Source organism: Trifolium pratense, linkage group LG2 (genome assembly GCF_020283565.1).
Source record: "Trifolium pratense cultivar HEN17-A07 linkage group LG2, ARS_RC_1.1, whole genome shotgun sequence".
Lineage (NCBI taxonomy): Eukaryota > Viridiplantae > Streptophyta > Magnoliopsida > Fabales > Fabaceae > Trifolium > Trifolium pratense.
The window spans coordinates 41,539,698-41,796,346 of NC_060060.1; the positions used below are offsets into that span (position 1 = coordinate 41,539,698).

Consider the following 256,649-nt stretch of genomic DNA (forward strand, 5'->3'; position numbering starts at 1 on the left):
TACCTTAAGGAGTATATGAAGTCTGTCTTTTTTCCCCTCTTCACTCTACAGAGTTCCAAGTCCTTTGTGTGGCCAGATGCTGCTGTTTCAGCCATAGTTTCTCTTGAAAAAGCTTCACACGAGGCTCTATCAACAGATTTTCAGAAGTATAACCAAAAGTTGCGGCAACTAGATTTTAATCTCAAGGTCAGAAGCTGGCATTCCGCATATATAAATGATACCCTTGAAATAATTATAAATATGATAATTGAGTCATTGGAAAAACTGCATTTTAAATTGGGACTTTCAACCTTGTATTGATTTTTGTTCATATAGTATTACAGTATCTAATAAAGATTAATGTCTGGGAGGTTAAAAGTCTGAAATAAAAGTATTGTCTTTCTATTCATAATAATGAAACAATAAATTGGATTGTTGCATACTAAGTTACATGTCACACAATGTTATGTGCAGCATCTTTTGCAGTGTTTTTTGACTGAGAAATCTATGTGGGAGCACAATGGTGATAGTGATAATGTTTTTGGCTCAAGAAGTCAATTGTTTTTCCAGCAGTGGTAATGATTAACTGAATATATTATTCCATATGTATGTTCTTTGCAGAACAATGCGTTGCTAGCATGCCGTCTGTTAAATGGAGAGTTGAAACCTTCAAAAATGTTAAATATGACACCCATTGAATTAAAGGTACCATATCTGTCTAGATTTATTATTTATTTATTTTTCAATGGTCTAGATTTCCCCCTACTGTTTTCCAATTTAACCTAGCAGCATCCGGTTTGGGTTTTTGTCACTTAATTTTTATTGATTAGGGGAAAGTGGGAAGATTTTAAACCACTTTCCTTATATTGTCGAGAAGTATTAACCCCCCCACCTTTTTTGTTGCATTTTCATAGAGGCGTCCTGGTTGGGTTAAATGGCTATAATATTGCATAATATTATTATTTGTTGTAGATGAACTTTCAGCATTGCAGAAAACATCGATGTAGTCCTCTTTAATGCTTGTGTTGTATAAAATTGCTTTTGTAGTTTGATTCTACTTATTAAAACATCAATGTAGTTAATATAATATAGGTAAGGTCTCAGAATATAGGTAAGTATAAAACTGTTCGCCCTTTTTCTTTTATTGAAACAACAAGTAATGCACGCATTTCATAAAACAACTATGAATTGAATTGAAATACTATTGATTGTTTTGGAAAGATTAAAAGATGCTCAATAAAAGATGCTTTTGGAAAGATTAAACTGTCTGTTGATTGTTTTGTTTCATATGGTCATCAACTAAATATGAACTTCAGGAGGGCTTGACTGCCGAGGAATTAACCAGGAAGGAGCCTGATGAAAAACAGCACATGCAAGTAAGTTTTCCTCACTTTCCCCCACTACAATTTTATTCTCTGTTGTGTGAAAATCTGCTGACTTCAGCTTTCCCACCCCTCAAACAGATGACGGATGCCCGCTGCTCAAGATGCGCGGAACTTAAGGTGGGCTTGAGGGAGATTATCCACGCTGGACACGATGACCGTTATCAGGTTTGTATTTTTAGTCCAGAATTTCAAACGGACCAATGTGTCCTGTAACTTTAGTGCCTGGTTTGATTGCTTGGTGCTCTGCCTTTTATTCAGCTGGAATGTGTTGCCTGTGGTAATTCCTGGTATGCCTCCCGGGATGAGGTGTCTGCACTGACCATAGACGGATCAGATTCAAAGAGAAGCTTAGGCATAGCGCCATCAGCCACTGCAAAATTTGAAAATGTTCAGAAGAAGCTGGCGAGTCCCCGTGAATCTGAAAAATCAGCTGATGACATCTCTAAGAAAACAAGTGAACCACGTATGCCTGTTTTGGACACCCAGAAATCACTTGGCAAGCCCAAGAAAGACGACAATATCGAGGCCAAAAGACATGCTGATACGGAATGACCTATGCTGTGTTCTTCAGAGTTACAAATTAGTAGTATTTATGTTACGGCTGAAACCTACAAAAGGTTGTGTATGTAGAGTTCTCCTCCTGTTTGATCATAGAAGAGGGTAGTGTTAGCAGTAAATTTATTTTTGACTCTTTAATTGTAAACCTTTTAAACAAAATAAAATAAATTGTCATGTGCTTTTAACTTTGCTTTGTCTCATTGGAAAATCACGCAGTGGCATTACTTTCAACAAAGTTTAGTGATTTGCCACGTAAATGTCAAAATCTTTTTAATATTTTATTACCAATCACTAATCATTTTTCCACCAAGTGGAAGCAGTGGATGGACAAGAACAAAAGCTCATTCTAAATTGGACATATACAATATAATTGTGTTTTATCATCATTACAAAAGAGTTAGTATTTATTTACATTTAGTACAACATGGAAGGCACTTGCATGAAGAATTGATCTCAGTAAAATAAATAAATTAATAGTACTCAAATAGTAAATATAAACTATGCATTTATTAGGATAAGATACTAAGAAAGAAGGGTGCCTTATTCACACAGTGGACAAACAGTGGAATCCTGTCCTGTTTTCTGGGGTTGTTATTGTAGTTGGCTGGCATTGGATCACATCACTGGTCCCACACTACATGCTTAGCTAGACAAAAATAAAAGTAAGTAAAAGAAGAGACAAAAGAAACACTATGATGGTGCTTAAAATCAAAGAAAGACAATGGAGATTGGAGACATTGTACTCACTGTTCTGTCTCTTTTTTCCTCTTTCTCCTGTGTGTGTGAGAGAATTTTTAATCCTTCTCTCTACTTGCTTTTGGCGGCACTTATTATTGCATAATAGCTCTTTCTTTAATACCTTAAAATTCAGCTCAATTTTGAAGATAAATAATCATTGTGTGTTGACATTGTTTTTGTTGTTTCTATTTCACTTCTCCAAGATTCACTTCAGTAAGCTCTTTTCCTTTTTTTCTTTCATTTTTCATTGTTATGGCTTTATCTTTATCATTACTACATTACTATACTCAACAATATCTGCATAGCAATTATTACTATTTTCATGTTTTTCCTGTAAGGAATACTATATTTCTTACCTTGAAAATCATTGCAATATTTATGATATGTGTTTATGCTGATTGTGAAGCTGATCTAAATATCTTTGTGTATCATTAAAAATTTTAAAGCATGTTGAATGATAATCTATAATCTACATGCAGCCTCATGTCAATTGCTGTTGAATTTCACTCACCCTTGCAAAAGACTGATTTCTTTCCTATTTTTTTACTCTTATTTTTCATATATAACAGTATTGCAGGACTATTGATTTATTGATGGGACAAGAGTTGAATCTCAATGAAAAGTCTTGTGAGAGTCTCAGTCCCAATTCTGTTCTTCCATCTCATCAAAACTGTTTGAATATGAAGGAGAAAGCATATAGAAATGAGAAATTCAAAGAGTACTTTTCTGAGATCAATTCTTCATGCAAGAGCCTTCCATGTAGATCTCATAAACTAGAAGCGAATACCGAAAACAGACGCGGTTCCGTTTATCAGAGTTCAAATCAGGTAATCAATATAAACAAAATGGCCACCATATTAGAAGAAAGAAAAAAAATAGAAATTTCAAGTAGGACTAGTAGTGATGCCTCTTTTTCTAGTAGTAGCATTTTTCATTCTTTATGTGGTTCAGATGATGAAGATTCTATGATATCTCATCATTCCGAAATGAGTCCTCAATCTCCATCTGTTTCTGGTTCTTGTGCTTGTATGGATCATACCATATCAAATGGTTTTATTGAATTGTGCATAAATTCAGACTTTTGTGATAAAAAATGTAGTGTAGTAGAAGGATTAGGTTCTGTAAATTCAAAGATTAGAAGTAATACGATTACTAAATCTCTTTTAAGTGGTAATAATTCTCCTCTTCAAAAAGTGGAAATCTCTGACTCTCACCAACCATATCCATCAGAAAGTGATTCTACATCAAGAGTGAGTTCAAAAGTCCCATTCAGTCCTATCAGAAAAAGGCTAAGCCCTTTCACAAAGTCAAAAAAAGTTGCAAGAAACATGGCTTGTCAAAAATCATTGTTGAATGACTTTTCCAACACAACAAAAGATGCTGCTGACATGGTTTCTGAACTTGTCAATAGAGATATCAAGAATGCTAGTTTAGCATGTTCACCTGTTCATTTGCATGGTAATCTCAAGTTGAAAACCAAACAAGGAGTTCCTTATTTTGAGTTTAAGGTAAATTCTCCTGAAGATGTCTTTGTCGCCAAGACATGGAGAGTAGGTAATGCTTTCAATTGGGTATACACCTTTCACTCTCTTGATAATAGAAAGAAGAACAATGCAGGTAGTTTGGGATCTCAACATTGCGAGAAAGACTCGTCAATGATAGCACAAATGCTAGTTTCCTATAGTTTATGTACTGAATCAGAAGATGGAGTATTTGGAAACTATATGGTAACAGAATTTGTGGTGTATGATTTTACACACTCAAGAAAAAGTGATTCTAAAACTCTGAATGCTTCTAGTCTTGAAAGTGCTGCTATTGTTTTGCGAATTCCGTTTCATAAGAGAGAAAGCTTGAAAAACAAAAGCGGCGATAGAATAAATAATAAAGCATATTCCAAACCAAGTGATATATCTTCACCAATAGAGCAAGTGAAGGTGGTATTACCGATTGGCAACCATGGTTTGCCAAGTGGTGAAAGCGAGGGTCCTTCATCGTTACTTGATCGATGGAAACATGGTGGAGGTTGTGACTGTGGTGGCTGGGACATGGCCTGTCCCCTTATTCTTTTAGGCAACCCCGGTGTTCAATTTCATGGAGATAGCCCTCTTGCGGAAAACTATCAACCACTCGAACTTTTTTCTCAGCCTCAGGTAAAACATGAACTTCATATGAACTTAAATAGATTGAATTTCATATACATGTTCTCAAATTTCATAACTTCTTGATACTTTCGTGTTTGAATGAATATTTGACGAACGTGATTTTCAGTTGATTTGATTTTGTAAAATTGATTTGGTTAAATGTGTGTTTTCATATGCACCGATCAAATAACATGAACATGTGTTTTCAATACAGTCATGCTATTAGTGTCCCCGTATTGACATATTTAGTGATTTAAAAGCACAAGTTTGGTTAAGTACCTTTGTTCAAATCGATTAAATTGTTAGAATTCAATTTTTGGTGCACAGGGAATCAAAGAAAGTATTCCTACATTTAGCATGACATTAGTTGAAGAGGGGCAATATGCAATTGATTTCCATGCAAAATTATCTCCATTACAAGCTTTCTCCATTTGTGTCGCCATTTTGCATGGCACCTCCGCCTTCAGTTCTACGGCAGAAAAGGAGAAAAACCGACAGTTATCTCAATGCAATTCACTAAATACACTTATTGAAGAGGAAGTAGAACTTTTTATCAAATCGGTCGCAACAGAAGAGAACAAGACAATGTCTAATATTCAACAGAGAATTCATCGATCATGTGGGCTGAAACCGCCTTTTTCTCCTATTGGGCGAGTATAAAGCGTACGTAGTCTACACTTCACACTTGAATTCCAACATAGGCTGATTGGAGGCCGCAACCTCGGGCGAAAAATATTTGTTACCAGCTATGAGTCTATAATGTATGCAATTGTTCATAGGACCTGAAATTTGGTAACAAGGGAACATGTTGAGGATGGGGATTCACATCAATATGTCAAAAGAATATATATATGACAATTTGTTATATCAAATATTGTCTATGTTATAATGGGATAATTAGAGGGAAAGATAAAGAATAAACAATATATAGGAACTGATGAATATCTCTATTCTAGATAAGCAGCTCTTTCTATGTTAACGCTTTGTTGGAAGTGTCAGTTCTATACTCATATATCAAATGAAAGATTTTTGGCAATATTCATGCTAGATGCAAAATACTCATTTCTATCAAGGTTGTCAGAATCTAGTTTTTACGTAAACTCATTTTTAGTTTTTACGTCAACTCGTTTTGACTAAGTGGAATTGAAACGTATATTCAACTCGTAAACTCATAGAGTTTACTTCATATTAAATTGAACATATATAATATATATTTTAACTTATTTAATTCTGAACATAATATGAAATTAATAATTTTATTTTTAGTTTAGAAATTTAAGTATTATGAATATTAATTAAAGAAAAGATGACAAAATTAATTTATTATTAATTTTAAATAAAAATAAGTTTTAAATATTGGATAATTAACACTTAATTGATTTTCTCTCATTCTCATTAATTAAATATGACTATATATAGTCATGCATTTCAATAACAAATAACCCAACAACTATATTCCCATCAATATATTTTGTAAAGAAATAATATATCTCTCATTGTTTTCAAGTATTAAATATGACTATTTGAATCATACATATATCACATGAAATTGAATATTATATGTGATTGAAATACAAAGTAATTGTATATTTTAACCGGTATTGTTTTATTTGATTTTTACGAAACCCTATTATACTATGTATCTTTTTTCTTTACAATATTTATCAAATAACTTATTATATTTAAATATCCACATTCTTAGCTCAACCGATAGAAATGTCGAAATTGCTAGGTCAGACGTCATTTCGTCTATCTAGCCAAAAAACTTATTTTATTTAAATAATTACATCAAATTTTACAATATTATATTATTTTATCAAAATTTAATAATTACTTAATTGTTTTTGTTTCTCACTTGTTTTCATCTATTTTTTTCTATTTTTTTTCGCACACGTGCATAAAAATACGAGACATTGTTGGAAACACACGGGTACTAAAAATTATTATTTGTCTAACTCTTAATGTACTCCCTACGTTCCTCCGTCCCCTGCAAATATTCTCATTGAATAATTGATATACTTTGTGTATAATATTGACCAACTAATCAATTATTCAACCATGATTTTTGCTTATAAAAAAAAAAAAACAGAGAGAGTATACTATTATAAAAAATAATCACGTAAGTTGAACGTCATTTCAATTCAACTTTAATAAAACGCCAAATTCTTAATCTCTAAAATGTACAATTAAACAACCGATAAGGGTCAAATTTGCGTAGTTCACATATAATTCAGGATACTTGTTTTGCAAGAAAATACATAAATTCACCCCAATTTGTATGTGTATTAGATTAGATTATTGGGTTTCATATATGATCATATACTATAACCTTTTTTTTCATCGTATTCATTGGTTTAAAAGATCAAGAAATGCACCAATAGTTGGAGTATCAAAGAATTTTGAGTATCAAATAATTTGTTAAGCGAGTCGGGAGCGAGCAGATAACAGGTCAAGTTAAAAAGTTAAAGGTGGATTGCAAGAACGATTCGCCAAGCATAATGATATCAATCGGCAACCATTGTTTGCCATGGAATTTTATATACCACTTCTCAAATTTACTTGTTACCACTTGTTTTGGCAGGTTGTGTTTAGGTGAATATTTGAAAAATGTGATTTGAGAATTTGATTATATAAAATAGATTTCGTTAACAATATTGGGGCCCAAAAATAAAATAAAATCATAATTATTCTTTTTTTTACACAAAAATACATAATTATTCTTGAAATGTTGTGAAATCAATTTTTTTTTTCTTCCTTCGCCTTTAAGTAGTTTTTTTAAGCAAAGTTACGTTTGTGGTCTTTTAAGTTTGATACTTGTTTTGAATTGATCGTTTAAAACTTTTTTTTCTCGAATTGGTCATTTACATTATAATTTGTTTGCTTTGTAAAAAATTTCATTAAAGAAAAGTATGACATTTTAATATTACATAAATATATTAGATTACTCTTTTCTTTTTTTCCCTTCACTTATTCTTCTTTAATTTAAATTTTTTTTTTATGGCCAAAGTTAGTAATCTGTTAGTGTTAATTTTTTTCATCTCGTTAGGACTTCAATCTTGAATATTTTTACTTTTTAACTCTGTTCACCCTTAACTCAAACTAATTGAACTATTCATTCCACCGCTATTATTTTTTAATTCTAAATTCAAAAATCCAAAAACCTTAAAATTAGAGTACCTAGTTTTTCATTAAGGACGTGATGAATGAGAATCCGAATACTGTTCATATCTAGTTATGGAACAAAAGTTATTGTTCACTCACAATCAAAAATATATATAACATAAGAACAACGGTAACATATGTTAAAAGTTAATCATGAAAAAAACGTAGCATAAATTATTAATTTGAGGGAAAAAAACTTAAAATACCAATTTAAAATAAAAGTAAAACTTAAAATATCGCAAAGATGATTTTATTCCTAGAAAAAACTAACATGTGATCTCATGTGCCTTAAGAGCAAATGTTACCTCATAAAGCAAATGTTATTATTATACACTATCTTGGTTGCACGATTTAAGTCACTAGTATTTCATGTTTTGGCCTTGATAGGAGTAAGGACCTCATAAAGCAAAAGGAGCCGTTATGCTGTTGGTTGCTGGGGAGTGGGGGACTGTCCTTTACAACGGTCACCAAACGGCCAATTCTCCTTAGCCATCCGATTTTTGGTTTAGTTGCCATCACCTAACCTAACCTAACCTATCCTACCGTTACTTTGTCTTTTTCATTCTTATCAATGGAAGCCAGCTTCCCCATTTTCTTTTCTTTCTCCTTTTAAATTTTCAACATTTGTTGTACCGTTAATGTAGTAAACAATTAACTAGTTTAACAAGTTAGTCAATTTTTTTTTAACTAGTTTAACAATGTGATCAATTCATTATCTATAAATAATTAACTAGTTTAACAATGTGACCCAAATTATAATTTTTGTTAAAAAGTATACATGGTCTTGCTAACGCATGCTCCCGATACAATCTTTAAGTATTTTATTTTATTTTTAAAAATATTCAAAAAAATTAAATACTACAATTTTCAATGTGTTGATTTTACGCATTTCCATAAATTTTTTATAAAAACTTACTATTTAAATTCTTAAAAAGTGTCTTAGGAACACTCGTTAGCGGTTACCGTAAAAAATTATACTCACATGTCTTGTTATGAAAAAAACTTTATTTCTCAATAGAGTGTTTTATATATTTTATTTAGAGAAGAAGTATTTGAAAAAAAAACTTAATTATCCCATTAGTTGATTGCTTAAGCAGTTAGCTCACAAAGTCATTTTAATTTTCCTAATTTTTTTTATTCACTTTAATTTCCGTCTCAATACTCAAATTACCTTTTATATTTTAATTATCCCATTAGTTGTCAAAATATAATTATTCAAATAACTCACTTCATTAAAAAATCTCACTAATTTCAATTCAACTTTTAAAACATTGCTTTTAACTTTTCTTTCATGAGAGAATCCCATGACTCAGAACAGCTTACACAAAACAAAAAGGAGTCACATGACTCTGAACAACTTAATTACACAACATATAAAATCCAAAACAAAAAGCATTTAACACTCTGTTAAGATAAGAATTAAGAACAACAAACAACATAAAAGATACCAAACAGAACAACCCATCAACATCTACTAGCCCTTTCCAGAATCACCCACCTAAACATTTTTTATTAATTTAACATCTTTCAATTCTAGAATGGTCCCTATACAACTCAAAAAAGTGTGTCACCGGTCATGTTTACTTGAGTCTTTGAAGTATGTTTATCTCAAGATCTCAAGTTGATTCACTCTGGTGTTAATTTTAGTAGACTAGTCTATACAGAGCAAAAAAAAAAAAACTCTGGCTTTAAATGGAGTCCCGCAAGTAAATGATGGGAATAGTCCCCTCGGATTAGTCAGTTATATAGCCGGATACCGAGTTTTTTTTTAAAAAAAAGTGTCACACTCTATTCTAAAAAAAAAGGTAAAGTTATAGGCTAAAGTTATTACCGTTATTATTAGCCAGCAAAGCAAATAAATATTGAACTTTAGCTTTTTCAAAATCCACTATATAGTAAGGAGTAATAATAAAAACTTCATTCAAGAACTGAACTCATAATAAACAAGGACTAGTTTTGAGTTAGCTGAAACTAGAAAGAGAAAAAAAGAAAATGGAAAGAGAGGAAGATGTTAAGATTGGAGCAAATAAATTCTCAGAAAAGAATGCATTAGGAACAGGAGTTCAAAGTGATAGCAAGGATTACAAAGAAGCACCACCAGCACCTTTGTTTGAGCCAGGGGAGTTGAAGTCATGGTCTTTTTATAGAGCTGGAATTGCTTAGTTTGTTGCAACTTTCTTGTTTCTTTACATCACTGTTTTAACTGTCATGGGTGTGAATAGGTCACACTCTAAGTGTGCCTCTGTTGGTATTCAAGGAATTGCTTGGTCTTTTGGTGGTATGATCTTTGCCCTTGTCTACTGCACCGCTGGAATTTCAGGTCACTTCCTTTTCTTTTGGCTTAACTACACATTTGGTCCCTTACGTTTATTTTAGGTTTCAATTTGGTCCCTTACGTTTAAAAAGTATCAATTTGGTCCCTTACGTTTATTTTAAGTTTCAAGTTAGTCCTTTCCGTCAGTTTTGTCACTAACACCGTTTGAACAGTACACGTGTCAGCGTGTCCAAGTGCCACGTGTCAGTCCACGTATGCAAATTGATTGCCACATGTGACAAAATTGACGGAAAGGACCAACTTGAAACCTAAAATAAACGTAAGGGACCAAATTGATACTTTTTAAATGTAAGGGACCAAATTGAAACCTAAAATAAACGTAAGGGACCAAATGTATAGTTAAGCCTTTTCTTTTCTTTACTTAATCCACCTTTTATGAATCACGTACATAAACACAGACACCACACATACACCAGATATGACACTGACATGTTGCTACTAGTAATAATTTGAAAATATAGTAGTACTAGTGAATGTAATCGACAGACACCAAATACGACACTTAACACGTTGATACCGGTAATAATTTGAAAATATAGTAGTACTAGTGAATGCAATCGACAGACACCCAATACGACACTTAACACACGTTGATACAGGTAATAATTTGAAAATATAGTAGTACTAATGAGATTTTTTCCCCAAAATATACCCCTACCCCCCTCTTATTTCCCGTAATACCCCCTCTCAAAATTATTTCCCGTAATACACCTCTCAGGGGACAAAGTCTGTCGAAGAAGCAGGGGGGAAGGGTAGCGACATTCCAAATGTCGCCATTGCCTCTTGGGTAGCGACATTCTGACCGTCGCTTTTGATCAGGGAATATTTTTTTTTGTGTTTTCCAGTCGCAGTTGCATGCGCAGGCATGGGAGGGAGAGAAAGACAGAGTGTTTGAATTTTTTTTATTTGATGAAAAAATAAATAAATTATATTTATTTGATGAACAAATATTGGATGAACAAATATTGGATGAACAAATAAATTGATTTTTTTTATTTGATGAATTTTTTTTTATTACAAGACGATGATATAAATAATTTATTACAATAAAAACACTGAAATTCTCAATATCTACGTCGTCCTCCGGTGCCACAAGGTGGAGGACCTGCATTCCTCGGATGTCCTCGTCCATATAATTGCTCTTCCTCGTTGTCCTCGTTTGGATTTGTTTCTTCCACGCCAAACAAATTGCTAAGACGTTGAGACCACGAGGAACTTTCACCAGCAGCCCACGTTGAATTTAACATCTCGTCCGGTACAGCAGAACCCCATGATAAATCTAGGGGGATTTGTTGGGTTTGTTGGGGTTGTATAGAATCACCGGGGTAGTAAGCATTTTCTAAATTTTCATTGAAACGTTGAGTTCCCGGTGATTCAAATGGTTGGTCGTCCAAAAAATTTCGCGTAAGTGGCAATGGGGTAAAAAAATTGGATTGGTTAAAAGACATTGAATATTGTTGTTCGGTAAATGGTTGTTGTTGGGTAAATGATTGTTGTTGTTGTTGGGTAAATGATTGTTGTTGTGTGGGAGATGTATGTTGTTGAGGGGTATAAGATGGTGGATCTGGGATCTCGGTATGTTGATGTTGCTGGCTATATGAGGGTGCGTCTGGTAAAATGGTATGTTGGGTAAATGTATGCTGCTGCATATCGGGACGTGGATCAAATAAATAATGATCGGAAGAGAGATATGGCATGTTGACCCTTGTATAAGTATTTAAGAACTTCGTTGAGTGCATAGGTACACCATCCACTTGATCTCCAATGAGGACATAATTATGGCGATTATTCCAATGTTGGACTTCGACCATAAATTTGGGTGCCCAATCATGAACTGCTGCTCGCATTGTTATTCTGTGGTAACGAGTCATGACTTGTGGAACGCCATCAAATCCCGCATGTTGAAATCCAAATTGAAGACGGACTCTGTCGGTCTGATGAAACTCTACAACCTCAAAGTTAATAAATGTGGTTGCTGACCACATGCAGCGTCCTCTGGATACAAGTATTGACTGATATCATAAGGAGGACATCTCCTTATGATACATCTCCTTATGACATCAGTCAGTGCTTGTATCCAGAGGACACTGCATGTTGGTCAGCAACCACATTTATCATTAACTTTGAGGTTGTAGAGTTTCATCAAACCGACAGAGTCCGTCTCCAATTTGGATTTCAACATCGGGATTTGATGGCGTTCCACAAATCATGACTCGTTACCACAAAATAACAATGCGATCAGCAGTTCATGATTGGGCAGCCAAATTTATGGTCTATGTCCAACATTGGAATAATCGCCATAATTATGTCCTCATTGGAGATCAAGTGGATGGTGTACCTATGCACTCAACGAAGTTCTTAAATACTTATACAAGAGTCAACATGCCATATCTCTCTTCCTATCATTATTTATTTGATCCACGCCCACGTCCCGATGTGCAGCAACATACATTTATGCAACATACCATTTTACCAGACGCACCCTCATACAGCCAACAACATCAACATACCGAGATCCCAGATCCACCATCTTATACCCCTCAACAACAACATACATCTCCCACACAACAACAACCATTTACCCAACAACAACCATTTACCGAACAACAATATCCAATGTCTTTTAGTCAATCCAATTTTTTTACCCCATTGTCACTTACGCGGAATTTTTTCGACGACCAACAATTTGAATCACCGGGAACTCAACGTTTCAATGAAAATTTAGAAAATGCTTACTACCCCGGTGATTCTATACAACCCCAACAAATCCCCCTAGATTTATCCTGGGGTTCTGCTGTACCGGACGAGATGTTAAATTCAACGTAGGTTGCTGGTGAAAGTTCCTCGTGGTCTCAACGTCTTAGCAATTTGCTTGGCGTGGAAGAAACAAATCCAAACGAGGACAACGAGGAAGAGCAATTATATGGACGAGGACATCCGAGGAATGCAGGTCCTCCACCTTGTGGCACCGGAGGACGACGTAGACATTGAAAATTTCAATGTTTTTATTGTAATAAATTATTTATATCATCGTTTTGTAATAATTTTTTTTTCATCAAATAAAAAAAATCAATTTATTTGTTCATCAAATAAATAAAAAAATTCAAACACTCTCTTTCTCTCCCTTCTCCCTCCCATGCCTGCGCATGCAACTGCGATCGCAAAAAACAAAAAAAATATTCCCGGGTGAAAAGCGACGGTCAGAATGTCGCTATCCAAGAGGCAATGGCGACATTTGGAATGTCGCTACCCTTCCCCCCTGCTGCGTCGACAGACTTTGTCCCCTGCGAGGTGTATTACGGGAAATAATTTTGAGAGGGGGTATTACGGGAAATAAGAGGGGGATAGGGGTATATTTTGGAATAAAAATCTACTAATGAATGTATTCACATGTGTCAGACACGGCGAAATGTTTGTTTGGTATCTAGATTCATCATAAAATGTTATAAGGTACTCAATTATTTTGCTCTAAACTAAAACTAACAAGATGTTGGTGTTGAATGGGAACAGGTGGGCACATAAATCCGGCGGTGACATTCGGTCTGTTTTTGGCTAGGAAGCTGTCTTTGACAAGAGCAGTGTTCTACATAATAATGCAGTGTCTTGGAGCTATATGCGGTGCTGGTGTAGTGAAGGGTTTTGAGGGTAATGCTCGTTTTGAGTTGTTCAAAGGTGGAGCAAATGTTGTGAATCCTGGTTACACCAAGGGTGATGGTCTTGGAGCTGAGATTGTTGGTACTTTTGTTCTTGTCTACACTGTCTTCTCTGCCACTGATGCCAAGAGAAACGCAAGGGATTCTCATGTTCCGGTATGATATTATATGTCTAAGTTATCTTATACTCTCTCTGGTCTCTAATTAGACCAGATATATCAGTTATTCAATGAACCTGATAAAAGATTTTTTGCTTATTATATTTGGGACCTGAGGGAGTATGCTTCATTTTTGTGTTGGACTATAGAGTAATGTGATGTTTGTATTAATCTGTAGATTTTGGCACCTCTTCCAATTGGGTTTGCTGTGTTTTTGGTTCATTTGGCTACTATTCCCATAACTGGAACTGGTATTAACCCAGCTAGGAGTCTTGGTGCTGCCATAATATACAACAGAGACCATGCTTGGGATGATCATGTATGTCCTTTCACTTCTTTATTATGACCTTTAGCAATGAAAAATCTTTTTTGTTTAGCTTAATGACTTATATAATTGTTGAACTTTGTGGCAAATTAAACAGTGGATTTTCTGGGTTGGACCTTTCATTGGAGCTGCTCTTGCTGCTTTATATCACCAGATAGTGATCCGTGCAATTCCTTTCAAGTCAAGGGGTTAATTCATCCATCATCAATGCCATGTGTGATGTGTGCCTGTTTTGAATAATTTATTTATTGGGTGTCTTCTTGTCTATTTGGCCAAATCCTATGTATGTGTAAATTATGAACTACTATAAGTTACTACTTTATGTTAGGGAAGTGATCACTTGAATGGATTGTAGAGTGAAATGGAGATTCTTTCATGTTTGTTCTTATTATGCTTCTTATATACCTAGTGCTTATTAATATTTTTTTCTTCTTTATTTCTTCAAAACCAGACTATTGAGTCTCACCTTAAACATCATCAAAGATTTCAATAAGCAATCATTATGACGTAGTCAAAGAGATGTAAAATTAATACCAAAAAAAGAGATGTAAAATTAAGCATCCTCACAAGTTAGCAATGTTATAATGAAAACGGAATATAGTCTTCAATAAGTGCACAGACGTCTAAAATGCTATGGTATATATAATGACTAAACGTTTCTTTTGCTTACAATTGTGTATACTTATGGATAAAATCTGAGTAACAACAAATTCAAAATAATTTTTCTACATATTTAGAGTTTTTGTCAACCAAAAAAAAAGGAGATCTGGTGTGGCTTCTTTTATTATATTTGTGCAACACAGTCCTTCATATTATATCTTCTTTTCTAAATAACTTTCATTTTTCTCTATGAGCAAAAACTAGAATTTCCTTATATAAATTAGCATCTACATAATAATTAGTTAACATATAGAATATAGATAAAACATAATACACACAAAAATGAGCATTTAACATAAAACAATAGGAAAAATATATAAACTACTATTGATACAGAAGGATACATATTTCATCTCAGGGAGATAGAAACTACATACAAAAATTGTTCATACATGGACCTTTAGAGGTAACAACGTAGGTGCACATCAAAAGAGATACAAATAACCGACTTTGACAAGCATCATGGAAATGATGTGAGCACATCATAGCTCTTTTAAGTTACATCAATGATGTCTATGCCGATCCTTCTCTCTTGACGAGTAAGACGAACTGTAGTAGTCACGGTCACGATCTGAAATACGAAAATGTGTTAAGGAGATGATAATACCAAAAGGGAAAAGCTAAAAAAATGCCAAACTCACAAAGACACATTGATTCATACCATGTGACGAATGGCGCCTTGATTTTTCTGAATGTCCTGCATCCAATACAAAAACTAAATCATAACCTAAATACACAACAAAACAATAATCACAAATAAAATAAATAAATAAATAAATACCTGAATCCTTTGGTCTCTCCCTGGAACGATGACCACGATCCTTGAGTTTGGCTCTCTCAAATTCCTCTCGCTCACGCTCTTTATCAGAATCCCTTCCCCGATCACGATCCCTGGATTTTAATCTGTCCCTCTCTCTGTCCCTGTCCCTGTGTAAGTCCCCACTGGCCTCCATTTTACGGTCTTGTTTGGACTTCAGTGCGTGTTCATCTTTTACATCTCTCTCGGCAGCCATGCCTTTGGATTCATCATCGGACTTCCTAGCATCGTTCAGCTTATCACTAGTTTGTTTTACCAAAGCAACCTTGCTACCACTCAAATCAATATCAGCTTCTCCTGCAGCTCCCTTTAGTGCTGACGTCTCAGTAGTAACCGGGGAGCTACTTTGTGGAGCATCCTACAGATTGGCAAAGATTTCAACTTTGTTTGATAAAAACCATATGTATATGTTGATTGTCAATAATACAGGTTTCCAAAAGCAAACATGGTCTGATAACAGCCAAATGACACTAAATAATATTACACATCTAAGGCAGGTTAAATTAAAAAATTTGACTCACCCAAATAAGGGATGCAATTTCAAAGATAAAAATTGAAGAGTTTATAGTTGATGATTGAAAACATCAGTATAGTTTAAGGATGACATTATTTTTCATACATTTGCATACATAAAAAACAACTTATCACTATTCACTATTTCAACCACACAATATATTCTATAAAATATTATATACCTCCCTTTAGAGGAGCACATTTTCAAAATATAAAGGGCATGATTGACCATTACCTTTGCAGTTGACTGAGACTTTGATTCCAATGATTTGTTGGAGAATGTAAACGAATCCCACTCCTTGCAAATCGGTAAATATTGTGCCTTTGGAAGGCTATAAAGGTGAGCCAGAACCCTGCAGACTTCATCAATCCCGGACTTTTCGGCATCAAATGCCTTCCACCACGGTGGGTTCTCAGGAAGGGGTACTTGAAACCTACGGGCTGCAGCATACACAACGCCACAAGCCACAACCTCACTCTTAAATCTAACGCACAATGTAGTGCGCAAACTGCATAAAAAATATAGTTAAGTAGGCATATAACAGAAACATCCAGCACAACTTTCTAGTTAAAAAACATCGAATACAAGTCATAACAAAAGACATGAGCACAAATTTTGGTCGGGCAATGAAATGTGTAAATAATTTGGCTATTCCACTACACTGTGATATGATCAGATGTTTGTCATACAAGACTATAAGAAGCATCAAGTGTTGGCTAATAGCAACAAGTAAAACAGGTCCAACATCATAATAAGTTATTGAATGAGAAAAAAATAGAAGCATGAGATGGTGAAACCGTGTGTTTAAACTACACACAGACTACTATATAGGCTCTGAAGCAATAAACATAGAATCACAAGTACACGATAAAATTGGAGTCTTGATTTTTATTTCTTTGTTTTGACGCATACGGCAACGTAAAGCTGGGAGAGGCAAAAGTATTGGAACAGAAAACAAAGAGGAATCAAACTGGAGCAACTCAGCACCACCGGAACCTCTACGATTTATTTTCTTTAATATTTTAGTTTATCGAATTAACTACGGATTATAATTATGCTATGTTGATCATGGCTATGTGTAACTAAATCTGTATACTCTTCAAAACATTCACGTATTTGACAACAACCACACGTTACAGGTTAAACAATATCACAAAAATGTCAAAGCTTAGTACCATAATACAATCATACTTGCTGCCTAGCATGTGCAATATTCTTCAAAACATCAATTAATTTTTATAGTATCTTATGTTTTTCACGTTAACACTGTTCACAAAGGACGATGTTATATTATCAGGTTGTCAACAAAAATATCATGGAAAGATTTGTCAAGATTATTTTTTTTTTACTTCATTAAATGGTTAAGAGGATTAGTCCATCACTTGACATTGTATGTTGTATCAAAACTGAAGACTATGACTTCATTAGAAGTAAACCTTAAAAAAATTAACAAAACAAAAGATACAGTCTAATTCAGGGATCTATTGGGAGTTGGGACTGAGAGAGTAATGAATCATGGGGCACGTATAGTATCAACTGGAGAATATACACAATAATAATAATAACAACAACAACAAGCAGAAACAACAAAAACATTAACAACAGCAACAATAATAATATCTACAACTATGTACCTATCGTTAGCCAGATTCCAAGCTTCTTGCCTCAATTCTGGAGGTGTTTCAAGGGTAGCAAGGTAATTCGAAATAAACTTGTGAGGATGTTCAACATGACAGATGAATCCCATTTCTTTCAAAATATGTCTCTCAGTTCTACTCAGCTCCATTTTTAAGTCGGCGTATTTCTGTTCAGCAAAAAAGAAAACAAAATCATTCAAATGACTATAAATTAATGAAATAATACTCATTGCATGTATGTGATAGAGCAGCAAAATGATTAAAGTAAAAAAAAATCAGAAAACAATTATTTTGAAATCATCCCAAAGAGACCGAGCTCTCAGACAAGATAATAAACATGAGCCAAGCTCCTCAAAGAAGAGAAACACACTTTCTCTGCCTAACTGCAACGGTCCCAACAGAAAACGGTTGATGAATGCCAATCCTACTACCCCTAATTGGTTCATCGGAATATCCTAACTAACTGCATATTATCTCCCTTCTGCTATTTCTTATTCTTACACTCATAAACCTTCCATATCATGGGCATGTCATTCTTTAAACCCATTAAGGCAGGCGTCTGCTACGGACTCTGATCGTTTGGGCCTAAATCCATGAGTATATATCAGTATGTGCACTACAAAATTTAAAGGGGAAAAACGGGAGCTTTCCAACCTTGGAATACAAGTCTAAATGATCGATGGGCAAGTTCTCCCTCCTGCATTCCATCCTGTGAAAAATAATGAGTACTTGTCTGGCTTTTCTTGTGTTTTCCTCCAGTTTTGAAGCCAGCCACACGCAGCTTGCAGCAACTTTCTGCAGAAATAAATGCAATGAGCCTTTTGATTTATCATGCACAAGAGAGGAAAAAGAACAAATAATATATATATCAAGGCCGACCTTGACATTGAACCGTGCAAATGACTTCTTGCAATAGAAGCGATGAAATAGAACCTGCCCGGTGGCCATGACCGCTTGTGGTCTGCCACACAGTTAAGGTAACAAACTAAACTGAATGCAGATAATTAAATTGAAATTGAAAACAATAATACTAATTTTAAAAAAAAGGATACAATCTAAGCAAAATGCCACTTTCTTGGATGAGATCACAGCCATAGATTCTAAGGGTGGTTTCAGTAGCTTCATCTATGCCATCTTTTCTGGAGGGTGTATTCGTTAGCTGCTCATCCGTGAGGTAAAATGTATCGATCGCCGTGTAGATCATCTCTTTTAAGCTCCCTTAACCTTAACACAATCATAATAAAGCTTCATCAAATTTCAAAAACAAAACCTATAATTTCAATGAATAATGCCATTCTACACAAGAGAACAATCAGTGTTCAAATCTATACAAGATAAAATTGTGACTACTTTCAAATTCATATCAACATGCAAATTTTTAAACAATTTAGAAGTTGAATAATTAACGAAACAGGGTTTTAGGTTAAAATTGAATTCAGATACAATCACTGTGAACAAATTAAGAGGAACGCAAATCGCTACAGAGAGGTAACGAAATAAATAAAAATAAATGAAAAAATAAGGAAAAAAAACCTGGTAAGCTTTTCCGTCTGTTTCTGACGGCCGGCGAACAATTCCGGCGACTCTTCTCGGCTAGTTGAGTTCGGTGCGACTCTTCTCGGCTGAATCTTGTTGTTTTTTTATTATTTGTTTTTTGTGTTGAAAGTTCTGTTGATTTTTAATCGTAGGAGGGTGTATTGAATTGAGATTTTATAAGATAATTTTGGCAAAAAAAGTCTTGAAGATTTTATGAGATTTTGTTCGACTATATTGATTTTGTGAGATTTTAAAGATTTTTTTACAAAGACTTTTTTACAATCAAGATTTTTAACACATGATTTGAATGTATTTTGAGAGATTTTTTCAAAAAACTTTTTTACAATCAAGATTTCATAACACTTTATATATTAAGAAACTTTTGTATATTAGGAAAATTTTAAAAGAATCAATAAATTTTAATAAAAGAAATTATATTTTTTTTGGAATCCAAATTTTTTTTAAAAAAACCTTACATATTTTTACGTATATGTTTCTTCTTTGAGTAATCAGTCAATTTAGTCCCTAAACTATCACTCTCCCACCAACTTGGTCCCTAAACTATTAAAACCAACTAAAAAGTCCCTAAACTATATTCACATCCTTCAATTTAGTCCCTAAACTATTAAAACCAACTAAAAGGTCCCTAAACTATATTCACATCCTTCAATTTAGTCCCTCGGTTAACTTTTCCGTTAAGAGACTGTTAGTAGTCCATAAACTATAAAAAATACTTCAATTTAGTCCCTAAACTATCTTTAAAAACAACAAAATAGTAACAACACTGCTAAATCATTACTGCTAAATCAAATTCATTTTTAACATAATTCATTACTGCTAAATCATCCTTTGTCTCGTTCACTACCTAGTAACAACTAACAACACAAATTCGTTCACTACCTGGTAACAACACAAATTCATTACTGCTAAACCAAATGAAACATTACTGCTAAATCAACAAAAACCAAAAAACAAACTTAACCATAATTTAAACCATAAACCATAATCTTCATTACATAAATCAACTAAACCATAATCCATCAAATTCATTACATAAGTCAACAAATTCATTATCCATCAAAAGAACTAACTAAATCACAATCCATAGTTAACTAAAGAACAATATTAATCATAAACCATAATTTCATTACTAGAAAACTAGCATGCATCATTACAAAAAACCAAATATTATAAGCAACAATAAAAAAAAAAGCACTAAGTAGAAGGTCCTTCATTGCGTGATCCTCGGCTTAATCCTGGAGTTGGCATGAAAAACGTACCTTAAAACAACGACGACAACCGGAATTGGAGCGTATAGGTGGCGCTAGGGTTTTCAGATTGAGATGATTTGAGAGAGTTGATCGAGAAGAGAGATATAAGCGTAAAAGTAGCTTTTGGATTTTAGGATTTTAAAGAACAATTAAAGGAAAATATAACGGAGGACTAAATTAATGGATGAAAAATAGTTTAGGGACTAAATTGAAGGATGTGAATATAGTTTAGGGACCTTTTAGTTGGTTTTAATAGTTTAGGGACTAAGTTGGTGAGAGAGTGATAGTTTAGGGACTAAATTGACTGATTACTCTTCTTTTTTTTTTTTTTTGGTACATTTTTACGTATATGCTTCTAATCACCAATAAAAGGGTTATCACCACCACCACCATTGATGGAAAATAGAACCAGATGAATGAGTGACGAAAAAAATTTGTTTGCCGTTGTAATTAATCAAAACTTTGTAAAAAAGATGTAGAATTTGTTAAAATATTTTTTTGCAAAAAAACATATTTGATAGGTAAAGAAGAAGAAGAAAACCAGTATAATGATGATGAAAGTAAAAAGTCTTGAAGAGTTTGAAAAATTCTCAAGGCTTTTGGGGAGATTGTTGAAAAAGTGGACAAAGAAAAGAAGAAAAAACCGGGTGCAGTGATGATGAACTGTGAAAGTAATAAAGGAGAAGAAGAAGAAATTTTACACAGATGAAAGTAAAAAAGTCTTGGAGAGTTCAAAAAAGTCTCGAGGCTTTTGGTGAGATTGTTAAAAAAGTCTGTCAAGTGTATTTTCAACTAAAAAGTCTCTCAAAATCCATTCCAAACAAGAATCCATCAAAATCGGTAGACTTTTGAATACCAATGGACATTTTAAAAGTAGGAACAAATCTCAATTGAATACCAACGGATTTTGTTGCCCTGAAAAAAAAAATCTTATTTGTCTTGATTGAATACCACAAGATTTATTTAACTTTTTTAAAAGTCTTGATCGAATACCTCAAGATTTTTTTGTCATAAAAAAGTCCTTTAAAATCCTATGAAATCTCAATTCAATACACCCCCCGTAGTGTTTATTTTTTTACTTTAGTTAATTAATGAAAATAATGATAATGGGCTTTTCAAATGGAATTAGATTGGGCTTGTGACATTAGAATTGGATTGGGCTTGTGACATGTTTAGTCCATAAAGTGCAACTTGTCAAATTTACATAAATACCCTTAATTTTTGAAAGAAAAAAAAAAGGAAAAATAATTGCCCTCACGCAGGATCGAACTACGGACCTCCAGTTTACAAGACTGGCGCTCTACCACTGAGCTATAAGGGCAACTTGTTTTAATAGGCAATACGAAATTTAGATATTGAATTCACGCCACTTGGTTTTAGCGATGGACAATACTCCATTCGTGGAAAAACAATAAATTTCATTTTTATCTGTGTGATTGATTATCTTTAATCAGATTGCTAGAAAAGGCTTTGGTTGGATTAAACAACAGGATAGCTTTGAGCTTTCATAATAAGCACTCATTGAAGCTGTTTCAGTATCCATCTTTGCTGGGCTGGGCTGTGCTGTGCTGTGCACTTGTGCTGGTCAAAAGTGGTGTTAATTTGGAATCATTTTATGGCTCATAATATATGATAAATTATAATATTAACATTATTTTATTTACAGTCCATTAAGTGCATTATTCCCCCTTTACCTTTAGTAGCAACTTATTTATTTTGGACATCTTACCGTTTTTGACCATTTCAAGTCACGCTTTAAATGTTCAATCATATGTGTGATAAATGTGCGCCAAGAGCCCATCATCATAGATTCGTATAGTAGTATAAAATATATGTTATGGACATATATTTATAAATTATAATTGATCAATCTTCACCTTCTTGACCGGTTTTCTATGTTGAGTTAGGCGCCAACTCAAATTTTAAGACCAGTTGCAAAATATCCATCTCCTTTTCCTCTAAAGTAGGTGATGATTATACAATAAGAATTGTGCAGAAACGATGCAAAGCTTGATAAGGACTATGAAAATGGATATATTATTATCAAAGATAAACTTTACAATAAGAGACATCTCTTTGTTGTTTAAGAAGAGAATATGTAAAAGCAGTCTTGTGTCCTGGTATAGTCATCTATATAGTATCTTTTAAGATTATGGTTTCTTTTTTCATTTAACAATATAAAGGAAATTCTTTCATTTTTTACATGAATATGTTGCAAGTGTGTCTTTGTGATTTTTTTTATAGTTAGTTGCTAATTACTAATTAGTGTCATTATTATGAAGTTTTTTTGACAAAGAGTGTCATTATGAAGTTATTAGCCAAAATATACTAATTTTCGTGTTTCTTTTGGTTTTTTTACGTATTTATTTCATTTGAAGTAATCTTATTTAAAGTGTATCAGATATTAGACGTAAGTATTTTTTTAAGTGACTCGAATTTTGATCCGCCCATATAAATATTGTAGAGTCTATAACCATTTCACTGGACTCATGAACTCGAGGTGATTTATTTCTCATGCTTTATTATCAACTAGTCTTATGAAATTTGATATTGTAGAAGGATTTCTAGTTAGAGTAAGATTACTATTACTTAATAAAAGAGTGGAAGTATCAGCTTAAAAAAATGGCAGAAAGGTAAAATTCTTTGACTTTCATATTTCAACAAGATTATTAATTAAGTGCCATTATAGAACGATAAGATTTAAAATTGTGTGTTTTGAAATTGAAGCCAAGTTAATTTATAGGTAGCCTACTAGTATTAGTACTTTAATATTGATATTGTTCATTGTTGTGTGCTAAATAATGAAGGATTTGACAACAACAAAAAAGTGTAAACTTCACAAACCACTGATTAACCGTCCTTTATCCTTGGAATTTATTTGACCAACTTTGATTGGAAAATAAAATACAAGTTCCACTCAACAAAATTATGCAACAATACTATATTTGCCACTTCACTAGTAAAAACAAATGATTACTTTTAGTTAATAATTTTTTTTTTGGTCTTTGCTATTTTGTATTTAAAAACAAACACATAGGACTTGAATATTATTTGGTCCAGATACAAAAGGCTATTGATTTAAGATGAAAAAAAGTTACATGATTATGGAAGAGGATACATGGTTATATACACTGAACTAATGAAACTAATGAAATACAAGTAAGCAAAAGGCAGATTCCAACAACCCAACTTATGTTTATGTTTGACTATCCAGATTAATATGTATATCGACTTTATTCACTGAACTGAATAATATTAACTAATATTGAAAAGTCTTTTTGTTTTTCTTTTGGCTGACTGAATTGATGTGTCCAAATATTGAACTAAATACATCAATTTCTTTTTGATATTTTTGCTTACTGTATATTTGAGATGAATAAGCAATAATAAATTTTCATATTAACTTTTGTAATCTACCTCGGTACGCCTTGTGCTGGGAAGACTGTTTGTGTTAATATATTCCATTTTAGTTTCTTCAAATTTTTTTTTTTTCACATTGTTGTTGTGATCTTAACTAATAGAGGAGCTCGTCATTTAACCCTTCAATAAGATCAACCTAAAAAAAACCATCAGTAATATCAACACCATATTGATTATTCAATTACTCAACAGTTTAATATAAGATTCAATGTTGATTCAAAAAAATATAAAATTCAATGTATAAAACCGTATTTACCCACCCAGAACTCATCTTCATGGTATTGTTCTGTGTTTGAACACACAGCTTTTGGAATGTCGTTAGTTTCGTTGTCATTACGTGCAAATCTGCCGCGTATGCGTGTCCGATTGTCAGCTAGCGTCTTTGGGCATGCATACTATTATGGTACCACAATTAAAACAACAAATTAATAACCATTAGACTACTTGATTAAAAAAAACAGATTAATTAGCTGCATTCGAAAACAAAAATAAATGCTAAATTTTACCTTAATAATTTTGTTGAATTTCCTCTGTTTTCTCTTGGCTCTATATTTAGAGATTTTTTCTTTTCTTTCTTCCGCACTATAACGCCCTACTTTGAACAAGTTTGCTTCCTCCGTTTGAGACCCATGGGTGTTAGTTGCTTTCATGTTCTGATCAATGAACAACACAAAATTTTAATGCTTGATTTTAACAAAAATATCAAACACAGACACATACACCAAATACGATAGTGATCAAATATCAATTTATGTTTCGTGTCTATGTCGGTCGGATATCAGACACATTTTCAATCTGAATTGTTGGTGTTGTGACGAAATAAAAATTGAAAATTACATTAAATTCTTTTAACCTGCCAATCTCCGGCACTACACGCTCTTCTCATTTGTCCGTTGAAGAAACTATTTTCGGAGGAGCTCAATTCACACGGTCGAAAATTTTCAGAATTCATGAGTGTGCTATGGCAAGGTTCAAAAGGAAAACCAGGAGGTTTGTCATGAAAATTGTTACAGCTGTAGCTCCTCTGCATTAATTTGGATGCAATTTCAAGCTCATTGTTTGTGCCATTTGTTAGAGGCATCACATGGTTAGTGGTTGGAGGAGAAAAAGAAGAGAAGAAAGAATTGTTGAAATCATCTTGAACTACATCAAGGAAATTAAAAGGATCATAAGAGATTATGTCTGTGGTTGAATGTTGGTTGAAAGAAATATCAACAGTATAGAAATCAGAAGACATTGAAATAGAATTCAAAATAAAATTGAACTTCTCTTTAATACACTAATTCCAAACTCAATGCTACTAACTTCTATGATATGTCTCTTTCCAAACTCAATGCTAGTATATATATAGAGAGAAGTCAATTTTCCAAATTCTGCCTTTTTACTGTATTTCATATATTTTTAATCATCATACTAATTAGTGCCCTTAGACACTAGTTAAGAAAATTAAAACAAATAAATTTTGAAAATAGTAGTATCTCTGGTTCTTTTTATATAAACAATTGACATTTTAAGTTTATTGAATAATTGATGTATCTAATTTATATTATAGATTAGATACATAAATTATTTAATGAATCTAAAAAAAGAGTTGTTTCTTATAAAAAGAATCGGTAAAATAATTTTTTTATATTTTTTAAAAGTTAATTACACAAATTTCAAGATCATTTTATTGCATTAAGTTTCTTAACTAGTGTCCTTAAAAACTACAGTTAGCATTTTTCATTTTCAATTAACAATCTCAAGTTGCCTTTGGCAATTGGCCTCTTGCCTCATAGGATATATTTCTATTATTATACATGGAATTTCAAAATAATTCAAATATAAAACATCAAAATTAAAGAAAAAATATGAAAGCCCTAGAAGTCAGAGTTTGGGCACCCGAAATAACACGATAGTAATTCTTTAAATGTATATTTTATACCATAAAAAACAAGTGTATATTTTATATTACGCAGTTTTGACCCCTAATTTTTATAATTGTCTGATTTTGACTCTATAAATTTCAATTGATTGATTTTAGCTCTAAATTTTTTTACAATTGTTCAATTTTGAACCTCCAAATTTTAATTGCTTGATTTTATCCCCTCAAATTTATCCACTTTTACATGTGTTAGTCTACCATTGAATTTTTGACTAAAAATTTCTTGTACAACATTTTAAAATAAAAAAAAAAATTATTTTTTTTTTTAAAAAAATAATTATAAAATAAAAAGTTTTTAAAAAACATGGAATTTCAAAACAATTATAAAATAAAACAATTTCAGTTCTCTATCTACACTCTACACATAAGTTTCTTAAATACCCAAACATATTTTTAGTGATCATTTCTCTCCCGACCCCCCTCATTTCTTTTCTACCCCTTGAATTTCCGTTTTTGCCCTTGGAGGGTACTGTAGTTTATATGAACCGAATGAATTTGACATGCTGATAAACTTCGGTAACCACTTACCGAAATCTGGGACATTTCGGTTCGCAGGTACCGAAACAATTATTTCGGTAAACTTATGCCGAAAATGATATAATTCCAGCGACCCAATGAAATTTTCGATAACAACGTACCGAAATCTAGGACATTTCGGTTCGCAGGTACCGAACAAGCTGACGTTTGGTTTCTGTGTACTGAAAATGTTAATGTTTGGTTCGCAGTCACCGAAATGGTCTAATATTTGGCTTCGGTGAATATAAACCGAAGTATTTTGGCAAATTTTTTCAAACTGCAAGAGACAAAATGAAATTTTTGGGGGGTATATAAGAAATGTGGGGGGTCGGGAGAGAAATGATCATTTTTAGTTGCCTATACCATTCAGCTAATCCTGGAAGAGATACGGCCCAACAAGAAAACCAATTGCATCATTTTGATGTGTAACTTTTTATAATTGAATCGTTGAGTTTACAAATTTTAGCTGAACTGGTAAAAATGTCGAAATTGTTATACTAGACGCTATGATCAGGGGGTTCAAACTCCGACATCTTTACTTGTGTGTGTGGATTCCCTAAAAACAAAAATTTGTAGATAAACAAAATGACAATAGTCAATTCTCTAGGAAGAAAAATGAGATAGAATAGAAAAGAGTGAATATAAAACTAAAGATGTTCAATGGTAAGAGTCTTGGTAGTTAGAGATTCGATCTTTAACTCCTATTTATGGGGTATGAATATTGTGCGACACCAATAGAAATCATGCATACTATATGGAAAAGCAAATTCGAAATTTATTCTGAAATAAAAGAAGTGGATGATAATGAGTTTTTTTATTTTCCTTTACTTTTTTTTTTTTTTTTTTTTTTTATGAAAGACAATACCAAAATGAGTTGCACTATCCTAGTAGGAAAACATCATTCTCTTACTATTTTTTTTTTATTTTTCTATTAAAACAGTAATTTTTATAAGATCAAAATTTAAAATATGTGCTTTGTCAAAAAAAAAAAAAAGAGTGAGGTTTGGAGCGGTTCTCGCAAAAACACATAAAAAAATATTTGATTTTTGCAGTTTTTGATTTTTTAGATCGATTTGCAATTTTTATTTAGATTGGTTTGTATTGACCATCCATATCCCCATTTTTCCGCCCATTGATACCTCTACTCTCTATACATAAGTCCATACATGCATTTTAGTTAGCCCATAGTTCAAGATATGTAAGTAATCATTTCAATCATAAAAATAAAAATGAAAAAAAATCACTAACCTCTACTTTTAAGAGTAGACTTTTGCAGCTTTAATGATTAAAATTTACGAGAGACGAAAACGTTATACTAGTACCACCTCGCCTATATTTAGTAGTATCATGATGAATATGTTAAAATCACGATGATCCACCGTTATTTTTCAAAAACTACACTATGTAACTTCTACAAAATCACCATGAATCACCATAATTATGACATATTCACAGTGATATCAATCATACACTTGAATTATCCGACTTGAATTAGCACTCATTTTCTATTAAATTAAATTCTTGAAGTGTGTGATTGTGTGGTTAATATATATATTTTTTGAAAAAGAAGTAGAAAATAGATAGAATATAACAGAGCAAATGCAAAACCGACAAGAACAGAGTAAATCTAGTTCCGAAAACAAAATTATGCAGATAGTACTGCATAATGCATTCATTCACAAAATCATCTTAACAAAACTGAAACATAACATTAGTAGGTTGCAATTTCTGTTATGTATAATAATATATACAGAGAATAAAGAAGAGAACAAAATTGTCCATAAATCCTAGCTTAACCGACACAGACACCAAAATTACTAGGTTGGACGCCATGATTAGGTTCGAATTCCAGACCATACACTTTGTGTATGTGAGTTTCTGATAACCTGTCATTTCGTCTATCTACCAAGAAAAAACAAGAGAAAAATATTAGGCATCTTGCATATGATGATGAGGTAGAAACTTTGTGCGACACAACGGACATGTCATGTGATCATATCCGATCCAACGGTCGATGCAATTCCTATGAAAGATATGCCGGCAGTTTGTAAGCCGTTGGATCTCGTCTTCCGCCTTAAACTCGTAAAGACAGACGGTGCAGCTCTCCGGCGGGTATTCTACAACCGCCAGCTCCGAGAACTTGACCACAGGTAGTATTTCTCTGATCAAAAGAAGAGGATTCACTGGTGAAAATTCAGGTATAGTCTCTGAAAAAGGAAATTCAGAATTGAGACCGATATAAAAGAAGAGGATTGTAATGAGTTTTCTGATGAAAGACAGTACAGAAAGGAACTGCACAAATATCTTTGGTAACACAATCTGTGTTGGAAACCCCATTTTGTTAGGCACTGGTTTTTTTTATTTTAGGAGGAGGTTAATTCTTTATATATATATGTATATGTATCAGTGGTAACTAGTAGTAGAAATTAAGAAGATGCTGAAATGAATGATGAATAGAAAGAAATTAAGACTGAGAGTGAGAGTGAGGGAGTGTTATAACAGTAGGCAGACAATGTCAGTGATAATGCACAATGCTAGCTGCATTTATTTAAATAGATAGATTGTAAGGTGTGGACTGCAGTTTGTTTGGTGTGGAAATTCCAATAATGGCCTTTGCTTTTTTATTATATTGTGGAGATATTAACAACGACAACACTCGATAAGGTCTTGAAAAGCACGATCTCTTTTAACTTAACTAACATTGTGTTCGAATTTGAGTCTAGGCATGTTGTCGAGTTAAAACTTTAATTAGAATTTTATAAGGTTTGAACTATTAATCTTTACAGCGGCGTGTGGAGGATATTTCGTTTAATAAAAAGATCTAGAATAAAAACATCTAATAGTTTGTGGTTGCATGGAGGATATCCCGGTAAATAAAACCAATAATATGTGGTACGAATAGTGTGTTCTTAACTACTGTTTGTTTTAGACGAAGTGATAAACAACGCTGAGATTAACATACAATTTTGAAGTTCGAAGTTTAAATCTAATTGAAGGTGTATATCCTAACAATATCATTTACTCCCCCGTCCCAAAATATAAGACCACATTGACTATTGCACGTATGCCAAGACATAATTTTGATTACGAATATTTTTAATTGTGTATAAGTAAAAATTATAAAAATTTAATATTTTGAAAATACTTATCGAAACAAATCAAACAAGATCTTATATGATATATTTATATTTATATACTTTTAGAAAAATACGGTTGAAACAAGACGTCTAAATAGGGTATTCAGTCAAAGTGGTTCTTATAAATGGGACGGAGGTAGTACTAGTTAAGTTAGGACCTATGGACTTGTTAACTACCTTGTTAATTTTGCAAAATGTTTTATTAATCCTTAAAAAGGTAGTAAGTACTAGTATTTTATTAACATTATGTCAAAAATGTTTATGATTAACCCAAATAAATAAGATCACACCGACGGCACAACATGGAGTTTTTCATTCAACATTTGGGCAGTTTGGGTTGATTCTGAACTAATTAGGCAAAATTGAAAGTGGTTTAATTTTATTATGGTCATATTAAAGCTCTGAATCAGCGAAACTGAGTAGTTGAAATTATCAGTAAGTTTTTCATTTGAAGTTGGTAACTAAAATTTTGGACTCAATTGCAGCTTTCAATAATTCCAAGAAAATACTCCTAGGTAACTTGGATGCATTATGTTTGTGTACAATTGGACATTAATTAGAACACACTTAATTACTAGCTGCCATATATTATAAAGAATATCTCTAATCAACTATGATACACGAGTAATCTATTTGAGTGAGAGTATCAGTATCGAGTACATATCCGTGTCAGTAATGCATACATACTCGTACCTTAATTTATGTTGTATCGAATACCGATGTCGTACCTGCATCTAGGTAACGCAGCTAATCAATTTTGTCTTATTAATTCTTACCTCATTCAGCATAATTTACACATGTACAATATGTAAATGTCATTTTGTAAAATATTATTACTACTGACCTTGAATGGATGAAATGAAACGATAAGAAATGTCCCATCTGGATTTTAATAGAGTTCGTTGTACCATCTCTATATGGGGGCAATGCTAGCTATAACTTATGAGATGGACATCAAGCTTGATTTAAAGACCACCATGTCCTATCTCAATCTCTTTTTCTTTTGACATTCAAATGCATATAATGGACCGCATCACCCTAACACGCTGTTAGAGGATGTGTTTGGTCTAGAAGAAAAATTATGAAAATAGTAGATAAGAGAGAATGTGGAAAGTTTGAAAGAGATGAGAAAAAACAAAGTAGGTTTTGTTGAGAAAATCAAATATTTAAGTATTCTTAAAGGACTAATATAATGATATAAATTACTAATGTAGTTATAATACTATAAATATATATTATGCTAATGAAGAGAATGGAGAGAATGGAGAAGTTTTATGAGATTACTTTTTGCTCTCAAGGGTTGTCTTTTACATGATCCAAAGGGTGGTATTTATACTACTAAAACTATGAATACATTAACTTAGATTTACTATTGCAAGTTGACATTTACATTGATAATTTTACATTACTATTTTAAGTTGACATTATAGATAGATATTTCAACATTAATAGTAACCAATGTCTTTCAAGATAATTTTGTTGATTTTCCAATTTATTATAACACTCCCCCTTTGAAATATCTATCATGGTGCTTTATTGAAGCTTGGTCGAGGAGATTGTGATGGGAACATGTGCTGCCTCGTTAAAAACCTTATTAGGAAAAACCCATTGGGATAAAAACCTCAATAAGGGAAAAAGAGTACAACATTATGCTCCCCCTTAACCAAGCATAGGTAATTCTTCTTCAAAGATCTCGAAGGTGACGCATTCCAATACTTCGTACGTGTTTCTTGAATACTGATGTAGAAAGTGCCTTTGTAAAGAGATCGGCCACATTTTCACTCGAACGGATGTATTGAATATCAACCTCTTTGTTTCTTTCTAGCTCTTGTGTGAATGAGAAGAATTTTGGAGGGATGTGTTTGGTTCTATCACTTTTGATGTAACCTTCTTTCATCTGGGTAACACATGCAGCATTGTCTTCATACAAAATTGTTGGATTCTTATCAGTTGATAAACCAGACGTTCCTTGGATATGTTGAGTTACTGATCTCAACCATCTACATTCTTTGCTAGCTTCATGGAGGGCAATTACTTCAGCATGATTTGAAGAAGTTGCTACAAGTGTTTGCTTTTGAGATCTCCATGATATTGCGGTGTCACCATATGTAAACACATATCCAGTCTGTGATTTAGCATTATGTGGATCTGACAAATATCCTGCATCTGCATAACCAAGTAAAACTGGTTTTGTATTGTTAGAATAAAACAAACCAAGATCAGAAGTACCTCGGAGATATCGAAAAATATGTTTTATTCCTTTCCAATGTCTCTTTGTAGGACATGAACTGAATCTTGCTAGTAAATTCACTGCAAAGGCTATATCAGGCCTTGTACAGTTGGCAAGGTACATGAGTGCCCCAATGGCACTGAGGTATGGTACTTCAGAGCCAAGATCTGTTTCATTTTCTTCCTTAGGTCTAAACGGATCCTTTTCAACATTTAATGTTCTGCCCATCATTGGGGTACTCAAAGGGTTGGCTTTGTCCATGTTGAATCTTTTCAATACCCTTTCTGTATAGTTTGATTGATGTACCAATATACCATTTTTAGTATATTCAATTTGCAAACCAAGGCAGAATTTGGTTTTCCCCAAATCTTTCATTTCAAATTCTTTCTTTAAGTAATCTCTTGCTTCTTTAATTTCTTTATTGGTACCAATGATATTTAAATCATCAACATAGACAGCGATTATTACAAAACCAGATATTGTTTTTCTTATAAAAACACAAGGGCAAATAGGATTATTTACATAGCCTTCTTTAAATAAATATTCACTCAGTCTGTTATACCACATGCGTCCTGACTGCTTTAACCCGTATAATGACCTCTGCAACTTTATTGCATACGTCTCTCTGGGTTTTGAGTTTTCAGGCATCTTAAATCCTTCCGGGATTTTCATATATATGTTACTATCAAGTGATCCATACAAGTAAGCAGTAACAACATCCATGAGATACATGTCCAATTTGTTAAACACTGATAAACCAATTAAATAACGAAAAGTAATGGCATCCATAACAGGAGAATATGTTACCTCATAATCAATTCCTGGTCTTTGGGAAAAACCTTGTGCAACAAGACGAGCCTTGTATCTTACAATCTCATTTTTCTCATTTCGTTTTCTTACAAAGACCCACTTATACCCAACAGGTTTCACACCTTCAGGTATATCCACAATGGGTCCAAATACTTTTCGATTTTTAAGAGAGTTTAACTCAGTATTTATCGCATCTTTCCAATTTTTCCAATCATGTCTATTTTGACATTCATTCACAGTTTTGGGTTCAGGATCATCATTTTCGTTTATGATTTCACATGCAATTGAGAACGAAAATATTTCATCAATGTTCATACCTTTTCGGCTCCACAGATTTCCTGTATTAACATAATTTATTGAAATCTCGAGATCATTCTTGTTATCAGCTTCATTATTAATGATCTCATTGTCATCATTTTGTGCTTCTTCGAGAGCACAATTTTCAATCATGGATTTGTTGTTATCTAGTGTCTTTTCAGGATCACTTTCAATCATATTCACCTTTTCTGTTTCTTTTCTTTTTCGGGGATTTTTGTCTTTGGATCCCATAGGTCGGCCACGCTTCAAGCGTGCCTTGGATGTACTTGCTACATCATTTGTTTTTGAAATATCAATTCTTGCTGGGACATTTATAGCTGGTACATGTGAGTTTGTCACTCTTTTCAAATCAGTGAATGAATCTGGCAGTTGGTTTGCTAAATCTTGTAAGTGTACTATTTTCTTTACATTTTCTTCCCATGATTTATTATATGGGTCCAAATGTAATAAAGATGGTACATACCATGTTATTTCATTTTCTATGTGTTTATTTTCTCCCCCTAGTGTTGGAAATTTTGTTTCATCAAAATGACAATCAGCAAATCTTGCCTGAAAAACATCACCTGTTAAAGGTTCAAGGTATCTAATAATAGACGGTGATTCATACCCTACATATATTCCCAATCTCCTTTGAGGTCCCATTTTTGTTCTTTGTGGTGGAGCTATTGGGACATATACTGCACAACCAAAAATTTTTAAATGGGAAATATTTGGTTCCTTACCAATTGCAAGCTGATAAGGGGTGTGTTTATGATCAGCACTCGGCCTTAGACGGATGAGTGCTGCAGCATGTAAAATTGCATGACCCCAAACAGTAACTGGTAGCTTAGTTCTCATTATTAATGGTCTAGCTATATATTGAAGACGTTTTATTAATGACTCAGCTAAGCCATTTTGTGTATGCACATGAGGAACAGGGTGTTCAACAGTGATTCCTACTGACATGCAATAATTATTGAATGATTCTGATGTAAATTCACCAGCATTGTCAAGTCTAATTTTCTTTATAGTATAATCAGGAAATTGTGCTCTTAATTTAATTATTTGTGCAAGAAATTTTGCAAATGCCATATCACGACTTGACAATAAACAAACATACGACCATCTACTAGATGCATCAATTAATACCATAAAATATCTGAATGGTCCAGACGGTGGATGGATAGGTCCACATATATCACCTTGAATCCTTTCAAGAAATGCAGGTGATTCTGTATGAATTTTGCCTGGTGAATGTTTTGTTATTAGTTTTCCAAGAGAACAGGCTTCACATGGTTTATCCTCTTTTGTAAACTTTAAACCTTTCAAAGGATGACCATGAGTACTTTCAATTATTTTTCGCATCATTGTTGAGCCAGGGTGACCTAAACGGTCATGCCATAAAATCATAGTTTTGGGGTCTTCTTTTACTACCAAATTACATTCAATTTTATGTATATATGTATAATGTAATCCCGAAGGCAATTTTGGTAGCTTTTCTAAGGTTTTCTTCTTTCCAGAAACATTAGTAGTAATATTAATATATTTCATATTGCCTTCAGTTACAGTTTCAGTGTCAAACCCTTGACGATATATGTCATTAAAACTCAACAAATTTCTCTTTGATTTAGGAGAATATAAAGCATCATTAATGACAAATTTTGTTCCATTTGGTAACATGAACATAGCATTACCTGTCCCTTCTATTAAATCAGCAGGTCCTGAGATAGTATTTATCACACCTTTAGTAGAATTTAAATCATTGAAATATTTCTTACTTTTGAGGATCGTGTGGGTAGTTCCACTGTCCGGGATGCAAATGTCTTTGACATGTTCCATGTCTGACCTTCTTAAAATAAAATCAAGATTAAAGATAGGAAAACAATAATATAATACATTCAACATTATTATTCAATAACCAAATATTACACAATGCCCACCACATAAGTCATACATATTATTAAGTAATTCAAGCACAGCACACAAGTCACACATATTATTAAGTAATACAAGCATACCACACAAGTCACACATATTATTAAGTAATACAAGCACACCACACAAGTCACACATATTATTAAGTAATACAAGCACACCACACATTATTCAAATACTTATTTAATTAGTTACTTAATTCATATTCATTTCATTTTCTTCTTCAACAAAATCAGCAGCCTCAAGGTAGGTAGTATCATTATTGGGTTCAACTTCATTAAAATTTACTTCCTTTCCCTTTTCTTCAACAGATGCCCTGTATTTTTTACACAGGTGTTCTGGTGTCCTACACGTCTTAGACCAATGTCCATTCTTTCCGCATCTAAAACAGATATCATCACGGTTCCTTGAGGGACTTTCTTGGATATATTTACCTTTACCTTGATGATTCTTATTATTTTGGTCATATTTAGGAGGCCTATAATTATTCATATATCCTCGTCCACGACCTCTACCACGAAAGTGGTTTCGACCGTGATTTCTGCCTCGACCATCAAAATGAGTTTTACCCCCTCGTCCTTTATGACGATTATGGCCACCACGCCCACGATTAAATGTTGTTGCATTTATTTCGGGGTATGCTATTGTTCCATGTTATGTAATTATCTCCGGTTATGTTTAGAATTTTGAAATGATGCTTAACGTTTGACATGTTTATATCTAAAATACAAAAGAACAGAATCAATTTTTTTTAATGTATAAACAATGACAAAAAAATAAATTATTTTATTCAATAGCTATGATTACAAAAACCATGATTCTATCAGCTAATAAACCAGGCTAATACAAGTAATGGTAAAACAACAAATATTGTTACTATTATAAAAGGTTCTCCTAATTCTTCATATTTGGTGATCCAGAAGATGAAAAACATAAAGACAAGTAGAGTGATAAGCATAAGAAAAAATTTAAACATTTTGGAAATGTGAGTAAAAGTTTGAGAATGGTATGAAAACTTATGAGTGAAGGTGAAGTATTTATAGGTGAATTTTATGAAGTGTCCGTTACGTTACCGTTGGGTTTGTGGCCGTTGGGAGATAGTGGAAAAATGTAAGCTTTTACTGTTCATGGCCGTTATGTGGCCGTTAGGGGATATGAGAAAAGTGTTAAATTTTATTGTTTGTTACCGTTGGGAATGAGTAAAAATATTCTAAGTGTGTTAAAAATCATCTAGCTCTTAAGATGCACAAATGGAGAGAACAACATGTAAAGTTATATGATAATAACTTTAAATAATATCAAATTTCAAAATCTTAATTATGAGTCTCTCGTGAAATAATATTGTTGACTGAGATTTTAGTCTTCCATTAAGAATTAAAGTTAGCAATATTATAGATGTGGATTTTAGTCTTCCATTTAATATGAAGATTAGTATTATAGATGGGGTTTTTGGACACCTCCATTAAGTATAAAAGTTAGTCATACATATGGGGTTTTAATCCTCCATTAAGTATGAAAGTTAGTAATATAGATGGGGTTTTGAATACCTCCATTAAGTATAAAGGTTAGTCATAGATATGGGGTTTTAATCCTCCATTAAGTATGAAAGTTAGTAATATAGATGAGGTTTTGAATACCTCCATTAAGTATAAAAGTTAGTCATAGATATGAGGTTTTAATCCTCCATTAAGTATGAAAGTTAGTAATATAGATGGGGTTTTGAACACCTCCATGGAAATTAGTATTATTAATCAAAAATTATCTTTTGTGATATTATGGGGATTTTAGACCTCCACACAAAACTTAAATAATATTCACACTTATTATAAAGTTCTTGACAAGTTGTGAGTTTTCTATAATAAGTGTGTAAAGTAGTAGTAATAATAATAATAATAATAGCCACTCTAGTTATAAATCACTTGACAAATTGCCAGTTCTCTATAACGGGGCGAATAATAATTATAATTATCATAAGATTAAAGTAATAAGGATAGATGATATATACCTAGTGGTGGTAAATCACTTCCGATAGAAACGATCGTGCTGATAACGTGTTGAGAAAATCAAATATTTAAGTATTCTTAAAGGACTAATATAATGATATAAATTACTAATGTAGTTATAATACTATAAATATATATTATGCTAATGAAGAGAATGGAGAGAATGGAGAAGTTTTATGAGATTACTTTTTGCTCTCAAGGGTTGTCTTTTACATGATCCAAAGGGTGGTATTTATACTACTAAAACTATGAATACATTAACTTAGATTTACTATTGCAAGTTGACATTTACATTGATAATTTTACATTACTATTTTAAGTTGACATTATAGATAGATATTTCAACATTAATAGTAACCAATGTCTTTCAAGATAATTTTGTTGATTTTCCAATTTATTATAACAGGTTTGATAGAAAAGAAAGAGAGAAGAAAAAGACAAGGAATTAGTGTTGATTATTGATTGTATTGAAAATGTTAGGGATAAAAAATTACAAATAAAAATGATTTAATTAATTTCACTACTTAATTTAGATTAATTTAACTAATTTTTACATTATTAATTAATTAAATTTTTTAATTTTGTAATTGAGCTCATCTCAAATCGAGTTAACCAAGTTGTTCCATCAAACGAAACTAGTATTAGAAAAGTCAATATTGGTCGGTCTATCACCACAACAATCCTCTGAAAATGTGATTAACTTTAAAATGTAATTTTTTTCCTCCTCAAAAGACATCAAAACAAAAATGTCAAAATACCCATTTTATCATTTTCTTGAAAGAGATCTTAAATACACCTGCCTCTCTTATTCTTAACTATAAGCAAATAATCACTTTTCAAATACATTGACATTCAAAAAATATGAAAAGTAAATATTCACTCATAGTTAAAATTGAAATAATACATTGACATTCGATAAATCTAAAAATAAATATTTAGCTGAAATGTTTATATCTCGTAAACATTCGATACTTTCGGGACCTAGAGAACACACATTAATGTCGACGGGCCATGAAAATTAATTACTTGATTTAAATGGTATATATCGTATTAACTTCATGCATGGAAGTTTAGAAGATATTGGTAAATGCCTATTTTTCAAGAAGCCATTTGAGAAATTACTTTTCAATTGATAGGTACTTTGTTCGAAACTTGTCACTCCGAACATAAATATAAGAAAAAATAATCGTTTATGCGATGTCTAAGAAATTTAGTTAAGTGTAGTTAATTTTCTTGATTTATTGCAAAACATGAGTTAAGTTTACTATATTACCCTTTAAAAAGTAATTTATGTATTGGAAATCACATAAACTTTAGAAAAGTGAAATGATTATACAAGGGTATATTAATTAGTTTAAAAGTAGTTGACTTTTGCTTATATTTGTGTCCAAAATTTGAAATATTTTTTTTATTTTTTCATTTTTTATATTTGTGTCCAGAGGGAGTAAGAGGAGTAGAGAAGATTTTGATAAGGAAAATGTTAAATAGTGTCCCAGACACTAGTTAAAGATATTAATATAGTAATTTTATCTTATAAATTATGCATTCAATGCTTTAAAGATATAAAAAGTTATCCTCTCCCATCATTACTTTTTTCATTTGTTTCATTTTTAGTATGCTTAACTAGTTTTTGGGGCGCTGTTTAGCAATTAGCATGATCATTTTGATAAATACACTTTCCGTCTCAATTCATAAATAAAAATTTAATTTTTTAATTCTTAATTACAAGAAAAAAAATAACTTTTATCATTTTAAAAATTTACTTTTATTTATTCTCATAGAATTAAATACAAATTACATTTCATTTGTTTTTCTTCTCCTTTTACATCTTTCTATAAAAATTATTTAAAAAAAAACACAAAAAAATCTTACTTCAAATATCATATTTTATTTTTCTTAATAAAATATAAAATTTTCTATTTTGGTTATAACTTGAGACGTGGATAGTACATACATATCATATGGTATACATCAAACCAATCGCATCTAACAATATAATATTGTTTAGCTTTATCCATTTTCGTTCAAAGCATGTTTTAGAATTGCAAGTAACGTTAGGATTGAAACACAAAAAGATTAATTGGTGTTGATAAGTGCAGAGTAGTTGGCCATGCATGCAGTACCCGTCAAAGCATTAATATATGAGTCGTTGCCCATTTAATTTGGAATGGATGTTAATGTTATATAGCTGAATGAGATAATGATCAATGAAACTGACCGTGACAACTTTCTTCATTACTGTTGTTTCGAATATTTCGATTGGAGTCGAGATTCATAGAATCATAGAGATGATTTTCATAAAAAGCTACACTAAAATTACATTGTGTTAATAAGATACATTAATCATTTCAAAAATGACTAGAACAGACTTTTACTTTTCAAAAAGATGTCATGGTCAGCTGCTTGGGGTGATATTTTTAGAGATAGCAATGCTTTTTTGTGAATTGTTTTGCCCAAAATTTAAATATATTTATTGTTTTTCATGCCGAGTTCATTGAAGCTATGCTTGCAATCGAGTTAGCTTCTAAAAATAGTTGAATATTTTTTTGGTTGGAAACAAACTTTCAATTGGTTACTATGATTTTTAAGAATCACGGTCTTGTTTCTTGAAAGTTAAGAAACACATGGCTAAATTGTGTTGAATTATCTAAAAACATGCGATTTATTATTTCTCAAATTTTCAGAGAAGACAATTATCAGACAAAATTGCTCCACTCTACTGGTCTCTAGAGTAATATAGTTTTATAAACTTTTACCTTTTGTTTTAAAAAACAAAATCATCAAACTTAGATGAAAAAAAAAATCCAAACAATGAGTTTTTTTCTCTCCGGTAGTAGAATGATGCTACCAATCTCAAACACTCATCTCAGTTTTATTATATTCAATACAATCAATAATATTAAGGCAAATTATATGGTACATGTGATAATTCTTAATGTATCGGTACATCAGGTAACTAAATTAATATGTAAATGAATATTTTTTAAAGGAAATCATTTTTTTTATCACTAAAATGATTATAGTAACTAAATATTATTCATCAAAATTGTCAAAAATATTAAATTTGATATTTTTTGAATTTTTATTCATCATTATAGTCAATATTGAATTTTTTTTCTAAGAAAATATTAGAAAAATTATATATTGTGTTTTTTTCTTGTGATATTATTATTTTTAAAATATAATAATCGGTTAATAGTATTTTAATTCATAAAAATAATCGTTAATTTATCAATTTACTGACTTGATGTACCGGTACATTCAAATTATTCAAATGTACCGTAGAAGCTCCCTAATATTAATAAGTGAATAAATAACTATAATTCTTTTTGAACAATAAAAGTTTGTATATTTATAAGTTGAGAAAATAAGTACAAATAGTACTACATCCACATCTTGGAATAAAGTGCCGGGGGGTACTAGACTCAACTCAACATACAAGAAGAAAAGTAGAGCAAATAACCAAAAAGAGTGAGTCACTGTAACAAAATGCCCTGACTAAATATATAATTCAATGGATTTGTGTTCCATTCGTAATAAATGCATACTCCCCCTTTTGATTTCCCCACCAACCATCTCCAAGAAGTCCCTTTGATGTTCTCAAAGCATTCTTCAAAAATTGGGGCCTTAGATGAAAAAATGGAGTCGTTTCTTGCTCTTCAAATAGACCACAACATAGCATGCCACACCGTTAGCATCCCCTTTAAACCTTTATCGTGCCCCACCGCCGAACAAAATATTCCCATCGCCACAAAAGGATCCGGGTGAACCAGCAAATTTAAACCTAGCCAATTTAAAACCGTGTACCACAGTCCACAAGCTAAAGGGCATGTTCTAAATAAATGACCTGATTCCGTGACCGATGGACACCATGTACAATCCAATTGTCGGATGTCAGAGAAAACTTTGCGTTTGAAAAGGTTCCCTTTTGTTGGTAGTCAACCGAGAAGGAGTTGCCAAGAGAAAACAATCACTTTGGAAGGTGAGTAGCTTTTCCACAAAAGTTCCAAAAAGTGATAGTTTTTCTACATTCAAAATGTGAACATACCTCCGGTCGAGCGGTGGCATTTCCATAAGTTCTAGTTTAATTGGTAAAAAATTGCCGAATTTTTTAGGCTTAGGAGTTAGGCTGAATGTCATGACCGAAATACAATCCCGACTTTCTCGTTTTTGTGAATAAATTTATAATGACTTTGTCATTTCGTCTAAAATAACGTGAAACAGAGCTAGTATTATAAATCACCTTTCTTAATTTATAGTGTTGATTCCTCCCACCCATAATGCAAGGGGTAGATTAGAGAAAGTACTATGATGATGATAGTAGTGAATGAGTGAGATGCCAGAATGGGTTGGAAATGTTGGAAAACAGGACAAGAAGAGAAGGAGTGGCAACTGGCAACAATGTAAAGGCCAAACACACGGGGCACATATATGTAGGAAGCTGGTTGTGTTTAGTTTGGCCACCACCAACCAAACCAAGCATCAGAAAACGGCAATGATACTATTGCTAATCTCATCTGACATTAGTGTCTGATACGGCCAAGACACCATTTGGTCCACATCCATTGTTCCTTTCTATATAACTCCACATTCACTTGTTTCCCACTCATATCATCCACCATCTTTTCTTTTGTCTCATTCTTTGTCTAACCTCAATGACTTTTATCCCTATCCGAGAATCACAATACTATCACGTTACATCTACACTTTCCGTTCCTTTGCTTATATAATTGTTTCCTGTCATGGATCTCTATTATAAAAATCAGGGGAATGTACTAGTAAATGTGATGTTGAAATTGTTGGGGGAGTCCGGGGAGCTGGGAGAAATAACAGGTCAATGCTCTAGGATTTTAAAGAGAGGGAGACGCCACATCTCCACCCAAAACCTTAAGGCATTAGGTTAACGAGTCAACTCTCTTGTAAATTCAACATTCTTCCCATACATAGCCGATGTGAGACTTAACCACTAACAATTGAAACCCGACAAAAATGGTTTGTAATTGTAATGTCATAAGGCTATGGATAAAAATGTTTAATTTGTTTGTGGTTGCTTTCGAGCTAATGTAGAAAAAAATTTAGACTCTCTCACAATCCAATTTGATATCAGATTCGATTGTTCGACGTAGGTTAAAAGGTTCGATCGATTTCTTAGGTCGAAAGTGTTCCAGATAAGGTGACATTCCATTAAATGTTTCTTTAATTTGTGTACATACTCTTGATTCAATAGCCGGTCTAAGCATAAAGCGGCTCAAACCCTAACTTTAGACTCCAAATATTTTTTCTTTAAGATCTTTAGGCCTAAAAAAAATAACTATACTTAATATACAGATTTGGGCCTCCGATTCACCACTTTTTATCATACATTTGCTATTAATAATTGTGGAACAATTTTAAAAAAAAAAATTGCATCAAATGATTCTTATTTTAAGGCAAACTAATTAGTACTCCTCCATACCAAAATATAAGCAAAAGTTTGTCAAGAAGATGAATGTATTTGATCCAAATCTTTAACCAAATACATCAAGTTTCTTTGACTCATTTTTACTTATATTGTAGGACGGAGGGAGTAGTGAATTAGCTGTAACTGGCCAGCTAAGTCCAACTATGATGACTTTACCATATAATTTCATTGTTTGATTCTAATTTGGTTAATTTTAAGTTAAAATACTAGTTTTGTTCGTTCTTGGTGCCAAAACCTTGAGTCTTTGTAACAGAAGCTGTCTGCCATTAGGTTGAATTTAAGAATTAAAATCACAAGTCATGAGAAATTGGAGATTACAACCAAGCTTGTCAGGTCTTTCTGTGGATCATATGGAGTTAGGAGAGACAATTGGTAGCAACTTGCACATATTTTGTACTGCATAAGATAATTGGCTGGGTTCCCACATTTCTCGTTAAATTGGCATGTGAGAACACGTTTTATGATTGGCGACTGTATTATACTAGTAGTAGATATTGGTGTCTAAATATGAGAGAAAAATGATAAAAGAAAGTAAGAAATCATGTGTGAAGGAAAAAGTTACCACTTATATAATGTCATGTTATGTGTCATAGATTTACTTTACAGCATGAGTCTCGCTTTGCAAGGCATAAATTCAAGTTCCAAGTTTTGCATGTTTTCTGTTATAGAATTAATTATATCTCAATTGATTTTTCGGTGGCAGACGGGTGAGTAACACGCAAGAACCTACCCTTGGGAGGGGATAACAACTGGAAACGGCCGCTAATATCCTGTAGGTTGTCTATATTGTTAAATTGAACATCTTTATCTAAGTTCGAATATGAAATCTCACAATTGTGTGTGCGCGAATTTTCAATGATGTTTGTTAGTTATCTATGACAAAAAAATATCATCTAAATATATTTTAATAGATTTAATTACACCCAAATTTTTGTAAAAAATAAAAACTATACCCAAACCACTATTGTATTTATTCAAATTTGGGCCTCATATATGGGTTTTGAAAACCTATGTATGGTTGCGGTTGTTTGGGCTTTTGTTTTTTGGTCGAAAGTTGTTTGAGATATAATAGGGATTTGTTTTTTGAAAAAAAGAATAAAAGATTGAATATGTTTTTGGTTCTATAAAATTATCAAATTTTATTTTTGGTTCCTACAAAAAAATTGGCATATTTTGGTCTATAAAATTATTATGTATGCATTTTTAGTCCTATTAAATATTGGCATTTTTGAATGATTATTAAGTAGACATATTTAGAATATTAAAAAAAGTTCCTCGAAAAAAAAAATACTCAAATTTTGATTTCTAAGTCAAAATTTTCGTTACTTTTATCGCTATTTTTTGAAAAAAAAACATGAGACACCAACCCAATACATATCTTAAGATCTACTATTATTTTGTTGAACTTTTGCAAATTCATTGAATTGAAGGGTGGTATTCAGAGTTGTGATAGTAACTTTTTATTCCTTTCATAAAAATTACTAGAAGTGTGTGACTTTGTGGCAGACTTTTTTCTTTTAATAAGGTTGTCCATTGATGATTAAAGTTTGGGTTATGCTAACCGGTGCCCCCGGGGCACTAGTTAAGGAAACCAAAAAAGGAAATTTTTAAATTGAAAATAATACTTTTTAGACTTTCGAGGCGTTGACTGCACAAAGATCAATGTCATATTACTATATTTGCTTCCTTAAACAGTGCCCCGGGGGCACTATTTAGCATTTTCCTTAAAGTTTAAGGGTAAGATTATCAAGGATAGAGAGATTTTTGAGCAAGTGAGTGAGAGTAATGTTAGAAACACTACAATCACTGTTAATCCAGAAAAACAACAACAATTGGGGATGTAGCTCAGATGGTAGAGCGCTCGCTTAGCATGCGAGAGGTACGGGGATCGATACCCCGCATCTCCATATATCGCTTTTTTTCATTTTTTTTTTCAAATTCTGCTATTTTTCTTGTTTCTTACCAGTTTCTGGCTTTCTGCTACATTAATTTGTATTTGTGATTCATAATTTTGTATGATAAAACTAAGTACGTGTATAGAAGGTAGTATTGTTTGTTTAATGGTTTAATTAACACTGATTAACTAATCCTACACAACAATGATAGAATATACAAAATTATCTACTTCAATTACTAAAAATTTGTACAACTTTTTTCTATCTATGTTACAAAAAATATACTATTCCATAGTCCATATATACAGCCAATGCATTGCCATCATTGACCATGATGAAGTTGCTACAAATTTTGGTTGGTTCACTATCCTTGTTGTTGGATTCTGCTTGTTTCTTCATGAAGATGAGGAAAGAAGGAATTCACCATTGGACAATCGTAATTCAGATCAGCAGGTCTAGAAATTTTATGCCTACATAAATTAACCATCATATAAGTCAGCATATAACTCATCAAATTTTCCTATAAAAAACAAAGCTCATGAAATATATAACTAGGATGATAATCCTATTCTTACCATTCTTGATCAATCAGCATTTCATCAGTCAATCCAAATTGTCTTAACTCTTGTTCATCATGGTGCATCAATAAGCTATACCTGTTAAATTTGTGTTTACCACTTTTAGTTTTTCATAATCTATTCTATTAGATATTAATAAACATATTTATATGGAAACTAATTAATTAACCTTAGCTTACAAATAATGTAAAAAACACAAAGGATTAATTAACACCGTCACATACACAAATACAAATACCGAATACTACACTGACGTGTCTGACACTAGTACTAATTTGAGAAAATGAATTAGTTGTATGTACTGACATATGTCAAACACTTAAAATTGTCTTCAATAAGAAGTATCGATGTTATAAAAAGAAGTATATCGATCAATTACCTTCCACCATAACCCCTTTCCATGACAAGCTCGCCTCCATTGTTAAAGTTGTTAAGACCCTCAAACTGTTCAACTGTCCACTTGTACCACCTCATGAGAAAAACTCTAAGCGTTAAACCGTGTGACACGATGACTAAGTTCACGTCAAAATTCTTCTCTCCGGGTGGTTGATACCGTCCTATATTAATATCCGCTCTAAGTGTTTCTCTAAATCCTGAATATCAATATCAAACCAAACATTATAAGGTTTTAAATAAAAGTCTACGACCACATGACATCAATATATTTGATGTCTCTCGCAGCATAACTATGATTGAGGCTCATCGACCATGTTTAATAATCGAGTATGTAAAGTCGGTTAGGGCTCAACCGACTTAACATACTCAACAATATAAAAAAATGCAATTCCATTGTGACAAATAACTATTTATAAAAGTTAATAATACCGGTGATTCTATCATACACATCAGCAGCAGATTCCCCATTTGGAAATCGGTAAAAGAAACGACCGTAAAGATTGCGTTGCGCTTTTTCAACTTTCATCAATTCTCTATTTTGAAAATTCCCTTACATAACATAAATCAAAAAGAAACAATCAATAAATTTAAAAATATACAATACAAAAAACTAAACCATGTAACAAAACTTTTAAATCAGTCAATTAACTAATCATTAATCAATACCGAAATCTTGTTCTCGAATGCGAGGCTCTTCTCTAAAACCAGCAATTCTCGAGCGTTCAAAAGGCCGAGCTAAACTTTGCAAAGTTTCCAGAGTCCTTCTATATGGAGACACATAAAAGTAGAGTTGCCAATTTTCATCACTATCTTTCTCAATCATGTTCTTGATTCTTTGTCCACATTCCTCTGCTTGAACTTTTCCTCTTTTAGTAAGGCCAATTTTTGGATCAGGTACCCTTGTGTAAACACTTTCATCCACGTTTCCTTCACTCTCTCCATGTCTAACAAGGATTATTCTTTTAGGCCTTGGAGGTACTACACCAAAAGTGGAAGCTACTAAAGGATTTATGAGAGGATTTTTCTCTGGAAACCTAGTATGTACATTGTTGTTGGTCAGTGAATCTATGTGTTGATTGTGTTCTGTTTGGTTGTGACAACATTGGATTAGTAAGTATGTGTTGTATGTCTTAGAATGATTAGAATTGGGTTTGATATTATGGTGTTTTTGTTGAGATATTGAGAGAGGTAGTGATGCTATGGCAATGCCCATGATATGGTTGAATGCAATTCTACTTAGTCACATATTTATTTCTTACCCATAAGTACGGAGGAAAGTGTATGTTTGTGGTTGACATGAATTTAAAATATCAGATATCATGATTGATAGACCAAGTAGTCCATATGTATTGACAAGTGGCGGTTTAAGTGTGGGGTTCTATTTGCTATGTCATGTACCTTGAGCTTGAAAACATTTTGTTTTATGCTTCAAAATGGAGGAATACAAGAAAAAACTTAAACTTTATTTGTTACTTTTTGATTCAGAGTGGAACTAAAGACATGACCAAAATTGCTTGGATGAGGAGGACGAGGATGGGGACTATACTCATCGATGGTCTACGTGCATCACTTTAACATTCAAGTCAGTGATAGTTTATAGCGAGAAAATATAATAGGGTTGCGATTTAACGTGAATCTTAAGTTGTTTGATTGCCATCATAGGGTTGCGATTTAATCACACGGTTTGACCAACTATTCTCCTAGACACGGTGTTATTTTTGTATATTAGAGATGAAATTTTTCTCTTCTCACCCCTGTGTTTCTTTTCTACCCCGTTTTTCCATTTGTGCCATTGTGTAAAAACTTTGGAATATGTTTTTCGAAGTTTTCCGAAGTTTTTCTAGTTCAAATTCGAAAAATACATTTTGAAGTTTTTTCCAAGGCAAAAAAATTCAGAAAACGCGTTTCGAAATATTTATCCAAGAGCAAAAGTTGAAACATGGGGTAGAAAACAAACACGGGAGGTGGAAAGAGAACAATTCTTAGAGATGGGTATTAACAAGTTGGGCTGCGTTTCTTCACCAGATTGAACAATGGCCCAATCCATAATACTATTCAAAAGAATAAAAAATGTATGTATGTATGTGCTAGAAAACCAAAAAAAAAGTGTGCTACACGCCTATACAAATTAAAAATATGCTAAATAAATATAATTTTTGTATTACATCACTTTGAGCATAGATAGCAAATTAATATATACTAAACGTAATGACCTGGAGTTGGAAACAACTTTAGATCCCTACATTTAGTATAAACTTCAATAAATTAAAAGACAAAATAGAGAGAGATGTTATGTGAGGAAAAAGCCAAAAACACCTTATATGAGATAGTGCAGATGCAGAAAATATAGAAAATTTGAATGTATGATTCATGAGAGAATGGAATTGTTGGTGGTAATGCAGTTACAACAGTTACACTAACTATGTGTCATATTTGATTTTCTGTGCCCAAATGCAATGTTTTATATCCATGAACATGCCAAAATTTCTCAAAAAGAAAATGAAAATCACATGAGCCTTCTATGGTCATAAGGGTAAATGAAAACTTCATTGTGGATATGAAAGTAAAATGTGAAAATATCACAATGTCTTTATTATATTTAGAAATGAGACAAAAATAAAGTGTTAACTGATAAGGTTCTCCAAGAAATGCCAAGCACTACTGCAGCCACTGCGTTTTTAACATTAGTATCTTGTTGGTCCCCAATTCATGATTTATAGTATAGAGGCAAATTTTGACACTATTATTCTGCTATTAATTAGAGGTTGGATACTGAAATTTGGCTTTTCATTGTCCATATTCCTCTCTGCTTCTGAATATCTATCACATGTGATCCAAAAGAATGAATAAAAAACACTAATTCTAAAGTTGGCACCAAAAATTTCTTTTGGCTGCATGCATTACCCAACAGTATGGTGTGTTTATAAGCAGAGGACAGATTTTGATGATTGGTATGACAGATATTTACAGCAAAATCGTTTTTGTTTTCAATGTCTTGAAAACAGATTCATGAAAACATCTTAGTAATATATAATATGTTAAACCATTTGGTTGGACTAGTGGTTTTCAACCTTGGAGTGTGCTCCTCTAACGGTCTCAGATTCAATTCATTCTGGTGCCAATTTTAGTGGACTAGTCCATATATAACAAAAAAAAACGTTGACTTTAAATGGGCCCCACAAATAGGCGGTGAGATTGGTCCCCTCGGATTAGTCGGTTTTTAAACCGGATACCGAGTTTTAAAATGGATCATATCTGAATTTTAAAGATGTAAAAACTCCAGCAAGGAATAGTAAAATTAAAAATTGAACTTTATTTCAGTAAATTAAATTACAATGTGTGTCTAATATGATTATAAATTACAATTTTTTGACCACATATCTTCTTTCCACAACCAATCCCATTTTAGGGAATATTTTGCTTATCCAAAAAAAAAAAAAAAACCATTTTAGGGAAAATGACAAAATTTGACATTTAGATTCAATAAATGAAAGAAATAAAAACAAAGAATTAATATAGACAAGATCCTAATATTGATCGGTTCACAAGTTACAATTAAGGTTCACTGACCTCACCATCTTTACATTTACCAACATCCATCACCATTCTTCCTTTCTTATTTGACTTCATCACTCTGCAACAGTTTCTCCTTGGAGCCTGCCAAGTATATTTAATATATCAGCAAAAAGCCAAAGAAATTATGTAACATTGATTTTTCAACACCTGATGCCAAAATTAGTTCTTGAAAGTCAAAGCTAGAAGCCTAAAATACACTCAAAAGTCAAAACAATATGCAAAACATTAGTAATAACATCCTAATATATATCGTATGTAGCATACTGATACTTTAGATTTAGAGCATGTTTCTGTCTTATACTTGTCGGTGACGACGATACGATGATGACAAATATGTTTACGTTCAATTCTTCTATTTTCTCAAATTATTACTAGTGTCGACGTGTTGGTGTCAGTGTTGTGTTAGGTATTCAGATTTGGATTTGTTGTAGTCAGCAATTCATGCATTCACACGATTTGTATGTTGGCGGTAGTCAACATCAGTATTTTCTCAAATTATACACGATATGCTGACTTTTTAAATGCTTAAAATTGCTGACTGTAGCAAATCCAAATCGCCAGTGTACGTATATGTGCAATTGCTTCATAGTGTATATCAAAGGAAAATTGATGTGGCAAGAGAAGAAGAACATACCCTATCCCATAGATGTGGGTCTGGTTTCTTATATACAACAACTTTGTCAAGAGCAGAAGGATCGGCCATTTTCCATCGGCATGCTGGATGAGGAACACGATGCCTTTCATATTCACTAACTGTCTGTTGTATTGTAGAATTGAGTTTCGCCTTTGAAAGGTAAAACACAAAAGGCTTCTGACACGGGTTTCGAGTAACAGGACGTGTGTTGAAAGCATAAGCAGTGTAATCAGCTCTTCTATACCAATTGAGGAATGTTCTTGAAGGCATTTCAATTTCGCGGGGTGAAAATATTCCGCGAAATATCTGAACAGCAAAACCCCATGAGACCGAAATCGTCCACTTCTTTTCTTTATCGTAGCAGATTGATTGTTGAATGAGTCCTGCTGAGTCAAGCTTCATTGGTATTGTAAGGCGTTGAAGTGCTTCTACTCTTGTAGCATTGGGGAAGATCGGCTCAACGACATCAAGATGGTGTAGCGATACCAATGGAGTCACTGGATGAGCCGCAAGAAGCCCAAACAGGTTCCCATATACATCATACTGTTTCAACAAACACATGACATGGCTATCAGTGTCAAACCTAGCACAATAGCAAGGATGAATTCGCTGAATCATGTTTTTTAATAATCAAAGTTTAATTAATTTAACATATTACAATGGCCAATTTGTGTATATACACATAATCAAACTACATCAAGGTACACAACTCCTATTATACCAATAAGAAAATTTGTTACATTTTAGCACAAGCCAAATTTGAGGATTGTTTTGCATATTAGGTTTAGTGTCTAATGTTGGATGTTCATGATCTAAAACTTCTAAAAAAAAGATTGAATTTTTACTGCACATTGCTTACAAAGTGAGACTTTTATTTTCAACAAAATTGAAGACATGACTCTCCAAAATTTGCTAACATCCAAAATCAAGAAAGAACTAAAAAATTAAAATTATTGTTTTCCCACCTAATTAATAAAGAGAGACTAAATAAAAGACCTAGTTTGGTGGAAAAACATTAAAAGTGCTTATCTTTTGTAGTTTACCACTTGGCCTTACCTGCTCAACTTTTGACCAGACAACAGCTAAACAACATGTTCAAAGTTAAAATGCCAGAATAGGTAAAATTCCATTCTGCATGAATTGCAATCTAAAATGGTAAACCAAGTGAAATTTAAGAAACCTATGTGAATAGAAGAAGCATGAATAAGTGAAACAAAACATTACTATCAAATTCAAATCAATCCATTTCAGCAACAACCGATCAACCAAACGACTTAACAATTATAATCAATAGGTTACTATTGAAATCATAATACTAGTAATAGTATCATGCATGCATACAAAGACAATCTAATAATCATTAGGGATGGTCTCTGATATAACAGCAGAGGACACAAAACAGTGCCCACACTTGTAAAGTCACTAGTGCTTGTAGGCAAAGTTTGGTAGAACACGGGACCTACTTTGAATCATACAAAAATATTTCTTTTTTCCTTTATTTTTTCAATTCAGCGCATATCATATTTATAAAATGTATGATTGAAATTCAATTATTTATATTTTTACTAGCAAACACCACTGAAACTTATACGCAACTGCGAGGTCTCTGGTTTAAATGCTTGTATCATTTTAAGCAAAATATATTTTTTGGATTAAAACAAAATCTTAGTAATACAAGTTTCATAAATTAAGTACCGTTAGTATCAAATGAATGCATAAAATAAAAGAAAAACAGGAAAAAGGGTCAACTGAAGAAGACACCGACACTATATAATTCATTTCTGGGGGACAAAATCCGGTAAAAGTGAGCAGGTGCCCATAGCATAAAAAACAGAAGGAAAGATGTAATTCACACCCATCACTACAGTATATACATTTAAGAAAAGCCCATCACATAGGCCCACATTATCTTCTTTTTTTCCAACCCATTCACTGATTTATCCCCACTTCTCTCATAATGTAGTCGCATTGCTTGTGTCTAAGCCGTTTATAGGAGATCAGATTATTTAAATTATACAATTCGTAAATTAATTATATACGAGTACAATCAATGATTTCAAATCAGATCGTCCAAACTTGTAACTACATCACGCGTTTACAATAGGGTAAGAAAAACATGCACATTCATATTATATAGTCCTACATTTCGCACTAAATGACACATAAAGACATGGAAGTATACTAGTATAGCGACGGTCTCATGTTACGACTTTATCAAGACTGACCCAACATATTTAAATGTTTAAAGTAAATTATTTTTATAGCGAGGTCTTTTAAAACAAAAACAATAAAACAAAAGTCAAAGGTTTGAACTTGACCAAGGTTTGAACTTTGATTAAAATTTAGAACTAGTTTTAATTATGTCAAACAAAATTTTGTATATAATATTTCATATTATATTTATATTATCAAAAAATATATAAATTATATTTATTATTAAATTAAATTTTATTATATTAAAATTTTGAGACCTAAAATCCTGGCTGAAACGGCTTGGCCCATGAGCCGGTCATGGTATTAATTTCTCAATATTATTTGTCTTATTTTTTAATGATATTTGTCTTATTTTGAAGATTATCAATAAAGTGTATTAATTAAATAACGGTAATTTATTAATGAATCTCATTTTACCATATGTGACTAATGATTAATTAATGATAGAGGATTATCCGATCCCCGAAATTGGCAATTCTGCCATTTGGGAGGAGACCGAAAGTCAAAACTGACCGCGAACCAGGTAGAAAAAAAATGATTAATTAATTAAGAAAAGTTAATGAGAAAGAAAATGTACCTGATGAAAACCAATTTCTTTAGTAAGTGGAACACCAAGTTCAGCCATACAAGCTTGCATTCGATCATCAGAACCATACAAACCAGGATATCTATGAATACACCGATCCTGCATTTTCACAAGTGCTTTCGCTAATGGATAACTAATCGCAAATCCACCACCACCATAAGCCATACCATAAGAAAAATATATATTCTGCAAATGACTCTCCGATAAACTCCCAATATAATAAAACTCATTATAATCATACTTATTCAAAACCCTAATTAAATTCTCCGTTACAAAAACGGTGTCGTCATCTCCCATTACAAACCATCTCACATCTTTAAGTCCTAAACGCAGCGTTTCGGACACAATTCGCGAAATCCGAATCGCTGATCGATGACCTTGTTTGTTTGTGTATGGAAAATTCGAAGTGTCGGTGGAAATTTTCACCGGTGGAAGATCTTCGTTTGGATCGGTTTTTACTGTATCATCTAACCAAACTATTCCTCGCATTTTTTTTGAATTGTACCAGAGTTTTATGTAGTTTTTTCTCTGTTCCCAGAGTTTTGATGATGCCGCGATGCCGAATACGACGTGGTGGAGGTTTGTTGGTGTAGTGGAAGTGAAATTGGTTGTGTTGACGGTGGTGGAAATGGAAGAGTGGTGGTTGACGGTGAATGGAGTGTGGTTGTGGTTGCAGGAGCTTGGAGTGGAAACAAGTTTGAGAGTGTAGATGAAGTAGGTTAAAGAAACAGAGAGGATTAACCATAGCATAAGCTTTGTTGAATTTGAATGTGAATGTGATGATCTTTGTTGTAATTGCATTGGACTCACTGAAATTGGAGTTAGTTTTTCTGAATCTTTCATTTTTTTGTTTTTGTATTAACAATGTTAGAATCTTGAATTTATTTTAGAAGTAAATAAGTTATATGAAATGGATAAAATGAGGTATGAGGAAAGGAAAACAGAGAGGGGGTGCAAGGAAAGGAAAACAGAGAGGGGGGAGGTGAAGAAGGTAAAGTTGAGAGAGAGAGCAGAGCATGCAGAGGTGACAGGTTGCACGCGCTGCTGTTATTATGAAAGAAAGTATATCACAATATATACCATACCAATATTTTTCTGTGCTAACTAGTTAAATGTTTTGTGGGGACTTTGCATTTAAATGTTCAGATAGTCTTTGATTTTGTGAAACTATATTAATTCTATAATTGGTAGTATATATACACACATGATTGTCCATTTTTTATTTTATTTAACAGTTTTGAATATACAATTTGGATTTTAATAATTTCATAAAGTATAAGATCTTGGCATTCATTTCTAATCCAGCTGTCAAAATTAGTTACTGCATTGAGATAGTAACTGTCTTAATTTCAATTCCATACTATCAGTGAATGAAACAAATGAATTATGAGATGAGTGGATCGATTATAAATGTATATTTAGTTGTGTAATTAGTGGTGAAGCTAGGACTCAAATTTTTGAGTATTTGGATTTTTTTTTTTTTACATATTTGGATTTTCTTCAAGGAATTCGGTTGAAACCAGTTTGCGGTGAGCGACCATGAATTTGCAAATATTTTACTTTAATACTTCAACAAAATCAAATTGTATGTAATTTTGTCAAACTATACCGTCATTATAAACATGTCCAAACAAGATAAGTGATTCATACACTTTATGAGTTCGTTTGATATGCAAAATGCAAATACTTGACAAAATAGATTATGACATAACAACATAAAACAAACATTTAAGTCAGGTTTAAGTTATTGAATAAATTTTGTCTTGTACGTTATTTGATGGACTAAAGGTTATTTTGATATTTTAGACAACTTATGCAGCGGACAAAAAATCGTCATGTTGTGTTGTTTTGTTGTTCAGTGCGGGAGAACGATTTTAGTTTTTGTCCCGTCTTTTGTCCCTTAGTTTATCCAATCCCAAAAACAATTTTAAATTCAAACACAGTACAAGTAAAATTGTTTTCGCCAATTCCTTATTTTTTAGTAGACCAAATCGTCTTATCTTCTTAAAGTCTTGGATGATTAATTAGCTCATTGTTTTTTCATAGTTCTTGAATGATCAATTAGCTCATTGTACTTTGAGGCCCCCTTAACATGCATGATTTAATTGGATAGATAATCTACAAGACAATTCGTTATCAGAGTAAGAGAAACGTCTAAGTTTCCAATCTTTGGAAAAATCTAAATTTCTAGTACATTGCTGTCGGGCTACATTATAAACCATAAACAACAAATCAATAAACCCTTGGTAATCTATTTTTACATTTTGAGTAGGTTAACTTGTGTTTTCAATATAGTTCCTAGTGACAATATCTCACTAAACAACTCTTCATCATCATCTACAAGTAGATTAGTCACTAATTTTGGCTTTTCTTTCAATTATCTTGTTAATCACCAAATGCAAATACAATACAAAACAAGATTACCATACAAGTTCCTAATTTAAGTTTTGTTAATATATACTAGAATATCTCTATAACTTTTATATAAATGTATATAGTTTTATACTGATTAGCATCATAACTTTCCCTCTTAAAACTCTAATTTCAGATGAAACTTATTTTTCTTTAGCTATGTTACTTTTGCTTAATAAAATTAAATGAAAGTTTCTTAACCCATAAAAGAAGTCAATACCTTATTAAGGAAAAGTGAATGAAAAAAAATACATTTCTATTCCGTACCATATTGTCATTGCTAAACAACATATATTTTTGTACTTTAGTCAACGGCTGTTGCTTTCAATGGAAGTTTTTTGTATGTATGTTGTAACATTGTTTTCACATAATTTTGCTTTGTAGTTGTTCTTTGAAATCCTTATTTTGACAGAAAATAACACTAATTAAGGCTTTAGCTTTTTGTTTTTTTTTTCTTTCACTCAAGCTTCGGTCGTTTGAATCGGCCACGAGGACTATTCTCTGTTTCGGTGCCACATCGTGAACAAGTAAAAATAGAAGATAAAAAATACATTTAAATCTAAATTTTTCGGTTGTTTTTTCATCAATACTTGATATCATTTAGCATTTGCCATAAACATTAGACCTAATTACACTTGTGAGCTCTCTCGTATGTGATTTAGATCGATTCTTTTTGAATCAATTACGATCTTCTATTTTTTTTTTCTTTCTAATTTACCATAATTAATTAAAACCTTTGATATCTATTCGAATTAAGTGCTTTTCACTTCACACGAGAGGTCCGTATGGGACAAGCGCTTATATCCTCTGGACCACTATGGAACTAATTTCCGTTTTTGACACATGAAAATGGATCGAGCCTTAATTGACCTGCTCTAGGAATCGAACACGAATTCTTTTCCCCAAGAGACCTATGTTAACTCTTAACATTAGACATGCACACAAAAAACTCTATTAACAATTGATTGTTGTAGAGGATATAAGGAAGTGGAATGGAACAAACACTTTCTAAACCCAATTCAAACTATTATTATTATAGATGAAGACATGAAAAACTAGATACAATATACAAACAAAAATGTCCTTATACTATAATGATACAAATCATATAAACCCTGCTTGAAGCAACTAGTTTTTTCTTGGAGAATATAAACCAGATGAAGAAGATGCTCTCGAAATTACAGAGACAATGGAATGAAAAGCATTGGAAGCTATCTTTGATTTTATCTGTCCTCTTTTTGGAAGTGGCCTCTTACCTCTAAACCTGTTCCTGTTATTGGCAACTTCAGCAGATGCAACACGACCCATTCTGTTATTCATTATTCTCTTATAAGTTATGATAACAACCTAAACAAGATTATATCTTTTGAATGCAAGTTTTGTTGTGTGTTTTTATGAAAATGATGAAGGACAGAGGGCTTTTATAGAACCCTGAATAAGCTTATTAGAAATTGATTTTGGAAGGAGGGTTGTAGCAATTCTGTCTATATGGTGGAGGTTAGGGAGCATGCCAGCTAATTTTTGTGTAAATTAGCCGTTTCTCGTGGTGGAGGTTAGGTTACAAACAACTTATAGTACGGATACTCATCAGATTAACCGTTTCTCGTGTCGGACATGTGTCGGTATCCGACACTGACATTTATAATTACTCTTAATTGTGTCATTTTTTCAAATTATTATCGGTATCAATATGCGATGTCCATGCTTCATAGGTTCAGACTTTGCTAGTGTTATGGATGAACACGTGCGGGTCAATGTGGTATCTTGAAAGCTGTCCTGTCTTGTGTCTGGTAAATGGATATATTTTGTTAATATTTGGCATGTTAATTAGGTGGGATTCATAAAACAAATGTTTATTCATTATATAGAGCCACAAGGTCAAGAAAATATTAATATTGTCATCATATTATGCTTAGATGATGATAATGCGGCGTCACATGTGATGAAATTTGGTTTGCAGATATTAAAGATATTAAAGAAATACAATATTAAATTATAAAAAGAATATGCTTGTCTTGTCTATCCAAATTTTCTTACTTCCTCATAGTTTCTGATGATTTGATATATGTTGAATTGGTCTTTCTGTTATGGTTGTCTAGGTGCTTGATTCAATAATATATTATGCACATGATTTAGTATTGCCTCCTGTTTTGGTACACACAAGAACATATCAACGTTTATTTCTATCTTTCTTTAGTTGCATCATACTCCCTCCGGTTTCATATATAAACAAAGATTTATTTTTCAGGTTCTTAGAATAATTGATATATCTAATTCAGAATATGAACCAAATACATCGTTCATCCTGTAAAAGAAATTTTTACTTTTATATAAAATCGGAGGAGTAACATCTAACCGGACTTTCAGTCTGTAATTAAGCCTCCTTACATAACAGGATAGTATTGAGCAATGTAGAAGATAGGACATTGCGGTTTAAAATATAGGGTTTGCAATAGGTGGTACATCAATCAAATTCCATTTATCCGCATTGAAAGCCAAGGATAAGTCATATATATGGTAAATACACAAGATACTAAAATACTCTATCAACACAAGATACTAAAATACTCTATCAACCTACACTTAGTAATTTATCTTCTTGGCTAATGTGGGTTGTTAAAATTGGTCAAATTAAGCTTAATAATCAACAATATTTTATACAGAAGTTAAACTATGTGGGTTGTATCAATAAATTGCACAATAACTACTGTATTTGACAGCATTTGTTGAGGCTGAGGTAAATAAATAGCAGCCGTGACAGCAAAGAATGAAATATTTGCAATAAGATGTTGGAGGTTAATATTCTTGGATTTCATGTCAAGGAAGAGGAAGTAAAGCAAATGAAAAAACTGAACAATCTAGGCATTGATTCTTTGGCCTAAAGCTAGAAAAAAGCACTTTGTTCATTTCCTCCAGTAAGTCACATAGGCAGCAATATATTAGAGAGTTGCAAATTCTCATAGCAACTTTTCTTAAGAAAAATTACAGATGGATGTTGTAGTCAAATTCCCAACCAGGGCTTCATGCCATGTTCCAGGAATAAACTCAGACATCAAAAGGAAACTCGCCCTCAGGTTTTCGCCTAGCAAAAGAACATGCAACTTGCACAAAAAGATGGAGACACAACAAAGAAGCATCTGTTTCAAGAAGAATGTCCAAAACAAAAATTGGGATAGCAGTAGAATTTCAGCCATATTATCAAAGAGAGGCCCCAAATCCGGGCGAAATTCAATGTCTCCAGCAGAGATAGTAGAACACTTTTACACATGTATTAATGACAAAGAGCTACAACAATTGGATGAATACATATCACAAGATGCCTGCTTTTATGACTATACCTTCATCCAACCATTTCAAGGAAATAAGGTTTGTATCTCAACCATCATTCTAATAATATGAAACAACCCAGGTTGCATCGAGTAACTAAATAACCTAGACATAACATTGTAGGAAGTGATGCATTTCTTACAGCAGCTTACTGCTGGCATGGGACAGAATGTGAAATTCAGAGTGAGAAATATATGCGAGGGAGATGATTTGACTGTTGCGGCAAAATGGCACTTGGGTGATACTCCTTTCCTTGATTATTTAACACATTTCTACCTGTTATTATTTTTTCCTAAGGTATAAAATATAAATCATACAAGCTTGATGAAAATATTTTTGGTATGCTAGAATGGAAAAAGGAACAAATCCCATTCACCAGAGGTTGCAGCTTCTTTCAGTTAGCAAAAGTAGACGAAAACATGACAATCAGGTAAGTAGCAAAACTTGAATCAAAAATTTTCTGTTCTGTAAAATATAAACTCACTATATAATTGAATTTAGGGGAGCTGAGATATTTATTGAATCACTAATCAAACCTGGAAGCATAGTTCTGGTAACTCCGAAATTAGAAACCGACTTTTTCAAGTATTCTGATTCTTAAACGTAAAATCCTATTGTATATTTATGTTTGCTTTTGGGATTGATTCAACTATTCAGACTGTGTTGAAGACCGTGACTTCGTTGTTTGATGACTTTCCAAATGCAACTGAATGTGAGTCGGAGTTTAAAGATTTTTCATTCCTTTAAAATCAACCCAAAATATCCATTAACATACATGCATGTTCATGCAGGGTTCTTAAGAAGACCTCATGCAATACTAATATGGATGCTGAAAATTTACAATATATTTGTAGCACCTTTTATTAATCCACTACTAGATGGCTACATAAAGCTATGGAGTTTCATGATACGATTGATAAGCTATGCATTCAGTGCTGCTATGTTTATCTCCAAGATTATATTTAAGTAAAGGGTATTATTATATCTCACATCATTACCCATCATCATCCCTGCTGCGGTTCCACCATGTATCCAACAACGAGAGGGCAACAAAGGGTCCTATAACAGGAGGAAGTGGTGGAGGCCGGCTATAGGCAACTATTGGATCAGCCATCTCTTTAGAAGCTAGCCCCATTTCGCCAGATTCATTATTCTCTTGTTTCTTAGGTGTTAATGTCGCCAATATACCTATATCAATACAAAATATCATTTCAAAACAAAATTTTGTTTCGATAATTATCTCATATTTGCAAACTAGACTTAGGACGAGTAAATTAATAGCCAAAGCTTATTATCTAACAAGGCCGGTTTCAATGAATACAATTTTTACAATATTAGTATTAGGATCAAAGAGATTGCACATCACATACCCCGTGATCCATTCACTGGGTACATTAGCTTGTAACTGTTTTTCGCACGCAGCAGAAGTGCAACAAGCCCACGCATGAGCTTTATATACAGCTATATAGCTACTCACCTGCAATTGGAATAAAACAAACTTTAGATTTATGAGAAATGAGAATAAAAAACTCGGAGCACCTAAACACAGGAAAAACCCGCCAGAAGCTGTTTACAAAAGATTTTAATTAATGGCAATATATTTATATTATCATTGAATTGTTTCTCACGATTGAAATAAACTTATTTGAACATCGTAACACAATCAGCCTCAAAGCGAACCCTAAACAAAATTAACCTAATCTATGTAGCTGCATATTAGTCGGAAAAAAAAAATACTGAAGTAAGCAGTTTTAATAAAGCATCTAGTGTATGATTTTGAAATAGCAAACTAAGCAACTGTTAACTGAAAATGATTGATGAATTTGAACTTAAACAGAAAATATACAGTTTTCAGCATAACCTAATCTGTGATAGTGATCAAATAACAAACAATTAATTTATTTGTTTCTACTTTCTAGCATCAAACCACACAATACTTAAGTTTTTTGATTAAGCATCTATTCTAGGATTTGATTATGAAAGATCAACCTAAGCAACCGATAGCAGTAACGATTAATTATTCAAAAACGATAAACTGAAAATAATTGATGAATTTGAATTTAAATAGCATATACACAGAACCTGAAATAAATCAGAAACTATGCTACGAATGAAATTAACCAAATCTTATGATCAAAATATTAATCCGAATCCTTACAAAAGATGAAGTCTGAGTGGAGCAAAAGATCGGAGATGATAACTCAGAAGAACGAACTGTGAAGAAGAAGGAAGCGGTTATGGAAATGGAGAATTTAGATAATTCGCGAAGTTTCCCAACGGTTAACATAAATTGGATTGGGTTGCTACAGAAATTGGATTGGATCCATTAATCCAGAAACAAATTAGTACAAAATAGAGATTTTTTTGAGCTACTACATTCAGGGGGGGGGGGTTCAAATAAAAAAACTAATCTTAATAAAAACCACAATTCAAATAAAAAACTACAAAAACCATTCTTATTAAATTTTGGATGTTACTACTAAAATTGAAGAAAACTGTATATATAAATTTTAATATTTATTTAATTACTGATATGAGATATTACAGTAATCTCTAACTAGTTTATGAGTTAGTAGGAAGTCATTTGTGAAATTGGAAATTTTGAAATTTATTTTCTTTATATTTTTAATATAACACAGTAGTCTTTTCCAAGAGTCACGGAAACATAAAGTCGAGCTGAGGGATACGGAAGAGAAGCGGATTCAACTCAATCTTAGAGATTCCTGGAATTTCTATGGATCGCGTTGGGGGAAATCTATCAAAGCTAGGCAGATGCTCACATCTTAGCAAGGACGGCTTCATCACACTCTATCTCTCAAGTTGTTCATAATTACCATATTTGTATTTTTTTTTTTGTTTTTGCCATGATATCGTATTTGTATTTTATTTGCCATTGATAATGAAATGAATCAGTCATTCAATAGTAAAAAAAGATATTAGTAATCTCTAACTTGTATATTTGTACTGTTTGATTTGTTCAAAATAAAATTGATATGCGTTCCTTTGTAATGTTAATATGTATTATTATAATATAGTATTTGTTGAACTTATTTAACTTATAATATAATATGTTATTTGATATTACATAAATATGAAATTATGCATCAGTAACTAAAAATTTGTGACATACACCTTAAGCCTTAAGGTGTAACTTGCCAAGTTGTTACCTAGTTTCTTCCTTCTTGAGCAAATTTCAACAGAACACAACAGCTTTTGTAACTTACAATATTAAATTGGATTTCGAATTCGAAATGATTATCATTGTACATGGTTTAGGATTAGATTACAAGAAATGGAACTTTGTGTACTTTGCAATGTGACAAAGTTAATGGCCATACATTGTATACAAGGGGAATGAAGTACTACATCTTGTTCCATTCCATTCACACAAATAAGAAAAAAATTTACTGAGAGGCCGGATCCGGATTGAACTTCACTGATTCCCTCCAAATAAGCTCCTTAATGTGCTCTACAGTGCAAGATGGCTGCTCAAAATCAAAACTGAATGGCATGGGAGTAACTGGCTCATCATTGATGTCATGAAGTGATGATAGGTATGGGTGACATAGTGCCTCATCAACTGCAAATAAATCAAAATACTACATAAATATAAAAAACGAGAGAAACTACATTATTCGATATTAGACATAAAAGTTAGTAATACCAGTTCGTTGCACGAGTTAGTTAGTTAGTTACGCTAGTTAGTTGTTCTTTCCATTGGCTATATAATATAAAAGTCTTATGTATCTCTTGATTCAATTCATTCTATTAGCAATGATTTCTATTAAGAATAGTAATATACAATGAACAAGTTATTATACCTGTAATTCGTTTGTCGGGATCAAATATAAGCATTTTTTCTAGTAGGTCTAGAGGCTCAGCCGCTATATGAGGAAATTTTGCCGAAAAATTTTGCTTCCCGAATTGTGGAAGCTGTCTAAGATACCTTCTCGCATTTTCACTTCGGAGAAATCCAAGGCTCGAATCGTCAGGCGAACCTATTAACTTTTGAGCAAAAGGAAAACAAAATGCATGTGGTGTGTTACAACATGTAATTAAACTATGCAAGAGATAGGCACTGTAATACATTAATACTTCAAATGGAAGCATCAAACTCATACCTCAGTTACAAGTCTTAGTTGATGAACATAATCTTTACCAGGAAACAAGGGTTCTTTGGTCATAATTTCAGCAAATATGCAACCAACCGACCAAACATCGATTGCAGAGGTGTATTCTGAACAATTAAGTAGCAATTCTGGTGCTCGGTACCATCTAGTAACGACATACTCTGTCATAAAATCAGTCTCAGATGTCGTCCTTGCCAAACCAAAGTCCCCAATTTTAAGGTCACAGTTTTCATTCAACAATAAATTACTTGGTTTAAGATCACGATGCAAGACATTAGCCGAATGCACATATTTCAGTCCCCTTAACAGCTGGTACATAAAGTACTGCAAAATTGATTCATGAAATGTGCTTAAAATACGAAGTCAAAACTTAGATCATTTGACCGTCTAGATATACAAGAAAATGAATGTGTAACTGCGGACAGTTCATTTCCGCAAATCTCCATTCACACTCAAAATGCTCATCAATTTACAATATCTTAGCAAATTAGCAAAATATGGTAAATGTTGATTACTTTGTAATTTGATTTCAGATATGAATGTAAAACAGAAAACCCAATAAGATGATTAGAGGGAAAGCATACCTGACAATGATCAAGGTTGAGAGGTTGATTAGAACGAATAATCTGATGAAGATCAGTGTCCATCAATTCATAAACAATGTAAACATCATTAAAAGAATCTTTTTGTGGAGGTCGTATAATATCCTTAATAGCAATAACCTGTGAACAAATTTCATCATCAGGACCTATTATTTAACATAATAATAAATAAGCAAAACAAAATGAAAAGTTAGAATACATTTTCATGATCCATGTGACGAAGGAGCTTAATTTCCCTCAAAGTCCTTTTAGCATCAATAATGTTGTCAAATGTATTGCCAATTTTCTTAATAGCAACTTCCTCATGTGTATCAGAATTAACAGCAGCACTGAAACGAAAGTAAAAAGAGCTTGTCATGTCTATATCTCGTAGTGATCGAATACGTGAATATAAACGAAAAAACATCTTATGAACATGTCATAAGCTGTTTTCAAAAGTTTTTGTAAATATTAGTAGATTAACTCAAACAAGTCAAACTAATCAACAATGGATGGGAGAAAGAAAAGGAAGGGAAGTTGCAAAAGTGAAACTAACCAGACGATTCCATAAGCACCTCTACCGATAGGGCGAAGGGGAGGAACATATTTTGAGGACACTTCAAACAAGTTTCCATACAAAGTGTATTGAACATATAGACCTTTGTGTGTCAAAACCTTCTTAAGTTCTCTCTCATGGTTATCTTTGCTTTTGCTACCCATCTTTCTATTCTTTCTTTAACTTTTATGATGCAAAATTTTGCTATCTTCAATTCTGTTGTCTTGATTCTCAACCTCTTCTCTATAAGAAGACTTTTATTTTCGAATAAGATAATAATTCATTTACAACTTGTTGGATGGATGCTTCATGCTTATGCTGATATTGATATTGTTGACATCGACACACCATGAGATAAGTTGATTAACTTACGTATTTCAATCCATCGTCTAGTGTTACATTAATTAATTAATATAATAATAACTAGCTTCTAACATAAAAATTGACAATTTTGATTTTCAAGTGGTTATATAAGACCGGGTCCTCTAAAGGGTGGATCTTACACGTTTTATTCTGATTCCATTTTAGATTTAGTAGGTATTCCTTGTCAAGTGGCAACCCAAGTCATAACTATACTAGGTATTATTGAAAGCCGCTAGATTAGGTGACAAATAATTGACACAACTGTTGGCAAATTTATGAGATTCAGGGGGTTCACTTGGAAAATTTGAGAATGCTATAACCAATTTAATTCAGACTTAATTATAAGTAAACGTCTATTTTTTAGATTTATTTAATAATCGATGTACCTGATTTATATTATAGTCCAAGTACAATGTTATGGCCATTTAGTTAGTTATTACATCTATTTCAAATCATAAATAATAAATCAATCAAAACATGTGTACATTTGTTATTTAAGTTACTCCTATATGGATTAACTTGCTTTCAATTTGTGAATTATATATGAATTTGAGTCTTTCAAAAATATTATTGTAATTGAGATCCAAACAAATGTTGTTTTTGTCAAAGATCGAACTCTAGAATAGAACAAATGACGACCAAATACCTACCACTTATGACATTGAATTTTAGAAAACTATAGAAAACAAATAAGAAAAAAGCTAGTGCCCCTAATTGAAGTTCTTGTTAAGGAACCTATATAGTAAAATAATCCTCAAACTTGTTTAATCTTAAAAACCTATTTAGATTCCTTAACTAAGTACCCGGAGCAATAATTAGCATTACACTATTTCTAATTTGATTTAGGTTAGAAAGTGTTTTGTCTGTTATTTACTAACAAACATGTCAAAAAAGAATACAACCACGTAGCATACCATAGAAGAATAGACAAGTGAGCCAATGTAATTGCATAATAGTTTTGGGCTTTTTTAGTTTCCAAACATTTTATAAATGAGCTTAAAAGTTTAAAACATTAGTTTCATATCCACATTATATTTTGACTTCTGTTAGATAATTTTCAAATTGTGTAAACAATTATTACTAATTTTGATCTTTTTAAAATCTCTAGCCGTTCCTAGTTAACTTCGTGATATACCATATCCATGAATTAAATCTATTTCCAGTCATGACAGTCACATACAAACTTTAACATATGACAAATATCAACTGCGTGTGACACACAACTTGATACTCCTTCACATATACACCACAACTATGAACAACTAGAACAACTATGAACCTTTCTTCTAGGGCACCACCGGGCATTCTTCCCACAAAGATATACATACAACATACCTAGATAAAGTTTACATGGTGTAATAAAATAATTCATTTAATTTTAAAATCTCTTGTACATTACTTATTATCCCCTCATTAGAAAAGTTGTACAAAAGGTTTAAGGGTGATCACTTAGTAAAAGAGTTTTAGTTTTTTCAGTCGTAACTCAACAACCAGCCATACAATTTCTGTGTTTACCAAAAACATATATGATTCATCATCCAAACATTAACATAATCATCGTCAACCTACTAGCAAAAACAATCAGTTCAAAATTCTCATTGCATGAATAACTGAATATTAAATAAAACGTCAGAGGGATCAAACAACTTTGGGTGGAGGGGAAATACTATAGAATCTAATAACATCCAAAACTGCATGGGCTGGAACAGAATAGCATTACATTTAAGCATCATTTGAACTAGTTGGTGCTCCAAAACCACCAGAACCACGACCAAAGCCAGGTCTTCCTCCAGGACCCTACAACAGAGTCCAAAGAATAAAAATTGATCAGGACAATATGATAATTGAATTCAATAAATGTGGAAAGCATGAATAAAATTTGAATTACAAGGAAGCCTAAACTTCAAATTTTATAAATATTCCACGGAAAACATGAAACGGTGCTACTTAATTTGCAGAAGGTAGAGGCAACATAGTGTATGTACTTCCTACCAATACATAGGAGAACAAACATTGTACTCCCTCCATTCTTAAATATAAGCAAAAGTCAAAATGTATTTGGCTCTAAATTTGAGCCAAATACGTTTTGACTTTTGCTTACATTTAAGACCGAAGGGAGTATCACAGAATGAAACAAGACACAACTCCATTAATGTCATAAACATAGAAAAAACTAAAAAACAAAACTTTGGATTTTGTGACATAACATTTAACTTGGTTTTTGCATATAAATAAATGTCATTCTAACATTAAAATTTGAACATGCATGACAAATCCACCCGTACAACACAATAATAACTTAATTTGATTACAGGGAACACAACCAAGACCCAAGTTATATTTGAAGTTATGAAATGAGTATAGTTCCAAAGAAAAATTGCTACAACTAATTGCGAACATTTAATATGCAAAATTAATTAAAAACTTAATATTTTAGATTGAGAAGTTTAACTAAATCGAATCCAAGACAACTGAACAATGAAAACTAGACTAAAAGCATGATAAAGAGGAAAACTATCAACCAAACAGTATTAATCAAAGATAATATAATATTGAGGTTCACAATATAACACCAACATTCACTCACCACGCATAACCATATAATTAAAGGAAATTAGCAGAATATCATTACCGAAACACACATTAAATCTAGGTGCTCCATTTATATAAACAAAACCAGTAACCAACAAAATTACCCCAAAGGAAGGTCTGTAGTCAGCTGGTGCTCCGCCTTTCTCTCCTCCAAATTCACCACCAGGTCCTCTGGGACCTCCACGGTATCCATCACGATCACCACCGAATCTCCTTTCACCATCAAATCTAGGTGGGCCCCTATTCAAATACATTTCATCAATCAAAATCAAAATCAAAACCAAAACAAAACATTTAACAAAAAAACTCCGAAACAATATCGTTGAGATGAATTACCTAGGGCGATCACCAGGTGGACCGCCAAATGGCCTTCCAGCTGGCTTAGCCTGTTTCTTCAAAGTAGCTGGAACAATCTCAGATGGAAGATTGAGATAAGTCCTAAGGAACTCAATTCCATCATTGGTCAAAAACCAGTAATAGTGCATCCAAGCAAAAGTTTCCCTAACATATTCCCTAGATTTGAAGCTCTGCATAAGCTTAATCACTTGCAGATTTGGAACATCAATCTCAGGGTGCTTAGCCAAATTGTAATCCTTCTTTGCATAGCAAACTCCCTCTGAACAACAATACATCTCATCCAATTCAATCAAACACTGAAAAACAAAATCACAACAAAACGAAACGAAACCCTAAAAAATCGAACAAGAATAACAAACCTTGGAAGAGGTATTTGGAGATCTCTCTACGGTTCTTCTCTGAAATGATCTGATAAAATTAAAACAAAAAATTGCATGAATATAGATTTGAAGAATATGATAAAATTTTCGAAATGAGTTTGAAAAGTAATTGAGAAGATGAGATTGGTACCATGGTTGAAATGTGCGATGCGGAGGCTGTAAACAGAGGAACGGCGATAAAACACTCGCACCCTTTTCTATCACTTAGCAGCCTGCAACTAAACCCTAATTTTCTGTCTCTTTTTTATAATGGACTTTACGTCAATTGGGCCTTTTAATTGGGTTGGTGATGGCCCAATTTTCAATTTATAAGTGGGATAGCTAACTCTTACTGTATTTATTTAATTTTTTTATATTTTATTTTTTGTAAAAACAAAAACAAGAATGATATTTTTGTTAGTAAAAACATTATACTCTTTTGTTTTTTTTGGAAAAAAATGTTACTATTTTCAACACTTTTATTGTGGGAAGTCGGCATATTTTCTTTTTATGAGAAAAATTTAATGTAAAGAATGATGTCTTAGTCTAAGGGAGAAATGGCTCAAAGATTTTTTACAAAATTATGTATATTTATTTCTCTTTAAAGGTCGATGAGACTTGAACCCAAGATTTCTCGAAAGTCATTGCATTCTTTATTTATATATATATAATTTATTTATAGTTTTATTAAATTTATATGAGATCATTACTAAAAAAAAATTATGAGATCGACATAACAAGGTGTTGCCTTCTACATTGCCCAAATTGCTATAACAAATTTTGCAACAAATATATCATATTTACGTATCTACAAAGGCCTCGGAATTAGACGATATTCTCTTCTTTCTCACGGCCGCCACATTTTATTTTAACTTAGTTTTCCCCTCTTCTTCATCCATTGAGGAGGGGTGTTTTATGGTCAATTTTTGACCCAAAATCACTCCTCTAAATCGTTTTTTTTTCTTTACTTTTTCTTTAATCAAATAAATTATTTTCACAAATATTTAGTTATTTTATTTTTGTGATTTTGTCGTTGTATAGAGCGACATTGTATCCATGAGGTGGTCAGAAGATTTTTGCTTTGCATGATGAATGTGTGACTTATACTATCCAAGTTTTGGGATGAATTTACATACATCACGTCTCGTAGCCCGTTGGATCCCTCCTCCGGAATGTACTCTCAAACTAAATGTGGATGATAGTTTCCTATAAGTCTCACTTTGTATGGATGCTGGTGGAGTTGTTCAAAATCACGATGGTGATCAAGTGGCTTACTTTTCTCACTATGAAGTTGGAGGTGATATGTTGCTAGCTGAGTTGCGTGCTTTCAATATTAGTCTTGAATTTTATCGCAACCAATGTTATAATAACATTATTTATAAGAGTCATTGCTTGGGAGCTGTTGAAATGTTCATTAATGATGGACAACACTACATTGTATTGTATAAGTCACACTACATTCGTGCATAGCATACATACATCTTTCATATAATAGATGTATGAGACTAGTGACTAACAACACTACATTCGTGCATGTTTTTAAGGAGCAAAATATATGGGTGAATTTTATGACAAAAGAGAAATCATGTTTTGGAGATACTTATCCAACAACAAATAAGAACAAATTATATGCATGTAAAGTAACAGTTGATTAATTAAAAGTTATTTGTGGATATCACATATAAATCTACTCATATGACATATTCTCATTGGTTGTTGGATAATTACCTCCAAATGATCAAGATGTAGCGTTTGATCTGCTAAAAAATAAGGGATTGAACAAAACAACTTCAATTGTACTATTTTTGATTTTGAAATTGTTCCTGAAATTGCACAAATTGGGTCAAGGGACTAGACGAAAACTAAATTTCTTATCCTCTAATAAACCACGATACAACTTTTAATCCTCCGTACAACTTGTCTAAAATAATAAAATAGTTTTTTTTCCACCTATGTACAAGTCACATTATTGGTTTCAGACACGTGCATGTGGTGACCGGCGAGTCAAAATGCTTTTTGTGTACGACATTACAGGCCTGGGGTTGTTGTACAAAAGAGACACAAATGTTGAAAAGGCAAACCCATTATTATCATTATCATTCATTCAAGAAAAAAAACAACCACTTGTACATTACAGTCAAATACCAAATTGATTACTACGTAGTACATCATCTTTTCTTTTGTATGTACACATGCATATATGTATCTTCAAAATCAAATAACCTTTCCTATAGCTATAGCTTCTGCAGCAGGTTCCAATTGCCTTTATTTTTTCCTCTTCCATTGTCAAAACACTCAATAAACAACACTTCAAGCCTCATTATACATATACATTAATCTTCACTCAAATCCTTCCAATAAGCAATCAAAAAAAGTTGGCAAAATAATCAAATTAAAGAAGAATGAAGGAGGAAGCTCTTCCTAATTAATAGTATATATAATTAATCAGAAGAAAATCTTCTTAATTAATTAATAATTTAATATCTCATAATAATGAAGAAGGAAAAGGAGAAAGTGATGATGAATTTGTTGTTCCCATATGTGGTAATGAGTTTGGTACTAGTACTTGTTCTTGATCACTTTCCCAGCTGAAAATAAAGCTAGGACATTGTTGTTGTTCATTTTCCACCCATTCATTCAACTCTAACATTTCTCCTCCTTCCTCATGATCCATATTACAAGATTGCATCATATTTTCCACATTATTCTCTATCAATGGTGGCAGATTATAATCATGAATATTGGTCGTAAAAGTTGTCGTCGATGCAGGATGAGGAGGAAGTGCCTGAACTTGATGATGATTCAGATTCAAGTTCCATGTTTCAGAACTCAAACTCATAGTATCATGAAAGAGTATTTCTGGTCTTATAATTACATTGGTGTCTATTGTTGATGTTGTTTCATGTAGTGAACTTGTGTCAAACATAAATGAAGGACATGTTGAAGAAAATAAGGTTTCTTTTGTTGTTGATGTTGTTACATTTTCATGGTTGGTGAAATAATTATCTAATTGATTGAAATTGTAATTGAACTGGGAATGATGATGATGATCAACACTTGGTGCATTGATTGATGAATTAATAGATGAAGAAGAAGAAGACTTTCTAATTTTCTTTTTGATCCATGAATTCCAATAATTTTTTATTTCGTTGTCCGTTCTACCAGGTAAGTGGCTTGCAATGTGAGCCCATCTGCATGTATGAAAGTAATTACTTAAGTATGCATTAAGTTAATTTTCTGTTTAAACATATATCTTTGTAATTAAGATGCTTAAAAAAATGAAATCTTGATTTGCAAGCATACATGTGGAAACAAAAAGTGGAGGTAATATAAAACACACTGAAAACGGACGAATAAATTTCAACTGATAGAATTGCCAACTTAACTTCCCCAAACAACTATAGCTAAGAGGTTGATTGCTACTTTTGTATATATCAAATTTACTTCATTTTATGCCTATGTTTGGTATACATATAAGAATCACGGTGACTCAACCTGGTTTTGCACAAGCTATTAGTTTCTGCAAAATTAGGTTGAGTCTGCAAAATTAGGTTGAGTCACTGTGATTTTGACATACTCACCGTAATACCAAACATACACTATGTTATTTTTCTCTTTTCACTATTGAGCTTTCTTGTTTGATTTTGGGCACTCCTTTTACTCTTTGTAGTCATTAAGTATGGAACTATATATGTATATATTGACAAATCTCAAGTCCATTTCTTACTTCCAAATTTCAAGCGGTTTCAAACTTTCCAAAATGGCAAAATCCACATATTAATCAACATTTTGAAGACATTAATAGAATTAATTAACCATATAATTTTGGCTACTTCAACTAGCTAGAAAGCAAGGGATATATACAAGACACCAAGAAGAGGGGAACAATATATGGAGTTATGATCAGTGATCATGAATCAAAATGCTTAATTGGTATATTTAACTATAGAGAGTGTGAATGTGTGATTCAAAATACAAACTAACCTGTTGCCAACAACACCATGTAGGCTTATAATTAACTTCTCCTCCTCAGGTGTAAACCTTCCTCTTCTAATATCAGGCCTTAAATAATTAATCCATCTTAACCTACAACTCTTACCACATCTTTGAAGCCCTGAAAAAACAAGCCTTATAATTATCAATAATCAGAGAAATTAATTAAGGAAAATTGTATGTATGATCATAATTAAGAAAATAGAGACCAGCTTTTTCTGGAACTTCACTCCAGCAGCCATAACCATGAGTTGTAATATATCTGATGAGTTTCTCATCTTCCTCAGGTGACCAAAGCCCTCTCTTAACTTTCTGTTGATTGCAGCATGAATGATGGCCCATTTTTCCTTAATTTCTACTTAATTATTACTAGCTCTTCTTCTTCTTCTTCTTCTTCTTCTATTCCTGTCTCTCTTGATCTTTAATTTGTACCTTTTTGATTATTATTATGAGTGTGCAAGCAATCAAGTGCAATGCAATAGTTATATGATCTCTCTCTTTCCCTCTTTTTAAAAATGAGTGAGGGAAGTGAAGCCGACATGTACAACCTGCATGTGGGAACCACATCTTCATCTAACCCTTAAAGTGACGTTCCATCAACTTTATTCTAGCTAGTTAATGTTACCACCATTTTCTACGTACATCACATGAGTAGTGAGTAGTAGTAGTAGTAATAGTAGTAGTATTACGTAACCAATTCCAAACCATAGCTATAGCTTCAACCTTCACACTACTATATCAAGATTCAAGCCACTACAAAATCAGTGATTAAATAACAGAGGAGTTAAAAGTAGAAAAGGTGAAAAAAGAAAAGAGACGAGGGAGGAGTATTGTTGGGAAATAGATCAACTCTGTGAGCTGTCTGATTTGAATCAACGGATATATAAAATAATTTAATTGTATATTTAATATGGACTGGCCGATCTAAATTTAATGGTTGTGATTGAAAATTGTGGCAAACTGATCCTACTACAGCATGCAATTCACATCGGTATTGTTGCGGGTTGTAAGTTTGTTATAAACTTAATTAACTCTAAAAATATATTAAACTAACTAATAGCATAACCAATGAAGATGAGCAATCAAAGAAGAATTAACAGAGAGAAATAATCAACCAGAAAAATCAATAGACAGAGAAAATCAATCAAATAGAAGAATCAATAGAGAGAATCAACTAAACAAAAGAACAAATAGAGAGAGAGCAAGAGAATTGGTAGAGAAAAGAAACTAAGAAAGAAAAACAAGAACGTCATGGCTTCATCTTCTCGGTCAATGTTAATAAATATTTAGACATATTATTCTCAACAATTAAAAATTTTGATTTTTTTTTGAGCATGTATAATATACCCTAATTTTTTTTAAGTCCTCATATTCATAAGATTTAACGGTCGCCCGCTTTACTTGTCGGCTTGTAGCGAGCTTCTTCACACCACTATTACGACAACAAATATATGGATTGCCTACAGTAAAAATATCACACAATTAGCCGATGTTTTATATCTGAATCGTTGATCTTTAATCGAACAGCTCTAATTATGCAACATAGATTTTTATTATTTCTCACGGTTTAAGATCTTAACCGCTCATTTTAAATCAGAGGGTTCTTATCAATTATGCGTTAACACAATTAATGCGCATAATCATTTTCTCTGCAACAAGCTGCTACAAAATCAGTGAATAAAACAATTGTTAGTTGGTTCAATGGTGATTGACGCTGAACTTGATAAAGAGTATCATGGTTCGATCCCCGCAACTGCAATCGAAAATGGGTTAAAATCACTTGATGTCAAAGTTAACTTTCAAACTATATTAAATCGGTGGCGAAAGAAAAAATAAATAAAAAATCAGTGAATAAAGAACGAGAGAAGCTAAAAGTAGAAAAGGTGAAAAAAGGAAAAAGACGAGGGAGGAGTATTGTTGCGGGTTGTTTCCTGTCTGCCAACCCAACTATATGTTATGTTCAACAACGTCATTATACATCATCACTCACTACTGTACTACAAGTATATATTTAGGTATAGTATAGCTCCGTGTGAAAGGGATACGAAGCCACTATAACTAGGTTAATTACTCATTAATTTTGAATTTATCTGCAAAGTAAATTACTACAACTAGGTTAATTACCAAAAGAAAAATTAATACAAGCCACTATATTTGGTCTACTGATGAGGAATTTGGATTGTATACAGAAGGTCCTAGGTTCGATCCTCTCTGTCTTCATTGTAAAAAAAAATAAAAATACTACAACTACAATTTAGGGTGTGATATATCGGTGATTAGGGCCAACTCGAGAGCCAAACAACCCAAGTAAGGGTTTTATGTCTAAATTTCAAACATTTCTTTAGTTGGTAAAGTTAAAACCCTCAAATCCTCCTACATAAATTCAATCTTTGACATAAAGCCTCACAAAAACTTATTTTAAGTATCTAAATATGTTGAGCCGGCCATATCGGTGATCGGTGGTATTCAAAGTAATGGTTGAAGATGTATATTAAAAAAAATGGTGGTTGACGATGATTGTAGTGATGGTGGTGGTTTTTTGTGGACGGAAGTAATCAGCAGTGGTGACCCGCAGTGTTCAAAGTGGTGGTTTTTGTTGATGGGTAGGATGGTGGTCATAATTGTAGTTTATGGTGGTTAGATACTTAGATTATTTTTTTGCACAAACAAATTTAGTGCGTTCATAATAATAAATTCAATATTCAATATAAGATGAACAAAAATTATAAACCTGGGAACTAGCTAAAATACAAGCCGCCTAAACTAATTCGTGAGCTACTAAATTGATTTGTCAGCTAACAAAACTGACTTTACTGTTATCAAACCGAACTAATATTCTAAAACTTGCTATTGGTTAGATACTTAGATTGGAGATCATATATGGTATCTTCATGTTTTGTTGTAGCAAAAAAAAATTAGTCGTAGAGTATTTTGATACTCCTGTTTAATTTTTTTTTTCCCTTCTTTTTGCAGGGATTAAATTTTTATTTTTATTTTTTTTACTTTTTTTAAATGACAAATGTGTGTATATATATATATACACATTTGTCATTTTAAAAAAGTGAAAAAAACGTCAACCTTCATCACCAAATTCGATTAAACTCTTAATTAAAACTCAAATTTTTATAAACTAATTTAAACTTTAAGGCTCAATTTCCTCCCCAAATGTTAAACTCTTAACATAAATCAAACAAGAAGGTTTCATAATACCGGTGGTGGTGAATGAATATGAGTTAGGAAAATATCCAATAAGCAAATTGTTCTGGACTGGGCCAAGAGCTGGCTCAATCACTTTCTGCCCGACATTTGGGGCACAACCCAATAAGGGGAGGCTTCCTCGACACGTCAGCCAATGACGTGTCCTGCTCGACATAACGGATGAGCGGCACGTTAAACACGTGCTCATCTATGAAGTGGAAGAAATAGTCACAAGAAAGTGGGGTTTGAATTGTGACCCTTTTTAAAAATTAATCCTGCATTCTACAAAATTGATCTCAAGTATATACTTGGATAAATGTTAGTGAATTATAGAACAGCTTGGTCTGAGAACGTTCTTTACTATAAAATAGATTGTTCTGGGAACGTTCTCTACTGCGTGACAATTCAAATTAAATATAATGAAGTGCTTTGTGTGATGTGTGTTTACAGTAAATAAAAGAGAATAAGGAAGAGAAACAACACACAAACAATTATCCTGGTTCACCCCCTAATAGTATGGGCTACTCCAGTCCTCACGCTCCTGTGAGATTATCCACTATGAGATACTACCGATCTCAAATTACACTTCTTCCTTGATCTAGTCCAAGATCATAATCTTCCAAGCTTCACTCGCTTGATCTACCTAAGTCCTCCAGACTTTATAAGGTGTCACTCAATCAATAGTTACGTATTGACTTGAGCCAATCTTTTACAAATGATGATGGTTTGGATCTTCAAGCTTTTACAAAAACTCAAACAATTGAGAAGCTTGTTACAATGGAAAAAACTCTCAATTCACTCAAATGATATATTGATCCTAGTATTGAGATTACAATGTTTGGAGTGAGAGAGATTTAAATAAAGAGACAAAGATGTAACCACTTAAAAATGGGTTATGTTGAAAAATGGTCTCTTGAGTTATTTGCTTTTAGAAACTCAAAGGTTAGTTTGAGAAGCAAATAAAAACACTCTAAACTCAGAAGTATGATGAGAATGTAGATCTTGAGTGTGAGTGATAAAAGAAGAGTTTCATGACTTGTAGACAAAAACAAGTGATTGATGATTTGTAGCTTCAACTCTTGCTCTTCAATGTTGTCAAAGCCTTCCTTTTATAGTTGAACCTTGAGTCTTCAGTTCCTTGGTCCCAAAGGAAGTTTTCCAACGGCTAGTTGCTTCAAAATAGACAGCTCATGCTGAATTGTTGAGTAGATAAGTTCTGACTGATCTTTCTCAGAACATTCTCCCTGCTGTTCTTCATGTTTTCAAACAAAAGAGCCATAATGACAGCTTGCAATGAGTTGTAGATAGTTGTCCATTGCTTTTCCACCAAGTATAGCCGTTACAAATCATTTAAACACGTTTTGGCCAGCTGTAGATGAGTTTGCATCTTCAAATGTAAAGGACAGTCATTCTCAGCATCGTTCTCAGAGTGTTCTCCAGACTGGGTAATATATGACTTTGTTCTTTTGAAGCAGCTTTGATGCATGACAGAAACCAGCTGTAATATGTAGAGGAAGCAGCTGTATTGTCCTTCTTTGGAACTGTTCATGATGTCCTTTCCAAGTACTTTCATTCTTGATTAAAAATTAATCTCTTTGGAGAATGTTCATTTAATAATGAAATTGAAAGTACATGACAACTATGAGTTGAAGATGTGTTGTCCCATTCTCATTGGTCTATGTAAACTTTGTCTAAACACACTTGAGACACCTGATGAGATCTTGCCTTGAGAATTTATCATGTTGCACATGCTTGATCCTTAACTATGGCCAAAGGGGAAAGTCACGTTTCTCCCAAATATTCCTTGCCTTAATTGATCATAAACTGTTGTGATCTTGTGAGTTAAAACCAAGATAAAAGTGCTTCTTTGTCTTGAACAGAGTTGACATAAAGAAATAAGTATTTTTGCTATGAAGCTCGTTCTTGGAGAGAATGAAGCATAAACTGTAGAATGTTCTCAGAGCATTCTTGAACCAGCATTCAAGATTTTCTTCAAGGAGTGAAACACGTGATCTTGATCAATTAACTTGAAATCTTGCTGCTGCAAAACTTCCCACAATTCCTCTTTGATGTTTTGCACACATGGTTGCTTGCTCATTGATGATCTTTAAGATTCTTTAGTGGAGGCATGAGAGTTCTCATCATTGAGAATGATTAAAACTTTTATTCCTTGTGCATAAGCTCCTTTGAAAAACTCATGGACCATCATTCTCAAACGTTGTCATCTTGAGAAGCTTTAGTAAAATGATACTTTGAGTAGGTTTTGAAGATCCTCAATGAATGCATCATTCCCATTAATATTAATTGTAGTAGTAAATCCTCAAAGCATATAACTCAAAAACTCATTGTAACCCTTGTCATATAAAATCAATATATTCTTGAGTAGCTTGTGATGCAGGTTTTTCCATCCTGATTCTTCAACTATGATCCTCAAATTCTTCATTGATTATTCAATACTTGTTGTGATCCCTGAGTGATGAGGAAGACAATTATCCATGAAACTCACTTTCTTGCTTGATCCTTCGATGAATCTTTTTATGATTCAAAACAACAGTCTTTAAAAATCTTCTTGAAGCTTGTGATACTACTGTTGTAATTATCTGATGATACTCCAATTCTTTCATTGTTTGAGTATATAAATGCACTTGTTGACGTGAGTAGCCTCTAGCTCGTCCACTTGATAATATCTATCTTTCAACAAAAACTCAAGTGCAAACATCAGTAGATCACCATTCATAAAACTTAACATTTATTCCATAAGGTTTGTTGTCATTAAAATACTAAAATGGATTTTGCCTCAACAATCTCCCCCTTTTTGATGATGACAAACCTTTTGAATAAATTTTATGTTTTATGGATGGAAATAATAATAAAAGAAAGAATGTTCATATATATACAATTAAGCTCCCCCTAAACACATGCAAGAGTTTAATTTATATCATTCTAATTAAACTCCCCCTAAATACATGCAAGAGGTTAATTCATAACATTCTTCATTAATTAGTTCCATCTAACAATTCTCTCCCATCATATATATCTCTCCCCCTTTTGTCATCTATCAAAAAGTATTGGGAAAAATATGAAATATGAAGTGCAATGATAGGAATCAAGAGAAGAAATGTATTGCATATACAAATCATGCAAATAAGAAGTTCATTCATATATCAAACATTATGTATGACGATCAATAATCATTCCATTCAATATAGCAATCATAACATGAATAATGATTAAATCACACTAAAACATTTGTAATCATTTGATTTTAAAAATTGATGCTAAACACTCAATTTTTAGAAAATGTGATTTTGACCTCAATGACAATGCAAGTCAAACATTCTCAAATTTAGAGAACTCCCCCTAAGTCTTATGAGATGGACAGGACATTCTTTTAAAACATGATCATTCTTAAAATAAGGAAATGATAGACAAGACTAAAATATCTTTTGAAAATCTTCCAATGATTTTTAAAACTAGAGAGAAAATTGCGCATATGAGGAAGCTGTGAAATCAGAGTTAATTGACATCTTGTCAAAAACAAATTCTCTCTTTTTTGAATATTCTCATAAAGAAGATGATTATGTTTCAAAGCAAAATATTCAAAGAATACTTCATTGTAAAAAAAATATTTGATCACAATTCTATTTTGACAACTTAACACGCAAGTGTAGAAACAACACTTTTATGTTAATAAAAAGTCAAATATGAGTTCAAGAATACAATGTGCAAGAACTATTATTCTTAGACCAAATTCTAATTTTATGGAGAGTGGACACACAAATTATTCTCATGAAGACCAATCATATGTTCTCTTGTTAAAATCCTTCAAATAATAAATCCAACAAAAAATGGATATTAATTTAAAACCTTTGAAGGAGGATCTTTTACATAAGTCATAACAAAATCTCAATTTTTTTGAGAAGCCATGTTCAAAAAGTTCTACTTAATCATCAATTAAGCAAACTATAGGCTAATCAAGATGTGCAACAAAATTGGATTCATCCAAAGTTTTATATTTGAGAAAAGTGCACATATAAAAGACTTATAGAAAAAATGATTTTCATAAAAAAGTGCTATAAGTCAAGCTTATGTAAGACCAAAAAATGACATATAATTGATTATCAGAATCATGAGTTTTTGTCATTTTTGTTCTAAATGTTTTGGTCTATCATGAAGAATAATTAAGAGACTAACTCCAAAAATTATTCATTGATCATCAAGGATAATTTTTCATTAAGTACATAACATAGCTTGCACATAAAAAATTGATTAGCACTGTAATCAATATACTTTTTAAAACATATGCCACAAGACCATAAAAAATTGAATTAAGACAAATGTTAATTCAATCGAATTTTGGCATGTTAAATTAAAACTTGATCATTGTGAAAATATGACTTGATCAAATTAAACAACCCTTAACAATATTTTAATAGCAATATGAGTAGCATATTTGAAAAATAAATGCTTACAAGGGTGTAAAAAGATGATATTGCAAAAAAATGAAGTTCATGCATTTCACACTTAACATGATATTCTGAAAGAGATAATGTGTGTGCAAAAATCATGAAAAGTATATGAACAAAGAGTGCAAACCTTATTGCATTAAAGCTATTTGAAAGCACAAATATATGCAAGTCATGACAAAAAAAATTGATGTGCAATTTAAGCTTTAGAGTGATATACTTGAATTTCATAAAGCATTCTAGATTTCAATATCATCCAATCAATCACATAATAACATTGCATAAAGATATTCAAACTTATTATAATGCAAATGTGATTAAATTTAAAATTTTGTGTACCTCTTTTAATGACTTCCTTCTCATGAGATTTTAATGATGAGAGCATCTTGAATTGTTTCATAATTCCACCATATGTTCATCATTATAAATAGAGGACACTTGATTGATGATGGAGGAGAAAAGATTTATCCTTTGATGCATTCTCCAATGTTGAGTAAATTCACCCTCTTAGATTTTCTCTAAGGAAAAATCATCTACATTGAGGAGAAAAGATTTATCCTTTGATGCATTCTCCAATGTTGAGTAAATTCACCCTCTTAGATATTCTCTAAAAAAAATCATCCTGGTAGAGTAACTTTAGGTAATAGGGATGAAGAGGAAATCATGTTTAGAACAAATTACTCATAACTCAATGTTGTAATAAGAAACATTTGGATTTCATCATTTGATTTTCCTTGAGATCGTTCTTAGAACTTTATGATCCTTCAAGAATGAGATCCACATGCTTATTCATCTTTCATTTTCTTCGAAAGAAAATTTAGTTGTCATTCCATCAATGGTGATTTTAACAAATTACTTGAGAATTCAGAACTGAAAAAGGATTCTAGAGATCCTTGGGTAGAATTCATCAATGGTGAAAAGAGTGATTGATTAACCGATTTGGTTGTGAGAGTAAAACCTTCAAATATCATTGAAGCAATTTGAGAAGAGGTTAATCCAAGACCAATGTCAATTCTTGAACTAAAATTCAATGAGGTGTCAAGATAACAAAAGTAGGACTGAGATTGGTTATCTTCAAGTAGAACTTATTTGCCTTCGACACTTGTTGCCTTTGCAGGGAGAACATTCTTAGATTGATCTGCTGGATGAAACGGAGAATTTAAGTAACTCGTCCAAGTTATTTTCTTTTCCAAATTCCTATCTCCTTTTTTGTTCCCAACCTCAGTAGTAGATTCCTCAAGATTAACAAACTCCTTTTTCATTTGATGAACATTTGAAGTCAAAGGTAGTGCAAAAGTTGACTGTTTTCTTCTTCTTGAAGTCAATCTTGTAGATATGAATAATCTTGGTGAAGATCATCCCATAAGGGAGAGTAACTTTCCTTGTTACAGACTCTGCTGCATTGATCGTATGTTGCAAGAAGATGTGTGAGAGATTCAGCTTCAATCACTTAGTAAGGTGATACATGACAAACATGTCATTCTCCAAAACCTTTTCTTTGCTTCTTTTTCTAGGAAATACACAATGTTGACATATGTTGTGAAACAACTTGAATTCCTTCTCGAGAGTTGATGAAGGAGATTCATTCATCTTAACACCAATTGCAAATTGAACATCTCTAAGATTAAATCATTTCTTCACAATTTCAAAGTGGTGTACCAATACCATTGTTCATTCTAATGGAGAATGTTATTGTTATATCAATGAAGCTTTTAAAGGTTCCATCTTGAGGATGATGGAAAGTTTACTCTCAACTCTTTGGATGTATTTGTAAAGATGATGTTCGAATAATTTCAATCTATTTGATCCATGATTTTTTTTTTCGTTGTTGTTTATTAACATCAACACCACTATTATCTCTTCTCTTCATATCAAACTCATCAAAAGTAAAATGCATAAAGAGAGTATCCCAAAAATTGTTTTCTTTACTATGCCAAAAATAGTAATAACATCAAAAATATAAAATCATGATATGATTGAATTTTTATACTTTCAAAATGGCATGAAGTTTTTACTCAAGATACAAACATGATTCAAAAACATAACATGTAATATCTATGGTTTCTTTCAAGAGTATTTTTCAACATTTAAAAATATTCCAGCCATTAAAACAACTCTATTTTTGTGGAAATTCTGAATCAAGAAAAATCAACTGAAATACCATTTTCTTTAAAGAAAGTTGTGAAAGAAAGTTTTTCATAATCTCCACATGATCACTACTTATAGAAAATGATTTTTGAGCTTCTAACAAATGAATCCTTTTTCAAAGAACTTTAAAAGGGTAAAAAGACACCACTCTTATGCTTTAAAAATAATGTCCAAGAGGATCATTGAATAAATCATCAAGAATAAAGAAGTCATAAGACTATTAGTTTTGACAAGAACAAATAAACCAATATGAAGTGGTTCAAGAGTTTTTTATTGGTTGAAACTGTATTTTTGAAAATAAGACAACTCTTGATACAATAAATATAAGTTTACAAATTATATCATTTTCACAACCAATTTTGAAAAATATCTTATCAGACCAAATTTGGATAAATTTGCAATAGTTGTCATATTTGATAAAACTCTTTTATGCCAAAAACATTTAAAATATGATATGGTCTAAAATTCATCTATGTATTAACATAAAGATTTTAAATGAAAAATCATGATCATGAGGATGAGTATGAAATAACTTCAGTTCCAATGTTACCAAATTAGAGAAGTTATGTGTTAAACCTTTTAACATATCAATCATCCTTAATTTATGCAAAGTCATTTTACTAATGATACAAATACCTTTGGTTTGATTTTTGTTAATGATTCCAAAGGTTGCAGATCACATTCATCCCTTTTTAAATATGAGAAAATATTGTCTTTCTCAAGTCATATTCCTTGAGTATCAATTTTCCAAGTCTTGAGGCTTTTTCTTGACTGCTTAAAGATGTTCCTGCAACACAAGTTAGTAATGATTTTGGTACCCATAGTGATCTGGGTCCTTGAAGGTTAGTGTCATTCCTCTTATAAGATTTCTTCTTATGATGATAAGTTGATCTCTTATAGGAAGTTTTGGAATAAGAATGCATTTTGAGAACCTTCTGAGAATGTTCTTGTTTCTGATGAGAATGTTCTTTTCTTTTGAATTTTTTCTTAAAACAAAAGGATTCAATATGTCCATATTTGTAACAATATGAGCATTTGTATCTCTGTAATTTTTTATCTTTATGAGGAACAAAAAAATTCTCATAAGACTTTTGTTTTTGAAAATTTCCACAACCTAAATAAGCTTTGTCAAAAATTACTACTTGTGATTCCTTTATGTTTTGAAAAGTTTCTCTAGATTTTGCAGAACTTGTAATGTCGTTTTTCAATTCTAAAACATTTCCTTTCAAAACATCATTCTCTTCATGATTCATAGAGCATTCTGGAAGATGATTATTGATTTCTTCCTCGTTGAGAATCTTTGTTTGTTCAAACATTTCCAAATGAGAGTATTGCAATTCTTGAATCATTTTAAAATATTTATCATTTAAGATTTGCAATTTCTCATTTTCTTTCTCAATCTCAAATAGTCGATTTTCCATAATTGTATACTTTTGAGATATAATGTTTGAGCTATTTAGAAGATTATCAAATCCATCTTCCATTACTTTACATGCAGGACAAGATTCAAAAGTTGTTACCTCTTTATCTACCATTGAACATGAGTTGGCTTTTTCTTCTATTTTTGAGCCATCAAAGTCATCATTAGTTGTCATCGTAGATTTCATCTTTGAAGCAAGCTTTCTTTGCACTTTCTTGTTCTTAGGACATTTAGTTTTGGAATGTCCCTTCTTTTTGCATTTATGGCTCGTACTTTGATTTGCAGGTTTCGACATCACTTCCTTCCCGAATCTTTTCCTCTTACACTGTTAAGTGCTCAAACCTTAGAACCAGGCTCTGATACCAATTGAAGTGGAAGAAATAGTCACAAGAAAGGGGGGTTTGAATTGTGACCCTTTTTAAAAATTAATCCTGCATTCTACAAAATTGATCTCAAGTATATACTTGGATAAATGTTAGTGAATTATAGAACAGCTTGGTCTGAGAACGTTCTTTACTATAAAATAGATTGTTCTGGGAACGTTCTCTACTGCGTGACAATTCAAATTAAATATAATGAAGTGCTTTGTGTGATGTGTGTTTACAGTAAATAAAAGAGAATAAGGAAGAGAAACAACACACAAACAATTATCCTGGTTCACCCCCTAATAGTATGGGCTACTCCAGTCCTCACGCTCCTGTGAGATTATCCACTATGAGATACTACCGATCTCAAATTACACTTCTTCCTTGATCTAGTCCAAGATCATAATCTTCCAAGCTTCACTCGCTTGATCTACCTAAGTCCTCCAGACTTTATAAGGTGTCACTCAATCAATAGTTACGTATTGACTTGAGCCAATCTTTTACAAATGATGATGGTTTGGATCTTCAAGCTTTTACAAAAACTCAAACAATTGAGAAGCTTGTTACAATGGAAAAAACTCTCAATTCACTCAAATGATATATTGATCCTAGTATTGAGATTACAATGTTTGGAGTGAGAGAGATTTAAATAAAGAGACAAAGATGTAACCACTTAAAAATGGGTTATGTTGAAAAATGGTCTCTTGAGTTATTTGCTTTTAGAAACTCAAAGGTTAGTTTGAGAAGCAAATAAAAACACTCTAAACTCAGAAGTATGATGAGAATGTAGATCTTGAGTGTGAGTGATAAAAGAAGAGTTTCATGACTTGTAGACAAAAACAAGTGATTGATGATTTGTAGCTTCAACTCTTGCTCTTCAATGTTGTCAAAGCCTTCCTTTTATAGTTGAACCTTGAGTCTTCAGTTCCTTGGTCCCAAAGGAAGTTTTCCAACGGCTAGTTGCTTCAAAATAGACAGCTCATGCTGAATTGTTGAGTAGATAAGTTCTGACTGATCTTTCTCAGAACATTCTCCCTGCTGTTCTTCATGTTTTCAAACAAAAGAGCCATAATGACAGCTTGCAATGAGTTGTAGATAGTTGTCCATTGCTTTTCCACCAAGTATAGCCGTTACAAATCATTTAAACACGTTTTGGCCAGCTGTAGATGAGTTTGCATCTTCAAATGTAAAGGACAGTCATTCTCAGCATCGTTCTCAGAGTGTTCTCCAGACTGGGTAATATATGACTTTGTTCTTTTGAAGCAGCTTTGATGCATGACAGAAACCAGCTGTAATATGTAGAGGAAGCAGCTGTATTGTCCTTCTTTGGAACTGTTCATGATGTCCTTTCCAAGTACTTTCATTCTTGATTAAAAATTAATCTCTTTGGAGAATGTTCATTTAATAATGAAATTGAAAGTACATGACAACTATGAGTTGAAGATGTGTTGTCCCATTCTCATTGGTCTATGTAAACTTTGTCTAAACACACTTGAGACACCTGATGAGATCTTGCCTTGAGAATTTATCATGTTGCACATGCTTGATCCTTAACTATGGCCAAAGGGGAAAGTCACGTTTCTCCCAAATATTCCTTGCCTTAATTGATCATAAACTGTTGTGATCTTGTGAGTTAAAACCAAGATAAAAGTGCTTCTTTGTCTTGAACAGAGTTGACATAAAGAAATAAGTATTTTTGCTATGAAGCTCGTTCTTGGAGAGAATGAAGCATAAACTGTAGAATGTTCTCAGAGCATTCTTGAACCAGCATTCAAGATTTTCTTCAAGGAGTGAAACACGTGATCTTGATCAATTAACTTGAAATCTTGCTGCTGCAAAACTTCCCACAATTCCTCTTTGATGTTTTGCACACATGGTTGCTTGCTCATTGATGATCTTTAAGATTCTTTAGTGGAGGCATGAGAGTTCTCATCATTGAGAATGATTAAAACTTTTATTCCTTGTGCATAAGCTCCTTTGAAAAACTCATGGACCATCATTCTCAAACGTTGTCATCTTGAGAAGCTTTAGTAAAATGATACTTTGAGTAGGTTTTGAAGATCCTCAATGAATGCATCATTCCCATTAATATTAATTGTAGTAGTAAATCCTCAAAGCATATAACTCAAAAACTCATTGTAACCCTTGTCATATAAAATCAATATATTCTTGAGTAGCTTGTGATGCAGGTTTTTCCATCCTGATTCTTCAACTATGATCCTCAAATTCTTCATTGATTATTCAATACTTGTTGTGATCCCTGAGTGATGAGGAAGACAATTATCCATGAAACTCACTTTCTTGCTTGATCCTTCGATGAATCTTTTTATGATTCAAAACAACAGTCTTTAAAAATCTTCTTGAAGCTTGTGATACTACTGTTGTAATTATCTGATGATACTCCAATTCTTTCATTGTTTGAGTATATAAATGCACTTGTTGACGTGAGTAGCCTCTAGCTCGTCCACTTGATAATATCTATCTTTCAACAAAAACTCAAGTGCAAACATCAGTAGATCACCATTCATAAAACTTAACATTTATTCCATAAGGTTTGTTGTCATTAAAATACTAAAATGGATTTTGCCTCAACAATCTATCCATGCATGTTGATCCATTCCTCCATAACTTAACAGCTAAGCAGCACGTTTAGCACGTGCTCATCCATCCAACCACATTTGAGTCACGGAGCTTATCCCTTACGCGCGAATAGCGGAACGGCTCCAACCAAGATAGAGGCAAATAACGGTATCCCCTACGATACAAGGACTATCTTGGCAGTTGAGTCTATTGAGCCGGTTATCCCGGCCCAATAGACCAACCTTTGGCCCAGCACTGGGGGCAACTATATAAGCTCTCCTAGACAGGAGAGCCAGGTATTCTAATTAATTCCACTCTAAACTTTCTCTCTCTTCTCTTTGTATCTCTTGTACTCTTTGCTGACTTAGGCATCAGAGCACCTGCATGTACAAACCCCCCCTTCGGTGTGGACGATTTGCTCAACGGACCAGCCATCAACCTTTCTGATCATCAGGTTAGATCACAAATGAATCCATATGTAGATTTGAAAATAAAGACAAAACACATTTTCTCTTCTTTACTCATCCAACAATGCAATGGCATGCAAAAACATCGATAGTGTGCTTCTGATTCAAACATTGGTAATTGAAGCGAAAACAACAATGCAACATATGAACATTGTAGAGGGAGCGAAATTGACTAAAATGAGTTGGAGCAAAATTAATAAAGGAGATTTGGTGATGAATTATTGAGTTTCTTAACTTTTTTATTCCGTTGGGTGTGGTGATGAGCGTGGTGAAGGAGGGTATAATGAAATCAATAAATAAATTGAGGGTCCAAAATTTCAATTTACCATGATTTTTAATTGTGTGAAAAACCCTTTTTAAAATTAAATAAAAAATCAACTCAACTCTATAGAATGTTTACAAATAGTATCACAAAAAAAAATGTTTACAAATAGTGAAAATTGATCCATTTTCAGATATGTCCCCTTTGAGATGGTGGATCCTAATTGAAAAGTTAATGAACTTGTTTTGTTAGAGAGGGAAACATTGATGATTTATATCTTGAAAAGTTAAGTTGTGAGATGCTCACTTATAAACATATATTCAGACAATTTCGCACATATCTCATATATTCTGGCCTTTGAGATATTTATTTCAAACTAATAAATTCTAGTAGAATATCCTCTAAAGCATAATATGAATGGCAGTGTGAGAAAGAAGGAAAAATTAGTCGTTGTTTTATGATTTAAGCAAAGCCCAAAGTACTAATTATTTTGACTTAATTGTGTCTTATCTTTCTTTTTTTGGTTACAAGGAATAACAAATTCATTAATATGGCATAGCGTGTACAAGTAACACGATTGACGTCAATTAAAGTTAATACATAATAATAGACTTATATGATCTGTTAATTTCAGTTTAATTTGTATATTAGTGCACACACAATTTAATTAGGAGTACTAATAAAAGTTATAATCATTGCTGAGCTTGATCTTAACACTTTTCAATAATTTTCAACTCTAATAAGACCTGTACTTATTTTTCCGGACCTGTGTGGACCACTAACACACTAGTCGATCGATGGATGACTTGAAAGAGGAATTGGGCGGTGTATCAACTCGACTGATTTTTAGATATATCAGTGTGTGTATGTTTATTTTTCATTTCATATAGAGTACTTCAAATCATATATATACTACCATAGAAATTATGAGCCTTTCCGTCACATGTGTCGAAACCGAGTCTGCCAATTGTTGCTGATAAACTCATGTATCCGATGAATCAGAATGGGGGGGTCCACTAAGGTTAGATCTCCCTGTAACCATGTTGATCAGTAATTTGGAGTCACCTTCCACAAGGAGGTGAGTAACTTCTCGTCTTCGAGCCAATTTCATTCCCCAATACATGCCCCACATTTTGGCATGGAACGCGTCACAAGTACCAATTTTCTAAATGTGGCCCTTAACCCACCAACCATCTGAATCACGTAGCAAACCACCACGCCAAGTAAGATCCACCGATTTCTATGAGCTTCATCACAATTTAGCTTGATCCAACCTTCTTGGGGACGTTTTCATCCAATGAAAATGGTTTCCATCTGCCGTTGACCTATAGTGAAGTTATAGTGCTCACATATGTTGATATCTTTCGCCATTTTTAGGATCACATGAATAGGGTCCGCAGGACGCCGAAAGTCTTCATCAAAGATGACCTTGTTTCGTCAAGTCCACGTGTACCAACATACTACTATGAAAATTGTCTTCCACCTTTCTTTTTGCAAGCCATACTCCTCATTGCTAAGGTTCTTGAAGAATCAATCCCAACAATTGAAATAAAAGAAATTAGTAATATGATTAGAAGTTACCAATTTGACCCAAATACGAGTAGCAAATATATAGTCTCTCATATGGATGATAGTTTCATCCTCATTTCCACAACTGTGACAAAATTGGTGATATTCCCACACCCCTTCCGCTTTTCCGACAGTAAAAGAAAAGTAGATTACACAAGGTAGGATTAATGTATGTTTTATTTATTTATTTTGAATCGGCAAAATTTATTAAAGCTTCCTCTAAGAAGTACAGGAGGAGTCAAAGCAGTACAAAAACAAATGAATTCACTAGCACATCCAACAAGAACTGAGATCCAAAGGATTAATGTATGTTTTAAAGGTAGATTACACAATTATTAACCCAAACAAAAAGTAGGATTAATGTATTGTATAATTGATTTTTTGTTTTAGACTCATAATTGATTTTTTTTAAAGTAGGATTAATTGTAACAATTCTAATATTGTACGTTTTAAAGAAAAAGTAGGATTAATGTGGTAAGATAAGGGGCATGTCAATTGATAATCTGCTGAAGGTGATGGGGTTGTCACATAAGCAGTAGATTCAGGAAAGATGTACTGTCGGCTTAACCTTAAAGTGGCCTATAATCGTGTTTCAATGATACCTCAATCGAAAAGCCCCATTAGTTATGGAGGTGAGATCATGTTGCTTTTACACAATGACATTGCCTCTTAAAGTAACACATGCATGAACTTCACTACTATTTTATTTGCAAATATTGATTAGTGAACTTCAAGATGATTTGTTTTTCTAGATAATCATTGGATAAAGACATGTTACAAGTGTACATGAAGTTTATTAATTAGTTTTTTTTAAGGTAAATTATTAAGTAATTTACGTCATTTAAGTTTACTCCTCTAACTTACGTCTTTGGAGTTTGCTTCTCATAAGTTTTCAAGTTTAAATCCTCTCGGTATTATTTTTTGTGTTGGGTTAAAAAAAAAACTCCGACTTTAAATGAACACCTCCACAAGTGGAGATGATAAGATTGATGTCAATTCCAAAATATCATACGCTTAATTACCTATTTTAAATATCATAGGTCTAAAATATGGTTTAGTATATGTGGGCTTTTCTTTTTATCTGCATATGTGATCTCTTTGTTCATAATGAAGTTTTTTTTTTTGTGGTGGGCCTAAAACGAGATTTTTAGCAGCCTTAATCATGGACCGACTCTGACAACACTCGTCGAAGTTGAATAGTTTGTTTATTTGAAATTTTAGCAACAATGTTTTTTTATAAATTAGATATTCTTTGCTCCTTTGTAGAGATGAATCCTTCGAGCCATATATAACCACAAGTGACAAATCGTTCTCTCAAAAGATTTAATATTCTTCCGGCTAAATTTGAACCCATAACATCTTATTATACCGTAAGAAGTATCTTATCATGCCATCTTTTGTTGCAACATTTATTCTTTATTGATCTGATTTATTTATTGTTTTAAACATTAAACGCGTTTATAAAGAGTGATATTTCTTAATTTACAAAAGATATATATTACATATTTAATTTTAAATAAATAGTATATAAATTAACTCATTTATTTATATATTATACAAGAATCATGTTAACTAGTACCCCGAACACTAGTTAAAGAAACCAAACCAAAAGAGTAAGTTTTGCATTGAAATAATATTCTTTATACTTTCAAGAATTTTTTATCTTATTTTTCATTATACAATGAGTATTAGTTTGACATACATGAATATCATGCTTGAAGAAATTACATCACACTTGATGAAATACGATGCTTGTTGAAGAAAGATGCCTTTGTTTGGGTGACTAGGGTCCAGTTGTTTTTATTAGTTAAATCACATAAACTAAGTAAAACATTTGTTTAATATGACATTTGAAACGTTTTTGTATTAGTAATACGTATACATGGAATATATAGTTATGAGAGTATTGAAAAAGAAAAGAGAGAGGAAGTGTTGATTGATGCAAATGAACCACCAAGTTGATGATGTGCAAGAAAGAAAAAATGGACATTTGCTTGTATGAATCGCAAGCTAAAACTTTGAAAGTAATATATATATAAATCATATTTAAAATAGACATTTTAGAAGAAAATTAAAAAGGGAAAATGATTGTACTTACTTAGCTTTAAGGAGGAGCAAGGAAGAGTTAAGTGGGCCTAGCTAGTTTGAATTTTTATCCAGTGATTAGTGAGAAGAAAAAACTATATATTAATTAAGGACATTGCCTTTATAAGTATATTAAGGACATTGCCTTTATAAGCATGGTTGGTTAAGTTATTAAGTCATGGATGAAATGTCTCCACCATTTGCCTCCTTTAATACATTGTGAGATCCGCATGTTCCTCCCCCAATTTTTTCTTTACCTCTTTATTATTCATGTCACTTACCATTCTATATACAATATATATTTTTAAAACTCGACATCCTTCGTGCGCAATTGTATTAATTAATTTATCGAACCTTGTGAGACTCAAATGAGTGGTACTCTTCTTAAGAGTTTTAAGGCTGCTGTAATCTCAAGTCAGGAATCAAACCTAAAACATTAGTTAAACTAAAAAAGACATGCACAATCTCACCTACGAAATATTTTTTTTTGTCAAAAATAAAAGTCTATACAATATCAATCAATACATAATGTACACCTCCAATGTATCTAGCTAGACATGTATAATATTTTTTTCCAATATTATTTTTTTCTCCTAGTGGAGGCATTTCATTTTGGGACAATGGAGCCCTCTTTCCTTCAAAGGAAAGCCCTAAATTCCCCTGTTTAATGGAAGCAACAAAAGCCCCAAAAAGTCAAAAACAAAACTTATATTATAATGAGACATGAAAAATGTGCTAGCTAGCGTATGAGATGAAGTGAAGGATCAACTAAAATAAAGTGAGTATCTACGAAAATGAGGGAGAAATTGGATCATCGTGTAATCATGATGGCAGTGGTGTGAAAGCTACGAAGATGTTTTGCGGCTTTTGCCTCTAACATTGTGTACGTACTCATTTTAGAGTATTTATTTTTCTTTTTTTATGATTATTATTAGAGAAAAAGCACAAGTTTCGCCTAGAATAAAAATCAGATATGGAAATACTCCTTATTTTATAATTATAAGTTTGTATTTTAATGATAAGTTATGTCAAATATAAAAATCAGAGATTCTATGTGAAACTTATAAAATAAGGAGTATAGGAAGGAAAATCAATATCGGACATGTAAAATCCTAAGAACTCGTGTATATGGGGGGTGTAAAATCAGTTTCCTATATAAGTAGAGAATTGAGTTATGAGTTCTCTATCTAAGTAGCGGACGTGTAAAATCTTCAAAATTTTATATATGGGGGGTGTCAGTTAGTTAAATAGCAAACTCAGTTTACTACTTAAATAGCAGAAGAAATATTTTGATAATTTCAGGGGACGCGCGCGAAAACCTAGAGGGTGTGGAAAAAGCTCTCTAATTGTGATTTTGGCTGAATGCGCAGCCCACCAGCAATGAGGCCAGCAGCCCACACCAAATATCAAAGCATTTCTCCCCCCCCCCTATTTCTTTTCCACCCCCATTTTTCCATTTTTGTCCTTGGTTAAAAACTTCGGAATGTGTTTTCCGAAGTTTTTTTAGTTTAAATTTGGGGAAAATTCCGAAAATACATTCCAAAGTATTTTTCCAAGACAAAAAAATTCAAACTTAAATATCGAATAAAAGTCAATAGATCCGTGCAAATACACACGGGTCTTTTAACTAGTTTACTATTATATAAGTTATTGCAACATTACCATAGCAATAAAATTTCCATTTGAGGGATCTAAATTCAACTTGATCTTGGCAATAAAATTTTCATATGAGGGGATCTAAACTCAACTCAATTTTGCCAATAAAATTTCCATGTTAAACAATTCTTCCAAACAAAAAATCTTATTAACTGTGAATAAAAATACATGTCTCTCACTATTGTCAAATAAACAAATCCTATAGTCAAACCAAATTAATACAACAAAGATTAACACCATCAATAACAGATAAAGAACTAGATTAAAAACTAATCAGAAAAACTCTCAATGATACCAAAGCCTACAAAGAGAGAAAGAAAAATAAACTTTGTATGAATTCAGCAAGTGGTGGCTTTCACAATAGGAGAATGAGTAATAGAAGAATGAGGTGATATCAAAAAATCATCCAAACTTCTAAATGAGAAACTTAGCCTCAAGTTTCTCCGACTACAACGATTCTTCGCAGCCACCATTTCAGCCTTATTTCGCCTCACAAAAGCGCGAATTCTTGTCAAAGAAACTTCAACATCTCTATCATCCATATTTGCATAACACACCCTAAACCACCCTGGTTCACTACAATGAAAAGAAACACCAGGTGATATATTAATCTTAACTTGATGAATAATCACTTTCCATAGTTTCATTTCTTCATCAAATGTTTGTTTCCTCAAAAGACACCTCAAATCCATCCATAGAAAAAGACCAGCATTACTTTGCAAACACTTTATACCAACTTGTGCTAAACCTCTACAAAAAATTCCATATCTTTTAGCAAGTCTCTTTGCACTTTCTACAACAAACTTATCCACAAATTCATCGTCAGAAAGCATCGACGCAATAAGATATTGCGTCTGCGAAGAGACTAATCCAAAACTCGACATTTTGCGAGCGCAATTAACAACTTCATCATTGTATGAATATATTATACCAACTCTAAAGCCAGGAAATCCCATATCTTTTGAAAGACTATAAACAATGTGAATAAGGTTACGGTTACATTCGATGTTTGCGTCTTCTATTATCTCAGCTATGCTTATGAAACTTGGGTGGCAAAAAACTGTTGAAGCATATATTTCATCACTTATTAGGTGGATATGTTTTTCATTGATGAAACTTACTAATGTTGTTAGTGTTTCTTTGTCCATGATTGTTCCTAAAGGATTTGATGGATTTGTAACAAGTAAACCTTTTATTTTGATGTTTTGTTCTTTGCCTTTTTCAAATGCTGCTTCTAAGGCTTTTCTTGTTAGCTTGAAATTGTTGGAGCTTTTACAAATGACTGGAACAAGTTCAACTCCTGTTCTCCATTTCAAATCTCTGTCAAAACTGCATTAGGAAAATCATTTGTTTTATTAGAACTTATATATAAGTAAGATCTTAAGAAGTCAATCAAAATATTACAAGTGTCCTTAAGGTTTTTATGCATCAATTAAGAAATGTAATCTATTAAGCACGGACACCAGACACAACATGAAACGCATCGACACTGATAATAAATAATTTAAGAAAATGACATAATTCAATATAATTATAAGTGTTGGTGTCGTATTGGTGTTGGACACAAACACATGCCTGACACTAGGACACGTCTAATCCGAAAAATATCCTTGTTTCATTATACTTTCACAAACTATAGTTTGCTCTCTTGAAGGTGTAGCTTAGTGGTAAAGAGTTGAGACAAAACGAATATTACATGTTATAATATTACTACAAGGTGAGGTCATCATAGTATTTGCTTGGTATATTGACCTACAAGGTGTGAAAAAGTCCAATTGTTTGCTACTAGTACTTAATGTGGTTTACTTAATTAGTGGTTGACCTTGTAATCTTGATTCTTGAACTGGGTCATCAATTAAAAATCAGCCTCTAATTTCAAAATACTTTGACTGGAATGTTAAAAATCAGCCTCTAATTTCCTAATTCTATCAAAAGAAGAAAAAAATGATAGTATGATTTTATTAATTACCCTGCATAATAAGGGGTAGGCACCAAAAATGCATCACCAGGATCTGCCAAACAAAAGGCTGTAACCTCATGTGCTCCAGTTGCTCCACCACTCATAACAATTCTGGCAGGATCAAAACAAACTCTATTCCCTCTTGTTCTTCCCATGAATTTAGCCACAGCCTGTGGAAGTTCAGTTTAAATTAGTTCAATATTATATAACCAAACTTTATAAGTTGTTTGGTTGTTTTTTTATGTAAATAAAGGTTTTACTGTAGTCCATATATCCTAGTTCAACTGTCAATAATGATATTGTTAGGTCGGATATCTTCACCCGGGTTCCAACCGACAGTTGTGTGTGTGAATTTTTAATGGTACTTGTCACTCACTTGTCGAAATTGTGGCAAACCATGATAATCTTGAAAATTAGCCATGGCCTTGAATTGATGCACTCCTTCAGAAGTGCAAATAGAAGCCTCTGGATTACTTGTTATCCAATTTTGAACCAAATCAGAAGCAAGCTGAAAATGCAAATAATAATTGAACCAACAAATAAAATTAGTATTTTTTTTTTGTTGTGTTTTTATGAAAATTAATTAATCAAATTAACAAGTTGAAGTTGGCAATTAATTACATGCCTGATTTTCTGCAAGACCCATTTGGATAACCCCATTAGGATTATTTGTTGGATGAAAAGGGTCATTTTCATAAGCCTTCCATCCATCAAAGTATGGAGAATTTTCACCATGTCCATTGCCTGTGGCTATCTTAGACAATAACTGGGGTTGCTCCATTATATTGATATGGTTTTTTTCTTTTTTTGGTACAGTTATAATATGGTACTATTATGTGACAAAAAAAACAATAATAATATGGTACTATTATGGTCTAACTTTCTAAGTCTAGTTAATCCTTTTCCAAATTAATTTAGCGAGGTTAAATATAATTAGCAAATGGTTAGTAAAAAAAATTAGCAATGTTTAGCTGTGATGGAATTATGACTCCTTAAGAGGGTACTTATGTATTTATAGAGTACATTCCTAGGTAGAAAACGTGTGGTGGGTTCAAAAATATTAATACTTCAACTATAAATTCAATGGTACAAAAATAGAAATCTTCTTTGATTAAAAAATAAAAGAATGAATTCTTCTAGTTAACTCTAAAATCACATAAGAACTTCTCTAGATCTTTAGTTTGAAAATTAATTAGGCTAAGAAATGGTTGGCGGTAAAATAGGGTGACAAAATGGACCATCTCATATTGCAAATTTAGATTTTTTTTTTTTTTTGAACGAAAATTTAGATTTGAGATTCAAGTAAAACTTGTAACATGTTTATTTAGATTTTTGAGAATTATATTACATATTGTCGATAAATTTATTGTTTTTAACTAAATTAACTTAATATTGTGAATTAGGCAGTGATTGTTACATTAAGGGATTATTAATTTTAATTAACTTAAGTAGCGGACAACATTTTTTCCTAAAATTTCTCATTTTATAACACCCTCTACTTAACTAGTGGATGAGTAAAAATAGGGCGCATGAGTAATCGGTAAGTTGACAAAAGTAACTCCCTAATTTTTTAAGATGAATGAATGACAGTTAAAACGTTGACTTGTTGGAATGAATGCTAGTTTTCCATTATTTTCCTTCAAAATGTAAGTTGACTTGAAACATTGTTGACTTGAAACATTGTTGGCCACGAACCTTCACATGTAGGAACTCTACACAAAGGAGAAGCTTCTAGTTGAAAAGGCAAAGAAGGTTGATGGTTGATGTCAAAAGTATCAATGAGAAAAAGTGGTGACGGTATATCTAGAAACACTTTAACGCTCGTATCAACAATGTTAGAGTACATGGGTACCTTGAACAAAGGGTAACCATAATTTACATAGATTAATCAGTAACTATAACCGTGTAATTGTTTTTATTAGCATCCGATGTGATTGCTAACTGCCTATAACGGCCTAACCATCTTTTAGTTGACTATTTGACAACGTTGACCTAGCATGTACGGTTCCCTGCGATGAATAGGCTAGTTCGGGATGGAGATTGGGTCAATCAATTGTTGGGAATGTGCTGCAACGTGCTTGAGATTGGTTCGAAACAGTTTACCCTAAGTCGGCTGCTCATTTGGACATATATAGAGCTGACTTGTGATCATAACTGACTTCTAGATGTTGATCCAAAAAATACTGCAACCAAAATGGTTGCAAATTCTAACATAAGCATTAAAACAATGATACACAACAACCAAATAATTGGTTACAAATTCTAATGTAAGTGTTAAACCAATGATTAACAGCCACAGCGCGATCTATAAGATTTTGTATAAACATAAAACAGTATACTAGTAGCCAATAAAGCATAATTTATAAAATTTACAGTAATTTCATGAATTATTATTCCTTCATGTACCTCATAATATTTCCAGATTCCACCGTCATTTCTTCATTAGAAGAACAACTGTGTGAGCCGCTATACTTCTATTTTCTCCAAGGCTGTCAACCTTTTCATGAGTTTTTGCCTTTATATTTACCACAGAAGCGTCAACTCCAAGCAATGCAGATAAGTTGGCCTTGATAGCATCCTTGTGCGGGCTTAATTTTGGCCTCTGAAGTATCAATGTTGCATCTAAATTTCCAATATCATAACCTGCCTCATGCATAAGCCTGACCTGTAATAAAACCATAACAGATTATAAAATACCCAAAATATCAGGTATAGGTACAACATTATCTTTAATCACAATCCTATGAAAACACTCTCAATAACCAAATATAATTTTCCTCGTACAACCATCATAATTCAAAAGAAAATCAAAGTAAATGTTATTTAATACTCCCTCTGTGACAAAATATAAGCAAATTTCACCTTTTAGGTTCATAGCATAATTAATGTATATGGTCTCTAGACTTTTTGGCCTATCTTAGCTTAAATTCATAGAACTTGTTAGAATAGGAATTCATTCGATAGATTTGCATTGTATCTGAACTGTTTATAATAGGAAGTCACATTTCACATGTTAACTGTATCTAGAGTGAATAGGAACTTTGTTTAAGAAATAATGTATGTGAGGTATGTCAGGTGTGTATGTTGAGGTAAGTACAAGAACCACCGCTTGTTTGGGATAAGTAAAATTATGCCCCAGTTTAACAACAGATCTTGTGAACGAATGCGTGTTGGTTCATGAAACTGGATTAAACGGGTTTGATCAACAACTTTGCAAATCAACCCATTTTAAGTTAACTGAGGGAATTAACATGAACATTAGTAGGCACACCGGCCTGTTGAACTCACAACTTATGCAAACTTCTTAAATATATGTCTGTTTAAATATGTGTTAAGCAAACCAAACAGTTTAAACATGGGCTTATGCTGACTGGTGCAAGCTGGTATGGATATGGATACCCACCTCTACAGTTCTCTACTTGTTTCTAGTAAATTTTAACTGAGGGGAATAAAAATAACCATCTTATTGTTTAGTTCCCGAAAGCGAGTTGAGGAATAAAATGTTTAACACAACTGCTCCTGTTCCTCTCCCCTCCCATCCCCTTTGAAAAAAGTTTGACACAACTAATTTGTTCACATACATATACATAAAAGCCTAAAAGGTACTCTTATATGATCGGTATATGTGAACAGTCTGCTTTTCTCTGCTCAACAAGCTAATCAATAGCCTGCCTGACGAGGGCTTAGCTAATTTCCGCTGACAAACAAAGTGTCATTCTCATGTAAGCCCTCACTCTGCTAACTCATTAATAATTCTACACTAATTATCGACAACTTATTTCGATTCCACTGTCCCTGATTGCAATGCATACCTTTTTATCATACCATTTGAATTTTAACACTGCATAATACTAATAACTTAAAAGCAATATGCAGTGTCCATGAATTATCCATTGAAATAGAATTAGAATTTTTGACAAAACAGACAAATCATAATGGTGAACACTTGGTGGCCTATTAATTTATTCCCGGGATAAAAACTAAAACAGCATTAAAAAAATGAAAAAACTATTACACTAAGGCCTAAATCATATTTCAATGTAGAAAATAAAGCCAAAAGGAACACATTTATGTAGGATAATACTCACAGATTCATGGACGAACACCGAAGAGTCGCAACCCTTCCACTTAGGATCAGAATCAGGAAAAATCTGGCCTATATCAGGAAGACCTAAAGCCCCTAAAATTGCATCAACCACGCAGTGAAGCAGAACATCCCCTGTTCATACATAGTTCATCATCATATTCATACTCATGAAAAAAGAAAACATCCTCCTCAAGTGTGTTTTGTTAATAATTTTATGGACTAAATTGAACAACACAAGACTTATGGCCTAGTTTGGATGAACAATTATTTTGCAGCTTATAGCATAAATCCTTATGAATAAGCTATTTCTATAACACAAGATAAAATAAAGTCAAACTGTTTTCGTATAATAAGTTGTTTTCATAAACTATCCTAGAGGGCTTATGGAAATAAGTTGAAAACAGTCTATGGACATTCATAAGTTCTCTCAAACAATGTCACAAATACTTATCTTAGTAGATAAGCTCAAATAAGCCAATACAGGCACGCCCATAATTGCTTGAGATTAAATAATTAGGGCAAGTTTGGATTGGCTTATTTTCTCAGCTTATGAAAATAAATAAGCTTTTATGTTAATTCATAAGTTCTAACTAACGAAAATTGTATCTTTCATAAGTTATTTTTCGTAAACTAACTTCACAAGTTTATAATTATAGTAATACATAAAAACTTATTTATCTGCCTAAGTTGTTTCGCATAAACTCAAAAATAAGTTAATCCAAACAAACCCGTATAACCAAAGACACAATGGAGAACAAGCTAAAGATGGATGTGTTAATGTAAGTTATACATTCACACACTATTGTGATATAGCTGTCAAACAAACACTTAATCAAGAAACAATATTTAGTCATAAAAAATTGAAGAATTATAAAAATGAAAAGGGGGTGAGGAAATAGAATTACCATCAGAATGAGCCTCACAACCTCTATCATGGGGTATATTAATTCCACCAATAATTAATGGATAACCAGGTTCCAATCGATGAAGGTCAAAACCATGCCCAACACGAAAAGGAAGAACTTTTGAAGGAGTTGCAGAGATTGGGGATTTTTCTATTTCAATTGAGGTTGTGGGTGTAGCAGCAGCTCCTGAGGCTGGGACAAATCGTGGTGGTGATGATTTGAGATTGGGAAGGAGGGTATGGTGTTTGAGAGGAAAAGAACAAGAAAATATGGGAATTGGGTTAGAAGAAGATTTGGTGAATGGGAAGGAATAGGAAGATGCTGTTAGAGAAGATGATGCAGACATAGCCATAGTTGTTTGTTCAAGTTAAGGAGACTGTTGCTGTTGTGAAATGGTGACCAACAAATTCAGACAGAGTTGAGACTTCAGACACAATTGGTGGTATATTCTGTTATTTTTGTCATGAATTATGTTTTGTAGTTTAGTCAAAAAAATTAATTTAAATCATTTTAGTTTTTTTTTATGGAACAAAAGGGGGCCATATGCCCCTAATAAACAAATTCAGCTGTTGTACGGAGGGTGACTGGTTGTTCGATTTAGATTAGACGGTTTAAAATCAAAATATATCTTTATTATGGATTGTCTTATCGAAATCAGATGGTTAGGAACGCGTGACTGCACGACTATACGCAATCATACGCAATCATTAACTACACGACTACACGCAGTCACTTACTGCACAAGATTTGGATCCCGACAAAGACAAGAAATACAAGCAAACTAAACCTCTAGGAAATTATATTATGGTGATTTGCAAAAGATAAATACCGGACATAATAATATAGGATATCAGAATTTTAAGATTTTGAACCATTTATTATTTTGTACTATGTTTGGAAGATATAAGGTTTACCATTAAAGTTGTCATGTACAATTTTTTACGATATTTTTTTATCGGATCAAGCACGCGTAGAGCTGGGTATGCGGGCTAGCCCGCCCCGTTTAACCCGCCCCGCATAAGCCCGCATATTAAACGGGGCGAACAAGCCCGTCATCAAATATAAACGAGTTTTAAAATTAAGTCCGAGTTCGGTCCGCGTAAGCCCGCGGGTTAAACGGTTAATCCGCGGACTATTACAAAAAAAAAACTTTTTTCAAAATAATAAACAAAATTAGTAAAATATTGATATAATAAAAGCTAAAAAAAACTATATTATTAATAATTTTATGTTATAACTTGAACTAACAAATAAAAATAAATAAAGTTTGTGATATATCATTGAGTTTATTTATCTTCTCTTTGAAAATAATGCAACTAAAATTAAATTCAACTCATTTTTATCGTAATTATTTCTCCACACATACTTCAAATCCATAAAATAAACCCAGATGATATTGAATAAGAACTTTAACTTGTTCAAAATATAAAAAAGAAATTTAATAGTCCAAACCAATATTAAAAGGACAACCAAAAATCTAATACCACCAACCGATTCAAAAACAAAACAGTAATGTATATAATTAACTAAATGAAAACTGAAGGAAAATAGTCACTCCTGCTCGATGCCTCCATTGTAACACTTGAATTGGATCATGATGTTTTGTGTTGTTGTTGTCCACGTGAGTAAAAATAGGAGTGTGTTATTGCTTTTTATTTTATTTTATTTTATTTTTTTATTAAAAGTTGATGGTTTATAAGTACCACCAACTTATTTACAAAGAAAATACTACAATTGCTGCTGCCAAGGATCGAACCCCTGACCAACAGCCTACACCCGCTCAGTCAGCAAGTGCCAACTGAGCTACCCCACCCACTTCTTTTTTTTTTTTGTTAAAAGTGTTGGATTTGGATATGGACCAAATTATTTATAAATGGTAAATTTTGTAATTAATTACATATATAAAAAAAGAATGCGGGTCACGGGCTAACCCGCGAACCTGCGGATTTAACCCGCATAACCCGCGGTTTTAACGGTCCAACCCACACGGGCAAAAATATAAACGGGCCAAAAAAAAATGGTCTTAAGACCGCGCGGGCTGCGGGTTAAACGGGTTGGCCCGCGGACCTTGGTCCGTATACCCAGCTCTAAGCACGCGTGATAAAGGACGCAAAGTCAAGAATTACGTCAAAAGTACAGTTAAGATCTCACACATCAAACACAAACTTCTAAGATTTTAATTTACTAGAACTTTGACCCATGCGGTGCATGGGTCTAATTAGGTGTAATATGTAATAATAAAAAATAAAATACAAAAATTATAATAGCATTTTCAATAAGAGTAGTATATGGAATTTCATGGACTAATTATTATATATTTGTTTATGTGCTTATTTTATATTTTATATATTTTTTAAATAATTTTTGAACCCCATCGTTTTGTTTACTTATTAAAAAAAATTGCTGATAACTAAAGGTTAAAAAATTGATGATAATTAAAGGTTAAAAAAAAAATTAAAGACATAATCAAGAACATAAACTTAAGTAGACTTCCATAAATAAATAAAAATTGTGTTTAATTCCGCCGTTCAAATTTATTGAAAACAGGGTTAACATATTAGGATTCCTAAATTCTTTCATAATTGAAGCACATGTTTTAGCGGTTGAAAGGTTTTATTGTAAGTAAGAGATGCAGGTTCGATGACAAATCTGTATATTTTTAATATAAAACTGCAATAAAAAGAAAGAGAAAATGAGGGGAAAAAATTTTGGTTTAGGGTTAGCTTATGTTAGCAAGCTTATAATATAAGAGATTATCGGTTTTTAATTGTTTAAATTGTGCAATGAAAATTGATGGTGCTTAATTGTCGTATGAAATCTTTCCTATGAAAGTTGATGGAGCTTAACACTTTGTGGACATAATTTAAATCACAATTGGTCTGCTAGTGCATATTATATCAATTGATCATCGGTTAATATTAAATCTGCAATATTAAAAACAAAATAATGAATGTGATTAGTGACATGACTATGGTTGTGTTTGGTTGTATTGCAAAAAAAATTGATTTAGTAGAATTGAGTTTGATAATAACTTTCCAAATTATACGTGATAATAACTTTCCAAATTTCACATGATAATTATTCTCTAAATTTATGATCCGGTAGAAAAAAAATCATTGATCAGGAAAGACATAAAAATATTTCGTGATGAATAATATAGTCAACAATAATTTTGATATGATATACTTTTAAAATTGATGGTGCTTATCAATTATTGCACATAATTTTAATCACAATTGGTATACTTGCCATAATGGTTGGAAATATTGTCTTGCATTGAAGAGTTGTGGGTTTGAATCCTAGTCAAGACAAAATTATATTATTTTTTAATAAAAATTACAAGATAAAATGGAGGGAAAACAGAGAAAACAAATTAGGGTTTAGTGTATACAAGCTTATAATATAAAAGATTAGAACAATTAACAACAATATGAACTTAATGTTCCTTACAAATTATTTAACTAGCTCACATGTAATAACTTTAGACGTGAGATTTTCTTAACATGAATATGGAGGGGATAAATAATTATGCAGTTTAGGAAAATTGCAAAGTCTCATCAGTTTTAGTTTCGCCAAGCAAAGCTGCAACAGAACCTACAAAAGCAGCATTCATATATGTGGTAGGTTCGGCATGAGAGTAATCAGATCTTGCATCATTGTATTGGTCATTAGAATTCGGGCCTCCAACGATAGCACCAACATGAGTATTAGGATTTGGATTAGAGGAAGAAAAATAGTTTGATTGACCATCATTGCAACCCACTTTGGTAGGGTGAGCTATAATTGAAGGGATAGAAGAACCTCTATGATGTAATTGCTTTGGATATTTACTGCCATATCCCACCATATAAGACATCTTCATGGGATTGTTTCCTAGTATGTAGTCCACCTATGTAATGTACACATTCAATTTTTGGTTATGCACCAAACTTAAGAAATGAGCTTAATATTTGAGAAGCAAAATCAGAATAGTATATATACCTGTGATTTTCCAAAGGCTCTAATTTCAGAGGAGGTGAAATTGGTTGAGCCACAATGAATTCCATCAATATGGTTTTTGTTTAGGATTTTGGAGAAAATGAATAAAACCATGGTTGAGGTTGTGGTATATTGCAAATTACTACTATCTCTGATATACAAAAGGCCACCTGAGATGATAAATAATACACTAAGTTAGCTCATTCCATTAGCCATATTTTTTTTTGATAAGCAATTCCATTAGCCATATTGAATGTTGATTGAATGAGATTTAATATTTATGTTCTGTGTAGTGTTACTTTGCAATCATTAAACATAACCAATACATATTTACCAGGAGTTGTTTTAATCTGTAGAGAGCTACTTCCTGGCATCAATGCACATATAAATGATTCCGCATCAGTCTGAAACTTGGCTAACTCCTTCTTCCCGCCATAGAATTCCTAGAGAAAATAACGGAGAAAAACAATTAGAATTAATATAATATATATATTCAGGATAATTAATTACACATGAACGAAGGGTAGACATGCCTCCGAAAAACTACATCCATAGACCTTTTTTCGTTTGAACTAATGTTTACTGAAAGAATACAATTTTGCTACATGGTAGTTAATGGTAATTAACTATAAATATAAAGACCTGTGTTAGTAATGTTTGAGCTCCAATAAATTTGTTATCCCAGCTGAACTCGGACACTGCCTGACTCCAACCTTGGTTGCTTATGATGTACTGCAAGTACTTGCTTTCTCCACTAGCCTTGTATAGCCAAGAAGCAGCCCATAACAGTTCATCCTTTTTGTACAAAAAATTAAAAATTCATGGTCATAAATAAATTATCTATGAAATATCATTAGTCTTAAAATGTTATCTTTTCTACGAGCGGCATTATTTTACCTGGTAACCAGAGTACGAGCAGTAGAATGGGCAAGAAGCCGAGTAAGTGCCTCTATACTTGTCAGCAAAATCAAATAGCTGCAAGACATAGGTAAACTATTAGTTAATTTTGTTAAACTATATAATCAAAGTGGAAATATCAACACCTATTCAGTTGATCATAGAGCCAATTGATCATCATATAATTCACGAGTGAAAATAAAACTCGTTCTTTGAGTTGCTTACAGATTTTGACTTGCTTAATAGTTTGGATGAATAATTGATATCTGCTTTCTTAAATGCAATTGAAGCAGCAGAAAGAGCGGCGGCAGCCTCGGCTGCAGCCTCAGTTCCAGGAGAATTTGAATCAATCTTGTAAGTTGTTCTCGGTGTATCCATGTCTTCTGGACGCTCCCAACAATTATGGTCTGCATTTCCATCTCCCACCTAACAATCACAACAATACTTGCCATAAAAAAAAATCGCAACAATACTTGATTATAAAATTAATTAACATGCAACACACCATATATCTAAATTTGACATGCAATTAGTACTTAATTGTCATATGATATACTAGAATAATAGAAACAGACCTGTGTAAAGAGTGTGGTTGGCGAAGTGTGAGCTTGAAGTATGAAGTCTGCACCCCAACGAATAGCACCATGGAGGTAATCAAGCTGGTTCACCGAAGAAATTTCACTTTCATATTCAATAGCAGCCCAACTCAACAAGCTCACCGTAAATGACATCGGCCATCCGAACTTCACATTATCACCAGCATCATAGTATCCTCCAACCAAATCCACCTGCCAAAGATACACATATTGAGCCTCATGCGAAACTTATTATATATAATATTCAAACCATTCTGACTATAATTATGGATATAAAGTTGTAAATTTTATGTCATGTACTCATGTCACATATTTATACATTTTGAGGCTTGCCATCAGAGAGTGCTGAATCTCCCCTCCACTTCACTCTTTGGTCTTTAGGCAATTTTCCTGAGCGTTGTCCTTCAAAAAACAAGATAGCTTTGCCAAGAGCATCTGCATAGTCATAATTAGCTGAGGAGTTTGTACTAATTAATTCATCATCCATTATGGCTAATATTCCATTCTGACTACTCATGGCAAACAACAATAATACAAAACCCTTGATCAACAAAGAGCACCTCATGATTGGTGTTCTCTTAAGTTTCTAACTTTGCAGGATGTATATTCAGCATAACTTGCTAGTATTTATAATAGAGATGAAATATGGTCGTTGCCTAACTATGCCTAACTACCATTACTCAATAGGATATATAGGAATGTACAAAGTAGTGCATGTGTATAAGGAAGATCATACAGTGCGGAATGGGGGGGGGGATAACTTGACGTGTACTAGTGCTAGTTACTACATGCATATATAACAGTATAAAGTCATGTCATACTAAATGAGTCATGGAGATGGTGTGTATATTTTATTTTTTTGATAAATCATGGAGATGGCATTTTTTTATGGAAGTTTTTAGGGTGAGAGAATGTTGTCTAGTTTAAGGTAGGGAAGATCTTAGAGATCAAAGAGCGCTCACAAGAATTTATATTTATCTTTCTCTAAAAGTACTAGCGGAGCTCGAACTGGAAACCGTTAAATTCAAAGTCTAAACCAAACTCTTTGAGGTCATGGAAATGGTATATTAATCATGAAGACGTGAACAATAGCCATTCCTCTTTGAACATCACACGTATGTATGTTGTTTTACGTATGGGTGATCGCGGTGCGGTTTGGTTCGGTTTTGAGCATAAAAGTCATTCTAACCGCGAGATAAAAATGCATGCGGTTCGGTTTGGTTCGGTTGATTTTTAAAAAGTCATCCAAACCAAATCAAACCAAACCAATGCGGTTTGGATCGGTTCGGTTGGTGCGGTTTAAAACATAACGATTGTACCGAACAATTTTAAGCATAAAAAAAAAAAAATTGAAGTTCCAAAATAACATTGTAGTACCAACAAAAATTATTTATCCAAAATAACATTATAGTAACTTACAATTTTAAATATATAAAAAAATTGAATTTTCAAAATAACATCACGGTACCGATAAAATTTGTTTATTTAAAATAACATTACAACACCAAAATAAAATTTCAGTACAAAAAATAAAAACAACTTGAAGTTCGATTAATTTGGTCGACTGACTTGGTAATTGGGCATGTATATTGGAATATAAATATATTTTCTTTTACGATATTGGAATATAAATATATAATAGTAACTTAATGCGGTTTTTGCGGTTATCCGCGGTTTTTGCGGTTTGCGGTTTTGCGGTTTGCGGTTCAGTAAGAAAGCCATCCAAATACATCCAAACCAAATGCGGTTTTTGCGGTTTTCGGTTTGGTTTGGTTCGATTTGCGGTTTTACTTTTGGATTGGTTCGGATACGATCACCCCTAGTTTTACGTGCTAGTGATGCTTTATGACTACTATAATTAACTTTATTTTTTTATGAATATCAACTTTTCATTCAATACTGTCAATAATAAAATAAATATTTTTATTTAGATAGGTGGTACGATAGATTTTGACATGTAAATAGTAATCATCCATTACTTTTTAGTCGTCGTTTAAAATTTGATCTGCTAAAAAATAGGGAACTGAACTGGACAACTTTTGTTGTACCCTGTTTGATTTGAAACAGGTTATGGAACTGGACAAATTAGGCAGCAAGGGACAGGACAAAAACAAGATTTTTTGTCCCTCACTGAACCACAGGACAACTTTTTGTCCACAGTACAACTATAAAAAATACGAAAATACCCATTTTATTTTCAAATATAAAAATATTATCGCCCTATATCTCTCCGGTACAGTTTTGTCATGTCCTGTATTATCTTGTTCTGTCCTGTACTGTTCTTGCTGTTTTACGAATCAAACGCACCCTATATTTAAGTTTAATTTAGAAATTCACATAAAAAATGAAATAAATATAAAAATAAATGGTGTAAATCATCATCAAAATAATTTTTATTAATTGGGAACATTAAGTTGTATTATTTTATTTCTTTAACCTTAATATATATAGGAAAGTCTCCCTATTTGTTTTGGATTCCTATTTCCTCTTTGCTACACTGTATTTATATTTTGTAAATACACTATTGAGTACAAGTTATATATAATCGGACTGTACAATTTTTTTAGCTATGTACTTCCCCAAATAATCATATCCATTAAAATATAGGGCTTCTATTTCAGCTCTTCTGCCACTCTGAACCATCAAAGCAACCTCTTCCTTGTAATTCTCCTGTTAAGCACCATTTCGTTAATTAATAGAAAAAGACCCTTCAGTTGAAGATAATAATATTATGAAAGCATAAGGGTTCTTACATAAATTGGTTCTAATGCACTATGCAGGACCTATATATACATATACAATTCTTGTGCAAACGTTGTTTCTTGCATAAGCATCTAATCCAACTATCCAAGAATGCATAACTCGTGTAGAATCTAGCATAAGGTATAACATCCTAACAGCCTAATATATGTGACTGAAAGTGGTGAGAAAAATCAAAATGGTGTTGGGAGAGTTAGTAATGTGACTGGGAAAAGAACATGTGTTTGATTCCCGGAATTGTACATATGTCCCTAACTCGAGGATTAGTCTCAAAGCGGATCCAAAGGGCCTAAGCCGTGGGGATATCTTGGGGTGCCTACTGGGATCAAAGACCCTACTTACGGTGAGTTAGCAAAAGAAAAAAAGTGATGAGCGAAAATCACAGATCAAGCCTGCAGGATTAGGATAGAAAGGGCTGCATTCAGAGGCTCTGAAAGGTTTACCTGTATGATTCTCGAGGACATCAAGCTTTGAGCAATTTGTAGGTCCTTTGTCTTCAATGGAACGAAAGATTGATCAGGCAGCATGGGTAGATCATGCCCTCGCAGTCCTAACCACTTGACATTGCAAGCTAGATAATGCAAATAAAAACATTCAAGGGTAAAAAAGTTTCAATACAGCACATTTGGTGCTTCATTCCAACATATTAGAGCTTGTGTACTTTGTGATATAATGATCTTATAAAATTACCGTATCTATATGACTCTAGGCCCATTCCTACACTTCCAAATTTGAAGGTGCATAGTATAGCTAATCCAGCTGGATTCCTTTATAAAGTTTATATGTAATAAAGGAGTTAAGATACGAATTATGAAAAACACTTTAACAGGTAAAGAAAAAGTAGTCTTTTTTCATAAAATTACGGAACAAAGTTATGATTCAGAACGAAGGCAAGCAATCATACCAATCCACCAAAGCTAAAATTGGCAAATCTGGAAATGCTCTACTGATTCGATGAAGAAGAAATCTGCATTTAAATTTCAGGTTTAGACATTATAGCACCCATCAGAAAGGTAAAACTACACTATATGATATGGTATGTTATCAAATCAAATATGATGAGCTTGTTCAAAAAAATCAAATATGATGAGAGCAGAACTTCTAAAAGCATCAGACCAAAGCTTTTATGTTATTTAATTCTCTATACTGCAGCGTACCTTGTGGCCATATCTGGGTAACCTTTAGCTGTGATAAGAATGCTCGGAATTTGATTAAAAAACCTATCTTCAGCAAGCCGTTGAAATATTGCATGCTAATCATAAGCAATGGTTATTGTATCAAAATGAATCTTTCTTTGTTGGGGAAAATGTGGAATATTTCAAAGTAGCATGATGTAAATAGCCACTGAAATAAGAAATATGAATAAACCAAATGACCTCAAACAAACTCACCTTTTCCACAATTATAATGTAACGTGCATCTGTATTTAGAATCAATTTGTCTAACAAATTCAAGTCACCAGAAATTGTATGTCCTGAAGATCCACAGACAGAGCAATCAATAGCCTCTTTACCCGGTTCCTATACATGAAAAATTGGAAACTCAAAGTAACTAATGTTTACGTTTGCAGAATTGCATCAAGCAACTATACAGAACATGTCTCTACTCCATATGCAATGGCCTTTTTTGGATAAACTATTTAATCAAGCGCTTATACCATAAGCCTTTATGATATAAGTACTTATGTATAAGCTATTTCTATAACAAAAGATAAAATAAAGTCAATTTATTTTCAGATATGTTATAAGCTGTTTTCATAAGCTAACATGGAAAGCATATGAAGATAAGCTGAAAACAACTTATAAACATGTCATAAGTTGATTCCGTAAGTAATCTCAAACAACGTTATAAGTGTTTATGCTGTAGATGAAATCAAATAAGCCTAACAAAACATGCCCCGAAAGATTGCAATATCCTTGAACGAAGGGTTCACGAAATACCTGCATAATCAGACGGCCGGCAATGAGTCCTCGACTAGATGCCATGATTCCAAGACTATATCTGCTGCACCGAAGCAACGCTACAAGATCTGTTTATTGCATATTAAAATTCCATTTCAAAAACACCAAGACACCAAATCAAACTTGAAACAAGCAAGACAGTGATTAACTGACTATAGATAACCTTGGATTGTCCTATTGACATCCTTTTGAGAAGGAAACAGATGTGGCGAATTACACAGCAGCTTATAGAAGAGTTCCCTCTGTGTGACACGCTTTTCCTGAAGCAATACTTGATAGCACATTTCCATCACCTTCCACACTACACGTGAGAAATTTCCATCTTAGAAACACAAATTATTATAAAAAAAAATATGTAAAAAAAAATGTTTATAGTCTTTACCCCTAACAAAGGCCTTCGCTGCATTAGGTCTCATAAGAGACCTTGTAGATACCGAATTGGAGAGAAAAACGTATGATAATTCGGTCAACAGGCCATGATTCACTCGACTGTTGCTCATTTTTCTTTGAATCTGTTCATTTTTTATGAGTAATAAGCTACAATCAGTTATGTGTGTATGTTAAATTGTTAATAGCAAAACAAACCAATAAAAAATTAGCATAAAATAAATCAAAATGAAAATGCTACTTGCAAATTTGAAATTCCAAACTCTTGATTAGAACTAACTAATTAACCTCAAATTCTAAAACGGTGAATTAGCAAATCATTATAATCAGCTTTTGCTACTTGCAAATTTGAAATCCAATTCCAAATCGTTGATTATAAACTATTAACCTAGAACGGTGAATTAGCAAATAACGAGAATGAATACCAAAGGCAAATCTGAGATGGAAGGGTTTGATGAATTCAATATTTTGAGGAAACTGAGAACTGAGACTTCAATTCTTGCTCGAACCTGCGTGAATGGAAATGAAAATTAGAAAGAGGATTGAATTTGACGGTGAAATTGTGAAAGAGTGTTTGTTTTTGTTATTACCTGAGAAGGAGGAACGATATCGGCGTAACAAAGATCTTGATCGGTGAAAAACTTTAGCGAAGAAGAATTTCGGAGATCTTCCATTTGGAGAAGGTGTGAAATGATTTCTCCAAATTTTGATTTCTGTGTGATTTGGCGCGCAAAACTCCAGATGGTTTTCACTTTCTATTCAGATAATAAATAATAGGGTAAATAGTGTTATACCCCTGCAAAATAGGCGAGTTTTGCGTTACCCCCTGCAAAATATTTTTTTGAGATTACCCCCTGCAATGTCAAGATTCTTTGCGTTACCCCCGGCTTAACAAGTGGGCATATGACATGGAAGAATCTTGACGTGACATGACACGTGGAAATTAATTTATTTTTTATTTATTTTTATTTGCCAACTCATTAATTAATGTGCGTTTTTAATTAAAAAAATGAAGAAAAAAAACTTAAAAGTTGTTATATTTTTATGAACTTACTTAAAAGAAAGTTTTGTTTTTTTTTTTTTTTTGACTAAAAGTTGTTATTATATATAAAAAAGATGGCTTTGCCAAGAGCATCTACATAGTCATAATTAGCTGAGGAACTTATTAATTCCTCTGTATCCATTATGGCTAACAATCCATTATTCTTACTAGCCATGGCAAACCACAAGATCAAACAACTGATCAACAAACAGCACCCAATGAGGGCTCTCTTGACTCCTAAGTACTCTGCACAATATATATATGCAACTAAACTTGCTTGTAATTTATAATGGAGATAAAGTTGAGATAACGATGAATAATGTCACTAAATTTTTCGCCTCGAACACTTAGCAATATTAGTGACATCAAATTATTTGGTGACCAATTTATATTATTAGTCTAAATTTTTTTCGTCATTATTTCAACTTTTTTAGTTGCATTTCACGACATTTCTCTCGGGTTTTTATATATCAAGGAATCATACACGATTATGTGGATAAAATCTCTAAATATGACCAAATTAGAGTGTTAATAAGAAACCAAGAAATGTGAAACTTCCACATTGTTAAATACTCCTATAATCATATTTTCACGTTAGTAAGAACATGTTTTTACGTACCGATATGAAAAAACTTGTAGCAAGCAACGTAAATCATTTTTGAAACAAGCCTCAAATCACATAGATCACATAAATTCTTCAGAATATGTTTTTGCTGTCATTTTTTAATGAACATTGGCTTGATTATTCCCCACATACATGGGCCACCACATCTTTCTGCGACAAATATGGATAGATTTGTTTTTTCTTTATTATCTTAGTTAGAGAAAAAAAAAAACACTTGCACGTGGTTTACACATTCAAGTATTCAACTTTCAAATAAGACAGAAAAAATGAAATAAATTTTAGATTTAACAACCTATATTCTTTAGTATAAAAAAAACCTATATTCTTCATAGTTTTCCAAATTTCCAAACCATATATGTCAATCACTCTATCTTGCAGAAACACATTCTCTAAGCAAGAAATATATTCTTGAACCGACTCCTCAAACAAACAGTTTCTTATGCCAACTTCATTCGGCCCCGCCAAAGACTTCTCACCCATGCCATTACTATGCATTTCTTTTTTTCTTTTTGTAGTTAGTATTTGGATTCTAATTTAAAATGATACATGCACATTGTGATCCCATTAAGTGACTTTTACAAGTCCATATATCATATATAATCATGGATATATAAGAGGACTTATGAGAGGAGGGAGGGGTTGGAGCCACCCCATGGCCCCCTAATATTCGTCCCTGCTCAACGTCGACTTTGTTCTCATGCTTCATCGGGAATCGCCGACTTTGTTCTCATGCTTCATCGGGAATCGCTTAACAACGACCTTCCTAGTGTCGCATGTAGCTTCAAATATCTCCGAGTTATCGTTACCAAAATCAATCACTTCTCCTAACTTAAAGTCTTTCATTGCAATTAGGATTAGTGGAGTGAAGAAGAGAATGTGGAAGTATGGTTTAGAGAGAAGCAGAGGAAGAGAGTTTTTTTTTTTTTTTTGCTAACCTTCCTAGTGTTTTATAGTCTATTAACCTTCCATGTGGAAGAGGGGTTTTGAGAGTAGCCTTCCTAGTGTTTTATAGTCTGATACCTTCCTTCTTTTTTTTGACAAATATTTTTTTTTGAACAAGTCAAAATGATATATATATATATATATCTTCAGCACAAGATGTGCCAAAAAAGACTAAAAATGTTACAAGAGATTCACAATACAAAACAAAGCATATACTAGACCACCAACTATGGCAATTAAAAGGTAAAGTGCTACTTGTCGTTTTCAACCACCTATATGAAAAAGTTTTGATCTTGTCCAACATCTGATGGTTAATTAGGATAATAATTAGATGGTCTCTGTTTTTATTGATGATAATTTGTAAATAAAAGAAGTAAGAACAATGTAATGTTTTAATTTCTTTTAAAGTTTGTTCTTTAAACATATTTTTTATAGTTTTAACCCCAAAATAAAATTTTATTAATCGGTTAAATTTTTAATTGTTACCACCAATATTGTCGTTGACACAAAAAAAAAATATGCTTCTCAAACAACAAAAAGAACACTATTTTAGATAATAATTAAACATTCTTCAAGCTGATAATGAGAACTTTTGTTGATAAAATTTAAATACAAAGTTTAATTAAAATACATAATAATTATAATAATTATGATAAGTATAATCACATATAATAAAACGGTCGATAATATTTTAAAATATGGTTATATTCATCAGCGGACCTAGGGGTGGGCTGAGGTGGGCCGCGGCCCACCCCCACCCCCAAAAAATAATTTTTTTATATGTAGGGTATTAATTTAAATGTATTATTAATGATTTTAAGTTACCCGGTATATATATGTATAAATATTAATTTAGAGTATATTATTGATGACTATAAGTAATTCGGTACACATATTAGTTCAAGTATTAGTGTAAATGTTAGTTCATAATTAATTGAATTTATAATAATAAATAAAATTAGCAGTTGAACTAGCGTATATAAATATGAAATGACATAAAAAATATGTTTAATTAATATTAAATTTTTAAAGTCCCATATTTTCACATTTGTTGTAATTTTAGTCCTATCTCAATATTTTTTTATTACTTTTTTGCTGTAAAATTAGCGAATTTTAATGGGAAAAAATTGTGAATTTTGGTCTCAAATTTGATATTTCATCTTTAGATTCAATGTTGGAGACAATAAATCACCTTTATAGCCAAAAATCACAATTTTTAGAGTAAAAATATAGTTTGTTGGTACCAAAATAGTAACATGTGAAAATAGAAGAGCAAAAAATTCAATTTGAAAATAGATTGACTATTTTTCGGCCCACCCATGATATTTTTTCTAGTTCCGCCACTGGTTATATTATGCTTAATACTAATTCATATTAAAAATATTAGTGGATTATTTATAAATATGATATTTTGTATTGATCATTTTTTATAAATTTTAACGACATTGAACATAGTTTTTAGTGGGTCTCCAAACTTGTAGTTGGTCATGGACCATTGCTCTCTCTTCAACCTTTAACACTACACCTTAAATTCACAAATTCTATGAACCCCAACTCATCTTTCGCAATAAATTTTATTCTACAACATTAAGAAGAATAAGTCGACTATCTATATACAAATTGCAACACATTCAAGCAAAGAATCTAATTCTAATTCTCTTCTTCAAGGATTTTAAAGGGAGAGTTTTGCTAATTGCCTTGAATAAAAAGACCAAATTGTTTAGACAGGTTTGGGGAAATATTGCATAACTTTAATGAATTCATAAACCCTTGTTTTATATTTTTTAGTTAAGTAGTTTAGTGGTTATTTTTTTTAAGGTGAATAAGTAACGTGTCCAATATTCGAATTCCGACTCTTATATATTGATATAAAATGCGATTTCCCTATTAAGCTATACTCACAGGACAAAATTATATTATATTTAAATCTTTATCGGTCACTAATAATAATTTGACTTATATGTCAAATTCTTAAGAACAAATATAATATGATTTTTTTTACAAAATAATACGAAATTTTCTATTTTTTCAATAATATAAATTATAGATATACAATCAAACTTTACTTTTATCTAAAGATAAATGGTAAATACACTAAGAAGAAAACTTAGGTCAGGTACCATACATCATTTTGATATTGTTCTTCACTTAAATTTTAACAGATCAACAATTTTTGTGCTTTTAATAAATTGTTCTCCACTTAAATAAAATGTTGATAAATATCACATCAAAAAATAGGGTAAAAAAAATAGTGAATCTAGAGATAGGGATGAAAAATGAAAGAAGATTTGATTAAGAAAAAAAAAAGATTTAAAATAGAAGGATCTAGAAAGCGGATAGATTTGATAATTTTTTTTAGAACAACAATAACTCTATTATTATAAATAGTAGAATAGAATAGAAAAACAAAAAGAAAAAGAATAGAGTAGTGGAAGTAATAACACGTCAAACAAAGTTTTCAACTCATCGAGAAATTAAGAAAAGCAAAAAAAAAAAAAAAATGGCTGAAGAATTTGAGAACAAAGCTAAAGAAGCGTTTTTCGACGACGACTTTTCTGTCGCCGTTGATCTCTACTCTCTGGCCATCGATTTGGATCCTAATAACCCTAATCTCTTCGCTGATAGAGCACAATCTTATATCAAACTCAACTCTTTCACTGAAGCTGTTTCTGATGCTAATAAGGCTATTTTGTTAAACCCTACTTTAGCTAAAGCTTATCTTAGAAAAGGGTATTTTCGATTTTTTTGATTAATTTTTGTGTTTTTAGTTGAATTGAATCGATTATTGATTTGTCTATGAATTGAATTGTAGGACTGCTTGTTTTAATCTTGAAGAATATCATACTGCTAAGGTTGCACTTGAAAAGGGTGCTTCTTTTGCTCCTAATGATTCCAGATTTACTAATTTGATTCAACAATGTCAACGCTACATTGATGCTGGTTAGATTTTTTTTTTGTTGTTTATTGATTTTTCTAGTTTTTATTTGGATTTGTTGATTTAAATTGTGGTTTGTGATTGTAGTTGTAGTTATAGTTACAGTGTTGAGGTTTTTAGGGTTTTCTTGACTCAATTGCGGTTGCTTCAAGTTTTGCAATATATGTGGAGGATTGAGATGTATTTGCAACTACTATTTAAAATTTTGATTAGATAGTTCACTGGTTGGATTTTGTGTTGTTTAAAGAATGAGTAGCGAAGAAGCTACGATTCTATGTTTTCCAAATAACTTTTTATTTGAGCCGAGTTAATATGCAAACTTTTTTTTTTTTGGTATTAACCCCTGTTCCGGGGGAGAGGCCCTGGTAACTCAGAGTGCGGTCTCGAGGTAAGTAAAATTGTTCCACTAGGAACCAAACTCGGTTTCTACGTGTTAATATGCTAATTTGTTAACACTAGTGTAGATAGTTTGTGGAAAAGGTCTTTTGATAGCCTTTGATGACTAGCAAGTTTTTGTGTTGCTAAATCATGTTGTTTATGCTTTCTTGTCTATTTTATCTTTTGCAGTTCTTGTGTTTTAGCTTTTTGGACTGACTTTCTTCTTTCCACATATTTGTTTGACACCTGCATGATATGTGAGTTTGATTATTTTTTTCAGAGGAATCAGATAGTCTTGCTGGCAACCTACCACCAAATGGAACCAAAACATCTGTACCGCCTGTTGCTGCTGATATCCATATGTCTGATAAAAGTGATGGAACATCCAAAGAAGCTCAAAGAGACGTTCCTGCATCCCAAACTAATGAAGCTGTGCCAAACAGACCAAAATACAGGTTTTCTGATTTATTTTTTTTCTGTTCATGCTGCTTTTTCTTAGTTTCATAAAGTTTTGTAGGAAAAAGTTAAATTAACCTATATAATGGCTTGCCATTTTATAGTCTGTCATAAATTTGGTGAGATGACATGTTTTGGGCTTATCTGTCATGCATATTTTTTATTTAAAAAACTATTTTCTTACAATTTTCCCTGGAGATGGATATACAGGCGATGAGAACAATTTGTACATTATATGCCTTATTATCATATGACAACTATACTTCATGCTTTGATTGGGCTTATTTTCGGGCCAAAAAGATTTTAATCAAAAGCTTTTTGAGAGAGACTATGAAGGAAAAAAAAGAGAGTAGTTAACTAGTTATTATTTCCTTAAAGAATGCATTCATCAAACATGCATGGTACACTTTATTGGTGTGGATGGCAACAATTTTAAAATTTCATTGAATTTGGGTCTTTAAAGTTTGTCTATTTCTCCTGAATTTATGTATGTAACTTTGAATACATATTGAAATTACTGGCTCAACTACCTGGTCACTTATTGATTGATGCTTGAGCAGACATGAATATTACCAGAAGCCAGATGAAGTGGTTGTGACAATATTTGCAAAAGGAATACCAGCAGAAAATGTGGCTGTGGAGTTTGGCGAACAAATTGTATGTTTATTTAACAGATGCCAATTTGATTTTCCCCTTTACATACTCTCGATTGATCTCCTCAAATTCTTGAAATTTTACTAACTTGAAGTGCATTAATATTGCAGCTGAGTGTTACCATCAATGTTCCTGGTCAAGATGCTTATCAATATCAACCTCGATTGTTTGGAAAGGTAACTGATTTTATATCAAGATTTCACCTGTGTTTTGAAAATTAGTATCTTTTTGAATATTTGCCTACAATAGACACAATTTTCTAACTGTACATGCTGAAAATATGCTGCTTTATCTACGTTGAGATTGTATGATTGCTTTCATAATCTATAGATGTTAGATACAGAACAAGAAAATATTTATTCTTTGGGAAGTGGGAACTGAGAGGTCCCTCATTATTCCTCTTACTTTTTACCACTCCTGTTTTGAAACACTTCAATAGTTCAATTATGGATTTATTGTATTGAAATTGAATCCATTTATAATGGGTTCGTTCATCTAGGATGTATTGCTTTGCAACCCTAAAACTTTGTAAACAAATTGAATTCTTAATTTAAACATGTTTCATGTAAGATTTTATTTATGAATAGAATAATTTCATTTTGAACTCCACTAGTACATAGAATTTGTTGACTATGAAGTTTGATAGATTTCTCTTGTTGATATTAGCAAGGCCTTCCATTGACCCAATTTTTTGATGGATTTCTTTATTTTTAAATATATTTTCTCACATGGCTTCAAAGTTTCAGAATGTGGTGTTTGGCATATGGGCTTGTTCTGTTTCAATTTCAATTTTTGTATGACCATGGGGTGATTGTTAATCATAAATCATTATAACAATTTTTAATTAATATTGCCTTGTGCTTTGGCAACACAAACAGTAACACTTGAATTTACTATGTTGACTGTAGATTTCCGAGTAACTTAACCTTTTTTCTTCTGCATGAACAAAACAGATAATACCTGCTAAGTGCAAAGTTGTGGTGTTGTCGACCAAAATTGAAATACGTCTGGCAAAAGCTGAAGCTATTAATTGGACATCTCTGGAATATAGCAAGGATGTGGTTCCTCAAAAGATAAACGTGCCTGCAAGTAAGCTCATTACTTGTGTAAATTTTTGTTTGTGGTATCAGTTGTAGAATGGTTCCTTTTGCCATTGTCTTTTGCGAATTGAATAAATAGAAGGCAGCATGTCATGTCATCACTTTTCTAGTAATGACCTTAATTTCAATATGTATCTCTGCAGTTCAATCTGAAAGGCCTGCATATCCATCATCAAAGTCGAGGACTAAGGATTGGGATAAGTTGGAAGCTGAAGTGAAAAAAGAGGTTTTGCAGCTATTCCCTGTTTATGTTTTCTATTTATTTAGGGGGTTGTGGAGGGTGGGATTTAGGCTTAATTATGATCATTATAGTTCTGAATAATGCAATTAATTTCCTTTATGTGCTTGTTTTCCCATACACCAACAATATATATATATATATATATATATTGGTTAAATTAAATCATTGTAATACCTGTTTAAATAATATACTGACGTAGTGGTTCTCTGCTTTTCAGGAGAAAGAAGAAAAGCTTGATGGTGATGCTGCTTTGAATAAATTGTTCCGTGATATTTACCAAAGTGCAGATGAGGACATGAGGAGAGCGATGAGCAAGTCTTTTGTAAGATATTCTCTCCATGCTTGTTCTAAGTTCTACTAGTATTGGTTCGAAACTTGTGTATAATTTTTCTTTGTAATCACTAACATTTTATCTGTTTGCCTTGAACAACGCTACTTTGCAGCAAGAGTCAAATGGAACAGTGCTATCAACTGATTGGAAAGAAGTGGGATCAAAGAAGGTGGAAGGAAGTCCTCCAGAAGGCATGGAGGTGAAGAAATGGGAATATTGATTCGGTGCTCAAATACTCGGTCATATAAGCTAATATGCTTTTGAGAGTTAAAATTGATTTAGCTTTTGTTTTTTGCATAGCCATTTGTCTGAAATCTCTCGTCTTTAGTTTCTATTTGTTTTTTGTATGATAAGTTGTTTTCTTGGGTGAATTGACTAATTTGCACTTGCTGGATTTTATTTTCTTGGTGTATCCTGATTCTAGATATCAGTTAACTTCTGATGATACCCAGAATTTTAGTTTTTATTTTTTGGAATGTTATTTGTGAAATACTTTGGTAACAAAGGGATGAAAGCAATCTGAACATATTGTTACCCTATGATTTTGTCAATTCTCTTTTTTGGTTGGAATCTATTGTTTTTTTACAAAGTGGCATATTTTATTAATGAGAGATTGAATTATTCTTTTCTTTTCGGAATATATATATTTAAATTTTTCTGATGCAAAAGTTGAGGGAAACCCACCAATTAAACGATACCAAGATGCCCAATATTCCTAAAAGTAAAACTATATTGTGAAACCTAAAAGAATAAGAACTGAACTGTTGGGTGCTGACGGTGAAACCTTGAGGCATGAGGGATTCTTGTCTTTAAATTTCAGTGTATCCAAATCTGAAGTTAAGAGTTAAGACAGGAACTTAACATGATTGTTTTGTGTTGTTCTAAAGCTACTACTTAAGTTGGTGTAGCAGGTTGTGCATATTGGGAGGTGTTTGCTAAGTGCAATAAGATACCAAGGGGATTTATATATTCTGTTAGGAAAGAGAAACAAATCGAAAATGGATTAACAAAGAGCTTGGTTCTTGAACAAAGCAGCAAATAAAAAATGGTTTAGGAAAGAGCTTGATAAAATTGTAAGAAAAATAAAGCCATTTAATATTCTGTTATGATGGAATTCATATATTCATTAATATTATTGACTTGGTTTTGAATCATCTTTGCAACCTTGAAATTCTTCGAGTTGTTTGTAATTTTGATGCTTTTGTTGAATTGTCTTCTATTTTTTGTATGGTTGTTTTTGGATTGCATTGAAGGAACTAATAATCTTAATTTTGAAGTATTGGATGCATTTTTGGAAATGGCTCAATGGCTAGCCATTTTAGGATATGATTTATCAGTAACTAGTTATTCTTCTATATATCATGTTAAACCTATATAACTCCATATATGTTAAAAAAATGTTACTACATATGTCGACGATGTGTTTGAGAGTCATGGCTCCCAACCATTATGACAAGTACAGTCTGATAGAGTAAAAATCTGCAGGGAAGTCAGTTATAAGCCGTCTAGTATCGTGCAGCTTACACTATAGCCCATGATTATTACTTGACGAAGGGAAGTTACTTGTCGACATTGAAAGATTTTAAGTACAGTCTGGTAGAGTAAAATTTTGCAGGGAAATAAAGTCCTAAGAAATCTAGTATCATGCGGTTTAAGTTCTGATATAATTTTCAAATTTTGAATCTGCAGTAATCTTTATCTCTAAAATCTAAATCATCTCTTACAACGTATATTGAATTTCTATCTGGCTCATGTTTAGTGTGTTATTTGTAGTATATATTTGTCTCATTTATATTACATCCTCCGATCACTATTATAAGCAAAATCATCCCTTTCAATAAACCTAAAAAGTACTAATGAAATATTAATTAATTTTTTCCACTAATATAACCTTATTTATTGTATATCAACTCATCTTGTTTTATTGTCTCACATAGAAAACAAGGGTGCCACATCAGAATATAGATAATGTGTCAAAAACTGAATTGTGTGACTTAGAAGAGGATAAGATGTGAATGGAGTAAGACACAACTCAGATTTAATATATCAATAAATACTATGATTGTTTAGCACTACAGCTACTAAACTTTGATTCATTCCAATAATTCTCATACACCTGAAAATGGCTTTCGATTTAGTAGGAACTTTGATTTCACAACTGACACCTTATGTCCAAGAGGAGTATACATCTTTTAAAGGTGTTAAATGTAATTTTAAGAGTGCAACCTAATAGGGTGGGTGAATTAGGTTTTAAGACTTTTTGGTTATTTTAGAGATGTTTTGGATTCATTTTATTTTTCTCACTTATAAATCAAATTTTGAGTTTTTTTTTATAAGCTTTTTATAGTGTTCTAAGCATTATGTATCCAAAGTAATTATTCCAAAATTCAAATTGATTTAACAGCAAGAGACTAAAAACTATATGTGTAATAATTATAAAAAATGATATATAATTAGTTTGAGAGTTGAATGGTTCTTTACACAAAGGAGAAGAGAAAAACAAATTAAGGAGAAATGGTTCATAGTTTAAGTCAATAAAAGTGCAAAATACTAATTACATGATTTTAGAGTCTTGAGAGAGCAACCACGGTTAAGGTAAAACACATTGCTAGCTATAGCTCTTATAATTTCTGTATTTTATATTTACATGTACAGTTGATTTTTCTTTGTTCTTGTTCTCGTGTTTGATTTTGTTTTGTACATATGGTTTTTATGCAATTGTTTCTGTTCTTTGTTTGATTTTATTTTAGTATATATGTTTTTGTGTTTGTTTTTTCTCTGATGATGTTTGTTTTTCTCTGTTTTTTTAAACAATGAAAGATATAATTGTTAATGTTAATTAGTATTTTGCACTTTTTTTTTGGTTAAGAGTATTTTGCACTTTTATTGACTTAAACTCTCAACGATTTCTCCTTAATTTGTTTTTCTCTTCTCTTTTGTGTAAAGAACCATTCAACTCTCAAATTAATTATATATCATTTTTTATAATTATTACACATATAGTTTTTAGTCTCTTGCTGTTAAATCAATTTGAATTTTGGAATAATTACTTTGGATACATAATGCTTAGAACACTATAAAAAGCTTATAAAAAAAAAACTCAAAATTTGATTTATAAGTGAGATGTTTTGGATGAATCCATATCAAATTAAGTAAAAATGTCCGCATATTAAAGTATCACAAACGGGGTATGCCCGCGGATTAACGTATCACAAACGGTGTTAGAAATAATATAAAATCATTGATATGGCTCTATCCTAACACCTTAAGGTTTTGGGATAATCGGTTATTTGACCCCGCGGATTAAGGGAAAACAAACGGGGTATGCTCGCGGATTAAGGTATCACAAACGGGGTATGCCCGCGGATTAAGGGATAACAAACGGGGTATGCCCGCAAATTTATTATATGGTATTTATAACCAAGTGAATAAACTTAAATCTAAACTAAATCCATTTATTATAGGGCCAAGAATAAACAAACCAAATCATAGAGATATTTTCTCAATAAATAATATAATATTTTATTCTAACATTAAGTAAAAAGGATAACTCGTGTAGTATAAAGCTTACTAGCTAGTAGTTCAAAACCATCATCATCAGAAATGACGAGGCAATGGCGGTGAGATTAATTACTCTCAAACTTCAGGTACATTTTCCCATTAACTACAACAATCAAAATTGTTACTGTATTATTGTTTTGGATATCCACTGATTTAAATTCGGTCCAACCTTATCAACTTGAAAAAATATGTTAAATTATTAGTATTACAAAATATTTACCAAAAAATGAACTCTGCAGATTTATCAAATGAACGGATAAGATGTTTCATATGTAAAGATTCCTAATTTTGTAATTTTTTGACTCATGTGCCTTCACAACTTGTTTATTAGATTTTCAATTCTATTTTTTTCCCTCACTGTTGTGTTCCTTTACAACTTGTTTTTTAACTTTTTTTCTCAACTTGTCAACTGTGATATTAATTATTGTTCTTTAGAGGAGCCAACTTTGAAATCTTACACAACAGCTATAATCATTCATTTTATAGATAATCTCTGGAAAAAATAATTTAGCATATTCATCTTTCAAGAGTTAAACTTTGATTCATTCCAATTCTCATACACCTGAAAATGGCTTTCGATTTAGTAGGAACTTTGATTTCACAACTGACACCTTATGTTCAAGAAGAGTATGCAACATTTAATGATGTTAACAAACTTGCTGAAAAGCTATCAAGAAATCTCACTTCTATTCATGCTGTCTTAAAAGATGCCGAGGAGAAGCAAATCACAAGTCATGCTGTTAAAGATTGGCTGCTCAACCTAACTGATGCAGCACATATTCTTGATGATATATTGGACGAATGTTCAATAGTTTCTGAAGCAAACAGAGACAAATACTCCATCATCCATCCTAAGAAGCTATATGCTCGCCGTAGCATTGGCAAAAAGATGAAAAATGTTGCTGAAAGGATTGATGCTATTGCTGAAGAAAGGGTCAAGTTTGGATTAAATCCCGGAACCATGGAGCATCGTCTTATAGATGATGAATGGCGCCAAACAACCTCTGCCATCACTGAACCCCAAATTCATGGAAGAGATGAAGACAGGGAGAAGGTTGTTGATTTTCTTCTCAAGGATGCTTGTAACAGGGAAGAACTCTCTGTATATTCAATTGTTGGCCACGGTGGATATGGAAAAACAGCACTTGCTCAACTGGTCTTCAATGATGAAAGGGTAAAGACTCATTTTCCATTGAAAATATGGGTTTGTGTTTCTGATGATTTTAATATGATGAAACTTTTCCGGTCCATCATAGAAATCGTTGATGGAAAATCCAGATCTCATTTCCTTGGAATCAATGCAAAAAAGGGTTCAACAAATTTTGCAAACCAAAAGGTATTTGCTTGTCCTTGATGATGTTTGGAGTGAAGACCCAGAGAAATGGAGCAGGTTCAAGTATCCGTTGCAAAATGGAAATGGAACAAAAGGTGCATCAATTTTAGTCACCACACGACTTGAGACTGTTGCAAACATCGTGGGAACTCATACTGCTCATCATTTGGTAGGTTTATCAGATGATGACATTTTGTCATTATTTAGACAACAAGCTTTTGGACCAAACGGGGAAGAGCGTGCAGAGCTTGTAAAGATTGGAAAGGATATTGTGAGAAAATGTGATGGTTCACCTCTTGCTGCCAAAGCACTAGGAAGCCTTTTGCGCTTTAAAACTGAGGAACATCAATGGGATTCCATAGAGAAAAGTGAGATTTGGAAGTTGTATGATGATGCTACCAAGTCTGCTTTAACACTGAGTTACTACAATCTAAAATTATCGTTGAGGCCATGTTTCACCTTTTGTGCTATATTTCCTAAAGATTTTGAAATGGTGAAGCAAGATCTAATTCATCTTTGGATGGCCAATGGATTTATTTCGTCCAAAGGAAACTTAGAGGTGGAGCATGTAGGCAGTGATGTGTGGAATGAACTATACCAAAGATCTTTTTTTCAAGAAGTCAAAACTAATGGAAAAGGTAAAGTTACATTCAAAATGCATGATATATTCCATGATATTGCTAGCTCCATTATGGGAGAACAATGCTTAGCTTTAGAAACTGCTAGCTTGACTACTTTGTCAAAAAGAGTTCATCATATTAGTTGTTTGAATGTTAATAAACAATTCAAATACAACTTGATTCCGTTCAAAAGAGTGGAATCCTTGCGGACTGTTCTTAAATTTTATCCGCCTAACTCAAATTTAAGTGTGATTCCAGCAATCACTCCACTCCGAGTAATAAGTACAAAATGTTCTCAACTTTCAGCCTTAAAGAATTTTATCCATTTGAGGTACTTGGAACTTTATGATAGTGACATTGTAACCCTGCCTGAGTCTATTTGTAGCCTAAGAAAATTACAAACACTAAAACTTGATCATTGTTCCTGGCTTATTAGTCTTCCCAAGCAATTGACAAAACTACAAGATCTCAGACATCTCATGATTAGATGGTGTCGTGCATTAAGATCAATGCCTTTTAATATTGGGGGGTTAACTCATTTGAGAACATTGAGCATTTTCATTGTGGGTTCAGAGGCTGGGTTCGGTTTAGCAGAGCTACATAACTTACAACTAGGAGGCAAGCTATACATCAAAGGCCTTGAGAATGTGTCAAATGAAAGGGATGCTAGTGAAGCTAATTTAATTGGCAAGAAGGAATTAAGTCACTTATACTTGTCATGGGGTGGTAATGCTAATTCACAAGGTAGTGGTACTGGCGCTGAGCAAGTCCTTGAAGCCCTTGAGCCTCACACGGGTCTCAAATATTTTGGGATGAAGGGTTATAAGGGAATAAGTATTCCAAAGTGGATGAGAAATACTTCTATTTTGGAAGGCCTGGTTGAGGTTATACTTTACAAATGCAGAAACTGTGACCGACTTCCTCCACTTGGTAAATTACCATGTTTAACAACTCTTTATGTGTCTGGAATGAGAGATGTGAAGTACATTGATGATGACTTGTATGAAGGTGCGACCAAGAAGGCTTTTCCATCATTAAAGGAAATGACATTACATGATTTACCAAATTTAGAGAGGGTGTTGAAAGTTGAAGGAGTAGAGATGTTATCACAACTGTCCAATTTGAACATTAGTGGGATCCCTAAGCTTGCATTTCCATCCCTTCCATCTGTTGAGACTCTTCGTGCTAGTGGGAATACTGAAGATTTATCGGAGTCTCTATCTGAAAGAGATTCCAATAATGATGGTGCATCTTTCCTGAGGGGAATTGGAGCTAGTATGCATAATCTGCATAATCTCAAAAAACTTTTCATTGAATACTTTTTTGAACTCAAGGTACTACCTAATGAATTTAACTCTCCCAGCTCCCTACAAGAACTAACCATTTTTTGTTGTTCTAAGCTTGAGTCTCTCCCTGAGAGTCTACTGCAAGGTTTGAGTTCTCTTCAAGTTTTGAGGATTTCATATTGCAGTAGCTTAAAATCCTTGCCGGAAGGTATGGAAAACCTAACTTGTCTTGAGAGTCTAGGATTTGCACATTGCAGTAGCTTAAAATCCTTGCCGAAAAGCATGAACAAGCTAACTTCCCTTCGTCAATTGAGAATCTCCGGTGGAGATGAAAATGGAACTTTACCAAATGGCTTAGAACGTATTCCCTCGGTGCAAAATTTGTATTTGTCAAGTTTTCTTGATCTTCTAACCTTGCCCGACTGGTTAGGGACCATGACTTCTCTTCAAACATTAGAAATCAATTGGTGTCCCAAATTAACCTCATTGCCAGCTAGCTTTCAAGGACTCATAAACTTGCATGAATTACGTATTTCTGAATGCCCTATACTGGTGAACCGATGCAAGAAAGAAACAGGGGAAGATTGGCATAAGATAGCTCATGTACCAAAATTGGAATTGGATTTAGAATCTATTACTGCTGAACCTGAACCATCATTTAACGGTAATTTAATGAATACTTTTCCTTTTTAACTGTATCTAGTTTAATCATCAAAGGTAGTAGGAGGTGTATGCTGTTTTTTAACATATTGAAATGTGGGTGCAGAGGAAATGATATCATTATGGAGGAAGTCGAAGCAATTCTGGCGGAAGAAGCCAAAGCCATTCTGGCTTAATGATGATTATAATGAATTTGACAAGATGGTTGATAACGTGACAAATGCTGAACTTTTAAATCGTTAAACCCTCTTGTTTATTAAATTCAATTTATTTAATTATTGTCATTTGTTTCGGTTTGCTTAGTTGGCACGTGTATTTTGTGCTTTTTTTTTGTTATCCAATGCATTATTGTGTGACTTAAAACAAACAAAATGTTAAATAGTGTCATCTAATGCATTATTCTTTTTATGTTAGACTAAAATGGTTCTATCCTGAGTAACTTATAATTCATATGTTATTGTTAAATTCCTTACTTATCTCATTTTGTTTGTTGTTGTTTTTGCTTCTATTATTAGACTATTTGAATTTCAAAGACACCATTTATTTATTTACTTATTAAAGACAGAGTTCATTACTGGTTGGAACTATGCTTGCAAGTGATAGTGATACTCCTATTTCATTTTAGGCTTTCATTCTAACTTTGTTTAGTTTCTTTTTGAAGAAATTGTTTTTGTTTACAAGTGAAATTTCAGTGTATCCAAATGTGAAGTTTAGACATCAACTTAACACGATTGTTTAGAACATGATTGTGTTGTTCTGCAGTTAATATTTAAGTTGGTGTAGTAGGTTGTGTATATTGTTTTATATGATTAATGACTAATTCTGTCATGACACAATTAGTATTTTTCTATATCATATGTTTTGATGAATTTAGCTTTCAGATATGTTGGTTATGTTATATGATTATGATAAGATATTTAATATACTTTGATATTGAGACATTCAGTGAAATATAAACTTGGAGATTATTAACTTGCTTCAAAGAAAACACAATCTTCATTTAATTATAAAGGACCCTTTATTTTTATGAAGACTAATGGAATTTTCAACGACACCCTTTATTTATTTATGAAGGTCGGCACAGTTCAAGGACACTTGTTTGGTAGAACCTCACTTCCTGCTTGAAACTTTACAAGTGATACTGTGATAGTGATACTCTTTATTCTAATTTCCGGATCTATTCTAACTTTGTTTAGATTCTTTTTAAAAATATTGTTTTTTTGTCACTTTTGCTTAAACATGATTTTATGGAACTTAAAAACGTGGAAACAATATATTACCTGAATAAACATCTCATTTTTGGTGAAGAAAAACTATTACATCTCACTATTATTTTACTCTTACTCTTACACTTTTTTAATCTTAGTTTTTAATCTTCTTGAATACCAATATTAAGATTTATTCAATCACAAACTTATGGATTATTATTGTAAAAAAATCGTAACAAAACTTATGATGAATGTCCCATAAGATATTATTAAATGAGTCTTGACCATTCACCTTAAAATTCTAGTCACTAGACAATTTGATAAAAAACAATAAATCTTGACCCAAAAAATAACTCCTTGGATGCAATTTGATATCTCCTCTCTTACTACACACACCAATATACTGAATTCTAAAATAGTCATTATAATTTATTTTTATCAAATATTGTTCTCTAACACATACTTTTGTAAAAAGAAAAACAAACTTTCCAATGCGTAACTACAAAGTGTGATAATTTTTATACATTGCTAGGATTTCTGTTTTTTACATCTTTTGAGAACATCGCTATATAATTTTTAAATTTAAAATACATAGAAGTTGGAGAGCATTTGAGAAAGTTTTGCTTAGATTTATTATATAATAACACTTATATTGGTATATAGATTTTTTTTTAATCAAATATTGGTATATGGATGGAGCAGTATTATATACATTCCCAAGAAAAAATATCCTATTTGTGTCAAAGTAAGGAATTAAGCTCCCGAATTTAACAGAAAAGAAAGAAGAAAAAGTCTAGATAGTGGTATTAAACTACCAATCACACAATTTATCGTGAGGAGTTCCTGATCATTTCACTCACAATTTTTAACATTTTTCTATTATAGATAGCAGTACTCCATATGTGTTCACAGACTGCTTATGAACAGACACTTGATTAAACTGATCATTACTTGAAAACATCTTGATGCTTAGAAAGACAAGAAAGTATACAAAAGAACAAAACTTACACACGATGCCATGCCAGTATGTTTTGAAGACTCAATAAATAAATAGCAGGAAACGAAGAATTTGAAGACTGAATAAATAGCAGAAACGAAGAAATGTGAAAATACAAGTTAGATAATAGAACGTGAATAAGTATCCTTTTAATTGCATATACAATATCATATAGGCAATTGATTCTTCACCTTGATAAATCAATTCCCGGTGATGACATAAATAGGATTTCTTTTCCCGTTCAATTCCATAGTTAACAAATTTTCATGTCGAGTTCATGGGTTTTGCCCCATCTATTGCTGATTATATATACAACTTCTGCATATAAGACAATGACGTTGAGCTCTCTAACATGTAACATCTATCTTCCAAGCATGCGGTGTAAGTAAATACTTCCATAAATATTACGGCCTTGAAGGATTATGAGCATTTCTACTGTTAGCAATGAGCACATTCAATGGGGACGAGTTCGGCCGGGTTGTGGAGCTTGTGGTCTTGAACTTTGAACTTCATGTGATGATGGCATAATTAATTTCTGCCGAACTTGCTCAGTAAGCTGCTCACCTGAAAGACTTCCACGCATTCGAGTAGGACGCCAATTCTGATCTGGTTGTGAATTGAACAATTCGTCAGTCCTAGAAACTGCCTGGACTGGTGGTCCTCTTTGCTCTCCTGTTAACCCCCAGAAACTGTCAGCTGTAAAATATGTGGATGCTAAACAAGTTTGATTTTGAGATGAAGTGGATTGGGACTGTCTGGCAGCCAGGGCAGCAGCAATAGCCCTAGCTTGTTCGCTATAAACAGTAGCTCCAGCAGTCCAAACAATCCCAGCTTGAGAATTACCTTGTCTGGCAGCATGTGATATATTCCTGGCTTGTTGGCTATTTGCTGCAGGTCCGGCTGCATTAGCTTGTGAACTCCCTTGCTGGATGTGAGACAGTTGTGTATTCAATGGTTTCATTGGTTGGTGTGCCTGGGGATTCAGAGTATGCTGCAGGTGTGAATTTCTAAAGTCATTCAGTATACCTGTTCTGTATTGTGGGTTTTGCAACTGACTTGGTGCTCTGTTATGAGTTACGGCTGACATATTAGCTGGTGGCGCTCGGTTATGAATTGGGGCTGACATATTAACTGTTGGCACTCGGTTCTGAGTTCAATGAAATGTAAAACTTAAGTATACAAGAGTCATAAACACCAAAACACACAAAAAAGCAAGGTTTCTCTAAAGATTTCCAGATTAATAAATGAAAACATTACAGGCATCAATGTAAAAGACAACATTTAAACTATTTAAAATAGCTGCAGAACAAGGACTGGAAAGAAAATAAAACACTCGCATTCACATCTTTAGTGGACCCCTTTACATCTTGATCTTTTATAATTTCTTTGAAAAATTAGACAGACTAATGTTACTGTTTCATCCTTTCACAAAACCAAAAATTGTCTTTCGGCTTGCTTATTTGGTAAAAGAATATTTAAACTATTTTAATCCCAAAACAAATTTTCGAACAGGATTCAAGTTCAGTCAGTTTTTTATTATATGAGCAGTTATCAGTTTTCTTTTAAAGGAACAGAGTTATAAAAAACAGGAAGTTGCCACTTTAGATGCAACTTGAACAGACTGTGCATCCTCAAAACTGCCACCCAACAAGGTGTAACAATAGAGCATTAATAAATAAATCAAACCTGTGTAGCTGCTGAGACCTGAGGCATATTCAAAGGGGTTCGAGAAAAAAGTTGCTGTCTTTCTGCATCACTCAGTATGGCATTGTAAGGATCTGCAGAGGTGGGGTTGGGCAAAGAAACATGAGTAGCAGACGAACTGCTGGTTATCAAGGAATCCAAATTAGTTACTGAATTTTGCTGCTGTCCTGTATGAGATGGGACTGCGAGGGCCTGAATAGCTACCGGAGTCCTCTGAATATGTCTTGGTGCTGAGGAGGACCTCCCATACTCATTAACAACTGAATTCACATAACTCATCAGCTCCAAATTACTCTGTGCTGAAAACTGGTTATGCATGGCAGAATTCATGGCAGGAATATTGTCATGACCCTCAGCTACTGGATTAAATACAGGAGAAACAGCATCAGCCAGAACAGGAAGGTCGGCATCAACTGAAAGGGTATCAGGCCTACTGTTGGGGAGATAAAGTCCAGCCCAAAAGTCGTCTTCTATTTGAACGCCAGTAGCAAGAGAAGCCTGACAAGGCTTTCTATCTTCAGTTTCACAAATGTCCATTATGTCCAAATCATTATCTTTGTTGGTGAGGTCCACAACATTGGGAATGGTATCGGGGGAACTGGTAGATTCTTGTGGTTCAGTCTCTTCCTTTTCACAATTGTGGATCTTATTCTGTATCTTATTAACAGCATGACTATTTTCCGAGTTCCACGATCCATCAGCATTGACAGTCACTTCCACAATGTTCTCTCCAACTTTTTCCAGGATCTTTAGTTTGAAAGAGGAAAATAATTGAGAGCCTAATTTATTTATTTTCAACATTTCTTTCATCCCTAGAGTCAACTTGGTTTGGCATTAAAAATTGGGAGGATGGGAAATATGGTAAGAGATTAGCATGAAAAATAAATTACTATACTATTCATTCCCAATTTTAAGGTGATACCAAATCGACTCTAGGAGAGAGAAGATAGACAAAAGGTAATTTGATTGAAAGATTAAAGAACTAAATCAACTTGCCTCAATCATTTTTCTGTCTAGACGAATTTCTGTATAGCTAACAGGCTGAATGCAATGGGGGCAGCGCCAGGATGGCCTCTTAGAATTTATTTTAAGGTAATTGTCAAAGTCGAAGCACTACAGAGAAGAGAATAGAAATGTAAGGTAGAGGGGAGGAAACAGGCAGGGAATATATTAACATACATACGCCCAGCAAGTATTATTCTACAATCACTTCACAAGATTTTCACTTTATCATAACAGGTATTATTCTGCAAACATTTAGATAACATTTAGTGCTGTCAATTGTGGTTTGCAGAAAATAGCAGTTTGTACAAATCCCACCGCACAACGGTGTTATAGTGCCACTCTATCCGCTAATTCACAATTCACAATATATTGTACTAAATAGCGTATCGTGGAACAATGGCGATTTGTAAAGTTCCGCTATGCAATAGCACCGCAATTTAACAACACTGATAAGATTTAGTACTTTTTAACTTGAATAATGGAGAAACAGACATTAAAAACCATATAACAGAGAAGGGCATAAGCTACCACTACAAATTACTTTATATCAAACAAATGAACAATAGGCTTCTAAGCCACATATATTAATAATGGTAAGTTACAAGTTTATAATTAATCAGCAACCACCCTCAGCATTCTCCATATTATGTGATGCTAATACATGAATCACTCACCTGGAAATGTTTGCATGAACGCCCTTTAACAGGAGTCTTGATACGTTTAAAGCTGTTTTGTAAAGATGAGACACACGGGACTATCAACTTTTATTTAAAAAAAAATAATAAAATCTAAAAATATTATCATCCAAAAGTGAGAAACCCAATTTTAAGGATCATTGAACAGATGATTTTAGCATAAAAGTAAAGGATTACAGTGAAAGAATACAAAGCGCTACAAGATAAGTATAAAAGACACCTGCAGAAAAATCATACTTGCTAGGCAAAGAAAACTTATTGCGAATGGCTTATGGCTTAATGCCAAAAGTTACTGGTTGTCATAAACTGCAGTTACCAACTCATAAGTTGGATAAGCTTGCTGCTCACAGAAGGCATACATGAAGGTTTGTGAACTAATACTAATTACCAAGCAAGGACAATACACACGCACAAGAGAAACAAAGATAAAAAGTTTTCTAAAACTAATATATTTGAAAAGGTTTCTTTTTCAGCTTGATGCTACATTTTTTTTTTGAAACGGCTAGATGCTACATTGTTCATCAGCAATCTAACCCTATTCCTGCAGGGAAAGGCCTTAAGAAAGGTGAATATCTAAGAATTGAACTCCACTAATTTGCAATTACAAAAATAGCACTGACCGAATAACCTATAATAATACAAACTAGAAATCAGCTGAAAGAGGATTTTGACTTTTGACTTTCTACACTGAACAAACAAAATTTAAGTGGTTCTGACAAAAATATCAACACAAACATAGCCAAATGACTCTGAAAACCAAAATGTTATTAGATCATTTACAAGTGAATTGTCAACATCTACAAAAGGATAGGAGCACGAATGACTACCTCCTGAATGAGAACCACCTATGATACTACCATGCTCAATCTAAACTCTGAAGACAAGAAAATTAGCAGCAGATAAAGCAAGGAAGAAAAAAGCAATCAATATTGTTAACAGAGAAGGTCAAACCGCCAAAGCATACCTTATCGGACAATTAAGCGAGATCCGCGACTCCCCCTCGATAACATCTGAATCTACATGCATAAAATGGAGAATCATAAAAATGAACAATCAAAACAGCAAAACTACAACAATAAACATACAAATTATACCTGAATCAACAGAAGTTACAGCAGGCTGAATATAATCTGGTGGAAGAACTGGATGCTCAGGCAAGGATGCAACATTCATATAGGCAACAAGTATAATATAATGACCTTCAAAATGATAATGGTTGCAGTACAGTAAGATGCATATATTGAAAGCCAGGACAACTGGATGGAAAGAAAACACTATTTAAATGCTCACCGTTGAACTGGCCCACAGCTTGAAGAAGATTTGTCCCAAATTTAAGAACACTAGTCACACTAGTGGGCATCTGTGGTCCAGGATCCTGAGAAACAAAATGAGGTATGGTGTTACACCCTTAAAACAATCTAAACTAAATGCTTTAGAATGTGTTCAAACAAAGAAACAGACCATTCGTAAGCTAGTCCTTGTGTCAATTCCTTTTCCATTCAGGAGAAAACTACAAAGATGCAAAAATAGTTCCAGTCAGCATCCATGTACACCCATCCACACAATTAAAATAAGAAAGGTAAAAGAAATCATACTTCACGTGCTGAGGGCTGATGAGGCATGCAGATGTTTCAATGTTATCGATTTGTGCCACCAATAACGACTGCAAGTTAAAATATGTGGTGGTGTGTTCAAATAACAAATATTAGTAATATATATTGACAAAAGATGCGTAATATTAATAATTAATAATATATATGGACAAAAGATGCTGCATATAAGTAAAGAGTTATTTTGGGAAAGAACACTTTAGTTTTTTCTTTTCTACAGGGTTGTCAATCACCGATTGCGGAAAATAACAGTTTATTCTAATTTTGCTATGCAACAATGCTATAGCGCCGCCATTTGACAACATTCTATATTAAATAGTGTATTGCAGAACAATGGCAATTTGTTCAAGTTCCGCTATGCTATAGCGCTATAGTACAAGCATCTTCAACCCCCTCTATTCTCTTTGCTGAAATTTTGTACGAGATCAACCCATCAACCTAAAATATATAGGCAAATAGATGTACTAAATGGGGGATTGCAGACTTATTTGTGTTACTTTCATCATAGCAGCCTAGACAATGGACCTATTTGGCTTCATTGGGTAGATTTGCATGGCATCACATTTCAGGGAACTGCTGGCTCTACTACTTTAGAATTGGTGTTTGTGAGAAGCCGCCAATACTGATCCATTATATGCCAGGTGAGAGTTCAGTAGAGGTTGTGGCAAATGATTTGATGGATAGGGATAGAATTCTTAGACAGCTTCCATATCACCTACCACATTCACAAAACCAGAGAGATGTTGTATTTAAGCGTAGAAGCTGGGGGTATTTAAAACTCAGGACACACTGATAATAATCTGTTGCTAAGAGACTGAATCCTAAATTTGATGCAAGATATTTGGCACTTTTTAAATTGTAGCCAAGGTGGGAGTAGCAGCACGCAAGTTACAACTGCCTGAAGTGAAGTGTCAAGAATTCATCCCGTGTTTCATGCCTGCCAACTTAAAATGTTGAGGGACAGCATGCTGCCCAACCCACTTTACCAGCAGGCCTTGTATTGGATAGACCAGCCTTTGAAGTGGAAAATTCTTAATTCCATAGGGGCAGAGTTATAACTGGAAATGCTCAGTCTCACAAGTTATGGTGAACTGGTCTTTTCAACCAGAAAATTAAGCTACATGGGAACATGCAGATGTTATCGATGGACAATCTCCTCGTTTCAGCCATGAGGACAAGGCTGCTTCTGCATCAATGAGCATCGGTAGATCAGTCTTGCATTATGAAACTAGGTCAGTGGGACATAATCCAATGCCTTGGAAAGTGTAGATAGAAGGGGAAAATAGGGCTGCTAAGAGGACAGTTGTGTTTTTGTTTCTATAATATGTAGTGGTGGCAGTTATATTACTAGTGGGTAATTTTCTGATTGTATGTGGGAGAGAACACTCTGATAAGGCTTAGGCCGGTATACTCTTGCTGTACTCTAATTCTAATCCACAATTTTAATCAATAAAATTGTCTTAATTGTGTGTGCAAATTCTTGACTCGAGTCTAACAGAGCAAAACAATTTTTTTAAGAAACAAGCAGAAGTACAACTCTGAAACGCACACACCCAATTATGAACATAGGATTGGTTAAACAAGTAAGATAGGCAACCGAGATTACATCTCCCACTAAGAAACCATTGGGTATTAAAGATTATACTATGACAAAATTCTGTACAAAGTAACCATAAAAAACTCTGCATCCCATAAGTTGAGTGACTCGCACATTTGCACCTAACTTTGAGAAGTTGTGGTACTTGAAATAAAGACACAATAAGAATATTAAAATAAACATAGGCAGGTCATTTATAAACAAAAGGAAATGAATGGTTCTAGAGTTATTTTGGCAGAGAATAAGTTAGGAGTTTAACACATGGACAATTTTTACCAAAACACAACAATTCAGGGGATTCTTACAATTTTTTTATTTGATTGAACACCAGTCTTTGTGATATGGAAGTCAACAGCAGAAGCTCCATATCCAGGCTGCAAGGCAGGTCAAATGATATTAAATATGTTCTCAGTATGAAATATGACTAGATTTGACAATCACAATTTGATTATCACAAAGAATCACCTTGGCTTCGATTGACACAATTATTGGACCCAATTTCAATTTTGGATAGAACCTGCAAGGCAGTCCACGTATATACAAATTGTTACTATTGTATATCAGAAATAGTGAGAAATCATCTAATTTCAAATACATTTTTTTTGCATAGGTCTTTTGGTTTGTCCTAGTTTCTTGTACTTAACGTCGGTAATAGCCTAATAGTTGCATGTTACATAAAAACACATGACAAAATATTATTGTTTAATTCAAAAATAAGATAAAAGATATAGGAGAAGATGTGTAGAGGATGTTTCAAGGATCCCTACCTTTCCATTATAGCTAATACTGTAGAATGGCTAGAACTAGGTCCGGCACTCACATTGCCCAGGGTGCAGTAGATCTTTGCTATCTACAGTTTGAAAGATGATAGTAACAAAATGCCACATGACAAAAATAGTAATGATGATGATGATAATAAATAACATATAAGCAAACCTCTTCAGCAATAGTTAAAAGTTCTTCTGAGTCTTTTTTCTGGAACCATCCAATTTTACAGGCATTCTATAATAACGAATAGAGTCAGTAGTAAATTCAGGGCTTGAGAAATGTTGTAGAGAAATACAACATTATGGATAAATACGGCAAAGCTCGTATAAATATATCAAGCTGTCTTTGTATGGCAAAGTGCTATAGGACAATTTTTTTGGTGAATTATATAGGTCAAATATTGAAGTTGTGATAAGAAATGAAATTCATCAAGAATAAAAAATAGATCAAACTCGGAGACAAAACTTCACGAAACCCATAAACAAACTTGGTGGGTTACATTTCATGAATCCTTAGTCAACAACAGTGCCAATGGTCATTTTCCACAAGGAGCGAAGACTGAATAATAGCTTTCTCTCACAACTTAAAAAAAATAAAATAGCAAGAAACAAACTTACCTTCACAGATATCATCAAAACCATTACAGCTGCAAGTGATAGTTCATCGGTCTTTCTTTGATACATCTGCATGGAAAAGGAAAAGTAAAGGCCTCAAACCTACTGGCATATCAATTAATAAAATATGATAAAGATGAATCCACATTATGCAATGAAAATCACCTGTTTCATCAACATAGGCAATTCATTAGCTTTCGGCGGAGTTTCGCCGTTGGCAAGTGCATAATCAATCCCTCTGCACATCAAAGTAAACCCAGCAACAAAAATAGAAACACGTCACATTTGCAATATCATTGTCCATCTTCATCATTAATTAACTCGTAAGAAAAAGACCAAAAAAAAAATATTGATTTCATCCAAACTTAAACTAAACATCTCAATTTCAATTCATGAGCTCTTTTGTTTATTATCATTAAACTGAAACTGAAACGTAACTTTTTTAGCCAAACCTAAAACTAAAACACAAGCACATTCCCAATTTGCAACTAAAAAAGAAAACCTAAAATCTGAAAAAGAGAAAATGAGCAATAATTATGAAGTGTGAATACCGAGAAAGCGAGAGGCATAGGGTAAAAAATTCTAAAGAGTCGCTTCGGATGCCGGGATGAAAGTGTGTAGCCAAACGCTCCAGAACTTTGGTGATTCTATACAAGTTGACGGAAGACGGTGACGCTGGGTTTACGGTTCCGGTCAATGTACCGGAATTAGGTAGCGTCGGCGACGGCGAGGAAGTGTTCACTTCCATTGTGGTGGTTTACGGCGGTGCTGTGAGAGGGAGAAAACTGTTCCGAGTCTAGAAGATTCCTAAACAGAGGCGGATTTGCTATAATGGAAATTCGAAGTAAGAGTAATGAAAGTTGGTGGTGACCTATTGCATGCCAATAAAAGATGAATATTAATTTAAGTGATTTTTTCTTAAATATAATTTTAGTCCTCTAATTTATTTATTTTTCACTAATAGTCCTCTAAATATATCAAATTTTATTTTTAATCTTTTAAAAATTTCCTTCCAATTTTGGTTTTAAGTTTTCTCAATCCAACCTCGTAATCAACCTAAATAGGTAAACAAACAATTCAAATACAACAAAAGTAGTTTAATAAAAATCAAAGCAAACACTCACACTCAATGAACCCGCTTACAAAAGCAAAATTAAACAACAACAAAATGTTGCGTGTGACTTCACATTTCGAGACGGCAAATGAGTTGATTGCCAACACGGACCGAATCATGTATAAACAACTCCCATGTGAAAATGCACAACAATCATCAAAGAACTTTTCGAGTCATACAATCCAACGTCGGAGAGAACTATGACGAGGATATCACAGACAATATAAAATCATTCTTGATGACTAATATGGATATTTAGCGGCATTGTCTACGCGTTAGAGGCAAATTCGAAATATGCAAATCTCAACTGATTTGGAAGCAATCATAGAATTGTAGAAGGAGAATACCAACCAAACACGGACAATAATCGTTCGAAAAGAAACAATTCATCATTGTCCAAACCAAAGAATCACCAACACCAAACATCGAAGCTACATGAACGCAAGTTGTAGTGTCGTCCTCGGAGGTGAAGGAAGCATTACCACATCTCCGTTTGGGGTTTTCAAGAGTCCATGTGTTTGATACAACACCAACTTTACCGGCGGCCAATAGTGAGAACCACATATGAAAATCGGAAAACTGTCTAAATAAAAAATCAACTAACAACAACAATCATGTACCTTGCAAGCGTTGACAACAGGCATGACAATGACAAATGAGGTTTAAACACAATAGAAGATGGAACACTAGAAAGAAAGACCTATAAAACCAACACGGAGAACAAGAATCGGTGGTGCAAAGATGGATCTCGCCACACCACCGTCCTTCCAAAACATGACTAATATAAACATAAAACTACAATGAATACTCATACGTCTGGTGTTTATTTCCAAAGCCCGTAAATCTCTCTTTTGGTATGCAATTCTTCCAACAAAAAAAGTATGCTATAGTTTACTAAAAAAAATTGTCTATCTTCTTATTTCTTCAACACATCTACGAGTACACCCGAGTCTAAAGAAACACATTTTTCGTTCTCCAAATTCAAATGCATGAACAAAGTTACAAAGCAAGAAAAAAGGACATTTTTTAGAGTTTTAAACATGCAATTTTTCATTAAATTTTTTAACACTATTCTATGATCAAACAACAACAAAAAATGAACATTGAACACATAGCTAATTTTTTTTTTGTCAAGTAACATTGAACCCCAACGTCTACATATATAAATAAATGTAATATATTTGTCAACTGAGTTAAACTCACGTGACAAATACTTAAAGTATTAACTATAAGATCAAACCACTAAAATTTAATACATAAAAAAGATAATATTGGCGCAAAAGATAATATTGGCGCAAAATTTTATTTTGTAGTGTATATATTGGCGCAATATTTACCTGCAGTGATATTGGCGCAAAAAATGTAACAAATCAAAAAAAGAAATGTAACAAAAAAAAAAGAAGAAGATGTATATATAAAATAAAACGAAAATGTCTTTTGGTACGAATCACAATATGCATTCTTCTATCTGGTTTAATCCATGAATGGTACTCCAAAGCATGAACGCCGTTGGGCGTCCGACACCGTTCTCGCGAATATAACTGTTACCACCAATAATTCACCGGGAACGGAGTCCAATTCCGACACCAACGACGAATATGTTGAGGTCACTCTTGATCTTCATAAAGATGACACCGTCGTTCTCCGCGGCATTGAGCCGGTGGTCTCTACCATTAACCTCGACGGCGGTGTCAACACCACCGTAAATGAAACCACGACATCAACTGCAAGGTCTTCTTCTTCGATGATCAGGAGAAACTCTTCTAGCATGTTGCGACGTTTATCGCATGAGGTGAATGCCAAGGCAAAGCAGTTTTCACAAGAGCTTAAGCGATTCTCATTGAGTCACGCCGTGTCTGATTCGGTATTGGCCGCTCGTGATCTTAGGAAACAACGCGCTCAGCATGATCGAAATCGTTCCTCTACGAAGAAAGCACTCCGTGGATTGAAATTTATTACTAGTAAATCCAATGACGTTGATGCTTGGAATGAGACGCAGAGCAATTTCGATAGATTTGCCAAAGACGGTTTTCTCCATCGTGCCGATTTCGCACAATGCATTGGTTGGTTTCGTTTAATTATTTTTCTGCAAATTTCATTTCAGTTTCTTCTATTCTGCATGTGCATTTTCACTCTAGATTTTGTTTTTAATAGCTTTAATTAGAAACTAGATCATGTAAACTTTATAATTATAAATAGAAATTAAATTCTGCAATATTTTGTTTTCTGTTTTGAAGGTATGGGGAATTCTAAGGAGTTTGGTATGGAAATGTTTGATGCCTTGAATCGTAGACGAAGATCAAAGGTTGAAAAGATAAATAGAGACGAGTTTCGTGAATTTTGGACGCAAATTACCGATCAAAGTTTTGATTCGCGGCTCCAAATCTTCTTTGACATGTAATCATTGATTGATTTTGTTATTCGGTTAAAAGTTCTTAACTCAAGTGTTACCATAATTTGCTTTAGTATTTATTGTTTTACAAGCTTTAGTGATTAAACACACCTTATTATTGCATAACCGTAAAACAAAGTCCCTGAGTTTTTTATATCCTGTGTAACTTTTATCATGATGCTTAAGCACCTTATGTTCCTTCCCTTTCTGCTCCTAATTTTAGTTTTATTCATATTCACAGGGTGGACAAGAACGAAGATGGTAGAATCACGGAAGAAGACGTGAAAGAGGTATAGAGCGGTTTACTTCTTTTAGAATTAGAATATTTCACATTTGTTTTTCTTTTAATTTGAGTTTAGCAATTTATGATAATGATGAATATTAAATACACCAATACTTAATAATGGTAATTTAGTAAAAGTCACATTCTCTCATTCATTTATACATTTTTCTTAATCCATGTAAAATGGTCAAATGAGTAGTGTTCATTGTGGGACGAAGGGAGTAATAGCCAGAGTTAAAACTTTCATTAAACAGTAGTTATATCTCATTCGATTTCCAGATTATTGTGCTAAGTGCTTCAGCAAATAAGTTGTCCAGATTGAAGGAACAAGCTGGAGAATATGCAGCGCTAATCATGGAAGAGTTAGACCGTGAAAGACTTGGTTACATCGAGGTGAGAGATCTTAATGTTTGGTCATGTGATGCATAAAACATGAGTACATTTCTATGCTCAAGCATAAATGAAATTGAAGTTATTGCAATCTGATCTTAAACTGGAGAATAGTTAATTGATCAAACGATCTTATCATTCTCTACTATGTTGTGAATCAAAGAAAATTAATGGCATCACATTTTCTTTCCTGTTTTTTGCCTTATTTATATTTTCATCAAGGGTAAATGTAATATTTTACGAAACCTGTGTGAAACATCATTCTTTTTAGTGTTTTTAAGGCACAATTTTCATAATGCTTGAATTCCCATGTGAGTTTTCTGTTTCTTCCTCAGTTAAGGTGATGCCTTAGACACATTTGTGTGATCTGCATTCTCTTTGCTTTTATGCTCATTGTGTTGTTGCAGCTATGGCAATTGGAGACGCTTCTATTACAAAAGGACACATACCTCAACTACAGCCAGGCTCTAAGCTTCACAAGTCAAACTTTGAGCCAGAACCTACAAGGACTAAGGAAGAAATGTTTGATACGTAGGATGACCCGCAAGTTGCTCTACTATTTGCAAGAAAATTGGAGGAGACTTTGGGTTTTGACACTGTGGATTTCCATAATGATTGGGCTGTTTACATGGAAGTTCATCCAGTACAAGCGAAAAGATGCGTATTATATCATGGGTTATTGTCTACTCATGGCTAAAGGTGGGGCTGAGACCCTGAAGTTCAATATGGCTCTTATACTCTTGCCTGTATGCAGAAACACCATAACTTGGCTTAGGTCTACCAAACTGGCCTACATTGTACCTTTTGATGATAACATCAACTTTCATAAGGTATCCATCATGTAAGACCAACTACAAATATCTTGAATACTCGATTAAAAGTAACCATATATCATATTATATATAATTTTTTTAAATTATCTTTATTTGAGATGGATTTTCTATTTTGTAACAATTTTATTATTAGCAATTAATTTACTGTTTTATATTGGTAATATATTTTCATCATATTACCTTCCTAGAATTCTTTCACCTCTGCGACACCAGAGAAAAAAAAGAAAATAGCAGCATAAAATTACCCGGAAGAAAGCAACAAAATTTATCAGGAGTAACAAAACAGAATATAATGTGTAGTTATGGATGCTTGCAGACAATTGCTGCGGCCATAGTCATTGGAGTTATACTTCATGTCGGGAGTCACCTTGCATGTGATTTCCCAAGACTTGTAAATTCCTCTGAAGATGAGTATAAAAAGTATTTAAATGGCGTATTTGGTGATAGTGCACCCAGTTACGGAGACCTTGTTAAAGGGATAGAGGGTGTGACTGGAATTTTGATGGTCGTTTATATGGCCATTGCATTTATAATTGCAACAAAATGGTTCAGGAGAAATCTCATTAATCTACCTAGACCATTTAATAGGCTTACAGGTTTCAATGCCTTCTGGTATTCACACCATTTATTTGTCATTGTCTATGTCCTTCTCATCATTCACGGTGCAAACCTTTACCTCGTGCGCAAATGGGTCCATCAAACGGTAAGCAATTTGTAGTATCAGATTTTGACTATTTAGTAGTTTTGTCAAATGTTATTTTCATTAAGTTGGTGATTAGTTGCTTGACACATTGATCTCTGTTTCCAGACATGGATGTATCTTGCAATTCCAATTTTACTTTATGCGGGAGAAAGAACACTCAGATTCTTTCGTTCTGGTTTCAACACAGTCCGAATTATAAAGGTAAGCACACAAAAGAAAGTGTTAATTTTGTGCTTCTAAACAGTTCCTGATAAACTCGGATTTTGTTTCCAACCTTGATAACTCTTCACATTAGTCCCAACACTTGACACGAATAAAGGTTTTTATCTATTTTTTCTAGTCACTATAGTTATGTCAAGAGGTGAAGTGACTGACAAATATAAATTTCAAAAACTCCATTGTGTTTCTTTAATATAACAATTGATATTACATATCTTCCCAAGGTTTTGCAATTTGCTTAAATATCTTACATTTGTATTGTGGAAAACATTTTAGGTTGCAATCTATCCTGGAAATGTTCTCACATTGCAAATGTCGAAACCACCCCAATTTCGTTACAAGAGCGGACAATACATGTTTGTACAATGTCCTGCTGTTTCTCCATTTGAGTGGTAAATCGCAATCTATACTTCATGACATCATTCTGCACTATATAATGAATTTATCATTCAGTAAATTCTAACCCTCCTATGCATATTCTATTATTCTCAAAACTGAGGAAATAAATTTAGTCAGTAACCCCTCAAAGATATTATAGCAAAAAAAGGAAGTGAAGTGATTACACTTCCACAAGTAGCTAGGAATTTTTTTTTGGACAACATTATAGCTAGGATTGTTGGTATGTTTCAACATATTGCATTTTTATTGTTGGTATCTGATAGTATAATGTACGCATGACAGGCATCCGTTTTCTATTACCTCATCCCCTGGTGATGACTACCTGAGTGTTCACATCCGACAACTGGGAGATTGGACTTCTGAGCTTAAAAGGGTATTCTCTGAGGCCTGTGAGCCTCCCTTAGCCGGGTTGAGCGGTCTTCTCAGGGCTGATGAAACCACCAAGAAAAGGTACATGATGGGAACCCCATATTTGTGTATCTCGTAAGCTTGTTCTGATGGGAAATAATTTATCATCAGACTCCTGCCATCTTTTGGTCTTCATACAGTTTACCCAAGCTAAGGATAGACGGACCTTACGGCGCACCAGCACAGGACTATGCAAAATATGATGTCCTGTTACTTGTGGGTCTTGGAATAGGAGCAACACCTTTTATCAGCATCCTAAAAGATCTTCTCTATAACATTGTCAAAATGGAGAACCAAGCGGTAAGTTTTATCAGCAAGCAACAAAGTTTCTTTTTAGATCCTATTCTTATGAAAATGTATATAACTTTTGCATGTCACATAAGCCTTGTTCCAGTGACCTTTATTAGAAGTTAAGAGGTCTTTATAATGCGATGAAAGTAGCAATGATGTTTTTTTTTTTAAACAGGAATCAGTTTCTGAATCAAGTAGAGGTTCAAACTCCACCGTTAGGAGCTCAGATCCACTGTTTCGTAATAAAGTTTCTTCTAAACGGAAGAAAACACTGAAGACTACCAACGCTTATTTCTACTGGGTAACAAGAGAACAAGGTTCTTTCGATTGGTTTAAAGGGGTCATGAATGAAGTTGATGAAATAGATAAGAAGGTATTAATTATTACCGCATATTTATTTATCTTGTTAAGACTTCATCTTGAAGTATTCCTGGTATTCCTTTCTTCTGCTGCATGATTAATTAATATTATTAGCATTAGCTAATGTTGAAGGTTAAATTACGGAATTTAGGGAGTTATTGAGATGCACAACTACTTGACCAGTGTATACGAGGAAGGAGATGCCAGATCTGCCCTCGTCACCATGGTGCAAGCCCTTAACCATGCCAAAAATGGAGTTGATATTGTTTCTGGGACTCGGGTAACACATTGGTTTTTTTGGATTACCTACACTTTATGCCTTTTAGTTATACCGAAATATAAAACTAGAATTAGTTTTCCAGCCTTACATAGATTTTAAACCTCCATTTTCTTATTTCAACTTACTATTAGGTGCGAACTCATTTTGCAAGGCCTAGATGGAAGAAGGTTTTCTCTAAAATGTGTTCTAAGCATTGTAATAAACGAATAGGTCAGTCAATCTCCATCAAGCATACATTTAGAGACTTTGTTATTTGTTATTATATCTACTCACATCTTGGTTTGGTATCAGGGGTATTTTATTGTGGAGCACCAATTTTGGCCAAAGAATTGAGCAAGCTTTGTTTCGAGTTCAACAAAAATGGTGCAACAAAATTTGAGTTCCACAAGGAACATTTCTAAGGAATATGGACGGAGCTTTCACATATCATATAAACCTGTCATTTTAGCAACCTATTGTAGGCAGATAGCTAGGACCTTTTTGTATAGAATGTAAAGCAAGAATTGTACATACCGACGGCTATATATCAATGGGCCGTCATACATGTTCATGTGGTGGCATTGCAAGGGAGATGTGTTCATACTCGGCTCCATCAAGTCAGCAACAGTGCTGCAGTTGGAGACCTTAACTGGTGGATTTGCATTCTGGAGGGCCGCATGCATTGTTGGCAGATACATTCACAGGAATATTGACAGTTTTTGAAAGGACTCAGGTCGGTATAAGAGTATTTTGTAAAAAAAAAAGAAGGTTGGTATAGGAGTTGGACAGAGAAGAATGGTTGAGAATGTTGTTTATTAATTATTATTGAAAATTATGTATATTTTTTCAAAAGACTTGTGTAGAATAATTATGATATTGCCATCAACATGCTGTCATTCTTGTAACACTTTGTCCTTGTCGTGTGGTGACTGGTGATGTGTGCTCAAAACCGTTTCCAAATCTTAACAAAGCCGGCACATAAGAGAAGATAACCAATTCTTGTTGGATTCCTTGTGTCGTATATACAAAAAGCTTTTCCATGTGGCCTTTAGGTTTGGTGCTTTGTTTTGCATGAATCTTTTAACAGAGACATTGCATTATATTAATGCAGTCGAACCTCGGTCATCACACTTATCCACCTTAAGGGTGAAATTTCTAGACAGTAAGCTAGTTGACCAAAAAAAAAAGCGTTCGATGTCCGGTGCATATGAAAAAATTATTTATCGAGAGATATAACTTTTTAAATGAATTTTAGTTATCTTAAAAAATTACTCTTCCAAGTCACTATCAAAAAACCAAACAGTACAAAGAATAGAATTGTGGATTCATACCCACATCCCACCATATAAATATCTCAGATCTAATACACTGCAGTTTTTTTTATTTTCATGTGAAGTTATTTCAAACATCACTTCAAATCCCAAATAAATTGACTCAATAAAATAAAAAGGCTTAAATGCAGTTTTACCCCTCTGTTTTGATTAAATCGGAATTTTACCCTTCCTGTTTTAAAACGCGGACTTTTACCCCCCTGTTTTATAATTTTTTGGATTTTGCCCCCCCCCCCCCCCCTAAAATGACCGTAATCGAGTTATCTTTCCACATAATCAAACCTCACTAAATTTGGAGTTACAAAGAGAGATTAATTACCGTTTTAGTGAAGGTATATCCCCAAAATTCTGCACAAAATCTGTTTTCGAGTCACAACTTCAAAACTTCGCACAGAATTCCATTTGGATCCATAATTCACCAAACTGGTACCGAAATGACCGCAATCGAGTTAGTTTTCCACACTATCAAACTCCACTAAATTTGGAGTTACAGAGAGAGATTAATTATCATTTTAGTGAAGGTCTGTCCAAATCAATTATTGTATGGAACTACTACTAGTATTTTTGTCATGTCTCTCACCCTGTAGCTCATTTTTCAATAGTATTTACATGTCCGGAAAGCTAACGAAATTACCCTTGTTGTCATTTAAATTTCGTCAAATTTGGAGTTACGATGTGTTTGAGAGACGATGTTGAATTTGAAGGTCATAAGTAGATTTCTGCAAAATTAGTAATTGGAAAGACATTCACTGAAACGGTAATTAATCTCTCTTTGTAACTCCAAATTTAGTGGGGTTTGATTCTGTGGAAAGCTAACTCGATTATGGTCATTTTGGTATCCGTTTGGTGAATTATTGATCCAAATTGAGTTGTGTGCGAAGCTTTGAAGTTGTGACTCGAAAACATATTTTGTGCAGAATTTTGGGGGTCATACCTTTACTAAAACGGTAATTATTCTCTGTTTGTAACTCCAAATTTAGTGGGGTTTGATTCTGTGGAAAGATAACTCGATTACGGTCATTTCAATATCCGTTTGGTGAATTATTGATTCAAATTGAGTTGTGTGCGAAGCTTTGAAGTTGTGACTCGAAAGCAGAATTTTAGGGGGGGCCAAAATCCAAAAAATTATAAAACATAGAGGTAAAAGTCCGCGTTTTAAAACGAGGGGGTAAAATTCCGATTTAATCAAAACAGAAGGGCAAAACTGCATTTAAGCCTAAAATAAAATAGAGTTGATTGAATGGCCTATATGTGTAAAGTTTGGAAGCTGAAAAACACAAAACTAAAGAATGGGTAACTTAACTAACTGTACCCTATTAAAAAAGGATTAATTAAAATAAACCTTGTTATTAATACCACTTGAATCAACTTGTATTGAACACGCAAGAATAAACTCTACCGTACTATATGTATATTTATAAACTAACATATACATGCATTCCAATTATTTCACCTCCAAAATAATAAATTCCCTCAAATCCTTAATCTTCATCTAATTCTGTAACTGAAAAATCACTAAGTCCCCTCAAGAACCATATATCTCATCTTACAACAAAACATTATGCTGAGACATCGCGATCAAACAATTAACTTACCAAGAAATCACAACATCATGTACAAGCCAGTACACCAAGAACGAAGTAGCAAATGTTTTGTGTTTATTTTCGCCGCATTTGTTTTCTGTTGTGCAGTTTTATTAATCTCTGCATCCATATTACGATTACGAAATCCAGAGATCACGTTAATATCAGCAACATTGAATCAAACCAGTTATAATGCTAGTTCATCATCGCCTTCATTCAACGTGACAATCATTGCATATTTGAGTATTTGGAACCCAAATTTCGGTGGAATATTCAATTATGAGTATAGCAATATGAAAGTATTGTTATATTCAGGTGTTAAAGTTGGTGTTACAAAAATTCCTAATGATAGAGTGAACCAAAGAGAAACCAAACATGTTAATGTTACAGTGATTGCGAAGTTTGCTAAGGTAATTGTTGATCTTAATTCAAGGATGTTGAATGTTACAGGTTATGTGAGATTTAATGGTATTATTGAATTGATGAAGATTTTTCACAAGAGAAAGATAATAGATATGGCTTGCATTATGAATCTCAATTTGACATCACAAGCAATTCAAGGGATTCATTGTTAATAAGAATTTTTGTTTATGTTTGATCTTTGTGTTCTTTTTGTTTTTGCCTTTTTTGTAGTTTTTTTCTTGGTTACTTTACTTTGAGCATAAATCTAACTACATGTTTTACTGTTTGTCTTGCAAATTTGCTACAAATTTAGTGTCGGAATATTTTAGTTCTTTAATGACTGATTTAGAGAATGTATGCATCAGATAAACTACAAATCAATATCTAAATCATCCTAAATCAGATACTATGAATTCCGGATACGTAATAAGATATCGAGATTGTATGCATGTAAAATACTTGAAAGAAACTACACAGTAATTTTTCTTAAATATAAACTCGTATTTTTTATCTAGTAAAAAAAAATAGTCTTTTCATATTCTTATGTTTTCTTTTCATATTCACTCTTTTCTTTTTTTCTTTTTTCATGTTATAATCTTTTGAGGCAAATTTTTTTCATGTTCTTCTGTTGAAACAACTTTTCATATTCGGTAAATATTCTATTTAGCAAAATGTATGAATATTTGTGTTAATATTTTTCATGTCTTTAAAATAAGTTAAAAACATTTTTCATTATCCAATATAGATATGTCCAATTTTCGGAGTATCAAGATTTCATACTAATTTTGTCAAAAAGATTTCATATTAATGTTAGATATCGATTTAACATTTCACCACTAAATTGTTCACAAATATATCTTGTAAAAATAGCTCAGTTGGTATTTACTAGGAACATTGTTGGAGACTCAAAATCATACTTATCATTCAAGTGTTTGTGTATATATGTTTTAATAAATAGTTTTGTTGGTTGGGTTAGTTGACATAAGAGTTTAATTGACTGACGGTATAAAATAGTTTTATATCATCATCCAATAAATAATCATCATTTTATCATGTCAAGAAAGTGGAGTGATGTGACGGAAAACATGGTTGATATTGGTTGACAGTGTAAATTTTTTTTACACCGTCGATGCATATCAATTAAATCCATTAACACCTAAAAAAAGAGGCAAACAGATGATTAAATTTAAAATACAAAACTTAAATTTTAAACGAAATTAAAAATAAGTAATGACTAACTAAGACGAAATTGCAAAAATTGCCTCTTATATATTATTTTATAGTAATTGAACAAATAAATCTTGAAATAAAATTGTGATGAAACACCATTGTACCCCAAAAAGAAAAATGAAAATTTTTTGACAATAAAGAAAACTGAAATTAAACACCAAAAATGTGTGTTTCTGAATTGAAAAAGAGAAAACTTGAAAATTTCTCATCCCACCTACCCACTTTCTCACCACACCCCTGGAAATTCCATTTTTGCCCTTGGTCAAAAAATTCGGAACGCGTTTTCCGAATTTTTTGCCTTTAAAAACAACTTCGGAATGTGTTTTCCGAATTTTTTTCAAATTTGAACTAAAAAAATTCGTAAAACGCGTTCCGAATTTTTTGACTAAGGGCAAAAATGGAATTTCCAGGAGTGTGGTGAGAAAGTGGGTAGTGGGATGAGAAATTTTCGACATATAATGTGCTAAAGTGGGCCTTTTTAGATAGTACCAAGAAAAGTGGGCCTAAAAAAAGAGATGAGAAGCAGATATAATTTATTTTTATTTAAAAAATTTAAAATTCGAATTTTAATTTTTCCTCCATACTTTTTTTTTTGACAAACACAAACTTAAAACATTTCATTAATCAAAATAGTTTCAATACAAGTAGGTATCCTCTCAAGATAATAGCGACTAGCCCAAGAAATGGCCGCTCTACTTTTTCCTCCATACTTAAGAGTTAAAATGTATGAATCTGACTATTATGGAAAAGAAAAAAATATCAGTGATTAACTCCTACCTATCATTTTTTTAGTCAAAAAAAAAACTCCTACCTATCATTTTTGTCAAAAAAAAGTCCTACCTATCATTATTTAGCCAACTATAATTATGCTATAATTGCTAATTAATCGGCTTACTTGTGTTTGTGTACACTTTCTTCAAACATATAGATGGATGAATTGGCCACAATTAAAAACTCAGGAACCAAGAGTGATTTCTAATATGGTTATTAGAATTTGGCCGGATTAAATTCAACTATACAAAATTGATTTATAAGGTGATGATTGTTCAACCATTTATATAACTCTCAAGACATATTCTTCATACTTAAGACTAGATATTTGAAGTGTGATCCAGTAGTGGTGACTTATTAGTAGGTAGCTCAAGAATCTTTGATAACCTCAATTGTATAAAATCAAATCGGAAGATGAAAACTATCTACTACCACTCATAAAAATATGTTTTCAGATTACATATCACACGAAATTGTGCACAAAATACTAACAAAGTTAGTTGTAGGAGAAGTAAAAAAAAAAAAAAAAAAGTTAATCGTGAATACCACGTGCAAATATGCTTATATGGACTGTTCTTATTAGTTGTTGGATAAATACCTCTAAATTATTAAGAGGTAGAATAGACATCACCAAACAAAGTTATCCACGTATTATCCACATAATTATTTTGAACAAGATAACCAACATGATTATTAAGATAGTTTCTTTTAGCGTCATATGAATTTTTCATGCGTCCTATTTTTACTTATCCGTTAAGTAATAGATGAGTAAAAATGATTTTTTTTTGAAAAAAAAAGTAATAGATTATATTTGAAAAACTCATAAACATAAAAAAAAAAAATAAAAAAAAAAAAAAAACACTGTCAATTATCAATCATCTCTCAAACTGAGTCCAAATCCAAACTCTAATTTTGTGGGGCCGACTTTCAAAACGACGTGGCTTTCCTTAGAAGAGGTATCTTTGGGTCCAAGTCCAAATGCGACACAAAGAGACAAATTCAATATCCTACGTTGTCTCTTCTCTCCAGCACAAAGTATCCCTGCACCAAAAAACTACTAATTATTCTAACAATAATAATTAATTAGAAAAGAAAAACAACACAGCTTCACCAATTCCAACATACCATCACACACATGTGATTGCGCTAAACAAAGATTAATACTCTCCGTCTCAAAATTTAAACATAGTCTACGTTAATGTATAATTTTAATTACTAATATCTTTTTATTTATAAAAATTATTGTTCCATACCACAATATAAGTTACTTGACACTTTTACACGTATTTGGATTAAAATTTGATATTTGACCTTGTCTATGAAAAATTATATGTTTGAAAGTAGAATTCGATCATCACACTCCACCAAGACAATGATTTTTGGCGACGGAATCATGACCCAAGAAGGATTTACTTTGTTAGCTTGAATTATACAGCTCTTGTGTATATGTTATTCCATAAGAAAATATTCATGTCTTGTTTAGAGTTTGAAAGAGTTAGGCCTCTCAAAAAATTATTGTCATCTCGTGGCAATTTTTTTTTGTTAGTCAAATAACCTAGTGGTTTCTTTTTGATAAAATTTCTACTCACGACATCTTTTTTTGTCCTAGGATATATTATAGAGGATACAAACACCATCCCTTATGTTTTTTGTGGCGGTTTTGATGAGACTGCTCGACGACAGTTCTTTTTGCAGTTTTTGATTCTTTCGGAGTTGGTCTAAGATTAGGCCGGGTCTAATTTTGATTTGGCATTCAGTGATGTGGTCCAGTTAAAAATCTCGTAGTGGTATCATCTTCTTTAGGTGAGTGTTGAATACTTGGTGGATAAAATTAAACTTTCCTCTTAAAATGGTAAGACTTTCATATCACTCATATACTTTATATGAACGGGGTAGAACATATCTTGTGTTTGGGTCAATAGCAAACAGTGGTGATTATCTATTTGGAAGGTGTGTTGTTGTTTTCTTGTTGTATATGTATAGTGGCTATTTTGTGTCTTTATCGATGGTTTGTTTTTTTCCCTACGGATGAGGGCACACACTCACTTTGTAAATTAAGGGTGTGTTTGATTTGAGAGAAGGAAATTAAGAAGAAAGAAAAACACATAAATTAATGAATAAATTTAGATTAAACCCTAATTAATTAGTCAAAAAAAAAAAAGACTAAACCAAGTTCATTCATTGATTTATATGTTTTCCTTCTCTCTTTTCTTTGTTAAAACCAAACACAAGAACATCATCAAATGAATCTCAATTACTGATTATCTTGAGATGTTAGTCTTTAAGATTGCACACATAAAAACATTAATTTTAAGCGACTAAATTTAATTTAGTGATGAGAAATTTGAATAATATACATAAAGATCTCGAATTAGATATTTGCTCTTCTGATGTACAGTATAAACCCAAATTAAAGAAAACAACAAGATGAGCATGCAAGAAAGAAAGTTGTTGCATTTTCCACTCTCCAATGTGAAATTCCACTTCAACCAACCCTGTTGGGTCAAATGCACTTTTTCTTTCTTTCTTTCATCCATCCAAAAAGAAAATCACACTTTCACTGCTCATGTCCCTATCTTTCTTTCTTTCCCACTTCTCTGACCGCATTTTCCCTTCTCTCAAGTAACTATGAGAGTATTCAATTAAAAAAATCAACACCAATTAGGCAATTATTACTTGAACAATATTTTTCACCATTATTATTATCTTGGTTTCTTGCTACCAACACATTGACCAGCTGAGCTAACAAAGTAATCAATTCAATTGAATGCTGCTACCAAAACAATTTCCACTTATGGTTTGGTTTGGTACTTTTGAATCTTGGCCACATTACTCATAGATATTCATAACCAAAAGAAGGTTAGCTATAGCTACAGTACATTTAAGTAATTAATATCATAAAATAGAAGCACATTATTATAAAGAAAGAAAAGTACATTAAATTAAATTAGATTTTACATGCAGAAAAGATCTGATTCTTACTTCACTTTATCGGAAAGAAGAGCTTTACAATTTACACTACCAAGGTAAACAAAAAAAAACAAAAGAGACATTGAACAAAAGAAAGAGCTTTTCCTTCATTCATCTCAGACAACTATGCTTACATGCCCATTACTTTAAAGTTCAACTTTGACTATTTTTCTCCACTTTGCAAAGTGCAAAATCTAAGTCTAAATATTACTACTACAAATTAATTAATATAATAAAATCCTAGCTAGGTAGGTACATTTTCCTTTATATTTATACAAAGGAACTCAACTTTGAAATTTCCCATCCTTGTTCAACCTGAAAGTCGTTTGTCACTGGATTTCCTTGACAATTCTGGTGACATCTCCCGCAATGGATCGCTCACAGAACGTGGTAGTTGAGAAGAAGACTCATCACACTCTACAAAAGTCAAACTCTCTTAAAACCATTACTACCAAAATTAATTAAAATCAACATCATAAAGGAATGGTACTCTTCACCTCATAAGCTCAAAGAACAACATAAATCAACATTTTAAGTTATGTTTGGCAAAGAAATTCATTTAGTTTTTAAGTTTGCTTATAACAAATCAATTTATAGCGAATAATTTATAAGATAGCTAAGTTAACCAATAACAGATAAACTAATTAATTGAATTTATAATATTTAGTAAAATTATGAAATTACAAACAATAACTCATAAACTTAACCATACTAGTATTTTTTTTGTCATATAAACTTATGAAGTAGCTTAACCATACTAGTAGCTTAACCTTAATCTTAACCTTAACATAGTTAGAAAAGACTTGGCTTTTAAGTCTTGGTATTTTACCTTTAAGCTATTGTTGTAGTACGAAGGCACTGATATATTAAGACATTCTATCATTGTTTTACTCGTTGTTTAACGGCTTTCTTAAAAAGGCAAACATCAATTGTCTCAAATTGGCAACCAAACACGAGTAAAACAATGATAGAATGCCATAATACATGAGTGGCTTGGTACTACAACAGTAACTTAAAAGGTAAAATACCAATAACAAATGCCAAGACTTAAGCCAAGTCTTTTCTCACTGTATTAAGGTATTAAGGTTAAGCTACTAGTATGGTCAAGGTAAAATCCTACTTATTATAGGAGTATTTAAAATAATTTATACACCTACTTAGTCAATTTTTTGCTCCTAAATTTATGATTTAATTAAAAATAATTATAAGCATAAAATTTACCTCTAGAAGCATTGAAGGATCTCTTACAATGTAAAATGGCTCCTTGAATCCCATCTTGCTGCTGCAAAAGTGAATCATCACGCCGTTTCGACGAAACTAACGCCGGAGGAGAAGCCGCCACTGCCGACGACGCCGAACGGCTTTTTCCTAAATGTTTGTAAACAACTCTTAGCCCTGCCGGAATATTCCCCTGTTTCTGACTCTGACTCTTAGCACTATTTTCTTCACTTTCAGCAACGGTTTCACCTTCCGTTGCTATTTCAGCTTCAACCTTTTCACTTGATTTTTCACCATGACTATACCTACGAGAAACTCTAATGTAAAGAGGTTTCACCATTTTCAAATACTTATGCATAACTACATCTTTAGAGAAACGTTTCTCTTCCAAAGGTGACAATGGTTCATGATGTTCTGTTGTGTTCTGTTTCTTGTTGTTGATGTTGTTGTTTCCTTTGGAACTGTTGTCTCTTGTGAAAAGTGAAACTATAGGAACTTCTTCAACTTTGAATTTGATTCTGTTTCTGTCTGGTTTTTGTTGTTTCTTTTCTGTAACAGAATCTGGTTTTGGTTTCTTGAGACCAGACATGAAGACACGAAATTTTGTTGCTGATTTTAGCAATGAAGCAGTGAATTGAGGTTTGGAGTTAGGTTCGGAAGTGTTGTTGTTGAAAATAAAGGAAGGTTTAAACTGAACTAATTTTCCTTTGAAGAATAAATCTTGTGAAGGAGATAGTGAAAGATTTGCATCACTTCGTTCGTTGTTTGAAGGTGATAGTGTTATCTTAAACTCACCATCTTCTTCAGATTCTTCTTCTTCATTTTCTTCATCATTTTCTTCTTGTTGTTGTTGGTTGTTATGGTTGGTTTCTTCGGAAACATTGTCTTCTTCTTCTTCTGGTGCAGTAAACTCTAAGTCAAAGAAAGGGCCTTCATCTTCGTTGTTATCGTCGTCGTCGTCGCTGCTGGTGGTGGTATCAGCGGTTGTGAGGATGGTGGTGGTGTTGACGGTGGTGGTGGTGGAATCAGTGGTGGAAGGTGGAAGACCAACTATAGTACCACCTGCTCTCCAGTATTTGAGCAAGCTAAAAGCTTCCATTGTTGGGAGAGCCAGTATAGTTAAATGAGCTAAAGAGAGAAGAAGATACAGTGAGATTTTTGGGTGGTGGGTGTGAAGAAAAAGAGGAAAAAGAAAGAAAAGTGTGAATATTTTTTTGGATGGTTACTTAATGGACAATGCAATAGTAAATGGGGGTGACAGAGAAAAGAGATGGTTTTGAATTTGTGTACTAGATACTCCCATAATGAATGAGTCAGTTGACTGGTTCACGCATAATAAAAATTACAACAATTTGATATTTTGAAAATATATATCGAGATAAATCCAACAATATCATATATGTTAATATTTATTTATATTAATTTATTAGTAAAAAAATAATATCTAAAACATGATATGTGAATAATGCATAGTCAAATAAACCCGGGAAGGAGAAAGCATCATGATTTATGACGACTCACTATAATTTTCAACCGTAATTCTATATATTTACCATAATACCAAATGCAGTGAGACAAGTCTTACAATATATTGACAAATATAAGAAAAAGTACATTTTTTATATTCATTGAATAACATATGTATCCGGACTATAATACAAACTAGATACATTTGTTATTCAATGAATTTAAAAGTGAATTTTTGCCTATATTTATGTTCGGAGGGAGTATAAATTTATTTTATCATCGGATCAATATGTTATCTTATATTAATCTTTTAGCCACTAAACTATTTGATAAAAAATAAATAATCTGCTATAAAATTTATCTCATTTATCCATCTGTATTAAGAAAAATCTTTAAATTTTGTGTGTGAATTAATTATCTTTAATGGTCCGTTTGATTTTATGAAAAAAAAATGATAAAAAAAAAATTACAAAAACCATTTTTCGTAATTTTTTTTTTCCCACTTTAAGTTGGCAGAGAACGAGAAACATAACACAATATATACATGAGCCTCTATACTAAATAAAACTAACCACATTATCATAAAATTTCAAATTGGAATTGGTATAAAAATATTGAATATAATAACATGAATATTGTGGATGGAGAGCTAAAATACAGTTGTGAAATTAGTTTACTATTGAATTGAATAATGGAATAGTGGTACTACTACATAAGGCAGTGTTTGTCAGTTTGCTTGGTTGCAGGGTAGTCATGTGAAAGCGGTCAGATAAATACGGAGAGATAGTAATTAAAATTGCAGGAGCAGACTGAGTAGTGTACAGTGTAGACTGTAGAGTAGCTTTCATTCATTATTGAATTTGAATGAATGAAATGAAATGAATTCAATGATTCAAAAGAATACCCAATTTTTTCCGTGACAAGAAAGAATCCCTGACATTCAATTCACTCCAACACCAACACAATAAAAAAAATATCGTACTACTATTTTAAATGGGGGACACGTTACTCCTTCATATCAAATTAATTAATCTACCTAACAATCTAACATGGATCCAATATACTGTACTAATATTTTTCATACACAAATCTATGTAAGTACAAGAGAGTCGAAGCAAATAAAGATTCAACCTAAGCAAAGCCACATATTTAAACCAAAACACAATATAGAGAGGAGGAGGAATAAACTCACCAATATTACTCTCTGATCCACTATCAATGAATTATAAGCAACTTCCGGAGCACGTTTTAGTGCTGCCTGGTGTGCTTCGCGTCTGCATTGTGCGTCTCGCGCCTCAAAAACTAGAGCACGTTTTACTGCTATCCAGTGTGCCCCGCCCCGCGGCACCCTACACATTGCAATTCAGGCAATAACGATTAAGACTTCCATTTCCTATTTCCCTCCTAGATTCTATCCCTCAAAACAATCCAAAAATCTACTGAATTCAATTTCTCTTAACTTTTTTCTTTCTTTCACACTGGTCTTTTTTTGCTTCTTGCCGAATGCATCCAAATAAAAGGGTTAATGGTACGTAATGATGGGGGATGGAGTCATTTTGGAGATTTCATGTGAATTAATTTCAGTTTGTTCCCTACCGACTACATTGTGATGCCTGGACCATTCATTTCCATATTTGGTATTTAAATGTTATTAGTTAATCTATAGACAAAGACACCGAATACGACACTGACACGTCGACACCGATAATTTGAAAAAAATAATAAAATTTAATGTAAACATAAAGAGCGCTGCTATATCACACGAAAAAAATCTCCCGAATGTATCATGAAAGCAGCATATTTATTATATACTCTGCACCGCTTGACCCCAAAAAAAACGCTCTGCTTTTGCTGCCACTGATACTTTTTCTCATGTGTACAAAAATGGCCAACAAATCAAACTCCAACATTCAGCAAACACTAACAATAACACTCATTTTGAGCATAATATGTTGAACAACCCAGCAAACAAAGAACAAAAGAGTAAGAACCATAGACCGTTTTACAATTTAGAAGCTTCAATTTCTTAATCTCTTCTCTAACCAACCAATTCCCCAATAATCTTCATGGATACACCATTAAAATAAAGAATTTTTAAACCCAAATTGTTATCAAAATTTTTACTTTAAAAAACCCCATCTTGACAGTACTTCCAAACAAGGAAAAAATAAAACCCAGTTGAGCAACAAGTTGGCTGGCCTTGAGAGGTAATAGAAAGATATCTCAATTGAATGCAAGAATTTGAGAGAGATATTATGAAAGATGAGCAAGAGAAAATTGTATTGAAAAAAAAAAAAACGGTGGTGTTGTTGTTGGGAATGAGACGAGAGAGATGAGAGAAACATGATTTATTAAATTAATAGCTTAGATGCTGCCACATCATTCGGGAAAACTTCGTGATCAACATTTTCGGTACAAGCAGCATTTCCCAAACATAAATATCGGTGTCGCGCTGATTTCTGATACTGAAACACGTCTAATTCGAGGAGTGTATGTCATTCACAGCTTTCTAAGATCACTTAAAAAAACAGAAAATGTTCAATGCAACACAATAACGATGGTTTTGGATAGTATAGTGATTGTATGTGGTCCGAGATTTGAAAGTGGTCCAAGATTTGAAAGTCTTCCAAGTTCCAACTATATGTAGAAATTCTCTAATTATAATTGAGTTATATACTTCTGTAAAAAAAAAAAAAAATACTAATTGAGTTATATACTAATATTTTGTAATAATTCAGTTTCAAATATTCAAATGTTGATCAACTCATAAGAAAATGATGACGGTAATCACATCCACTAAGCTTCTTTTTAGGATAAAGTTCACCCCATTCATCATCTTTTCCCTTCTTTTGGCTTCATTTTTCGAAATCTTTACTATTGTCTCTATCATTCATTCATGGAGAAGTATATAATTAGTTAAACATTATTTTGGATAAAGGTTACTGATATTTGGACCAGTAGTAAACAAAAGAAAATTGGAATTTTCCCATCAAAACTTTAATATTGAATAGCAAACCTGTTTTTTATATTTTGTACATAGTAGGAACTGCTATTTCTTCCTTAAAAGGCTTACTATATGTACTAATAATAAGGTATAATACAACACAAGCTACACTATTAATTACAACATTGTTATTTGTTCATGGGATACGAACAAAAATACCATACGCGAGCAATACTTGTGCTCTGAGCTCAAGTATGAATCCAAAAAATACTACTGGAACCTATACACATATAATTATATATCACTGTCAAACTACTGATTGTCCTATGGAGGTCTCTTCAATGTAAAATGCATATAAGGAGACACTCACAAAGTTAAACCAGAAGGGTGCAAATGCAAATTCGTTAAATACTTTCATTGTTAATTTTCATAGGAAATAAGATAGTTGTTCTTTCTTCCTCGAACCACCTTCTCCATACAAGTCATTCCATTGCCTCAACTCATTCATTCCAGCTCCCTCAGATGCAAAGCTTGCGGCAACCTGTGTTCGGACAAGGTGCTCAAATTAAGCCATATATACATATTAGATGCAAAAGAAACCTAAGATGCCCACAGCCCAAGAAGCAATTTTATCATGTCACTTGCTTAAATCTAATTAGGAAAGGAACCAGGCATAACGATTAAGCTTAAATAACTATTACTCATTGTGTTTTCAACATTGAAACATGTTATGCGGTAGACGTTATTGTTTCAGTTTAAGGACCGTCATTACATAAAGAGCCTTTGCTTTTAAAAAAATTAATCCATCAAATCTCCACCCTTGGAGTAAAAAGTGATAGAGTTGCAGGGAAACAATGAGAAGAGTTGCACTATTAGAGTAAAATGTGATTGAAATCTTAAAAATGAGGTGACATAAATAAGATCCACCTAATGGCAATCTTACCTGACTCTTTGCCACTTTGAAGTCCTGCATATTCAAAGGTCTAAGGGTAATGACTCTTTCCTGCTCAACTTCTTCCGCATCCTGAGCATTTTGTCCTTCAGCTTCTCTCTTCTTTTTCTCCTGCCGAAAACAAACAGGTAATCATGATAATCATAGAATCAAAAGATTGTAGTAAATCATTAAAGGAATTGCTAAGTTACCGTATCCTTTTTTATCTCTTGCTGAATTAACTCTCTAACAGGTCTATAAGCAGCAGTTGTGCATATGTTCTGCATTTACCAATTAATGAAAATGAAAAATGCATTAGACACCTGAAACTCAATAACAAAAGCATCTGTAGGTTGTAATACAATAGTCAAAACCTTTAGATCACTTCCACTGTATCCTTCTGTCATAGTTGCAAGTTCCTTAAAATCAAGTCCATCGTCCACCTTCTCTTTAGCCAAAAGGGTCCTCAATATATTTTCCCTGTTCTCCACAGATGGTAGCCCAACCATAATCCTGGTAACCAAAGATGAATAATTTAGCAAGTAAATCGATTAAAATAAATATTGAAATTCATTGAACAAGTAGAATTAGTAGAGGTACCTCCTTTCAAATCGTCTAATAATTGCTTCATCCAGGTCAAAGGGCCTATTGGTTGCTGCGAGGACAAGGATGCGGTCCGATGGTTTTGAGGTAAGTCCATCCCAATTGGTCATAAATTCATTCTTTATTTTCCGCATGGCTTCATGTTCCCCAACTCTTGTCCGCTGGCCAAGCATACTATCCACCTCATCAACAAATATAATAGTTGGGGAGACCTTGGCTGCCAGTGTGAATAAAGCACGAACATTCTTCTCGTCTTCACCAAACCATTTAGAGGTGATGGTAGACATAGATACGTTAATGAAACTTGCCCCAGCCTCGTTTGCAATGGCCTTTGCCAGCATTGTTTTTCCTGTGCCAGGTGGCCCAAATAACAATATTCCTCTACAAGGCTTTAGAAGGCCTCCATCAAAAAGGTCTGGCCTTCGAAGGGGAAGCATTACTAGTTCTTGAAGTGACTCTTTAGTCTCTTCTAAGGCACCAATATCAGCGAATGTTACCCCTATTTCGTTTGCTGGTATTACTTCAGGCCTTATTCGCTTCTCGAACTCATTATCAGGAACTTCCTGCAAGCGAAGAGGTAGTGTTGTGTTCGAATAAGACACTTGGGGCATGATTTCAATTCTACTATTAAAATTGTATTGTAATATTTAATGGTTGAAAAAGAGAGAAGGCTTACAACTTTGGGTGCAGGAACTGAATTTTCCCCGTCAGTTTTGGCCACCGAAGCGGGTATTTCTGCTTCAGTCTTTACACCAGGAGCAGAAGTTTCAGACTTTCCTTCTGGTTTCACAGCAGCTGCTTCCTCTCTCTGCTTTATTCAGGATGATACATATCGAGACATAAATGACACACAGATCATATCAGTACCTGGTAGATATTATTCACAACTAAATGAACATCACAATCGCGACAAGCAGTTCAAACCTCAGCTGTTACTGCTTGAGCTTCTAATTTCATTGTATCTCTTCCACCGAGTTTTCCCTCCTGGAATATACCGAGAGCATGGGACAAACTGTTTCAAAAACAATAAAGTAAGTACATCAAAGTTAAATAGTTCATGCAGTTAAAGTTGCTGGTCTCACCTATTGCACGGAATAACCAGTTTCCCATTTCTGTATTCAGGCTCTTTGTTATTCATTAAATGATAAGAAATTGCTGACACGACAACCTCTTCTATAGAGTTACTGAGAACCATTGCGTCTTCTACGCGGATGGAATCGAGGTCATGACAATCAAGATCATTGGCTGCAAGCACTTCCATGATATGGTTCTTGTTGTCCTGAATCTGTATCTTCTTCATATCCGCTTCAAATTGAGCCTTCCAGCTGACTAGATGGGATTCATCTTCTGGTGGTTTGATTTCTATGTCGTAAGGGAAGAGGGAGGTAAGCATATCATCTACTTCTTTGTAGTCATTACCAGAATCCACAACCCTCGAACCAAGAATCAAAATTTGTCCAGATAATTTTGTTAACATTGTCTGGAACAGTTTACCTATCCTTTGTGATCTACCCAACAACTTATCAACATCCCGCAGGTATAGAACAATGGGATAGGTTTTTGACACATAAACTAAAACCTGCAAGTGAATTTTCCACTCATCAAATCTTTGGTGGATATGTAAAGCCTTCCAATCCAAAACAAGGTTATGTGTTTATGCTGAAATCTGACATATTATCAAAAGTGACAATACCTTGTAAATAGTCTGTATAAGAAGCTTTTCATCAAAAGACCAGCTGACTATGTGCTTCCCAGTAGCTGAAGGAATATTGAAGGATACAAGGAATCAGAAGAGAGAACAATGTCCAAAAATGAAGGAATATTGAAGGATACAAGGAATCAGAAGAGAGAACAATCTCCAAAAATAAGGAGTTTAACTTTACGTTGTATATTAGTGCTAGCTCGCACTCAATGATTATGAATCTAGCATATGTGATAAGCCAATTCTATAAACAATCAAATTGTGATGCCACATTAGAAATCTTCATTTTTAAATAAAAAAATTGGTGGAAGGGGGAAATTATCATTATCATTAATAATTCAAGAAGCACTAATGACAATTTTACAACTGCCTCGGACGAGATTTTAACTTAGTCCCTCTAGGCTACACTTACAATGTCAAACTCTTACCAATGAGTTAACACCTCACGGACAGAAATCATCATTTTGATGTATGTGTAAATGAATTAAAATATTTAGGCACAGATTAGAATGCCATTCACGAAAACATGATGAAAATGTATCCTTCTTCACAAATTTATGCTGTAGGTATTTACAGCACTTAAATCAGGTTATGCGTACCAAACAATACATCACCGGCAGATGGTAACATAATAACAAGGAAATTAAGCAAAACCACAGTCCTAATTGGTCTTTTAAAATAATTTATTGAAGCAACCTGAGTTTGTAGCATTGCTTTGCAAACCAAGACTGCTAATATTTCCAGAGGCTGATGCATTCCTACGAAGCTTAGGAGGATTAGAAGATCCTTCCGCTTCCCTACATAAACAAGGGAAAATTTTCAAAATATTATTATTATTATTATTATTATTATTATTATTATTATTATTATTATTATATAAATAAACTGGAAGAAAAATAAATGTATTCTCATAGTTAACTGATAAACATCTAGTCTTACATTCGTCGAAGGTCTACGCCACTGCTTTGCCTGCGGAATTTGCCTGCAACTAAAAGCTTCTAGTCAGGGATATGATTTTATAAGCTGTTTAATGACAAAAATGTGCATCAGATAGTATGCTTATGTACCAATACAGAGTGAAGTAATCGGCATACATTAGAATGTGATAAACGTGAAGAAACAAAACTAAAGCTACTTGCACCCGTCTACCCTATCTAGAATCTAGAACCCGAAAACTAATGCAGCATGATTTCATCAAGTATAAATTATCATCATTAAAACCTTTCTCCTTACAAACTAGTTATTCATGAAACCCAATCAAGGTTGAACAATCGTGTATTACAACATTAATGAAGCATATTGTTATTATGAAGTAAAGTTCTCCACCGTTGGTCAGAAGATGCTCATTGATTAGTACCTTTATTATCTTCTCTTTGTGGAAAGAATGGAAATGACCCGAATAGGTCAGATAACCGAGCCAAGGTTGTCTCTGAAGTAGACCTTTTTAAAGACTGCAATCAGAAAAAATGGAAAAAGAACACCGGAAGCCAGAATGTTAGGTCATGAAAGAACACCATGTACATCTATGGCGTTTAGAGGTAAAAGCAATAGACGATAAAATAGGAAAAGCGTACATTTTCTATGTTGGAAGAACCATATCTACTTTGAATCTGCAAAAAGGTGACAAACCAACCATTATATACATAACTAACAGGAGTAAGTTTTAAATGACACCAAAACTTTTCCCACTCACCTTCAATGAAAAGTCAGTTACGTCGAACAGAAGCAACTTGGCCTCAAAGTAGTGAGCTAAAGCCTTGGCAAGCACCTGTTGGTAAAGTTCTGCAAGACATGAATGGGGGAAATTTTGAATTAGCTTAAAAAAATAGTAGAAACATAAAAGCTCATCAATCCGTCGTAAAAAAATCAGAGATTCATACTAACCGGCTGGCCCTGAGAGCATAATAGTCCGGCTTGCAGGAGCAAGATTCCGTGTATATTTAGAAACCTCCGCATGCTTTAAATGGACATAGGCAGCACTTGTCAGCAGCACCCGTGTCTGTTCACTGTCATCACATATACAACGAACAAGGTCATATCAGAACCGAGATTGAATTGAATCGACTAAAAGAAGTAGCAGCAATGTCAAAGCATCCAGTAAATTCTACAGTTTCAACATTGTAACTGTAACACACATTTAATTTTCTCAGTCCATTAACAAAATATAGATGTCACATTTAATCACCGAACATGATATGCCTTGTTAATCTGCAAATAATAACCTGAAACTGAAAAATCGCAGAACTGGGCATATACTTAAAGATTTAAGAACATTAAAGCACTAAATTTTCATTTCAGTTGTGTTATTTAAACATCAAAATACACACCGTATGTATGTAACACGGTATGTGTTTACCTCTATCTCTCTCGCTTTTTTTTCTTCTACAACAACTTGCACATTTTCAAAAATACAATAAAAATCAAAAGATGCCGTATTCGATATCAAAATTCTGATGTCAAAATATAATTTCTTTTTTCATTTATCTGAATATGAATACGAATGTATAGTATATACCATACCAACCGTACAGTCTTTAAAAAAAAAAAAACTGTAAATGACAATGAGATCTGTAACACTGGAAATTAGGAAAATGAAAGAGAAAAAGACTAGAATAGAATACCTGAGATAATAAGGGAAATTATCAAAAGTGACATTGCTTTCTCTACCATCAACAATAAGTCGAAGCATTTCGTGTTCAATTTTCTCGGGTGTGATGGCGTTTGAGGAGACAGAATTAGGCCCCCATTTGGTTTGTCCAGAAGCCAAACCAAGGCCGACTCCAACTCCGACCCCAACGCAGGCAGATATCAGCATTCCTTTCTGTTCCATTGTGCTTTGTTTTCAGATAACCGCAAAAAACTGAATTATGAACAATAATTTGTATGTGAATGAATGAATTTAATGGAGAGAGGGGGAAGAAGGATCTCTGTCCTTTATTATTATCATTGTAATTGTAATTGTAATTGTAACTGTAAAATTTGTGTGAGAGAAGCCAAATGAAATGAAATGGTTAAGGGAATGGTAATCTGATAAGAGTGTTCCCGCTTTTTCTGGTGTGGCCTTTATTCTCGTTGAAATTAAAATGTTAGAGGACAGAGACTAGTGCTGACTCATACATGCATTCTTACGTGTCACTCTTTTGACGGTTTGTTTTTTGGATCGGCAGTTATGTTTCCTCTCTCTCATGGGGAGGGAGGATATTTCTACTTTCCATTTTTCAACTTACTTAGGAATTCAAATTAACATAATATATTTTCTGACCATAATATTTTAGTAACGGTAAAAAAACAATATTTTTAGTTTTTTAAATTCTCCATAGACAGTTCTAATGATTAACCACTTGAACCAAATAAGATCAAAATGAATAACAAAACTCTCCTCACTTTTAACATTGCAGTTGAAATCAAATACATGACATAACTTTTAGTTTAGTAGTAACACATTTTGTCACCACACTTCATAAGAATTTCATACCATGGTAAAGAGAGCACTATAAAACAAAACGCTTAATTACAATTTTGGTCATTTATTTTCACTTACTCACAAAATTGACCCCTATTTTAAATTTTAAAATTACTCAATTTTGGTCCCTCCATATTTTATACCCTTAAATAATGTAATATACGACCTAATGATATTTAATGATAAAAAAACATGAAATGACAAGAAAAATCATTAAAAACATCAGTTTCAATTTTAGAAATTATTTTACCATAAAAAAACTAGAAATTATTCATTTTTTAATTTAGTTAATGAAATGTATATAATTAATCCAATTGAATGATTCTACATCATCAAATTATATGTCATGTCATTTAAAATATGTTAAATCATTTTTTTAGTACAAAAATCAGATAGAGAAACTAAAACTGGGTGATTTTAAAATAGGAGACTCATTCGCGAGTTGGTAAAATAGAAAGACAAAAACTGTATTTAAGCAACAAAAAAAAAAATATCGAATTAAAAATTGGAAATACCTAAAACTTAAAAGGATAAAAGTCGTCAATTTTAAACAACAGGTCATGATGGACATAATTAGTGAAATTAGGAGCAATCATCAATATGTATTACAAGGATAGAAAAGTTGTCATAACTCAAATAGCAGTCAAAGAAGCAGAAGCAAAAATAGTCTGTCAAAGCAATAGCTGGTGAATAAAGAGAGCTGAATGCAAATCAGTTCCTGTTAGTGAAACCTGCCTGAGCCTTCTGCCTCTGCCTCTGAACCCAGTAAAACAGGCGATGCATGGTCGACTTGATTATTTCTGACGCTTGTTGGTTATCAAGTCTGGGTTGCCACTCCTCATCATGGCTACAAACTCTTCATAGTTAATTCTTCCATCCTGCAAGAGGTTTGAGAATTTAACTTGAATAATTAAACAGTAATAAATTAAACATCTACAATTATAGGATACAATAACTATCCATGAGAACAAGGATGTGACCCAAGACAAAGGAAAAAGTAAAGAAGGAAGAAAATAGGGTACATTGTCTGAATCAACTTCGGCAATGATCTCCTTTATTGTTTTCTCATCACCCATGTTATACTTTGTAAGGGCAGATTCCAACTCTTCCATTGTAATGTACCTATGAAAACAAGAGAAATAGAATAGTCCAAAATGTGATTCAACAACTAAGGCAGTAATACATGCATGCTAAAAAAATATTAGTGACAAGGTAAAAAGAAGATCAGGATCCTCTCATGTTACTCACTAACATGAGACTTGTGTTTGTGTGGTGAGAAAGACAAAAGAATAGTGAGATCCGCCATTACTTATGTGGGATTCATTAATTTTAGTTGCGTCCTTTTCTAATTGATAGCAGGACCCTGTCACATTCTTATATAATAAGAGAGGACTTTGATAAAAAAAGAAAGAAGGAGATTACCCGCTTTTGTCATTGTCAAAATATTCAAAAGCTTTGAACAGGTGGTCCTCTCTTTCCATTCTATTCAAGTGCATGGTAGCTGTTATAAATTCAATATAATCAATGGTTCCATTTCCATCAACATCAGCCTGCAAATTAGATATGTTATAATAGAGAAATCAATGAATTTAAGAGAGGTAGTAAACTTGGAATCATAATATTAAACAGCTCTAATATAATATCCAATTATTTTCCAAGTGCGTATATGATATTATGATTATACAATATTAATGGAAGATATGGTTATTCTATAAATGCAGCACATCAAACATCAACCATCACATCAATTACAAGAACCGATCAGGATTCGGATACATATGCAGAGTTAGATGCAGAAATTAAACTCCAGTGGTTAAACTACAAAAGCATAACTCTGCAACAAGATCTGGTACTGCTAGTATTAGTATAGAAGGGTAAGAGTGTGTTTATTATTGTGTGTGTGTCTGTTACTAAATATTCACAGTAATCTACAATCAAACATTAAGTTATCGGCTCAGAAATAAAAGTTGTAATCAATTGTAACAGAGAAGTAATGGCTCAGAAATCTTACCGCTTCCATCAACTGCCTTACTTCAGACTCAGAAATCTTAGTACCTAGTTTGGGGAGGCCAGCTTTCAACTCTTCAAAAGTGATTGTTCCACTGTTATCTGTGTCCATGGATTTAAACATTTCCTTCAAGCCAATAATTTCTTCTTCAGAAAGATTTTCAGCAATAACCTGCAAAAAATATAAGAATTTTCACATTATTCTTTGATCCAGTCTGAGTTATGAATTTCTTCTCTGTTTACTTTCTTCAATGGCTATTTACTTAATTATGAATTTGTCATTTTCTATTAATATATACCACTTTTGATCCTCAAGGATTTAAATATAACCGTAATTCTAGATATTTTACTAAAAGCTTGACTACGAGACCTTGATCTATATAACAAAAATTATGGTAAAGGATTATATACCTTCAGAGCTACTTTCTTTAGCTTGTTCATTGCCCTGAATTGTTTCATTCTAGTTAACACAGCAATATCAAGAGGCTTATCGGATGCTCCATCTTCTTTCATCCAAGGATGATCTGGAGTGTACATATAACATTTTATTATGTCTGGTTGACTCAAATAAGAGAATTTTCATGATACAGCTCAAATTGTTTCATAAAGGAGGAATGCCGCTTTATTTATAGAACTTAAGGAAAAGAGCTCAACGAAAAGCCATAACTCTAAACCGTTCGGATCCCATATACGCATGGGCTACTTCACTCCTTTATTTCACGTTTTATCGGGAAAATTAGTTGCAAATAGATTTCTGCCCATATAAAAGGGAAAAGAGGACATAACTAGAGAAACAATGTAAGTATATGTGAGCACGTAATTGTGAAATAAATACATTATTGCTATCATACACTACTAGAGCAAGACAATTAACCAAGTAGCATATATATGAACACAAAATCGAAAGAAAGCTAGACAATGATGCAAGGTAGCCGTCACTTTCAAAGCAGAAAAATATTACCAAAACAAACTCATGCATACTACTCATTTTGATAAATAGAAAAATGCAACAGAGGTGAGAGACAAATGAGAGTATAATGCACATGAGGCAGTCAAGCAGAGAGAAAATATCAGGTCAAGTAATTAAAAGAAACAGTGCATTTATTCAGAAAGTAGTTGTGCATCTTCCACTAATTTTACAGTAAAGAAGAGATGGCACTGGCAGAGATGCAATTGTCCATTATCATCTGTATCCTACTGAATGAGACATGTAACTCTCCTCTGTATCCTACTGAATGAGACATGTAACTCTAATATCATTAACAATATCATGGATCACGTGAGTGAGTAGTCACAGGTTCTTTTAAAATTAATATCCTATTTCTTTCCAGTTATCTCGCCTCACTTTCACTTTACTATATCTATCCCAAAGATCAGGTCTCTAAAGATATGGTTAGAGATTTATTTTGTCAACAATGCCTGGCTGATCCTCAGTGTCAACATGATCAAAATACAACACAACCCTTTTGACGCAAAACAAATCAATTTGCATTTACAAGAAAAGTAAAACTTACTAAGAACTTCAGCAGCCGTAATTCGTTCTTTAGGGTCACCTTGCAACATCTTCTTGATCAGATCTTTAGCACTACTTGATATTTTAGGCCAGGGATCGGATGCGAAATCAATATGTCCGCGAAGAATAGCATCAAAGATACCCTGTTCCTTTTCTTCACATAAAGAATAAGAAGAAAGTGAGAGAAAGATAAGAAAGATACCACATACTAGTCAGTAACCAAGGTAAGGCATCATTATCAAACAATGGAGACATGAAAACCAAACTTGCATATTAATACACAAACACCTGATCTAACAAAATTGAAATTCAAAATCACATTGAAAGCTCACTCAATAAACAAATGACTCTACAACCTTTTAACTTCCCGAACAAACTTCATGCGGCTCCACAACAATACCTATGAGTATTCAAAAGCATTAAAGAAAGAAAGTTTACCTGCCCAGAAGGGAGGAACACCAGAGAGGAGAATATACAAAATAATCCCAGCACTCCAAATATCAGCTTCGGGTCCATAATTTCTACGCAACACCTCAGGAGCAACATAATATGCACTTCCAACAAGATCTTTAAATACATCTCCTGTTCTCAAAAATCATGTCCACAAACTACTGAGTTCAGTGTTGTTTCAAAGAAGAAAAAAAAGTAACATTGGTGAAATGGAACTAACTAATGGCTTTTTACATTGACTTATTTAAACCTATCTACTAGCATAAGCACTTGCGAGACTTTCTGGAAAAGCCTATTAAGTATTTTATGGTTAAGTAGCCTAGTGGCTAGAATTCCACCCTTGAGGTGAATAAGTGGAGTGTTCAGGATTCGAACCCCGGCCCTTACATATATGATGTGATGCCCCTACCAACTAAGCTAAGCTCATGGGGACTGAGCTGTTAAGTACCTATGATAAACACATATGATAAGCTGTTCTCAACTTATTTCCATAAGTTCTTACTAACTTAACTTCTATGAAGTCTCAACTTATTTGCATAAGCACTTATATGGTAAAAATAAACACATAAGTTTGTTTATCCAAACAAGACCTAATTAACTAACTAACTAACTAACCTGGCTTGAAAAACACCGAGAGACCAAAATCGGTGGCTTTAAGCGGCGAATTCTCATGCTTATTAAGCAGCAAGAAATTCTCCGGCTTCAAATCCCTATGAATAACACCCATAGAGTGACAATTATGAACAACAGCCACCATCTGGCGACACATCTCCGCCGCAGCACGCTCAGAGTAATGACCTTTAGATATAATCCGATCAAAGAGTTCACCTCCGGCACAAAGCTCCATAATAAGGTTAACTGAATGACGATCCTCATAAGCACCTTTAAGCTCAACAATATTCCTGTGACCGGTGAGATGGTACATGATCTGTACTTCACGACGAATATCATCCAAATCATCGCGACGAACGAGCTTCCTGGTAGCGATGGATTTGCAGGCGAATTGTTCTTTGGTGGTTTTGTGAGTTACTAGATATGTGACTCCGAATTGACCACGACCTAATTCACGGCCGAAGGTGTAGATAGATCGGACGTCTTCCATCGGTTTGCCTAAGACACGGCCAACAGCGGCGGAGGAGGAGGAGGAGCGGGTGGGTTGATTGTGGACGGAAGTTGGAGTGGGATGTGAGGGTTCTGATTTAGAATGTGGAGGTTGTTGTTGTTGTTGTTGTTGTTGTTGTTGTTGTTGTTTTGAATGGGTTTGATTATTGGAATGGAATTTGTTGCTGATGCGATTTCCCATTTTGAGTATGAAAAATGAAAAATATCACAACGGTGGTGGTGGTGGTGGTGGTGGTGGTGGTGGTGTTTCTTCTCTGAAGCGTTAAACACGAAAATGGAGTTTGATTTTGATGATGGCTGCTACAAAAGGGTTATTTGACGGTGGATTAATTGCGTTGACTCATCACAACTGTGTCACTTTGGTGTTACAACTACTAAGAGTGTAAAAACAGAATGATATGTATGTGATTTCATCAGATCATTGGTTATATAAAAGAGCAACATTAATTTGATTCCTATGATTACTCTTATCTATTGACTGCCAGCATCAATTTATAATTACTACAGATATTCCTAATTAGTACTGATATTTCCTATTTACTGTATTAATCAAAACTTGCTTAATATAGTCTAATAAAGAGATAGAATAAGAAGATCATACGAGTTTAGCTCGGTTGACAGGGAGATCGTACAGGAGTCGGGTTTGAACCTGAACACTTCACTTATTTACCTTTAAAGTAAAACTTTTAGTCACTAAACTACTTGACAAAAAAAAAGGAAAATAAAAAATAAACAAACATAATCTAATTTTAAGTTGATCTCTTGTGTAAAAAAAAGAAAACAAAAAGTTTATCTCTGGATTCTTAAGTTAGGTGGTGGACAATTTTAGTAGGCAGAGCACTTCGAATCTGATGTCTTCTTTGTCATAAAATCTGTCTATATACTCCCTCCGGTCCTTTTTATAAGGAACACTTAGGGCAAAAAAATTGGTCCTTTTTATAAGAAACTTTGACCAATTTTCAAATGTTTTAAATGTTCAATTTCACTTATGCCCTTATTTATTATGAGAGAGAATTTAAAAATAAATAAGTTAGTTGAATAAAGAGTAATTAAATAAGGGTATATATGGAATAAATTAAAATTTATAAGAGTATTAAATGAAAATAACTATGTTAAATGTGTTTCATTGGTCTGTGTGATTTTTTCAAAGTGTTCCTTATAATAAGGACCAGAGGGAGTATTTTGTTTCTTAAGAACATGCATCAATTTAGTGATATCAGTTTCATACAGAGCACCTCTAATATGAGGATGTATGTAGCATAGACGTGCAAGACATTATCTCGTCCTGTATTAAATAACTCAATAGCTTTTGAGCAATTACTCTCACAAATCATGTTATTATAATCTTTGTTGCGACAAAATTTAAGTCTAATCTTCTTGATAGCCTGCGGTTCAACCAACACATCACCACCAGCTTCATAGTGAGAAAAGTCAGTCACCTAATCACTTTCATGATTGTGAATAACCCTATTAGCCCCAAGCACAAAGAGTCTTATAGAAAACTACCATCAGGGGTGGAAATGACCCGAGCCAACTCACGAATAGTTTGAAGTTCGATTCGATAATTGTCTCATTGAACTTGGTTTGTGACCCAAATGAGTTAAACTCGAGTTAAAAATTAAGTTCGTTCTGAGGAGGGATCCAATGAGCCCAGAGACGTGATGAATGTAAATCTATCCCAAGACTTGGATAGTAAGTCACACAATCATCGTGTAAGGCAAAAGTCTTCCCCACCACCTCATGGATACACAAACAAAATTGAGGACGCTCCATATAGAATAAGTAGAATGAAAAAAGTAAATATCTTATATATGTTTAAATCTGTCAAAATACTTACTTCAAGTAAAATACCGCATTTTAGGAGGTTTGGACAAACAATATTTCAAGAATTGTGCTAAGTAAGAAAAGTCCAATGAGTCCTTAAGTGTTCGTCTAGATGGGATGACAACATTTGATATATTTTACTAATAGACTTTCAATTTTGTTATGAAATATTCCGGCCAGAAAAACCCGTGCTCCATTGCCAGTAAAAAACGTATTCGTGGGGTGTTTTTTGAAACGTATCAATAAGATAGACCCATACTTCGAGTTGTTTCACTCCATAAATAAACTCGAACACTTAAGAAATCCGTCAGACAAGCGGACTCACACCTCTTACAACCTACACAGTCCTGTGTTCTTGGGGCAGAAGCTATTTGCTTAGCTTTACATCCATCCCACTGAAATACCTCAAGAATAATGTGTTATGTAAAAATTTAGAATGATGATTTAAATTTAAATGATAGAAAACTTTCAATCCTGCAATTAGTGCATTAATACAATATCATCTGATAAAATATTAGTAAACGGTGAAAAAGCACTATTTAAGTGTCAGCAGTGTAATTTGATCGATCAACTAGCTAAAATTGAAAATGTCATAGTTAAAAACAAAAATTTAAAATAAAATAGCAAAAATTGTAGTAATAACTAACTGGCCATAATTTATGAGGATTACAATGGAAGTTATGAGGATTACAACGGAAGGTAGATCAATTAATGCTACAAATGATAGTATAGTTTTTTCTTCTACAGCCGCCATCAACAGATTTTAGTAAAGGGGGCGCAAATAAAAATTGTGGAAGTCGGTACATTCTTGCTGCCTTTGTATAGAGCTCATACCACACTTCTTGAAACATCTATTGTACAATTTCAAATACGGTTACTGCAGCAAAGACGAGAAAGAGAACACCTCCGATGTAAGCAATAACCTTCAAAAGAAATGAAAATAATGTTTAGTTCATAGCTGCATAGCTGTATGAGGTAATAGTCCAAACAGACACACAAATGTAGGTTCATGCTTCAAACACAAGGCACTATCTAGTATTATCTACAGAATATAAAGTGCCGTCGGCAGAGTAATAAAACTTTCATATGGTTATGATAAGTTGCCCTTAATAACCCTAACCAACAGGGAGACTTCACGTCATCTGTATTATCTAGGGAAAAATCACACTTTCAGTTACATTGATTAATGAATCTACTTGATATGAAAGCTTGCATCTATAGTTCCCATTTATGAATTCTGGCCCATATTTGAAATGGAGAAAACCAGGAAATTGGAACTAACAAAGCAAGTCATATCAGGAATGGAGGCTACAAGCCAGAAGCTACCTTCTCCGACAAAAATGTCCCCAGTAACGAACCACCAAGTACTGCTATCTGCATATAAAAGATAGAACAATATAAAATACCAAAGTTATTTATAGATATGCAATAAGAAAGAAAAAGACAGTTAATTCAAGGAATTAAATTGTGTTAAACTTTCCCCGATAGTCAAGGTTTTCCTCATTTGGATTTATTTTCATCTTAATTTTGTCTTTGTATCTTGTTGGGAGTACCAAATATAGGTCATTAGTGAAAAAAATAGCTCACCGGTACTCTCAAAGCAGTTTCAAAGTTAAAATGTTTTTTTACAATGTTTATAAATCACTGAGAAGAATTTTGTTGCATTTTAGTTGGGCATTTTGGTAAATCCAGATTGTAGTTGCTGTCCCCAAAGCGTAATTTCAAACAATGCATTTATTGTTATTTTCAAAGGCCAGATCCCCATAATTAGAAGTTGCATCAAACCATTGCTGAAAAAGGAGTTACCAAAGTTGCAACACCATGACCGGCCAGTGATCCAGCTATGACTCCCAGGGGTGAAGAAGCTGCTGCAAGGGCTAAACAGGAGGAAAAAATATTTCAAAATCATTGAAGGCGAGTTGCATGACAAGAATCAGCATAACATGTTATTGATAAACTAATATTGTATTAATCCTAATAAAGTGACATTCTAGCCAGGCATATACTATGTATAATAGATTTTTATCGACCAATAATTCCAACTTTAGTACTCACCAATTGTGGAGAAAAATGATTTATCGCCCCACTCAGCAACAAAAACCAAGAGAAAAGTGCTGACAATTGTGCTAGCAGCAGCTACTATCCCAGCACCGTTTCCAGAAAATTCAGAAACTGCTAACTCTGCCTGGTTAAGATAGGAACCATTGCATAGGAAAACATCGTGAACCATTTCAAAGTGAAGGAAATAAAAAACTGGGCTTAATAATGTACTTTTATATACGTCACATTATGATGCAAATGCCAAATATTACCTCCTTCTGTTCATCATCTGATTTTTGGCTATCACTAGACGAGGCATCCAGCAGGGTAGAAACACCAAAGTATACCTGAAGTCAACTGAAATCTTAGCCGAGTGTTTCATTTACAAACAGAAAATGTAAAGGATAGATTTGTGAACCATAGAAAACACTAATGCAATTTTTCGGGCTAATGGTAACAATGAGATTCGAATCTATGACCTCATGTGAACTATCCTAGTCCTTTATCACTAGCTCAATCCTAGTAACTTGCACACTAATGCATTTACATAAACATGGAAGTGAATTTACCAATAGGCAAACAGCAGCAATATCATCAATAGGTAAATCAGTTTGTCCAAACCTGCGCAAAGTAACTTATTAGATTTAGATGAATTCCAGAGAAGACATTCTTAATAACTAGTAATATTTTCTCCTAAAAATATTAGTCAGATCAGATAGTTAGATTATGCTTTCAAGTTACTGGTTTCAAACACAATAAAATATAATTCCAAAGGAAGGCATAGAAAGAAAAAAAACTGATAATCTTCCTAGAAAACATGGAACTTGGTGAAACTAAAGACATTTTTGCATCACAAAGAAATCTTTTTGTTTTTTGCAAATGATTAAAATTGTGTTCCAAAAAAGTTTGATATTGTATTATGATAAAACTGTGCAGTGCTATAGTTGGTCAAAAGGCATTGAGAAACAATATGGTGAGTAATTTTCAAACACGTAGACGGCACAGTGTTTATTATATTACTCCATGTTCACTTTTTCTGTTGTAAGAGTATGACCAAATCATACCACAGATATGACAAGAGTTCGTCAACATAATGAAGGAAATAAAGAAAAAACCTGAACGGCAAGAGTTCGTCAACATAATGAAAAGTTCGTCCAAGAGCAACAGATATGACAGTCATTGCCCTGCCAAAAACAAATAAATCAATAAATATTAATGATTTGAAGATTATTGCATAATAGAAATAAACACATCGTACAAAATTATTAGCATTCATAAGAGTGGTACTGATTGTAAACGTAGACTTATAGACACAACATAAGCCTGGAGAATTTTGTAAAAATGCATCACTCTGTATTAAGTTTCCGAATATATGAGAAGAAAACCATTGAAGTCTAGTGATATTGTCCACTAGGTTACTCTGTGAAGAATTTTGATTAGCCAGTTTCATTGTTCTAAGTTATGAAAATATTTCAACCACACTTGCTTGCATTGCATCAGCTTATCAAGCATGGTGAGTAATCATGAAAACACCTCCTAAACAAAGAATAAAATGCAAGGGCATCTAAATCATATGAAGCATTAAACATACGCAAGTGCACCAAATGTCCCAACAAAAACAACACCAGCTGAATTCCTAGCTGCTAACAGTGCCTGCATAAAACATCAAACATCCAAATCAAAGAAGCTCGCCCCCTTTATTTTATCTCATCAATAAGCAGACTTGTTGAACAAATCTTAACAGAAAAGAGGTTATTGTTTTTTAATATTACAATTTCCTTTCTTCACTAATTTGTATTTTGGTTTGAAAGAAATGAAAATGAAGCAGTGATTTATGTGCACTCACTGCGATGAAAAAGGTCTTGTCTCCCAGTTCAGAGAAAAAAATCAGCAGAAAAGCCTGTTATATAGCATAAAACAAGAAACAGTATTAGTCTTTGAATAGCAAGATAATTATATCAAAATAGTCTTACTTAAAATAGTAGAAGTACAACAAAGTCCACGTTAGGATTTGTTTGGATTGACTTATTTAACTTATCTACGAACATAAAGTCTAGTGAGACTATTTTGAAGAACTTATGGAAATAACTTATGACATGCTTATAAGCTGTTTTGCACTAATTTTCATAAGCTCTTTAGGATAGTTTAGAATACAACTTATAACATATGAAAATAGTTTTGAGTTTTAACTTTATCTTTTGTTATAGAAATAACGTATACATAAACATAAAAAAACAAAACATAAAAACAACAAACGTATACATAACACTTATATGATAAACATTTATATTATAAGCACTTAATTAAGGTACCAAACAGGGCCTAAATAAACGACCGTAACTACAACAAATGAAAATGCGGACTCTGTTAGTTATTCATTTGTAGACAGAGTCCGCATTTTCATTTGTACTACACTGCTATTCTTCAATTTTCGTTTTAAAAAAAAAAAAAACTCTTAATTATTGAAGTAACAGGGAGATTTTCCTAACTGAAGCAAAACCTGTGCTTAAGTCACCGACATCTCCAAATACAGGAACCGAATTAAAGCCAGTAGCAAAATCAGAAGCAGCAGCAGAAGCTGGATAAGAGTCTCGAAGCGCAAAGAACGCAAGTAACAGCATAAACTTAACAAGTCCTATGGATCCGTTATCATTATCATCATCAGAAGAAACAATCGGTGTTGACAAGTGACATTCGCAATCGGAGTTTCCGGCAACGGATTCATCGGAATTTTGAAGTTCATAAGATTCAGCGCGGTAATGGTTGTAAGCACGAGCGAATCCCTATGCGAAAATGATAAAAATGCATTTGAATTTTGATTCATGGAATGAAATGATAATGATGAAGATTAGAGCAAAATGAAGTGCAGGAAATTACCGTTGTGGCCCGAAAAAGATTACCGGTTTGAATACGTGGCGGTAGATTGCGGTTGCAGGGAGAGAGGAGTGACGTGGCGAGAGTGAAGTGCGTGTTAGAGCGAAGAAAAGTGAAAGAAGATGCGAATGGTTTGGGAAACGAAGAGAGTGAATGCGATTGCATTTCTTCTACTTCTGCGTTTGTGTTTCTTCTTCTCTACTATGCTATGTTATGTTCATCAATGATTCTCTCTCTCACTCTCTCGCTCGCTCTTCTGTTTACGATTTCTTGGATAAGTCCCGCGTCACGATTAACCAACCACCTCACCTTGCTTTGCTTGCTTGTTATCTCTCTCTTTCCCTCGTAAATTAACCGTTTTATTTATTTATTTATTGGGCCCAAACCAATACTAATCCTCAATCGGATAGCCCAACCCAACGACCCAATCAACCACGAGATTTACTTTTGCCGCCATCAGTTTCTCGCGCGCCCTACACCTTTTCTATTTTACTCTTCCGCTACTTAAGTAGCGGACGTTGTAAGAATCAAATTTTTTTGAAAAATGTCGTTCGCTACTTAAGTCGTGGACATTATAAAAAAAACAAATCTGGTAGGATGCTATTGAGGTGTATCTGTTATCTAAGTAGCGGATATGAATATTTTGGTAAATTTGTAGGGCGCGCGAGAAAATAACTAGGATGACAAAACTAAAATCTCATCAAACACAGCTGTTGATTCATAAATGTTTGGAAGAAATAATAAGTAAAAATAACTGGAATAATTAAAGATAAAGTGTAGTTTTCTGAAATAGTGTAGTTATTTTTTAGTCATAGAATGATTTTACTTATAGAAAAATTCATATCACTTGATAAAAATAACACTTAAAAGAATTTGTGCAATGTTCAAGTCAAACCAATATACATTATTAACATAGCGTTAGGGAAAGTTGATCCTTAAACATATTTGGGAAAAACTCTTAAATACTTACCACAATTTAAATAATGTAAATTGCAAAAAAAAATAGTGGCTTGTTTCATACCAAAAACAGTGTTTAGCTACAACTAATTAGTTGGCTCATTGTGCAAATATTAGGGAAATAGTAATTATGAGATGGCATTTTTTTGCATTATGGATTCAATTACATATGAGTATGCACAACTTTACAAATATACTAAAAAGAAATGCATCAACTTTAGTAACTATTCCTAGCTTTGACATGGAAGAAAGAAAGCTTACTGTAACCTGTTCATAGGATTTATGGCTGCATCAGTTTGGAAACCCCCTACACCATTGTTACACCAGTTTTACCAAAGATATCTGGCTATGTTCCCTAATAACTACAAGTGTGAGAGTGTGATCAAATCCAACTAGATTCCCAAATGCCTAACAATATTGTTGCTGTGACTAGAAACTTGTTAAAAGACCTATCACAAACATACCTCTAAATGTACCATCAAACCAAGTTATTTATATAAACCAACAAAACTAAGCTTTTAAGTAGACAGGAAAATCTCATGATCAATGATAAAAATCAAATACAATAATCATAACAACAAAAAATATACATGACTTATATTTATTTAGTTGAGTAGAAAAACATGTTGGACACCTAACATATTTTAGTCAAATAAACTTTCTTATTTGTGTCGCGAGTTGGGTACAATGCAGGTTAGAATACTTTATTCCCTTCCGTAGAACAATCCACTCTTGTGCACTCCGCAGCAATAATAGCACAGAATCGTTAAGAAGATTCTGTGTCTACATAAGGTGAATGTTCCTCCATTTCTGAGCCAGAATTTGTTGGTACTCGATTGGGATACTGTTGCATCACCAAAACTGATGCTGTTGTGGGGAAATCTTGGGATGCCAACAAGCCCCCAATAGGTCCTAGTTCCGAGCACTCGCTTCTTTCCAGAGCACAGACCAATTGACCGGTTGGCCTTATACCAACAAGAAACAGATTGCAGGAATTAAACTTGCGTATAGTAGCGACTGTTTCTATAGCATCTTTTACTATTTTTTCTTCGTAGATAATGGAGTCATCACTTTCTGTTTTCAGCTTAAATTCCGCAAGGAATTCCTCATCCTCTGAGATTGAATTACTGCTAGAAGAGTCTCCAATGTCAACTGTCGTAATCTCACCTGCAATATTAGGCTCCACTAAGAAGCGAGTAACCACTAATCGTATTCCAGGGTGCTCGGCCATACGAGCTGCATAAGCAAGAGCTTCGCGGTCATCACCACCACCAAAGAAAAGAACAGCAATGCAAACGGAAACATTACTTGCAGGCACATGACATCTACCACCAAGCCCGCGATCAACAAAAATTCCAACTGAGCATGGTGCATGCTCAAGTACCCTTTTGTTTACATATCGAAAATCATTTCTTATAATATCTACTGAACCATCTAATCTATGTTGCATATGAAATGGGAGAATGATGATTGCAGCTCTCTTTCTTTCAGCAGTTGCACATATGTCTTCATGAATGTTAGCTATTGAGGAGATTGCTATCATTGGCCGGATATACACTTGGCTTAGTTTCTGGTAAGCCTCAAACGCCACAAGAACATGGACAGAATCTCCACAGCGACCTTTATTCCAAAACGGCAACCCATTTTCTCTAACCTTCTGTACCATTAATATTGATGAGGACCTCTCGCAAAATTCTTTAAGGTGCATAGCATACACACGAAGTGCGTCATGCTTCCTGATTCCTCTTGAAGTCTCAATCAAATTTATCATTGACGGAATATTCCTTGAACCATGGAAACAGGCAAGAATCCTCAGTTGGCTGTCTGCATTTTTCCTTTCGATTGTTCTGTATTTGTAATCAGATTTTCTTGCCTTCCTCTTATACGCAGCCAGCACAAGAGGAGTGGTCATGAAGGTAGTAAAGAGAGCCATAAGAACCATGATTGCAAAGGTTTGATCATTCAAAACCTACAAATTCATACATCAAATATTCATCACGATGATTGATAGGTCATGAATATGCACCATATTAAACTATGGCAAATGCTAAATGGTGCCCCCGGGACACTCTTTAAGCCCTTAAATAGTAAGTTTTTTATAGAATTTTTATGGAAATGCGTAAAGTCAACGCATTGGAAATTGGAGTGTTTAATTTTTTGAATAAAAAGTTTCTTTTAATGGAATGCTTAAAGAGTGCCCCGGGGGCACTCGTTAGCAAGACCCTTAAACTATTTATAGGAATAATGAGAGCAAGAAAATAAAATCAAATACCTTTCTATCTTTACCGATGTTGAGGACAATTAGTTCGACCAAGCCTTTACTGTTCATCAAGAATCCAAGCACTAAAGACTCATTAAAAGGCACTTTACATAAAAGAGAGACTACAATAGTTCCAACAATCTTCCCAAAACAAGCTGTAAATGTAACGAAAACTAGAAGACCCCATGATTGCAGCCCCTGAATGGTGGCTACGTCGGTTTTCAATCCACTAGACACAAAATAGAGTGGGAGCAAGAGACCAGACACAAGATCCTCTATTTTCTCCACGAGAGCACCAGCAAATGGTCCATCTTTTGGAATCAAAATTCCAAAAACGAATGCGCCAAACATGGCATGAATTCCAATAGTATCAGTGACAAACCCAGCAGCCAGAACAGCAGCTAATGTAGCACATATGTATAACTCATTGACTGGCTCACCTTCATGGCACTGTTGTGCCATCCATTTGAAAATTGGAAGGGCAATGAGGATTGAACAAACGACAAAACCACACCCACTTAGGAAAACCCACAATGACACAAATGGAGATTGGCTATTGCCTGATAAGGCAACAGCCAGAGCAAGAAGAACCCAGGCTGCTACATCATTAACCGCTGCAGCCGACATAGCCATTCTGCCGACACCAGTGGTTAGAAGTTTTAACTCGGCCAAAATACGGGCTAATACAGGAAACGCAGTTATAGACAGAGCAACTCCCATATATACGAGAAACGCAGAAGTATTTACACCTTTAGCAATCGTTGCTTGCAGTACAAATGATGAACCAATTCCTAGTGCAAACGGTAAGCTTATTCCGGCAATAGCAATTGCAAGGACTCGACCTCCAGTTTTTCGCAGAGATTTAGGATCTAACTCTATGCCGGCTAAAAATAGAAAGAATATAAGGCCAAGGTTTGCTAGAGTATCTAATACTGTAAGACTCTTGGGTGGGAAAACTGCATGCAGATAGCTTTTATTCCGTCCAAGAGCTGATGGCCCGAGTAGTATTCCTCCCTGATATCAATAAGCAATCTTAACACACAACTAAAAACCCTTCTATTTCCTATTCAAGCTTACATCTAAATGTGGATTTAATGAAGTGCTAAGTGTGTTTAAATTCTTCGCGGCATAGAAAGCGGTTCTGCAAACATTGTAATTCTAATTTCTCTTACACATGTGCATAATTTGTTATGTATATCAGCATATTTCACTAACATCTATTTCTGATTTAAGAATATTGAATTGTTTATAGTCATATTATATTCTAGATCGAAAATTTGACTAAACATTAGACTTTGTTTCGAGTTTGGACAAGTGGAACACGGTGTGGACTGAAAGCTGTGAAATTATATACAAATAGAACACTAAAGTCTCTTATTTTTGTGGATTGTATGCCGAGTTTTAGATTAAGCAAATACTTAAACAAAAACAAAAAAGAACTTACAACAATCTCTGCAATAACTCGCGGTTGCCTTAAAGGTTTTAGAAGATAAGCCAATCCCCTTGTGACTACAAGAACAAGGCATATCTGCAAAATAGCCAAGGGAAGTGCAAAATCAAGAGGGTTATCTCCTTGAAATACACCATTAGATGTGGACTGCATCGGTGGTGAGCAAACATTTCCAGAAGTGGTGTTGGAAGTCATTTCGACAGCGCGAATTTCACCTAAAAACAGTGGATCCGCCTAAATTAAGACTTGAAAAAATACTCAATGACAACATGCAAGCTCAAATAACCATGCAAACACATATCCAAACATAACATGTTGTTACTCACACACAAACATGAACAACTCACAAGTCACAACTTTGTTCTATAATAATAATAATACAATAAAACTAACATAACTGAATCTGTTAGTATCTCTAAGATGCAAGCAAGCACATATCCAAAATAACATGTCACTCACTCACACAAAAGCATATGAACAACTCTGTTCTGCAATACAATAAAAGGTATGAAGCACGGACACCTAAACAGAAACTAACACGTCCACACCGATAACAATTTAAGAAAATGACATAATTAAGTATAATTATAACTGAATCTGTTAGTACTATTAATGAATATAAATAGAACTAGGCGGTTATTAATTTTCTTACTTTGTAGTAGTGGTAGTGCAATGCAGAAGAGAAATAAGAAAATACTAGGAACAAGATATATTGAATCAGAATCAGTGGCAAACTCAGAAATGTTATACCTGCGAGACAAGGGTGTGTGTAGTATTTATTTATACAGTACTTGATTTGGTAAGCATAGCATAGCATAGCATAGCATAGCTACTTTCCTTTGAAGTTTGAACCTTTAAGTCGGTTTCTGGGACCACACCGCCGGAAACCCTCATAAAGGGCAATAATAAATAAATGAATACTCCCTCCAAAGTCCATACTTTTTTTTTTGGTACAAAAAGTCCATACATTTTACTAGAGACAAATGAAATTTTTTTTGTTAAATTTTCCACCGTCATATAGCACTAATTAAATTGAAAAATGTTGATTAACAAGTATTCATGGCATTAAGAAATTAAATATAGTAAAATTTATTTCAAATTTATGTAATCAATTCTTTAAAAGTGTAAAAAGTGATATAAGTGGAGTGAGACTCGATATCAATGTCCTCATTATCCGCTTCACACTCTTATTTTAAAATCGAAAAAAACTCAAACTCAAATTCAGTCAAATCAAGTTTTCCCCGTCAAAATCAGGCGGAACTGACAAGTACCCGTAGACATGAATTGTTTTATTTATTTTTTTTATTACAAAGAGGGCTAAAGCCCGGACATGTTTTAGAAAACATGTAGAACACATAAAAGCAAGCTTCGATCCCAACTTAATATATTTAAGTTTAAATATATTTTAGTTCTTATAAAATGAAAAACTTTTAAGTTTAATTCTTACTTGAATTTTTATGGTTTTATTAGCAAAAAATATATTATACTTTTAGTTTTTATAAAATTTTCTTGCTGTTTTAGTCTTTGCAAAAAATTTTTTTTTTTTAGTTACATTTATTCCTTTAAAATTTTGAAACTTTCGTACATATTTAGAAGTTAGAACAATATAAAAAAATAAATTTACTAAAATTTAGAAATTTGAGCTGAATTAAATGTTTTAACCGTAAAATTTGAAGATAAAAATAACAAAAAATATGGGTTAGAAACTAAATTTTGAACTAATTCATAGCAAATGAACTCTCTATATTCTAACACATATACTATTGATTTAGTGATCATTTAAAATTTTGTAGAGACCCAAAGATTCGGTCTATAACTTTTTTTTTTTGTTTTGATGCATCTATAATTTTTTTTATATAGTAATATTCGGTCTATAATTTAAGTAAGTGAGTTGATACATTATTTAATATTTTACTTACGTTCCATATTCACTAAAAATAAAGTTATATGTCCCACCATCTATATTTTAAATGAGTAAACTCCTAAATAATCTAAGAAGTGGGAGAATTAGGTACTCAGCTCAGGTATCCCACTGTGGTGGAGGATGTGGCAATGGCATTAAGAGAGTCATGATGGATCCCTTTATAGTATTGATTGAATCATCATCGGTTCATATGTGCTTCTTCCAATTCAATTCAAAAACAATATTTTTAAAGAGATCAAGTCATTCATTTTAACTCGTTCATTTGCGCGGTTTAACCGATAATTCAATACTATTGAGTTGATAACCGAATTTTCTAATGATTGAGATTTCACTAGAAAATTCGGTTATCAACTCAATGGTATTGAATTACCAGTTAATCCTTTTATATGTGTGTGTGTGTGGAGCTAGACTCCAATACGAATTCAATACAGTTGCAGCTCCAGTCAAATTAGTTAGTGCTATCTGAAACCAACAGTCTCCTATAATGCCAATAGTCTCCTATAAAATGCGAGATTCTTAAAATGAACAATTGTGACGAAAAGAAGAAGAAATGTTAGTTAGAGATGACGCACTTTTAAAATTATACGGCTGCATCAGTTTTAATACCACCGGCACCAACTGTGCGCATGATGTATGGCCGCATCAGTTTGAACACCACCTCCGCCAATTGTCACACCAGTTTTACCAAAGATATCGAATTAAGTCCCTTAATAACCCTAACTGTAATTCCCAAATGCCAAACATTGTTGCTCTGAAGTCTGAACTAGAAACTTGTTTAAAAACATATCAGAAACATACCTCTAAAACAAATGTACCAATATAAGCCAAAGTATTTATATAAACCAACAAAACTAAACTTTTAAGTAGACAAAACAGAATTTCAAGACATTATGACAAACTAAAAAAACAAAATATAATCATCATAACAACAAAAATAGAGTATCAATATACAATTCAATAGACTTTCTTATTTATGTATAATTGGGTCTAATGCATGTTAGAATACTTATTCCCACCCGTGTGAGTTCTGCAACAATATTATAACAGAATAGTTAGACAGATTCTGTGTCTACATCGTGTGAATGTTCCTCCATTACTGGGCCTAAATTCGTCGGCGCCCCATTGTGATACTGTTGCATCACCAAAACTGATGCTGTTGTGGGGAAATCTTGGGATGCCAACAAATCACCAACAGGTCCTAGTTCCAGGCAGTCGCTTCTTTCCAGAGCACAGGCTAATTCACCGGTTGGCCTTAGACCCACAAGAAACAGATTGCAAGAATTAAACTCACGGATAGCAGCAACTGTTTCTGCAGCATCTTTTACAATTTTCTCTTCATAGATAACGGATTCATCACTGGCCGTTTTCAGCTTAAATTCCGCAAGGAATTCCTCATCCTCTGAGATTGATTTACCGCTAGATGATTCTCCAACGTCAACTTTGGTAATCTCCCCTAAAATATTAGTGTCCACTAAGAAACGAATAACCACTAATTTTATGCCAGGGTGCTCAGCCATACGAGCTCCATAAGCAAGAGCTTCACGGTCATCACCACCGCCAAAGAAAAGCACAGAAACACAATAAGAAACATTACTTGCAGACACATGACATGTACCACCAAGCCCGCGATCAACAAAAATTCCAACCGAGCACGGTGCATGCTCGAGTACCCTTTTGTTAACAAATCGAAAATCATTTCTTGTAATGTCAAGTGAACCGTCTAATCTTTGTTGCTTATGAAATGGGAGAATGATGATTGCGGCTCTCTTTCTTTCAGCGGTTGCACATATGTCTTCATGAATGTCAGCTACTGAGGAGATTGCTACCATTGGACGGACACAAACTTGGCTTAGTTTTTGGTAAGCCTCAAATGCCACAATAACATGGTCAGAATTTGCACGGTGACCTTTATTCCAAAACGGCAATCCGTTTTTTCTTACCTTTTGTACCATTAGTATTGACGAGGACCTCTCGGAAAATTCTTTAAGGTGCATTGAATACACACAAAGTGCATCACGCTTCTTTATTCCTCTTGAAGTCTCAATCAAATTTATCACCGATGGAATATTCCTTGCACCGTGGAAACAAACAAGAATCCTCAATTGGCTGTCTGAAATTTTCCTTTCGATTGTTTTGTATTTGTAATCAAATATTCCTGCTTTCCTCTTGTACACAGCCATCACAAGAGGAGTGGTCATGAAAGTAGTAACGAGAGCCATGAGAACCATAATGGCAAAGGTTTGATCATTCAAAACCTGCAAATCCATACATCAAATATCCATCACCATATTAAACTAAATAGGGAATTGTGAGAGCAAGAAAATTCAAATACCTTTCTATCTTTACCGATGTTGAGGACAATTAATTCAACCAAGCCTTTACTATTCATCAAGAATCCAAGCACTACAGACTCATTAAAAGACACTTTACATAAAAGAGACACTACAATAGTCCCAACAATCTTCCCAAAACAAGCAGTAAATGTAACGAAAACTAGAAGACCCCATGACTGCAGCCCCTGAATGGTGGCTACATCAGTCTTCAATCCACTTGACACAAAATAGAGTGGTAGCAATAAACCAGACACAAGATCCTCAATTTTCTCCACAAGAGCGCCGGAAAATGGTCCATCTTTCGGAATCAGAATTCCAAAAACAAACGCGCCAAACATGGCATGAATTCCAATAGCATCTGTGACAAACCCAGCAGCCAGAACAGCAGCTAATGTAGAACATATGTACAACTCATCGACTGGCTCACCTTCATGGCATTGTTGAGCCATCCATTTGAAAATTGGAAGGACAATGAGGATTGAAAAAACGACAAAAACAATCCCACTTAAAAAGACCCACAATGACACTAATGGAGATTGGGTATTTCCTGATAAGGCAACAGCCAGAGCAAGAAGAATCCAGGCAGCTACATCATTAACTGCTGCAGCCGACATGGCCATTTGTCCGACACTGGTGGTTAGAAGTTTTAACTCAGCCAAAATACGGGCTAATACAGGAAATGCAGTTATAGACAGAGCAACTCCCATGTATACGAGAAATGCAGAAGTATTTACATCTTTGGCAATTGTTTCTTTCAGAACAAATGATGAACCAATCCCTAGTGCAAAGGGTAAGCTTATTCCGACCATAGCAATTGCAAGGACTCGTCCTCCAGTTTGCCGAAGAGATTTGGGATCTAACTCTATGCCTGCTAAAAATAGAAAGAATATAAGGCCAAGGTTTGCTAGAGTATCTAATACTGGAAGACTCTTGGGTGGGAAAACTGCATGTAGATAGCTTTTATTCCGTCCAAGTGCTGATGGCCCAAGTAGTATTCCTCCCTGTCAATAAGCAGTCACGACACATGTTATAATCAAAAAGTAATTTGTAAGCTCTCCCTCCCTTCCAAAACAAAATATATACACTAATAACCCTTCCTCTCAGTATAGAAAGTGATTGTGCAAACAATGCTATTCTAATATAATTATGTGCAAATTTTGGAACATGTATATTTCTCTAGCATCTATGCTGATTCAAGGACAATGAATTGTTTATAATCATTGTAAGTGGAACAAAAGAACTTACAACAATCTCTGCAATAACTCGCGGTTGCCTTAAAGGTTTTAGAAGATAAGCCAATCCCCTTGTGACTACAAGAACAAGGCATATCTGTAAAATAGCCAAGGGAAGTGCATAATCAAGAGGGTGATCTCCCTGAAATACACCGTTAGATGTGGACTTCATTGGCGACGGGCAAACATTTCCAGATGTAGTATTCGAAGTCATTTCGACAGCGCAAATTCCACTGCTAAACAGTGGACACGCCTAAGTTCTTCCTGCAGAAAGAAATAAATGTTTTCCAGACATCAGAAACTGATAAAATCAAAACCTGGAAATACTCAATGACAACAAGCAAGCAAGCTTAAAAGATAACACATCACTCACACTCAAACATGAACAACTGTTCTGCAAAGCTAACTTAGCTGATTATGTCACTGTTGAAACAGTTGAGAGATCTATAACAAACTTAAACTAACTTAACTGTTTGATTCAACTTTTTAAAAATCTAAAAAAAAAAAATCAAACATCAAAATTTTATTTTGTCATGTAGTCTAAAATTTTACTTAAGGTGAATAACGAATCTCAGGTTCCTACATAAAAAATGTGATGTCTTTACCAATTGAGTTAAACTCACGCATCAGAAACATGAGAATTTTTATACTATTAAAATAAGTATATGACTAGAATAAAAATATATTTGGTTAGATTATTATATATTGTGAAATAAAATAAACAATAATTAATGGTATGATTCGGTTTTCAGGTGATTGGTTTGATTGAGTTGGTTCTATTTAGACACAAAATGGAAGAAAATAACCGAACCAATTGGATTCATAGGTAACCTATGATAGGTTATTGGTATGGGTTGTTATACCATATTCTTATCTTAGAAGGTAAATTATAAAATGCATGATTATTTTACCTAAAATACGGTATGAAACATTTGATTGATTAATCGTATAATAAACACACACGGGTTACATTAGTAACTGAAGTTGACGAAATTAAAGGTTGTAGAAAAAGAGGCGCAAAATTACAACTGATTTGTTAGTGAGAAAGCTTAGAAATAGAACTATAGTATACCTACCTGTTTAGTTTAATGTGAATGATGTTCGGTGAAAGAAGAAGATTTGAATGGTTATAGTTTTATTTATAGGAACGGGATCTTCCAGTTCACAGAATGAATGAATGAATCGCAAACTCAGTGAGTACAGTAATAATAATGTTTAAAAAACAGAACAACTTTTCCTCTCAAATTGACTTCCGGGACCACATGCCGCCGAACCAGTAGATTTAGGACTTGATGCTCTCCCAAATTATGAATTTTTCTGTCCTCTATTTTTATATTTATTGCAATTTTTACCTTAAATATTGTGATTTTTGACATCATAAAAGGTGATTTATGGTCGGTAGATTTACTAAATTGATTTATTGTCTTCGACATTGAATGTAAAGATGAAATATCATGTTTGAAATCAAAATTCAGCTTTTTTTATATTACAAGTCGTCATTTTTAAGGGAAAAAACAAAAATAAAATACGAGTTATGATCAAAATTACAACAAATGTGAAAATAGAGGCCAAAAAGATTCGATTTTAAAATAGAGTAACTATTTTCATAAGTTTGATAAAATAGAGGGACAAAAAATGCGATTAAACTTAAATTTTATTGTGTTTAAAATTTTAAAGATGTTCTTAAGCATGACATATATAAGAGGTAAGAGACTCAACAAAAAGTAAATACGTTTTAAATACTACTATTATATACTTACTCCGTCCTTATTATAAGTATTTTTTCAAAGATAAAATTTGTTTTTAAACATAAGTCTCTTATCAATTTTCTAGACACATTTATTATTATTTTTCTAAACATAACTATACTTTGCATTAGAATATGAACAGCCAACTATAAATACATTTTTTCACAAAGGACAATTTAGTAATAATTGTAATATTTAAACTTCAAAATGAGACTTATTTCAAGGGAGGAGAGAGTAATAGAAAACGTTGTTAGAAACTTCAAAATCTTAAAAATTTACTATCATTGTGTGTTATATGTGTTGTTATGTCATTTGCTTAACGATAATCAATCCCACTATAAGTCACATTGTCATCTTAATTTTTTATTTTTAAATGAGTAAATCTAAAGTGGTAACATGGTCTCATGCTTTGATGGAATGGGCCCATGAAAATGAACCATTGATTTATTATTGGAAAATTTCTCATCCCACTACCCACTTTTTCACCACACCTTTGGAAATTCCATTTTTGTCCTTGGTTAAAAAATTCGGAACGCGTTTTCTGAATTTTTTAGTTCAAATTTGGAAAAAATTCGGAAAACACATTCCGAAGTTGTTTTTTAAGGCAAAAAAAATTCAGAAAACGCGTTCCGAATTTTTTTACCAAAGGCAAAAATGGAATTTTCAGGAGTGTGGTGAGAAAGTGGGTAGGTGGGATGAGAAATTTTCTTATTATTGGCATATATGCTAAAGGTATTTAATGGTAGATAGCTAAACCAACCAAGCTACGATGGAAAGTATAGTTTGTAACTTTGTATGTTTATTGATAACGTAAACGTCAAGTTAACACTAAAGTTGGGCAACTTGTGCGGTTCTTTTCTTCATTTTTATTATTTTTTGTTTTGTTATTTGTTGGATCAAGAGTTGAATCTAGTCTAAATTTCAGATCCTTTCTTTCACATTACAAAGGAAGAGATGAGAAAATTGAAAGATAAAAGAAGAGATAAAGAGGATGAAGAGAGTGAAAGAAAGAGATGGAAAGGGACGACGAACATTTTTAAATAGTTTTTCTTTGTAATAATTTTCATTTTAGTGTTTTTTGTGAATGTCTTTTGGTTTTTGAGAGCTTGTCAACCTTTTTTTACCGTTAATTTTTCTTGAAGTAATTTTTATCTTGGTGTCTTTTGTAAATGTCACCAATATTTAGATGAATTCAATGCTTCTATAAGTAAGAAGGTTAAATTGTTTGTAATCTTCAATTAAAACAATAATGGTGTGTTGGGTTTAAAAAAATGAAAGACGGAAGAAATAAAAACACGAAAATTAATGAATAAATTTGGACTAACTTTAGTCAAAGTTTATTTATTAGTTCTCATATTTTTTTCTTTCTTCTCTGTTTCTTTCCCTCAAATCAAACACATCACAAATGTCAAACTACCTTGAATGACAATACTTGACAACCATTGGGTCGTCATGTTGCCCATGTCTTTATAACCATTGTCATAAACATTGTAAACTGTGATACTTTTCTTTTTTTAGAACCATTGAATAATCTTTCTCCAACAAATTCATCCTAAAATGAAATTGATGTTTTGAATTGAGATAGAGGTGTGTGGTTCGACTTTCACGTTCCTTTTCTCTATCACACCTTATTTCTTCGTTGAGTTATATACATCGGGTTGCTAGGACCCTTGAACTACTTTTCTATGTATAAATCATTCTTAATCTATTAGTATAACACAACTTTTTCCCATGAAAAACCTTTGTGTAGGTGCCCTTCTTAAATCAAATTTTCTATTTTATTTTTAGAGTTTGACATTTCTCTGTTAAATGACCATTAATTTGGTGGCATTCACAATATTGGAACTACACACTAATAAGCATTTTATATTAAGGGCATAAATGAAATGAAAAAGTGGTGAATTTTATGTTATGCGAGTTTTCTGTCCAACTTTGAGAGGAAGGGATTTTTGCTGGACCCGCATGTTAAATAGAGTATCATCTTTCTTTCCTCTTCTCTATTACAACCAAACGTGGAACAATTATTGAAATTTGAGCTTTTTCCCTTAGTTTCTTTCCTTCTATTTTCCCTTCAAACAAACAATGTGTAGGAATACCAGCATAGCTTAAATCTATGACTTCCCAAATATAAGATCGGACTTACTGTTTAATTGGAACAAGAAAAAAAAAGCAATGAGAGAGAAAGAAACTGAGACGACGGATTAAAAAATGTTGGGACACAACTTTTTTGAGTCTTCTCATATCAGCAAAGAAATGTGAAAGTGGAGAATAATTTTACCATTTTTTCCGTTTTATCCTTTCCTTGTCATGTGTGTCAATATAACACCAATGCCTCAAAAGTAAAACATAACATAACATGATAACAACTAGTAAAGTTTGGTATGAAAAAAACGAGAAAAAAAAGCGAGTAAACTGCCACATTGCTTCTTGAAAGTGGCATTCGCTGTCATAGTAATTCCTGAATCATCAAAAAACATTTTAAAATTCCTGAAAGTGACTTCCGTTAATCAGAATAGTCTCTGACGTTATTTTTCATCAAAGAACCGTTTGATAGTGATGCCGTGGACATTTTGTTAACTTTGTTGACCAATACATGTTACTTCTTTTTAAAATTTGATGCCAAAATGGAAGGGACCATATTGAAGGTAAAAAGGAACAAAAATGAAGGTGAACATTGAATGACCAAAATGACAATTTTAGATAAACGTTAAGAGACTAAATTGACCTGAAATATAAAATAACCCCCAAATATAAAAAGTTGAATCAATAACATTACTTTCGATAATCAATGCATTATTTGAAATTAAAAAAATGATTTTTTGTGAAAAATCTGAAACAAACTCTTTTAGGAAGAAGACAGTGGTATAATTACATTTACAAATAATTAAAGTGGCAACAAAATCAGAAAGAAAACAATAACAGAAAAACATAAAAGGTAATAAAACCAAGTTCATGAGAGAGAGAAGAAAAGGAAATCTCTCTCACACACAACACAAGACAGACACACACACAGCCATAAAGTTGAAGAGAGAGAGAGAGAGAGAGAGAGAGAGAGAGAGAGAGAGAGAGAGAGAGAGAGAGAGAGAGAGAGAGAGAGATGAAAAGTAGGGAAGTGAAAGCGGAAAAGAAGGCAAAATTGGGACAAAAGTTAAGGAGAGAGGTTTTGGTGGTAGGGAAAAGTAGTAGTAAGCCCCCTTCTACCCCATTACCCTCTTCTTCTTCTTTCACACTTCGGATTTCAAGTCCTAATAATAATAATAATAATAATAATAACAACAAACAGTGTAGTAATAATAGTAATAGTTCCGTTATTATTCACCAGGACCACCACCGTTACCAAACACTACCCACCGTCTCTGTTAGGAAGCTTGCGGCGGCTCTTTGGGAATTTAACCATTACTTTCCACTTTTTCAAATGCATCGTCCTGTTGCCGCTGATTCTAGACTTCGCCGCCGCCATTATAACGACAAAGCTCATGATATTTCTAATTTCTTAGCTGATGCTTCTCCTAGTTCCCCTGATCAGGTTTCACCTTTTTTTTTTCTACTCTTTCTGAAGTGTACCTACTATTTTGAATTTTTATAGGGTTTTACAATTCACCAATTTAGGTTATGTTTATATTTTAATACCATGATCTAGAGACTTTCATTTTATTTTGATTTGGTTCTTGCTATTTGGAGATTATTAATCATTTTATTTATTTTAATCCCTATCCTATCCATATTTATTATATGTTGAAACATTAGGTTAAATTAATCAATCCTTAGTTGGTTCAGTGTTGATTGGCGCTGAACTTGGTTGGAAGGACCGTGGTTAAATCCCCGCAACTGCGATCGTGAGGGGGCTTGAACCACTTGATGCCAGAACTGACCCCCATTCCGATGGTGAAAGTCAAAAAAAATAAAAACAATTAGGTTAAATTGCTTCAAAAAAGAAACATTAGGTTGATTATCCTGATATAAGAGAGATATATCTATGTTGTTCTAGGTTGTGGAATTATAATAAATGTTGCTTTCATGCTTTATTTGAAGCTTTTTTTTCATTCTCTGTTTCAAAGGACCGAGTTACTTAGGGTCTGTTTTGATCGACTTATTTAAGCTTATCTACAAGCATTAGTTTTGTGAGACTGTTTGAGAGAACTTATGAAAATAGCTTATGACAGTTTTGATAAGTTTTTCTCAACTTATTTTTGTAAGTTCTCATATATAGCTTATGAAAATAGCTCGTAGCATATATAAAAAAAAGTTATCTTCATTTTATCTTTTGATATAAAAATAACTTATGTAAGCTTGTACATAAGCGTTTATCATGATAACCGTTTGTGCTATAAGTTGTTTATCCAAACAGGCTCTTAATCTAGCTTGATGTGCCTTGCTAGTTTTGCCCATTTCATGAAGATGTGAATTGACTGACATTGTCCCCTTTACCCCTTAGAATTTCACCTTTCCTCCTTGTCTAGGGATATACTCTGTGGCTAGTGCTACGGTGGATCATCTTTATAAGTGGTCTACCGTGGACTAGTGCTAAAAATTATTCTAAATTTTAATGATTGTGGACAATATTTTCTAAGATAAAAAATCACAACTCTCCTAGTCTTTACGGTTAAAACTTAAAACAATGACATGATTGAAGTCGGTTAATACAGATTACATTATTATTTTTCGTTATTTTAGTCAAAATGGTATCAATTAAGTCATTATTTTAGTCGTAATAATAAAGATGATCATTAACTTATACTTTCATTCAAACAACAATGTATGTTGTAGTTAAAATTTTAAATATTTTTTAAAAACTGGTCCACAATGGACCACTTATAGCACTGGTCCATGTTAAAATTTTCCTATACTTTGTATCTATAACTGATACAATGATCTAAATGTTTTCACTGCCATCATCCTTCATTTTAATCACTGTTGCACCTTTTTCTCTCGTTTAGTAACATCATTATTATATTTTCCATGTAAACTGTAAACGAGATTTGGTTATGTTCTAGGTGTGCAAATATCCATCTCATTCATTGTAATGCCGAAGTTTACTATTTTCTTCTATATTTTATGCCTTTTCCTGCATTTCTTGTAGATCAATTAATAGTTTCCTTGTGAGTTTTAAATGAAATGTTTTATTTTTAATTTAGTATTTCATCTATAAACACTGCGACATGATTAGATGTTTACACAAAATCATTTACTGTCATTTCGTCACTAATCTTATGGAGAAGCAGTTTTCATTGACATTCTATGAAGCATGCACTGCGTCGTCTGGTATCCGTGTTGAACAAAAACACACACATGTCAATCACTTACTATTTCTAATTCTATTTGTAATCTTTTCACTTATATTTTTCAAACTATTACACCAGTGTATAGATGGGAATGTCACCATAATTAGATAAACGACAATATACACAAGATGCCTTTCAGATATTTATTATCTCTTAATTTAGGGTTTGTGTTTTTATATTAATTTGTACTCATTCTGTGTGTTGCATTGTAACTGTGTTGGTGTCATAATTTTTAAAATTTACAGTGTCCCTATGTCTGCATATATTGTATTTGTTTCTCGCCTCGTGTTTGTGATTCTAGCTGACATTTCAACCATTCTGAAAAGAAACACATCCATAGTTCATTTAAACTGATATTTAAGTGCTCTTTCATCAGCCAGCTAGCGCAAGCAGTTTGAGGAGGCACGTTGCAGCATCACTAATGCAACATCATCGGGCAATTGAGAGAAACAACCATGCATTACAACCCTTGTCTCCTGCAAGTTATGGTAGTTCCATGGAGGTAAGCATCGATCCTTCCCCCAACCCTTATTTTGTGTATAATTGGTTCAATATGTAATACTGAATTGTATCCGTGTTTTCCCTTTCTTGGGTTGCAGATGACACCATATAATCCTGCAGCCACTCCTAATAGTTCCTTGGACTTCAAGGGAAGGATTGGTGAGCCACATTATAGTCTCAAAACATCTACAGAACTGTTAAAAGTGTTAAACAGAATATGGAGCTTGGAAGAACAGCACGCTTCTAACATATCATTGATAAAAACATTAAAAACAGAGCTAGATCACACACGTATCAGGGTCAAAGAATTGCTTCGAGACCGACAGGCGGATCGACATGAGGTTGATGACCTGATGAAGCAAATTGCAGAGGATAAATTGGTCAGGAAGAGCAAAGAACAGGAACGACTACTCGCTGCTGTTCAATCTGTGCGTGAAGAACTTGGCGACGAGAGGAAATTAAGAAAACGGTCAGAGAGCATACATAGGAAACTAGCTCGGGAGCTTTCTGAGATGAAGTCTTCTCTTACTAGTGCTCTAAAAGACTTGGAGCAAGAGAGAACAAGAAGGAAATTATTAGAGAACCTCTGTGACAAATTTGCTAGGGGAATAAATGAATACGAGCAGGAGGTGCATGCGCTGAAACAAAAGTCCGAGAAGGATTGGGTTCAGAGAGCTGATCAAGATCGTTTAGTACTCCACATATCTGAATCATGGCTGGATGAACGTATGCAAATGCAACTGGAAGCAGCTCAGAATGGTTTTACGGATAAGAATTCCATTGTTGATAAACTAAGCCTTGAAATAGAGACTTTTATTAAAGCTAAACAAAATAGTAGGAATACGGAAAATCCAGTGGTAAGGGAACGCCGGAACTCATTGGAATCTGTACCACTGAATGACATTGTTAGTGCACCACAAGCTGTGGGTGATGACGACGACGATGATTCTGCAGGCAGTGATTCACATTGTTTTGAGTTGAACAAGCCAAGCAACATGGGATCTAAAGTACACGAAGAAGAGATTGTGGACAAAAATCTTGACGGGACATTGAAATCCAAGGTCAAGAAGAAAAAACCAGTACCGCGAGAAGGGTTTAAAAATCATATCCCGTCTAGCTTGCAAGTGAAGTTTGGAGAACAAATGGCTTGGGCCTTGTCATCTAATTCAAATAAGAAGTCCCAGTCATTTGACGCAGCGGAGGGGGTGACCACAGATACAAAGCTAGTCGAAGGAACTATAATATCTGAAGAGCCTGAACACTTTGAAACTAGCGAAAATGGTGGCTTTGAAAGAAAAAACAACTCAAATGAATTGCACAGCACCAGTAAAAACCACATTATTGATAATCTCATAAGAGGTCAACTTTTGGCATCAGAGGGTGGTAACATACACGCTGAACATAATAATTATGGTGAGGCATCCTGCAGCAATGCTGGATGGAGGAATCAGGCCAGCCCTGTGAGGCAGTGGACGGCGACTCTTGATATATCCGAGCCATCCAAAGTGAATTCAGGATCAAAGGACAATACTTTGAAAGCAAAGCTTCTTGAAGCAAGATCAAAGGGGCAGCGATCACGTTTGAAGGGCTTTAAAGGGTCCTTTTAGAGGATTAAGAAATCGGGAAAATTCGACAATAAGTTCGCCAGAACTTGAATCTTGTAATGGTGATGGTGGTTACTACGAGTACTGTTCTGCATTCTCCACTCTTGTCTCTCTTCCCTTTCATGTGGAATTTTCACTTTGTTAATAATTTTAACTCTGTATCTGGAACATATTTCTTGTTGAGGGTTTATTCTGTATACTTCTGTAGATGTAAGTGTCATGTTAAACTAATCGAATCGACGTATGAGAAGTAAAAACAATATACAGTTTTGTATACTTTCTTTAGTATGTATTTTTTTCGTTCATCTCTTGTTTCAGTTTGACATGCTAACTTTAAAGTCTATATTAGAGTTGAGGGGTAAGTGTTCTAGAGCATAAAGTCTATATTAGAAGTTAGAAGTATCATGTCAAACCAAGACACTACATCCTTTGATAACTCTCATCTCTATGAGAGTTGATGTTATGTTCTACAAAAATAAATAATTACATATTAAATCAAAGTATATTTTAATTATTTATATTCTTAAAACAATTTTGAAATTTCATCAATTAACCATATTCTTGATTAAATATTCAAATAACGTCGGACACTCCACTTATCCGCCTTAAAGGTGGAACTTCTTTTAGCCAGGCTACCTGACAAAAAAAACCAACACTTATCATTAAATTAAATTGTTGAGATTTTACCAAATGTTAGTTGGTTCAGTGGTGATTGGCGCTGGACTTGATAGGGAGGACCACGATTCGATACTCTGCAACTGCATTTGAGAGGTGACTGGAATCACTTGATGCCAGAACTCGCCCCGAACTCTGGACTACTAGGGCTCCTTCCCCTAGGAACCAGAGGGTGAAAACCAAAAAAAAAAAAAATATTGTTGAGATTTTTCAAAGTTACATCTCCAACAGCTTTTGTTTCTTATATAGGGTCGGTTTGAATTAATTTATTTTTGAGCTTATGCGAATAAATAAGTTTCTATGTATTACTTAGTCAAAAAAAAAAAGTTTCTGTGTATTATTTTATTATTAGTTTGTCAATGTAGTTTATGAAAAAATAGCTTACAAAAATACAATTTTCGTTAGTGGGAGCCATATTTATTTGCATAAGTTATTTTTCATAAGCATAAAAACAAGTTAATCGATACAAGCTCATATTTTATATAGTAAATAAATTAATATTAATATTCAGTTAATCATGCACCATTAGTGTAAAATAAGAAAATAAATACAATTTTATATGGATCCCAAATTTGTCAATCAGCAGACCCAAATTGAAACATTGGCCCAATCCATTTGAAAGCAACGAAGTGAGTGAGATCCAAATTCAAACCAAAGCAAGTTTTTCGCGAAACGCAGAGTCTGATCGGTCGCTGATGGCAGCGTCGTTCAGGTGGTTATTACAACTACACAAAGACGTTCCAAAAGCAGCTCGTTTCTACTCCGAAGGCTTAGACTTCACTGTCAACGTTTGCACTCTCCGTTGGGCTGAACTTCAATCTGGTCCTCTTAAGCTCGCTCTCATGCATTCTCCCATGTAATTTTCTTCACTCTTGCTCACATTCTTTCTTTTTATCACATTGCCCACCACATGTTCGATAATATGTCACTATGATTTAATTATAATCACAATGTTCCCGTTAAGTCTAATTTTTACAGTGTTATTAACATAGTACTTTTGTAACACCGATACTTCAAATTGAATGTATGGTGTCTCAGAAAGATATCGGTGTATGATTGAATATATGTCTCCTGTCGTGCCTAACACATGTTGGTGTCTGATCGAATGTGTTTAGTGTTTAACACGTCTGTGAGACACCAACGATGTTAACAAGTTATTTCAATTTCTCTAATTATTATAAAAATGTCGAGTAATGTATTAAGTTTTTTTTTACTAAAAATATTTAGACCATTTCTTGAATTGGAGCATTTCTCGAGTCAAGTATTAAATGTTGTGGCTGGTATTCGGAAGTTATTAAATATTTAGTGCATGTGTGGCTTTGTAGTGAGAAGTTTTGATTTTCGGTGATTGATCCTATAAATTTGATTTGGACTAAAATTGAGTCGAATCGTAAAATTATTTATGTTTGAATACATTCATATAAAAGTGAGTTGAACAATAAATTTAAATATAAAAATTAATTCTAGAATCATAATTTATAGCTTAAAAATAAAATCAATTATAAAGGCAAATCAATTCTACTTAAAAAAAAATTAAACATATCAAAATTAATTTTGTAATCTATGTGCCATGTGGAGTGAATGGTGAGATTGTTTGTGATTGAATTGAAATTGACAGTGACCAAAGCACACAGAAGGGATACACTTCGCTTCTTTCATTTACAGTGACAGATATCCACAGTACTGTGACTAAACTTATTGCATTAGGAGCTGAACTTGATGGACCTATCAAACATGAAGTACATGGAAAGGTACTGTCATGATGAAATCATGCAATGCTATGCTACTAGTTTTGGAAATATTTTTCATAGCCTTGATAATGGGGATTGAGAAGAAGATAAAGTTTGATGTGATTTATCTTTGTGATTAGGTTGCAGCAATGAGGTGCATTGATGGACATGTCTTAGGCCTCTATGAACCTGTTTAAGATACCAGAAAATATTCACTACCAACAATAGTGTTCTTTCTTATTATATGTATAAAAATACAATAGTGTTCTTTCTTTTTTTAAAATTATTATTCAAATTGTAATCAACTAGCCTGTTGTTGCTTCTTTTTCTTTTCCTTTTCTTTTTTTCTTTCCCATTTGGTTGTTTTAATTCATCATGGTGACTGTTTTAATACGTTGGGGAACATAAATGGATTCTATGCCGTCACTATTTGACTGCAGGTAAATCTCAGTCATTCATTTTAAAATCTAGACCATCAAAATTTAAATCTAAAGGCTTGCAATGCATAACTGCATATTCATTTGAATGCATTGAATCCAGGTCGAAACATAGGGATAACATGTGAAGTGTCTTTTTATTTGTTTGATTCCTTGCAATAGTTGATAATGGTTACCAATGCCAATAAGAGCAGTAGTACATGGCGTGTGAAGCATGCAATCCTGAGAGGCTGAGAATAAGGCAAAATAAATCAAGGAAAAGGGGCATTATCTGGTAGAAGTGACAGGAAATCCCCTTTAATTTTTTGTACAGCTTTTGTAGAAAAGTTTCAACTGCAACAAGTGCATAATTAAGTCACTAAGTTTGAAGAATATTGATGCTGAGAAAAGTAAAGCAAGGCAAAGAAGTGACACAAACCTACCTGCTTGGAATGGGATTAGTCCTTTCCATTCCTTAATTGGAGATGTTGGAATATCCTGTGAATTATTGAATATTTAATTGCATTGCTAATACCCAGTATAGAGTAGTGATTCGTGAGATCCTGGCATTACTTTCAGCATTGTCAACTAGTAATTGTTTAGATGGAATGTTAATTGGTGACATACTTTTAATTAAGAAGACTAATTTTTTTTTTAGAATTTTCAAGTTACATTATGAGAACAAGATGTATGAGGGCATAAACGACAAAATCTTTATATTATATGGGATAATTGAAAAAATAATATTACGTGTGGAGTAAACCAAAACTTGCTCACATTGCAGACGGTAAACACCTATTATTCCTATTTTATATTATATACGTTTTTTTACTCTTGAATTTAACATAACTAATCAATTTTCCGGTGGGTTAGGTGAGATTGAACACAGTCGGATAATTAGAGGATGTGATGGTGAATAGTTTGAAGGTTTCGCCCTGTATATTGGTATTAGTAATGCGTATGTGGTATGATGAGTGTTTGAAGGACTCATATGCCAGAAGGTTGCAATTTAAATTCATTGAGTTGCATGTTGATTTTCTCGTTGTTGTGCAAGTCATCTCTTCAAAAGGACATAGACTCTAGTTGACAAAATTTGTCGTTTGCTTGAACTTTATTGGGAAGTTGTTCATCACTCTTCATCGATTGACTCGGGGATTTATTTCTTTGATGTTTGTCCTAGTAGAATTAGTAATACGTTGCTTTTTGATTTGTTGGGGGAATATTAAGCCTCGTGTAATCTCGTTGTAATTTCTTTCTTCCCTAGCCGAGGCCCTCTTTATTATAAAAAAAAAAAAAAAATAACAAATGCATTCATAATTTAAAGAGCCTTTAAATTTAGATCTTTGAGTACAGTTGACCAAAAATAAAATCTATAATATTACTGATTTACTGGGGAAGTATTAAAATGTTTTCCTTAATAAAATGTATTTTGGGGTAGATTGAGAACATCTAACTCTTTCCATAATTGGGTTGGGTCCGTATAATTAAAGAGTCTAGCATGTTTTTTAGCAACAATATAATGTTTTTTGGCAAAATTACACTACAGGTCCTTTATCTTATTTTTTTTAACAGTTTGGTCCTTTTTTTTTTTGTAACAATTTGGTCTTTTATCTTTTTTTTTTGTAACACTTTGGTCCTTATCTTATTTATTTATAAAAAATAAAGGACCAAAGTGTTACAAAAAAAAGGACTAAAGTGTTACAAATAAAAAAAATAAAGGACTAAAGTGTTACAAATAAAAGATAAAGGACCAACGTGTTACAAAAAAAAGATAAAGGACCAAAGTGTTACAAAAAAATAAGATAAAAAACCTGTGATGTAATTTTGCCATATTTTTTAGACTCAAACAATTGAAACACTAGCATGTTTTTTGGCAACACTATAATGTTTTTCTTCCTTAATGAAATGTCTTTTGAGTAGTTTGAGAACATTTAATAGTAATTTTTTCTTAATATGAATGAGTATAATTGGAGAGACTACAACAATTGAAAAACTAGCATGGCTTTCCAAATTTGGAAGGCTGCCAAGGAGTTTAAAAAATGTGCACTAGTTTTGGTAAAAAAACATAAAGAAAAAGTGATTAGTTGAAGTTGGTTTGAAAAATCTTCCTCCTAATCATCAATTTTGTATCATTGAATAGTTTTTGCTCCCACGGCCACGGGATAATTTTTTCTCAATATGTAACCATTCAAAACATATACACTAATTAAGATCTACCCTATTAAATATAAATATTGCTTAGTTCTTCCTAATATTTTAGGTAGACTCTTCCACCGGCTACACCTAATATTTTAAAAAACTAACCTGGCAATTGATATCATTTTTAAAATGGATATTATTAAAAAAAAAAAAATTGTTTGAAATGAACGATTTGAAGACAAATTATTTTGAAAAGGTATGTTTTGTGTTAATGTTGTTAGTATTCACTAATGGTATGAAAAATTATACAATATTCTAATCAAATCATTTAGTATAAGTTATAACTACCTATGTAAATATCTAAACGATGAATGGAATATGTGTAAATCAAATATGATTTCACATAAGTTACTTTTTAACTAGTAAGATACATGCAAGTCACTAGATTTGTTCTAATATTGAGGAATTTAGATAGTATGTACGAAGTCATGAATTCAATCATCTGTTTCATTGTAAACACAAAAAAAAAGTATGATACATGTGTTTTCGCACGGGTCGCACATTCCATGCGTTATGTTGCATTGAGTATGTGTCTTTTTTTTTTTTGAAGACAGTATGTGTCAACAAATAAAGAATCGAACAAGAAGGAAGAACGGACCAACCGACTTAAATAAATATCTCACAAAAAAACTATAAATGAGAATTGAACCAAGTGCTGTTTTTCTTTTTGATGAATGGATGGATATGAATGATTCTATGTTGGAGGCATCTTCATTGAAATGCAAAATAACCAATGACGTTAATGGCTAAAGCAGAATTTTAGCAATTAAGTACCAAATAAGGATATCATATGTTTCATTAAACATTTCCATATGTTCTCCACTAATAAAGAGACAAACAATGATAATGTTATTATTGTCACATCAAATACTAACATAAACTCTTATTCCATTATGTAACATTTCCATTTTGGCTTGCCTCAAATAAAAGTTATCTAGGTCACAATAGTTTGAGGCTACTCCCTTCTCCCTAGTTAACATATTTTTTTTTGAACAATCCCTAGTTAACATATTATTGGCATAGTGAGTGAATGTGTACAAAGAAGTACAAAAAAATATATATACAAAGATGTACAATGTTTGAAACAACATTAGATTTTGAAAAAAAAAAGAGAAATGACGAAGCTAATTTTCTTTGAAGTTTCCTAAAAAAATAACATCCACTAACCATGATGTCTTCAACCGTTCTTCTCACAACTCTTTATCAAACAAAATGTTTGCATCCTCCATGTGAATCGGTTGACACGTCCTTAATGTGTTACAAAAATGGTCCTCTATATTTCAAAAACAATTATTAAAAAAATTATGTTATGCAAGTATAGCTCATTTGGTAGCTATCAGTGATTATTGGAGTGGTCGAGATTAGAATCATGAATTCTTCATTTCTCCACACTTAAAGTGTACAAGTTTAGCCACTAGAACTTAACAAAAAAATAAAATAAACAGGTTGCTCGGTAGTCATCTAAATGATAAGAGTTTCATTTTATAAGAGTCAAATATTTTAAGGTGAACATATTCCTATTTGTAAATGAATTTATATTAAAATATTTGGTCCTATTTCAGGCTAGTCCCAAAAATCTTAGAGTGACCATGATCCGTTATTTTTTTCATATGTCCAAAGCATATGTTGACCCTTTAATAAGATACACATCGCCAAGGTAGAGACTCGGTCATGCCAAGAGTCAAGGAAGCCTCAGAAAAATAGCTTGGTGTTCCTACGGTATCCGATAAAGGTGGGACCTAGTCACGCCGCATGGAAGATAGGTCCGGAAAAATAGGAGCACGTGAGATACCTCATACCACTTCCTCCACTAGCTCCACGATTCTCTCAACCACTCTAACTACTATTTCTATGACATGTCTATATATAAGGCATCATACACACGAGAAAGACACGTTCTTTCACCAAATATTCAGAAAAGTTAACATCAGTGTCTAACACCCTGCTAGCCAATAATCATAGAATACACCATACCACAACTTACAAGAGAACTATGGGATTCTGATTCCCTAACACATTGTTTGGTTTTAGGGATACTAGAAGGAAAGAAAGAGGAAGGAGAGAAAGATTGCAGAATATTCCATTTTCCATGGTTTGGTTTGCCATTAAAAAGGGTAGGAAAGACAGTTTCTTGGTGGGACCCACTCATAAATTGATCGACCCACAATTGGACGGAAAGTGGATGAACATTTACTTTTTGGATGAAATGACACAACTATCCATAAAGATTGAAAAAATTACAAAAACCTCTTTATTATTATTTTGTTTAAATCGTTTATATTAACTATTGATTTTTTTTAAACTCATTACTATTTTTTTAAGTGATAAAAATATTGTTTAGTTTATTAATATTTTATACTTGTCTTACACTATATTAAATGTTGATTTTAATAATAACCAAATTATATTTCCATTTTTTTGTCCAATATCACATTTTATTTTTATTGAGGGTATCATTGTCATTTTAAATTCACATAAACAAAATTAGTAATGAAGAAAATGCATGTGTGGTAAAGAGAAATATACTAATGTGAGGATTATATTGTCATTTTATCACATTGGATTTTTTTTTTTTGAGGTTATGGCTCTGTTTGGTAACACAAATAAGCTAGCTTATAGCTTATTATATGAGCTTATAAGCTTGTTTCAAAAAATTAGAGGTGTTTGGTAACAAGCTTTTTGTACTAGCTTATAGCTTTTTTTCAGATGCTATTTCAAGTAGCATTTGAGCTTATAGCTTATAGCTTTTTACACTTTATTCCATTTTTACCCTTTAATTTAATAACTACCCACTCTAAAAAATAAACTACCCACTATCAATTATGTAATTTTATATTTAATAACCACTTTAAAAGCTAATTTTACCAAACACTTTAATTTCAATAAGCTAGCTTTTCAGCTATCAGCTATAAGCTAGCTTTTCAGCTATCAGCTAGCTTATCAGCTATCAGCTAGCTTATAGCTTATTTTTACCAAACGGACCCTATATTTGTTGAATGTTAATGGTATGCTTTCTTCGCATTTTTGGGAGGAAAGTTTTTTAACATGGGACGCGCGCAAATACCATTTTCTTTCCTTTCTGACACAGCACCCAAACAATGGAAGCACGGTTTCCAATTAACTTTCTTTACTTGATGCTTTCTTTCCATTCCCTTTCCCTAGAACCAAACAATGCATTAGTCATAACAACCAACTAAAATTTCATTTCACTTTCTATTCGCTTCCATTCCTCCAACATTCTTTCCTCTTACTTTCTTTCCTTTCACTTTTCTTTATCATCCAAACAAAGCTAGTTTAGGAATACTTAGGACCATGAATAAATAGCTATAATAAAAATATCGTCAGGTAGATAACCCTAAAATCATTGTAGGAACTCGCCCTAACCTTTATTTTATGTTTCAAATTGCTCTAATACATTATTGAAGCAACATACTGTCAAAAAAATTATTGAAGTGAACATAAATTTATCATCTTCATTAAAATTTTTTAATTTTCAATTAAATTTTAAGTTTATTTTGTTTAAATTTTTCACATAGCACCCTTCTAACTTATCCACGTACGTGACTCTATTAGCCACAAGGAGTAGGACCATTTAAATATAAATTTAATCAAAATGGCCAATTTAATTTTTTTTAAACATAAACGGTTATATTAAGATCTAAAATAAAAGTAATGGATCAAACATGGTAAATTCTAATATGGACCACTTCAGTCATGAATACTATTATAACGAATACGAATTTTACAAAATCTACCGTTGAATTGAAAGTTTATATCATATAAATCATCCATAGAAAAATTGAAAATCATTTGATATGTTATTGAGACACATCAAGATTAACGGTTTATTAAATAACGTAAATGTTGATGGATCTCAATAACATATCAAATGATTTTCAAAAAATTTATGGATGATCTATACGATATAAACTTTCAATCCAACAGTGAATTTCATAAAATTCATATTTGGTAGATCACTTATCTACAATGGACCACTGTTAGCCGATCAAACATACAATTAAGTGAAAAATAAATTTACTTAGCAAAATAGATACCCCTATAATTTGCAATTAATGACAAACAAGATTGATTCTTGTGTTGGCTAAAGATGGAGCAGTGATCAATTTAATGATAACATGAAGAAAGTGATGTTAGATTCTGTGTGAGTGGAAAAGAGACCACTAAATCTATGAATAGAGACTTCATGACTTGAAAAGGCAGGACACATGCCGCTAATAGTTGGTCTCTTTTCCCATGGTGTGTCTCATATATACTATTTCCCATGTTTCGGATTCAAGATAGAAACAAACTCCTAACAGTGCGGAAGACCATAGATATAAAGATATTAATTAATACAATTGGTATTAGGTTTTAGATTTAGTGTTTGAAAGAAAAAAAAAATTTAAATACACTAATACAGTTTAACATCAAATTAGAAAAAAAAATCTTAAAAAAAATAACTGTTTGTATTTTCATTATATTTTGGAATAAGAAAAATAATTTTTTCTCTTATATTTAAAGACGGAAGCAGCATAAATTAAGGTACTAAATCTTAAACTTCATATCTTGCAAACTAAGAACCAAAAACATTACAAGGGTAAAACAATTTTTTACCGAACATTGTTTAATCTCTCACAAGTAAAACATTGAAAAATATTACAATGTTACAACATAGGAAAATATGATTCATGGAATATATATATTGCTAGTTCTTGGTAGAAGTGGAAGATTAATGGAACAAACTTGCACATCCATAGCCAGCAGGAAACTTGTTGCCAATAATATTGAAACCATCTGCAAACATTAACCCAATTGAAAAAGTGAAATATGAAACCACACCATAAAGTAGTAACAAAAATAAAATAAAAATAGCTTATACCTCGTACGCATACGCTTTCAATGTGCCTTTTACATAAATGCACCAAATCAAATCTTTTGTTTTTTTTGGAGATAATATGCTCAAAAAATCTTGATTAGCAACTTTTGGAGAGAGTATAAATGACTATAAGAGCATTAATTTATTAATATTCTACATAATTTAATTAACCAAAATTTGCATGATAATAAATTTAATCCAAAAGAAAAGAGCATGAGGCTATCTAAGATGATAAGAATAATAAAGTGAGAGAGAGATAGATAGAAAGGAAGAAAAGGGAGCTCCCTTCAGTCCAAGTATAGGAAACTTAAGATTCAATTTGTCTCCCGCATCATTCACTCATTTGATGAGTATATTGTATCTATATATTCACTCAACATTTGGATGAATGAGTCAGCAGCTAATTGATATCTTATTGCCACCCATGAGTGGACTAAAGAAAGCTCTCTTACCTCACGAACCATGCATATAATTATGCTACCTCATTAAGATGAAGAACATTGATCCTTATCATTAACATACAAAATCACATCAAGGTAATAAAGTGGTATATATATTTGGTCACACAATTTATGAGAAGGGAAATTGAAATAAAGATTTAGGAAGATATTAATTCCATTTGGAAGAGAGAAACTATACATAGCAAGTAGCTAGCTCATAGTAGCAAGGAAGGAACTAAAGGGCCTTTTATAAGCTTACAATAGGAAGTGTACTAATAGTACTATAGATGATGATTAAATTAAGTAGTATTTGATTAGGTTCATCACATAAATTATTTTACTATAATTATCGATCGTTAGTTGGTTCAGTAGTTATTATCGCTGAATTTGGTAGGGAGGATCACAGTTAGATCCCCGCAACTGCAATCTGAAGGAGACTGAAACCAGTTGATGCCATAACTGACCTTGAACTAGATTAGACGGTCCAGTATGTTGGATACCAGTGGTGAAAACAAAAAAATATTTTACTATAATTACTTTAAAAAAAAAAACTCCTATCAAATAAATAATATGCGTAAAAAAAATCAAATAAATAATTTGTTTTAAAGTAAAGATAATAAATAAATAGTTTTCCGGCATGCATAAAATATGAAACCGGAAGCAAAACCAAAACAAATGACCATTTTTTTTTTAATAATGGAAAGGAAGTTATTCCTATTCTCCTTGCCTCAGAACATTAGTCCTATACATTCTTGTAGTACCAATTAGTTTTCTGCATCATGAGAAGAGTCTCGAGCTTGAATTATATTTAAAACAAAAAGAAATAAAAGAAGGGTGGTGCTCAGAGAAAAAGAAAAAGAAAGGAATACATGACCATAGAGCAATAATTCTTGTATGATCACAAATATTTGAAGTATATTTATTTTTGAAGTATTGTATGACATTTTCACCTCATTAATTTTAGGGAAATGTTAAACAGTGACCCGGTGCATTAGTTAAGCATACCAAAAAAGAAATTTTGTCTTGAAACTTGTTCATTCAATACATCGAAAGTGTAAAAAGTTGTTTTATTAACATTAATTTTATGTTTTATTTCTATTTTTGGTATGTTTAACAAGTACACCGGGTGCATCGTTTAACACTTAAATCTGGTTCAATCCATAAACAGTGCAATCCCATCTCCTCCCCCCTTTTTTTTATTACCAGTCAAACTGAAAGTATTTATTTTCAAAGTATTGTATGACATTTTCACATGATTAATATTTTTGAAGTAACCTGAATAAATTTGTAAACCAATAATTGCTAAAGTAGTAAGGATTTTGGTTTCTTGGAACATGTGATTAGGATTCGATTTTTAACCCATACATATGAAAAAAATTTCATTGGGATGAAAGAATCCACTTTGTGTGTCCCATAAATTTCTTAACGGAGATTCGTAATCGCTAACGACAATAAAAATTTCATACTTGATAATTAAAAATTATAATGAAAAAAATAATTTACAATCTACAGTATGTCTTATCAATCATCACTGTGATGAACAAAAGCTGCTGACAAATATGGAATAAGGATGTGAGACCTCTTTGGTAATTATTGCCCTTTCTTTGCAGTTTTAATTAATTTATTATTGCCATTTCTTTTCATTCGTCTTGTCAAAGCTTTTTTACTGACCTGTCCATCCATCAACTCAATCAGCCAACTTGTGAAATACTACATAACTAGTTTTATTTTGGTGAGGTTTACTCTACTATAATTTTGAGATATTTATTTTACCACCAAGAACAAGAACAAATAACATAAATAAATTCACATGTTATATCTACAAATAATTTTTAATTAGTTTTTATTTCACATGTATATTATTTATTTTTATGGATTGTTAAATAAATATCCTAAATTATTAAAAAAAAGGAGTAATTTATATAAAATAAAATTAAAAATTGAACGCGGCAATAAAGATGATCAAGACAGGCATAATCAAAGAGGAAATACACTTAAAAGCGAAGAGTTTAGGGGGTATAGAAATCAACATCCGAAAATAAACTCCAATTTTGAGTTTATGAAAACTATTATTATAATCACAATTACAACAAAGTTGAGAATTTAGCGAAAGAAACTTAAAAGAGTGTTTAAACTGTTCACAAAAAAGCAAACTAATTAAGTACCTGATATTACCTCCAACAAGATATCCCTAACAAAAGGATCTTGTGAAGAAAAAAAATCACATATTAATAAAAGTCGTGTTATTTAAACGCAAAAATTCAGACACCAAGTGAGAAAGAGGTAAAAAAAATGAAATAAAATTTTATTATGCTCCATCATTCACCATCCTCAGCATAAAAAATTTCCTTCTACTGCGGTTCCAAACATAGGGATTAAGACATGTAATTCTACTGCTATGGATAGAAATGTGCTTAGGAATAGTTGAAGCTCGTAGCAGGAAAGAGTGAACAAGCATTTAAATTGGACTGAATGTAGAAGTTTTCACTAATTTTTCACGCACATTATTTATTCGCATGATGATAAACATAATAATAAGAGAGCAATTGTTTTTCTATCACATGGTGACAGCAATGTCCAATGGATTAGCTACTTCATCACCGGAAAAGCTAATAGCAGCAATAAGCTTTAGCAGCACCAAGCACTATTTATTTAGCTGAGAACATTTATCGCTAAACTTCACAAGCATCATCGCATACCCCATTAAATACGAAAGTGAAATGAGCGACACAAAAAATGAAGCAACTAAAGAACAACAATACTCTGTTTACAAGAGCAATGGCACAACATATCGTCCGCTCACATCAGTCTTTGCAATAAATTATAAATATAACCAAAGTCTTCAAACAGCAACTTGTGCAAAGAGCTGCCTGCGGATCTGTAGCAAGAAACAAATAACAAATATTTAATAAGCCTGTAGATTGTACCATCAATACTCCTCTGCATTATGTTATGGTTATTTTCTCAAAAAAAAAAAAAATAGAATCATAAATAACTAATTATGTGCGAATTTATGGAAGTATTTGACTATTGTAATTATAAATGAACTTAATTTAGCAAATTGGGTTTAGAATGAACTAATTTATGTCTGTACTCCAAAAGTAAATTGATGTGAAACAGTAAATTTTCAACCTAGTGTAAAAACTACTTTTTATGACTTCTATCTAATCTTTTTTTGTGAACATTGAGTACATGTACTTTAAATATTTTCAGGAACAAAGACACTAATTTAATCACATTGTACATGGAACCCACTTGGGGTTGGTCTTGTGGGGTTGGTCTAGTGGTGTTGGCTTGGGTCCTTGGAGTATGCTCCTCTCAAGGTCTCAGGTTTGATTCCCCTGGTGCCAATTTCGGTGGGCTAAGTCCATACAGAGGAAAAAAAACTCTAGTTTTAAACAGGACCCCACAAGTGGGCGGTGGGATTTGGTCCCCTTGGATTAGTCAGTCGTAAGGCTCGATACCAAGTTTTCCAAAAAAAAAAAATCACATTGTACACGGCTAACCCCAGGAATCCATGTCTTTTCTCAAATTCTCACACCCAAAGCACTTGCATGATGCATCCAACATAAGTACTGACGATCAACACATCAACTAAATAAAATTACACAGATATTCACGGTGCAAAATTCCGATGAGACAGATGACACTCTAAAAATGTACCAGAGTATGTTAACATAGTATGAAAAAACTCAACAAACAAAAGAGGGAAGAGGAAGGAAGTTGGGCAGTAATGCTAAGGTGGGTCGTCTCTATTTAAGAAGGAGAAATAAAGTACAAGTTATGATCAATGATCATAATATTTTAACTAACATTGAAAATATATAATATTGAAAAAATGAAGTGCAGGTATCACCAAAGGAGAAAAAAAAAATATTGAAAAAGAAACACGAGTCACCAGTGCTAGAAATAATCTGAGCAATGGTTGATGGTTAGCTTGCAGAGTTTTGTTTGAAGAATTTCATCCTTTTATTTATTCAACACCCAACTTTAATTCTTATATCCCTTCTGACCCTTTATACAGTCCCTTATTCCTGTTACATGCCCAAGTTCAAGTATTTCATTTCAAAAAAAAAAAAATCCAGCGTTTTTTAACATAGAGTATTATAGAAGAATGATTGTCTTGACAACAACTATGCGTGTGTTTGGTTCTGCGGCGGAGAGAATTGATTTTGGCAGAATTGATTCTGTAAAATTGATTCTGGCCAAAATTGATTTTAAGCTGAAGTGGTTTATGTTTGGATATATTCATGAAAAAGTGAGTTGAACAAAAAATTTGAGTGTAAAAATCAATTCTAGAATCAGAAGCTACGATTTCTAGCTTCAAGTAGAATCAATTCTGGAGGCAGAATCAATTCTACTTTTGAGAAACCAAACAAGTCAGAATCAATTCTACACGTCCAGAATCAATTCTGGATGCTCCAGAATTGAAACCAAACATCCACTATAGCTTTCCAGTTGAGTCTCAATGATACAAACAATTAAGAAGCAAATATCTAACATAAATGACACTACACTACAAAGAACAAGACAATCAATGTGCAAAATGCTAGTGAGCAAAAAGTCTATTATATAGCAAAAACTTACCTCTGGGAGTTTGTTCCGGAACACTACATCCAAACGCGCATCAAGTGTATTTTCAAACACAATCTTGCCATCATGAGAAGCCAATACCACACCTCCAGAGCTGAAGATAACAAATAACAAATAATACAATATCAGGAAACATCCTTAGTCAACTATAGAAACAGGAAAAACTAGTTTTGTTTAAGATTAGAAATGGCTATTCTTTTTAACCCTAAGATAATATCACAACACAACCAACCAAGTAAAACAAGTTCAACCAGTGACAGAACTAGGTGCAAGCCCTTGACTAACAGAGCTAGACACTTCCATGACAATTCCCTACCCAGAAATCCCGCATAATGTATAGTTTTAAGCATGAACAGTTATTCTGGATTTAATTTTAACTGTAACATTACCAGTGGAGATCATGGGGATTGTGATGGCTGGGGGCAGGTGGAAGATAGACATCCTTATCAACAACAATCTCAGGTACATGAACATTTGCCTTTTCAGCATACTCCTTAGCAGCTGAATCCAACACATTCTCTACCAAGTGCAGGTCCTCTTTCCGACACCTCAATAGGACAGAAGGTTCTTTCAGCCTTAGCAAACTCTGTAAAATACAATCATTATATTTAATTCCATGTTTACATACACAAAGTGGGTTATAAATAATAGTCAAAGATATAAACAATAAGGATGAGAAGGAGACTATCTTGTCATCTGAGAAAGGGTTGTGGCATTTTGAGTATAGGAGATGTAGACCCTCAGGTTTTGTTTGTGAAGTTGGTTTGTTTATTTTTTTGGGGGGGTGGAGGTGAGGGGAGGACTTGTTTTTCTTTTTAAATTAAGAACACTATAAAATGTTTTTTTTTTTAAAGTGATCTAAGTTTGATTTAAGTATTATGTGATCATTAATCATGTTCTTATAATTATTTTTAAAAAAACATTTTATAGTGATCTTAATTTAAACAAAAAATAAAAATAAGTCCTCACCTTCCTTCCAAAAACCGACTCGCAAACAAAGCCTCAAAGTTTTGGTAAATTAAGGGAACTCCTCATTACATATTCTTATAAAATTCCAGGTTCCTATTCAAATTATACTTGGAAAAAACAGGCATACAACTACAATGTGCAATATTCAAACTTTAACTGACCTGAATAACGAGATCTTTTAGAAGGTTTTTGTACACATGATGATCACGACTCACACTCAACAGTTCCTTGGCTGCATCCTCTTTCATTTTATTAACCACATCATCTTGAGCTTGCAGAACTTTTAACCGTGAAGCATTCAACTGCATAGAGTACTCACTGCAGCAAACAAATGTGTGTGAAAATTTAAATCTTCTCAACTACCACCATTTTTCAAGTTAGAAGAACAGAAATACAAAGCATTTGACTAAGAAAAAAACTAAACCCCAACAAAAGTAAACTCTAAATCTCACTCACTTATAAGAAAATAATATCTCCAATCATCGTACTAGGCAAAATATCAAATCCAATTAAACCAATATTTCCTCAAATAAGCCATCTATTTAGTCGCTAAACTATCACATTCTCTCCAATTTAGTTCCCAAACTATGTAAATATATTAAGTAGATCCTAAAGTATATGAAAATCCGTCAATTTAGTCTCTAACATCTTAATGGCTCGGACTAAATTGACAGATTTCATTACTTTAGGATCTACTTTAGGGACTAAAATGCCAGATTTCATATATTTCAAGCACTACTTATTGTATCTATATAATTTGGGGACTAAACCGAAGAGAGAGTGATAGTTTAGGGGCTAAACTGATGGTTTATTCTATACCAATATTTCGGTAATGAAATGATTAATACGTCTGGGTAAATAGTATTGGCGCGATCCGTTGAGCTTTAAAAATGTTCTGTGAGTAAAGATCACAATTATAATCTATGTGTCACTAACACACGTAAGAACCAAGAACTATATGAATATTGAATACATGTTTAGTTTAAAATTGAGAATTCATAGCCAGAAAGCATTTGCATATGTAAATAACAACAAACAAAATAACCATACAAATTTTTCAAATCTAGAGATGAAAATTAAAATCGTGTAAAAGGCATAGAGTACATTACATCTTCTTCCTAACATCAACTTGCTTCTCCTTGCGCTCATACTCTTGACGGATCTTCTTCTTGTCAGCCTCAACCAACTGCAACTTCTCGATGTTGAATTCCTACAACAAAAAACAGAGTGTAGCCGAACTAAATTAACAATTTCAAAGCGATTCGATGAAATTGAAATCGATTAAGTAAGAAAATAACGATCTAGAGTAAAATAGTTATGGAATAGTGAAATGGATCGGAAAAGTGAAGTGATGTACTTCTTCGGCGGAAACAGAGATCTCGTTGGCTTTCTCTTCGGCTTCTTGGCGGATGAATCTGACCATCTGCTGGATTTGCTTGGAGACATCGGCGTCGTTCATTTTGACGGAGATCGTGGAATCGAATCGGAGAAGATCGATCGATCGAGAGAGAGAATAGAGAAACTGTTACAGAGGATATACGTGCCCTTCGTCGATAGTGCTTTGTGGATGAGAAGAATGTGATTGGGACAATGCCTTTTTTACTATACACCTTGGCAACATACTGCTAATAATTTCGTCAAAAAAATAAATAAAAAATACTGCTAATAATTTCGCCATTTTTTTTATTTTAATTTTACCTTTTTTTTTTCTTCTTTTCCTTGCTTAGAAGATACCCATCCGTGACAATATATAATCAAAAGTCATATTTTTAGGTTCAATGTATATTTAACGTAGTTGATTTATATTATAAAATATATACATTAAATATGCAATGAATTTAAAAAATTAATTTTTGCTTATATATTATCACGGAGGGAATAGTAAATATGACTTAAATAATTAAATTTGTGTAAATGTGGTCAATATTAGGAGATTTTTTATTCTTTGACCGAATATTAAGAGTATTTGTGGGTTGGGTTTGGTCCATTTTTATCAAAATCTTTATTTGATGTGATTAGATTTAATTAATTCCTTACAAAAATTAATTAATTCGTGAGTGTAAAATTTGTATATTTTATGTTGAATACAAATTGACCCAACTTTATTTTTATGAACTTTTGATTATGTGAATATATTATATTATATTTTGTGGTTATCTTTTTATTGTCATAAATGTACAATGAATATTATGTCTTTCCAATAGTGAATCTTATATCTTTTCACAATTTGTCATCATGTTACCTTTTCAAGTTTATAAACCAATCAATATTCACAATACAAATGAAAAATCTTTCAAGTTTCAACTAAACTTCAACTTCATTTCTAAACTTCAAATATCACACAATGACTTCAAGTAAATATGTCATTGAAAGTGAAATTTTAGGAGCTTTCTTAACTATATATGTTCCAAACGAGGTTAGCAAATTTATAATTTATATTTCGTTAACACTGTCCATTTTGATATTGTTAGAACAGATGAAGTAACTAACTATTTTTGTTACTTCTTTTTTTTTAATAACGATATGGTGAAATCAATCCAAATTTTTTTAAAAAAGTTGGCAACTATAAATTTGAAGATACTTGAAAAAAATGTACTGATATGTATTATTTCACTTACTCTCTCTATTTCGCCTCACTCACACCGGTATACTTTCTCTGAGTAGGGTAGAGAATGAATTTTTTTTTAGAGTTTTACATTATATGTGAGGGCATATTTGTCATTTCAATTCCAATTGTTGGGGTAGAAAAAAAAATTCTGAAAGTTAATAGATGAGCACAGAAAATCGCATCAACTTCTATTCAATAGAGACTATTATCATCCGTTATTCACTGAGGGTTGAAATAAACTGAAAAAATATTATTCTATGGAAGAGCCTAAAGAAATTTTAATTTCTTACTATGGTAGAAATTTTTTTTACAATCCAAAAATGTTCTTTTCATAGTTGAAGTAACATTGTTGGTCAAACAATTCATTTTGATCACACATTACAAAAAAATTTGACTCAATAAGTACAACAAAATTGATAATAACGTCTTTTTTTTTCTTCTGACTTTCTTTTCATTTCTTTATATTAACTATGACTATTACCCTATATAGTGTTTACCTTCACAAAATAGATTTTGGATTCATAAATTCATGACCACATCAACAAAAACAGATTTCAATTTCTTGTGTTTTGTGAAAAACAAGGGGAAAAAATTGATGCGAACATTATCACTAATTATTCACCTCGACCTTACTGTTACCTTGAACACGAATGAAATATATTTTATAAGTTGTTTTATCATAAACTATATTAAAAAATTTATAATGTTGAATAAAAACAAATTTTCATAAATTATTTTATATAAACTCAAAAATAAATCAATTCAAACAGTTTTATATAAATTAATTTTTTTATTAAAGCAGTATGACCTTTCTTAGTATTGATCATTCTTGTTTTTTTTTTTTTTTTAATTTCTCCTTCCCTTCCCTCTTTATTGGCCCGACTATTATGCATATGGCTCTTCATCCCAACTTTCAGATACCCAATCGAAACTCCAAATTGAAACCGAACGAAAAGTAAATTACATGAACCTTGACATAAAACGGTTATAACGTCGTCTTCATACCTCTAACTCTCAACATCAATTCTCAACCAAACACAGTATACTCATTTTTGCTTTTCAAACATCGATTCTCTTCTCATATACTCCAAAGCTTCGAAGAACACTGTATCTACACGGATCTGAAAATCATTGTGAAATCAATTCTGACACATTACATCGGAGAAGAAGAAATGCGTAGCCGGGGATCACAAAACCGGCTATCTGGTAACTCTTTTGGATCTCGAGTTTCTGCTCTTATCTTTACCATGATTGCTACCATGGCCACTATATATGTTGCCGGCAGGTAAATTCTGTTTGTTCTTCTTCATCATCATCACCGATTTTCTGAACTTCAGTTTCGGTTAGTTATTAATTATCACTGTGTTATGTTATGGCATTTGCAGGCTATGGCAGGATGCGCAGAGTAGGGTCTATTTAATCCAACAGCTTGAAAAAAGAACTTCTCAGGTATAATGTTAGTTTTCTTCATTGGAGTAGTCCCACTCCCGCTCGACATAGCTCCATATAAATATGTAGCTGTGTCGGTGTCCTATGTTTTTTTACATTAGCAGTGTTAACGTGTCCGTGCCGTGTCAGGTGTCAGTGTGGAGTCCATGCTTCATAGCCGATATTTCATATCGAAGGCATGCCTGAATCTCATGTCCGACATGATATGACATTGTAATGTATGTTTGGAATTGAGTTTGATGCTCAAATTACCGCGTCCCGATACATTTTTGCGGAGATTTCTTAGAACCAACGTGTGCCTGTTTGATTATGCGGTGATAGAATTTTATTTTGAATGAATTGATTTTAGTTAAAAATGAGTTGGATTATGTTTGGTTATATTCATAGGAAATCATGTTTGGAGTCAAAATATACAAATTCTTGTTTCAAGCTAGAATCAATTCTAGAGGCAAAATCAATTTTACTGAAGAACATTCAAACATTTTAATGTCAAAATCAGTTCTACTATCTAGAATCAATTTGAGTGACCTACTCCAAAAGTGGAGGTAGACATGCACTAAATATTGTAGCTATAGAGTTGCCATGCCTTTGATACCTTATTGGACATGAAAACAAACACACAATTAGTTACATTCAAATACTTCTATTTTCTTAGATTATTATTGGCATTTATGTGTTAGTAGTATTATATATGTATGTGTTTTGACATTGACACTGGTTTTTTTCTGTAAATTGTTCACTGCCTATCATGTTTTGTTAATTGCTACATTCTTGAGTACAGTTGCTTGTATTTTTTAATTTCTTTTTAATTTTAAGTTATCGTCATAGGATGTCAATGAGGCAGTATAGTTCATCCGATTTCAGGGTCATTCTGCCGTATCTGTTGATGATACACTGAAAATCATAACCTGCAGGTAATTTTTATTATAGGTTTTGCTATTGCCAATTTAATTTTTGTTGCTGATTTCAAATTTGGTTCTGCGCTTGGCATTTACCCGAGACTGTTGTTAACATAACCTTATTTTCAGGGAACAGCAAAAGAAGTTGTCTGCTCTAGAGATGGAGTTATCTGCAGCTAGAAAGGAAGGGTTTGTTCCAAAGCAATTGTCAGCCAACGATGGGAAGCAACCTACAAAAAAGATACTTTCGGTTATTGGAGTAATGACAACCTTTGGCCGAAAAACGAATAGAGATGCAATCCGTAAGGCATGGATGCCATCAGGTACATTTTTCATTTGTTTGGTTCCATTTAGTAAGACCTATTCATTTTAGGATTCTCAATTTTTTTCAGTGGAAGCCTTATTGTGCGCATAAGATTTCAGGTTAGGCTTGGGTTTTGTAGTTTGGTTTCAGTTAACTGAGATTATTAGCTAGTAGCTACTATTGAATAATCACGACTGTCAGACGGTTTGGTTTTCTTCAGTTTTATTATTTCCTATTTCATACCTGAATGAAATATGACTAATAAGTTATAACTGGGTTTAAGACGCATTCCTTGTGAAATCAGAACTCGGAAATTGACAGTGTAGAGCAGTTCCCTGTTTCAAGCACTTCACTATTCTCTAACAACCTATGTTACTCATTTTTGTCATTTATAGTTTACTTTGGTTTATAAGTTTCCGCGTTTTAGAATTTATTTTTGTTTATAAATGTCAGCATGATTAGATGTTCAAATAGATCGCACAATAATTCGTTCTTTAAAATTCTACCATATAAAAAATTGTAGAAGCCTTATCTGAACACATTATTGCCCTGTCTGCAGGTGCATCTATAAAAAATCTAGCAGAACAGAAAGGCATCATTGTGAGATTTGTAATAGGGAGAAGGTATAGTTTTGGAGGTTCAAATTTAAATTTATTAAATGATTGCCTTCTTAATATTTTGATTTGATTGGCAATTCCTTTTATGCAGTGCAAATCGTGGAGACAGTTTGGACAAAGAGATCGAAAAAGAAAATAGTCAGACCAATGACTTCATCATTCTTGTATGTTAACTTCTATAATAATAGTTTTGTGTAAAAAAAATATGATAGGAAGTAAAATATAATAACTCCACTCATGGGTGATTCATGCATTGAAGATATTTTTTGTTGTATAGAAGTCTTGGTGTACTAGAAGTTTAGATTTCAAACTTATGTTTTTTAGTCTTTAGAGAATGACCCGTAGAAGCAATGAAGACTGGATATAGAACAGCCCAATAGTTAGAGGTGAAGGGAAAACAAGGAAAAATTGAAGATAAACCATTGAGTTTTGGATTTAAATGATCTATCTTTAGATCCGATTTAAGACAAGATATCATATTGATATTTGATTTATGTAGTTGATCTTATTTAGATGCTACAAATCTTTGATTGTTGCTGTCTGTATCCGTTTTAGCCAATAGTTCTTTACCCTTCTTTCTGGACTATTGAGATGACGTAGTGGTGGACTACTGGACTCCTGGTTAATATTTGGATGTAGGGCATGGAGTTTTATGCACATAATTTAACATGTTTAAGAAGATGATAGGAGGACCATCATACTCACACAAGTATATAGGAGGAGAGGGAAGGAAAGAACTAAAGGAATAAGTGGGGAAGAGAATGAGCCCAAAGAGACGGGCCTTCTTGTCTACGAGAGACAGGAGTGTGGAAATTAGGGTGAGAAGGAATTAGAAGAGGGCTGAATGAGTAGAGAGGAAGAGGGATATATGGGGAGTGGTGGTAACTGATTGAGGGTGTCTTGCATTTGAAGGAATTGGGTAGGCCAGGCTGAGTGAAGAAAGGTTTCTTCCTCAGGAAAGGGGTAACCTTAGGTCTCTATATTTTCCATTTTCTTACATTCCTGTAAGGAGTTTACTCCATCCATAGTTAATTTCACAGTTGCTACCACTGTATGTACAGGGAATTTATCTCTTATTTCCATTCAGTACTTTCTTTGTTCTTTGCAGTTTTATCAAAAGCAAATATACTAGCATCATTAGCTTTATTATTTATTCACAGAATGATCAAGTAGAGGCAGTTGAAGAGAATGCAAAAAAGACAAAGTCGTTCTTCATTTATGCCGTGGACAACTGGGATGCTGAATTTTATGCTAAGGTCAACGATGATGTCTATGTTAATCTTGGTATGTGGTCCTTAATTCATTTTTTTTTTTTATATAAAAATTATAATGCATCTCTAGTTATACATAAACATAAGGGTTGTTTCTGCACGCAAAAGAGTTTAAGAAGTTGAAGAAATCATATACAATATTCCACAGTTTGCAGTATAATTTCAGGGACTGAAGAACGTACCATTAGTGAAAAATAAACAAGGGAAATTAATGGTCAAGAAGTTTATCTAGTAGGGTTCATATATTCAAGTCCTTTACCTGTTCTAGTTGTTAATTCCGCGGACTACTAAGGTTTGCTGTGTGACATCGTCATTGTGCCACATGCAACTTCAGATTGACAATTTTCTCGCAAGGATTTTTAGGAATGTTTCAGAATATAGATAGTGACACCACCGGTTAAATAAAATTACATCTGACTTTTGAGGTATTGAACAAGAGATAAACAAAAGAATGAACTATTTAACTGATTAAGTTTATAGTTGTTTAATTGATGAAGTATCTCAATCAGCAATAGTTATGCTTCAAAATGAGGAGACTTCCAAAGTCAAGGAGAAGGGTGCAGAGATCTCCTGTTCTATAGTTACAACTGGACTGATTTTGTGAACTCAGATTTCCTACATTTAAGTTTATAAGCACCACATCAAAATGTGATCTCGACCATGCCATGCATTGGATCAAGCTCTTATCAAGCTTAAAACTATATATTAAAGCCAGAATGCAAACCTTTCTGTCTAAATGCAATTTTTGCTGTCTAATATTACCATTCCAAACTCCATATTAATCTTACTTTTGATTTGACAACCTTAGTCTGGCCAATAACCCTAACTACGAAAAGTCCACTGTCATACACAATTTACTCGTTTGATTGCTGACCCAGACTATCTTCAAATTTCTATCAGGTGCTTAGGGAAACTGGAAAGTGAAATCTGCCGTGAGTGCCGTCCTGCTTGTGATCCAACAAGCTCGATAACATTTTCAAAAGAGCTAATTTATAAGCATTTTAATTTGCAAACAGAGTTATGATATAGGCTTTATTTGGACTGTCTCCTAACATTGCTATCGTTTGCTGAAATCATACTGGAATCCGAAAGATCTTTCCAGTGTCACTGATTGTATGACTTAATTTATTCTACAGATGCCCTTGGAGGAGTTCTAACTTCTCATTTGGCCAAACCCCGTGTATATATTGGTTGTATGAAATCGGGTGAAGTTTTCTCTGAACCGTGAGTCTTGTCAAAATGCTTCAATGTTTCATTTGAACTTATGAAAATTGTTTGTTTTAGTATTAATTTCTCCCTTTTCTCATTTTGTCTAAATCTTATAGGACACATAAATGGCATGAGCCAGACTGGTGGAAATTTGGCGATGGAAAATCGTGAGTAATACAGACTCAATTGTTATCTTCTTTTTGGCAAATACCAAGAATTTTGGTTACAGGAATCAAAAGTAGAAGTTTTTCATTGAAGTAGCTTCTGAATACTGTGATTTTCAACAAATTGTTTTTTCAATACACATATGTTAGTTTGAGTATGATACCTTATCAAAAGATGTTTCATACACATATGGTAGGAATTTCTTGATGAGCTATAGCAGCAATGGGGTTTTGCTTAATAATGATAAATGAATAATAAATTGGATTATTTTATGAATAAAGGTGACGTGATGACAATGGCCACTTCCGTTTGATCTGTTAAAAAATAAGGGACTGGACAGGACAACTCTAGTTGTACTGTATTTGATTGTAAAACTTGTTCAGGAACTGGACAAACTGGAAGGCAATGGACAAGACAAAAACAGAAATTTTTGTCCCTCACTAAACCACAGCATAACTTTTTGTCCTCAGTACAAGTTTTCTAAAATACCAAAATATCATTTTGTTAACCAAATATCGTATAAGACAAAAAATTATTCAATATCACAAAAGTTTGTTCTGTGCTGTTCTGTCATGTGTTGTGCTGTCCTGTATTGTTCTGTCATGTGTTGTGCTGTCCTGTATTGTTCTGTCCAGTACTTATCCTTTAACAGATCAAACATACCCTAGTCTGTCATATCATGTATTCATAGTTTTCAAAACAACACTCTAATACCATATGCATATACATCAGTTAAATGGGTTATGCTTTTTAACAGTTTCCCTAAATATTGATCCATTTTTTGCCTTACATTTTATTACACTGAAATTACTGTGGAGATCATGGTACTATACTGCTATATGCCTATATCCAGAATGTATTCATATATTAATTTGTATGATATATATAGGTACTTTCGACATGCTTCAGGAGAGGTCTATGTCATTTCAAAAGCATTGGCTCAGTTTATTTCAATAAACAGGTATAGTGTTTTTTTTTTGTGTTGTTTTTCTATTTGTTTTTTGAAATTTTACGCGTTAAAAATGGTTGTAATACGTAATAATCATATGTTTGCCCCAGATTTATTCTCCGTACATATGCACACGATGATGTAAGCACAGGATCATGGTTTATTGGGCTGGACGTGATGCACATTGATGAAAATAAGTTTTGTTGCTCATCCTGGTCCGCAGGTCTCTTTCTTTCTATCCTTTCATAACCACATACACATGCTTGAAATTTATATGGTTAGGTGTTAGGAGTTAGGAGTTAGGACCATATCCGTTCAATTTATAGTTTTAAGACATTTGATATTTATTTTTTTGTTGGTAGCAAAAGAGAAACTAAGACATTTGATATGGGAAAATATTTTCTAAATTTTTTATATAAAAACTGGAACATACTCTTTTTAATACTGGTAATAAAAAAAAAATTGAATACCTTTTCTCAAATTAGACATGTCCTTGCTCCAAATTGTATCCAAAGAAAAATAGGTGTGTCGTTGTTTATACTCGGATAGCATAGCACTACTATTGCAAATTTGCATTTCGACTTTTTAAATTAGATTGTTTTCAATGACTTCAGATTAAATAAGCTAAAGCTAACAGGATCACAATGAAACATGGTGATGAATTTTGGCCATTTCCACAGTTCCATTGAAATTAATTAAATTTGTATTATATGTTGAAAATAATAAGTGAATACTGTTGTGTGTTATTCCTCAGCTCAAGGCTGGTTTAAATAGGAAGAGTACAAGCATAAAAGGAAATAATAGATAAGCTTAGAATCTCCTAGAAATAACAAACTAGGAAACTAAATATTTTCCAACACCCCCCCTCAAGTTGGTGCATAGATATCTGTCATGCCCAACTTGCCGATCAAATGCTCAAAGGTGGGTCTTGCCAAACTTTTGGTTAAGATATCTGCAGTTTGCTGACTCGAAGTTACAAAAGGTAGACATATGATTCCGGCATCTAACTTCTCTTTTATGAAATGTCGATCGATCTCAATATGTTTGGTTCTGTCATGTTGAACTGGGTTATGAGCTATGCTAATAGCGGCTTTACTGTCAGAGTATAATTTCAATGGAAGCTCAATTTTCATCTTAAGCTCTTCTAGGACTCTGTGGATCCATAATCCTTCACATATACCTTGAGCCATAGCTCTAAACTCAGCTTCTGCACTACTTCTTGCTACAACTCCTTGTTTCTTGCTCCTCCATGTCACAAGATTACCCCAAACATAGGCACAATATCCAGAGGTTGATCTTCTATCAGTAATCGAACCTGCCCAATCAGCATCGGTAAAGATAGACACATTCCTTTCACTAGTCTTCTTAAAAAATAATCCCTTTCCAGGATTTGCTTTCAAATATCGCAGTATCCTATAGACTGCCTCAAGATGTTCTTCAAAAGGAGAATGCATAAACTGACTTACTACACTAACCGAGAAAGCAATGTCAGGTCTAGTGTGTGACAAATAAATCAGTTTCCCAACCAATCTCTGGTACCTTCCAGTATCAACAGGAACACTACCTTCTTCCCAAAGTTTTGCATTAGGATCCATGGGAGTATCTGCTGGTCGACATCCACTCATTCATGTTTCTTTCAATAAATCTAGAATGTATTTTTGTTGGGAAACTACAATACCATCTTTTGATCGAGCAACCTCCATACGAAGAAAATATCTCATGGATCCCAGGTCCTTGATTTCAAAGTCTAATGCTAATTTCTCTTTTACTCTTGCCATTTCAACTATATCATCTCCAGTAAGGACGATATCATCAACATAAACAATTAGGACAACAATTTTTCCATCTTGTGAGAACTTTGTGAACAAGGTGTGGTCAGCTTGTCCTTGAATGTACCCTTGTTTCTTCATGGAATAAGTGAATTTTTCAAACCAAGCTCTAGGAGACTGCTTTAATCCATACAAAGACTTATTTAGTTTGCATACATTTGATCCAAACTTGTCTTCAAAGCCAGGAGGAATGTCCATATATACTTCTTCTTCTAAATCACCATTGAGAAAAGCATTCTTAACATCCAACTGATGTAGGGGCCAATCTAAATTAGCAGCAAGAGACAAGAGAATTCTGACAGTGTTCAATTTTGCAACAGGAGCAAAAGTCTCCGAGTAGTCTATACCATAGGTTTGAGTAAAACCCTTAGCCACCAATCAAGCCTTGTACCTTTCGATTGACCCATCTGAATTATACTTCACAGTAAACACCCATTTGCATCCAACCGTCTTCTTGCCATCCGGTAGTGTCATAACACTCCAGGTTTTGTTCTTTTCAAGAGCTTTCATCTCCTCAAGTACAGCTTCCCTCCACTTTGGAACTTCTAGAGCAACCTGTACATTTTTTGGAATCTCTACACTAGACAATTTTGAGGTGAAGGCAGAAAAAGACGAAGACAAATTTGAATATGATATAAAATTGGACAATGGGTATTTAGTGCAAGATCTAACAGGTTTTCTAACAGCCACAGGATCATCGATATCAGGATACAAAATACGACTCTCAGAAACAGAGATAGACTTACCTTTTCTTTTTTCAGGAAGTTGATCATCCCCCGGTTCAGATTCATGACAGTGTTGAGATGTGGACTCATCACTTTCTTTGTGATTCTTTCTCACAAAAACCTTTCATTTCCAAGTCTTGTTTCCTGCTTCAAACCTATTATCTTTATATGACTCATTATTTTGTGGCATTTCAATTAGATCACCATTATCATCGTTTTCAAGATTCTCATTGTTTTCTTCATGAGAAAATTTAGGCTCGGATTCACCAAGTTCACTACTCATAACAGGAGTAGGATTAGATAAAGAGTCATGACCATTTTTTGTTGGTGCAGAAGTATAAGTCTTAGAACTTTGTGATACCGGCAAAGATAAATTATTAAAAAAACTCATGTCCTCAGTTTGAAACGAATCTTCATTTAAATTCCCCCCCTGAAGATGCGTGTCAAAAAAAGGTTTGTTTTCAAAGAATGTAACATCCATGGTGACAAACATTTTCTGGTTTTTTGGATCAAAACATTTATATCCCTTCTGGGTTGGAGAATACCCAACAAAAACACATTTTATAGCACGCGGTTCGAGTTTGCTAATATTCTTATGTTCATGAACAAATGCAGTGCAACCAAAGATTTTTAAGGTCAAATCGTTTGAAACACGATCATTAGGAAAACATTCTTTGAAAATATGAATTGGAGTTTGAAAATTAAGAATTTTGGAGGGCACTCTGTTAATTAAGTATGCAGCAGTTAAAACTGCTTCACCCCACAAATAATTTGGTACTTGCGAAAAGTAAAGCTCTAGCCACCTCCAACAAGTGCCTATTTTTCCTTTCTGCAACTCCATTTTGTTGGGGAGTGTTAGGACATGAACTTTGATGCACAATTCCATTTTCACGAAAAAAATCACTCAACATTGTGTTAAAATATTCTTTGCCGTTATCACTTCTAAATACTTGAATATTTGTTTGAAATTGATTTTGCACCATTTTAACAAAATCTTTTACGGCCTGACAAACGTCAGATTTCCCCTTTAACAAGTACACCCAACAAACTCTTGAGTGATCATCTATAAATGTGATAAACCATTTTTTATGAGAAAGTGTACTCGTTCGGTTAGGGCCCCAAACATCACTGTGAATAACAGAAAAAGGTTTTGATGGTTTGTAGGGCTGTAATGGAAAATGAGAACGATGATGTTTTGCAAAATCACATGCTTCACATTTAAACAAAGACAAATCCTTATTACGAAATAACTCAGGAAATAAGTGTTTTAAATAAGGAAAACTAGGATGACCTAATCGTGAATGCCATAACATAACATCATCATTATTATTATTCAGAACTAAAAAAGATTCAAAACATGAACTTATTGGTTTGGAAGGTAGTTGTGATTCAGGTTCAATGTCGAAGTAGTAGAGTCCTCCACTCTCCTTAGCACTACCAATCATCTTCCCCGAGTTCAAATCCTGAAAAACACAATGAGTACGGAAAAAATTAGTTTGACAATTTCTATCTTGGGCTAATTTACTGACAGACATGAGACTACAAGATAGATTTGGGACATGAAGAACATCTTTAAGGGTTAGACTTGGAGACAACACAACCGAACCTTTACCCGCAATGGCTGAAAAGGATCCATCCGCAATTTTTATTTTATGGTTACCTGCACATGGACTATAAGAAGAAAACAGAGTAGAATCACCTGTCATGTGATCACTTGCACCAGAATCTACTATCCAAGCACGACTGGGACTGACACTAAAAAGGGCAGAAGTACCTTTTGGGGCAACAGAGCCAGAAAAAGTGTTAGATTCAAGAATTTTGTACAGTCTGTCTAGTTGTTCCATCGTGAATGAAAGTTGAATTGAAGAAGATTGTTGCTCTTGATCAGAATTACTGGCTTGGAATGTATGACCCTCACCTCCACCTTTGTTCTTCCGATTTGAAGGTCGCGGAAGACCATGTAATTTCCAACATTGAAAAATAGTATGTCCCAAACGATGACAATATTTGCATTCACGACGGTATTTGAAAGTGGATGATCGTCGTCGAGAATAAAAAAGCGTCATAATTAATAATCTTAGCCAAGTAGTACCGGAAGCAGCAAAGAAAAAAGTAACGCCGGTGAACAGAACACGCGAACAGTAATTCCGTGAACAGTACGCGTGAACAGTGGCGTCGGTGAACAGTACCGCGAATGAACAGTACTACCGGATGAACAGTGTCGTATGAACAGTACCACGAGTAAACAGTGCCGCACAAAATCAGTTGTCGTGGTCGGATTGTAAACACGACGGCGGCTAGGGTTTTGCGGAAGCGAGACCCCTAAAATCGGGAGCTCTCGATACCATGTTAAAAATAATAAGTGAATACTGTTGTGTGTTATTCCTCAGCTCAAGGCTGGTTTAAATAGGAAGAGTACAAACATAAAAGGAAATAATAGATAAGCTTAGAATCTCCTATAAATAACAAACTAGGAAACTAAATATTTTCCAACATTATATATGTTTCTTTCCGTCTTTCAGGGTCAATTTGTGCAGGAGTATGACGATTTCTCACTGACAATTTGAGTTATATACGAAGGATGTATAGGAAACAGAAACCTGTTACTTCGACCATCATTGTTTATGCTTCAGGTGATTTTCCTCTCTCATATAATTTTTCAACCGGATGTTGATTCTTCGAGTTGAAGGTCAGGAACTGTTGGTTTTGAGCTCTGCCTGTGACAATAGATAGTTAGAGATTGTCACACACATGCTTTTCAGGATTGTTCAAATGTATTATTGAGAAGTTGACATTATACTTGTCTGATTTTACTGATTCCCCATTGAATCATGTAATATTAATTGTTAAGATGTTACTGCATCATTAATGATTAATATCACTTATTTTACTCTTCAAAGTTTAGAAGAGTCTCAACACTTTATTTACGAGTATCATTTCTCAAACTGTTATTTCTTTTTTCCTTTGATGTGGGTAGCAAATTTTGTGAATGTTCTAGTAGGTTTCGAAAACTCAAACCAACTAAATCTATATCGGTGTACTCTATACGGAATTTTTTAGGGATCTGCTTTTATCCCCAACAACTTTTTAAAAACCAACTCCATTTGGATTGGAGGAAAAAACAGTTATCTCTGGGTCCGGACGAGAGTAAAATTGTGGTTTTTTCTCTGGATGTGTACTTTCAAGCGAGATTGGTTTTTAAGAATCATGGAGAAGAAACTCAATTTTGTAAGCAAACAATTTTAGGCTTTTGCATTTGTACGATTATTTGTGCGCAATTTTAAAGGTTCCTTCGCATTCACGTAAGATTCTTATTATCATTTAGTAATAGCTTGTAAATGAAAATAAAAAATCCACTAGCAGGATTCAACATTTGTAAATGAAAATAAAACTCAACATTTGATTTTTGTGACTACATATCAATCAACTTTTGGTTATGCTGCTAAGGCTTTGGGGAATTCAATACCATGGATTCTTTATATTCGGATGATTTTTATGTTGATTTGAGATCATATGAAAGTGACTCAAAGCTGTTGATTGACGCTATCCATTCGAAAAAACGAGGCAATTCGGAATTTAGTTTAATTGTTAGCGACATTATTCTTCTTATGTCATCTTCTTATGTAAACTTTGAGGTTAAGTTTGTTAGGAGACAAACAAATTTGGTTGCTCATATTCTTGCTAGGGCGGCTAATGTTTGGTCTAGTTTTCATAGATTTGAGATTATTCCCTTATGTATTGAACATTTATTAGTTAATGATATGAATTAAGTTTGTTTGGTTAAAAAAAAAACCATCCGATATCTCTAAAACAATTGCTAATTGAATAAACATGCTAGATAAAATATTAAAACCTAGTGCTAGTAGTGAATCTCTATTTAAAATCATTTCACATGTGATCAAGACATGAAAAGCATTAAGAACAAGCATGATTATATGTACTCAAATACTACATGGAATCAAGCAACATTGAATTAATTTCATCTCAAAGACCTAATCTAGAGTTTAGCTACTATGATAAAATAAAATAAAGAAACAAAATGGAAAAGAAAATAAATTTTCCAAAAAAAATAAGGTAAAAAAGAATGAATGGTGAACAAAATTAAATAGGTTATTCTATAAACAAATAAAAAAACAAATAAATTTAGTCAAAAAAAAAAGAAAAGAATTAATTGGGTGCATAAAGCAAATTTCTTTATATGAAAAAACAGTTGGGCCGAAATCACAGCCCAAAACAAGAGGAATCAGCAAATCCAAATCCCCTCTCTTCCGGGAGGATTTCTTTAGTATTTTAACTAGATTTAGTTTTATTATATTTTAGATAAATTTGTTATTTTTATATTTCACCTAGATTAGTTATTTTTATATTTTAGATAGATTTGTTGTTTTTATTTAGTAGGTTTGATATTTTTATTTTTACTATCTTTTAAGTGGATTTGTTATTTTTATTTTTCCCTTATTATTTTTTTTTGAACCAGATTTTTTCCCTATTATTTAAGCTAAACTAAACTATTGTAGTCTTGAAGGCAACTTTTTTATTCGATAAAATATAGAGAATTTTCTCAAGTTTAGTAGATTTCAAATTCCTCCTTTGCGGTTCTTTCTCGCTTCCGTACTGCGTCACTTCCTCTTTGGACCAAAAAAAAAATATCTCTCTTCCACATTCTGAGAAATTTTCAATCTCTTTCTCTCTTCTTCTTCTTCTGGTTTGGTTAGAAAGAACTTTCTGGAATCTCCAAAATAGGTTAAAGCCGCGATTATTTTTCTAAAATCTCTCTTCCTCTGCTTCTCTCTAAACCCTACTCTTTCACCTTCTCTTCTTCACTCCACTAATCCTAATTGCAATGGTGCTTTTATTTATAAGTAGAAAGATTTTATTTTATTTTTTTTAGGAAAAGTAAAATTCAATTCATGTTGATAAATCATTCACTCCATAAAAAAATAAATAATTCCATTACATTCCATTCTTCCTCTCCTCTCTAAAGTGCCAACCCTAACCTCTCCTTTCCTCTCTGAACCGAACCGCCGCAGAAGCTACCTGATGGCGATGTCTGTCGTCTGCAATTTCAGCCCCCTCGCGCTCCGCAAAGACCACGATTCAGGTACGAACCACCGTAAACCAGAGCACGATACGCAGCACCACAAAATCTATTTTTTAAGTATAGGAGGAATGGATGATTTCTGTAAATAAATATTAGTTATTAGTTGAGAAGGATTTTGCGAAATTGAAAGATTTATTAGGAGAAGAAGACAACACTGATTCCGATCCAAACCCTAAATCATATTTTAATTAATTTCTTGTTTTCTTTCTTTCGGTTTGTTTCATTCTTGTTTGTTTTTTTATTTTTTTTTTATTTATTATTATTATTAGTTAAGAATGAGAAAAGGATTTTTCGAAATCGAAATATTCCGTTACTAATTCCATAAACAATTGATTTAGATGATTTCTTGTTTGTTTTCTTTTAATTGATTATTAGTTGAGAATGAGAAGAAGGATTTTGCTTCACCGATAAAGAAATTGAAAGTTGACAAGGATGATTTAGTAGGAGAAGAAGAACACAACACTGATTCCGGTACAAAACCCTAAAGCATATTTTAACTAATTTCTTATTTTCTTATAATAATAATAATATATCTTGGCTGGCTGTGCTTAACAATGCTTGTTTGTTCTTCTAGTTACAAGCCTCTCACTCTCAGATCGAGAAATTTTTGATAAATGGTGCAAATGTTATCGAAGAACATACAAGGACGAAGAAGAAGAAAAGTTTAGGTTCAGTATCTTCCAGAAAGTTCTTAACCCACCCATACCTGAGAACGAGCGTGGTCGCTATTATGTCGGTATGGCTGATCGAACCACAGAAGAATTGGAGGGGTCTGTTGCTTATATTTTTGAATCTGACATTGAATTGATGGACAAACTTGATGAAATCTTCACACAAAGTGAGAAGGATTTTCCGGAATTGAAAGGTTCAATAAGAGAAGAAGACAACACTGGTACAAACCCTAAATCATATTTTAATTAATTTCGTGTTTTTTTGTAATATATCTTGGCTGGCTGTGCTTAACAATGCTTGTTTTTTTTCTTCTAGTTACAAGCCTCTCAAATCGAGAAATTTTCGATAAATGGTGCAAATATTTTCGAATAACATACAATGGCGACGAAGAAGAAAAGTTTAGGTTCAATATCTTCCAGAAAGCTCTTAACCCGCCCATACCTAAGAAGGAGCGTGGTCTCTATTTTCCCGGTTTGGCTGATCGAACCAGTGAAGAATTGGATGGGTTGGATGCTTATGTTTTTGAATCTGACATTGTTAAATATATGCACGGACTTGATGGGAAGATGCTTTATGGATTCACACAAAGCGAGAAGGTTTTTGCGGAATTGAAAGATTCAGCAAGAGAAGAAGACAACACTAATTATTAATTTATTATTATTATTATTATTATTATTATTATTATTATCAACAGTAATGTATTTTCGAAGCTGAAATGGTTTGGTTGGAAGTGTGGTCGACCATGCTTTAGCTACAAGTAGAGGGATGTTAATTTTTATTTAATTTGAACATTATACTTTTGGAGTTTATATGTTCTCCTAACTTTCACTTGTGTAATTAAATAATCAATTGAGAGCATGGATTAATTCAATATTTTTTTTTGTTACATCTGGAAAAGCTTTTTTTATTTCAAAATAATGCTAGCATTCATTTGCTCTGTTGTCAAGTGGGAACAGATATCCAACATAACCTTAAAACGGTGGCATTTAGCATGGGCAAGTTGACTTTGTAATGGCATGAGAAGAAGTCTCTGAAATGTGTGAAAGGCTGAAGGCCATTTTATAGGGAACAATACAAACAATGGCAGTATAGTGGAAGAGGAAAAGTGAAAGAGAGAGTCTCCAATAACATCGCGGAACAGTTCCTATAGACTATGTACTCATTATCAGGGGATGTAACCGGTAAGTTTAGTTTCTGTCGGAAAAAAAATACTAGTTTCGCTAGAGCATTCACAACAAACTTTTTTTTGTTAGTATTAAATTGATTTAACCAATTAAACCATTCTGTGAATATCTATTTGATCACACCAAAATTGTAATACTCCCAAGTCCAAGCTACAACCATGTAGCATAATGAAGCCATCTTCATTCCTTAGGAAATAAGAAAAAGGAACTAATCATCTTCCACCTAAAACAATGGCATTGTTACCAATTCTGCACCTGACCCTTTTGCCATTAATCATCTATCAAGCCACCTTCTTTGCCTCAGCTGCAGTAGTTGATCCCATACTAGGGTTCACTCTTGTTTCATTAGATAACTCAAACCTTGTTATTCAAAAGCCTTACAATGTTCCAGTATACCAGCGTTACAACTTCACAAATGGTGTTCACCAATTTTGGATATACCCTACAGACAAGTCTTTCAAGATTGACAGCAATACACAACCACGAACCGAGATTCGTATTAGTGTAAGTGTGTATTCGTTCTATGGTGACAAATGGATTTTTAATATGTATTGATTTTACAAAATTGATTTTAGTTAAAAATAAGTTAATGTGAATATACATCTAAGTTTATGCATTAGAGATCACAGACACAACGGTTTATGCAAGACATGATATCTATGTTTTCACTTTCCACTTGCAGAAACATGAATATACATCTGGATCTGGTATATGGCAATTTGAAGGGTATGGTTACGTTCCAAGTGGCACAAGCGGAGTTTGTATTATGCAAGTGTTTGGTGGAAGTTCTTCCGCGACAACCTTACAACTTAGGGTTTACGATGGTTCATTAACTTATTCCAAGTCTCCTCATGTTCTGTCTCAGAATATCTATAACAGGTGGTTTAGGGTGAACGCGATTCATGATGTGGATGCTAACAATGTTAAGATTTATATTGACGGGGTTCTCAAGCGTGATGGAGTTGGTAGCGGAGCTGACACTCACTACTTCAAGTTTGGAGTTTATGTACAAAATGATTCTTCCAACTGCATGGAATCTCGTTGGAAGGAAGGATATTAAAGTTTTTAAAAAGTAGAGTGCATTTCTTTTTGATTTTCGGTGTAAAACTATTTTACACTTCCATTAAACTCTTAGAAAAGACCACCATGAGCATTCATTCTTTTGAAGGTTGGGATTTCAAATTTTTAATGCTCATGTATATCGGTTGCTTCCAACTCAAGAAATCTTTTCATTTATGTTCTATTAATTAAATCCTATGTCAACAAAAACAAATTTCTGTTTTGGATAAAAGTGAAGTGATGACAATGTCCACTGAGACTGTGGTGTCCTGTATTCATAGTTTTCAGAACGACACTCTAATGGCATATACATCAGTTAAATGAGATATATTTTCTAACTGCTATATCCAGAATTTATTCATAAATTAATGTTTGTATATATAGGTACTTTCGACATGCTTCAGGAGAAGTCTATGTCATTTCAAAAGCATTGACTCAGTTTATTTCAATAAACAGGTATAGTATTGTCCATTTTTCTGTGTAGTTTTTTTATTTGTTTTTGAAATTGTGTTAAAAATGGTTGTAATAACTAATAATTATATGTTTACTCCGCAGATTTATTCTCCGTACATATGCACACAATGATGTAAGTACGGGATCATGGTTTATTGGGCTGGACGTGATGCACATTGATGAAAATAAGTTTTGTTGCTCATCCTGGTCCGCAGGTCTCTTTCTTTCTATCCCCTTTCACAACCACATACACATGCTTGAAATTTATATGGTTAATTAGGTGTTAGGAGTTAGGACCTTATCAGTTCAATTTATATAGCACTTTAACTTTTCATTAAAAATTGAATAACTTTTCTCAAATTAGACATGTCCTTGCACCAAATTGTATCCAAAGAAAAATAGGCATATCCTTGTTTTTACTGGGATAACATAGCACTACTATTGCAAATTTGCAATTAGACATTTTAAATCAGATTGTTTTCAATGACTTCAGATTAAGAAGCTATAGCTAACAGGAGCACTACTATTAAACAAATGCTGATGGATTTTGGCCATTACCACAATTCCATTGAAATTAATTAAATACGTTTCTTTCCGTCTTTCAGGGTCAATTTGTGCAGGAGTATGACGACTTCTCACTGACAATTTGAGTTTTATACGAAGGATGTATAGGAAACAGAAACCTGTTACTTCGACCATCATTGTTTATGCTTCAGGTGATTTTCCTCTCTCATATAATTTTTCAACAGGTTGTTGATTCTTTGAGTTGAAGGTCGGGAACTGTTGGTTTTGAGCTCTGCCTGTGACAATAGATAGTTAGAGATACTCACACACATGCTTTTCAGGATTGTTCAAATGTATTATTGAGAAGTTGACATTATACTTGTCTGATTTTACTGATCCTTCCCCATTCAATCATGTAATATTAATTGTTAAGATTTTACTGCATCATTAATGATTAATATCACTTCCCTCCGGGTTCATCCATCCGGAGGCGAGTAAAATTGTGTTTTTTTTTTTAAGCATTATGAAGAAACTCTCAATTGTGTAAGCTGAAACATCTTAGGCTTTTGCATTCGTACGATTATTTGTGCGCAATTTTAAACGCCCTTCACATTCACATAGGATTCTCATTAGGCTATTATCATTTAGTAATTGCTTGTAAATGAAAATAAAAAATCCACTAGCAGGATTCAACATTTGTACGCCATGATTTTGGTTTCATATGGTTAAGAAAAAGTTAATTCCATGGTAAATTATTTATAACGCCAAAAGCTGTTGGAAGCAACTTCCCGGAAGTTCCTCAAAAAAACTATTATAAGGACATGATTTTCCAACACGATTAGTTCAATCTGCAAATGAAAGCAATAACAAACTTTACTACTTCTGACTCAAAAACAAAACTTGACTACTCCAAGTTCTAACTATAACAATTTTTACCTCCAAGTTAGAACTCATTTAGTTTAACCAAGATATTTGACTTAAGTGATTGATGAATTTATTTTAGGAAGAATTGTTCATGAAACCTGAGTTCGATTCATGGTGAGAATAATTTTTGACTAGACTGTACTTATATCATGACCGAACTTTAAATTATCGGAGTCTATTTCTCAGAAAACGTTAATAAAAAAAGCTCATTTAGCTTTTGAGCTCATTTCATCAATTGAGGCGTTAGACTGAGACTCTTCATGACAAATTGACAATAGGGCCATTATTTTCTTGCACATGTGTTGGATATATTTATTTATTTATTTATATAAATATTTGTAGTATATGATTTTGGTTCCACTCATTCAAATTTTTGGATTCTTCTCTCATAGGGACTAAATATATTTAATCTTATATTCAATTTCAAAGTCACCTTATTTTAACTGAAATGGCCGGCGCTGTCGGATTATCTGCTCTGAAGATATGCATAATGCATGCAATTATATTGATAAGATGATTTGTATAATTTCTCCTATCATTTTTATTTTTCAAGCTCATTCATGTTTATTTTTTTCCTTTCATGTTTGTTGGCATATAAACTATAAATTACACCGACTATTGTGAAGGATAAGGTATCATATGATGCTTTGAATCTCTTCTTTCTAACCCCAAAACCAAATTATTAAATTAAAATGCATAAACTAAAAATGTTGAAGAAATCTGAACCAAAAAAAAAATTGAAGAAAAGAATAAATAAAAAGCATACAGAAGGAATCAATCAACACGCTGAAAGAATTTAATATAGTCAACGTGATTGAAATCAAACGATTAATAAACTCTACATAAAAACAAATTGTTAAGGAAAAAATTGAGTTTAAATTCTGTGTGAAACAATTTTTTACAATTTTTATTCACCTTTTCAACCGAATTTCAGTCCAAAAACTAGCTGCATGAGCAAATTTGCAAGTAGTATCTGTAAAATTAATTTTTGCCCACTTATAAATTTGCTTACACAAGTTAATTTCATTGTTGTATAAATTACTCTCAATTCTTTAGATAACTTAGAAAAGAAAAAAAAACATTTGGTTTTATATTAGAAAAAAAGGAGACCGTTAGATATGTATGAGTAATTGAGTATGACATAGTTTGTCCCTTTTCAGTTTGAGTGTATGACAATCCTTTCTCCTAACTAACTGATTGTAGATTAGATTACTATCTTATCTATCTATTCTCCCACTCTCCCTCCCACTCCCCAGCACAACAGTCACTACTAGCAGACCTTATTGACCTTAAAATTAAAGGTCCATAATCCACCAAGTTCAAAAATAGACTCATGACTGTCTCTAACCTTAACCGCTTTTAGGGGTCTAAATTGTCAACTGGGTCGTTGATTCTGGTATTGTGCTCAGTCACATATTCATATGCTAAATTCTACAATAAACGTTCAAATTCCACACCATAATTTTTTTTCACCACTATTATCCGGACGCCTAATCTGGTTCGGTGGTCAGTTCCAGTATCAAGTGGTTTCAACCTCTTCCGCTCGTAGTTGCGGGAGATGGAACCGTAGTTCTCAATACTAAGTCCCGTGTTAATCACCGCTGAACCAACTAACGATTTGTTCCAAACCATAAAACCTTTGCTGCTTAGTTATTGATCACAGATTTTATTAAGTTTATGATCTTTTAACTGGCCCATTTCATTAAATTCTTCAAAATCCTTCTTTTTATTATTATTAACAGTAATTAAAATTAAAAACACATACTTACCTCAACTCCAAAAAAAATCGACAAGACACCATTTTATCCTTAATATTTGGTCCTGACTCTTGAGTTGTAACTATCAACTTTATTTCTTCCCTTTTCAATATTTTGTTTCTGTTACTATTACAGATAATAATAACAACTTAATTTTAACTCCTAATGGTGCCAAATAACTCTATATCATATAAAACAATTATTATACAATCCTTATTTCTAGATCTGTGTTTAAGGTAATTGCCTTTTCGTTTTCAATCTTCACCAAAAAAACTTGCTTTGTCACAAGAAATTTCAAAAGTTGTCATATGAAGCTTGTGATTTTTCATCTGCTAAACCAATTATGTCACATCAAAGTTGGTTTTCTTAAAGTCTTATAAATCAGTTTTGTGTGTTCATTACTTACAATTTTCTAAGAGGGAAAAAATAGAAGAGATAGTTTATTGGAGATGAATCATTCTGGAGCTGAAAGTGATCATAAAAATACTTCAGTTGGAATTACAAAGGATAAGAATGGAATAGAACAAGTCATTCTTCGAAACGTTCGAGGAGCTTCAGCAACGGTTAATTACATTATCTTAACTCTTTCAATTTCAACTACCTAATCTATCCTTTTAATTTGGTTGATGCTATAGCTTGTTTGACTTATCATTTTCAGGTTAGCTTGCACGGCGGGCAAGTTCTTTCATGGAAAACCGAACGTGGTGAAGAGTTACTATTCACTAGTACCAAGGTAAATGAGGTTTTTACATGTGACAATATATTTTACATAGCGCAGACACTTTAGAGTAAAAGGTTTGTCCGATCATTTCTATTTTATTAATTGTGATGTTTACGTGTCAGTGTTGTGTTTGAGGCCCGTGACTGTGTGACCGTGATTTATATTATAGGTCACTTCTCAACATTCTATAACATTTTTTTCTCTCTTTTCGATTAGGCAATCTTTACTCCTCCCAAACCAGTGCGAGGAGGAATTCCAATCTGTTTTCCACAGGTAATTTTATATAGTAGTACTTTTTTATTTAACACTTGAATTACATAAATCTATATAGATGGATAAATAGATGATAAGGTTGGTGTGATTTTTGCAGTTTGGAAACCGTGGAACCCTGGAGCAACATGGATTTGCAAGGAATAAGATATGGGTTATTGATCAAAATCCTCCTCCTCTTTCCACTGATTCCAATGGAAAAGCTTGCATTGACTTGCTGCTCAAACCATCTGAAGATGATATGAAGATATGGCCACATAGGTGCGGCACAATTTATCTTCTATACTTTACTATCACAACCATCATTTTACTTTAGAATTTGGGAGGCTGAGAAAAATCATTGAGATAAATAATAAATTGATAGGATTTATATATAAATCTAAAAGGACTTGCGGCTTGACAATACTTTTATTTTAGGATCTGTTTGGATTGAATTATTTCAGCTTATCTACTCACAATCTCACATACATACTTATGACACTGTTTGAGAGAGCCTACAAAAACAACTTATGACTTGTGACATGTCCATAAGTTGTTTTCGTCTTATTTCTATAAGCTTTTCACAATAGCTTATATGAAAACAATTTGATTTGATTTTATCTTTTTTGTAGAAATAGCTTATTCATAAGCACTTATGCTATAAGTGCTTAAATAAGTTGTTTAACCAAACATGGTCTTAGTCCCACTCTCTATATGAGAATAGTATCAAAAGAAAAAAAAAATGAATTGTATCCAAGAATGTAGAAATTCCAAAAGCATGTAGCTAGATATATACTTCAGTTCCTGACATGATGAACATGGATGAAGTTCCCTTCCAGTATATAGTCACATGTATGTTTGAGATTGTTGGATGATAATGTTTTATGTACTGTTGTCCTATATTATTTTATTCAGCTTCGAGTTTCGCCTAAGGGTCCGTTTGGCAGCAGATGGCCATCTGATTTTGATATCTCGCATCAGGAATGTCAATGGCAAGCCTTTCAGTTTCTCCTTTGCATTTCATACATATTTCTCCATCTCTGATATTAGGTTTGTGTTCTATTCCATCTGATTTTGATATCAACGAATCGGGACTAATTTTTTTTGTTGACAAGTCCTTAGTTGATATTTAAATTTTATGAAGTTATAAATCCTTGAATAAGCATATAATATAAGCTTTTAAGTTAATCTTAACCTATGTTGATTACTGACAGTGAAGTGAGGGTAGAAGGATTGGAAACTCTTGACTACCTCGATAACTTATACCAGAAGGAACGCTTCACAGAACAAGGAGACTCTTTAACATTTGAATCTGAGGTGAGACAATTGATGATAATTTTCATTCAAGTCTTGAGATTTTACCAAAATGTTAAGGTCTTATATTTTTCCCCTATGCGTTAGGTGGATCGAGTTTATCTTGATTCTTCCAACATGGTAGCTGTTCTAGATCATGAAAAGAAGCGAACATTTGTGATACGAAAGGAAGGTCTTCCTGATGTTGGTAAGTGTCAACTATTGTAAAGAAACTAACAAAATTTCCAACTCAAAAATCGGAAAAAACTTCTGTTATTTCATTACACAAACAACGTAACTAAAAACTAACCATCGGTATCCATTTTGACATTGGATAGTTGTTTGGAATCCATGGGAGAAAAAATCAAAGTCAATAGTGGATTTTGGGGATGAAGAGTACAAGCAAATGCTCTGCGTGGATGGCGCAGCAGTTGGAAAACCGATAACCTTAAAACCGGGAGAAGAATGGACAGGCCGGTTGGAGCTATCTGTTGTTCCCTCTACATGACTTCCATGTGCAGTTTGAAAGAAAATACTAACAAAAGTAAACAAGCAAGCATTGCTTATTGTTTTAGCAAATCTTGCAGCCTAAAAATCATGAGCAATATCAATAAGAAAAGATGCATGTGTTGTTTTTCAAGATCAAGCATTTTTCCAGTATATATACATATAAGTGATTCACATAAGGTCGATGCAGTATGAATATGAAGATTTTTCTTCTTCTTTATGTATGCTTTGCATTTAATGTAATTAAAATTCAAGTCATGTACATGAAATTGTTGCAGTTAACTCTAAAAAAAGAGAATCTTACAAATACTCCTTTGTCTTGTTTTTTCATTCTCCCTTCATAGATTATTTATTGCGAAGTACTTACATGTATCAACTATCAAGAGCTACAATGGTAGGAATTTGATTTCACCATGGTTAACTAATCAAATTTAATCAACCATGACATTAAACATATGGAAGTTCCTTAAGTAAGAATTAATCAGTTGGGAAAAGTATTAGGCTTGCTAAAGATAAGTATTAGGTTTCAGATGAATTTACGTAAAAATGAGTTGAACGATAAATAACATATTTTAAGGTATGAACTATAAATTTTCCCTTTAAATTAGAACTATGGAGTAAAGGGCTTTATGCCCTCTATTGTACCAAAAAAGAAAAAAGAACTATGGAGTAAAGTTTTTGATGTGATAGAATATTTCTACTACTTACACCCCTTTATTTTCAGTTACACCTTCTAATGCAAATTTACTTCAATTACTTGGCCAAATATGTTCTTAGCAACCCTGTAGTTGTGTGAATAGAAGACATTCCCCTTTTCTTAATCCCAATTCTTGTGTATGATCTGACTCACATTGGGTCTTAATCCAATATAATTAAGTTTTTCTTTTAAAAAAATATATGTTGGGTGTAACTGACGAAATTGGTCATGGACTCACGAGTCAAAGGCAAACCTCAAAGCTCAAAAATCACTCCTCAAAAAAGTCTTCATATCGGTATGAAAGTTGAACTCACGCCTTTATAGAGCATAGATCAACTCTTTACTAACCTAAACCAAACCTTCCTTAACCGACAAAGTCATCTATGTAAAAACTAAACAACGGTGTCAACCATATAAATATTGTACCATAATGTTTTATTTTTTTTTGTTCATAGACAAAGTGACAATTATTATTGAAATTTACCTCAAACCCGTCAAACTCATATGAAAGCATTCGACCTAATAATATCAACAACATCTCGGTTGAGCTAAAATTTGCAAATATAGCATAATAATTTTGTTTTAACTAAACCTTTCATGATTTTGCTGTTCTTTCTCCTCACAGAATCACTCTAAACAGTTAAATGCGACTCTCTCTCACATCACTCTCACTCACACTCACACTCACATAGTCAAACTCACATGGCATTGTACTGTCACTACACATGCTAATCCTCCCTCCCTCAAATTTCAGTTACTCATCCCTTATTACACCACCGTTTAGGTTGTGAATCAACGGTTAAAAACTCATGTTAGAGCTACTACATTTCCAACACCATTATTCTATTCACTCTTTCCTCTGCATTGGATCCCACTTTCACCTATCACCATGATTTCTCATTAATCATAACTCGTACATTCTCACCTACCTTCTTTCTTTATGGTATGTTTTTTCTTCATCTTCCTTTTCATAATAGTAACGCTTATTACAATTAGTTACCTACCTTATTTACAGTACATTCTTTGATCAGATCTACATTAAATAAGGTAGGAAAAAACATTAATTAACTTAATAACAACATTGTTCAAAATTCACAGCATAATATTAATCGTTAGTTGGTTTAGTGATGATTGTCGCTGAACTTAATTAGTAGGGAAGACCATGATTCGATCCCTCGCAACTGTGATCGGGAGGAGGATGAAACCGTTTGATGTCAAAACTGACGCTCAAAACCTGTTTTACAAAACAAAAACAAAAACAAAAACAAAAAAAACATAAAAAGTTAGAACTGCAACCATCATGCTTTTACACCTTAAAAAAACACACTTTTTCCATTGACATTGGCCATGTTCTTTCTTTCTATGCACATCTTTGTCATTTTCATACCCTTTTTTTCCATGAGGTAAAAATTGTATCTTTTTAATTTTTTTAACAGTTTAAAACACTAAACTTGTTTTTGTGCTTTTGTGCAGTGAGTAAATTGAAGTAGCAGAAACAGCAGGGTCATTCTGAAATGGGTCATTTTCTGTTTTCAGTTTACTTGATTGGTTTGTTAGTGTTTCAAGGAAATGCAGAACCTGTTGAAGACAAGAAAGCATTGTTAGAATTTGTTGAAAAATTACAACCTTTTAGGCCTTTGAATTGGAATTTGAGTTCATCAATTTGTACTAGTTGGAATGGTGTAACTTGTAGTCAAGATCAGTCTCAAATTATCGCGATTCGATTACCGGGAGTTGGATTTAATGGCACAATTCCTCCTAATACAATTAGTAGAATCAAAGGGTTGCAAAAATTGAGTCTTAGATCCAATTTTATAACTGGTCATTTTCCTTATGATTTTATCAATTTAAAGAATCTTTCTTTTCTTTATCTTCAATTCAATAATTTCATTGGTCTTTTGCCTGATTTTGCTGTTTGGAACAATCTTTCTGTTGTTAATTTGTCTAATAACCGTTTCATTGGCGAAATTCCTTTATCTCTTTCCAATTTGAGTCATCTTGCTTGTTTGAATCTTGCAAACAACTCGCTTTCGGGCGAAATACCTTATATAAACTTGCCATTGTTGAAAAAATTGAATTTGTCTAACAATAATTTACAAGGGGTTGTTCCTGTTTCTCTTCAGAGGTTTCCTAAGTCAGCATTTGCTGGAAACAATGTTTCTATTGGTACATTTTCTCAGAGGTTTCCTAAATCTGAGAAACATAGAAGGATTGGTGGAACATTAGTGTTGGGAATTATTGTTGTTGGTGCTTTTATATGCTTTGCAGCATTGGTTGTTTTTATTTTTGTTTTGTGTTCTAAAAAGAAAGATGAAGATGTTTTTATTGGCAAGTTGGAGAAAGGAGGAAAAATGTCACCTGAAAAAGTGGTCTCAAGAAACCAAGATGCAAACAATAAGCTTTTTTTCTTTGAGGAATGTAACTATGCTTTTGATTTGGAGGATTTATTAAGGGCTTCTGCTGAGGTACTTGGTAAGGGAACATTTGGTGCTGCATACAAGGCAGTACTAGAGGATGCAACCACGGTTGTCGTCAAGAGGCTAAAAGAGGTAGCTGTTGGAAAGAAGGATTTTGAGCAACACATGAATATTGTCGGAAGTCTTAAACATGAGAATGTGGTTGAGCTAAAAGCATATTACTATTCCAAAGATGAGAAACTTGTTGTATATGACTACTACAGTCAGGGTAGCATCTCGGCTTTGTTGCATGGTATGTGACATAATTTTGTTTTTCTTACAATTTGCTCTTAAAAGTTGGTTATTATTGATGCTCGATTGTTTAAAAAATTTCATTTATTTTTGGTGGATGAATGTGGTTGTTGGGTCTTGACTTTCGTGGGGATCCATAGGAATGGGGATGGGGAGGAAAAACTCCTCGTGGCGGGGAATGGGGACGGGGGACAATTTGAGTGGAAGGGCAGAGAGTGGGGAAGTACTCCCCGCCCTGCCCCATTGACATCCTACTTTAGGGAGATGATTATATGATTCTAGGTGTTTGAAGTTTTACTTTTAGTATACTACACATTGCACAACTATACTATCCTTGTGTATATAAAAAATTAAACACTATAGCTTTATGAAATTTTCAGGTAAAAGAGGAGAGGATAAGGTGGCTTTAGATTGGAATACTCGGATCAAAATAGCATTAGGTGTTGCACGAGGTCTTGCTCGTATCCATTCTGAGAACGGTGGGAAACTTGTACATGGCAATGTTAAATCCTCAAATATCTTTCTCAACACTAAACAGTACGGTTGTGTATCTGATCTTGGACTAGCAACCATAATGAGTTCAGTCACCCAGCCCATTTCGCGAGCAGCCGGTTATCGAGCACCTGAAGTTACAGACACCAGGAAAGCAACACAGGCTTCAGATGTTTACAGCTTTGGCGTGGTGTTACTAGAGCTGCTAACCGGGAAATCCCCTATCCACACAACTAGAGGCGATGAGATTGTCCACCTTGTGAGATGGGTTCATTCAGTTGTGAGAGAGGAGTGGACTGCTGAAGTATTTGACATAGAGCTTATGAGATGTCCTAATATAGAAGAAGAGATGGTAGAGATGTTACAGATAGCCATGTCATGTGTTGCAAGAATGCATGATCAAAGACCTGCGATGTCAGAAATCGCAAAGATGATAGAAAATGTAAGGCAGATCGATATAGAGAATCAGCCATCATCCGAGAGCCAAGCTGAAAATGCAACACAGCATAAAATCTCTCAACTTGATAGTCCACTCTCTACCGAAGAAGGAGGTGAGTGATAGAAAACGTCAGCATTGGAGTGAATATATCTGAAAATTTTGTTCTCCAAATTCTAAACAAGAGCATTTTTTATCACTGAACCGGAGCCACATTCATCACTTATCCCTTGTAATTCTTGTTTAACATACTTACTTTTACCCCGAAAATCCAAACCGATTTTATTGATTTTATATCATGGTATGGTATTTTTAATGTGTTGAGACTCATTGATTTTATATCAGGTGATGCAATCTGTGGATGCTTACCTCATTTCATTAACCAATATGTGGAGACTTTCTGTCAAAATTCAATCACTAAGCTTGGAATAAAATACACAAAAGACACAATTTCATTGGCAAACTACAATTGTATTTTCTGTTTCATATGTTCAGAAGCTCCCCTAAATATTTGCATTTATATTGAATTTTTAAATGATTTCAAAGTAACATTTCATGCTGCCTCCAATAGTATTATAATGTGTGTTATATGAGTATTTTTCAAATGAAGGTTTGATTTAGCATACCACTTAGAACATTACTTTTCCTTTTGAAAGTGGCAAACTTTTTTAAACTTTTAGTCAAAAAAAAAAAAAAAAGTCCTAAACTTACACATATGACACTTGTATTTTATTGTTTTGTCTTGTCCGTAGCTGAAATGATAAATACCACATGAAATTCACACATACAAATAGAAGATCTCATGTTCATATCTTGTCTCAAAGTATAAGTTTTTTTAATGAAAGAAAGCTTATTGCAGTTGATTAATCATAAAGTCCTTCAAAGTTGAAATTCTATTATAATTGTATAAGATTACTAATTTGGGAATTTTCATGTGGTTGATGCCTCCTTTTTAGGCATGGCAACAGAACCCGTACCCGCGGGTACCCGCACGAACCCACCCCGAGTTTGACGGGGAAAAACCGATTTGACTGGATTTGGATTCGGGTTTGGGTTTTCCCCGATTTCAAAACATGGGGATGGGATGGGGCGGGTAACGGAGATATTGGTACCCACCCCGAACCCGTCCCCGAACCCGCCCGTTTATATAAAATTACTATATTTTGGAATATTGGTTTGTACCGGTACTATTTTATGGTTTTGATAATTTTGGTTTGATATTTTGGAATATCATTTCATTTGTATGTTTAATGCATTGAAATTTTGGTTTGTATTGTACTTTATTATTTGAAATTTTTTGTATTGTATGTATGTCAGCGTTTAGGAAAATTTTGGGTTCGGGTAAGGTTCAGCAGGGCAAGGTTCGGGGATACCCGAACCCATTTGGGACGGGGATTGGGTTCAATTTTTCATCCCCGCCGGGTAATGGGCGGGGAATGGGTATTTATCAATGATTCGGGTATGGGGAACGGGGAAGGTAAAAACCGTACCCGCGGGTACCCATTGCCATGCCTCCTTTTTACTTGAGATACCCCATTCCATGTGTTCCCGTCTACCTAGCAACGTAAACCCAACAATCAAACACCGGGCCATATATCAAGCCAACACACGGATATTTATTTTTTTGTTTCGTTTCGTTTTTGGGTAAATAGACGAAATGATAAAGTCATTATAAACTTACACATAAGTGGAGAAGCCAAGGTTCGAACCCTGATAATAGCATTCGGCCTAATAATTTTAATATTTTTTATCAATTGAGATATGACTTATAGACCAAAAAAGTGTAAGGAATAAGAAGGCGTTCATGGCCTTATACTAGTTGAGCTACATTAACAGGACACATATTTTACTAGGATATGTCTATTGGATTATATGCTTGTTTTTTTTTTTTTTTTTTTTTGGAGAACTCTACGAATATTCTTTTTGAGTTGTTGGTCGAGTATCGCGCACCGCTCACCGCTCACTTAAGGTTTTATACAGAGGGGGTTGTATTGACTCCCTGCTGAATCGAGAACTGTAAGATCAGTCAACCAGGCTAGTCAACCAGGCTAGTGAAGTTAAAAAAAATCAATAATGTCCAATATTGCAACAGAGGTCTTGTCTCTTGTAGCCCAAAAGAATCTAGAGACTCTTTACTTTCTTTGGTAAGTAGATGGTTTAGACCCCTTAATATGCTCTAAAGCTTCCTAAATTTTTAAAGCATGTTAAGGAGATTTAGAGTATATTAAGAAGTCTGAAGAGAATTCATTTATTGTGATGACAATGCTCATCCGCTATTGGTTTGAAAAGGGTATTCAGACAACACAAATTTTCCAGAAGTATAAAATTTGGTTTTTTTTTTTTTTTTTTATATATATACTTCCAATATGATGTTAGGAATGGAGAAAGTAACTTCCTTAATTTACTAGTCCAATTGATTTGATCATGGTCTATTATAAAACATAACTAGAGCAAAGCCAAAAAGCCAACAATGTTATATTGACAAAAAAAAAAAAAAACCGACGTTGTGCTTAATATAATGACAAACAGTTGATAAGTTGCACTGTTAAGTTTTTTAAAATAACATAAAGCCTACAATTAATATGCATAAATTTATGAGACACAATATTATTATACATATTTTTTTTCCCTTCTTTTGCATTGCTTTTTATTTCCGCATAATATTTTTGAGAATACACATTGTACTGATGTGTGGATCAGGAAAGAAGACTCCAGTGATGAAGGTTTTGGAAGGGTGGAGGAAGCTTCAATGCACGAAGAAAGTTGATCTTTGACATGGCGAAAGTACTTGCAACAAATGTTAGCATTCAAATAAATTAATTGATATGGTTCGGTGGTAAATATAATAAAAAGTGTAACTAAAAAGTCATGAGTTTCAATCCTACTGAGGAATTTTGTACCCGTGAGCTTAGCTCAGTTGGTAGAGACATCGCACTATATGTGCAGTAGCTCGGATTCGAATCCGAGACACTCCACTTATTCACTTTTAAGGTAGATTTTGTTAGAAATAATATAAAACCATTGATATGGCTCTATCCTAACACCTTAAGGTTTTGGGATAATCGGTCATTTGAACATGGTATCAGAGCCTCTATGACTAAGTGGTCTAGAGTTCGATCCCCGCTCCCCTCACTTTCTAATTAAAAAGTGGAATTTAAGCATATGGTAGGTGGGCCTATGCATTATCCACGCTTCAAGCCCAAGTAGGCTCTTGCGTGAGGGGGCGTGTTAGAAATAATATAAAACCATTGATATGGCTCTATCCTAACACCTTAAGGTTTTGGGATAATCGGTCATTTGACAGATTTTCTAGCCACCAGACTACTTGACAAAAAAAATATGTTAGCTTTCAAACATTCAAGTCGGTATACTACTAAAGTTTGAGAAAATGTAAGTAGAGAATGAACCGTATATTAAAAGTGACACAAGGTCACACTTATATAGACAGAATCATCCTAACCGTCTTTGTTTGATCCAACGCAAAATGCGGGGAATGGTTTAGAGTTGATCAAATGATGATATCCTCAACGTATGTGGCATGATCCAATGAGGCGAAGTGCATGGAATATTCCCTAGCTTATATTGTGTTGAGCGAGCGTTGAGAGAATTGAGCCCTAATAGATTGGGCTAGTGATATGGGCCGCAACCCAGTCCGAAAAGCACATCTTTTGTAAAGAAAAAGAAACATAGATTTGTATTTAACTATTTTGGTGTGAGAACGTTATATATTATTTTCATTATTATTTTCAATTAATTATCGCGTGTATTAGAGAATAACATTAGCTCATGATCTAGACCAAATGGACTATTCCTAATTACTCGATCCGTCCCAAAATATAAGAACTTATTGACCACTGTACATATGTCAATACATAATTTTGATTACAAATATTTTTAATTATATATTAGTAAAGATAATAGAAATTTGATATTTTGAAAATATTCATTGAAACAAATCAAACAAGTTTTTATGATACTAATACTTACATTTATATACTTTTAGAAAAATACATTCAAAACAAGATATATGAATAGTGTATTTAGTCAAAATAGATCTTATAAAATGGGACAGAGAGAGTATTTTATATATTTTTGTGTAACTAATAAATAATATGAAGAATTAATTGATTTTTTTATAGGAGGCCGGACTTTATTAACTTAAAAGTTGGGAATTAGAATATTCAACATCAAATATTAAAAGAAAATATAAATACGAAAAAAGCCTATGTCCTGAGATGTTACTTGGTTGAAGACTTATTCTACAACCTCGAGAAACTCAGTTCGAGATCCAACAAAAAAAATATAAATAGGGAGAAACATAAACAACCATAGAAATATCTAAAAGAGAGAATGAGTACACTAAGCAAGGATATGAACACATTTATTTGTCTCTCTAGTCTAGATGATAGATGCAAATTGAAGTAGCCCCAATATTGGGTATAAGAAGAACAAGAGCAGGACCAAACGGTGCTTACAATGTGGTGCCACTTGATGCGGTCTTGGGCTGCTAGTACCACATAGTAGCAGTGAAGGTGCACATGTTCCTGCAAAATTTATTAGCCTCACTAATGGACAACTTATGCCGCTCCATTCACTTCCTGCACCACATGTTCCTACTCTTACCCCAATGGCAAAACCTTTCATAAATTAACCTCCAAACTTAATTAAATTTCATAAATCTGACACTAATCACTTATGCCTCAATATTTAAATCAATATTCTCTGTTTAATATTATTATTATTAAACAGAGAATGAAGGCCTAGGAGCAATTCAACCTTCCTTTTACTAGTAAAAGATTAGTACACTATTGAAGGAGAAAAGAATGGTTTTTTAATTTTTTTTTGGAGCAATTAGCAAAATGGCATTTTCCTTCCAATATACAAAGTTACAAACATCTCGATATAATGAATGCATTGCTGGATCTTACTAAGGTTCATGGGTTCCCACATAATATCTTCTTTCTATGTGAAAAACCCAACATTTTCTTTGTACATACGCCGTACGAATCTTAATTTTGTGAAAGATTCGCCGAGATTATGGTTTTCTGTTTAGTTTTTGTTCCAACTCAAATAATGAAAGCAGCCTTGGTTACTAAATAATGTGGGAGGATATTTTTATATGTACAGGAAGAACAATATGTTAGTCGAGGGTTTTTTTTTACATAAATAAGTTTACATGGTAATACATGTGGGAATATCAATATAAAGATGTGGAAACTAGTTATAAATGTGATCACTTTTGTTAAGAAATGGACAACCTTATTAGCTTTAAGAGCATGTAGTGTATGGTGATGAATTCGTTCATCCTGACAATGTGGTATCTGTTTATCTCGCTCGGTCCGATTACCCCTTCTTTTAGCATTTTTATTTCGACTTTCGGTCTATACTCTATAGCACTATTTACTTTTGACTTTGTATGATCCTTACAAATGTTTCTATTAATTAAACCGTGAGTGTTGTGTAAAAACTATTCTTAACATTTATTCTAAAACAATATGCAACTTTTCTCATAATTTTATTGTCAATTTGGATTGATGGTAAATTTTAACATTATAACATTATAACATGGTGGACCAGTCATGAATAACATTATAACGAATACGAATTTTATAAAATCCACAGTTGGATTGAAAATTTATATCACATAGATCATCCATAGAAAAATTTAGAAAAATTGAAAATCATTTGATATGTTATTGAGACACATCAAGATTAACGGTTTATTAAATAACGTAAATCTTGATGTGTCTCAATAACATATCAAATAATTTAAAAAAAAAATTAAAAAATTTATGGATGATCTATACGATATAAACTTTCAATCCAACAGTGAATTTCGTAAAATTGATATTCGGTAATCACTTGTCCATGGTGAACGTAGCATTAGCCTTGGATTGATTTATTTGAATTTATTCATTGGTATAAGTTTTGTGACACTATTTAGAAGAATTTATGAAAACAACTTATAACGATAATATTCCTTTAGAAAAACTTATTACAATATTCATAATTTTTTTTTCATAAGTTTTGCAAATATAGCTTATAAAACGATTTGTAATAAAAATAATTTTTGTAAATTTATACATAAGCACTTATCACAATAAAGGCTTATGATATAAGCTGTAAATAAACTGTATATCGAAACTAACATTAATCCTTAAGCATGGTCCAAATCCTAAAGAAAAACCAAATTCTATTAGGAACTTTTTCAAAGAAACAGTAGGGTTTTTTTTATAAAAGAAAGAAAACATTCTTTTTTTTTTGTCTGAAATTTTTAAAACCATGTGTAGATTCTTTTAGGAATATAAGCAAGAAAATACACAATTCCCTCATCCTAATTGATATCATTAAAATATACTCTCGCCGTCCCAGTGTATATAAGACTTTTTTGCAAAAAAAATTTGTTCCATTTTATAAAAATCTTTTCAAAATAAGCTATTGAGGTTGGTCTAATGGTGTTGGCTTGGATATCCTTGGAGTATACTCCTCTCAAGGTCTTAGGTTTGATTCTCCCTAGTGCCAATTTCGGTGGGCTAAGTCCATAAAGAAAAAAAAAAACTTTGGCTTTAAATAGGACCCCCCGCAAATGAGTGGTGGGATTGATCCCCTTGAATTAGTTGGTCCTAGGATCGGATATCAAGTTTAAAAAAAAAAAAAAACTTTTCAAAATTCAAGGTACTTATTAAATTTGAGAGTGAAAGAGTATTAGAACATCTCCAATGATACTACCTATTGAGTACTACCATTGGAGCAATACTGATTTAGTACCTAATAGGTACGGCTTCTCAAATATGACACATTATCTCCTCATTATAATATATTTTTGTGGTACATATTTATAAAGATGTAAAATTATTGTTGAAATATAGAGTTATTATGGGACAAATTTAGAACTTTTAAGAAGTGCTGGTTGAAGGGATTAAATACTTATTAGATATTATTATTAAAAAATAATAAATGAATAATGTATAAAGATGAGACCCAATTAAATACTCAAACTTGGAGAGTTCCATCGTGGATACTATTAATATTTGTTTGATTAGAGACAGAATGATAATGCAATGAATGATAACTTGAAACAAAGCAATTCTGCTCTTCTTGGTCACAACGCTTATTGACTTCCATTATATTCAAAAGAAACATATAAGTGCGGTTGATCTTCATTCAAAAGAAGGACAAGTACCAAAGCTTCTTCTTCTTTTTCTTCTTCTGTATTTTTGTGGCTCAAGGCATAGAAGACGATGATCATTGACTTGTGCTCTGTTTGGTGTATATACTCACACTATGTCTAATGTCTATTATACCAACGGCAATACTATACCTTGAATTTAAAATGTTTATTTAGAATATCGATAATTAAAAACAAAGGAACGTGAGTACTAGTATGATACAGCAATTTGTCAGTGACTAACAGGTTTAGATATACGGTCATGTCGTATTCTTAGAAAATTAGTCCAGCTAGAGCTAGTAGTGTTTGTTTCTAATTTTTGTCATATATGTGCTGCTAGTGTCTTTATAGAATCACAAGATCCTTCCAATTTTTTATCATTTTTAATTTGATGTTACTAATATTTTAAAAATATAAATACAATAATGTGATATTTGATTGACTCAACTATTTAATATAGATTTGAAACTTTTTTTTTACAAAAAGATTCGAAAACTATTTAAAACAGTAATAATAGAGAGAGAAAAATAGAGAGAATTTCAACTCATCTTTAGAATATCGGTTAATTTTTACTGTATTAAGTATGCATTATGTGGAATGTTAGGTGTTAGTGGACGATAACATTACACAATTTAGGTGACACGTAATCAACGACTAATTTAAAATAGCGACTAAAAACGACTAATTCATAAGAAAAATTGATAAAGACAAAAACTAATTTAACTGCAAGTTACAATATCTCTCCATTTTTTATCATTTTCATTTTTATCATTACTAATATTTGATGGTCCAACTATTTAATATATATTTAAAACTAATTCAAAACTATACTAGTAATAAGAGGTTCATCAGTTGTTGGACAAGATCAAGTTTTTTCCTATAAGTGGTTGAAGATGACGAGTGTTACTTTAGTTTCAAACTACAATAGTTGGTGGTCTAGTCATTTACTGTGTTTGGGCCTTGTATGATTGTTTGTAGTTTTTTGTGACTTTTTGTAAGCTCTGGTAATTTATCTTGACACATCTTGTGCTGAGGAGGCTTTTTTGTTAATATATACTCCCTCCATCCCAAAATATAAGCAAAAATTAGTCAACAAAAATGAATATATTTGGTCCAAATCTTTAACCAAATACAACACATCATGTTTTTTTGACTCATTTTTTATTATATTTTGGGACGGAGGGAGTATTATTTTGGCTCGTTAAAAAAAAAAAGAAAAAATGAGAGGATATTGATTCTCATTTATCTACCATCAATTTTTATGAGAATAGAAGCATAAATGAAATATTAGTAGTACTAGATACTGGATTTGGATTCTTTAAATTTGTTTTCCCTAAATTCACCTACATTCAACTAAAAATAAACTAAGAGATATAAAATATTTCATATCTAGGTGCATTATGTATGTTATAAAGACCTAAATACCCTAGAGTTTTTGCCTAAATATATGAAATTTAAAAAACTGTAACATTAGAGAATCCAAATCTATAGATATACTAGATACATTCATTAAAATGAATATTCTTGAAGCCATTGAAGCTTGCTTTGATCAAGGCATTACCCTTGAAGATCATAAATATATACAGTACTCCTGGTCTAGTCCTTCACAATATCCACCATTGAAGCTTGATGATTAAGTCATAACTGTAATTAATTATTGTCTATTCATCCCTGATTTCTCTATTTTTCATTCTCATTTGTGTGTGCGTTTTTTTCTTTTGAATTTGTTGTCATCTTTCTCTTATTCCTAATGGTTAGTTCTACACATTTCAAAAAAAATAAAATAAAATTGTTAGTTCTACTAATATTTGTTTATGCCTAAATTAAGTAGTACGATAGTATTGATTTGTAATTTAGGTCGTTCTGTTCTATTTACTTTTTTTTCTATTTATTTCTTTTATCATGTAGTTTAGTAGCCAGACTCTCACATATATTTAAATGCAGCGAAAATATAAAATTTGGGGTTCGAACTCTAACCACTCAAATAATGTCATCGATAACTACCATTTTAGCTACACTTATCTTTCAAAAAATATGAATAACATAAATGAAATACTTTTTTTTATTATATATAAGAATAATTTAAGTTAACAAAAATTAATCATATAATTTAAAAATTGAATTAGAAGTATCGATTTATCTTTACTCAACTTTGTCTTATAACCAGAAGAAGTATTATTTTTACCTAATCTTTTTTTTTCGGCTTTTCACCACAGTTGAATCTGGTTCGGGGGTCAGTTCTGACATCAAGTGGTTCCAGCCATTTTTACCTAATCTTTTTTGTTTATACTAAAGCCTTTGCCTAATCACTTTCCATTAAGGAAAGTACTATAGACTGTAACGGGTATTGTCCTCCAGCCATTAGGTGCTTTTAAAGGTTTAAACTTTAAAATTTAAATACTCCCAAAAACTTAAAAAAGGACATACATGCACGGTTACATATATATAGCATGAGTCACACCGTTAACGGTTGTTATTTAAATGGACATTGAATTTTAACTTAATTAATTAACTAATGCGTTATTAAAACTAGTAATGCTTCGACTTTAGTTACTTTGATATTTTCAGTCAAAGGAGGTCCTATCCCATTCCACGTATCTCACCACACGTGACTGGATTGCGTGCGTCCTTCCCACGTGTCCCTTTTTTATTTGCCCCTACATGCGGATCCCACTCTCCGACCACATGCCTGTATCACTAATTTATTTTTTAAATTTTCCTTTTAAGAAAATTCTATGATAAATTGTTTTGTTTTGTACGTATCAAATTTTAGATAAATGAAATTTGGATCTCTAAAATAAATAATTTATAAATTGAAAAAATAAAAAATTAAGAGATGTTATTTTAACAATTTTATTTTGGTTTAAAATAAAATATTCATTCATTCAAATTTAAAAAGTACATCAAATACAAGCAAAATTTCAATATCGCTAAAAAATGAAAGAATGAATTTGTGAACAAACTCACAATATTCAAGTTAATAGTATCAAATGGTATACTCAAACCTACAAATAATGTGATAGAATAAAAGTAACTGAAGTAATATTGTCCCTGGATGTGCATCGTTATGAGCTTGTCATTGTTTAAATCAGTAGTTGATCATTCAATCTGAACCAAATGAACATCACACCAGGACTAAAATCCAAACGAACACCGCACAAAGACGGGACACACCGAGATGAAGAAATTACAAAATAAAACAATAAAATATTAATTTATGTGAGAACCACTTATTTAGATTAAAATCGAGGTAAAAAAAATGCATAGAGGATAATTCAGATCAAAGAACAACCAAAACCACCCCTTTTGAAGCAAGAAGAAGAAAACTCTTAGTAAAAAATTGGGTCCGACTCTATTTTGAAGCGGGAAGAATAAAAAGTTTTTATTTTAACAAAGTTATTATTTATTATAGTGCATTTATAATATTTATATTTAATTTGTTAATCAATAACAAAATTTACTTATTTTACATTTAAAAGCAAATTATTCAATTTAGAGATGTTAAATCATGAGTTTTTTTTACCAATTTTTTATTTATTTGCAATTGGAGTGAGTAAACACTTTTCAATTAGCATGATTTAGATATTTTTTACCAACATTTTTTATCAAGGGTATCACACTATCACTATCCACTTAGATATTCTTTTTTTCTTATGTTGTTGTTGGTTACAATTTTGTTTTGCATTTTTGGTTTGTGGTTTGTTTGGGTTGGTTTTATTGTTTTTTAGATTTCTTACTTGTTAATTTCTTTGAAGTAGTTTATTGATTAGAAATTTTATTTTTTAAAGTGCATATATTCACACCTAATACATAACATACTTCAAATATAACAAAATGAGGCTACAGTTTTCTAAATAAAAATCAACCTAAGACAAAATTTCTTACACTGATTCAATTTTACTTTCTTTCTTTCTAATTTCCAAAATTTTAACAACTTATACCGACCGTGGTATTATCGATTATGATTAAAAAAAAGTCAGTTTGTCCAACCTCTATTCTCTTGTACTACTAGTACTCCAGTACTAATTAAAAATATTAATCTCAGTAATAATTTATTAAACCGTATTCCGTGATTGGTCAGAATTGGTCAGTTCTATGTATAAAAACACTATAACACCACACACCACACACCACACACCACTACTCCTTGTTCTTATCTCATTCATTACAGTCATCTTCATTCTCACTCACATCACCCATTTCATATTTACCCATTTGAGTTAGTGTACACTACACTCTCTGTGATTTTACTGAAATTATCCGTATTGCCGTTATTTTTTTACCATATTTCATTTCATAATCCATTCAAAGAAACAAAAGTACGGTGATTTTTCCAGTGCCAGTAAGACCACAGCACATCACATCACCCCACAACTTCATAGTTTTTTTCATTTTCGGAAAAAGACACATTTTCACTATTAAACACACTGTTTAATTTATTACTATTATTATTATTATTATTATTATTATTTTCAAATATTTGTTCATCTATGTATGAAGTTTCGCTAAGCTTTTAATTTGCCCCCACACAGTTCACAAGTCTCACTCACTTTTATTCGTACATTCTGTCCCCTCTCTGCTACTCACACCACCTCTTCACTCTCATCCACACCCACTCACCCACCCAACTTATATTTGCTTCCTCTATTCCACATTTTTCTCTCTTTCTCTTTCTTTTTATTTTCTATCCACTTTTCTTTCTTTCAGGATTTCTCATTTCTATAGTTATTGTTTCTCTCTCACTCAAAAATGACTAAGAAACACACTCACCGACTCAACCTTACCAAAGAAAACACTCCAAAAGAACCATTTCCGAAAATAGTTAGAATAACCGTCACAGACAAAGACGCTACAGATTGTTCCAGCGACGAAGAAGAACGTTTCAAGCCTAACCGACTTAAGAAGTTTGTTAACGAGATTATTATAGAGCCATGCGTCAGTGAGAATAATAGCCGCCGGAGCAGTGGTGGTGGAGGTGTTTCGAGGAAGAGAAACAGGACAAACGGTGGAGGAGGAAAAGCAAGAGCTCCGGTGAGTCGACAGGTTTACACCGGGAAGAAATACAGAGGAGTTAGACAACGGCCGTGGGGAAAATGGGCGGCGGAGATAAGAGACCCGTCGCGTGGAGTGCGCGTGTGGCTTGGTACGTTTGAAACTGCTGAAGAAGCTGCTATTGTGTACGATAACGCGGCTATTAAGTTGCGTGGACCAGACGCGCTAACTAATTTTATAACTCCACCATCCACTTGTCAGTTATCATCACCGGATAATGAACAACCTCCTCAGCTGTTACCGTTACCGGTAACAAACTCCGGTTACATTTCCGGCGAAGAAGAATCCCAATCACAATCACAGTCACAGTCACAATCTCAATCACATAACAACAATAAGAGTTTGTTTTCTCCTAAATCAGTTCTTCATCCTTGTTCATCTTCAGAAGAAGTAGCTGAATCTGAGTCACTATTTTCAATTCCAAGTGATATATTATTCGATTTTCAGGATTCTTCACCGGCAAATGATGCATTTAACAGCTTCAACACTTTGCCGGAGAATATCTTCTACGCCGATATGGATTGTTCGGAGTATTTCGATTTCGGGTTGGAAAGTTTGCATACACATAAGGATGGTGACTTTTTTCAAGATATTGATGATTTGTTTGGTTCAGATGCTCTTCTTGCTCTTTAATTATATGGATTAATTAGTTATAATTACTATGATTAACTATAAGTATTAGGATTCTCGTTCTTGTGTTGCCTTCTTAAGAGGCAAAAATTTTGTATCGGCGAGAAATAACTATTGTATTAAGTATATTTATTAGTACTAATTAATCTTTATTATTTTCATTGTTAGTGTGGTATTTGTTGATGTAATAGTGAGTGAGCAGTAGTAGTACATTAGTACTAGAAACGATTGTTCAGTTATTTGAAGGATTGAACGATTGTAAGAGTTTTGCTTAATGTTTAATTAATTAATTAATTGTTATTTTTTCCGTCCCAAATCTTTAGTCTTTTTAGTTTTTTTAATTTTGTTTCAAAATTTTAGTCCTTTTAAAAAATTAATGCACATTTAGTGATACTTTATCATTTGTAAAAACATTAATTAAATATATTTTCTCTTAACAAAATAAAGGTAAAAATGACTTTACTTATCGTTTCTTAATTTTCGTGCAAAACTCCAAAAAGACTAAAGTTTTGAGACGGAGGGAGTATAATTATAATAAGGGTCATGCTAACCGGTGCCCCGGGGCACTAGTTAAGGATACCAAAAGAAGTAATTTTTGCATTGAAAAGAGCATTTTTTATACTTATAAAAAGTAGATTACACAATTTCCAATACATTCATACCTTATTTAGCTCCTTAACCAGTGCCCTAGGGGCACTAGTTAGCATTTTCCTTATAATAATTATAAAAATATCTTGTTTAAGTGCATTTTATTGTATTTTGCCATTGTTTTCTGATGCCCACCGAGTCTTCTTTTTAATTAAGTAAAGAAGCAAACCGTGCTCAAGTCCCAACCCAAGTCAACAACAAGATGCATGCATTCAATTTTATATCCCTTCACTACCTATAAAATCTACCATAAATTAACTATTTCTAAACTTCGATACTACATTGAATATTAAATACAACAAAAAAGAAAAAAAAAAGTAAGTGTTGATGTATTTAGCTCTCATATTTTAAAGACTTAATTAGTCTGGTCCCTTAAAGATATTTTATGTTTCACAATGGTCACTTAAAGAAAAAGAATGTCGAATTGGTCCCTTAAAGAATATAACAATCCTGCTAGGGTAGCGAATGAGGTATCCATATTGTAGGCTGAATATGGTAAGATTGTTTCGAGCCTTTGAATTCAAACTGTTGAAAGGTGAACTCCGTCGAGAGAGGGTGATACTTGCAACCATCAAATCAGTGCCGAATGTGATATTACGGTTTAAACGTAACATATCTGACATAGACCATAAGTTATACTTTTATAGATGAAAAATTAGGATTTTAAAGAACTACAACATTTTCTTAGATACTTGTCCATGGGGACATATAGGTTGATTGTGTGTATGGAGTGATCCGACATTCCACATGTCCAAAATGAGTTTTCATTGTGCGCATTTTCGGAACATATCCATCGTATAGTTCGTATGGCTATGCCGGAATGAATAATCCGATTCGCGAAGGAATCATGAACCGATTCGGAACCCTTTTTATATGAATTATCCTTCTCATATAGTGATCCCTCATTTTAATTAAGGATTCAGTTCAGACAAGAAACGTATTCCTTCTTTAAGCTCCTAAAAGTTCCGATCACATCATGTTATAAAATGAAAAGGATATTCTCCTTTTAAATTTTGTGATGAACTGGTAGTAGTGATTAAGAAGCTAATTTAGGTGCGGACAGAAAATAAAACAAAGGGAAACGCCAGAACTTTTGGTTCCCTCAAAAGCCAAAAATTGAAAAACCAATAAGGTTCTTTTACGTCTTTATATTTTGTTTTGGGTAAATTAAGGCCTGCTCCCAATAAAAGCAAAAGAAAAAACAAGACAGGGATTTCTAAGAGGTCAAGTGGCACATGGAATAGAGACTGAAAGCAACATGAAAATGGTTTCGGTCTTTGGATATTGAACCAAATTTCTGACACTAACAGAAGGGAGCAAGTGGCACCGTATACTTTGATGATGATACTTTTTATGCCACTAGAGCCTTTGCTCAACAAAAAGCAGAAATTCGTAGTAGCATGGCATATGAGTATTTCATTATGGAGAATGTTACATGTTGAATTCAAAGGTGATTGATTGATTGATGGATTTTGATCCTCTATAAAAAAAAAATTCATGTTGTCTCTCTTTTTTAATCTAATCTAATGTTTGATAAATTACAAAAAAAAAAAAAAAAATTTTGGATTCTTTCTAATTTTTTTATGTGTAGTTTTTTTTTTCCTAATTCAATGGTTAATTGAGCTATAAAGAAGAAAAGAAGAGAGGAAAAATGTTAGATAAATGATCAACATTATGGCAGCATGAAGAATAAGAGAGAAAATGCTGAAAATGATACAAATCCTAAAAAATTGGACATGATTCAAATATGTGATTGATTATGGAGGAATATTTTTTTGGGCATAGTAATAAATATTTGGGAGCACGTACATAAATATAAAAATT

The 256,649-nt window shown here is 33.0% G+C and overlaps 31 protein-coding genes, 2 long non-coding RNA genes, 2 other non-coding genes and 3 pseudogenes across 49 annotated transcripts in view; 17 read left to right on the top strand and 21 right to left on the bottom strand.

The window, feature by feature from the left end:
* The window catches only part of LOC123908918, a 4,171-nt gene extending 2,064 nt beyond the window's left edge, over positions 1-2,107 (top strand). The window contains exons 4-8 of the mRNA XM_045959655.1: positions 52-186; positions 601-684; positions 1,296-1,355; positions 1,443-1,529; positions 1,623-2,107. Coding sequence (XP_045815611.1) covers positions 52-186; positions 601-684; positions 1,296-1,355; positions 1,443-1,529; positions 1,623-1,916 — 660 coding nt within the window. The 3' untranslated portion in view covers positions 1,917-2,107. The remainder of the gene's footprint in view (positions 1-51; positions 187-600; positions 685-1,295; positions 1,356-1,442; positions 1,530-1,622) is intronic.
* Positions 2,108-2,657: 550 nt separating this feature from the next.
* LOC123910975 lies at positions 2,658-5,871 on the top strand. 2 transcript variants are annotated; one of them, XM_045962271.1, is made up of 3 exons: positions 2,658-2,873; positions 3,230-4,810; positions 5,129-5,871. In XM_045962271.1, the coding sequence occupies exons 2-3, from the start codon at positions 3,254-3,256 to the stop codon at positions 5,459-5,461; spliced, it is 1,890 nt and encodes a 629-aa protein (XP_045818227.1). In that variant the 5' UTR covers positions 2,658-2,873; positions 3,230-3,253; the 3' UTR covers positions 5,462-5,871. The 2 variants fall into 2 exon arrangements, with proteins under 2 accessions (XP_045818227.1, XP_045818228.1); XM_045962272.1 differs by having other exon boundaries at positions 2,658-4,810; positions 5,129-5,868.
* A 3,976-nt stretch (positions 5,872-9,847) lies between these two features.
* Positions 9,848-14,822, top strand: LOC123907888 (annotated as a pseudogene).
* A 501-nt stretch (positions 14,823-15,323) lies between these two features.
* On the bottom strand, positions 15,324-19,746 carry LOC123907887 (cyclin-L1-1). 3 transcript variants are annotated; one of them, XM_045958322.1, is made up of 9 exons: positions 19,596-19,746; positions 19,115-19,286; positions 18,942-19,023; positions 18,717-18,857; positions 18,060-18,229; positions 16,660-16,933; positions 15,876-16,269; positions 15,756-15,791; positions 15,324-15,665 (listed from the first exon to the last, which is right to left on the bottom strand). In XM_045958322.1, the coding sequence occupies exons 2-9, from the start codon at positions 19,264-19,266 to the stop codon at positions 15,598-15,600; spliced, it is 1,317 nt and encodes a 438-aa protein (XP_045814278.1). In that variant the 5' UTR covers positions 19,267-19,286; positions 19,596-19,746; the 3' UTR covers positions 15,324-15,597. The 3 variants fall into 3 exon arrangements, with proteins under 3 accessions (XP_045814278.1, XP_045814277.1, XP_045814276.1); XM_045958321.1 differs by having other exon boundaries at positions 18,717-19,023; positions 19,596-19,727; XM_045958320.1 differs by having other exon boundaries at positions 15,756-16,269; positions 18,717-19,023; positions 19,596-19,727.
* Positions 19,747-22,118: 2,372 nt separating this feature from the next.
* On the bottom strand, positions 22,119-22,190 carry TRNAT-UGU. Its single transcript has one exon. It is a non-coding gene; the product is annotated as a tRNA-Thr (tRNA).
* Positions 22,191-24,383: 2,193 nt separating this feature from the next.
* On the bottom strand, positions 24,384-25,547 carry LOC123910136. The gene is made up of 4 exons (XM_045961188.1): positions 25,143-25,547; positions 24,796-24,942; positions 24,550-24,684; positions 24,384-24,425 (listed from the first exon to the last, which is right to left on the bottom strand). The coding sequence occupies exons 1-4, from the start codon at positions 25,524-25,526 to the stop codon at positions 24,384-24,386; spliced, it is 708 nt and encodes a 235-aa protein (XP_045817144.1). The 5' UTR covers positions 25,527-25,547.
* Positions 25,548-44,436: 18,889 nt separating this feature from the next.
* Positions 44,437-44,509, top strand: TRNAA-AGC. Its single transcript has one exon. It is a non-coding gene; the product is annotated as a tRNA-Ala (tRNA).
* A 201-nt stretch (positions 44,510-44,710) lies between these two features.
* LOC123909843 (phosphoglycerate mutase-like protein AT74H) lies at positions 44,711-46,785 on the bottom strand. Its single transcript, XM_045960767.1, has 5 exons — positions 46,138-46,785; positions 45,901-46,020; positions 45,455-45,668; positions 45,073-45,153; positions 44,711-44,967 (listed from the first exon to the last, which is right to left on the bottom strand). Exons 1-5 carry the CDS (start codon positions 46,682-46,684, stop codon positions 44,862-44,864), a joined length of 1,068 nt encoding a protein of 355 aa, XP_045816723.1. The 5' UTR covers positions 46,685-46,785; the 3' UTR covers positions 44,711-44,861.
* Positions 46,786-48,764: 1,979 nt separating this feature from the next.
* LOC123908759 lies at positions 48,765-53,526 on the bottom strand. The gene is made up of 3 exons (XM_045959480.1): positions 52,473-53,526; positions 49,682-50,224; positions 48,765-49,128 (listed from the first exon to the last, which is right to left on the bottom strand). The coding sequence occupies exons 1-3, from the start codon at positions 53,322-53,324 to the stop codon at positions 49,027-49,029; spliced, it is 1,497 nt and encodes a 498-aa protein (XP_045815436.1). The 5' UTR covers positions 53,325-53,526; the 3' UTR covers positions 48,765-49,026.
* Positions 53,527-57,760: 4,234 nt separating this feature from the next.
* LOC123911313 lies at positions 57,761-59,437 on the top strand. The gene is made up of 6 exons (XM_045962716.1): positions 57,761-58,259; positions 58,344-58,458; positions 58,569-58,650; positions 58,722-58,773; positions 58,878-58,932; positions 59,012-59,437. Exons 1-6 carry the CDS (start codon positions 57,882-57,884, stop codon positions 59,188-59,190), a joined length of 861 nt encoding a protein of 286 aa, XP_045818672.1. The 5' UTR covers positions 57,761-57,881; the 3' UTR covers positions 59,191-59,437.
* Positions 58,934-60,537, bottom strand: LOC123911314. Its single transcript, XM_045962717.1, has 3 exons — positions 60,379-60,537; positions 59,591-59,697; positions 58,934-59,408 (listed from the first exon to the last, which is right to left on the bottom strand). Exons 2-3 carry the CDS (start codon positions 59,664-59,666, stop codon positions 59,215-59,217), a joined length of 270 nt encoding a protein of 89 aa, XP_045818673.1. The 5' UTR covers positions 59,667-59,697; positions 60,379-60,537; the 3' UTR covers positions 58,934-59,214.
* An 894-nt stretch (positions 60,538-61,431) lies between these two features.
* Positions 61,432-63,961, bottom strand: LOC123907981 (mitogen-activated protein kinase homolog MMK2-like). Its single transcript, XM_045958467.1, has 6 exons — positions 63,488-63,961; positions 63,152-63,281; positions 62,935-63,072; positions 62,342-62,674; positions 62,042-62,225; positions 61,432-61,800 (listed from the first exon to the last, which is right to left on the bottom strand). Exons 1-6 carry the CDS (start codon positions 63,649-63,651, stop codon positions 61,625-61,627), a joined length of 1,125 nt encoding a protein of 374 aa, XP_045814423.1. The 5' UTR covers positions 63,652-63,961; the 3' UTR covers positions 61,432-61,624.
* A 1,459-nt stretch (positions 63,962-65,420) lies between these two features.
* LOC123904714 (transcription factor MYB102-like) lies at positions 65,421-71,544 on the bottom strand. The gene is made up of 8 exons (XM_045954343.1): positions 71,361-71,544; positions 71,143-71,272; positions 69,650-70,349; positions 67,310-67,420; positions 67,159-67,207; positions 66,779-67,058; positions 66,547-66,682; positions 65,421-65,647 (listed from the first exon to the last, which is right to left on the bottom strand). Exons 1-8 carry the CDS (start codon positions 71,491-71,493, stop codon positions 65,573-65,575), a joined length of 1,614 nt encoding a protein of 537 aa, XP_045810299.1. The 5' UTR covers positions 71,494-71,544; the 3' UTR covers positions 65,421-65,572.
* A 20,001-nt stretch (positions 71,545-91,545) lies between these two features.
* On the bottom strand, positions 91,546-94,688 carry LOC123909867 (1-aminocyclopropane-1-carboxylate synthase-like). The gene is made up of 3 exons (XM_045960795.1): positions 93,704-94,688; positions 93,337-93,497; positions 91,546-92,696 (listed from the first exon to the last, which is right to left on the bottom strand). The coding sequence occupies exons 1-3, from the start codon at positions 93,746-93,748 to the stop codon at positions 91,706-91,708; spliced, it is 1,197 nt and encodes a 398-aa protein (XP_045816751.1). The 5' UTR covers positions 93,749-94,688; the 3' UTR covers positions 91,546-91,705.
* Positions 94,689-95,495: 807 nt separating this feature from the next.
* LOC123909868 (2-C-methyl-D-erythritol 2,4-cyclodiphosphate synthase, chloroplastic) lies at positions 95,496-98,784 on the bottom strand. Its single transcript, XM_045960796.1, has 3 exons — positions 98,320-98,784; positions 97,416-97,546; positions 95,496-95,992 (listed from the first exon to the last, which is right to left on the bottom strand). The coding sequence occupies exons 1-3, from the start codon at positions 98,669-98,671 to the stop codon at positions 95,759-95,761; spliced, it is 717 nt and encodes a 238-aa protein (XP_045816752.1). The 5' UTR covers positions 98,672-98,784; the 3' UTR covers positions 95,496-95,758.
* Positions 98,785-101,564: 2,780 nt separating this feature from the next.
* On the bottom strand, positions 101,565-104,391 carry LOC123907704 (endoglucanase). Its single transcript, XM_045958074.1, has 8 exons — positions 104,110-104,391; positions 103,770-103,982; positions 103,420-103,620; positions 103,195-103,272; positions 102,940-103,092; positions 102,632-102,740; positions 102,301-102,467; positions 101,565-102,208 (listed from the first exon to the last, which is right to left on the bottom strand). The coding sequence occupies exons 1-8, from the start codon at positions 104,353-104,355 to the stop codon at positions 101,855-101,857; spliced, it is 1,521 nt and encodes a 506-aa protein (XP_045814030.1). The 5' UTR covers positions 104,356-104,391; the 3' UTR covers positions 101,565-101,854.
* Positions 104,392-106,193: 1,802 nt separating this feature from the next.
* Positions 106,194-109,610, bottom strand: LOC123907705 (meiotic recombination protein SPO11-2). Its single transcript, XM_045958075.1, has 11 exons — positions 109,489-109,610; positions 109,324-109,407; positions 108,894-109,023; positions 108,675-108,812; positions 108,491-108,579; positions 107,942-108,070; positions 107,708-107,802; positions 107,455-107,517; positions 107,241-107,317; positions 106,994-107,121; positions 106,194-106,460 (listed from the first exon to the last, which is right to left on the bottom strand). The coding sequence occupies exons 1-11, from the start codon at positions 109,570-109,572 to the stop codon at positions 106,326-106,328; spliced, it is 1,152 nt and encodes a 383-aa protein (XP_045814031.1). The 5' UTR covers positions 109,573-109,610; the 3' UTR covers positions 106,194-106,325.
* A 4,300-nt stretch (positions 109,611-113,910) lies between these two features.
* LOC123907706 (protein SGT1 homolog B-like) lies at positions 113,911-118,141 on the top strand. The gene is made up of 9 exons (XM_045958076.1): positions 113,911-114,237; positions 114,320-114,447; positions 115,101-115,275; positions 115,837-115,933; positions 116,041-116,106; positions 116,884-117,019; positions 117,174-117,256; positions 117,489-117,593; positions 117,715-118,141. Exons 1-9 carry the CDS (start codon positions 114,008-114,010, stop codon positions 117,820-117,822), a joined length of 1,128 nt encoding a protein of 375 aa, XP_045814032.1. The 5' UTR covers positions 113,911-114,007; the 3' UTR covers positions 117,823-118,141.
* Positions 118,142-121,529: 3,388 nt separating this feature from the next.
* LOC123909165 lies at positions 121,530-125,609 on the top strand (annotated as a pseudogene).
* A 1,760-nt stretch (positions 125,610-127,369) lies between these two features.
* Positions 127,370-136,153, bottom strand: LOC123907689 (annotated as a pseudogene).
* A 1,568-nt stretch (positions 136,154-137,721) lies between these two features.
* LOC123911035 (respiratory burst oxidase homolog protein A-like) lies at positions 137,722-143,813 on the top strand. The gene is made up of 14 exons (XM_045962350.1): positions 137,722-138,437; positions 138,612-138,771; positions 139,008-139,056; positions 139,329-139,442; positions 139,847-140,269; positions 140,589-140,975; positions 141,081-141,176; positions 141,471-141,586; positions 141,876-142,043; positions 142,142-142,301; positions 142,468-142,665; positions 142,804-142,932; positions 143,064-143,142; positions 143,224-143,813. Exons 1-14 carry the CDS (start codon positions 137,855-137,857, stop codon positions 143,331-143,333), a joined length of 2,772 nt encoding a protein of 923 aa, XP_045818306.1. The 5' UTR covers positions 137,722-137,854; the 3' UTR covers positions 143,334-143,813.
* Positions 143,814-151,187: 7,374 nt separating this feature from the next.
* Positions 151,188-153,685, bottom strand: LOC123910506 (probable membrane-associated kinase regulator 2). Its single transcript, XM_045961633.1, has 2 exons — positions 152,420-153,685; positions 151,188-151,615 (listed from the first exon to the last, which is right to left on the bottom strand). The coding sequence occupies exons 1-2, from the start codon at positions 153,513-153,515 to the stop codon at positions 151,509-151,511; spliced, it is 1,203 nt and encodes a 400-aa protein (XP_045817589.1). The 5' UTR covers positions 153,516-153,685; the 3' UTR covers positions 151,188-151,508.
* A 3,113-nt stretch (positions 153,686-156,798) lies between these two features.
* Positions 156,799-163,228, bottom strand: LOC123907304 (katanin p60 ATPase-containing subunit A1-like). 4 transcript variants are annotated; one of them, XM_045957507.1, is made up of 16 exons: positions 162,685-163,228; positions 161,948-162,069; positions 161,757-161,845; positions 161,638-161,673; positions 161,421-161,514; positions 161,003-161,045; positions 160,760-160,860; positions 160,055-160,119; positions 159,444-159,940; positions 159,286-159,373; positions 159,038-159,169; positions 158,359-158,924; positions 158,133-158,271; positions 157,971-158,039; positions 157,771-157,890; positions 156,799-157,368 (listed from the first exon to the last, which is right to left on the bottom strand). In XM_045957507.1, exons 1-16 carry the CDS (start codon positions 162,891-162,893, stop codon positions 157,255-157,257), a joined length of 2,484 nt encoding a protein of 827 aa, XP_045813463.1. In that variant the 5' UTR covers positions 162,894-163,228; the 3' UTR covers positions 156,799-157,254. The 4 variants fall into 4 exon arrangements, with proteins under 4 accessions (XP_045813463.1, XP_045813461.1, XP_045813460.1 ...); XM_045957505.1 differs by having other exon boundaries at positions 161,003-161,051; XM_045957504.1 differs by having other exon boundaries at positions 156,845-157,368; positions 159,038-159,172; positions 161,003-161,051.
* Positions 157,822-159,601, top strand: LOC123907307. Its single transcript, XR_006809196.1, has 4 exons — positions 157,822-157,907; positions 158,394-158,448; positions 159,052-159,392; positions 159,484-159,601. It is a non-coding gene; the product is annotated as an uncharacterized LOC123907307 (long non-coding RNA).
* Positions 163,229-164,070: 842 nt separating the features above from the next.
* Positions 164,071-169,457, bottom strand: LOC123907306 (calcium-dependent protein kinase 1-like). The gene is made up of 8 exons (XM_045957508.1): positions 168,112-169,457; positions 167,485-167,628; positions 167,048-167,200; positions 165,945-166,057; positions 165,538-165,705; positions 164,949-165,076; positions 164,549-164,648; positions 164,071-164,404 (listed from the first exon to the last, which is right to left on the bottom strand). Exons 1-8 carry the CDS (start codon positions 168,797-168,799, stop codon positions 164,321-164,323), a joined length of 1,578 nt encoding a protein of 525 aa, XP_045813464.1. The 5' UTR covers positions 168,800-169,457; the 3' UTR covers positions 164,071-164,320.
* Positions 169,458-171,072: 1,615 nt separating this feature from the next.
* Positions 171,073-175,693, bottom strand: LOC123908664 (protein PAM71, chloroplastic). Its single transcript, XM_045959374.1, has 11 exons — positions 175,360-175,693; positions 174,972-175,265; positions 174,329-174,382; positions 174,074-174,135; positions 173,598-173,666; positions 173,052-173,103; positions 172,755-172,829; positions 172,498-172,627; positions 172,249-172,319; positions 171,769-171,816; positions 171,073-171,365 (listed from the first exon to the last, which is right to left on the bottom strand). The coding sequence occupies exons 1-11, from the start codon at positions 175,519-175,521 to the stop codon at positions 171,294-171,296; spliced, it is 1,089 nt and encodes a 362-aa protein (XP_045815330.1). The 5' UTR covers positions 175,522-175,693; the 3' UTR covers positions 171,073-171,293.
* Positions 175,694-176,429: 736 nt separating this feature from the next.
* Positions 176,430-180,905, bottom strand: LOC123907984 (cation/H(+) antiporter 18-like). Of its 2 annotated transcripts, none has more exons than XM_045958470.1 (4): positions 180,774-180,905; positions 180,018-180,238; positions 178,586-179,587; positions 176,430-178,282 (listed from the first exon to the last, which is right to left on the bottom strand). In XM_045958470.1, exons 1-4 carry the CDS (start codon positions 180,838-180,840, stop codon positions 177,080-177,082), a joined length of 2,493 nt encoding a protein of 830 aa, XP_045814426.1. In that variant the 5' UTR covers positions 180,841-180,905; the 3' UTR covers positions 176,430-177,079. The 2 variants fall into 2 exon arrangements, with proteins under 2 accessions (XP_045814426.1, XP_045814427.1); XM_045958471.1 differs by lacking the exon at positions 180,774-180,905 and adding an exon at positions 180,676-180,772.
* A 1,854-nt stretch (positions 180,906-182,759) lies between these two features.
* Positions 182,760-186,821, bottom strand: LOC123907986 (cation/H(+) antiporter 18-like). Of its 2 annotated transcripts, none has more exons than XM_045958472.1 (4): positions 186,589-186,821; positions 185,526-185,776; positions 184,280-185,281; positions 182,760-184,202 (listed from the first exon to the last, which is right to left on the bottom strand). In XM_045958472.1, the coding sequence occupies exons 2-4, from the start codon at positions 185,724-185,726 to the stop codon at positions 183,000-183,002; spliced, it is 2,406 nt and encodes an 801-aa protein (XP_045814428.1). In that variant the 5' UTR covers positions 185,727-185,776; positions 186,589-186,821; the 3' UTR covers positions 182,760-182,999. The 2 variants fall into 2 exon arrangements, with proteins under 2 accessions (XP_045814428.1, XP_045814429.1); XM_045958473.1 differs by having other exon boundaries at positions 185,526-185,745; positions 186,589-186,745.
* Positions 186,822-190,177: 3,356 nt separating this feature from the next.
* LOC123909484 (uncharacterized protein At5g41620-like) lies at positions 190,178-194,952 on the top strand. Its single transcript, XM_045960325.1, has 3 exons — positions 190,178-190,786; positions 192,919-193,044; positions 193,142-194,952. The coding sequence occupies exons 1-3, from the start codon at positions 190,358-190,360 to the stop codon at positions 194,648-194,650; spliced, it is 2,064 nt and encodes a 687-aa protein (XP_045816281.1). The 5' UTR covers positions 190,178-190,357; the 3' UTR covers positions 194,651-194,952.
* A 941-nt stretch (positions 194,953-195,893) lies between these two features.
* LOC123908823 lies at positions 195,894-197,360 on the top strand. The gene is made up of 3 exons (XM_045959552.1): positions 195,894-196,178; positions 196,941-197,073; positions 197,193-197,360. Exons 1-3 carry the CDS (start codon positions 196,018-196,020, stop codon positions 197,247-197,249), a joined length of 351 nt encoding a protein of 116 aa, XP_045815508.1. The 5' UTR covers positions 195,894-196,017; the 3' UTR covers positions 197,250-197,360.
* Positions 197,361-204,210: 6,850 nt separating this feature from the next.
* On the bottom strand, positions 204,211-205,181 carry LOC123909091. Its single transcript, XR_006809817.1, has 2 exons — positions 204,547-205,181; positions 204,211-204,461 (listed from the first exon to the last, which is right to left on the bottom strand). It is a non-coding gene; the product is annotated as an uncharacterized LOC123909091 (long non-coding RNA).
* Positions 205,182-207,417: 2,236 nt separating this feature from the next.
* LOC123908157 (V-type proton ATPase subunit E-like) lies at positions 207,418-212,166 on the bottom strand. Its single transcript, XM_045958699.1, has 6 exons — positions 211,903-212,166; positions 211,655-211,755; positions 210,707-210,863; positions 209,966-210,162; positions 209,571-209,670; positions 207,418-207,861 (listed from the first exon to the last, which is right to left on the bottom strand). Exons 1-6 carry the CDS (start codon positions 212,002-212,004, stop codon positions 207,826-207,828), a joined length of 693 nt encoding a protein of 230 aa, XP_045814655.1. The 5' UTR covers positions 212,005-212,166; the 3' UTR covers positions 207,418-207,825.
* Positions 212,167-213,956: 1,790 nt separating this feature from the next.
* On the top strand, positions 213,957-225,866 carry LOC123908408 (hydroxyproline O-galactosyltransferase HPGT1-like). 2 transcript variants are annotated; one of them, XM_045959027.1, is made up of 12 exons: positions 213,957-214,438; positions 214,539-214,602; positions 215,467-215,516; positions 215,631-215,824; positions 216,365-216,428; positions 216,514-216,586; positions 217,583-217,706; positions 218,830-218,917; positions 219,019-219,069; positions 219,957-220,028; positions 220,127-220,239; positions 225,093-225,866. In XM_045959027.1, exons 1-12 carry the CDS (start codon positions 214,326-214,328, stop codon positions 225,113-225,115), a joined length of 1,029 nt encoding a protein of 342 aa, XP_045814983.1. In that variant the 5' UTR covers positions 213,957-214,325; the 3' UTR covers positions 225,116-225,866. The 2 variants fall into 2 exon arrangements, with proteins under 2 accessions (XP_045814983.1, XP_045814984.1); XM_045959028.1 differs by lacking the exon at positions 225,093-225,866 and adding an exon at positions 220,631-220,650 and having other exon boundaries at positions 214,007-214,438.
* A 1,320-nt stretch (positions 225,867-227,186) lies between these two features.
* Positions 227,187-229,229, top strand: LOC123908409. Of its 2 annotated transcripts, XM_045959029.1 has the most exons (4): positions 227,188-227,671; positions 228,047-228,142; positions 228,246-228,563; positions 228,659-229,229. In XM_045959029.1, the coding sequence occupies exons 1-4, from the start codon at positions 227,611-227,613 to the stop codon at positions 228,991-228,993; spliced, it is 810 nt and encodes a 269-aa protein (XP_045814985.1). In that variant the 5' UTR covers positions 227,188-227,610; the 3' UTR covers positions 228,994-229,229. The 2 variants fall into 2 exon arrangements, with proteins under 2 accessions (XP_045814986.1, XP_045814985.1); XM_045959030.1 differs by lacking the exon at positions 228,047-228,142 and having other exon boundaries at positions 227,187-227,671.
* Positions 229,230-229,388: 159 nt separating this feature from the next.
* On the top strand, positions 229,389-232,075 carry LOC123908411 (hydroxyproline O-galactosyltransferase HPGT1-like). Of its 3 annotated transcripts, XM_045959033.1 has the most exons (4): positions 230,485-230,599; positions 230,971-231,042; positions 231,142-231,254; positions 231,645-232,075. In XM_045959033.1, exons 1-4 carry the CDS (start codon positions 230,532-230,534, stop codon positions 231,665-231,667), a joined length of 276 nt encoding a protein of 91 aa, XP_045814989.1. In that variant the 5' UTR covers positions 230,485-230,531; the 3' UTR covers positions 231,668-232,075. The 3 variants fall into 3 exon arrangements, with proteins under 3 accessions (XP_045814988.1, XP_045814987.1, XP_045814989.1); XM_045959032.1 differs by lacking the exons at positions 231,142-231,254; positions 231,645-232,075 and adding an exon at positions 229,389-230,031 and having other exon boundaries at positions 230,210-230,599; positions 230,971-230,991; XM_045959031.1 differs by lacking the exons at positions 231,142-231,254; positions 231,645-232,075 and adding an exon at positions 229,389-230,031 and having other exon boundaries at positions 230,210-231,042.
* Positions 232,076-233,666: 1,591 nt separating this feature from the next.
* Positions 233,667-237,303, top strand: LOC123908259 (putative glucose-6-phosphate 1-epimerase). Its single transcript, XM_045958839.1, has 8 exons — positions 233,667-234,787; positions 234,883-234,957; positions 235,162-235,218; positions 235,316-235,476; positions 236,110-236,244; positions 236,409-236,511; positions 236,596-236,695; positions 236,826-237,303. Exons 1-8 carry the CDS (start codon positions 234,674-234,676, stop codon positions 236,993-236,995), a joined length of 915 nt encoding a protein of 304 aa, XP_045814795.1. The 5' UTR covers positions 233,667-234,673; the 3' UTR covers positions 236,996-237,303.
* A 989-nt stretch (positions 237,304-238,292) lies between these two features.
* LOC123908260 (probable inactive receptor kinase At4g23740) lies at positions 238,293-241,872 on the top strand. 3 transcript variants are annotated; one of them, XM_045958843.1, is made up of 3 exons: positions 238,293-238,634; positions 239,165-240,400; positions 240,780-241,872. In XM_045958843.1, exons 2-3 carry the CDS (start codon positions 239,206-239,208, stop codon positions 241,448-241,450), a joined length of 1,866 nt encoding a protein of 621 aa, XP_045814799.1. In that variant the 5' UTR covers positions 238,293-238,634; positions 239,165-239,205; the 3' UTR covers positions 241,451-241,872. The 3 variants fall into 3 exon arrangements, with proteins under 3 accessions (XP_045814799.1, XP_045814797.1, XP_045814796.1); XM_045958840.1 differs by lacking the exon at positions 238,293-238,634 and adding an exon at positions 238,953-239,094; XM_045958841.1 differs by having other exon boundaries at positions 238,440-240,400.
* A 10,795-nt stretch (positions 241,873-252,667) lies between these two features.
* LOC123908429 (ethylene-responsive transcription factor CRF2-like) lies at positions 252,668-254,493 on the top strand. Its single transcript, XM_045959059.1, has one exon. It carries the CDS (start codon positions 253,245-253,247, stop codon positions 254,178-254,180), a length of 936 nt encoding a protein of 311 aa, XP_045815015.1. The 5' UTR covers positions 252,668-253,244; the 3' UTR covers positions 254,181-254,493.
* The last annotated feature ends 2,156 nt before the right edge of the window (positions 254,494-256,649 follow it).

Coding starts and splice junctions, on each gene's coding strand:
- LOC123908260 (XM_045958843.1), top strand. CDS start 239,206: ATGGGTCATTTTCTGTTTTCAGTTTACTTGATTGGTTTGTTAGTGTTT. Junction 240,401..240,779: donor CATCTCGGCTTTGTTGCATG/GTATGTGACATA, acceptor TGAAATTTTCAG/GTAAAAGAGGAGAGGATAAG.
- LOC123907706 (XM_045958076.1), top strand. CDS start 114,008: ATGGCTGAAGAATTTGAGAACAAAGCTAAAGAAGCGTTTTTCGACGAC. Junction 117,020..117,173: donor AAAGATAAACGTGCCTGCAA/GTAAGCTCATTA, acceptor GTATCTCTGCAG/TTCAATCTGAAAGGCCTGCA. Junction 117,257..117,488: donor AAGCTGAAGTGAAAAAAGAG/GTTTTGCAGCTA, acceptor TCTGCTTTTCAG/GAGAAAGAAGAAAAGCTTGA.
- LOC123907986 (XM_045958472.1), bottom strand. CDS start 185,726: ATGACTTCGAATACTACATCTGGAAATGTTTGCCCGTCGCCAATGAAG. Junction 185,282..185,525: donor GAGTTATTGCAGAGATTGTT/GTAAGTTCTTTT, acceptor GCTTATTGACAG/GGAGGAATACTACTTGGGCC. Junction 184,203..184,279: donor ACATCGGTAAAGATAGAAAG/GTATTTGAATTT, acceptor ATGGATTTGCAG/GTTTTGAATGATCAAACCTT.
- LOC123910136 (XM_045961188.1), bottom strand. CDS start 25,526: ATGTCTTCTGATTTCTATACTGTTGATATTTCTTTCAACCAACATTCA. Junction 24,943..25,142: donor GTAGTGCCGGAGATTGGCAG/GTTAAAAGAATT, acceptor TTCATTGATCAG/AACATGAAAGCAACTAACAC. Junction 24,426..24,549: donor ACCATGAAGATGAGTTCTGG/GTGGGTAAATAC, acceptor GGTTTTTTTTAG/GTTGATCTTATTGAAGGGTT.
- LOC123909484 (XM_045960325.1), top strand. CDS start 190,358: ATGAAAAGTAGGGAAGTGAAAGCGGAAAAGAAGGCAAAATTGGGACAA. Junction 190,787..192,918: donor CTCCTAGTTCCCCTGATCAG/GTTTCACCTTTT, acceptor CTCTTTCATCAG/CCAGCTAGCGCAAGCAGTTT. Junction 193,045..193,141: donor GTTATGGTAGTTCCATGGAG/GTAAGCATCGAT, acceptor CTTGGGTTGCAG/ATGACACCATATAATCCTGC.
- LOC123908664 (XM_045959374.1), bottom strand. CDS start 175,521: ATGCAATCGCATTCACTCTCTTCGTTTCCCAAACCATTCGCATCTTCT. Junction 172,830..173,051: donor TTGCTGCTGTTTGCCTATTG/GTAAATTCACTT, acceptor AGTTGACTTCAG/GTATACTTTGGTGTTTCTAC. Junction 172,628..172,754: donor CAGATGATGAACAGAAGGAG/GTAATATTTGGC, acceptor TATCTTAACCAG/GCAGAGTTAGCAGTTTCTGA.
- LOC123908409 (XM_045959029.1), top strand. CDS start 227,611: ATGGCGATGTCTGTCGTCTGCAATTTCAGCCCCCTCGCGCTCCGCAAA. Junction 227,672..228,046: donor CCGCAAAGACCACGATTCAG/GTACGAACCACC, acceptor ATTGATTATTAG/TTGAGAATGAGAAGAAGGAT. Junction 228,143..228,245: donor AGAACACAACACTGATTCCG/GTACAAAACCCT, acceptor TTGTTCTTCTAG/TTACAAGCCTCTCACTCTCA.
- LOC123908157 (XM_045958699.1), bottom strand. CDS start 212,004: ATGAACGACGCCGATGTCTCCAAGCAAATCCAGCAGATGGTCAGATTC. Junction 211,756..211,902: donor TCTCTGTTTCCGCCGAAGAA/GTACATCACTTC, acceptor TTTTTGTTGTAG/GAATTCAACATCGAGAAGTT. Junction 210,163..210,706: donor TAAAAGATCTCGTTATTCAG/GTCAGTTAAAGT, acceptor TGTATTTTACAG/AGTTTGCTAAGGCTGAAAGA.
- LOC123908429 (XM_045959059.1), top strand. CDS start 253,245: ATGACTAAGAAACACACTCACCGACTCAACCTTACCAAAGAAAACACT.
- LOC123909868 (XM_045960796.1), bottom strand. CDS start 98,671: ATGGCTATGTCTGCATCATCTTCTCTAACAGCATCTTCCTATTCCTTC. Junction 97,547..98,319: donor TTGTGAGGCTCATTCTGATG/GTAATTCTATTT, acceptor ATGTATGAACAG/GGGATGTTCTGCTTCACTGC. Junction 95,993..97,415: donor CGGTGTTCGTCCATGAATCT/GTGAGTATTATC, acceptor GTTTTATTACAG/GTCAGGCTTATGCATGAGGC.
- LOC123908759 (XM_045959480.1), bottom strand. CDS start 53,324: ATGAAAGATTCAGAAAAACTAACTCCAATTTCAGTGAGTCCAATGCAA. Junction 50,225..52,472: donor AAGAAATTGGTTTTCATCAG/GTACATTTTCTT, acceptor TTGTTGAAACAG/TATGATGTATATGGGAACCT. Junction 49,129..49,681: donor ACCCACATCTATGGGATAGG/GTATGTTCTTCT, acceptor TATACTTGGCAG/GCTCCAAGGAGAAACTGTTG.
- LOC123908823 (XM_045959552.1), top strand. CDS start 196,018: ATGGCAGCGTCGTTCAGGTGGTTATTACAACTACACAAAGACGTTCCA. Junction 196,179..196,940: donor GCTCTCATGCATTCTCCCAT/GTAATTTTCTTC, acceptor TGAAATTGACAG/TGACCAAAGCACACAGAAGG. Junction 197,074..197,192: donor AACATGAAGTACATGGAAAG/GTACTGTCATGA, acceptor CTTTGTGATTAG/GTTGCAGCAATGAGGTGCAT.
- LOC123908411 (XM_045959031.1), top strand. CDS start 229,759: ATGGCATTGTTACCAATTCTGCACCTGACCCTTTTGCCATTAATCATC. Junction 230,032..230,209: donor GAACCGAGATTCGTATTAGT/GTAAGTGTGTAT, acceptor TTCCACTTGCAG/AAACATGAATATACATCTGG.
- LOC123910975 (XM_045962271.1), top strand. CDS start 3,254: ATGGGACAAGAGTTGAATCTCAATGAAAAGTCTTGTGAGAGTCTCAGT. Junction 4,811..5,128: donor AACTTTTTTCTCAGCCTCAG/GTAAAACATGAA, acceptor TTTGGTGCACAG/GGAATCAAAGAAAGTATTCC.
- LOC123904714 (XM_045954343.1), bottom strand. CDS start 71,493: ATGGGCCATCATTCATGCTGCAATCAACAGAAAGTTAAGAGAGGGCTT. Junction 71,273..71,360: donor TGAAGTTCCAGAAAAAGCTG/GTCTCTATTTTC, acceptor TTGTTTTTTCAG/GGCTTCAAAGATGTGGTAAG. Junction 66,683..66,778: donor CCACCTGGTGATCGCCCTAG/GTAATTCATCTC, acceptor GTATTTGAATAG/GGGCCCACCTAGATTTGATG.
- LOC123910506 (XM_045961633.1), bottom strand. CDS start 153,515: ATGGAAGCTTTTAGCTTGCTCAAATACTGGAGAGCAGGTGGTACTATA. Junction 151,616..152,419: donor ATCCTTCAATGCTTCTAGAG/GTAAATTTTATG, acceptor TGACTTTTGTAG/AGTGTGATGAGTCTTCTTCT.
- LOC123907704 (XM_045958074.1), bottom strand. CDS start 104,355: ATGAGGTGCTCTTTGTTGATCAAGGGTTTTGTATTATTGTTGTTTGCC. Junction 103,273..103,419: donor TATTAAGCAAGTCAAAATCT/GTAAGCAACTCA, acceptor TATGTCTTGCAG/CTATTTGATTTTGCTGACAA. Junction 103,093..103,194: donor GCTCGTACTCTGGTTACCAG/GTAAAATAATGC, acceptor TTGTACAAAAAG/GATGAACTGTTATGGGCTGC.
- LOC123911035 (XM_045962350.1), top strand. CDS start 137,855: ATGAATGGTACTCCAAAGCATGAACGCCGTTGGGCGTCCGACACCGTT. Junction 139,443..139,846: donor AAAGACTTGGTTACATCGAG/GTGAGAGATCTT, acceptor GTGTTGTTGCAG/CTATGGCAATTGGAGACGCT. Junction 140,976..141,080: donor GCAAATGGGTCCATCAAACG/GTAAGCAATTTG, acceptor CTCTGTTTCCAG/ACATGGATGTATCTTGCAAT.
- LOC123907984 (XM_045958470.1), bottom strand. CDS start 180,840: ATGCTATGCTATGCTTACCAAATCAAGTACTGTATAAATAAATACTAC. Junction 180,239..180,773: donor CACACACCCTTGTCTCGCAG/GTATAACATTTC, acceptor CACTGTTTTTAG/GTGAAATTCGCGCTGTCGAA. Junction 179,588..180,017: donor GAGTTATTGCAGAGATTGTT/GTAAGTTCTTTT, acceptor TATTGATATCAG/GGAGGAATACTACTCGGGCC.
- LOC123911314 (XM_045962717.1), bottom strand. CDS start 59,666: ATGCGTGGGCTTGTTGCACTTCTGCTGCGTGCGAAAAACAGTTACAAG. Junction 59,409..59,590: donor CCCAGTGAATGGATCACGGG/GTATGTGATGTG, acceptor GTATTGATATAG/GTATATTGGCGACATTAACA.
- LOC123909843 (XM_045960767.1), bottom strand. CDS start 46,684: ATGGGCATTGCCATAGCATCACTACCTCTCTCAATATCTCAACAAAAA. Junction 45,154..45,454: donor GAAAGGGGTTATGGTGGAAG/GTAATTGATCGA, acceptor CAAATTTAACAG/GTATAGCTTATTGATGCACC. Junction 44,968..45,072: donor ATGCTGATTGATCAAGAATG/GTAAGAATAGGA, acceptor TAATTTATGTAG/GCATAAAATTTCTAGACCTG.
- LOC123911313 (XM_045962716.1), top strand. CDS start 57,882: ATGGATGTTGTAGTCAAATTCCCAACCAGGGCTTCATGCCATGTTCCA. Junction 58,260..58,343: donor AACCATTTCAAGGAAATAAG/GTTTGTATCTCA, acceptor ATAACATTGTAG/GAAGTGATGCATTTCTTACA. Junction 58,651..58,721: donor GACGAAAACATGACAATCAG/GTAAGTAGCAAA, acceptor AATTGAATTTAG/GGGAGCTGAGATATTTATTG.
- LOC123907887 (XM_045958320.1), bottom strand. CDS start 19,266: ATGATCTACACGGCGATCGATACATTTTACCTCACGGATGAGCAGCTA. Junction 16,934..18,059: donor TGGAATCTGGCTAACGATAG/GTACATAGTTGT, acceptor TTTTTTATGCAG/TTTGCGCACTACATTGTGCG. Junction 15,666..15,755: donor AAGGCGCCATTCGTCACATG/GTATGAATCAAT, acceptor TTCGTATTTCAG/ATCGTGACCGTGACTACTAC.
- LOC123909867 (XM_045960795.1), bottom strand. CDS start 93,748: ATGGCTAATTTTCAAGATTATCATGGTTTGCCACAATTTCGACAA. Junction 93,498..93,703: donor GTTTGCCACAATTTCGACAA/GTGAGTGACAAG, acceptor GAACTTCCACAG/GCTGTGGCTAAATTCATGGG. Junction 92,697..93,336: donor CCTACCCCTTATTATGCAGG/GTAATTAATAAA, acceptor TTCCTAATGCAG/TTTTGACAGAGATTTGAAAT.
- LOC123908259 (XM_045958839.1), top strand. CDS start 234,674: ATGAATCATTCTGGAGCTGAAAGTGATCATAAAAATACTTCAGTTGGA. Junction 234,788..234,882: donor TTCGAGGAGCTTCAGCAACG/GTTAATTACATT, acceptor TATCATTTTCAG/GTTAGCTTGCACGGCGGGCA. Junction 236,245..236,408: donor TTCTCCATCTCTGATATTAG/GTTTGTGTTCTA, acceptor GATTACTGACAG/TGAAGTGAGGGTAGAAGGAT.
- LOC123907306 (XM_045957508.1), bottom strand. CDS start 168,799: ATGGGAAATCGCATCAGCAACAAATTCCATTCCAATAATCAAACCCAT. Junction 166,058..167,047: donor TACGGCTGCTGAAGTTCTTA/GTAAGTTTTACT, acceptor TGTACACTCCAG/ATCATCCTTGGATGAAAGAA. Junction 164,405..164,548: donor CCGAAGTTGATTCAGACAAT/GTACCCTATTTT, acceptor AACCTCTTGCAG/GATGGAAGAATTAACTATGA.
- LOC123908408 (XM_045959027.1), top strand. CDS start 214,326: ATGCGTAGCCGGGGATCACAAAACCGGCTATCTGGTAACTCTTTTGGA. Junction 214,439..214,538: donor ACTATATATGTTGCCGGCAG/GTAAATTCTGTT, acceptor TGGCATTTGCAG/GCTATGGCAGGATGCGCAGA. Junction 215,825..216,364: donor TAAGGCATGGATGCCATCAG/GTACATTTTTCA, acceptor CCCTGTCTGCAG/GTGCATCTATAAAAAATCTA.
- LOC123907705 (XM_045958075.1), bottom strand. CDS start 109,572: ATGGAAGATCTCCGAAATTCTTCTTCGCTAAAGTTTTTCACCGATCAA. Junction 108,580..108,674: donor TGTCAATAGGACAATCCAAG/GTTATCTATAGT, acceptor TGCAATAAACAG/ATCTTGTAGCGTTGCTTCGG. Junction 108,071..108,490: donor CCGGCCGTCTGATTATGCAG/GTATTTCGTGAA, acceptor TTTCATGTATAG/GAACCGGGTAAAGAGGCTAT.
- LOC123907981 (XM_045958467.1), bottom strand. CDS start 63,651: ATGGGTAGCAAAAGCAAAGATAACCATGAGAGAGAACTTAAGAAGGTT. Junction 63,282..63,487: donor GGTGCTTATGGAATCGTCTG/GTTAGTTTCACT, acceptor CTTTCGTTTCAG/TGCTGCTGTTAATTCTGATA. Junction 63,073..63,151: donor GTCACATGGATCATGAAAAT/GTATTCTAACTT, acceptor ATTTGTTCACAG/GTTATTGCTATTAAGGATAT.
- LOC123907304 (XM_045957504.1), bottom strand. CDS start 162,893: ATGGAACAGAAAGGAATGCTGATATCTGCCTGCGTTGGGGTCGGAGTT. Junction 161,674..161,756: donor TAACTGACTTTTCATTGAAG/GTGAGTGGGAAA, acceptor ACCTTTTTGCAG/ATTCAAAGTAGATATGGTTC. Junction 159,941..160,054: donor TTATACAGACTATTTACAAG/GTATTGTCACTT, acceptor ATTCACTTGCAG/GTTTTAGTTTATGTGTCAAA.